This window comes from Camelus ferus, chromosome 9 (genome assembly GCF_009834535.1).
Source record: "Camelus ferus isolate YT-003-E chromosome 9, BCGSAC_Cfer_1.0, whole genome shotgun sequence".
In the NCBI taxonomy this organism is placed as follows: Eukaryota; Metazoa; Chordata; class Mammalia; order Artiodactyla; family Camelidae; genus Camelus; species Camelus ferus.
This window is the reverse complement of record NC_045704.1, coordinates 71,820,561-72,108,918: the sequence shown is the minus strand read 5'-3', so window position 1 is coordinate 72,108,918 and position 288,358 is coordinate 71,820,561. Positions and strand designations below refer to the sequence as shown.

Genomic DNA, 288,358 nt, shown 5'->3' with positions numbered 1-288,358 from the left:
AATTTCTTCCTTTGCTATATCTACTCCCTTGAATCTGGACTGGTCTGTGACAGCCTTGCCTGACTGAGTACAATGAAAGTGATGCTGCATGACTTTCAACACTAGCTCCCAGGCCTTGAAGCTCGTGTTTGTTCCTTAAGTTGTCATGTGGTGTGAAGCCCAAGCCAGACTTGCAGAGTGGCAACATGGAGAAAGGAAAGAGAAATGCCTCACCAGTCCCCAGCTGTCGTGGACATCTCATCCAAGCAACGAGACCTGTGAGTAAAGAAGCTTTCATAAGACTCCAACCTCAGCTGTCAACTGACTACAATGTTTGAAGGATCCCAACTGAAAAGTGCCCCATTCTGTCCTTTAACAACCAGAAGAGTGAAACATAATAATAAATTATTGTTTTAACCCACTAAGTTTTGGGGTGGTTTATTAACACAGCAATAAATAACTAGCATTTAAAGACAGATCAAATACTTCTTAATTTATTTATCATACTTAGTATAAAATTAGCACCATCCTGTCATTCTGAAATGTAACTAATTCTATGTATCTACCATACATTTAATTGAACAGTACCATCATACTCTCTTTCTTTCATTGGGCACAACAAAATAAGTTGTTGTATTTTGTTGAAATTTGTAAAAGCTATAATATAGTACAATCAAAGTGATATAGAATCCAGAAGTTTATATTAATGAAAAATGATTATATGTTCTTTTATTTTAAATAGACTTTATTCTGTAGGGCAGATTTAGGTTCACAGGAAAATTGAAAGTACAGTGTTCCTGCATGCCTCTTGCCCTCACATATGCACAGAGCTCTCCTACTGTCAACATCCCACATCACAGTGGTATGTTTGTTGCAATGGATGAACCTACCCTGACACCCCATAAGCCCCCCAAATCCATAGTTTACATCACAGTCACCCTTGGTGTTGTACATTCCATGAGTTTGGACAAATGTATAAAGACATGTATTCACTATTAAAGTACCACACAGAATAGTTTCAATGCCCTAAAAATTCTCTGCGCTCCGCCTATTCATCCCTGCCTCCCCTCTAACCCTCAGAAACAATCGATCTCTTTACTGTCTCCACAATTCTTCCTTTTCCAGAATCATATAGTTGGAATCATACAGTATGTAGCCTTTTCAAATTGGCTTCTGTCACTTAGTGATCAGTATTTAAGATACTTCTGTGCTTTTACATGGCTTGATTATGTATTCTTTTTGAAAAAAATACTCGGTCATGTTTCTTACCCTCACTCATTCCTTAATCCTTTTAAAATTTAGTTTCTATTCTCACTCCTCTACAGAGTCCCATGCTCGTAAAGGTCACAAAAGACTTCCTAGTCACAAAATCCAGATCCTTTCCTGCAGCATTGAATACTGCTGCCCACTGTCTTCTTAAACTCTCGCCCTTGGGTTTGTGAGACTGTCCTTTATTTTCTCCTATATTTTTCTCTCTGCTCGTTCCTTCCTACACACTCTTCAAGAGTAAGTATTCCCCCAAAGGCTGTCCTTGGCTTTCTCTATTCTCTGTTTAACCATCTCAGCATCTTTCTTTCACACCCATATTGTCTTCTATCTAAAGTATCTAAGTATAACCCTTGATAATCTCTCTCACTTCTTACATTCAGCCAGTTACCAAAACCTGTTGTCCTCCCAGGTACATTTTGCAATTGCCCCTTCTTTCCATTTCTTCGGTCTCTTTCCTAGTTGATGACCTCATCAGCTCTTGTTTAAATAATGGCGATAGGGTCACGGCCAGTACATCTCTGCCTTAAGCCTGTTTCCTTTAGTCCATTCTATTCAGTCCTGCTAGATTAATTTTCCCAGGCTGCCTTGCTAATTAATGTCCACTTCAATGTCATTTGAAGTATAAATGTATATTTAATATTTCAGTAGTAAATGCTGGAATAATTAATGATAAAACTGTTTTTCTACATAATTATTAATAACTTATAAATGGATAAAAATAGTTAAATAAACTCACATCAGGTAAAATATATCAGATGTAATAAAATGACATCATATTCAATAAATTGAAAATCAGGAGTGACAGATGACACAAAGAAGAATGTTAGATTTTTTTTGAGCAAAGAAATATTCATAAAATTGTAAATTATAATACAAGGCAGACTTATAGCTGTTAAGTCATAATTCTAATCTTTTTAACAGCACTTGTGCACTGGCATTCTAATTTTAATGAGATTTTTGTTGTTTTATTCAATTTGGGCTATGACTTTTATGAAAAAGTCCACTTTGGTATTATTTATATCTTGTTTTATAAAGCAGAATTTTACTCACTCAAAATCTCCTCAAAATGGAGAAAAAGCTACAAACTCATTTACAATGTACATGTTATCTTTGAGCCAAAACAAAGCATGTATAAAGAAAAGTTGAAAGAATTAGACAAATATCAAGTATTCAAAACACATTTATAAATTTTTGAAGAAGTATTACTAATTTGAGTTTGAGTAGATGGAAGCTGCAAATTTAAATGAAAATCTTTCCAAAAGTTTGCCTATTCCATAGTTGACAATGAAGAATATTAGAGACTTTTTTCTAAGTGTAAGTCCTGGGTACAAAATCCCTTCTAGGAAACATATCAGTGAAAACTTCAATTTCTTATTTGTATTTTGTCCTACACACAAAGATTAATGGCAATATTAAATGTGTTACTTCAGCTTCTTGTGCCTCAGCAATTTGGAATGAAGAACCAACTAGCAATCATTTTTAATAGACAGCATGGTGGATCCAGGATGAATCCAATTATACAGGGAATATAGTCAATATTTTATAATAACTTTAAATGTAGCATAATCTATAAAATTTTGAAACATTATGTTGTACACCTGAAACTAACATAACATTGTAAATCAACTATACCTCAATTTAAAAAAAAGTCGAGAGACCAGATATCCCAATTTGTCCTTGACAATCCGGGTTTATGCCTGTTGTTCCAGTATAACTGTTTATAAAATCTCCTTTTATTATTAAAAGTTTTCTAGTTTAGATAATAAATTACATAGTCACCCCACCTAAGAGACATATAAATCAAATGAACTGTATTGGCATAGTTTGGATATTGATTCAAAAAAGCCAACTAGAATAAAACATTTGAATTTTGAAAAAAATAACTAAACAAAAAAGGATAAACTAAATTGTACTTTTGCTTTACTTGCTTGCTGAGAGATTTCTGGGTCTCAGTCAACTAATAACAGTGAATTTGACTGAAAGAATATTAATAGCATTAAAAAAAAGTCAGTAAAGAAAATTATCATGTAGTTGTCATCAACACTGAAACAAACATAACTGCTGTCAATTTGATATCATATGTTCTCATTTACAATCTGTGAATCTCAGAGGAGAAACTGAGAACTATTGTTTCCAGAATCCCCTTCCCTCGATGGCTCTGGTTAGAGTCTGCCAACTACAGGCACTTATGTGACACTGGAATGGGAAGGAGCAGAAGCTACTATTTTCCCAGGGCAGTGACAGATAGATGTGTGGGCTGACAGTGGACATGAGGTTCACAGCAGCTTCTGGATGAGTTCCTGCAAATTACCTTCTTGGGTCCCATAGACAATTGAGATGGCTAGTGGTGGCTGCTGGAGAATTATTTGGTTTGGTGCTACAAGCTTATATAATTTGTGGGAGCTTCCTAGAGATTCTTGAGAGAAATAGAGGCTTCCAAGAAAGTTCTCAGAGCCAACCACCTTGGCAATACAAACTAAGATTATTGGACCAGCTTCCCTGATTTTAATTTCTGAACCCTTCCAATGATTGTGGAAGCCTCTAATTCCCATATTAAAACCCTTCATATTTAGAGTGCCTAGAGTAGCTTCTGTTTTTCTGCATGTACTTCGTTTAATAAAATGTGGAGGTCACTCTGCATTGGCCACACTGTTTTGATAAGGTGTTCAAAAATTACTATGCATGGTGTAGTATAGTAATAGTACAGTAATAAAATTATCAGCCAAAATTAACAAAGCGTATTATATATGAGAGATTTTTAAACTACCCTGTCAGGTACTCACACAACGTGTTAAGATGAAACAGGAGCTGTAACATTTAAAAAGGATTTTTAAACAAAATCAAGTCTTAAAAACTTTTTATATAAAGATATTAACATAGCAGGCCTTATAAAACTAAACATTGCTTTCAGAGAAAGCAACTCATATCCTAAAATCTCCAGAAGAAATAATAAAAGTGATATGCCTGAAAAGCACAGATATTTCTTAGATAACGTGCTAAATATGCTCCTTCATTCTACTACGGATGTAAACTTTTTAAGCTTCTTGATTCGTACTGTAAACTGCTTTCTAGACCGACACTAACAACCCCCACTCCTACTAGCACTGTTTGGGAACATGCATTTCACTATATCCCTGCCTACATTATGATCATTTTTTCAACTTTTTAACTAGTAAGATTTCCATAGCATTTTTCAAGAAAGTTGTTTCCCTTGGCTTTCAAGTCACAGGCATTTATATTATCAGTCTTATCTAGGTAAGATAACACAAATCTAAAAACTAGGAAACATGGTTATTATTCTTGGTTCTGTTGTGAATTTTTCAATCTGGCCAAATATTTATGTTTTCAGTTAAAAAAAGACATTTTTAAAAAAGGACTGTTAGCCCTGACTCTTCTTTCTCAAAATAGTAACATATAAAAAATAAAAACCAGAAGGGAGGGTATAGCTTAGTGGTAGAGTGTGTACTTTTAGCATACACAAGGTCCTGGGTTCAATCCCCAGGACCTCCATTAGAAAAATAAATAAACAAATAAACCTAATTACCTCCCCCTCAAAAAAAGTTTAAAAATTAAAAACAACACAAATTTTAAAAATAATTTAAAAACTAAAAAAATAAAAGCAGAGAAATTCAATACATTTGCATCTGCTAACTTGATGGTGAATATTCATCTGTTCACTCCTTGGCTCAACATGTGTGGAGACCCACTAGACACCAGGCAGGTGTAAGGAATCAGAGCTGACTCCAGAGTCCTCACCCTCCAGAGTGCAGCTCCACATGTCTTTATCCAAAGCACTTGGGCCACAGGTGTTTCGGAACCAACACTATTTGTGGATGTTTAGGAAGGTAAGACAATATACATTGGATGTAACACCTCCCAGGAGAGCCTGGGGCAGCCTCCTATAAACAAATCAGCAACATTTCTGTAGCAAAGCAATGTTATAGATAGCCTCATGTCAGTTCAGGTCAAGTTTTGCAGCCAAATAAGTTTTGGCACCAGCCGTAAAATAAACTTTTGGTTTTCAGAGCTTTTTGGATTTCAGAATTGCAGATAAGGGGCCGTGGACTTGAAAAATGGTGTTTTACATTCTAGGATAAAGGTAAGAACAGACAGAGTACTGTGGGAATGTAGAGGTGTGGCTTCCAACCCAGACTGGCAGAGGGCAGGAAGGTCGGTGGAGAGAAAATAGAAGCTGACTCACAGATGCCAATGAAACACAGATATTTTATTATGTTATTATCCCAGGGAGATGTGAGAGAAGCTGAGGAAGAGATTATTGCCTGATGATGAATTTTGAGAAACTGCTTTTGAGTTTTCTTACTTTATCGTTGTGTTACAAACTGTCAGACATTTCTTTATTGTTGTGTTACAAAGTTAACAGTGAAAATGTCATCATTGGGTCTAGTCAGTCCTCTCACTGAGAGAACAAAAAGTATTGCAAACAGCATGTGAAATAGCAGTACTTCATTTAAACACTCAACTACTTCTTGCATGTCTATGCTATAGTTCCAGATCTTTATACTTTCTCACCTGGGGGACTGTTCTCCCTCAGGGCTCTGGCCCCAGCCAGGCTGTATCCTACACCACCATACAGAACTGATTATCTCACTCCCATGCCTGAAAACCTTTAAGAGCTCCCCACTGGGGAAAAAAAAAATTCTTTATAGCTAGCTCCCTCTTTCAGTATATGCTATATAGACCGGGAATGGGTCAGCAACTTACAAACCAACTTGTGTAGGAGCATATATACAAAGAAGCTTTATGAGGATGGCAAATTTCATGATAAAGAGCAGCAGGAGCAGACAGGACAAAAGCCAAAGCCCCGGAGAGCTGGATGAAATAACACAAGACAGGCCAGTCAAGAGCTCATGCTGGAGATGCTAACTGGAACAGGAGTGTACAGAAAGCAGATCTAGAACTAGAATTCCTTCCTCATGGGCCTAGAATACCTCAATAGGTGAAATATTTGCATGTGAAGACTCACTTGTAAAGTTTGTTTTGTTTAGTATTTTTAACATTCCGTTTTTCCAGTCTTACTTGCACTTATTATTTGCACTATTTTTCAAGGCAGCCTTTCCCAAATAAATGCAAATTCGGGACCTGATCAAGTTATACACTAGCCAATCAAACATATCCATTGGGAATCTATTACAAAAGTGACCAGCACATGAGAGAAATCTTGAAGATAGTCATTAGAAAATAAAATCAGGGGAATTTGAACCAATATGGTTTTGCTATATTGTCTTATCATTTTATTGTATGTAAAAAAATATATTTTTAAATCCCAGAAATATGTAAAAGAGTTTAATAAATATACCTTTTAAATATTTAAAAGCTTTAGGTTATTCCTTGGTTTCCACACTGAGAGTATTTACAAGTACAAAGTACAAAATATCAGTTATTTGTTTTTCCTAGCTGGGACAATATTAGGGCAATGAATATTAAAACAAACTTCAAAAACAGTCATTTGAATTATATTATGACTATGCAAACCAAGGGAGCTTGGCTAAACATGAAAAATGCAAAATTTGTTTCATTTTTGTTCCTTAACCCAAATTCCAGTACGAGGGCAAAGATAGAAAGAAAGGCATCTAATGTCTCTTTCCTATTTCCTTCTCATACACCCTAAAAGATGGGGTGTATGTGATACACACTCTGATTCTGCTAGAGTCTCTTTAATGCCTTCTACCTCTAGATAAAATATTTACCTAATTGAGAATTTATTTCAGTGACAATTAAAAAATCTGTTCCACGTGGAACCTAATTTTCCTGAGGTAAGGTTGACATAAACCCTTGATTGTGAGTATATGAGGGTGTGGAGGTGAAGAGGAGTTAAATTCTTTCCTTCTGAAAACATGAGATTGCACTCTCTGAAATAACCTTATATTTGAAGAATGTTATAGCCCTGCAAGATAGGTTTTAAAGATCAGGAAAATAAGGCTTAGAGGGGGAACTACTAATCCACTTGAAAGACATAGTTCATAGATGGCCTGGTCAAAGCCTCAAAACCAGAATCCAGATCCCTGACTCCCTGCCCAGGATGGTTTCACATCATATATGGCAGGAAATGCATTTTCTCAAATGCATTCATTCAGTCCCTCATGCATTTGTTCAAACAAATATTTATTAAGCAGTGATTTAGAGTTTGTTTACAGTGTCTACTAAATGTCAGACACTGCACGGGACATCCAGCAGTAAGTACATCATATATGATCAACCCTGACCTTGCAGACCTCATTTAAGTGGAGAAGATAGAAAATAAGCAAGAGAAATAAGTAGAATATATGATAACTTCAATGGTGGAAGTACTACAAAGAAGAATAAAGTAAGAAGGGAGCCAGGGCACAGAGCAAAGGGAAACTGTAAGTTTAACTAGGTTGGTCAGAATGACTACACTGGAAATGGAATTTGAACAAAGACTTAAAGGAGATGAGAGACTGGATAGGTGGACATCCATCAGAATGAAGCAGCAGGACCCTCTGGGGTCCTCCCTGGTACAAATACTTTCCATGTCTCCCATTTTGAAGGAGGGTTAATAAAATGGCTGCACTTAGGCTAACAGGTTGCTTATTCTTATGCTTGCCCTTAGGACAGTCAACTAACTTGACTGACCGATTGCTACTCTCAGCTCCAGGCCTGTTGTTAAACTAAAGCTATTAATTTTACTGTTTCTGCTTAATTCCAGTAATCGAAAGTAATCATTGTGCTTGGTTTCTGAGTTGTTCTCCAGGGAGAAGGTCATATAACCTTAACCAAAATAGGCTAAATACCAAGAAGACCACGCCTTGGGCGCTTATGAGATAAAGAGATTGAAAGAACAACAACCACTTGCCTCTACAGAACTGGTCACCTGGAGACACCGCGACACCACTCTGAGTCTTATGATGAAAATGCTTCTGTTGATTGTTATCGATGCTTTATTGTTTGAGCTATGGCTATATAATCACCCTGCCCCATCGCCAAGGTGGGCTCACAGTTTTGAAGGCACTAGCCTGCTGTGAGTCTCCTTTGCCCAGCAAAGTAATAACGCTGCCTCTTTTTTTCTATGCTCTAAGACCTTGTCTCTGAGTTTCAGTTAGGCTCATCAGGGATGGGGATCAATCTTTCAGCAACAACCTCACCACCAACCAGTCAGAAGAAAGTCGTGCACCCTGCACCCTCATCCAGAATGTTGTCTTTAAAAACCTTTTCCTGAAAGCCATCATGGAGTTTGGGTCTTTTGAGCCCATTCTGCTTGCTTGGCACCTTGCAAATAAACACTGTACTTTCCTTCATCACAACCTGGTGTCAGTAAACTGGTTTTGCTGTTGGCAGGTGAGAGTTTGGTTTGGTAACAGAATCTACTGATCTAGCACTAACTTTTAGTTTTATGGAAATAGAAATTTCCAGTAAAAATACTTGCATTTATAAAGCACTATACTTCTTTTTTAAAAGTTACACGTACACAAGGAAAGAAATTAAAAGACAACAATAGTATAAGCTGTGTAAAGTCTCCCTGACTGCTATACCCTCAATTCTTTTCCTCAAAGGCAACCAGAGTTTCTAGTTCCTTGTGTGTGTGTGTGTGTGTGTGTGTGTGTGTGTATGTGTGTATATATATATATATATATACACACACATATTATATATATATATTTTTTATGTATATATATTTTATATATTTTATGTGTATATCCATATTTGTTGCCTGTATCTTTGGAATAAAAATAACTGGTTCTCACCTGGCACTTTTCCTTTATTTTTTTGTGGGTTTTGATGTAGTAATCATAGCCCATTCTGAAAAATAAATAGCATTACTCTTTTCCTCTAAGAACATTCAAACAATTCATAAACATTTAAGTTGTACTTTTATCTTTAAAATTTTACTTCACAATTTACCACGTGATGTGCCTGACATTGTTAGAGATCAGAACTTTAAGATCAGTATTTGCCCAAACAAAACCCTTACATGTTTACTGTTCAGTGTTCTTGCACTGATTGCATTTAGTAGAAGATCAAGCATGATGAGAAACTGGTGCTTATTAATTTAACACAGGGCCTTTGATAAAGGTTTCTGCTTTCCCGAATGCACCTGTTAGGTAACAGAAACTATGTTAGGTGACTTGCCTTTGACTCCTAAGTCTTTCTTTATGTAGTCCTTAAATATGCTGTGAATCCAAGGAACATTTCAATACAAAACTGAGATACACAAGCTGGAAGAGAAGAAGCAAAATGAAATTCCTGTATCCTTTAAAAATGAAGCTTCAACTTGAGGCACAGAAGTACATTACATTTTGTTTACCCTTCCATTTCTTCACTGGGTGTCATGCATGTGTTTCCCTGACTCACCTGGCTGCTCGAGCATGTACACTTCTGGCCAGGAATTTTTTTCATACTTCTTTGTCAGCTAGAGAACATCTGGATGACTCAGGACCTCCCCTCCGGCTAATGGTCAGTAGTCTTCCAAAGAATGTTTACTTTTACACAATAATCTGGGAGGTTTCAAGGTCTTGAGAAAGGATGAAATGCAACCTGTTAGGACTCAGGGAGGAGAGGGAGGAATCCTTGAAATACAAAGATTCACCATAGAATATACAATGGAGAAAAGACAATCTCTTCAGCAAATGGTGTTGGGAAAACTGAACATTCACATGTAAATCAAGGAAGTTAGAACACTCCCTCACACCATACACAAAAATAAACTCAAAATGGCTTAAAGACTTAAACATAAGACAAGACACTATAAACCTCTTAGAAGAAAACATAGGCAAAACATTCTCTGATAAAAATCTCAGCAAAGTTCTCCTAAGGCAGTCTACCCAGGCAATAGAAATTAAAGCAAAAATAAACAAATGGAACCTAATTAGACTTATAAGCTTCTGCACAGCAAAGGAAATCATAAGTAAGACAAAAGACAACCTACAGAATAGGAGAAAATGTTTGCAAATGATACAATTGACAAAGGCTTAATTTCCAAAATATATAAATAGCTCATAAGACTTAATAAGAAAAAAAGCCACACAACTCAATTCAAAAATAGGCAGGAGATCTAAAGAAGCAATTTTCCAATGAAGACACACAAATGGCCAATTGGCACATGAAAAAATGCTCAATATCACTAATTATCAGAGAAATGCAAATCAAAACTACAATGAGGTATCACCTCACACCAGTCAGAATGGCCATCATTAAAAAGTCTACAAATGATAAATACTGAAGAGGGTGTGGAGAAAAGGGAACCCTCCTACACTGTTGGTGGGAACATAGTTTGGTGAAGCCATTGTGGTAAACAGTATGGAGAGTCCTCAAAAAACTAAAAATAGACTTACTATATGATCCAGCAATCCCACTCCTGGGCATATATTCTGAGGAAACTCTAATTTGAAAAGACACATGTACCCCAATGTTCATAGCAGCATTATATACAATAGCCAAGACATGGAAACAACCTAAATATCCATGGACAGAGGACTGGATAAAGAAGCTGTGGTGTATTTACACAACTGGATACCACCCAGTCATTAAAAGAATAAAATAATGCCATTTGCAGCAACATGGATGGACCTAGAGTTCGTCATTCTAAGGCAAGTAAGCCAGAAAGAGAAAGAAAAACACTGTCTGTATGATATTACACATACGTGTAATCTAAAAAAAAGACACAAATGAACTTACTTACAAAACAGAAACAGACTCACAGACATAGAAAACAAACTTATGGTTACCAGCGGGGAAAAGGAGTAGGGAGGGATAAATTGGGAGTCTGAGATTTGCAAATACTATTGTATATAAAATAGATGCACAACAAGTTTCTTCTGTATAGCACAGGGAACTGTATTCAATACTTTGTAATAACCAATAATGAAAAAGAATATGGAAACAAATATATGCATCTATCTATATGACTGAAACATTATGCTGTACACCAGAAACTGATACAACATTTGTAAACTAACTATACTTCAATTAAAAAAAAAAGATTCACCACACTTTTATCATTTTCACAATTTAATGTGAGAAAGGGAAAACTGTAACTATTATGATTAGTTCAAATATCAGAATACATTTATGCTTAGCTGAGGAGTTTCAGGAAAATGTGCACAGAGACCTCTGACATAGGACTTCCTCTTACTTCGATGTCCCCACTGCCCCCCTCTCTAAAACGAGACACCCATTGACCTCATTTGTTTCCAAAATAGCTATTTTTTTAAAAATGAAACTTTCTCACTAAAAACTGTTTACTATATAGCTACACAATAAAAACTCAACCATCACTGTACATATAATATATACACACAATGACTCCAACTTAAGGAAATTTCCCAAAATATTCATATAGGTTGTTTGGGACCAGACAGACAGAACAACAACTAACTGAATTTTTCCTTTTCACCTAATTGTTTTGGTCATGAGAAGACATAGGCAGAGCTTGGCTGAACACCAATCATTCATTTTCCATAGCTCCATTTAAGAATTCACCCTGCACAGAGTGTGCTAGAATAAAGAAGCTCAAATTGACATTAGAAATAATGTGACTAGTGATACCATGATAGCTGGAGAAAAGAATTTCTGGGATTCTTCAAAATTGCCTATAGAAAAAGAACTAAAAAATGGGATGAAATGGAGTTTTCAGTTACACAGAATACAGGATGAAAAAAAAAGATCATGGAGACAAACTAATATAAGGCAGGAATATGAAGCTACTTACAGTAAATGAAAAAGAAGAGAAATATGGTCACACCTGATTTAAGATCTTTTTAAAATTTTTTAAAAAACTGAAGTATAGTTGATTTACAATGTTGTGTTAGTTTCAGGTGTACAGCAAAATGGACATATATATACACATATTCTTTTTCAGATTCTTTTCCATTGTAAGTTATTATAAGACACTGAATATAGCTCCCTGTGCTATACAGCAGGTCCTTGCTGTTTATCTGTTTTATATATAATAGTGTATATATGTTAATCCTGAACTCCTAATTTATCCCCATCCCTTTTCCTTTTGTAACCATAGTTTGTTTTCTATGTCTGTGAGTCTATTTCTGGTTTTTAGATAAGTTCATTTGTATCAGTTTTTTTAAGATTCCACATATAAGTGACATCATATGATATTTGTCTTTGTCTGACTGACTTACTGTTTTCCATAGTGGCTGCACCAAATTACATTCCCCTCAACAGTGTAGGAGAGTTCCCTCTTCTCCACACCTTTTCCAGCATTTATTATTTGTAGGCTTTTTAATGATGGCCATTCTGACAGGTGTGAGGTGATGTCTCATTGTAGTTTTGATTTGCATTTCTCAAGACTGCTGCTTCTTGAGATCATATATTCATGTATATAAAATCAAATCTTGCACTTAAATATGTTAAGACTAAACAACTGGTTGGCTTCTGCTTTGCTCTAAACCAAAAACAGTGTAGAGACGGTGTAAGGGAAAAGCCTGTAATTACTGTTTCCTTTCTTTACAGAGTACAGCTCATTGCTTTTCAATTCTCAGGAAAAAAAGTACGATTTATGAGGGCTTTTTCCTTCTCACCTCACCCCTAGACCCATTTTAAGCCTTAATCCTCATCCCTTCAAAGAGTACAGCATTTCAGTTCATTTCAAAGTACTGGATTGGTGCTGATGAGAATAGGACCAAAATAAAAAAAGAGATTAGCTATGCTGAGAAATGTCCATTATAACCACTGCAAGAATAGTGAACCAATCAGCCAGCATATATTAAAGTTGCCTACTGCTGTTTACAAGAAATTCACAAAGCACCGTACTGGAACAAAAGAGAATGGGGCATATGTCGTAGACTTTAAAGATGGAGAAAATACTTCTGTGTTTAATAAATTAAGGACCCTCCAAAGATAAGAAATTAAGATACTCAGATACTATGCTTCACACACACATAAACTGAGCAAGTAAAAAGAACTCCTTAAAATCTATTTTGAAAATGATATAAAACATTATTGTGGTAGTTCCGGGGCTCTGTTCCTCTAAAGAGAGATAATAAGCTTTATGCTGTGTTCATGACAGCAAAGACAATTAGTGGTTCCAAAGATCTGATCACTACACACGTTTTAAAAAATACGAAAATAATTACATCAGCGTATGGACCCTGGAAAATTTCTTCTCTTGTAATAAGGTCAGATGGACATTTCCTGTTTCACATTTCTAGTACACGTTGTCTTTTAGACAATAATAGTGTGAAACAATAGTTTGGCATGAGTTCAATGCATACTAAGAAATGCTCCGGCCCTTGAAGGCTGGAATGAGTCAGCCTCAAATGGCAAAGATCTCAATGACGACAAGAAAGACAGGCTGTCTGGGGAGTGGTGGCCCTGGGGGATAGGATTCAAGAAGCCGACCCAACTAGACTTCAGTCTCTGATGTTTTCTGACCAGTGAAGAGGTCTTATGTTTAACGCTTCCATTTACACAGGCAGCACTTAGGCTTGTGTCTACATAATCCAGCCTTTTTTTTCTTCTTCTTCTTCTTCTTCTTCAGTTGTTTGCAAGGCAAGACTGCAATACAGAAAAAGAATGAATTGGCAGGCCCTCCTGAATTGTTAACAAAGACTCGCCATTGCTTCCACTACTTAACCTCCTGCTCCTGCTGTAAACAATTAATCCAGGCCACAATGAGTTCTTTCCTGCCCCTTACCAAACTTTGCAACCCACTGGGAATCCTTACCCTATCCATGGGCCTTCCTGCTACTTTGAACACCACGAGACAGACCACTCAGAACTGGGCCCCTCCTAAATTTGGTAGTTTACGCATCTCTCTTCTCTGATGCCCAACTGGGATCCTCAATACATGCTGGATGCTGGCATCAAAACAACTTGTGCCAACTTGAGACTATTTGGGCCAGTCATTTCCAACGACATCTCTCATCTCGAATATTCTGCAACTCACTTGTGGAAAATAGATGGGGAGAGAATTCTAAAATACAGCAAAGGATGCAGAGGGATTAACAATGAGACCACTACAGAGTTAGGAGGGGCCGAATCTGAGCCAAGAAGTTACACAGCAGAAGGAATGACAATGGAGGGAAAGGGTAGGCAACTGGGAGGGGGGGTTGCCTTTTCCCAGGGCCCGAGAATGACACAGATGAGAGAGCTGGAGGTCACCCTTGATCAACCCTTCTCTTTCACCCTCTATATATAACTCAGCATCAAGTCCTCCTCATTTGTCCCTACAAGGGATAAAGCACCTGCTGCTTTCTTTTTCCCCTAAGCAATAAACCTTTAACTATTATAAATCATACACATTCATTTTTAAATTTCAAAACAATATAGGAAGATAAAGAAAAAAGGAAAAATCGTCTCCAACCCCACTACCTAAAAATAAGCGCTGCTTTACTATTTTGTTGAAAAGCCTTATCGACATCTCTGTCCACGCACGTGCACAGTCCCGAACACACATACACTTTTACAGAAAGTGAGGCACGTTATACAAGGAGCTAGGGAACGTTCTGCTTTCACGTAACAGATCACAGGAATCTTTCTATTTCAATAAATAAAGACATCCACAATGATTTTTAATGGTTGCATAATGTTCCATTGATGGGGATATGTCATGATCTATTTAACAAATGTTTCATTGAAGGAAATTATTTTTCTCAATTTTGACTGTCACGATAGCACCGATACTAATGTCTCGAACACGCGCGTGATTGTGAGATTTTCTTCACTAATCTGAACAAAAAATAGGTTTTGTCTTTTTGTTTCTGTCTTTTGATCTTTGGTGAGGTTTTAACATTTTTGTAAACTATTTATGTTCTGTGATGAATTGCTGTGTCTGTTTTTTGTGCGAGAAAGCCTTTTTCTTCTTGAGTCGTAAGGCCTCCTTGAATATTAGGAGTGTCAACCCTCCTCCTCCCTCTCATATCATTCGTGTGTTACAAATGCTTTTTTCCAGTTTGTCCCTTGCTTTCCAGACTTAACTTTCTGATGTTTTGGCTGAAGCATTTAATTTTTACAGTCAGATTTCTTTCTTCCGCCGGCTCTGCTGATTTAATCTCCCAACATTCCTACCAGCACTGACCTAAATCAGAGGCTTTCTCACCCTTCACCTAGATAACTGCAACAATCTGAATCGGCCTCCCTGATCTCTGCCTCCTGGACTCTATACTCCACATGGCTGTCGGAGTGCTCTTTTCAAAATGAAAATCAGGCCAGATCTTTCTTCTGCCTAAGGCTGTTCTGTGGTGTGTGTCCCAGGTTGGATATCTGTACGGCTCTTCTAGGAGTCGATGAAGTAACAACTAGCCAGGGGGAGGGTGTAGCTCAAGTGGTAGAGCACATGCTTAGCATGCATGAGGTCCTGGGTTCAATCCGCAGTACCTTCCCTAAGAATAAATAAATAAATCTGATTACCTCTCCCCCTTCCCTCCAAAAAGCTTAAAAAATACAATAACCATAGAATAAACCACTGTTTATTTGTGAAAATTTTTGAAGAAAGAAAGCATATTATTCTTATTTTAAGAAAAACACAAACATATTAAGAAGCAGAATGCAAAATGCAAATGAATTTTTAAGATAAGCAAGAAGGTTCCAAGATATTTTTAGTATTTAAATGAACATGTTTATAAGGTAATGGAGATGGAGGGTAAAACCTAAGCTCCTTAACATGTGTGGCAGGGAGTGCCTAGTTTTCACCAAAATCGTTGCCTTTTCCTCCTCATCACATAGATTTCCCAGCCTCCCTTGAGGTTATGTGTGACTGTGTGACTGAATTCTGCCCCATGAAAGTGGAAGAAATTAGGGTGATGGTATGATTGATTGTTCACATTGGGACACTGTTAAGAGAGAAAGAGGACACTATTAACTGTTGCCCTAGGAATTCAGGCTTAAATTGGGGCAATATGATCACAATGAGGAGAAGGAAGTGTGTCACCCCAGGGTGGGCCCATGCCTAACTCTCTCCTCTCTTCTCCAGGCTGTTGACAGATGTGGAAGATGCTGGCAGAAGACTCAGTGCCCTGGACTGAGCCAGGGGATGGACTCTTGCACTCAACTGTTTCAGGAGTGAGGACGTCACTCCCAGCATTTCAAACCATTGTAGGGGACAGCAGTTCTCACCCTTACCGGTGCCACGTGGAACACGGGCTTTCCACGATATGGCCTTTCCCTAGCTCTCTGGCATTCTCTAGCTTGAACTTAAGCTCTAGCAAACCGAACTGCTTCCTCAAACGTTTTTAAACACCTGTCTGTGAGTCAGTCTCTCCCACTAATCAGGGAGCTCCTTGATGGCAAAAACTTAGTCCTAGTTACCTTTGCAGCAAGTCACTACCTGGCACATAATACATCTCATGAATATTAGTGAATGAAGAAATATTTAGCCAAGAAAGAATTAAATCTTTCAACTGGGGCTATTTCATGACAAGAACTAAACTGTCAAAACTATTACACCACATGGAAGATCTTATATCTGAAAAAGACACATATTCAAATATAAGATATTGGAAAAACGAGCTACACATTCTTGTAGCCTGAAAATACAAATGCAAAAGTATTCCTCCTCTTAGCCTTCAGTGTTCCTTTACCTTCACTTCCCTCAAACCCCTCAGAATATACAAGCACACACACATTCATTCATTTCCTGGGGGAATATCTGACTGAATTACCAATGGTAGAGTAAATTCGAAGGAACAGGAAGAATTGAGATTTTAAGTTCAGATCCTGAAGCTGGCCAGTAATCCCTGCATGAGGTGCCTCAGCTCAGCAGAGGGATTTCTCTCTCCTGCCTCCCAATATGATTAAGAGCTGATGTACAATGGACGAGGATGTACACGAGAGCATGTTATCAACTCAAGAAAGGGGCTTTGCTGGCATGATTTAATTAGCATTAATTGTAGTTAAGCTGCGCACACAGAGCATAATGTCCTCTTTGCTCTAAGAAAAGGAAGGGCTTCCACCACCTAGATTATGAAATATTGATTAATTCACGTATGCTGACACCCATCTAAAAATGGAATCATTTAATCTGTCACTCCTTCCCCCATCCACATACGAAAACATAATGGCAGTCCTGAGAAGAACAAAAGGAGTGATGAGGGGTGGAAATAAGGAAGGAGGGTAAGAGCAGAGAAAGCAAAACACTGCAAATGAAATATGTCAAACTATAACCACAGACACACAATCACACACACACACACACACAGAGAACACCCACTCTACTAATTAATGCAGCTTTGCTTTCACTCCAACTATTGGGAAAACATTAATTACAGAGAAATCTCGTTAATCCACTTCCCAGTTCATTAATTATGCATCAATGCCAAGTTTTTGTTGGCCTGACATGAGACAATCCTGTTCCGATGAAGGTCTGATGCTGCACATTGCACAACAGCTACGGGGCTTTCCTGACGCTGTGGGATGGTTTTCAGGATCTACTCAATTCATATGTTGTATATATTTGTGTCCTCTGATAAGTATTCCGTGATTACGAGATGCACTTGGAGCTGACTACAGTTGTTTCTTAGCTAAGACTTCATCCATCTCTGTCACAGGCACATTAGGAATTCTATTCAGCTAGAAAAGCAGGCAGCACAGCATTGTGAACACACTTAATACCACGGGATTGTACACTAAAAACGGGTTAAAATGCTAAATTTAATGTGATGTATATTTTACCACAATAAAAAATTTTAAGTAAAAATTATAGATTTCTGAGAAAGTTAGGTTATAGAGAGATGACAGATGTTTAAAAAAAAGAAGTTTACAAGTTCTCAAACAGTCTCAGAAGGCCTCAGAATGTCTTTCCTTTTGTTCAGAGAAAATATTACGGGATGAACTTCGGAGCCCAGACAAGCACAAATGAGTTATTTGCAGAGAGATTTGAGGAAAGCAAGGATGTTTGAATGGTCTTATCAACAGATATTAACTGAGCATTCATAAAACGCTCAGCACTGTACCAGTTAATTTGGAGCTACCTATATTTAATCACATCTAGTTCCCTGATGAATTACTCCCTATATTCCTTGCTCATTTCTTTATCAGTGTCTGCATGCACAGCTCCTCCTGACCCAAGTGCAATCTGATTTATCAGATTTGGAGTAGTGAGCAGATAAAAGTTATGGGCTGCTTCCACTAATGGATAGGTTCACTTTTTCTGCAGTGAGTAAGTCTCACTTTTGAGGGGTGCTTCAGATTCATAAAGCGCCTCACGCTTGATGAATACCAGTGACACCCTCTCAGTGGGGACAGCAGTAAATGCCAACTGACATGGTAACCTTTTCTCAACCTTTGTATCAAGAGATCCGGTATTAAATGTCACCAAGTCATATCTCCAAGGTGCAAACTGACTGACCCTGGAGTTTGGGAAGGAATCTTCTATTCACTATCACACAACTGAATTGACTACAAAAACAGTTGTTGTGCCGAATCAATCTGAGGTAAAATCCTGGCCAGTAAATCAAAATGAGTTTTGAAAGAAAGAAAAAAATAGAAAAAGATACAATAAAGGCTCTAAGAATGATCTGATTCTTGGTCTAATTTTTCACCATGGAAATACTGATCACTGATATTTTTATTTAAATAAAAATAAACCATTAATACCCAAAGAGAGTTGCACACAACTGGTTGTTAAATCCTTTTAGTCACTTTTCCTTAAGCTTTCTCATTTTAAAGTCTTAACTTTAGTGTATTTATGCAATGGGCTAATTTACTTAAATTCTCTTCTTCATCGTATCTCTGATTGTGTACGTATTTATCCAGTCAGACTTCCAGTGAGGAGTCGTCTGGGATCAGTCCAGCCCATAGGAGACCAAGGAAGAAGACAGGAGTGCCTCTTGCCCAACACTATATGATGTATGGAATGCAAGGGAGAGCATCAGAGACTACTTACAGGAGAGGCTGCTGAGAGACGTACCTCTCAGGGTCCGAATGTTCACCAAAGAAGGGGGACTAAGGTGGTTACTGAGATCCTCGCTGGGAAACCATGTGATCGGAGAACAAGATGCAGCAGCAGGTCCAAATGGGTGGCTGCATTTTTGCATGTTTCTTCACATCCATGCTCTGTAAGCAGACCCAGTTTACCTGATGAAGAGACCAAAAGGGTTGGGACCCATTTTTGCCAAAAGATTGGCACCTGTCCCTGATGAGCCTAACTGAAACTCACAGACAAGGTCTTAGAGCTTAGGGGAAAAGAGGCAGCTTTATTAATTTGCTGGGCAAAGGGGACTCACAGCAGATTAGTGCCTTCAAAACTGTGAACCCATCTTGGGGATGGGGAAGGGTGGTTATATAGCCATGGCTCAAACAATAAAACATCAATAACAATCAACAGAATCATTTTCGTCATAAGACTCAGAGTAGCGTCACGGTGCCTCCAGGTGACCAGCTCTATAGAGGCTAGTGGTTGTTGCTCTTTCGATCTCTTTATCTTATAAGCGCGCAAGGCGTGGTCTTCTTGGTATTTAGCCTATTTTGTAAGGTTACAGTCTCATGACCTTCTCCTTGGAGAAGGACTCAGAAACCAAGCATAATTATTACTTTCGATTACTGGAATAAAACAGAGAGCGGATTAAACATAGCTTCATTTTAACAATGGGCCTGGAGCTGTGAGTAGCAGCCGGTCTGACAGGTTAGCTGCATTTTAAGAGCAAGCATAAGAATAAGCAATCTGTTAGCCTAAGTGCAGCCATTTTATTAATTCTCCTTCAAGATGGTGTTCAAATACCCTCAACATGGATCAGCTAATATTTATGTCTCATTTTTACGTTTCCCAAGAAGTTGTTTGGGATGAAGTTTCACATGTATCATCTCAGCTGAGCCTTGAATCAAGTGGATATTAATAGGATCCAGAATTTACAGATGAAGGACGGAAGAATGTGATTCTGAGATAGGAGGGAAGGGGGCAGGACACAGCCATTAAAGGAATGACACAGCAGTTAGTGCCAAGATGGTGGAAAAGTCAACTCCCAATAGACCTGGAGGCCCAAGATAGTGGAAGAGCTGACCTCCAGTGGACCCTGAGCTTCATTAGGCATGTTGTAATGTACTAGCATGTACAAGCACCATGACAGTTCTGAAGCTAACCATGAAAGGCCAATGGGGGGGGGGGGTGTGTGGACTAATTCCTGGGAATCCCTTCCCCTTCCCCAAAGAAGTTGGAATAATCCTCTCACTTGTTTGCATATAAAAACCAGCAACACTGCACCTGACAGTTGCTCTATCTCTTGCCTTCTGAGACAGCCTGCACTCTGTCTATAGGGTGTGTATCTACTTTTACTTTAAACTAAACACCAACCCAGCACCTCTCAGCCTTTCTCTTGCCCTCTGAGATGGTCCTGCACTTGGTCTATGGAGTGTACACCTCTCTAAATAAATCCACTTTTACTCAACCATGGCTCACACTTGAATTCTTTCCTGCCTGAAGCCGAAGATCCTTACTTGAAGGGGCACATCCCAGGGACTCATCCGAGACCTGGGACATGGCCATTCACATGCCCTCCATTTTTCCTGTATCAATTCCACCATAGAACCAGTACCTGGGGCTTGGCCACCACTCATGGAGTCACCTAGAAGCAAGGGTGCTTCTCCAGTTGGAGGAGCCACTCTACGGGTATATTGCCTGCTGACCACCTACCAACCAGCTAGTCAGAGAAGCAGCAGTAATAGGAACTGCACTCAGTTCTGAGAGGACAATGAGGTCTGGGAGGTCTTGGTGATGCTTTAGAGATCTCAGTTTCTCACTTAGAAGAAAAACAGTGGGAAGTGGTGATCAAGGAGGAAACATCATTAAGTTATTCTCTGATAAATCTCCAAATTATTTTTTAATGAAAGATTACAGAGCGATTGGGGTGTATGACTCAGAAGCAATGAAAAGAATATAGGTAAGTTTCCATTTAAAAAAGCAAAAAGCCCTCCTTCCAGAGCTATCTACTTATGTGTATGCCTAAGGCTTCTTATGACATGCATCTATAAAAATAGAAACTAGAGATTTTATTGATATTGAACCTGTTTTATTCCAGCAAAAAACAATAATTATTCATCAGTAGGCACACAAACTCATTGTAAAACAAAACAAAAGCCCCCAAAACAAAAAAATAAGTAGAATTTAAAAAAATATTTTAAAGCCTAATTCAGCCCTCATTTCTCTCATTGAGATGTATTTCTAATAAAATTATATTTACTGTTAAGTCAAACACTGTAATCTTTTTTGGGTCAACTTTATATTAACAGTAACTGTAATAGTAACTTATTCCAGAAGAAGTTTGGATATCATGTTTACAGAAAATTTTTTTTTTAATTTTAAAGTTCAATCTATGTAAATATTTTTGTTGAAGTAAAACATGACAGAATCATTAATAAAAGATGTTCAAGCATAAACATATGTTATATTAGAATAAAATCCCATGGATGAAGTGGAATGAAAACATAAGTTTAAGGGGGAAAATGATGTAAATATTTGTAAAGAAAGCTTAATGATTTACTTTTTAAATGGTTGGTAGGGGTATTAAATTGCCATGGTATTTAGATCATGTTAGTTACCATTAAAAAAGTAATACAGCATTTTAATTTTAAGTGGAATATTTAAACATGAAAGAAATTATATCTTCTGCAACTATTTGCGCTTACAATGAAAATTTTCGGCTGTAACAATGTGCAAGAGAGACATACGTTTTCAAAATTCTATTTGGCTGTATGTGAACAGGAAGTTTAAAGATCACTATGCTACAGGAACGTATCGTTTGTCTAATATTTGTATAGGAAATGCAGACATTTCTAAAATTTACTGTACAAGGCAGAAGATAATATTGTGAGAGTACAAATTCATAGCAATTTATTACTAAAGCGAAGATCACTTTCTGAAATAATTGTTTCAGCCAACAGCTCCTATAGTTGTCTGAGTGATTCTTTTATAACTACATCTTAAAACCTACTCACCAGTTCATCATGCATATCAGGGAATAAATAAGAATGTGGGAAACAGATAGAAAATAATTACACAGTTTTGTGTGATTTATAGTGATAAGCTGCACTATGATAAATGATGATTCTCTTATATAACAAAGGCATACACACACACACACACACACACACACACACACACACACGATCACATAATCCTTGACCACCCACAAAACTCACGTGACTGACGTGTAGGATTACATTAGTTTTCCAGGAGTTGTTCCTAATGACTAATCAGGAAGTTTCCTACCCTCATGGAACAGCATATACGTAAATAAAATAGGCTAACATTGTACACAGGAACAACAACACATAAAACAGGAAATGACAATCTCTTTGCATGTTTTAATTTATCTTTGGGGCAACGTGATAATAAACTATCAAAGTGAAAATGGAATTAAGTTTTAATGAAAATTCAGGGAAAAAAGTATTTAAAACTACTTTGCTGGGCCTGTTAGAACAAGGAGTTCTGCTACAAAAGTGTCTGGAAAAAGCTTTTCAATCTAAATGCATTGAAACTCCCCAGTGTAAAACACTCTAAGCTAAATTATGGGAAAAGCCAATGTCGTATCAGCAACCAAACAATCGCCCAGCATCAGAATGAAAAGAAGGAAATGTTGTTCTGAATAGCTTGCCAAGGCTAAAGAAAAGCGGAACAGTTGCCGAAGACGGATTGGTTGTGAGTAACAGACCAAAAGGATGCATTCTAATTTGTGTTGCCACTTAAATTTTGAAATAGGTCATTATCTTCAAACTTTGGGTAAACATAGCTGCATTAGAGAAAAACAGAGAGAAAGAGAAAGAGGGAGGGAGGAAGGAAAAAAGGCTTAACAAGTAACAGCGAGAAATGCATTGTAATTTTTAGATTTCTCTCAATCAAAACATCCTATAACCCATTACAGGTGTATGAATGCTACGTTTTCCCTGTTTAATTCTTGCTGTGACATAAAGATTAGGTTAAGTGTAAAAACAGTAAATCTGGGCACCCCCATTGTAAATAAGTGATTGACACTGTATCTCTTAGATAGCCTTCAGAAATCCATTTTAATCTTTGCTTTTAACAACTTGACTGTTTGAGCATCCACCCAGTGGAAGGATTTTTTAAGCAAAATTACTTGACAATTTAATATAAAGCAGTGGCTCCCAACCTTTTTGAGTTTAACCATTTTTAAGCTTATAAGGGAAAATTCAAAAAAACACAAAGTTAAAAAGAAAGCCACACCGAATCTCCATGTAAGCATCACGTAACTTTAACAATTACCAATTTCATGACCAATCTTATTTCATCTATCACCTACCTATTCATTCCACCTTATATTATTTTGAAACAGATCCAAGATATGAGATGACTTATGTTTGTCTTTAGTATAAAACGTTAGAGGGCCCTCCCTATCTCATTTCAGTGGTTGCAGTTTTTATAACACTGGATTAAGAGAATCTACGTGTACATATGGATCATTGCCCACTCCAGTCCTGTTTCTTTGCTATGAGTCTGTGCCAAGGTTCTGCAGTGCATGCCGGGGAAACTCCTGGCATAATGAAAATAGCTGGTAACATCACTTAGAAATGTGCTTACTCATCAGCGCCTTTGCTTGCACTCACACCACAGATACTGCTCATACAGCTTTATTTCTCAGGAATCTGCTTCTCTCTGTGGGTTTACAAGCAGATCAGGAAAGATAATGTCAGAATTCTTAACAGAAGATTTTTTCCTCTTTATCTACCAAACTGAGCATTTCTCTGCTAAAAGAGAAACAAAGAGCTTTCTAAAAGTTGTTACTCCCTAACAGCTGTTCAGGGGCTTTTATGACACTGACATTACCTATGAAAAAAAAAGTCCAGATCCTTGTGGGCTGCAAATCTTTGCATAATAGAGCTTGAGAGCTGCTGTGTTTGTTGGCAGTCTCCTGGAGAAGCTAAAGAACAAATGAGCAAAGACGGGGTTCACACACTTGGAAATGACAATTCCACATCAGAGGCCTTGGTATACCCCATACATTTCCTTTATATAAAAGACTAGTATCCCATGTGCTAGCCAGAATTTCTCTTACATGTGAAATTCACTTTTGTAGGAAGAAAGATAAAGAAAAAAGAAAACCTTCCTTCTTTTCTCTGTATAAGAGGGATAATTTCTTTAGTTTCCTTGGTAAGGGGAACTTAAAAAGCTTTCCTGATTTCTACTCAGTGCATACATGTAGTACTGATTAATGCTAACGGAGTTCACATATTCAACAAAGAGTGCACTCAACCTCACGATTATAAATATCATTCAGGATGTGTGTGATTGGAATTTGTTGGTATGAATTTAATCCAGGTCAATTTTAAACTCTTAAACTTCTATGTTTAAACGAACAGAATTATCTCTGTTAAATCATACTTAATGCTGGTTGTAGCTATATAAAGAGGAAAGTTATAGCAGTGTTACATTTACACTTTATTAGAGAAAAGCAATCATTCCACTTGAATTCCTTTCCTAGTTTTCTGGAACATCCTGTTTTGTAATTACAAATTTCTGAAAAAATATGTCATCATTTGAAGATTCCAATTTTGGCTTCATTTTTCTAAACATGTCCATTATGGAGCTAAGCAAATAGAATACATACGATAACAAAATCTTGCTTACATAGTACAATGTTTTTCTAAAACATAGTTCAAACATAAAATAAAACAATCTAGTTTTCAGCCAGGGAAATTATTATCTGCTACATATGTACTATGCTAATTAGATTACATCCAAATCCTGGTAGCTTGCATAATTGTATTTAATTTGCCAGAGGGGTCAAATTATAGTATTGGACCTTTACTAAGAGATAATGCTGCTTAGTCAGCAAAGCAGATCACATTCTAAAGAAACTGAAATGCATTTTAACTTTAGCATAATAAAATGTAGTCTTCTTTTCAGAGGCCAAATTTGTACAGAAATCCCCCCAGAAATGCACCTGACTAAATATATATAACCATGAAATATGGTTAAACATAAGTTAGAATCTCCTTTATTTCATCCTCTTCCAGGTTAGTGTAAATTCCTTAAATGTATTTTTGGTTATTTAACCAACCTATCATTAAAATGTAAAATTTCAGACACTGAACTTTTGCCTATTACGTCTTTCTTATTATATTTCCTTCTTCTGGGATTAATATGTTTTCTCTACACTAAATAAATCTTCTCACTCCTCATCTCCACCCTTCAGAAACCAGATACTCTATTAACAAACTTGCTATGTTAAAAAAAAAACAAGAAAAAACAACAACAACAGAAAAAAAAAAAAAACGAGGAAGAACTTTTGGAACTTATTTGTAATGGAGAAAAGGGGAAGACCAAAATTGTGTAAGAAGTAAAAAACTTGCTGTACGAGAATCTCAAGATGTTTTGATAAAATAATATTCTTTCAGATTTCATTAGAAGTTACTTTACACTTGGACAAAAAGTACCCAAGCAAATTTTGTGGTATTTGGTATTCAGTGACTTTGGCCTCACTGGTATTCGACCAACCACCCTGAAAATCATGTCAATTATAAAAAGCCAGGTTCACTCTGAAATTCTGGCTTATAACAAGTTTGGCCCAGTTCTAGGCTAGTTTTTGGCTGGTGTAGTCCTTATCTAAAGCAGTGATATACTCAAACAGATTATCACCAGAATCACTCAAGACACCTTTGACAAAATACAGGTTTCTAGAGAACCAACCAGATTTACTGAATTACAATCTTAAAGGTAGGGGTTGAGATGGAGGCAGGGTGAGATAGAAAGTGAGAATCAGAATTTTTTAAAAGTTCCCCGGAGGATTTTTTTTTTAGAAACAGCTTTATTGAGATAGAACTTACCTACCATACAATTTACCTACTTAAAGAATACAATTCAATAGTTCTTAGTATATTCCCAGATATGTGCAATCACTATCACTGTAAATCTCAGACCACTTGTCATCTCTAAGAAAGCTCCTTAGCTATTATCTTCCCATGCTCGTCTTCATCTCTAAGAAACCGTTTCTGACTCTATAGATTTCCCTATTCTGGACTTTCATACAAATGGGTATGTGATCTTGTATGACTGGCTTCTTTCCCTTAGCATAGGGTTTTCAAGGTCCATCCAAATTATAGCCATGTACTAGTACTTCATTCCGTTTTATGGCCAAATAATAGTCCGTTGTATGGTTATATCACATTCTGTTTATGGATATTTGGGTCCTTGGAAGATTTAATCATTGGCTATATTTGGCAACTGATGATAAAAAAGGCCCACGTGTGGATCGCAGGGCAGTTGCAAGCTCTCCTCACAAAGCAGCACTGGGTCCCATGCTGCAAGGTGGAAAGGGAAGCATAGCTGGAAAGGCAAGCCTTTGGATGGAATTCTGTCTCTGTGCCTCTTAGTCACATGACTTGGGGAGTGTCTTTAATAATCTCCACTTCCTTTTCTTCATTTGTAAAATAGGAATAGTGATTTCTGCTTCATAGAATTCTTATGAGGATACATCAATCTGAGTGACATGCTTAAAATTGCCTGGAACACAGGTATTTTGTACGTGACAGCTATTATTCTATTACTCTTATTTTCCTTGTTGGATTAATACAAAACAGCCATTTATTCACAGTTACAGAAGTCAGATTATTTCCGTCTAGAAAATAACTTATAAATAAATTAAACTCCAAGTTATAAGAGAGTAAAAGGACAGATTGGATGATGCAATTTCTTCACTTTTCTGAACTGAAGTCAAAGTAATAAGTAAACGTCCATGTTTTCATTTGGGGGAAAAATAGCTGCTTCTATTTAAGAGTACAAATCAGATTTTCATTGTTTCATTGCATTTTCAAAGTCCACATATTTTGTAGACTTTGCGAATCTTCTTAAAGTTCTACCCATATAGATACATGCATGTATATGTCTATACATACACACACACACTACACACTACACACAAGAACACACATATAATTAAAGTTAACACTTACTGAACCCTTGATATATGCCAAGCAATGTAATTCATGTGCATTAATATACTTAATCCTTCCAACAACCTTACATGATCAGCTAAGCTAAGGGCATTGAATCATAGTGTAGCCAGGAACCTTGCTCCGGATCATAAAGCAAGTGAGTAGCAGAGCCCACATCCTCAACCATGACACTTGCAATAGTTTTTCCTCCGTGTGTTTGTATATAAGATAATGGAACAGACATTGTTCGTGACCTACAAAATGATGTTTACTACAGTCTGAAACAATCTTTAGCCGCTACGGGGGAAATCCTCTTCATCTGTAGACGAAAGGACAGAGGGCAAGGCACTGAAGTGGCTAGCTTCAGTTTGGTTAGTTCCAGTCTCCTGTACTCCAGTCTAGTTTCTGTCCACCACATCATACTGTCCAGGTGCCAAGGTTCCATTTCTGTGTTTTCAAGGCAATGCAGTATGAGAACGCCAAGCAGGTTTAGGGTAGCTGTGCTGCTGTGTCTGCCTTAAAAGTCCTTTCTTCATTCTCCTGCTGGAAACCCATTCTTAAGGTTCAGCTCAAATGTAACCTCTTCGGTGGCAATTCCTTTCCTTTTATAAAGCTCAGTCCTGGCTCCTTTCTTTTTTGCTCTCAGAGTGTGTTGCATACCCTACACTGCTGTACTTTGAACACTGTTTAAAGATCAAACCAAAGAAAAGCAGCATTGTGAAGTTTACTGGTTTTCAAATTGAGTTCAGTGGTGCCCCTTCACCAGACCCAGGGATTCACACTCTGATTAATCAGAGCAGTTCTGCGTTTATCTGTTTGGTTTATTTTCATCTCAACTTTGATACATTGGGCTTATTTTCATTTCAACAGTGTTACCTGACAGGAAAAAAAAGATTGTGGAAACTCCTGGTATGGCTGAAAGACTCTCAACTTTGGAGACAGACAGGCCTCATTCTGAATCTCAATTATATTACTACCATCCCAGCAGTATAATCTTGGTTTACATACTTAACCATTCTGGACTCAGTTTCTACATCTGTCTTACAGGAAGGGGATCATCTCTTTCACAGTGCTAAGTTAAGGGTAAATAAAATATGTATAATAGATTAGTGCCAGATACATAAAGGTTCCATAAATTAATTCCCCCCCCCCATTTATTACAATTGTCCCTTGATTCCCCTGCTATTCTGTAGGGTCTTAACACTCTTTTGACCTAATACAGGGCCTAGCTCAAAATAGGCACTCTATGCATGTTTACTGAAGGGAAGCAAACATGATGGGATACTAGAATGAAATAGTTAGGGTCAATACTGAGGTTAGAAGGGAATTATAGAGCTTTGAATGCTATGATAAAATTTCAAATGAAGTGTTGAAAGGTAGAGGTGTGATCATATTTTTTTTTTAGCAAAAACATAATTGTAGTGCAGTGATTCTTAACAGAAGGGGCTGGGGTATAGTTCAGCTTAGTAGTTTGAAGTTTGGAATCCGACTTCAAATCACAGCTCTACCACTATTCATGTTTGGCTGATTAAAGGGTAATAAATATGACTTTAATTAAATGGCCTATCATTCCAAGAGTGGGTTTAGATTTTCTTCTATAAAGGATTTTCTTGAAATAACATTTGTTGCAACAAAATTTGAACTATAATATTCACTCAATTCCCTAATACCCAGCATCTGATTATAATCGCCTTGTTTGATACAGTTGACATTCCATATGGAGTTCTGTCCACTTTTTATAAATATTCTAGCATGGATTAATCTCTGCTTACGCTTATTATCTGATCATAGTTTCCATTGTGATTTGTCTGTGTGCGGCCCCACGGGACTGCTATGCCCAGCTTTTCTTTGCTCATTATCAGATGAGATGAACAGTGCACACTCTGAATAAACTGTATAATTGGATAAGGTCCTCTTCCCTGCCTCCAGGCTGCTCTGTCCTCTTCCGAGGACCTGCTGCCTTTTTGCCCCCTAACTCTCCTTCTCCGTCAAAACAGGAAAGAGTGTGATATCTTCATTTATAGCCAAAACTGATTCAGATATTTGTATTTTCAAGCTCCTTATCTCTAATTGTGAAATGAAAGGATTTCTCAACAGTTTAAAGTGATTTCTTTTTTCTTTTAAGTGAAGCAGAGCTAGTGGGAAGAAAACACTGGATTAAATGCAAACCTTGAAGGTAAAACAATTTTCGTTGTATTAGGGTGCTGTGTGTGTTAGGGGAAGGGGAAGTTGTGCAGAGAGAGGTTTGTGTGGAGAAAAATGATCAGAAAGAACACCAGGCTGTGTAAGAACCTCTCCTTTCCCATGTTTTCTCTTCTTTTAAGTCTAACGTTTCTCCTTTCTTTCTTTAGCTAAAGAGTCTCAAATTTTGGAGCTCTGAAGTCTATCCATCCCTAAAAAGTAAAACCTGAGACATGAATTAAGTGATTCAGCTTTGCGTGGGAGGTGCGATCCCAGAGCAGTGAGAGTGAGGGCGGGACGGATGAGAAGTAACAAGGTCACCACGATGGCCACTGCTTCATAGCCAGCCGTGGGGAGACTGAGGCCGTCGCTCACAAGGTCCACCTGTCCGGCTACACTGGGAAACTCTGCCTGAGAGTGAACGGGAGGGAGAGAAGAGGGAGGCCCGATCCATCTGGATCCATCGGCTCTCCTGGTTTCCATTAGCTCAGGCTGACTCAGTAGGGAGTTCATGCTCCTGTACTTCGAGATGTAACATCTGGCTGATCAGGAAGCTGAGTCCCATGCTCTGTGGTGAGATGTTTCATCTGAGTCCATAAATGGCAGAAGCAGCCAGACAGTCTGGGCATTACCTGGAGCTGGTTACCTGGCTGCAGGTGATAACCAATGTGGAGGGTCAGTATTCTTAGTTCAGCAATAAGTTGGCTCCAGACAGCAGAACTATGTGACACATAGAGTAGGTGTACCGCAGAAACTTTCGAGAAACAGCTGGTGGCCCAGAATGTGGGGCAGGCAAGGCCAATGGAATCCAGGGGGATGTAGAGGCTGTGTCTTGTTTTTTCCATTTTATAAAAACTGGAAGTCCATTTAAGGCAGGGCTATGTATTTTCATTTTCATGTCTTTCCTAACTGTAATACTACATGCCATATCTTAGGTGAGTTTGACCTCAAGGTGTAGTATGATTTCAAAGACAGCTTGCAGAGAAGGGCAAGAAGCAGGATTAAGTAAGGGAAGGGAATGGTACAAACTGGGGTTTATGAAGGAGCGTGTTGAACTGGAGCTTGGTCAAACACAAAGCTGAGGGGGTCTAATTTGCCCGGGATACGCAGCCGTGGGGATATTGGATATCAGGTGGCTCCGCTGAGCGATATGCAGCTTCCCAGCCAGAGGCTGATGATGTAGGAGACAAGATCCCAGGAACAGAGCACAGGGTCCCAAAGATCCAGCCAACTGGACTGGGGTTCAAAATAGGTTTCAGTTCCAGATAGGGAAGTAAAATTAAAATATGGGACACCAAGGCAAAAGGACTCATAGTTGGGCTGTATGAACATGGCAGGAATTTTACAGATGGATGAAATTATTCATAGTATTTATATTAATAATAATAACTTGTAGTCAATATTTATTAAGCACACTAGCTACTTCTCTATTTTGGGGGGTGTAATTAGATTGATTAATTAATTAATTAATTAATTAATTAATTAATTAATTTTAAGTGGAGGTACTGGGGATTGAACCCAGGACCCCCGTGCATGCTGTGCATGCACTCTGCCACTGAGCTACACCCTCACCCTACTTCTCTATATTATATTTCTTAAATTTTTGAACATCTCTCTTTGATAGACACCCTTATTATTTCTCTCAGATAAGGAAATCAAGAGTCAGGGAAGTTAAGTAACTTGCCTGTGGTCACACAGGTAATGAACAGGGGACTAGGATCCAACTAAAGGAATTCATTCCAGAGCATATACATTCAACCACTGTTGACAGTATTAAATGAAACAAGGCTTACAAAGCTCTTAGCAGAGTTCCAGTCACAGAGTAAGTGCTCAGTGAATATTCTCAATACACGTACGTGGAACATGGGGTCAGCTCATAAGACCTACTGAGTGTCTTGGTTCACGGGAAAGGACTGTTGAGATGAGAACTTTTCTAGGGCACAGGGGCTGAGAGTCGGGTGTGAGGGAGAAGATATGGGGACATATAATGCAGAACCTTGCCCTTTTCACAAATATAATTGAGAGGTAACACAGAATAAGAGTTAAAAGCATGGACTTCAGAATTACAAAGGCCTATGTTCCCTGTTATTTATTAGCAAGGAGAATTTAGGGAAGTTACTCAACAGATGTGCTTCAAACAACTTGCAAATATACCCAGCAGAGAGCCTAGCATATAGTAATTATTCGATAAATGCTCGTAGAGTTAACTCACCGCTTCGTTTCCTTCCTTTCCACTCAAAAAAATAAAACAAAACAAAACCAAAAACTACCCCAGCACACAGCTGCCGTTAAACTTCTAAAACACCAGGGTCGTCATCCCAATGAGTGTAGCTGTTTTTTTAACTGATCTGGGTTGTCACCGGCATCCACCTAACATTTCAAGAGCATCCTAATCTGTCCTCAAAAACGGCAGCACAACCAACAGGACATGTGTGGCATGTCATTCCTGTTGTCTTGCCTCCATGTCGCTACAGCAGGTATTCCTGCAACTACTCGTTTATCTAAAGCTATTCTGATTTGACAAGGAGGAGGAAAATTTGAAGAGAGGTCCTATTTTTACCCCCCAAAGTAGGTCAGTTTTAAAGAAAACAGCTCTCATTTTAGTGATGGTGCAATTAGACATGAAAATCAATATCGATTAAAAGGAACAGGTCATCTCTTTTTGGTACCCTTTCACTGGAGATTTGAATTTCATTTTCTGGGGCTGAAAAGAAAGTAATGCTGTAATTCATGAGGAGGGGAGGGAAGGAGGGACCGAGGTGGTGGGAGGTGTGTGTGGGGGGGGAGAGGAAAAGAACAGTACTGCCACCTCTCGCTCACTTCTTTAGGACAGAGAAAGTGTGGAGGAAAGAAACCTAGCACTTACTTGCCGAAGGTTCACACAGCCTGATTTTTGTTTTTACTTCCATGACCTTTAATGGCTCTCAGAGCAATCAGACCAACTTTGCATATATATTGACACTATGGAAACCACACAGATAAGCAGTTTGGGTTTGCATGCTGTGTTTATTTTGGCTCTGAACAAGGATGCACATATTTTCCTGTTAGAGCTCCCCAAGGCTTTGTTCTGATCTTGAGTTTCTTTTCTCTTTTATTCAACTTTTAGATTGCTTCATAATTACTCCAAAAAATGCATGTGTTTTTAAACCCCCCTTTTTTTGGCCAAGTGTGTCTCCATTTTGTTTTAGAGTACATTGTATTTATGTTTGCTTTAACAGAAGTAGGAAGGGTCCTGTTCAAGCTGGGAAACACACGCTCTCCAGATTAGTTCTGGAGGGATTAAAAATAGAGGAGTGAGGAAGGAATCTCGGCAGTCACTGGAGAGACAGACCCTGCAACAGGATCACCCTCACATTTGTAGACGTTTTCTATTTCTTTTCACGCAGGAGTTTCAGAGCACCCTTTGCTATCTCAGATTGTCTCTCAGAACCACTCCTTTGTACCCCTCTGGCGATAGACCGTTGCTTCAGTTAGTTCACACTCGTATCATTAAGGAGAAAGCATATACTCCTGGAACTTTCTTTAGAAAGACATCTCAAGAATGACAGTGTTTGAAAAATCTGATAAATATATTCTACTTTTAAATGGTTGCCATGGACTGCATGTTTGTGTCACCCAAAATTCCTATGTTGAAACCTAAATCCCCACTCTGATAGTGTTTGGAGGTGGGGCTTTGGGGAGGTAATTAGGTCATGAGGCTGGAGCCCTCATGAATGGGATTAGTGTCTTTTATAAGAAGAGAAAGGAGAGAGACACTCTTTACAGCCATGTGAGGATTCAGCAAGAAGGCAACGGTCTACCAGCCCGAAAGTAGGGCTTCACCTGACACCAAATCTGCTGGGCACCTTGATCTTGGACATCCTAGCTTCCAGAACTGTGAGAAACAAATATTTATTGTTTAAGTCATCCATTCCATGGTATTTTTATTATAGCAGACTGAGTTGAATACAACAGTAATAAAATATATGTAACAAAATTTACCATTTTATGGCTTAAAGACTTAAACATAAGACAGGACATTATAAATCTCCTAGAAGAGAACATAGGCAAAATATTCTCTAACATAAATCCTAGCAATGTTTTCCTAGGTCAGTTTCCCAAGGTAATAGAAAGAAAAGCAAAAGTAAACAAATGAGACCTAATTAAACTTACAAACTTTTGCACAGCAAAGGAAACCATAAACAAAACAAAAAGACAACTTACGGAACGGGAGAAAATGTTTGCAAAGGATGCAACTGACAAGGGCTTAATATTCAGACTATACAAACATCTCATACAACTCAATAACAAAAAAATTAACAACCCAATCCAAAAATGGGCTGAAGACCTAAATAGACACTTGTCCAAAGAAGACATACAGATGTCCAATAGGCACAAGAAAAGATGCTCAACATCACTAATTATCAGAGAAATGCGAATCAAAACCATAAAGAGGTATCACTTCAACTCGGTCAGAATGGCAATCATTAAAAAATCCACAAACGATAAATTCCGGAGAGGGTGTGGAGACAAGGGAACCCTTCTACACTGTTGGTGGGAATATAATTTGGTGCAGCTACTATGGAAAACACTATGGAGATTCCTTAAAAAACTAAAAATAGAGTTACCATATGATCCAGCAATTCCACCCCGGGCATGTATCTGTGGAAATCTCTAGTTGGAAAAGATACATGCACCCCAATGTTCACAGCAGCACTATTTACAATAGCCAAGACATGGAAGCAACCTAAATGTCCATTGGCAGTTGATCAGATAAAGAAGATGTCACACACACACACACACACACACACACACACACACACACACACAATGGAATACTACTCAGCCCTAAAAATGAATGAAATAATGCCATTTACAGCAACATGGATGGACCTAGAGGTTATCATATGAAGTAAGTCAGAGAAAGACAAATATCATTTGTTATCATTTATATGTGGAATCTGAAAAATGACACAATGAACTTATTTACAAAACAGAAACAGACTCAGAGATGTGGAAAACAAACTTATGGTTATAAAACAGAAAGGAGAAGGGAGCAATAAATTAGGAGTTTGGGCTCAGCAGATACCAACTACTATATATAAAACAGATAAACAAAAAGGGACTACCGTATAGCACAGGGAACTATATTCAAATTTTATAATAACACATAATGGAAAATATAAAAAAGAATATGTATATAACTGAATCACTATTCTGTACACCAGAAACTAACACAGCATTGTAAATCAACTATACTTCAATAAAAAGAAAGTTTATCGTTTTAACTGTTTTAAAGTGTCCAGTTCAATGGCATTGAGTACATTCATAGTATTATGCAACCATCATCATTATACATCTTCAGAACTTTTTCTTTATCTTATATTGAAACTCCACATCTATTAAATAGTAACCCCCTACTATCCCTTCTTCTCACTCCCTGATAGCCACCATTCTACTTTCTGTCTCTGTGCATTGGACTACTCCAGACCCCTCATTTAAGTGGAATCATACAATTTGTCCTTTTCTGTCTGGATTATTTCACTCAGCATAATGACTTCAAGGTTCATCTATGTTGTATCATGTGTTAGAATTTCATTCCTTTTTAAGTCCAAGTGATATTCCACTGAGAGTGGATCCATTCATCTGTCTGTGGATATTTAAGTTGTTTCCACATTTCGGCTTTTGTGAATAATGCAGCTATGAACATGGGTGTCAAATATTTGTTCTAGTCCCTTCTTTCAGTTCTGTTATATATATACTTAAACGTGGGATTGCTGGGTCATATAGTAATTCTGTGTTTAACTTTTTTTGAGGAACTGCCATAGAATTTTCCACAGCAGTTGTACCATTTTACATGTCCACCAATAGTGCTTGAGAGTTCCAATTTCTCTTCATCCTTGCCAACACTTGTTATTTTCTGTTTTTTTTTTTATAACAGCCATCTTAGTGGGTTTGAAGTGGTATCTCATTATTATATTTTAATTTTTCATAAAATAAAGTTTCTGGCCTAAATATCTAGATGTTTTTACAAAAGATTTGGAACTCACTATTGACCGTTTTATAACAAAAACTAACGTTTTTATAGGATTGTTAATATGGTGGCATCTGACTTGAGTGAGTTGGTTGTCAAAAAACTATTAGCTAAACAGATATAGAACCAGGCAGGATAGATGAATAAGAGAATTAGGCTTATACACGTACTTTAGTAAAATGCACAGGACTTCATGCCTAATTTGATTAGGAATGCAGAAAAGGCAAGAACAGGGAACCTCTTCCATGTTTCTGACATGGACCATTGACAGATGGTAGTGCTATTTACCAAGATATGGAAAACAGGGAATTATAATAAAATATGCTGCACATCCAAGCAGACATGTTCAGTATGCAACTGAGTCTAGCAAACAGGAAAAAGCTGCGGAAAAGGGAGGGATTTTGAAGTTCTCAGCGGTGGTGATGCCATCAGCCTGGAGACTTCATCAATGTGAAGGAGGAGAAGGGGCCACAGAGGACAGATCAGTTGGATACACCAGTTGTTATCAAGGTGGTTAGAGGAAGAGTAAAAAGGAATGATTATAGAGTTACGAGGCCTGAAACCAGGCAGAGAAAGGTTTTGGCCAAAAGTGTCAAAGCAGCAGACAGATTGGATAAATAAATAATGAAAACTGCCTACTGGATTTAGCACCTGAGCAACCACAGGTAACATGCATAGGGACAGGTGTGGGGAAAGGGGGACAGAGAGATTACAGCACAGGCTTTCAAGAAGCTTGGGCATAAAGAGAAGGAGAAATTCAGGGTGGCAGCTTAAGAAATGCATTTCTTTGTTTTTTTAAGCTAAGAAAGAGCTAAACTTGTTTGTAGCCTAAAGGCAAACAGCTAAAGGAGAAGAAGAGGTTGAAGGCACAGGACAGGAAGGAGGCAGCTGATGAATCCAGGTCCTGGAGGAGGTGGGAGGGAAGGAGATTTGGAGCACAGGCGGCTGGATTAGGATCGGGGTTTGAAACCTGTCCTTTTAGAACAGGGGAAAGAGGCAAGGTTACAGCATTTACAGTTATGTTTGTAGAAGTGGGGGGAAGGGCAGGAACGTAAGAGCATTCATGCTTGATACAGCCTTTGTGAAATAGGAAGCAAATCACCTACTAAGAAACGGTGATCTTTTAGAAAATCAGTTTGGTAGAATAGTGCAGTGTACATTTAATGAGATAAGTTAAAAGTGTAAAAAGGAAACTAACATAATAGTTTAGGTGTGAGTTTATACAGGACTTAAGTGGAGTGATAGCAGTTGGGTTGGAAAAGGCAGGTGGACATCACGCTTTTTTTCCTCAAATTCTCTAAGTGAAAAGCATTATTTATCTTCTGATGAACAAACCCTAAAAGACAACACCCGTGCCATGGAAATTGCCCCATGACGCTGATATCCAAAACCATTTAAAGACATTAACTTTGGTGACGTATTTTTTTGATTCTGACTCCAAAAGCAAAGACAACAAGAGCAAAATTTAAAAGTGGGATTATATCAAACAAAAAAGCTTCTGCACAGCAAAGAAAGCCATCAACAAAATGAAAAGGCAATGTACTGAATGGGAGAAAATATTTGCAAATCATATACCTGATAAGGACTTAATATGCAAAATTTATAAAGAACTCATACAACTCAATAACAAAGAAACAACCTAATTATAAAAAATGGACAGAAGATCTGAATAGACATTGCTCCAAAGAATACATACAGATGGCTAACAGGTATATGAAAAAATGCTCAGTATCAGTAATCAGCAGGGAAATGCAAATCAAAACCACAATGAGATACCACCCACTTGTTAGAAGGGCTATTTTAAAAAAGATAGGAAATAACAAGTGTTGGAGAGGGTGTGGAGAAAAGGAAACCCTTGCGTGCTGCTCCTGGGAATGTAAATTGGTGCAGCCACTACGGAAACAGTATGAAGTGTTCTCAAAAAATTAAAAATAGAACTACCATACGATCCAGCAATTCCACTTTTGGATATTTGTCTAAAGAAAATGAAAATACTAACTCAGAAAGATGTAGGTACCTCCATGTTTACTGCAGCATTATTTACAATAGCCAAGAATCTAAGCTTCCATCAGTGGATAAATGGATAAAGAAAGTGTGATACATATATATGTATATATACACACATATATAATGGAATATAACTCAGCCATAAAAAGAAGGAAATCTTGCCGTTTGCAACAACATAGATGGACATTGACTGTATTATATTAAGTGAAATACGTCATCAAAGACAAATTCTGTATGATGTCACTTATACGTACAATCTAAAAAACCAAACCAAAACAAAACAAAAAACAAAAAACCCAAGCTCACAGATTCAGAGAGCAGATGATTGGTTGTTGCCAGAGGCAGTAGGTCAGGGTGGGCAAAATGGGTGAAGGGGGTCAAAAGGCACAAACTCCCAGTTATGTAATAAGTAAGTAAGTCAGGAGGATGTACTATATAGCATGGTAACTATAGTTAATAATAGTTTATTGCACATTTGAAAGTTGCTAAGAGTAAATCATAAAATTCCCTATCACAAGATTTAAAAAGATTTAAAAAGTTGAAACTATGTATGGTGATAGATGTTAACTAGACTTATTATGGTGAACATTTCACAATGTATGCATAACATGCACAATATATGCACTAAATATATTTCATCATATTATATACCTGAAACTAATATAATATGTCAATTATAAATCATAAAAACAAAAATTAAAAAAGAATAAATGCAACTGGCCAATAAACATTAAAAATTCTCAGCATCATTACAATTGTGTGTGTGTGTGTGTGTCTATATATATATATATATAAAATTCAGCCATAATAAGAAGGAAATCTTACCATTTGCAACATTTGTTTTATATATAAAAAACATCTAGAGCTAGAACAAAGCATCCTTGGAGCAGCAAGACTCTTAAGACTTGTTAGATTGTAGAGATCAATATCAATATATTCATATTGCCCGACCCATTTCAATCTTTGAGCTAGCCATCTTAACACACTCTCTCTCTTTCTCTTCTCTCTCTTTCTGTCACAAAAACACCCTAGCACAAACATTCTTATGTGTGTACATATACATGGAAAGTAGGACAATTGATTTGGGAGGAACTAGGGTAAAGACACGAAGACAGCCTGACCAAAAACCCTATGTAAACCAGAAATAAAGATCATAATTATGAACAATTTATTTTTTAAAAATTGTGGTAATACATTTAACATAAATATGCCATTTTAATCATTTAAAAATACACAGTTCAGTAGCAGTAAGTACATTAATTGTACAACCATCACCACCATCCATCTCCAGAACTTTTTTGTCATCCCAAATTGAAACTCTATACCCAATAAACAATAATTCCCCATTCTCCACTCCCCTAAGCCCTGGGAATCTCCATTCTACTTTCTGTGTCTATGAATTGGACTAGTCTAAATTCCTCATATAAGGAGAATCATACAATATTCGTCCTTTCATGTCTGGCTTATTTCACTTAGCAAATGTCTTCAAGGTTCACCCATGATGTAGCACATACCACAATTTCATTCTCTTTTAAGGCTGAAATAATATTCATATATAGAGAGAGACTATTGTGAACAGTGCCACTAAGAACCAATGTTCAAATAATTGTTCTAATCCTTGCTTTCAATACTTTTGGATACATACCTAGAATTGGAATTATTGGATCATATGACAATTCTGTTTCATTGCTTTGAGGAACCACTATACCTTTTTTACAGCAGTTGTATCATATTATATTCCTACCAGCAATGCACAAGATTTCAACTTCTCTACGTCTTTGCCAACACCTATAATTTTCTATTTGTTTGTTTTAATAATAACCATCTTAATGGTTGTGAAGTGGTATCCTATGGCTTTAATTTGTTTCTGTAATGATTAGTGATGTTGAGCATCTTTTCATGGGGAAAAATGTCTATTCAAGTCCTTTGTCCATTTTAAAATAGGCTTGTTTGGATTTTTTGTTGTTGGGTTTAGGAGTTGTAAGAATCCTTTATGTATTCTGGGTATTAATCCTTTATCAGACGAATGATTTGCAAATACTTTCTGTCATTCTGCGGGTTGCCTTTTCCATCTCTTGATAGTACTTTGAAGTACAAAAATTATGAATAGTTCACTTTTAACTCCAATTGATACAAAAAGGTGTATAAAAAAGTTCTCTGAAGTAAATTTGAAATAAAACCTCTAGTCACCATAAATTTATTGAACATCTTTATGATGCTGAATTAAAGAAAATTTGCACTGAAAAGGCACTGAATCTTCTAAATTTTTTCATGAATATAGGACAGTTAATTTGCTTATTCATTCATTGTATTCAACAAATATTTACTGAGCCCATATTTTGCCAGGCCTTCCTTCTCACAGTCCACCAGGAGAGGACTATGAAGGAGCCACTCTAGGGATCTCCTTATTCAGACACAGTTTTTCTGCAGTCAACATGGTCCAAATTATTTGTCCCAGACTGCTGATGCCTCCAGGCTCTGGCTTCCTGGATCTCCTTATTCTGGCAATGGTATGTTATAGGCTGAAGAGAATAATGGCCAAGAATCCAAAGAACCTGACTGTTTCTATCATGATAACTCTTGTACAGGAACTTTTGCTGTTGCCCCATCTTTTCAGAAATATTGACACTCACCTAGCACTGAAAATCAGAGAGAGAAAAACTAGCCTATATTCTTCACCCTTGCTAGTGTCTGACTTCACCACATGCTAGTCTGTTTCACCCTGCACAGATATACCACAGTGGGCATGCCCTGTGCTCCTTCGTGCCACGGTACCAAAAAGTTCACATAAAAATCTGGGTGTCCAGCTTCTCTTGAAAAGGTAGAGGATCTAGTAAACCTGGGCCCATGTTCTCATGTGTCAAGAGTTAGAACATTTGCTTTAAAGTTGTGCTTCCAAACCTTTTAAGTAGAGACCCAAATAAAAAGCGGTAATATTTGAATAGCATACTAGGGTCACCAGAAAAAGCTGCTTGAGATGAAGGCAATGAACCTTGGGTTTAGCTACTTCCCCCCACCCAGGGAGCCCAAAGGCTGTCACTGTTAATACCTTCTCACACTGGTAATCCATCCTGGTGAGCTATGAACCACTGAATGTTTCTAAGCAGAAGAGTGAAATGATCAGGGCTGCATTTAAAAAGATAATTCTAGCAGCAGCATAGAGAGCAGACTGGAGGCAGTTAGAAGTTTTCCTAGATCAGTATAGGGAGATGGCTATAAAAGCTTGTCATATGGCATTGGTGAGGACAGAAAAGAGGGGACTCTAGAGACTTTTAAAGATAGAAGCAAAAGACCGGATGCCAGTGATAGCTTCAGACTTTCCTTACAGCAGGAGCCTGGGAACAAGTAAAGTCTTCTTGGCATGTGCAAAATAACGGACAAAGAAAAATGTATGTTGTTGAAGCTCATGTTGTTTTAAAAACTCAAATATAAGTATGATAAAAATCAGCTAAGTCTTGTATCAACTTAAATGCTTCAGAAGATTTTAGCCTCATGAAAGGTAGCTTAATAAGCAATGGTATTGTTTAAAATGCTGTTACAAACTTATTGAAATGTCTGATACACAGATTTTTCTTTTAGATGTTTGATGTCTTATATATCTTTATAAAAACTGGCTTAAGAATATATGCAGGGTTTTTTTCTCCCTTTATCATCATACTTTAGCCTTATCTGATCAAAAGGGTGGGGTTCGTGATCCACAGTAACCACTAAGCCACCTGAGAAGCAGCAGCATGTGTATGAAAGTCATTTACGTCTACAGTAGTGAGTATAAAGGGAGCAGGTTATGTCCAGTGCTCATGTACTTGATGCTGTCAACATGAATAATCTAGTTAAAATACGTTCACAAAGTCTCCTGCATTATTATTTTTACTTGTCACCACGGAGGTAGCATAGGTGTGATTTTTTTTTTTTCTAAATAAAACTGTGGAGGGGATTTCCTACCTCTTTCTTCCCTCACTCTCTAAAACAGAAGTGTAGAGATTTTTTTTTTCTTTAAATGATTACATGGGTACTTTGAATTTGAAATCAATTTTTTTTCCCACTGAAATCAAAATATGGTCAGATTTCCTTGAACTCTGGCAGTTAAGAATTCAGGGGACCCTCAAAGGAGCAGACTGCAGCTTAGGAAAGGAAGGACTGACCACACTGCTCTGCGACCCTGTGCTTTGCTGCTATCTGTAACAGGCAGCTGCTGCACATTTTGCACACAATTCATTTGAAGACTACAAAAAAACACACTGAAGTCAGATGCAGAACATGTCAACCAAGAGAATGAGTTTGATCTATTGCATATCTCATAGGGAGTGGGAAAAAAAAAGGGGCAGGAAAATAGAGTGGTTTCAGAGAGATTCCCACCCCACTTTACTGCCGGAAGGAAGCCTGCCTGACCTTAAGAGACCCAGAGAGGAAAGCAGCCCTAGATGGATTCTTGCACACAGAGTGCCACCACACAGAGAGAAGCAAATTTGCATAGGTATGCAGCACTGCCTTCTCTTACCAAAGCAGCTGTGAAGATGGGCTTCTATGCCAGGCTAATTGTGGTTGATCTACCTGTGATTCAAGAGTCAAAGAAGAGAGGGCTCCTCCAAACAGGAGAAAGCATGACATTGTGCTTCCCCAGCCAAGGTCAATGTCCAGAACAGTTGTAATCAGTCCCTGGAAGCACATGTCCCATCAAAAAGGGGGTCTGAAAAATCTATAGCCTTTAAAAATCAAATATTGATCTAATTATCACATCCACCTCTGGATTTTCCAAATTTGCCAATATTAGACTGTGGCTGTAAACAAATTTTTATTAAAGTATCCAAACTCAGTCCTAAAATAATTTCATCCAGGCCTCAGGATGGGATTAATTACTATCAGAAACCCTTGCTATTGGTGATACAATAAATTTCCCACACAGATTCTCTTAAAAGCAGTGATATATTAGATGTACATTCATAAACAGGGAATTTATAACTAGCAATGCTATAAACTGTCAATGTATCATAACCAAATCGTAATTTCACTGCAATGGGAACTCAAGCTCGGCTTCATCCTTATTTTTTGGCCTATTTACAGCATGACCTAAAGCAGATCACACATCATAACCAGTAACACAAATAAATATCTGATTTACTTATTTTTCTTTTTAGGAAAAAACTACAATTTAATTTCTTTAAGTTGAATATCTTTAAATTCTTCATATTGGACATTTATGTAATAAAATATTGAGGACAATATTATAAGTATAATTTTTATTATAAAAATAAGACCTATAAATAAGAGTATGTGGTACATGTAAATTGAGTGTTATCTTTTTCCTGACTAATCAAGAATTATCTACTGCACATTTCACCCAGAAAATCATGATATTTTAGTTTTGTTTTGATATGACAAATACAATCTTAGGTTAACCTTGGTTAAAATTTTCCTGTGTTAGGTAACTCCATAGTGTATAAGTGTGGAAAGAGTTAGGGAAAAGATGATCAAAAGGGAATCTGAAATATTAATATAGATTGAAATATTAATATAGATATTTTAAATCTTCAAGTAAATACAAAACTTCCATTGCAACTAATTATGTCAATCTTCTTTTGCAATATAGCTAAATTTATAGTTGAAAAAAATTTAAGTAGAAATATATATGTTGAGCTTTGGAAGAAATTTCAAACTCTTGAACCATATGTGTTTTTTACCACTATATTTGGGAAATAAGTTGTTCTGATTGAATAAATTTTCTAGTTTAATAAGAAAAAAGAAAACTTTTGTTTTGATCTATATAGTGGAAAACTTAGCTCAAATATATGAGTTTACTATCTTCCCTTAGTAGGAAGAATATGACAACAGGTAAATGATTCAGGCTCTTAGAATGCTGAGGACTTTACTTTTCCCCTTTATTAATTCATTCATTTGACAATTACTTACTGAACAACAACTATGTGCTGGGTACTGTTCTGGGCAAAAGCTCTATTTGATGGTCGTTGTACAGGCTATGGAAGAAGTGTCAATAACAAGATTCAATATGTAAGGATTCCATGTCCTACATTGGAATGCACTCTTAAAAATCCCTATCAGCTTGTTTTTGATAATATGGCGATTTTGCCTTAAAGTTTCCGATGTCTTTCCTCTGCATGCTCTTAAAATATCATCTGCTCAGTTGAAGTTCTGGTTAATTACACCTTTTATTGCCGTTCAAGATAATCTATAAAGCAATTACTACAATGATATGGGAACCAGAGATTGTGTACTTGTGTATGACTGGCAGAACTCCACTACATAACCAGCAGTCTGTCTTCAGTGTCTACATAAAAAGGCCGTCTTCAAACAGAAAGAATAGGCGGTGTGATAGAGAAACAGTGTACACTCGGGAGTCAGGCAAACCTGGCCGTTTGACCAGGGGGTGAGTTCCTCCCTTTAGCCTTAGTGCCCTAAACTGAAAAATGAAAATTATGTCCAACCTAATGTTCTTCTGAAGATTAGAGAAGATAATTCATTCAACAAATATTCATCAAGTGCTTTATCCCGAGTGCTCCAGAGAATCATTCTAGGGTCTTCAACAGAAGAATGCCGCTCTGGCTGCCGTATGGAGAATGAGTGAGAGTGAGGTAAGGTTGGAGGGAGGGAAATCAGTTAGGGACCTGCTATTATTTGGAACAAGTGTAGTGTTCACTAAAGTAGAAGCAGTGAAGAGAAAGAGAAATAAATGGATTTGAGCATTAAAAAGAAAGGACTGTCTCCCACAGGAGAGGGTGACACGCTGCACATGGATGGTAAGAGTGTAAGGTATAAAGAAACATCTAAGTCTCTTACTTGGGTGTCTAAGTGGATGGTGGTGCCACTAACCAGGAGAGAGAACATTGGGAAAACAGCAGATTTTGTGGGAAAGATGACAAATTCTGTTCTAGCTAGGTAGAGTCTTCTGAGGGACCTGTGGGATACCCAAATCGTGATATACGTATGTGGTTAGAAATACAAGTCTGGAGAGAAAGCAGGGGAACATGACACAGAATAGAAGCTCAATAATCAGGGGCTATTACTGAAGAGACTTCCCAGCTGGTTCAGTTCATCTCTTCTTCCCCGACTGGTCTAGAAACATCTACAGTTCAGAGACCATGAGCTATCTCAGAGTGCAGTCTCTCTCTCTCTCTCTCTCTCTCTCTTTTTTTTTTTGTTTTGTAGGGGGACATAATTAGGTGTATTTATTTTCAGAGGCAGTACTGGGGATTGAACCCAGGACCCTGTGCATGCCAAGCATGCGCTCTACCACTTGAGCTATACCCTCCCTGCAGAGTGCAGTATAAATGATTCATCACTTGGAAATTTTTCACAACTACTAGCACTAGCTGAAGAACCTGTCTGGATTCTGTCCCAGCCTCTTAGCTATTGGAATGCTGTTTAAGAAGAGTCACTCTATTGTTTCCTTTTCAGGGGTCTGTATGTTAGTTTTCACTGTGGTTTCTTAGAACTTCAAACTTTTGAACTGTATGTTAAGATATGCTGAAAGTATGTATGTACTCTCCCTCATTTTGGTTCTTCATACAGCTGTTGAGTGTAACATGCTGAAGTCACATAGCTAGACTTCATAGCTGGGGAGGAGCATTCAAGTCAGAGAAAAGACACACAGCTCTGAGATACAACATGCTCGGTGCATTCAAGACCAATGTGGAGGGATGGGACGATGGCATGGGATGAACCTGGAGAGCCAAGCAGGAGTCAGCTTGTGCAGGGAATGTGCAAAGATCCAAGGGTAAGAAAATCACTTGTTCAGGGAACTGAAATTTCAGAAATTCATAGAGTAAAGAGATGACGCTGCAGAAGTATTTGTGGGGAAGAGGTTCAGATCAGGAAAGTTCTTGTCAGCCATGTGAGGAAGTCTGGGTTTTATCCTGACACTGATAAGAAATTATTGAAGAGTTTTACCTGTGGGAGTTTCCTAGTTTAGAAAGATCACTTTTGTTGTCACGTGGAGAATGGACTGGATGAGGCAAGAAAGGTGGCAGCCATGAGGCTGTGACAAAATGCCAGCTGAGTTATAATGGTGGCATAAATGATACCAGGGAAGCAGGGAAAGAAAGAAATGAATGCATTCAGGAAATACTGAATAGGAATAATCTGCAGATTGGTGAATATCTGGATGTGGGGAGTCAGGAGAGGAAGGAACAGAGCATGACTGTCACCCACGTTTCTGGTGGGGGCAACAAATGGTGGCCCGCTCTCCTCTGTCCTTTTTTCCTCTACAGAGCTTTTCTTGACCTGTGGTTGCCATTCCTCTATTTCTCTCTGCAGTGGTGACCACAAAAATACTTATTTGCCACCAGTTGGTTGATAATAAGTTAACACCAAAGAATGTGCAGTTCTGCTGTTGCTGCTGCTGCTTCTACTAGTGGAAGAAGTTTTTCCCTGAGTCAGTGACAAGCTGAGGCCCAGAGGAAGTGAGTGACAGCAGCTGCTCCATCCTGCAGGGAGCTAGCTTGGGACCGCCTCCAGAATGATGGTCCCTGGCTTGTCTCATTTTTAGGAAACTAGCACTCAGAGGACTAAATCTTACTCAATTTAAGTTCCCTACTCCTTCTGCCAAAGTCTATAGATTCATAATTTCTTTAAGACGAACATAAAGTATATTTCTTTTATCGTATAACTGTAAAATTCTACAGACTGAGTTACCATGTAGAAACACCTGTATGCATAATTCTGCGATTTGATTATTGAAACTCTCAGCATTTCTAATTCCTCACACACTGACCACTAGCTTGAGCCACAACCGTCTGCTTAACAGATATTTTAAAAGCTATTGTGGCTTACCACAGCACCTTGAAGGGGGGTTTCTATTATTATACTGAAGTCTATCATCTGGTACGTTCAGAACTACCTTTTTTTTTTTTTTTTTTTTTAATGTAGAATAGTTTTAAAGTCAGTCATCCTGAAGCTCTTGCTTTTAGTTTGTTAGTAATTCTGCCTCAGACAGGATGTACTTCAGGTGAAAAGAAAAAGACAGTAAAGGAACTTCCAGGAGTTTATTTCTCTGAAACCATTTTAAGAAGCAATAAATTTTCACAGCTTTTTTCCCAAGAATTCAGACTAGTTTTTAGTAAATGCTATAAAGAAAATGTACATAATTTTAAGAAAACACCCAGTATGTTAGGCTCTATTTGCTAGGAACTGATGATTTGATAATTTTTCAGGGAGGAAGGAAAATCCTAGAGGGGGACTTCATGTGCGCTAAGAAAATAGAAACAAGTTTATTAAATTAGGCAAGTCTTCTTTGCATGAAACCATTTTAAGGAATACAAAGTAAATGCTTTCAAGGAGACAACCTAGTTGGAATGCAGCCTTTTATTTGCCTGTTCAGTTGTGGGAGAAAAACTAATTTAAGTGCAATATGCTGTGTTATTTATTTATGTATTTATTTGTTTATTTATTTATTTATTTCTAGGAAGGATGATATTAGTGATGTCGAAAGCAGAAAAACAAAGTTTTTCTTCTGCATGTCGTCTCCCATTTTTTCATTAAGTACTTTCCATAATGAAAATGGTACATGTTCCATGTTCCCATTTCACTGCTAAAGGCAGTCAATACATATAACAGGTTAGCCAGGCCATTATTAATGCTTTTTGCACTTTAAGCATTTTCTCTACATGATAGTACTTTGAATATTTGGTGGGGTTTTTTTTTTTTTCTTTTTTTATGTTGGGAATATAAAGCAAAACCTTGACGTACTTTACTTCCACTGATAGTAAATATTTTGCATCAGAATCCTTTTTACCTTTTATCTCTGGTGAGTTCCAGTGGAATAGAATATTTTACATTTGTTAAACTAACACATAGTTATCTCAAATTTTAAGTATCAAAAAAGTAGAGTTCTTTCTTTATTTGGCAAAGAAATCCCTCTAAGTGTGTAGTAGCTAGGACTCAGTTTAAATATGTCCCTTGTATCTTCTGTATCACTTGGCTTTGTCTCCAGAGGACCAGACATTAGAAACTTCCATGTGTCCTTTGAATGTCTTGATATAAAGAAATAACTGATCGTCAAGATGATTTCTGCCACTTCAGTTTTTATCATTCGAGTGTATGTTAAAGTGCCTTATGTGAATAATTACTCTTTTTAATAGAGTACTCTCTCTATAACCTTTGATTTCTGTAGTACACATCAGACACGAGGTATCTATCTACTTGCCACAAACACCGCACGTGGGATCCCTTGCAATGAAGAGAAGATTAAACTAAGTAACCTTTCCTAACATTCCACAATGTCAAGGAGATGACAAGGTTTTCATCTATTATCTTATTTTATTTTTCTAACATTCCTCTGAAGTAGAGGAGCAAGCACTTTCTCTCATCTTACAGCTGAAAGACAAGAGCTGCAACTTCCCCCAAATCATATTCCTCGTTGGTCTGGAACCTAAACCTTCGTTTTCTGACTTTCTCTCCTTACAGAATAACCAAAGTAGCTTGTAAACAACTTGTCTTTCTATTATCTGAACTTTCTGAAATGACCTTTCACTTCCTAAACTCTTTGACGTTGTCTTTTTTCCCACTAGCAACGCTGCTTCTATAACACGCTGATAGAGCTATGAGGTTGTGCTGATCATCTGACTGTAGATGAACCATTAAAGTAAGCCAGTGGGAAATATTTTAAGACTAGAACTGAATCTTCAACTTAAAATCTGCATAGTTAACCATGCGAGGAAATGATTTATCACATTTATTTGTGATCACTGAATTAAATCCTCATGACAGTTAACACCATACCTTCTTTTGATAAAAACAACATTACATTTTGGAGTTCTTTACCACAAATTTGAAATTGAAACATGTAAAAAGGGGTTTCCAGGATCAAATGAGCGGTAAGGGCATTAAAAGACGTTGCAGGATGCTGATTAAATGTAGTCTGGGCATCATTTTACAAATGTAAACTATTTGAGATACCCTAAGTTCTTTGTAATCAAATGCATTAACTTTCCAAACTTAAACATCATAATAACAAAACAGCAGTGCTATTTTAAGCATAACTTTCCGTGTTAGGAATTAGTTGTTTTACTATCCCAGAGATATATCTGGAACAGGGTCTAGTTCACAATAACTACTCAATAAATATTTGTTGAATGAATAAATAAATAAGTCTCAAGTTCTGGAGAGAAGTGTGGGATGCAGACATAGATTTGAGGATCACAGCTAAAAAGAAGGGAGCTGAATTCATGCCAGGTGGATGAAAGAAGAGTGTGTAGAGTAAAAAGTTCTCAATAATGCACATAGATGAGAAGTACGAGCTTGCATAGGAAGAGATAAAATTATGATGATAATTATATTATGTCACCTATAATTGGAGTTCAGTAAGGTAATCAGAACAAAAAATATATAAAAATCAATAACTGTCAGACCCAAAAGATAATTTAGAAAATGTAAAGGAAATTATATTATAATAGCATACATATGTAAATACATAGAAACAAATTTCACAAAAATAAACAGGACTTAACATGAAAAAATTATAAATCTCCACTAAAATAAACACACACACAAAACTGTGAATAATGGAGAGCTAACCCCAAATTAGATGATAAACTTTGCGATCAAAATTCTAATGGCTCACTATGCACCTATTAGGATAGCCAAAATCCAAAGCACCAACAGCACCAAATGCTAGTGAGGATATGGAACAACAGGTAATGTGCATTCATTGCTGGTGGAACTGCAAAATGGTGTAGTCACTTTGGAATATCATTTGGCAGTTTCTTACAAAACTAAATACATTTTTAACATACGATCCAGTAATTGAGCTCCTTGGTATCTACCCAGAGGGGGTGAAAACTTATGTCCACACAAAAATCTCCACACAGAGGCATATGACAGCTTTATCCATATTGTTAAAATGTGGAAACAACCAAGATGTCCTTCAGTAGATGAATGGATAAACACACTGTGGTACATCAGACAATCGAATATTATTCAGTGCTAAAGGGAAATGATCTATTAAGTCATGAAAATACATGGGAAAAACTTAAATGCATATCACTAAGTGAAAGAAGCCCATCTGAAAGGGCTACATATAGAAAAGATAAACAAGACTGTACCGTGTAGCACAGGGAAATGTATACAGGACCTTGTGGCGGCTCACAGCAAAAGAGAGTGACAATGAACGTATGTATGTCCATGTATAACTGGAAAATTGTGCTCTACACTGGAATTGGACACATCATTGTAAAATGACTATAACTCAATAAAAATGTTTATACAAAAAAAATGAAAGGGCTACATACTGTAGTATTTCAACAGTATGATATTCTGGATAAAGTAAAACTATAGAAACAGTAAGAAGATCAGTAGTTGTCAGGGATTGGGAGGAGGGAGATGAAAGTTTTAGGGCAGTGAAACTTCTGTATGATACTGTAAGAGTGAATACATGCCATTATATATATATTTTTATACTATATATTATATATAGTATTTATTCATAGTATTATAATATAGCATATATATATATATATATATATATATATATATATTATATAAAATGATCCCACTTGGGTTAAAAATACGTATGCACAGTTGTGATCAGAAAAAAAGATAAAAGAAGTAATTCTCTTTGAGGAGTGAGATTACAGATGAGCAGGAAAGGGTACTTAGACTTGCTGCGTCACATACTTCTCCACTGCACACTGCATAAACTACACTTATAACTTAAAAGATAACCAAAATGACCTGGGGAATGTTATGTATGTAATCATGACAATCTGATACAAGATAGATGGGTGCCAGACAGCATAACAAATTACTAACCACAGGCAAAGCCAGACATAAAAGTTCAGGCTATGAACCTAGGTTTTTCCATTCCCCAGTTCACAATCACAAAAAGGTGAAGTCCAAGGGACACAGCCCAATGTTGATGGTGATGATGACGACACCAGTGACTGCCACTTAGTGATGGCTTATCATGTGCCAAGTGTTGAGCCAGATGCTTGATATATTTCCTCTGATTTAATTCTCACAATCCTTTAAGGCTATAAATGAGGAAACTGAAGTTAAGAGAATATAAGTCTTTTGCCCAAAGTCACAGTGTTAGTAAGAGCCAGAACCAGAATTAAGTTGAAGATGATCAAACTTCAAAGTCCATGTTCTTTTCCTTACAACAACCAAATTGCTTCTCATGAAATAGAAATAGAAGGAAAAGTCAATAAAAAAACATATCTGGCTTCAATAAAAAACATATCTTACAAGAAAATTTGATTTCTAGTAGTAAGAAATTTAGTGTATTTGGATGAATAGTATTCAATTGTAACTGTAATAAGCAGAGCAAACTCATCTCTACCATACAATTCAGCCACAGCTTTCCATGTTTCTACTTGAGCTTTACAGCAACTTTTTTCAGTAATCTGGCCTCTAGGCCAACATAGCAAATGAAGATAGAAAAGCAACATAAAATCACGTTTGCATCAGTAAAGGGGTCTCAACTGGAAAAAAACAGAATTATCCTACCCTGCATGCATGTGAGAAGATTACATATTTGCACTCCTCATTCCTCCATAAAAGCTAATCCAAGCTTCATTACTGCCTAGCTTCTGAACATTTACATAAACTATGGCTTTGTTATCACTTATTACTGGATTCAGCAGATTACATGCAAAATGTGCAAAGACATGATTAAAAAAATCTTTGATCTTCTAATCAAAAGAGTAAGCAATATTAATTCATTTTGGCAAGTGTGATGCATATACTTTATCGTAATACTATTTTGCATTTGAGATTACCACACTCCAATAGCTGTTCTTCATTAATGAAGATTTGTTGCTATGTAATTTCACTGCAGCTCTATGTAATAATATCCTTGCTAGAGAACTGGCTAGATTTGGTGTGAATTTTTTTATGATATAATCATATTCTTTATAAAATATAAATTTTACCATCATGGTATGTGATTCTGCAAAGCTCATAGACAGAAATATCACTGAGAACTCCGTAAATGGGAAGAGGGAAAAATCTTCAAATTGAATAAGAAATAATCTTCAAATTCAAAAGCCTTCTGTATTTCTGTTAATACTAATTTTGTGAAGCCAAAAAAGAAAAAAAAAAAAAAAAACCCTCCCAAATCTTACTGAGAGATAGATTTACACATAAATAATTATAACATAAAGAAGAATGCACGTGAATGTTGCAACAGAAGAAGTGGCATGCCAGTTATTCCTGGAAGGATCCTGGAAGACTTCATCGAAAAAATATCATTTGAATTCATCTTTGATGAATGGGCAGGATCAGGAAGTGGAGAGGAAGGCACAGGGGTGGAATAGGACCTAAAAGGCATAGAGTCTTGAATGCCAGCCTAATGGTGAATCTTTATTCTGCAATAAATAGAAAGCTACCCGATTTTGAGCTCAGAAGTAATTTGATCAGAACTATAGGAGTACTCTGAGAGGGCTGTGAAGGGGACATAAGATTAAGAGAAAATTATGGTGGCAAAACCAGTGGTGAAGTTACTTCAATGATTGGTTTGTTTGTCTGTCTGTCCCCCCTAGAGACTCGTCATGCGCACATCCAGGCCAGACATCATGTTTTCCACAACTTGACATTCTCCAAGCCGCACATGTTTAACAAGTGCTGCTGAAGGCACGGGTTCTTGTAGCAAATGGCCATGGGAGTGAAGAGACATGAAAGAGAGACAGTGTAACTGAGGAGGTAACATTGTAAAGAGATGTCAGCTGGTTGGATGTAGATGCCAAGGGAGACAAAGGAATAAAATCGTTACTCAGTTTACCCTAATACAAATTTACTGAGCACTTACTATGTATCAGGATGTGGTAGATATTAAATATATAAATATGAATTAATATCTGGTCCTTACTGTTAGAAAACTAGGGGTGACAGTTAAGTGAATAGACAAACAATAATATAGATGGTAAATAAAAAATGGAATAATTTTGTGTATATGTATGTATATGCCATAATATGTGTACAAAGTCACAAATAGCAAAGAAAGAAGCAATTTATTTTGTCTGGGGAGAGCAAAGGAAGACTCCATTGAGCAGATGGTGGGTGAGTGGGACTTTGGAGAATAGAGTTTTCAAGGTAAGGGGTACAGGAGCCCATCGCACACAGAGGAATTAACATTTTTAAGTATCTGGAGGTCTCAAGAGACTTCTCTCCTATGTGTGTGTATGTATGTGTACATATGCGGCAAAAGCATAAATTACAACAGGGAACCAGGAACTAATGGGAAATGGGATTAGAGAGCTGAGTGGGGGAGAAAAATCTCTGCATTGCAAGCTAAAGAGCATGAACTTTATTCTGTGCGTAGAAAGGAGTCAGTGAAGATTTTTAAGCTATGTAGCTGCTAGTAGATCTGCCCATTAGTAAAGGGCAGATGGGAAACATGTTGGAGAAAGCTTGGCGAATGGATAGGGAGGAAGGGAGGAGGGTGGGACTGAGAGGAGAATGGGAATGAATGGTAAAGAGTCAACTGCAACAGGTCAGATGAAAGATAATGAAGTCCTTCAAAGACAGTGATAATAGGGAAAGAATAGATAGATAAAATAGAGATATTTCAGTGATAAAATTGGACAAATTCAGTGGCATGGGATGTGAAGCAACCAACTCGTAAGTTTTTTGATTGAATTACTTACCGGGAGTTGTGCCACCAAATGAAGGTTCAGTGGTTTGGGGTATGCGGAGCCTGAAGGCTTACCCAGGGCAGTGTTCCTGCAGACACTGAAGTTTAAGCCTGTGACTTAGGGGCAATGTTAGTGCTAGTGCTCAAGTTACACACATGGAAGGAGGGTGACACTGTTAACCGAGATATGGAATATGGCTTGGAGAGATGCAACAGTTTAGAATGAAAATTATAATTGTTTTTATTTGCAGCATTTGATTAGCTGGTGGAATAACCATGCGGATCTGTCTATAAGGAGTTTAGAAGTATGGGACCCCGTACTGTGAAATACTATGCAGCCTCTTAAAGGATCAGATTGCTTCTTACGCATAAATTAGGAAAGATATTCATGATTTGTTATATAGAAAAAATACAAGTTGTAGAACAATATTTAATATGGTACAATTTTCATAACAAATATATATAAATACATATATGTGTGAATATATTGTACACATATATGTAAATATAAACAAATAACACATAAACATACATACATATACAGAAAAAATGTATGGGAGGAGGGAAGACAACTAATCTTTTACTGGATAGTCCACCGTATTCTTTGTATTATTATAATGCATATTCATTGCTTCTGGTTTCTTTTTAGGGTTAAAAAAGCTGTGGAAAAAAATAAGATCGCCAAGTGAGAGTCTAGAGGGAAGAAAGAACAGGGTCAAAGGCAGGAACTTGAGACATGCTCTAAGCACAAAGATAATTTGAGAGTTAGATAGAAAGGCAAAAAAGGGGACTGAAAGATACCTGAGGGTTAACAGTCAAGAGAAGAGTGCTTAGAGAGTTGGTGTTGAAGCCTTCCCAAAAAGGTGGATAGAGTGATGATCTCAAAGTGGCAAATGGGGTTGGGAGATTGGCAAGTTTTGATTAAGCAGTTTTTTGAGAGCAGGGTCAGATTGCATTTGGTGAAGCATGAGATTAAAATGAGGACATAGGGGGAGCAGTGCCCTTAGTTACCAAGCAAAGTGTTTTGGGCAAAGGGAAATTAGAGCACACTTGCAACCCAAGGCTGAAGAGGCAGTGTTCTGCTAAAGGTCAGAAACACAAAAGGGGGAGGGAGTAACTGTGTTATTTCATCAGATCGATTTAAATTTCTTTTTGAAAGGAAATAATACTGTATACACTTTTATATTTGATTTCAAAACCAAGCATGCTTTTGTTTACATTGACTTTTGATTATTTAAAAAATGAATTTTTAGAGCTTTTTCAACTATTTTTTTAATTCCCAACTTTACCATTTTTCAGACAAAAACAGGAACCGGAAAGAAGTGGCTGGGCCGGCTGTCTGGTGTGACGCACGCTGCCGGCCAGACAGCTAGAGTAAATGTTGTCTTGGTTCTCATAAAATGCAGTCTTCTAACACTGCATCAAACACCCTTAATCGTTCAAAGTGACAGCAAGTGTTAGAATAAACCACAACTGAACCGTTGGCAGTGAAATAACTCCACCCAAAGGTCGGTTCTAAGATGCACTTGTGAGCACTGCTGTTGCATGTATCACTGACTTCTTTGGTAGGAGTTAGACTATTTTTCTGCAAGTTACTCACCTCTTGACTACATAGACACAGACACACACACACGAGTACAATGAACACAAGCCATTTAAATACACATTTGGTTATTCACATGGGGATTATGCAAGGCAAATTTTAGTCCTTAGACAGTTTCCTTCCTCATCATCCATCAGAAACCTATCAACATTGCCATGTGTTTAGGAGATGCATGTTAATTTTAAATTTTAAATGTTAACAGCCTAAAAAAGGGAAAACCTATAGGGTATATACCTCCTAGGGAAGATGGTAGAGCAGAACCATACACACACAAATACATTCTAAATCTAACTATGCATGATTTTTAAATTATCTGTGAAACTAAATTTAGATCATTACTTCTTGAGATTATACATAGTGCTGGTAGAAGGTTGGAAGAATATTTAACACAGAAGTATTCTACCAAATTTCCTTCCCCAAACAAATCAATCTTACCCCATAACCTTGAATTAAAAGGCTATAGAAAGTACACGCTGCTCCCAGAGCTCTTTTGCTATGTATTTAACTATAAGACTATGTCCTCCCCAAATGAAAAACTGTCAAAAATTCCTGATGAACATCTTCCATGGTAGTCTCACCCCCGGTTGGAGTTTACAGTGTAAAATTGCATAAGGAAATGGAGTTGGAAAAGATAGAGTGGGCAGGTTATGGAAAATCTTGCACAAAACATTTAATATTTTAGCATTATGTCAGGCACTACTTGCCATCTTTAGGTCTGTAGACCCTCCTCTCCTCTGTCACTATTGGCTTTCTATTGACACATTTATTTTATTATTTTATAATTATCATTCATGGCACTATCTCTCCTTCCCAGATTACGGGCAATCTGAAGAGCAGGAAAAATGTCTTTGTTTGCAAATCTTTTTGTCCCGGAGTCTAGCAGAGTGACTGAACTCAGTAAGTGCTCAAAGGAATGAACACATGGAATGACGCATGTATGTGTGAACACAAGTGGTATGAGTGACTGAACTCAGTAAGTGCTCAAAGGAATTAACACAAAGGAATAAACACATGTACGTGTGAATACAAGGCTATGAAGGTGGCTCTGAAACGAAGAGATGTTTCAGATAAAATTGGCAGGACTGCACTCCGGACTCTCCTGTGATTCTTTTTTTTCCTTTCTTAAAATTAGATTGATATTCATTTTGGCATTGCCTAAAATATCTCTGTCTTTAGTCCTGACCCCAAAAGTAATATGGACCATGAGGGCCAGCACCGAAGCGTGGTCCACGGGTCCAAGCCTAATTAATGAAGGTTGTAGTCTCTTGGAATAACAGGGAGAGGAGAGAATAAACTCTGTGTAAGGAGAAACAGTAAGAGTCACAACTGAATGAACCAAAACCGTGGTTAAAGTCTTTGAGGCAAGTCCTAAGACAGAAACGGGAGCTAAAGGCAATTTGTATTCTAGGTAAATGCAGTAGGGTAACAAAAACTAGGGAAAGCAGGAGAGAAGAGGGCCCAGGACTTGGGATGTGATGAGGGCTGCTTCCCTGAAGTTCCTCCCCTTTGGGTGCAGCCATGCAGCTCGGGTAGGGGGCATGACAGGGTCAGGACATAAATACTCTCTCAGCTTCGTTTCTAGTTTCCTAAGGTCTCATCTTCACCCGGGGGTGTCATTCAGTGAAGCATGCTTCATCGGTTTATGAAAGAAACATATTTTGTTGCCTGTGGGGTACCTACCAGGCGCTAAATGAGTGCAGCGAGAACACACAGCTGTGAAGGAGCCACAGTCCCTGTTTCTGGTCTGAAAGGAAAAACAGACATATGAACAAGTAATGAGGGCAAGTAAACAGGCTAGGAAGTATGTACACATCTTATGGGAGTTTAGAGGAAATGCCTGAGTTTACTTGGGGATGATGATGACTCGGATGGGAAGATCCTGAGGAAAAATTCTATAAAACAAAGTCTGGAAGTCTGGAGGAGAAGTTTAGCTGTCAAACTAAGAAAACAAAAGTGATAAAAGCAGCTAGAAAGATTAACTAATTAACAATCAGTGCATAAAAATCTGAGGTACATGAAAAAGTAGGATATATTCAGAATTCAGGTAGAAAGGGAAGAAATGGTGGGATATATGGCTGGAACTGTAGCTAGCGCCCCAAACTTGATACCCTATGAGACCTACTAAAATTAATCAAAACTGTAAGACAAGTTAGGTGGTGAGAAATACAGACACTATGCATTTGAACCAAGACACTGGCAAGGGGGAACAAAGAGAAAGTCACAGATTTTGAAAGCAACTTGGAGGCAGAATTGACAGAGTTTGGAGCTATGACTGTATGTGTGGGGTGAAGTATGGGATAGTCATACGAGTCCTGGGTTTCTGGATTGGGTAGCTAGATTGCATGCGGGTGTACCTATCAAGATTAAGAAAACAGGAGGAGTAGCAGCTGTGCACATGATGAGATTGGTTTTGGATGTATTCAGTTAGAGTTCAAATTCAGTATGTGTAAAATTAAACTCATGGACTTGAAAAACCATATGAAGAGGCCAGTATGTAGTTGAAAATATGATTGGGTCATGACCTGAACACCCTTCTCTACTTCTGCCAAGATCGTGGATGCATTCTTGGCTTTTCATACTGACAAGCCCATGCACACATTACTTATTCACAAATGTTCATCATATATTTCACTCTTCAATGAGAATATACAGGTTTTTATTGATTCTTGTTTAATGCCTTCGTCAAAATAAGAGCATTTAGCTAGAGGAAGCATAAACTCCCTTCTAACGTTCTGATCTCTATGTTTGGGTAAAAATGTATGTCTTTAACACAATTCTAAAATCCAAAAATAAGAAGAGGATAAAAATATACATTTTTTGATTTTCCCTGCATATAGATAAAAGACATTCTTTTTTCTGGCTTCCCAGCATTTACATCTCCAGTTTCCTTTTGGGAAATTACCTGTGCATAGTTTCAAGATCAGAATTGAGACTTAGGCAGTCTAGCACGTGAGGTAGGTTAATCAGATGCTCTCTCATGGGATTTTGTATTCCACGAGCAATACGAGGGCAGGGGACAGGGCAGTATTGCAGTGGCACTGTGATCAGGCCATCCAGTGATGAAGCAGTAACTTTGGGGCTGTTTCTGCCTTTTTGACTCTAGTGACCTTTTGGTTCCCATCTATTTCCAAGCCTCCCATGCTCCAGCCTTCTGCTTGTTCTGTGAGCCTGGTGTCCTCTCAATAAATCCCCTTCGCTTCAATTAGCTAATTCTGCCACTTATTTGATAAGAAACCTGGCTGAACATCAGATTAAATTAAGTTATCCAACCAAAAGGAAAATACTGGATTTTTATTTCCTAACTAATTGAAATAATGACTACTACTAAAGCCACTGAATGTAATCAATGTCTGGAATCAGAAAAGATTTCAAAATGAGTTCTTTTGAAGAGAATGTTATTAGCTTATCTTTAATTTGTATTAAACACATTCCTTCCTATCTGTCTGGTTATATAATCTTTACAGTAAGTTGAACAGAGGTAAGATTTTACTAGTAAAACCCAAGTTGATTAAGGAGAAATTTCAGTAGGGTTTTTTTTTTTCATTTAGTTTTACATTGCAAAAGATTTATTTTTCTGCAGATAAGTATCTGAAAGGAAAGATATATTATTCTTACTCCTTTGGTAACATTTACTGAGTGGTTATTGCATGCAAAGCAATGTGCTAGATGTGCAAAGAGTATTCTGTTTCATCATTGTGTATTTTAAAGCATTTAGTAGATGCTTATATAGTAAGTTTCTGTCCTTTTGGAGCTTACATTCTAGAGAGAGAGACGGGGGTAAAAGAGAAAAATAATTAGCAGTAAGTCATAGTAGGTACTATGAAGCACACAGACGAGGATCTGAGATGGTGCCAACAATGAGACCTGCCTTAGACACAGTGGCCAGGGAAGGCCTCCCCAAGCATGGGACTGCTGTGCTGAGACTTGGGGGATGAGAAGAGGCTGCTAGACAAAGGGTGTGGAGAAGCGCATCCTGGTGCCACCAGTCACACTCTGTGGGACTCTGGGCAATTTATTCAACCCCTCTGTGCCGCTGTTTCCTCATCTGTAAGAGAGCGCGAGAGCACCTATTCCGTACTGCTGTTGTCAGGATTAAATGTGCGCACGTATGGAGGGTGCTTAGACCACTGCTTAGCGTGTAGCAGGAGCAAAATAAATGCCAGTTATTCATACTCCTCCAAAAAGACGGACCGGCACGTACAAAGGCCCAAGGCAGGAAAGCCCTTTGGCAGGTTAATTAAACTGAAATAAGATTAGTGTGGCTGGAGCAGAGTAGCAAAGGGGCGAGTGGCACTAGACGAGGCTAGAAACCTGAATAGGGTCAGGTCACACACGGCCTGTGGTTCATAGTAAAGAGGTTTTGTCTGTTTTTTTCTCTCTTTCTTTCTTAGTGAAATGGGAAGGCACTGAAGAATTTACGCGGAAGATTGATGTTATTGAATTTATGTTCTAAGATGATCACTTCACCTGCTGTGTGGAGAACAGACTGGAGGGGGCAAGAGTAGAAGCAGAATGACCAGACAGGAGGGTGCTGTACAGTAGTCAGGGTGGGAGATGATGGTGGCTGGGCTGAAGGGGAGGCAGCAGGAAAGAAGAGAGTGGTTTCAAGATGTACTTTGGAGATAGACTTGGCCGTCTTTGTGAATTCATTAAATTTGGGGAAAAGAACAAAAAGGGGGAGATCAAGGCAGAGCTGTCACATGCAGTTGTGCAGGGTGTATACTGCCTAAGTGTGCCTAGCTGACAAGGGCACCTGGGGGCAGACACCCAGCACATACTTAGTTTACAAAGTCCTGTCCCCTGGCATGGGGTTACATGCACTTGCAAGGAGTGCCTTTTCTGATTTCTACAAAGGCAGCACCTAGGTTAGAATCAGCCCTGCCCTTTAATTCTGGCTTGGGTACCTCTTAAATGATGTTGCCACTGACAGAAACGGGGGTACCAGGAACAGAGGTGAGACAGGTTTTGGGGGGAAATCAAGAGTCTGGGCCCTGTTAAGTTTGACGTGACTCTGCGATACCTAAGTAGAGATTTTAGATTGGTAGTTGGCTGCCTAATACTGATCTTCCGTTCATCTTGCTATTTCTAATAATTTATCTATTGATGAAATTTCACTCAACACAATCATCATTCACAAATAATGGCAATTTTATTAATTCCTCTCCAATCTGTGTGTATATATGTGTACACAGACACACACGCACACACACACACACATTTTGTCTTAATGCACTTGCTCAGGCCTTCAGAACAAGGTTAAATATAAGGGGTGAAGGTGGTCATCCTTGCCTTATTCCAGATCTCGAAGGTACAGTTTTTAGTCCATTTCCATTAAGTATAATGGCTAACTGTTTCTTCATAGAGACCCCTGTCAGATGAATGAAGTTCCTTTCTATCCATAGTTAACTAAAAAGAATTTTTTTTTAATCAAAGAGGATGTTAAGTTTTATCAAATTTTTTCTGCATCTGTTGAGATAATCATGTTTTCTCTCATAATTTTCCTTTCCTTCTCATAATTTTAATTTCCCATAATAACCTTGAATTTTGCTGACAGGGCTATGCTGTTCTCATGAAACAAGCTGCTCACTTTCTATTCTTTGAAATAGTTTGTGTTAGAATAGATTCATCTCTTCCTTAAATTTTTGATAGAATTCATTGGTGAAGCTATCTGGACCCAGACTTCTCTTTGTAGAACGGATTGTGAATATGGATTCATCTTCTGTAGTAGTTACAAAGTGATTTAGATTTTTCTATTTTTTTCTTTTACTTTTAGTGAATTATATTTTCCTAGGAATTTGTCCACTGTCTAAATTTTCAAATTTATTGACATAGTAGTTCATAATAAAAATGATGATCATAATATTCTCTCATTATCCCTTTAAAATCTGCATTTTTCCTTGGTGTCATCTCTCTCTTTCTCTTGGTCAGTCTAGTCAGAGGCTTTTCCCAGAGAACCAGCTTTGAGGAGTGACTGCTAACAGAACAGCATTTCTTTTTGGGGTGATAAAAATGTTCTGAAATTAAATATTGGTGATGGTTGTACAACTCTGTGAATATACTAAAAACCACTGAATTGTACATGTTAAAAGGATGAATTTTATGCATTTGAATTATATATAATATATGTTATTCAATATATAGAGAGACAAAATAATATGACCAGTATAACCTGTAATAAGTACCAATCAAGTTTGTATTTGCCTACGTCAGGGCTTCCAGCAATATTGCTCGTCTTTTTGTACACTGTCATGTTCTCTACATCACATAGTTGTTGACAAATTAACCACATTTAGTATTGTCAGGAAGGTTAAGATGTATTAATATGTAATTTCTTTAAAACTTTCAGATTTTAACTAATAGCTGATAGTTTCCAGAGAATACTGGTACATGTTCTATCCATAGAGACCAAACCAATCTAAGGAAAGTAGGTCACAGAGCACAATCTGATCCAAACTTGGCACTAAATGATGCAATGCTTTTCTCTTCACATAATCACGATGTTCTAATCACACCATGACTCTGACCTTTAAGTCAGTGGGTAGTCTATCATTACTTGGTAGCTGCTGAATCCAGAGCCAACATTTTGGAAGCTAAAGAATGCCCATCTTCTTTCAAAATCATTTGGCTTATTAAAAATTGAGCCCAGCTCAAAACTCTTGCCAAGGTTTAGTTATTTCATGCATATGAACTAAACAACAAACAGAATACAATTAGCAGGGAATAAAAAATAGAGAATGTATTTTTTTTCTAACATATTAAAACACATTAAATATATTAAAACATTTAAAAAGAAACTACTTTGAAGCATATTATAATCTTAAGAAATTATTGATTAGATTTTTCTAGTTCTAGTTTCTTTCTTAACAAAAAAAATCAAGAAACATGAAATACCAAGAGATGATTAGAAATATATATGAAACCTTTAAGAAAAGTGCTTTGAAGTCTTGATTGTCAATCCTAAACTAACGTAATTTCCCCTTTACTGAGGAATATATAGCTTCTATGTAGTAATTTATTTGGTATAATAATAAATTGCCTCTTTGGAAAACATATACACAAACCTAAAGAGGTCTCCAGGAACCATGTAATCATTTTTTTCCCTGTGTGTGTGTGTGTGTGTGTGTGTATGTGTGTGTATATATATATGTATTTTTATTTTTTAATGTATTTTAAATATTTTTTTAAATCGAAGTACACTTCATGCACAGTATTATATATGTTTCAGGTGTACAACATAGTGATTCACAATTTTTAAAGGTTTTACTCCATTTACAGTTTTTGCTAAATATTGGTTATATTCCTAATGTTGTTCAATGTACCCTTGTAGCTTATTTATTTTACACATAATAGTTTGGGTTCTTAACAAGTTAACACCCTCTGTCTATGAGAATGAAAAGAATGAAGTGCAAATGACTTAAAATGCAGGTGCACGTCAAGGAATGGAAACCCAAAATGACAAATACAATTTTAGATGCAGTCATCCATGTTCTTTAAATAACCTTAGCTGTGAGATGTTAAAATACTGTGAGAAAATGGAAGTGTGAAAAAACGGTTTCTTAAATATTCATTCTTGCACCTCAACGTAGCTATGCCTTCATGCATTCAACGATGCATAAAAAAACTTTAAAATCATACCCCAAAGAAAACCATTCTGATTCATAGCAAATTATTTATATGTCTTTTTTATAAAAAAAATTTCTAAAAATTAGTAAGGAAACATACACAAGTCAATAGAATAATGGGTACAAACAGGTAATTCACCAAAGAAGGACAAATACAAAACAGGATGCTGATCTTCACCAGCTAAAACATATAAGTTAAAACACACTTGATATGCTTTTAATTAGATTAGAAAATTTTGATATCAACAACCATTGGATAGATGTGAGGTATGGGGAAATGAGTTTTATTTTTTTGATAGAACTATAAATTTATACAAACTTTGGAAGGATAATGTAATTTTCCTTATTAAAATCTGAAAAGTACATATCCTGTTACCTAAGTAATCCCACTTCTAGGAATCCATCCTATGGATGCAGTTACATGAGAATGTAGAAATAAAATACAGCATGGTCATTACAGCATTGTTAGTAATAGGGAAAATTTAGGAACAGCTTATATGTCTACCAATAATTAAATGACTCAATGAATGAAGGTGTAGACATAAAACAAGTACAGCCATTTAAAAGGGCATTGATAGGATTTCCAATGCACTGACAGTGTTCTTTTTCTTAACCTGAGTAGTGGATGTCTAGATGCTAACAATGCATATATATATATATATATATATATATATATATATATATATATATATATATATATATTTATTTATTTATTTATTTATTTATTTATTTATGTGTATAACTGTACATGTTTTTATATGCTTCCGAGTTTTCAACAAAGAATGAAAAGGAAGAACAAGGACAAATCTATATGGATTACTCTAGTAGGATGTATGCGATGTTAAGAAAAAACATAATAGACCATAAAGACCATTATAAATGGAATAATTCTTATTTTTTGAGTAAAAAAGTATCATGTATGTATACATAATTATGGAGGTACATTTTGAAAAAATATAATACTCAGTAGGAAGGTTGTTAAGTTTTTTAAAAATTACTCATGCGATGATGTCTGAAAAAAACTGCTCTTCCTTTTCTTTAACCCAAGCTAACCTGAATGATGAGATTCCCTTCCTGTGTAGCTCTTCTATGCACTTAGTCCTTAATTCCTGTTTCTCCCACAAGCCTAAACAAACATATAGATCAGCTGATTACTAGTTATCACACATACATTTTACTAATAAGGAATGCAGGGGTCACTGATTGGTCAAAGGTTATCTGGCAACATTCAGGACTTTTAACTTTCATTTCAAAGCTTCACCACACTCCGGTTATCACAGCATGGAAATATGAAAGTGAAAACACTAAGAATCTGCACCTTCAAATGATTAGTGGGATGTAGAAAAAGAGCAGGGGACTGCAGTGAGTTACATCTCCCGGTTCCTTAAAATGCAAATGTAATTTACACCAGGAAAAGTCATTTAAGTAAACTACTTCATGCTGTAGAAGAGGAAAAGGAAATTGTATAAGAATTGACTATTAAGAAAGTTCATTTACAGGCAGCTCTAATGATGGAACTGTAAGGAAGTGGTTTAAGGATACTTCCTTTAAAAAAATAGTACAGCAATTAATTTTATTGTCCTTAATAAGTTCCCTGAGCCTTAATCTATGTCCACCCAGAAATCTTCTATAAATACTTAAATTTACAGAGATTCTTAGAACTCCCATCCTTCCCACTACATGGCGAGAAAAGACTGGGTGTGTGTCACGTTGTGGGTAGGAAAGGGTAGGACAGGGCAATAGGTAGGTTTTAGTGCCAACAGACTGAGGACTTGTCCTAGAATAAATGCCTGGAAGGAATCCAGACTTGCAGTCATCAACATTCAGTCCCTATCCCATGCAAGCAAAAAGGAGCAGACCATACAGCAAGAAAAGCAGACAAATTAAAAGAGAAACCATCAGAGAACTCCCACCCAAAATGGTTTCTTTTTAAGGGGCATTGAAGAAGAGTTCAAGGTCAGATTATATTAAAATATAGATTATTCTTCTCAGGATCTAAAGCTACAGGAAAAATAATATGGAGCAGTTACCTAAACAATCATATAGGAAGTGGAGGATAATATTGTTCACTAAGGTTGCCCGTATTTGGGTTCCTCAGGAAACTGAATAATACTGAAATGTGGGTGCACTGGGGCATGAACCCAAATGCAAATTACACATTAAAAAATACAGCCTGAACTAGCTAGGACGTTCAAATTAGCAATTGGGTTTTCTATGCAAGTGAATTTTTCAATAAGGCTTATATTGTTTCAGTCAACGAAAAGACAGCTTGACTTTTTTGAGGGTTGGAAATGATACATCATTACCCATTTAGCTATGTCAAGAGTATAGGCAACAATTAACATTACTGTTTTCTTGAACCAAGAGAGTGTTTTAAGTCAGATATATCCTTTATCTACTATTTCTTCCAGTATCTCCTTCTTCCTAGAGGGAGAGAGAAATAGTACCTTATCTAATACACAATAAAATTTCTGATGCTCATGCTCATCTCTCAGTTGTGTAAATGCAGATGTGAAAAGGACATCCTGTAATCTACAGTGAAGATGAAAAATTATTTATAAAACTTTGTCAATAAAATACAAAATAATACACGATGAGGCTTAAAAAGACTGACGAACAATATGATACAAAGCACAAAGAAATGGAAGCCCAGGAAACTAGTCCACTGTCTAGCTTTGTTACCTTGTGCAGATTACACTTTCTGGTGCTCAGTTTTGTCGTTTATGCATCTACTTTAAGTGTGGTTTTGAGGAACTAGATTAGATTAATATTTTGAAACAAATACAGAACTAGATACAAAAACAGGCTATTATTGACTTTGCGTTCTATCTTATTATCTGTCAGTTAGCATGTAAATGCAGTCTCTTTTGAAGAGAATTGAACCTGGAATCTGAATTGAAACTTCTCTGGCCCTTTTTTTTAAAATCTATTAATAGGCAGTAATATGGCATATGGTTTCTTTGGTGAAATGCTGTTGGTAGGAGTTAGTTATTTGTGTTAAATAAGCTTACAGAGACATTCTTAGAAATTCTAGATTCAATATATGTATTAGCTAAGAAGGTTTGGGAGCAAATGACAGAAACAATAGCTTAATAAAGATGGAAATTAATTTTTGTCTCATGGAAATGTCCAGAAAGTGATTCGTGACTGGCATGGTGACTCATGCTGCTAGGAACACAGGATCCGTTCATCTTGATGCTCTGTCCTGCAAGGCTTCAACCCCACAGTCCAAGGTGGCAGCATCACACTCCAGAGTTACGGAACAGGGAGAGGGTCAGAGGACAAGAGTAAAGGAACATACACCTCTCTTCCTTCTCAAAAACGTTCATGAAAACTGCCACAAGACACCTCCACGTGCACGCCTGGCTGCAAGCTGGAAACAGAGTGTCCGTTGCAAACGGTCACAGATCTGAGCTCCTACAACCATGGGAACCGCTACTGGAGGATAACTAATTTACCAGTCTCTGCCATTTATCATTTAATTTATATAATTATTTCAGTTTAGAAATTTTCTCTTCTTGAATAGGTAGAAAGAGAATGGGCTAAGAAATATGTCAGGCTAAGAAATATGTCACAAAAGTGAAGTGAAGCTGCATTGTGAGTGTTCATTATTGTCTTTTTAATTTTGAAAATTAGTAAGCTCCAATAACTGAAAAGATTTAAAATGCTGATTATTTTTATCATTATATAATTACTATTTCTATACTTCTGAATATCTAAAATGCATATTTCTCCTGTCTTCATATTGACCTAAAACATACTAAATAAAACTAAACATAATAGAAGCATAAATAACAAGAATATGAAAATTCTCAGAGCATATAAAAGAACTGCTAAGGGCCGGCAGTATGAAATGTGGCAAGAACACAGACTTTGTAAAGAAAGTCCTGGGATGGAAGCACATCATTCACTCGTTCACTCATTCATAGCGTCTATTGCTGTTACGTGTGTATGTTTCCGGCAGTGTGTGTTAGGCACGCAATGTACAATTTGCTTAGGGAGATAGGAATAAAACCTACCATTTTACAAATCCTAATTCAAATTACAAATGTGGTAAGTAATTCTATGTAGGATTATAGGGTAATGTGAACATCTAAAGGCAAGATCTGGCAATGAAACAGAATAAGGAAAATTTATATTTACTAGTTGAAAGATCTCTTACACTTAAAAGTTTAGACACACTAAGTGGAAAAAAATCTTGCAAAATGGTATTTGCAGTATGGTTCAGTTTCACTTAAAAGGGTGTACCCCAAAATGGCGACAACATTATCATATATATACATAAATCCACAAAAATATTGTAGGAATACATTCTGAAATTTCACCAGAAGTTATCTCTGGTATTTCTGTTAAGTATTTGTATAATGATTTAATTGTTTGCTATGAGAACATATATTTTTTGTGCTTGGAAAAAAATAAATAAAAATGCATTTAAAATATAAAAATTGGGAATGTAAAACGGACTGCAACATGAGACTGGCACCTAGACATTGACCTGCATCTAGTAAATGCTCAGTGAAAGCTTTCATTACACTAGTAGAAAAACATTAATGGACAAACAAACAAAAGAATAAGTATTCTTCCATAAAAAAGAATGCTTTTTAAAATATATTAACAAGTTTATTTATTTTATAGTACAAATTTAAGATCTGGTATCCAACATTAAAGATAATTATATTTTTTTCACTTATAAAATAGGGAAAATAAATTCTGATTTCCCTTAGCTTATAGGCATACTGAAGGAATTAAAGATGATTTTGGCCCTCACAAAATAAAAATACACACATTGAGTGTTTATTATGAACAAAACACTGTGATTAATACTTTTGGGAAAATCTCGATAAGAAATAATTTACTAATTCAACAAATATATACTTGGGTACCTACTCTGTATCAATACGATGCTCTGGGGATTCCAAAATGAAAAGGACATAGATCTTGCCTTCAAAATACTTTGACTTAGTGACAGAGACAGATACATAAATAACTTTCTAAATATCCTACTAGAAAGATCAAATAACCACAGGTAATTTGTAGATCTAGACAAAATTCTAACATGCCAGCACATGCACATTCTTCTCTAGAGTGTCACCGAGTTATGAACTTTACAATGAGGGAAACCAAGCGCAAAGAGCCTGAATGGCTTCCCCTGTTTTAAAAACATGAAAATACAGAAAAGTAAACTTGAGCTGAGGGGACAAGAAATGGGAGAAAGACAAATTTGGCTCAAATAGCTACCATGTTAATAAAGTTTGGTGGCTCTTGTTTAAAAACTCACTTTCCAGTCTTTATGTAATGATCTTGAACTGTGAAATAGTTTCACTGTTGACAATGTAAACCATAGCAGAAAAAGTCCTTTTCACATCTCAAAAAAGTTCTGTTTTTCTCTTTTTGTCAGTTTTTCTAGCAGTGACTGTGGTAATAAAAGAAAGCCTTAGATCCAGGGTGATAAGATGGAGTGGTTATTTTTCTTTCTTGAAAGTCAGCATAGGCATTTATACCGAGAGCTCACTAATAAGGATTTTCATTATCAATGTAATGAAACTCCTTTGTAACGGGTTTGGAGACAGAACTAAGTCTCAATGAGACATTCACTCATTCATTCAACCAAAACTTTTCTATCACCTACAGTATGCAGAATAATTGCTGGGCTCTGAGCTATAAGAAATGAGGAAGGCATGGTCCAAGCCCTTGAATTCACAGAGGCTCACTGTATAGGCAACAAATTTCCTATAATCTGGCATTCTTTGGTTAATAGAATTAAACATACTGTTAACCATATAGTCTTCATTTCTCCATTCATTTAGTAAATATATTCTCAGCTCCTTCTAAGTACCAAGAACTGCACCACATATAAAACAGGATGTAAAAACAGCCACGGCCTCTGTTCTAAAAGAGTACATAGTCTGGTTGGGGTAGAATGAGGCAGAAATTGATACTTTCGCAAACAATTTCCATTCTCTCTTCTTCTCCTCTAAAAAGAAGCCTGATTCTTGCATGGGGAGCAATATGTCCAGCTGCAGGTACTGGATCATGATTAATTTCAATCCATGATTCTCAAACTATGTGCCCCGTCTCCAAGTGTGCCAAAGTAAACTCACTGGGGGGCCATGGCATATTTTAATTTTTAAGGGAAACAAAGTGGGACTCAACATTTGTGGAATAGCATGCAAATTACTAGCTTAGGGTACAATTTCCATATTAGAGCACCACATTCCTTTAGACTATGCCATATCATTGTAAAGCTAGATTTTCAGTGGCTATGACTAAAAACAAAGCATGGCATGAAAAGCACGTAGAATGAGAAATGGCCCTGTCCAGTCTGATTCCGACGTTTGAGAAGCCGTAGAGTAACCAACAGATAATACCCGTTAATAACACATGGTTATTTAAAAATGAAAAAGTTATTACTTTTCTTTCAATTTATGTGTGCAATATATTCAAATGGCTACTAGATTGTAAATGGAACTTTTATGTGTTTCTTTTGGCATCATGAAAAAATTTACTGAGACCCCAAGGGAGCTGTGAACCAAGAAAGTTTGGGAACGTCTGGTCAAAGTCAATTATGTAAATCCTGTTTCCTGTTTCCTCAGCTTCCTCGCATCTAGAGGTGACCAGATGACCCAATTCCGGCTGAAGTAGAAATCTGCTGTGGATTGAGGAAGGAAGGCGCTGTAAGAAAATTTACTTTCCTGATAAAAGGGGATAATGACTAAGACTGGTAGTTGTCCTTCAAAAGTCCCGTTCCTTTAGTAATAAAATCCTACAAGTTCCAGCTACAGACCACATGTTCCAGACTCTTTTCAGCTACATGCGAACAAATGACTAAGCCCTGGCCAAAGCTTAAGCTCTTGAGCAGAAAGGACACATGCAAATTCTGGATCATACTCTATTTAAAAATGAATGGGTGTGCTTTCTACTTCTTCTCCCTTTCTTGCTGGGGCCCAGAGAACTTAAATAATTAGCCTCAAATACACACAGATAATATCAGCGGAACTGAGATAAGAATGTTAGGCCTCCTTATTTCTAATCCACTGCTCTTTCTGTATACTACACTCATTGGGGTCTTCGAAATATCTGCTATAACTCTATATACTGTATTTAATATGTTGATGCAATAGAGTCTCTTTGATATGATGCCATATTATTGATTCAAAATAATAACAGGATAAATCCACATTATTATTATGCATAGACCATAGCACTTTGGTTAATGAGTAAGATTTAGTTACTGGGTCAACTGAATTTCTTAACCTATACAATTTAGGACTAAGACCCTAACTCATGGTAGGTTCCCTCTCCAAGGTGCAGGCTGTGGGAGACTTGGACAATTCCTACGACTAGGAGCAGCAGAGGGGCAGAGCTTTAGGCGTGGCTCTGTGAATGAGGGTTTCTCTTAGTCAGGGTGGGAATATGTGAAAGTGACATCAAGACAAATGGACATAAAGACAAAAGCACTTAAGGACAGACACAAATCACAAGATTATAAAATCACAAAAGAATTCATGGAAAGATTAGCAAGGATGAGACATCACATCTGAGACAGCTGACTTTGTAACTAAGTTATTGCGAGTTGTATAAGAAAACATTTAAAGGGATTTCAAAACAATAAAATTGTATTTCTTTAAAAACATATAACAAGATTTCTTCTGCCATCTGTCATGTTCAGAGTTGTACCACATTACAAAATTATTTGACTCCCTAGAATATAAAAAAGAATGGTTGAATCTCTAAGAAGATGATAATGACTGAAGATGTTCTACAAAGCATACCCACTGTACTCCAAGCTGCCTACAGGACTTCAGACAGGACTGTATAGTACTTGCAAAGCCATGGTTACTGAGCTACAACTTTGTGGTGATCCAGAGATTCTCACCTTTCACGGCACTGTCCTTGAGGGCTTCTCCCAAGAGACATTCATACCCATGTCTTTTGGCCGCACCACTATGACGAGCATCACATCCTTTCCCTTTCAGTGTATATACCACAGCTTCATTGCAGTAACCACCCTTAGGACGTACCTAGCAGAACAAAAAAAAAAAAGGAAAAGAAAAGGAAGATAATGATGACTAACGTTTTCTGAGGGTTACATTTTTACTATTGTTTCCTACTAACTTTGGCCCCTAATGACATGTGGATGACTTCTTTGTGTAATTAAAGCTTTTTTTTTTTTTTTTAATATGAGGTCGAAAATGAATGGTGAGTGTATCTAATATCTAGCTGAAAAAAACAGGGACATTCTGCCTGTATCTGTGTAAGGTAAACATACAGAGAAAATATACATCAGACTTAATGAAAATGTGGGAGAGATACAAAGGTGTATTAAAAAGAGGCCCTTTAAGTGAAAAGTACCTTACTTCATTTGTTTAGATGATGATAGTCTTAGGGACTCATTTCTGAAAATGGCGCACTCATGCTTATAAATTGAGGCAATCCTACTGGAACGAAAAGGAATTCTGAGTGGAGAAGTGAAGAAAAGTTGATAACTAGGCTAAACGTGAAGGGTACTAAGAAGCTAGCAATCTGATCTACTGAATCCTCCTCCTAACTTTCTGCCCCCTTTTAGTTCCCATTTTCCTTCCAATTCTGTGAATGGACTGAGACAAACTAACACTTCTTACATTCTGAACGATGGAGAGGACTCCAGAAAATAGCCTCATTTATTCACTCAAAAACTATTTTGTCACATGTAGTTTGCTTTTTATTTTTGGTGCCTTTCTTTAGGCTTGCTAGAGTGTCACGAAGTATTTGCCAAATGACATATAAGATGTGACATTTAGTATTTGCCAAGTAACATATAAGATGAGATTGGAAATAAGACAGAGGAAAAAAATCCTCTATTTAATGATTAAAGAAAGAAATAACTTCTTTACTTGTTGCATTAAAAAAATAAAATACTTAAGAATAACCTGACCAAGGAGTGAGAGACTTATATGCTGAGAATTATAAAACACTGATAAAGGAAATTAAAGATGACTACTGAAATAAATGGAAATATATCCCATGCTCTTGGATTGAAAGAATTAATACTGTTAAAATGGCCATACTACCCAAGGCAATCTACAGATTTAATGTGATCCCTATCAAATTACCAAGCACATTTTTCACAGAACTAGAACAAATAATTCTAAAATTTATATGGAATCACAAAAGACCAAGAATAGCTAAAGCAATACTGAAGAAAAAGAACAAAGCTGGAGGAATAATCCTCCCAGACTTCAGACAATTCTACAAACCTACAGTCATCAAAACAGCATGGTATTGATAAAAAAAAAAAAACAGACACCTGGATCAATGGAACAGAATCGACAGCCCAGAAATAAACGCACACACCTACAGTCAATTAATCTTCAACAAGGGAGGGAAGAATATACAATGGAGAACAGACAGTCTCTTCAGCAAGTGGTGTTGGGAATGCTGGACAGTCGCATGTAAATCAATGAAGTTAGAACACTCCCTCACACCATTCACAAAAATAAACTCAGAATAGCTTAAAACTTAAACATAAGACAAGACATCATAAATCCCCTAGAAGAAAACATAGGCAAAGCATTCTCTGAAATAAACTGTAGCAATGTTCTCCTACGGCAGTCTACCAAGGCAATAAAAATAAAAGCAAAAATAAACAAGTGGAACCTAATCAAACTTACAAGATTTTGCACAGCAAAGGACACCATAAACAAAACAAAAGACAACCTATGGAATGGGAGAAAATATTAGTAAATGATGCAACTGAGAAGGGCTTAATTTCCAGAATATACAAACAGCTCATACAACTTGATAATAAAAAAATAAACAACCCAACCAAAAAATGGACAGAACAGCTAAATAAATATTTCTTCAGTGAAGATGTACATATGTCCAAGAGGCACATGAAAAGATGCTCAATATCATTAATTATCAGAGAATTGCAAATCAAAACTACAATGAAGTATAAACTCACACCAGTCAGAATGGCCATTATTAAAAAGCCCACGAATGATAAATGCTGAAGAGGATGTGGAGAGAGGAGAACCTTCCTACACTGTTGGTAGGAATGTAATCTGGTACAGCCACTATGGAAAACACTATGGAGATTCATTAAAAAACTAAAAACACAGTTACCATATGACCCAGCAATCCCATCTCTGGGCATATATCTGGAGGGAACTCTAATTCGAAAAGATACATGTACCCCAATGTTCATAGCAGCACTATTTACAATAGCCAAGACATGGAAACAATCTAAATGTCCATTGACAGACAACTGGATAAATAAGTTTTGGCATATTTATACAATGGAATACTACTCAGCCATAAAAAGAATAGAATAATGCCATTTGCAGCAACATGGATGGACCTGGAGATTATCATATTAAGTGAAGTAAGTCAGACAGAGAAAGACAAATGTCATATTATATCACTTATATGTGAAATCTAAAAGAATGGCACAAATGAACTTATTTACAAAACAGAAACAGACTCACAGACATACAGAACAAACTTATGGTTACCAAGGGATGGGGAAGGATAAATTAGGAGTTGGGGATTTGCAGGTACTAACTACTATATATAAAATGATAAACAACAAGGTTCTATTGTATAGCATAGGGAACTATGTTCAATATCTTGTAAGAACATATAATAAAAAGAATATGAAAAAGAATATGTATACATAACTGAATCACTATGCTGTACACCAGAAGCTAACACAACACTGCAAATCAACTATACTTCAATAAAAACTTCTTTACTTATAAATATTGACCCATATTATTAATAATAATTATTAACCTGTAATAAGTACCCATGTAACATAATTTAGTATCAAGAAAAAGACAGTTATACAAATAAGGATAAAATATGACAGAACACAGGAAGTGAGCATTTATTACAAGGTTTTTTGAAAAATGAGATATGGGACTCACTGACCAAAAGGCTCTATCCTTGAACTTCTATCACCATCCTTTTTCTGAAAACTCGTTCGAGTCTCCAAGAATTGTTTCTTCTGCTCTCTCCCTGTTCTTCTCTACCCTTTCTCCTTCAGTTCCATCCACTTTAGAGCCCATCTTTTGCTAATATCTCAACTTCTCCTGTCCCATTATTCATGTTACGTCCCATCTGGCTGTCCACACTGGCCTTCTCTCAGTTCTTCAAATGCGCCATGCTCATTTCCATTTCACGGCCTTTGCATATGCTGTCTGCTCCACCTAGAACACTCTTTCATGTCCCCAAATTCTTTTAATCCCCCCCTCACTTCATCTAGCTAGTTCTTCATTCTCCAGATCTCTTCCTGCACCTCACCTCAGGGAAGCCGTCCCTGATTCTCAGCCTAAGTTACCACCTTTCAAACATGTAGAACCCGTGACACTTGAAATTAGTTATCAAGTCTTTTATGTTACACTGGAACCTTCATTAGGGTGGGTTCCAATTCTGTCCCAGTCATTGCCAAATCCCCAGCACTGTTTTCTCATTTGATACATGTTAAACATTCAATAAATATTTGTTCCATGAATGAGTAAACAAAAGGAGAAACAAACGCTATACATTCGGCTGGCATGATCATTTAAGGATTTATGGTGGAAGAAGCCTTGTGAGACAGGCTTTGAAAAATGGATGCAATAGTGAGAGGCGGTGGAAAGAGCTGATGCTGATCTGAGGCTTGGAGGCAAGAGCGCTGGAGGGTGCTCAGGGAAGAGTGAATTGTTTACTTTAACTGCAGAGTATGGACCATATAGGAGAGCAGGAAAAGATTAGGTTGCAAAGGAAGGTCAACATCATATGGTGGGGGAAGCTCTGTCTTCAAAATAAATACTTAATTTTGTATTTGATGATGAGTGAAGGAACTTGGTACATAGGCTAAATGAAAGGGAATAGAGGATGCATGTAGGAAACTCATTCATGAACTCAGAGACAGTCCAGGCAAGAAGCAATAAAATTTAAAAAACTGGATAGCTGACTGCTGAACATAAATGGAAAAGAAAAAGCAGTTATAAGAAGAATTGTATGTTTAAGATGGATTCTATGGAGAGAGAGTAAAATGTTTAACTAAAATATTTGGGGGGAGATAAGGAAAAGAGAAAAGCCAGTGTGCTTCCTGCAGTTTCTGTAAGAGTAACTGGGAAAATGGTGAAACCGGGAAAGAGGATAATCTGGCTTCAGGGATGATGAGGCAGAGGAATGAGTTTATTCTGTAATGTTACTGAGCTAGAGTTTTTAAAAACTCACCTAGAATATGATAGCCTTGGGGTTAACACTGTAGATCAATGGCTGAAGATTAATGCAGAACTTCTGCTCTATTGAGATTTTTTATTTACATTTCTGCTAATTCGCTTAGTCTGTTCACATGCTTTTGCATCAGGGGGTGCTTCAAACCATAGGGTAAACAGAGTATGTCTTTTTAGAGAAATAACTATGCAGAAAATTTGAAACAATAACCAGCAACCAACTTAATCCCTTTCCCCAACTTAAGAATATTTGTATGTTAAAACAAATAGAAATGTGTTATGGAAGAGAGTGTAAGATTCACATGCATTTTTAAATGACATTCTCAAATTCAAAGAAATGTCATGCTTCATAGGGGAGGGTATAGCTCAGGGGTAGAGAGCTTGCCTAGCATGCACAAGGTCCTGGGTTCAATCCCCAGAAACCCGATTAAAAATAAATAAGTTTAAAGAAAAGTACCTCCCCCTAAAGAAATGTCATACTTTGCAAACTGCTTCCAGTTCTATCCTCCTTGGCCCAGTCTCTCCACCCATCATTTGAAGTTTCTTTTGCTAAGTATGTTACCTAAATAGCTTGCCCACCTCCACACAGCTAGTAGGTGGTGTAGCAGGAATTTTCATCCAGATCTCTCTAGAGCCTGCACTCTTAAAACTACTTCACTATATACTGTTTGATAATTCAGTGGTATCTGAGTCTTAGTTAATGTTATATTTAGCAGCACTCACCAAGTAAATGACAACATAATGCCAAATGCTGGCAGCTGGTATTTTTCAATAATGAATAAGCAGCATCTATGAGAATGCAGTCAGAGCAAGGGATTGTTCACAGTGCTTGGGAGAGGGTCAAAATGGGACCACCAAAAGGATTAGTGTGCTGTTTCCCAGTCCAGGGACCATTAATTACATGGGTATGTTAAACATTCTTGTAAGGCTCAAACCATCCTTCAAACTTTCAAAACATAAAGCTGACATCATTTTCCTGTTCAAAATCTTGAGAGTGCAGTTTAGAGATTCCTTACAATCTGGTTCCAAACTGTCCTTCAGCAATGAATCCCCACACCATCAGCCCCAAATACACCAGGCTTTCAACTCATTAGTTAGTTAAGACAACTAAAAATCTTCCTGAAAAAGTAACCTAAGGTTAAGATCCCAAGAGTTAGTAAGGGTTGATCTTATTAAAGCGGGGAAACAGGGTTGGGAGGGAGAGAATTCCAGGCAAGGAGATGCAGAAACAACATTATGTGGAAGAAAGAGGCAGGCCCACTGGAGAGCTCCGCTGAGGGAAGGATGGTTGGGAGATGAGGCTGAAAAGGCAGGTAGGCAGAAGCCAGAAGGCCGAAAGAGGACTTTGTAAGTCATATGGAACGTGGGCCTTTCCCTTCAAGGGCGATAGGAAGTCAACGACGGTACTGAGCAAGGAGTGCTTAGATCAGATCTGAACTTGAGAACGTTCAGTGTAGACACCACTTGGAAATGGGATTAACACGCATTGTACTTCCACTATTACTTCCCCAAGGCACACCCTCCACCCACTGCTACAGGTAAGTGTGGAAGCTGATGAAGAGATTTACCTAACAAAATTGTAGTCTGAATTCTATTCAGATTTTAAAATACAGTAGTTAAAAACACAGTCTTTCCTCTTAGAATCTAGGGATACACATTAGTGTGTTTTTATACACTTTAGTAACTGTAATAAGCAAATTACTTTGAAGCACTCCATTTTTAAATGTGAAATGTGATATTACAGCATTGTCAAACCATTTTATAATCTTTTTAAAAAGTGTTTATTTCAATACATAAATATGATTAGTGAATACAGAATTATATAATCACCAAGAGAAGTTACTAGAGTTTTCATCATGGTCTCCTGGCTTTTCCTCTGCTGATATTGGCGCCAAAGAAATTAGGTTATAACTATTGTTTCTTTTTGTGGCTGAAGAAACATTTCCAAGTACAGAATGAATGGAGTTCATTCAGAGGCCTTGCAAATGGGCTGTGGCCCCTTTTTATGCATAATGGGCCCCAGAAAGGATATTTAGAACAAAACCAACTTTTACTTTTTACTCCAATGACAAAATCCTCACATTTCAAAGGAGCTCTGCACACTGGATTTATGCAGGTTTATCTGTTCTTTTATCACAATTTCTATAGAAGAGTATTAAGGATGCTAGATAGTCTTCCACTCAGAGAAGGCAGCTAAATTTTTTTTAATAACAGGGTAAGCCACATTTTAGGTTGTTTAAAACCTAAATTACAGAGGACACAGAAATCTCCAACAGACTAAGCCTGATATGATGACATGAAATAATATTTGAGAAGAACTAAAGAGAAAGAGAGCTTGATGGAGAGAGCAAGTCCCTATGAAAGGGAAAAAAAAAGGTGGAAAATGTCATGCATCTTTCAATAAACCTAATTTTTTGTTGTTGTTACTGTTGTGCCTGAATACATCAGGGCTTCATGTACCTTTTTTTTTTAACTGATTTTTTTCAAAGGTGAGACAAGACAGTACAATTGGGAGAAAAAGAGGTTGTAACCCACTTCCTCCACACCCTCTTGACACTTACCATAAATCCTTTGTGTGGTCTTGGCTTATGCAGTATCCTGTCTCATTATGACTGGACATGAAGAGTCGAATAACCGTCAGCAACAATATAGTATCAAACTGAAGCTCCCATATTTTTGTTAAATGTATCCATTTTGTCAACTTAGTCTTTTTTTTTTTTTTCCTGTTTAAACCACAGAACAACCTCCGAGAGGTGCCAAGTTCACAGCCAGCAAATTAGCACAGAAGTCAGCTGTAATCGAATGCAATGGCTTCAGAAAAACAGTCAAAAGATTTTAACCTGAGAGGAGAGGAATTTCAAATGTTTGACCCACAAGTTCAATATTTAAAGGTTCTCTAGTATTTTTTAGCAAGGGAACTAGTTTATTCCTAGATTGGCCGGGGGATGGATCTCTCGTGGTCTCAAAGTAATTTGCAGGTGGGACTTCAAAGGACACAGAGAAACCCAGTGAAAGACAGTAAGGAGGAAGAAAGGGTGCGGGTTCCCGGCATGCGCACTTCTGAGCGAGGCATCCTCTGTCTGGCCAGGAACCTGCGCCCTCGCTTCACTCATCCAGCAAGGGGGTCAGCAATGCTCCCTCACATGGTGCACTTTTGAAGCACTGGACAGAAACCCTTCTTAATGAGATATTAAAGATTAAAGCAAAATCCTGAGACTGAATCATTTGGGGAATTTAGAAAGGAGAGAAAGAAAACGGTCTAAGCCAAGTGAAGCCACCTCCGACGAGAGCTTGCTAAGCAGACCGCTCCTCTTTTCCCAGGAGTTCTGCAGGGGCTAAAGGCTGCAGAGAGATAATTGCTAATTAATCCCTTCGTGTTTCCATTCAGTAAATATTTATTAAGCTTGCCACATATCCAGAGCTGTCTTTTAATTATAGAAATATTGTATAATGACTGCGCATGTATTCTACGCATTTTATTACATAACACTGTTATATTATTACGGTAGAAATAATGGTAGTATCTACTTCATCGGGTTGTGGAGAGGATGAAATGAGATAGTAAGTATAAAGAGCTCATAGCCTCACTCCTGGTGCGCTTAATTGCTCAGTAAATGGTCGCCACTATTATTACTGCTGTTACGGAAGCTGTTCAGGTAAAGCTCTGATTTCTTCGTCCAGCTCCAAAGACCTTTTAATGGAGATTCCAGAGGCTAACTAGTAACTGGGATTTGAGTAGGATCTGGAAAAAAAAAAAAAAAAAGATAAACTTTCGATCCAGAGGCACTTAAAAGATTTTGAACCACCTCAAGACTTAGATTTCTTATAAGGTTCCTTAATTCCTGACGTTTGTGAAGAGACTTGCACTTTCAAGAATTTAGGCTTTGACATTGAATTAGGGAATTTGAATCCTGGCACCCATGACTTAATCTCTCTACTCCTTGGTTCTCTCGTAAAATGGAACAAATAGTTCTACTTACACCTCACGGTTGTTGTGAAGAATTTGCAGACCCTCTGCTCTTGAGCATAATTACTCATGTGTACAGAATTCCTGATACCATGATCCATCTGGTTGAGAGATTGCTCACCTCAGTCTTTCCTAATTCCTCCTTTATTTGTAAAGGTCTACGATGATTCACTCCACAATTACAACATCCAAGATGCCCATGCACCTCACTTCAGCTCCTGGCATCCTCCAGAGCCCACAATTAACATCTATGGGTACCCTGTCTTTCCCTCTGGGATCAAAGTGAAAAAAAGAAAAACCAGAGGTGGTGGTTTCTATATAGTTATTAGCAGTTAAACAACAACAATTACCACCAAAAGTAACTTAGGAAAAAAAGTTTTAAAAAAAGTTACTAGAGGAAAGGGACTGGTTCTGGCTTCTAGAACAGAAGAAGGAAGGAAAAAAGTCATGAGACAATAATCTGTTACATTCTACAGGGACTAGAGATACCTTGCTCAAAAGTAAAGAAAATTGGTTGGGCTACTCCCTAGGCAATGACAAGAAAATGACAATAAAAATTAAATGTAGAAGTAAGAATTCAGAACAAACAAAATACAAACAAAAAATTAAATGAGAGTTCCACATAGGTATATCATGGCATTCTTGCTCATCATGTCAACCTTGAAGCAAGAGAAGGGGATGTATTATGATATCCCAAATGGAAAATATGAGTACGTTTTTTGAGTAAAGTTATTAAGTAGAGTGATTTTTTTTTTATATAGTAGGTTTAATAGGATTTGGTAAGTGGCCTAAAAATGTATAAATAGTAATAATAACTGCCATTTAATTAAATGTCAGTGTAGTAAATGTTTTTCTGATTTTGCCATCCAACATTCATTTTCTTTTCTTCTTATGACACCACCTACATTTTTCTTTGGGGAATCACGTTTCCTGTGTCTTCTGTCCTTATGCTTTGGATGGAGCTGAATTCAGACCTGATTCTGAAGGTGGGTATGTGATCTAGGTGTGGACAATCAAAACACCAAGTTTCCCTGGACCTACAATTGTATCAGGGCTGGAAACATACAAAGTGGATTTAATCAAAGTGAGGCCAGGACTTCTGCAGATATTTTGGAGGAGAGTTGACCCCTTTCTCTGTTAGACTGGAAATCGGTAAGATGTAAATACCGAGTTGCTAGGAGTCAACATTAAGAATCTCTTTCAAAATAAAGCAAATAGCAAAAAAAGCAGGCTGGAGAAATGCATTGGGATCAAACCCTGAGAGTATTGTCTGAAGCCTTAATATTTTAGTAATAAAAGTTAATTAACTTTTTAAAATTTTAGCCAGTTTTCTTTTCTTCCTTCCTTCCTTCTTTACATCCTTCTTCCCTCCCTCCCTTCCTTCGTTTTCCTTTATGCCTGCAACTGAAAGTGTTAATACAATGTATTTTATGTTAGCCATTTAAGTAATGTTGCATTGTGTGCACACATTCTCTTTCTATCTAGAGGAGAGAGGGTAGGGTGAGGCAGTAGGGAAATTTTTCAAATAGGTTTAGAAATCAGAGAAATTTCCCTTTACTCTTCTCACTAAAATGGATTAGGGTGGATCATAGGACTCTATTTCAAACAAATCAAAAATCTCCTAGTATTTTTGTATTGCAAAGACAAATTGCAATTTGTCTAAATTGTCATCTTAGAGCAGCAGATAGCTTAGAAACCACATTTATCTTCCAGCTTTATTGAGGTATGAGTGACAAATAAAAATTGTATATATTTAGGTTGTACAACAAAAATTTTAAAAGGTATACAATGTGATGGTTTCATATACTAAACATTGTGGAATGATTACCACAATCAAGTTAATTAACACATTCATCTCCTTGCATAGCTACCTTTGTGTGTGTGTGTGTGTGTGTGTGTGTGTGTGTGTGTGTGTGTGGTGAAAACACTTAAGATCTACTCTCCTAGCAAATTTTAAATATACAATATGGTATCATTGACTATAATCACCATGCTGTACAATGGATCCTCAGGACTTATAACTGAAAGTTTGTACGCTTTGACCAACATCTCTCCATTATCCCCCAGCCCTGGGCAACCACTACTCTACTCTCTGCTTCTATGAATTTGACTTTTTAAGATTCCACATATAAGTGAGATCAAACACCGTTTGTCCTTCTGTGTCAGGCTTATTTCACTTAGCATAATGCCCTCCAGGTTTATCCATGTTGTCACAAATGGTGGGATTTCTTTGTTTTTTATGGCTGAATAATATTCATTTATAAATGAATAAATATATATACCGTATAAGTTTCTTATCCACTCATTTGTCAAAAGACAAGTTGTTTCCGTATATTGGCTACTGTGAATAATGCTGCAATGAACATGGGAGTGCAGGTATCTCTTCGAGAGACTGATTTCATTTCCTTTGTATGTATACCCAGAAGTGGGTTTGCTGGATCATATGGTAGTCCTATTTTTAAATTTTTTGAGGAACTCCGTACTGGTTTCCATAATGGCTGTATCAATTTACATCCCCACCAACAGTGCACAAGAGTTCCCTTCTCTCCACATTCCCGTCAACACTTATCTCTAGTACTGTTGATAACAGCTTTCTGAAAACTTGTGAGGTAATGACTCGTTGTGGTTCTGATTTGCATTTTGTTGATGACTAGTAATATTGAGCACCTTGTATATACCTGCTAGCCTTTTGTATGTCTTCTTTGGGAAAATATCTATTCAGGTCCTTTGCCCATTTTTAAATCAGGTTACTTTTTCACTATTAAGTTGTATGAGTTCCTTAAATATTTTGGATACTAACCCCTTATCAGGTATATGGTTTGAGAATTTTTTCCCCTGCTGTAGGTTGCCTCTTCATTGTGCTTCTTTCCTTTGCTACACAGATCTTTAGTTTGATGCACTCTCAGTTGTTTATTTTTGCCTTTGTTACATGTGCTTTTTGTGTCATATCCAAAAAAATCATTGTCCAGATCAATGCCAAGAAGCTTTTTCTCTTTGTTTTCTAGGAGTTCATGGTTTCAGGACTTACACTTAAGTCTTTAATCCATATTGAGTTGATTTTTGTATAAGGCGTAAGGTAAGTGTCCAATTTCATTCTTTTGCATGCAATACATATTTCTTTTAGTGCCCATACAGTGCTGAATGGATCCATGTGGTATAATGATTAAGAACAAGAACACTGGTGCCAGAGAAGTGTGGGTTCAGATTCAGGTTCTAGAACTCACTGTGTACCTCTGGATGAGGGTCTTAGACTAAATGCTTAGCATGGCTCCTGGAATTTGGCAAGCATTCAATAATAGCAGCTCATATATGTACATATAAGTATACATGTACAACAGCACTAGGTTTGCAAAATAAAAATCTTCGTAGAAAAGACTTCAATGATAAAGGAATTATGAAAAGTAAAAGACAACTATTCATCCTTGAAGCTTCTTTACTAGTAACACACAGAAAACCATAAAACGCAGATTCATAACATAGTTCTATGAATTAAGAGGTGAATCACTTAGGTATACACAAGGTGCTAGATAAATGCCAGGAAAATGCTATACTGCTAGAGAGTAATTATTTATATTACCGTTTAACTATTTTAACTATATTTGACTATACTGTCCCAACATCTTATCAGTCCAAATGCAATATTAAACACTATGTTGTATGATGTTCTGTACTTGATTTTAAATGAATCACAATGGGATTTGACATGATTTGTTACTTTTTAAGGTTTTTATATACTTGACGATGAGCTGAGCACTCAGTTTCGCTTCAGTTACACAATTACAAGATCCATTTTTAATCACACAATTATTCTTTCAAAGCTGAATGTGCATGTACAAATGTCCGGAGTGTAGACAGCTGTCCAAACAATAAGAATTCTATGTGTCAGGACAGGTGCTGTTATTATCCCCCAAATCCATAACACAAGTGTTCATTTATAAAAGATCTGAAGGAAAAAGACTGAATAAACATAAAAAATAAATAATTAAAGATCTCAGTAGTAAAACAAAGCAACGCATTTTAATTTATTCCATGCAGAAGAATCAAAAAATATTCAATGAAAAGTCAAAAAAAAATTATAGGGGGTTGTCCGCCACTATGGAAGTATTTTGCTTTGGGATATGTACTGCTTCAGAGTGTTATTAAGAATCACCTAGCACAGTTACAAAATCTGAAGAATCAACTTAATTTACACATTTTTAGACACAAGTTACTACTGGGCAAGGACCATCTTACTCATCATGGCTTTGCCAGTACCTCTCACAAATTAGGCACTGAATATATGAAGGAGCACTGCCAAGTGAAGACCTACAGCTCCTGGAAGAAAAGCCACACTGTGGTCAATCTGCACTGGCCCATAGGCTTAAAATCAATGGCTGGATGATCAAAAGCAGTAGTTCTCAATTAGGGGTGACACTACCCCCCAGGGGACCACTGGCAACATCTGGAGCCATTTTTGGCTTCACAACCTTGTGGATGCTGCCATCTAGAAGGCAGAGGCTAGGGGTGCTGCCAAACATCCTGTGATACACCGGTCAGCTCCACACAACAGAGAACTATCTGGCCCTAAATGTCAATGGTGCTAAGGTGAAGAAACCCTTAGTTAACTAATGGGTTGTGATGGTTATATCACACATATATTTATCAAAATTCACCAACTATACATTTTTTAATGAATGATTATATTATGTATAAATTTTCTTAATAACACTGTTAAAATGAATAAAATTAAAGAATAAAAAAGTTAACTTGATATTTATGATAATATTAGACAGTCATCCGGAGCCAAACCCACCAAATCTTACCTTGTTTAAATAAAAAAGCTTTCATTATACAATTGAGAACTCATTTTCCAAAAAAGAAAAGCAGCTGAAATGGAAATATGGAAGTAAAATGAGAAGCCTTTCATTATCTCTCAGCTAGCAGACCATTTTCCACATATCTTTGTATTTATCACCACATGTGATATTTAGGAACTTTGGATGAACATGAGCTCAAATGGTATGCTAACACATAAGACTTTTCATTCTAGAAAATACACTGACTTTTGTTAGTGAGACATTTTAAAAGGTCAAATATGGAAGGACTAGATTTGTACTCTGTACTGGCCTAAGCATACTGAGACAAGAAAGGTAAAGGTGATAATGATAACAGAGATAGTTGGCATCTTTTGAGTGCTTTCAATTTGCCAGGTATTAAACTAACCAATTCACTTGTGTTTTCATTTAACTGGTAAGCTTTATCAATTTCAGAAATTAAATGTTCCAGTAGGAACATTATTTGCTCATTTATATAGAATTGTATTCTAATTTCTCTCTTACATATCCCTCTCCTCTTCTAGTCTGAGATCTTCTGGAGGACAGAGTCTCTTGTCTTATTCATCATTATATCCCCAAGAGCCTGGTACCTTATCAAAAAATAGCGCATTCAGGGGAAAGAGGGGTAGAGTGTGTGCTTAGCATGCATGAGGTCCTGGGTTCAATCCCCAGTACCTCCATTAAAATAAATAAACAAACAAACAAACCTAATTACCCTAACCCCCCAAAAAAGGGAAAAAAGAATTCATTAAGAAAAATAGTGCATTCATTAGAGGTTTCTTTCATGAATAAAGACATCACTGCTTGGTAAAACATAAACCTAGGGAAACTATCTAAAACCCTCCAAATTTTGAGAAAAGATATTATCGTAAATCTAGCCAGTGAGCTCCTCCAAAAGCAGTTCATCTTGTATTCACAGTTACTAGTGAAGAGTCTAGCATACGATAGACACAGAATATTTTGAATTGAGTTTATCTTGAGACTAATTTTCAAAAGTTTTTCTAAGAGAAGGAAATGTGATCTACTCCTTTACATGGATCTTGACTCAGTAAAAACAGTTACTCCTTCTTCCACGTGTGCTTGTTTATAGCCCTTGTGTGGTTTCTGCCCTTTACATGAGCCATGTGCAGCTCTAATAATAACAATTAATGCACTCAGACAAGTTCAAAGGGAGGAAATATTTCACAACTATATATTTTTCAGAGTGAGATGCAGAGTGGTCATATTAAGTAAAGACAAATATTCCTTTCTAAGTCTAACACAGATCTCTACAGCCACCCAATTAGATTGTTGCCTTATCTAGGGAGCCATCATGTAGTCCTGCGGAGGGTACTGTGGAAAAAGGAAGAAAAGAAGTAGCAACAAGTTAAATGTGCTGAGGCAGAAACTACATGTCTATTTTGGGCATATCATTCATGCCACCTGTAACCAACCCTTCTGGTGTTTTATCAACAAAGATAAGAATGACGTCTCTTCTGTGTTTTAGCCGCTCAAAAAAGTTCTCACAAAACCTCAAACGTCAAGCATATTGGCCTAACAGCAGAAACTCTAAAGTATTTACTTGCATTTCTTTTGATTTAGAAAACATGTTTTCTTCTTTCTCTTCATGGACTAATATTTATGAAATACTCTCATACACATGCTTGTCTAGCATATACCACTCTAAGAAAGTTAAACAGAGAAGTTGCTGCCCTCTGAGTTTCTCTGTATTATAGGGAATAAGGGAGAGTAAACTAGAAGATCATATTCCCTCCAAATGTCACAATCAAATAGAGTATGTATATTATTATTGTAACCAAGCAATACAACAATAGTATAGCTCGGACCAAACTGAATGGAGAATATATGCTCTCAGAGTATGGCCTGGGTGAGCAAACATAAAATATAACGCCTTCCAACTTCTTTCAGCACAAACGATTTCTGCGTTTGTTCATTCTGAGAGGGGGGAATAAAAGCCCTCTTGGATAATCTCTGGTCACTTCAGAGTCAGTCTCCACCAGCAGATCCCTTCTCGGTCTCCTACCCAGTGAGTGGAAAGACCCCAGAGAGGGCTGCCAGAGAGCTGCAACACATGCAGAGCACTTGTAGTCCTTCTTGTTTTCTTATTTTTCCTGTTTTCATTGGCAGAATTTTTCCTCTGCCCAAAGCAGAGCTGCAAATGAAAGCAGCTGCCCCAAAGTGGAAGAGGTTCAAAGACCAGGGAAGAAAGAGAAAGGAGGTGGGGGTCAAATGAGGAAAACAACTGAGGACACCAAGAAGACTCTTGGCAACTCTGCCTGGTACAAACGTCTAAAGCAGAACACATGCCAGGGGACAGATGCACAGGCGGCAGCCATGGGCAAGGTGATGCATCCATAGGCTTTCAAGTGACAACAACTGAGTACTGTATTTTTATAGACTTGCCAACTTTTAACACTCCCAGGGCAAGAAGTATTTCCAAGTATTTTCCTCTGAACTTCTGGTGATCGCTTTTTGGGTTCCTGCCATATATTCATTTATGTTTCTGATTCACGCCACAGATGAAAATCGATTTGAAATTATTGTATGAATTTCTCCTTTTGGTTCCATAACTTAAAGGTATCAAGGAAATACAGGTATGGTGATTTTGGAATCTGACTTCAACAGGTGTGTTTAAAGAAATTAGTGTATATCTTAGCATTTTTTTTTTTAACTACAAAGTTTAGTGCTTCATTAGATATTAAAAGAAATCTTGAAGTTATTATGACAGGATTATAGTTAAAATAGTGCAGTTAATTACTTTCTTTTGAGGAAGAACTTAAGTGAAATAAATACAAATTATGGGACATTTCAGAATATATATTTTTAAAGATTTAAAGAATATATAAATACTCCACTGTATTTTAGAATTTTTAGAAAACTTATATGCAAATTAGCTTTATATACTTACAATTCAATGCCAATAATATATGAATTCTAGCACGTTGGGATTCCACAAGAGATCAGAAAACTTGACGGAGTGCACAGATTCTGGGAAGCAACTTGTTTGAATATATTTGCAAACTCCAGTATCTACACTTTTAGCACAAAAACTTTTCTATTTCTCCTTTAAAAAATATATTTAAAAGCAAGAACAACTGTGAAATAGCACCTACAAATATTTAATTATGTAGAAATTTCAGGAACGTAACTGTAGAACAGTAAACACTTTTCTACAGACTGACTGCCAAATCTAGAAGCCTTTTCTTTCAGGCAGCACTTTCCCACCATCGTGAGAACCATTTCTCATTAACAACCAAATTGTTTTCAGATGCTGTGCTATACGGGGTTTCCTTAGAAACCGTTTGGTAAAAGACTGCGGCTTTCTTCCATAGAAATCTCAGCAGTGAAAAGGCAGATTTTCTGGCATAAATCAAACCCAATTTCTAGGGTTCACTAAACCCTTTCTCCTCAAAATAATGTTTTGTGACTTGATCTTAGCAGTTTATAGTACATGCAGGAGAGCTGGTGTGAACCAGTTTTAAATGAATTTTATTCCACTTCTTTTGTCATTTGACTGAAATCACCTCCAGGGCTTGTTATACCTTGCTGAAGGTTTAACTGCACAACTAATGGGCAAAATAGTACATTTTACTGTATGTTTTTCCCCACTAAATTTGCCCAGGTGAATTAATCTCTGTATTGTTAGGGTAATATCTGTTCTGATTTCGGAGTTGTTCCTACCTAGAAATATATATTTTTAAAAGGAAATTGGGCAACAAAAATGTTTTCTGTACTAAAATTGGAGATATTTCAACTGGCTAATATACACAAATACAGACTAATAATGTTTTAGGAGTTTCTAGACGCATGCAAATTCATAAGAAATACACCAAAAAAGAAGCATATGTATCAATGATTATGTCTCAAGTGTGAACTTGGCAGAGTACTTTAAATGGAAATCTAAAATTGCTACTGGGATGGAATTATGCTTCTCCGCATCTCCAGACCTTTTGCATACATTGTTCTCTTTGCCAACAATGTGCACCTGCCTCCCAAACAATCTTATTCCTCCCTCAGACTTTGTTCAACTATCTCCTCATTCAATCATTCACTCATGCATTCATTGATTCAATGAATTTTTACTGAGCACCTACTATTTGCTAGATTCTGTGCTAGATACTGGGATGAATAAGGGAGACAACATCTTTCTTCACGGAGCTGATGACTGAGTGTGAATCATTCCTACTTTCCTGACTTTCCCAGAAATAGACACTACCTTCTTGGTGCTACCATTATTTATCAATTTAACAACTATCTAAGAAGCACCTACTAAGTACTAAGCACTTACCATGACTTACTACAATTACTTATTTGTGAATCTGCTTCACCTATTTGACCGTAAGCCCTTGAAGGAAAGAGCTTTTCTATATCTTCGTTTTCCCAATACCTAACACAATTCCTGGAATATAGTAGGTACAAAGTAAGTGCTTGCTGAATGAATGATTGAAGCAAACTAAAATATTCTAGCTAACAGAACAGGCTTTCCACTATTTGAAAAACTGTAATGTACCATAGGCTTACAAAAGTATTGGCCCTGATTTGCTAAAAACTTCAGCCAAACATTTTAGGGATAGGAAAGATAAATATCGGAGAAATGATCAAGCTGTTCTAAGCAGTTTAGCAACTTGAGTCCCTAATATTACCAAGTAAGTCTTTCCCAAGATTGAATTAATAAGTTTATAGGATGATCCGCTCAAGTTCAAAAAATAATTCAAAATAGAAATTGGTCCATTTAATCAGGTAACACAAGTCTTGTGGCAATTTGGTTTAAGGGTATTTTGAATTAAAAAATGCAACCCAGGGGGAGGGTATAGCTCAGTGGTACAGTGCATGCCTAGCATGCACGATGTCCTGGGTTCAAGCCCCAGTACTTCCATTAAGTAAATAGATGAATAAACCAAATTACCTCCTCCCTTCAAAAAAAGATTAAATAAATAAAAAATTTTTAACTGAAAAAAAAAATGCAAAGGGTTGCCCACATGTTCTAAATAAAGGTACCTGGTCACTTCTTTCTTTCCCTATTTCTGATAATTACACAATGCATCTCAAAATTCCCTGTGAAATACTGATGTATTAAGTTAGAAATTTCCAGTTAACTGATTTGGGTTTATATCAGAAATTATCTTATACTATAATCTTATAAATAAATCAAATCTTATAAATCTCATACTAAAATCTCATAAGCTCTCTAAGGGCTTGCTTAAATATATGATTAAAAAATAAAATTGAAAACATTCTATTAATTAATTCTTCTAGTTATGAAGGTGCCCCTTGCCTGTTATATCCCATTCTTACCTTAGTTCTACTGATTTTTCCAACATTTTTTCATAGCATTTAACCCCTCAAACATACATATACAGTCTTGTATACATACACAGGTGCACAAACATGACATATACACATACAGGGAAGAAAATCTTGGTCAAACCTACTTTTCAGTTTTGTCTATGACATCACATAAACCTTTCACTTAAGCTTTTTGCCTTCTTTTCCTGGTCCCTGAATTTTTTTTAAGTAGTAGGGTGTTCTAATTTGCAAACCTGAATTGCTTTTAATTTGAAACTGGCTTGGCATTCTCACTCAATATATTCATTAATATACTATAAGAACTCAAAATTTTAAGAAAACTATTAAACTTGGATTAGGTTAAGCTGCAGATATGTTGAGTCTTCAGTAACAAGGGCTAGAGGTTTAGGGGAGAGGTCTGGACCAGGCCAGTGGCAGGATGACCAATTCATCCTGCTTCAGCTGGGATTTTCCCAGGTTAGCACTGAAATTGCATGTCCCGGTAATGCCCTCAGTCCTAGGTAAACCAAGACAGGCAAACCTCATGGGTGACCGTCTGAAGGACACTGAACTGACAGGAGCCTGATCTCTCAGGCAGTCTAGTGAGCTACTAACTTCCAAAAGAATAGTAAATACAGATGTGGTTCTGAGAAGACTCAGGAACAATGAAATCTAACTTAGTTGGTAATAGAGGATGGTCAGGGCCTGTAGACAGAAGAACTGGAGTCCAGTAATCTGGACCTGGGTTAATGTAGCCCTATGGGGTATTTATGGAGCGAGGATACAAAGCCTGTTTTAGGAAAGCTGGCCTTGGTGCCATTAATTTGGTAATACTGATGGTAGTGAAATGTTTTCTGACCTGCTGGGAATGAGCTTGCTGGTGAAGAGCTTCCAGTTATATCGGTGAAATAAATCAGTGAAATATATCAGAAGATAGACCTGGATGAAATTAAGATTCAAATGGGCTCAGAGTTACACAGCTAGGAAGAGGCCCAGAGAAATGTTAAATCTAGATATTTCTGCCCCCAGGTCTGTTGCTCGTTTAAGTAAAGGTTATAATATAAATTCTATTCAAAGAAATCCATTCTCTTACACTAGTTGTGTCCATGTCACTTCCTGTTTCCCAGATCGTTAAGTTCTACAAAGGTAAAGGCTATTCCTTCTTTATCTTTGTATCTCAAAATTAGAAAAATGCTCAAAAGAGAATAAACATTCGATAAATGTTGCTGAATTAATGAGTCTTGCATATTCCTACCTTGTTACCTTACTCTTCCGAGGTGTTTCTGCTTGCCCAAAGGAATGTCCTTTTTCTAATTCTGTTCAACTTTTAAAATCTAGCTTAGGTTTTAGAATCTTTACTTGAGCTCATAGAGATCTCTCACCTCTCTGAACTCCACTTCAGCATTTTATCTTTTCATGCATTTAAATCCTATTAATTCTCAAAGGTATCACCAGCTCCTTTGCATCCTTCATTATTATGCCTTCAGTAGACAGTCAGTCTGGGTGTTGCTATTTTGTGTACAAAACAATTCCTTTTGTCCTTTGTGAGGAACCTAGCCCTACCACATCTAAAACATGGAGACTGTCAGTATATTGATAAGGTTTTTTTTTTTTTAAGAAGAAAGCATTTCTTTATGAAAAGAAATTCTCAGCATTTTCTAAAAGAGAAAAACATTAATAAATGGTTGATATAAATAATTAAAAATAGAATACTTGCAATAAAAACTAGTAAAAGCCCAATTACTTTTGGGGAGCTACAATGCAGCAAACCTAGTTATGAAAATCAAGTTTGTAGCCTGATTATTTCTAAGTGATGGACTGGACTGGGGGAAACATCTATGAAAAGACAAATATATAAAAACTACACCACTTACTAAGTATAAAAGTAAAAACAAATAAATATTTTCCACTTTTGAATCAAGACATTTGCTTACTTGTTTTTGTTTTGCAATGATGAAGATTCTATATTGCAGAAAAGTCTGGATTTTCTTTCTCAATTCCAATCTTTAGTAAATCCTTTCTTTTTTTTTCCTACAGGGCTGGGGAAACTCAGTCTATAACTGACTTTTGTCAGTTATTAGACAGCTATGAAAAAAATCACACCAAAAATGTGTTCCTGGTTCCCTTTTTAGTGCCAAAAAAAAAAAAGTTTTTTTTCCTGTTCAAGATTATAGTTCTGAATGCTAATTCCAAAACCTTATAGACTGTATGTGATATAAAATGATCATGCATTTAAAAAACTGATTGTAAAACCAGAAGCAGAATTACTATGAAGCTAATGAAGCACAAGTTATAAGGCTCCTTTGCACAGTCCTTCTCCAAAGCACTGACAGGGACTCTGGCGATAAATCTAATGACTACACACTTGTCAAATAAAATTCATATTTTATGGCAAGGCAAGAAAAATTTCAACATGAAACATTCTTCTCTGCCCTTTGGCTTCTTCTCACACACTGTGCATTCTGTATTTGCATTATGCATCGAGAAGCCATCAAGAGCAGCATTGACACGGCAACTCCTTAAAAGATAACATTCTTTCTCGAGCTTGTAACGGGTCACATGACCCACCAGGGTGACGCTTAGATCTGGATTATGTAAACTGTCAATAATGTACAGTCATCTGTCTCAAAAAACTTATAAAACTGTGCCTTGATTTCTAATGGACAGAACAGTTCTCAGAGCTCTCTGAGATGCTCTTCCAGGGTTATAATCCTCAAATTTGGCTTGAATAAAATTTTCCATTTCTTTCTTAGATTGACTGATTAATTTTTCATCAGCACACTTTTGTACAGTTCATAAAGTAAGATATATTAACTACAATTAGTTGAGACCACTGTCTCTTTTCATGATTTTCCATCACTTTACCTCATGGTTGGTGTGTTAGAGTAACTACATGCATTTCAGAATTCAGATAAGAGGAAGTTGGGTTAGGGATGTATTTAGCTTGAATTTAGTGGGATAGGATTATGTGGTCTGCAGAGTTTTATGTGTAAGTAAATTATAACTATCCAAGCAAGTTCAAGACTAGCTTCCAGCATTACTTTTATCACCATGTGTACTGACTCATTCATAATGATGACACAAAAATGGAGGTCCAAAGGTCATTTTATGGCTTGAATGTGTCTAATGCCTGGTAGTATGTAGCCAAGTCAAGAAAAAATTTGAGAGCAGTTTTCTTAAATTTGACAACAATCTTAAAAATTTAGATGCTATTACTAATAACAAGTTTAATAATGAGTTGTAAACTTAGAAAACAACTTTTCTTCTACCAATAATAAAAAAAAACCTTCAGATTCTATTCATGAAAGATTACCTTCAAAGGGTATTGTCCTTCCGTTGTAAACAACTAGAAAATGAGAAAAAATATACGAAATATGATTTTAAGACATTGTACAAAAGGCAGTGCAGAATTGTGATCTCTGAAAGAAGGGTCATAAATTAGTAGTGAGGATAAATTAGTTCCCCAAAAGGCCCCACAATAACAAAGCTTAAAGGCAAGACTTAAAAGGATAAAACATGCACTTAACTGCACACCAGAACAGATCTAAAGAGATCTAGCAGAACTCTTCAAAGAAATGCAACAAAATCCAGTAACCAATAGTAAAATCCAGTACCCAACAGTAAAATTCACAAGGTCTAGTATTCAGTCAAAATTTACCAGGAATGCAATGGAGTGAGACATTATAACCCAAAAACAGTAAAAATTAATCAATTAGAAACATACCTAGAAACAGCACAGATTGGGAGAAAATGTTTACAAAAGACATACCAGATGGAGAACTGTTATCCAAAATATACAAAGAACTCTTAAAACTCAACAATAACGCGAACAACTTGTTTTGAAATGTAGTTAAATACCTGAACAGACAGCTTGCCAAAATATATACACATAGATGGCAACTAAACATGCAAAAAGATGCTCCACATCATATGTCATCAGATAAATACAAATTAAAACAACAATGAGATATCACTACCCACTGGTGAGAATGCGGAGCAATAGAAAGTCTCATTCATTGCTGGTGGGAATGCAAAATGATATAAAACCTTTGGAAGACAGTTTGGGAGTTTCTTACAAAACTAAACATACTCTTACCATATGATCCCGCAATTGTGCTCTTTGGTATTTACCCAATGATATGAAAACTTTGTGTCCACACAAAACCTGCACAGCAATGTTTAGAACAGCTTTACTCATAATCATCAAAACTTGGAAGAAACCAAAATGTTCTTCAGAAGGTGAATGGATAAACTGTGGTACATCCAGACAACGTCCAGACAATGGAATATATTAATCAGTACTAAAAAGAAATTAGTCATCAAGCCATAAAAAACATGAAAAGAAAAGAAGAGAAAAGATAAGACATGCAGGGCATGTAAATATATATTACTAAGTAAAAGGAGCCAATCTGAAATGGTTACACTCTGCATGATTCCAACTAAATGAAATTCTGGAAAAGCCAAAACTATGGAGATAATAAAAACATTAATGGTTACCAGGGGTTATGGGTTAGGGAGGGATGACCAGGCAGCGCACAGAGGATTTTCAGGGTAGTGAAACTACCCTAAATGGTAATACATGTCATTAAACATGTGTGCAAACCTATAGAATGTACAACACCAAGAGTGAACCATAGTGTAAGCTATGGACTCTAAACGATAATGATGTGTTGATGCAGTTTCATCAATTGTAACAAATGTACCACTCTGATGGGGATGGTAATAATGGGGAGACTATACACGTACAGAGATAGAAGATGTGTGTAGGAAATCTCTCCACCTTCTGCTCAGTGCTGGGAATCTAAAATTTCTCTAAAACATAAAGTCTATTTAAGAAAAAAAAACTACCAAACTGAAACAGACAAGCAGTGTGTAAGTTACATGTGGGACCATACCAAGAAATCTAACATATGTATAATTATAATCCCAGAAGGAAGGTGTGGAACATAAAAATATTTGAAGAAATAATGGCTAAAAGTTGCCCAAATTTGATGAAAACTATAAACCCACAAATCCAAGAATCTCAATGAGTCCATGTAGAGGAAACATAAAGAAAATCACACTAAGGTAAATCACAATCAAATTGCTGAAAACTAGTGATAAAGAGAAAATAAGAAATGCCAGAGGACAAAAAGACACATTGTATTCAGAGGGACAAAGAGAAAGCTGACAGCCAATTTCTTATCAGAAGACACGCAGACCAGAAGACAATGGAGAGATCTCCTTAAAAGTGCTGAAAGAAACTGTCAACCTAAAATCCTAACCCAGCAAAAATGTTTTCAAAAATGTAGTCAGAACACAGACTTTTAAAAATGAACACAATTTGAGAGAATTAATCACTAGTAGACCTGTACAAAAATAAATGTAAAAGTTCTTCAGCCAGAGGAAAATGATACCAGATAGAAATCTGGACCTACACCAAAGAATGATGAGTACCAGAAATGGTAAATATATGAACAAATACAAAAATACCTAGTTTTCTCATTTTTAATCTCTTTAAAAATAATTATTTGTCTGTTTATATTATTTATAATAATATAAATAAGGTTTATAAAATATATAGAATTAAAATACATGACAATAAGAGTACAAAGGATAGGGAAGAATAGTATTATGTTATTTGAGGGTAGAACATAAGTTAAAGATATACACTGAAAAACCTAAAGTGACTACTAAAAAAAAATAAAATAAAACCAGCCAGTTAGTGGAGATCAAATACCCTATTAATAATTTTTTAAGGTAGGAAAATAGAGGAAAAGGGGGAAAAATAAAAGGAGAGAAATATAAAACAAATAGTAAGATGGTAGACATATACCAAATAGTATCAGTAATAATACTAAATGTAATGGCCTAAACACTACAATTTAAAACATGGATGTCAGATTGGATTAAAAAAGTAAAATCTAACTATGTACTGTCTACAAGAAATCTACCTTAAATAGAGAGGTAGGTTAAAAGTAAAAGAATGGAAAAATATATACCCTATAAACACTACTCAAAAGAAAGATGGAATAGCTATATTAATATCAGTTAAAGCAGACTTAAGAAACAAGAAAGCATCAGCAATAAACAGATACATTTCACAATGATAAAAGAGTCAATTATTCAAGAAGATAAAACAGTCTTAGTGTGTATATATCTAAGAGCTTCAAAATGCACAAAGCTAAAATTAATAAAACTGGGGGAAAAATGTACAAATCCACAGTTAGATATTCTAACAAATCTCCCTAGCAACTCAAACAAACAAAACAAAACATTAAGTGTGTAGAAAGGCCTAAACAACATATCAACCAATTTGACCTAACTGGCAGAAATAGAACACTCTACCTAACAACAGAAGATTATCCATTTTTTTTCAAGGGCCAATGGAACATTCCTCAAGGAAGAGCATATTCTGGGCGAGAAAACAAGTCTCAATGAATTTAAAAAGAATGAAATGAAATACAGGATTTTCTCTAACCACAATTCAATCCACTAATTAAACTAGAAATTAAGAAGATATCTAGAAAAAATCCCTACCTATTTGGAAATTAAACAAAACACTTTAAAATAATTATGGGTCTTAGAATAAATCATGAAGCAAACTCAATATATTTTGAGCTAAATGAAAACATCAAAACCTTGCTGGATATTGCTAAAGTGGTACTTAGTGGGAAATTTATAGCATTAAATGTTACATTAAAAAAGAAGAGTTCTAAAATTAATGATCTTCGCGTACAACTAAAGAAACCAAGAAAAGAGGAACAAATGAAACCCAAAGTAAGCAGAGGAAAGAAAATAATAAAATAATGGCTTAAATAAATAAAAGAGAAAATAAACAAAACAAGATAAAATCAATAAAAAGCAAATGCTTTGAAAAGAAATCAAATTAATACACTTCAAATTGGAATAAATGTAAAAAAAAAAAAAAAAGACCCACATGATCAATATCAGAAAGAAAAAAGGAGATGTAATTACAGACCTTACCCACATTTCTGGATTTCTCTATTTCATTATTCCAGTCACTATAGTTCAAGGTCACAGTACTGCTTTGATTTCTCTCTTGCTCACAACAATCACCAAGTCCAGTCTGCAATGTTTTTCTCATCTGTTCAGTTTTTTCCCTTATCAAAAATCACTTGAATTTTGTATTTTATTACCTCCCAAGGAGAGAACATTCTTTTTTAACTTGTCTCCTTGCTTCTAGACTATTATCCTAAAGTCCCTCCATGCATTACTTAACTCATTTATTTACCCAAAAAAGTATTACGCAGCACTTTCCGTGTATCAAATGATGGACTCTTCATTGAAGATTCGTGTTATCAAATACCTCAGTCTAGTGAAAGACTGACATTTACGTAAAAGAATACAGGGCAGTATAATATGTATGTTCAGATACGTATAAAGTTTAATAAGATAAACACAGAGTAAGTGATGAACCCTGTCTAGGCGAGGAGGACATGCAAGGCTTCAAAGAGGTCACGATGTTTAAGTTGCATCTTATAGAACAAGTCATTCTCAGGCAAAGGGAATAACACAGATAAGGACACAAACATGAAAAGCTCGGTATGATGTTCAAAGGATGGTGAATAGTGGGTATGGTGTGACTGGAGTGTAGTGTTTGTAGGCGACTGTGGCAGAAAGTAAGGGCTGATAGGTGGAAAGAGCCAGAGAATAGAGAATTTGTATGTTATGATTAAAAATTCAAATTTGGTGCTATAAATAATTATAAAAAGCATTATAAAATATTAGAGTGACACGATCAAATATGTATTTTAAAAAGAACAGCTGATGAATATGGAAGGAAACTAGAGATGGAAAAAGACTAGAGAAGATGAGGCAAGTTGGGCACCTTCTTCAACGGTCCAAGCAAGAAGATGATACAGGCGGCAGGAATGTAGAAGAGTCAGATTCAAGAGATATTTTTGAAGTAGCAGGGCTTGGTAACAGGGTGCTGTCAGTGTCAGGAGTAAAAGAAGTCAAGGAGATAACTCCCAGGTTTCTGGTTTGGCCAACTGGAAATATAGTGTAGCCATTCACACAGAAATGAGTATAAAAGGAGACAAATTATGGGAAAGAGCCTACTTTTGAGCATGCTGACACTGAGGTACCTTTGTACATACATATATGGAGTTATCCATAAACAGTCAAATATAGATCTTTAAGTCTTATCACCCTTCCTAAAATATGCTTTAATGGTCACTTCCTGTCTCAGAACTTTCCCATAGTTTCCCCACTACGTGCAGGACGAAGTCCAAATGTTTATCTTCGTACTGAAATTTCTCCACAATCCGGATCTAAGGTACCCTGTAAGTCTTTACTTCCACTACTCCCATATTGTCTTTTGTAGTCATTCTCAAAACGTGGTACTGGGACCAGCAGCAGCACCAGACCCTAGGAATTTGTTAGAAATGAAACTTTACAGGTACCACCCGAGACCTATAAAACCAGGAATCAGAGACTCTGGAGGTAGGATCCAGCAAGCTGTGTTTTAATAAGCCTCCTCCTGGTAATTATAACGCATGCTAAAGTTTAAGGACTGTTGACATATAGAAACTCTAAAATCCAACAAAAATGGACTTGCCATTCACCCAAGTTGCCCCCTCTTGTCTCTGACTCGTGTCGTTCTCATTAAAAGAGCTGCACCAGCAGAGCAGGTGTCCACAGACAACAGATGATGAATAACTGACGAACCACATCACTTACTTTGCTAAAAGGTATCCATTTTCACATTTATATGATCATTCAGTATTCTGAAGAGAATTACATTTGTTAAATATTACTTAGGTCGAGAACATTTTTCTGAAAAACCGTGTTGGTGAAATTCACGTAATACCACATGCAAACAAGTCACAGACATAAAACAGACCTATACTTGGAGTGTGTACCTAGTCAAAGAAATAACAGTGCAAGGGCTTCCTACAGTTCCTTTGAAAGCAGCTGACAGCCCAAGCAGCTCATTTTGGTTAGAAAATAGAAGAGTGGCTTCCCTCTAGCTCATACTTAGAGCAAATGCCTGTTGTGGTTTCAGCCTAAGCATAGATCAAAGAGCTTCTTTTCTTTCCTCTCTTCTTAGTTTCACTGGAATTTGAAAATGACAGAACTTTTCTTCTCACTGGGTTGTTTTAAAAAGATCAGATGGTTTATGAGTCTTAAAATTGCCCTTTCCAGAAACTCGGAGCATAGCAAGTGCACTGATTCACAGGGAGACCATCAGGGCTCAAAGCCCAGGGCCATCACCTACTAGGTGGTTATTCTTGGATAACTTAACCTCTGAGTATTTATCTTCTCATTTTTTAAATGGCGATTTAAAGAATTCAGTAAGTGTAGTTCTGGTCCAAGATGGCGACCTAGGAGACTCCTCCCACGGACACACCAAACCTACCGCTACATGGGGAGCAATTCTCTCTTAGAGAAATCCAAAAATCAGCTGAATGACTCCTACACACTTGACAAATGAGAAAATATCCACATAAAAATGGGTAGAAAAAGCTGAGACATACCCTTTCCATAAACTACATTGCTTGCACAGTGACATACAATAGGGTGGATTTCACAATTCCTAGCTTGTTCCTGAAAAGTGAAGGGTTTGGACCCAACATCTAGTGCTCCATGCTTTAAAGACTCCCACTGAGGAAAGGATCTCCCCCAAAACCTAGCTCTGAAAGCCAATTAGGCTTATGGCCACGAGACCCAAATGGCTTTAGCAAAAAAGAAACAGTTCTTTTTATTTTACAACAATTTTTTAAATTTATTTTTTAATGGAGGCATTGGGGATTGAACCCAGGACCTTGTACATGGTAAGAACATGCTCTACCACTGAGCTATACCCACCCTTTGTTTTATTTTATTTTAACTGAGTTCTAATTGACATAAAACAGAGCCATTTCCTTATAAGGAAACTTCACTTATTTAAGCTCTCCTCTCTCTTGGGAAGATTCCCACAAAAGTGATATTACACGGAATCTGACCATCCAAAGGAAGGACCTGAAATGGCACTTTAACACTGTCAAAGCTTTGAAATACACAAGCCATCATAGACACTCACATCCTGTTATTGGCTCGATCCAACAACATGAGTATTTTTATTAAAAGAATCATTTTTAATATGCCCACTGTTAATATAGCAGGAAATTAGAGGTTCTAACTCTGATGTGCTTAAAAAGAAATCTCTGTAAGAAAACTGTAAAACATAATTTGGATTCAAAGATGTTTATGTTGGTTACATTCAATTTTAATTACAGGTGATTCTTTTAGGGTTTGCTTTGGGGAAAAAAAAAGAAACTTGTTGAGAAATTTATAATTGACATCTACAATGTGAAAACAGGTAAAATAATATAAAACAGTGCATACTATTTTAAAGAATTTGTGAGTAATAACAGTCATTTGTTTTTCAAGCTGTTACTGGAACTGTAAAATACAGTCTGTCCTCTTATCTCAGAAGAACAGTTGTTCTGTCTCCTTTCCAGTTAACCTCCCACCACTGTACCTGATAACCTTCTCTTCTGTCACCCCCACTAAGGCCTAAAAACTATTCTTAAATTTTATAGACTATTTTTAAACTATTTTTAAATTTTATATGTCTGTTTCTGTGTCTATATCTCTATTTCTGACTCAATCTCTATCTCTAGATAATTTATCACTATGTCTCTCTTCCTCAGTGTAGATTTTGCCTCAAACTACAATGCTGTTTTTCTTTTTGTAAGAAATTTCCAGTGTTGGGGGGGGTGTTTCCATTTTAAGCACCCACTAATTTATTTCTTGATGCCTTGCAATATAGCCTCCTACTTCACCACCTCTCTAAAGTAACTAAAAGTTCCTTGTCCTGGGTTGAATGGTGTCCCCCCCAAATTTCACACCCACCCCAGAACCTGTGAATGTGACCTTTTCTGGAAGAGGGTCTTTGCCAATGTAATCAAGTTAAGATTAGAACATATAAGAGCTGATCTTAAATCCAGTGACTGATGTCCTAATAAGAAGACGGGAATTGGGACTTAGAGACAGACACTCAGAAGGAAGAGGGCCGTGTGAAGAAGGAGCCAGAAACTGGAGTGACGCAGTGATAAGCCAACAATACCAAGGACTGCCCGTCACCACGAGAAACTAGAGGAGGCAAGGAAGGATTCTTCCCTAGAGCCATTGGAGGGACCAGGGCCCTGCTGACACCTTGATTTCAGGCTTCTGTCCTCCAAAACTATGATAGAATACATCTCAGCTGTGCTGTGCCTCCTGGCTTGTAGTAGTGTGTTGCTAGGAAACCGATACATCCTCCTAATCACAAAATACAAGTTTCTTTTTATTCCTCATTTTCCTTGGCAAGGAAGGCTTAACTGTACCTGCTACAGTAAAACTCCTTTACTGGGATCTTCATGAGCTATTCTCCCTCCATTTTCCTTACTATGGGCCTACCTTACCACGGGTTTACTCCAAACCTTTGCCCTTTTCATTCTTTCTCCCATAGAACCACTCCTACTCTCGTGATGCCAACTATTGCTTCTATGTAGATAATTTCCAAACCTAAATCTTCAACTCTTATCTATCTTTTGAGCTTTAATTCCTACATTTTCAACAACAGTGGTTTTTAAATTCTGTATTTTTTTAATTTTATCTTTATTTTTACAGACATTTTTGTAGTAAGAGCCACATAGCCTCTTAATGTGCCAAGCACTTTACATACATTCACTTGCTAATATTCATAACAACCTAATGAAGCCCTTACTATTATTATGCCCTGATTTAAAGATGAGAAAGCTGTAAGGCCCTGAGTGGTTAAATAACTTGCCCAAGTTCCCAATGTCAGTAAGTGGCGGAGCTGGAATACAAACCCACAGTTTCACTTAGCATAGTGAGTCTGACTCGTATTTAGGCAACTCAGACCTCTTTGAGAATCTGGTGAAACTATGGTCATTCTCCACAGAAAAATATGCAAAAAATTTCCCATAAAAATTTAGCGAGTTCTTGTATCTCTTAGAAGTCCACTTGTGGACCCAAGTTAAGAACACCTGTATTGGAAAGAACTGAATTACTACAAACCTCCCAGTAATAAGAGAAAACAAAAACTGGATTCAACAGCCTTATTTGATTCATTAACTTGATTATCTAGGAAAATATAATTTCTGCTACAGGCAGCAAATTAGCAGATCTTCATCATAAAGAAAATGGTGACCATCATGCCCATTCATTCCACACAAATTTAATGAATGACACCCAGTCTAGAAAGGAAAACAAAGCATGTAAACAAATAATTACAATATAATGCAATGGTTATGACAGAAGAATAACCTTTGTGGATCTGTGGATAGTAATACAGAAGAATAGGATAATGATGAACAAGAGCAGGTTAAAAAAATCATTATAATTAGGAAAAAATAGACATGCAAGAGATGATTAGAGATCCTAACCCAAGGCAGTGGAAGAAGTAAGAAAGGAGTAGATTCATGGGTTGCCAAAGAGGAAAGAACTGTCCAAGTTTAGAGGCTGATGTATAAGACGAGAAAGAAAGAGAGAGTAATCAAGTACAACTCTGAGATTTCTAGATAAGATGATTAGGTGTAAAGATGGCATTAATTAAAACAGGAAAAAAGGAGAGAAGGGAGCTGTGGTCGGGAGAGAAAAAATTCCATTTGGACATGTCTGGTTTAAGACTGGACTGAGGCAACAATGCAGAAATGCTTACTGGTTGGAAATATAATTAAGAGTTCAGGTAAGAGATTGGGTAAATATTCTGGAGTCAAACATATTATGGACATAGTTTAAGAAGTGAAATGGGAAAAACCCAATGGCAAAGGCTCTGTAATCAGTCAGTGACCTGCAGACAAACAGAACCAACAGCAGATGTGTGTGTGTGTGTGTGTGAGTGTGGGTGTGTATTTTAAAGACATTTATTTTAAGGACTGGCTCATGTGATTGAGGGTGGTTGGCACTATAAAATCTGAAGGGCAGGCAAGGCAGAAATGTTTAGGGTGGGCAGGCCAGCAGGCTGGAAACGTAGAAATTCAGGGAGATATTGCTGCTGCAGTCTTGAGGCAGAGTTTCTTTTTCTCCAGGAAACCTCAGTTTTTGCTCTTAAGGCCTAATTAGATGAGGCCCAACTGCATTATCTTCTTAAAGCCAACTGATTATAGATGTTAGCTAGATCTACAAAATACTTTGAAAGCAGTATCTAGATTAGTGTTTGATTAAGTAACAGTATACTATAGCCCAGCCGAGTTTACACGTACAATTAACCATCACAGGAGCGAAGACAGCACCCAGCAGTGAATGGAAAAACACAGGTCTGCAAATACCAACAAGTAGGCAGAGGAGTAGAAGAAGGGATCAAAGAAGCCAAAATGGAAGAGACCATCAAAAAGATGATCAAAACTGTCAAGTACCCGGGGGTCACATGCTGAAATCAGTTCATGGAACTTGACATTTAGTGGTTCACTGTGACTTCAGTAAGATCTATTTTGGTGGAATTTAGGTAAGGGAGCAAGACTGCAGTGGATTGAAAAGTGAAAGGCAGTTGAGGAACTAAAGGCCTGATTACAGTATATTAGTAAGAACAATAACTGAAATGTTCTGAAAAACATTTTCCCCTTCCTTCAGCTGGGACGTCCCCACTATCAAATTATGTGGGTCTTCCCCAAGGCTAAACCCACTCCCTGAGGGGCCACTTGGCAACAGGTACAGTCATGGCTATTTAGATGCCAAGCATTATGGAAATTAACTTCATGTCAGAGATTACAAATTAGACATTACAATGGAAATTTTGATAATACTCTTAAGAGCTATAAAAGAATCAAATCCCTAGAAATTAAAAAATGTACAGAGAAATGCAAGTGTATTCATTATTAAATATTACTTAAAAATCATTGGTAACCTATGAATTATTGTGGTATTAGAAGAGTTTCAATTTTACACGTCCAGTTTTGTTTAATGGTTACTGACTGCGTATCATGTGCAAAATATCATGCTAAATATAGTGGAAAGAGGGAAGGGTGGTCAGCAGAGTACAAAAATAAAATATAATCCCTCTCCTTAAGATGATTAATTTGCTTTGTTTCTCTTACTTGAATTCAACCAGGCTTAAAATGTGCTTGGCATTGGAAATAAAGAGAAAAGTAAGACACTAATCAAGTCCTCTGGCTTTCAAGGATTCACGTCAAACTCAACATCTGTTTATTGATTTGATGGGAATAAAATCTTAGTAACTTAAAGTTAAGGATGGGCAGGATACACAGTGGTTAAAATCTTTGGAATCAGATGGAGTCAGCGTTCAGTCCCAGACCTAAACACTGTAAACTTCAGTTTCCTTATTTGTAAGCTAGATGGTATCACATATAATCTCATAAGGTTGTTGTGCCAATTGAATGAGAAAACTTATTTCAAAGCACCTAGTGTGGTTTCTAGCATATGGCAGAAGATTTTTAAAAGTCAGTGGTTATTATTACTAAAGTATCTAGTCTAAATCTCTCATTTATTAGCTAATGACCCTGAAACCCCAGAAGAATGTCTAAGGCTAGTGAGCAGACAAGTTAGGGCTAAAATCCAGAAGGACTTAATGGGGGCAGAGGTGGGGGGCAGGCGTCAGTCTGCAGTTCGAGAACTAAGCATTTCCAGACAGACTGCTAAGTAACTGTCATAATTCTTCCCTATGAGTTTCATTAGAATGTAGTTTTTTAAAGCTAAACTTACAGGGAAATACACCTGTTTCAGTATACTTACAATTGCCTTTGAGTTTTCTTTCTTTTTTGTTCTTTGTTTCTCTGTTTCTCTCCTCTGCTATTCTTCACCACAACACAGGGACACAGTCCTTTGCCCGGCTTTTGAAGAATGTTCTGCACTAACTTACCTACACTCTTCCTGTCTCTTCTCTATTTACAGTGTGGATGAGTCACATGGGTAGAACTGTAACTGAACTACTGATCAATGGGCCAGTCCTTGATTTTCAGTGTCCAAAGGATACAGATGAGCTGCAGAGATTTCCTGGGGGCCTGGGTCAGGCAGTGGAAGGGACATCTGAAGGGGCAGCTAAGAAGTCAAGATGCTCAGGCCTCACCACAGGCCTCTATTGCATTCCAGCCCATAAATCTTAACTATGCTGCTTTTTCATCCCTTCCGTGCTGATGTCAGGGACAGTGGGTACCGTGGAAAAGAGCTTACATTTTGGAGTCAGTTGAACTAAATTCAAATCTGGGGGGTTCTGCAACTTACTAGCTTTGTAACTTTGATTCAGTTACTTTGCCTTCCTAAATCTTAATACACTTACCTGTAAAATGGACCTTATACTTAGTTACCAGGATTATGGTAAAGGTTAACCAAAATACTGAATGTAAAACACCTAACTCATAGCAAGCTCTTAGCAACACCCCTCCCGTGATCCTGATACTGACTTGACAGTCTGATGCTCATCTCCAGTTTTGTTTATTTTTTATAACTCATTTCAAAATAAGCATTTAATTATGATGAAGGCACAGACAAGTGGCCTTCCATTTGGTAAAGAAATGATTTTAGATCCCACCACAGAACATAAAATGAAATGTTATTTTGGAAAATATTGTAGCATGTACAATGGTTCACTAGAGATACTACTAACTAAAGTGTTAAGCAAGACATTTGCTTTGGGTTAATTTCAGGAATGTTTTCATTGCAAGTTATGTGTGTGTTGATTTTTTGTTTTTTCTAGTAAATTTATGTACAGTGAAATACACAGATCTTAAGTGTAAAACTAGACAGGTTTTGACAAATGTATAAACTCATGTAACTAACAACCAGTTAAGATATCACCTCAGAAAGTTCTCTAGAGCATCTTTCTAGGCAAGTGCCACCCCCATAGTCAGCCACCTATGATAGTCACCATAGATTAATTTTGCCCATTTTTTTAAAGTTTCACATAAACGGGATCAGGCAATATGTATTCTTTTGTACCTGGCTTCTTTTGCTCAGTATGTGTCTGATATTCACTCCTCTTGCTATGTGAATCAGCAGTTCATTTTTGATTGCTTATAGTATAGTATTCCGTTATATGACTATATCACAATTTTTAAAAATCCACTTGCCTTTTGCTGGGTACTTGGGTTGTTTCCAATTTGTGGCTATTATAAACATTGCTACAGAAACTCTTGTACAAGCCTTGTTGTGGGCATATGCATTCATTTCTCATGAACACCAGGAGTCAAATGGGCTGTCAGAGTAGGCACATGTTTTAACTGCCACAAAGGTCTCCAAAGTCGTTTCTACATTCTACTAGTAATGTATGAGAGAATTCAGGTGTGTCCTCGTCAACATTTGATAGTGTTAGTTTTTAAAGTTTTAGCTATTTTAATAGGTATAAAGTGGCATCTCATTGTTAATATTAATTTTCATTTCCCTGATGACTAATCATGCTGAGTACCTTTCTCTTTGCTTACTAGCCGTCAGTAAATCTCTGGTGAAATGTCATTCAGGTCATTTTAAAAAACTGGGTTGTCTTCTTTTGAATGGTAGTGTGAAATTAATAATAATATATATATATATATGTAAAATATATATACTGGTCTCTGCTTCTAATTCCTGACACAGAGCTCCTGAAACCCTTGTAAATAGAGGTGCTAAAAGAATTGTTTGTTTTAATATTTAGTTTTTGACCAGAGTTCCTGACACAGCTCCTAAGAACTTGGTAATTTCCTGAATGATAGGAACATCTTTTGTTCTAATAAAATGACTCTTGGTGGGCTTCTGGATGGGGACTGGTTACCTAAAGATCAAGTCATTATCACAAGCTTGGAATTTTCAGCCCATCCCACCCTCTTCTCTTGAATTTAATCAATAATCATGCCTATGTAATAGACCCTTCATAAAGACCCAAAAAGGAGGAAATTTGGAGAGGGACTGGAAATGGAGTTAATAATCAATCATGCCTATGTGTTGAAGCCTCCATAAAAATTCCAACGGCATGAGCTTCGGAGAGCTTCTGAGTAGGTGAACACATCTGTGTGCTGGGAGGGTGGCCCACCCTAATTCCACAGGGACAAAAGCTCCTGTGCTTGGGACACTTCCAGAAAATGCCCCGTGTCCTTTCATCTGGCAGTTCATCTGTGTACTTTAACGTATCTTTTATTATGCAATACATTGGTAAAGCGTAAGTGTTTTCCTGAGTCCTGTGAGTTGTTACAGCAAATAACTGAATCTAAGGAGTGGGTCAGAGAGCCTTGGCTTTGTAACCAGACCAGACAGAAGTTGTGGGTAACCTGCTGTGATGCTGTGCTTTGTAATAAAATAAGAAATATGCAGTTGGTCTTTGTCCATGTTCCTGGCACATAGCTCCTAAAACTTTGTAATTGCCTTGCAATAGAGAAGATCTGTAGGGGCATCTTTTGCTATAATATTTGGGCTTTTGTCATTGGCTCCTAAAATCCAGAGCCATAAAGTTCAAAGGAGTGTCTTGTTATTTACAAACCCCTTTCAACCATACCTGAATTTATGTTAATGAGGTGACTTTTGGAAATCCTAAGGATGGAGGCTGGTTGTCTGGGAAACTATGATTAGACAGTTAGAACTTAATCCTACCACCTGACCTCTGGAGAGGGGAGAGGGGCTGGAGGTTGGATCAATCACCTATGGCCAATGATTTAATCAATCGTGTGTATTTAATGGAGCCTCTATTAAAACACAAAAGGAAGGGATTTGGAGAGATTCTGGGTTGGTGAACAAGTGGCGATGGTGGGAGAGTGGTAAGTGGGCATGGAAGGTTGGTGTCCTTCCCACAAACCTTGCCCTATGCATCTCTTCCATCTGGCTGTTCCTGAGTTATATCCTTTTATAATAAACCAGTAATCTAGTAAGTTCTATGAGCTACTCTAGCAAATTAATCAACTGCAAAGAGAAGGTAGTGGGAACCTCCAATCTACAGCCAGTTGGTCAGAAGCACAGTAACAACTTAGACTTGTGATTGGCACCTGAAGTGGGGGCAGTCTTGTGGGACTGAGCCCTTAACCTGTGGGATCTGACATTACCTCCAGGTAGATGTCAGAACTAAGTTAAATTTGTGGGACACCCGTTCAGTGTCTGCTGAGAAATGGAGAATTGTTTGGTGTCGGAAAAAAACACACATTGTACCTGGGGACCTACTACCTGTGACTGGTGATTCAGGTTGGGGACATTCTTGTGCGACTGAGCCCCTAACCTGCGGCGTCTGTGCTAACTGCTTAGTTTCAGAACTGAATTACACAACACTCAGCTGGTGTCACAGGACTGGTTGATGTGGGAGAAACCCCACACATTTGGTGTCAGAAGTAGCATGGCAGTACTATTGTAAGAGTAAAGTAGAAACTGGGAGTTTTACCTCTAAGTAGGATTTAATTATTTATCCAGATACATGTATTTTGAATACCTTCTCTCTATCTGTGGCTTTTCATTCTCTTAATGACATCTTTGAACGAGCAGAAGATTTTAATTTGGATGAAGTTTCAATGTATCAACTGCTTTTAGGTTAGGGTTAGTGCTTTTTGGGGCCTTTTATAAGAAATTTTCTTGATCTTTATAAAAATCAAGTCAATAAATGAGAATGTATTTCAATTTTAAAGACATTAAAGTTCAGTAAAATATACCTCATAGTTTGCACTGTTTCACCAAGTTTCAAATACAAATAAAAACTCAAAGTGATCACATAAAATGGCAGAATTGAAGTAATTTAACTTCTATTTCTTTGACTTTAAGTCACAATTTATTTCAAATGTATTATTTACACAAAGGCCTATGTGGTATTACACGAGTTATGAGATGCACCTCAAGAAAGCTCGAATGATTTCTCATCATTATGAATCCTAAACCAAGAATTGACAACGTTTTTCTATAAAGGGCTAGATAATAAATACTTTAGGTTTTGCAGACCATTCAGTCTCTGTTGCAGTTGCTTACCTCAGCTATCCCAGGGTGAAAGCAGCCACAGACAACATGTCAATGAATGAGCATGGCTGTGTTCCAATAAAACTTTATGGATACTGAAATCTGAATTTCACATGTAATTTTCATGTCTTGAAAATACTGTTCTCCTTTTGATTTTTTGGCAACCACTTAAAAATGTAAATGCCATCCTGTGCTCACAGGATGTACAAAAACAGGCAGCAGGCAGATCTGGCTTGAGACCCATTGTGTGCTGATCCCTGGCTAAAGGAAAGTTCATTTTTATTTAATATTCCTTGCTGTCCCCTTCCGTGGGGACAGCTCTGTGGACAACAGAGGTCTCTTATCAGGCTGCCTAGCTTCACAGGCTGCAGGCCTGTCTCCCGCCCTGAGTTGTCTTGAGTCTGAGTAGTCTGACTTGTGCAAATGAAGCTCAGGGTCCACGTGCTCTTGCACAAATCCCTGGGGCGGAAGTCAGCTTGAATGCTACTTTGTCTCCCAGGCTTTCTGTGTTCATTCTGCTTTTGGCCTGTGAATTTTTTAAATTTGTCAATTCACGCATTTTATCCAGCATCTATTGCTGTTTTCAGTAGGAGGGCTACTCAGAGTATTACGTCATTCTGTAGAAACAGAGATCCTCCAACCACAAGTAATTTTTATTCACACTAAAAGCAATGTGTTGTTTTACTCTTTCTTTACTTCATAATTTCTCAACGTTTTAGAGGTTAAAGTAGGGAGATTTTTAGATTTCTTTGTAGGAGTTATAGTTTATTCCAGGCTAATATCTTTTAAGAGTGTCAATATTGGTAAAATAGATTTTATATAGTTTGGTTATTTAAGGCACCTATAAATGTAGGCAGAAACCTTAATCAAGATTTAATTGCTATTTATAAACAAAATCTTGATGTATTCTAAATGCTAAAAAGAATTTTAAATTAAATCAGTAAGAAATACCAAATGGAGGGAAAAAAAATCTATTCTAAGGAATAGATTATTTTGTCTATTCAATCTAATTTGTTTGATGGAGGACCTAAGGACTTCACAGGCCATCATCTTTACAAGAAGGATCATTCAAGTTTCATTCTGTTTATATGCTCTTAACGTCCACATGAGCACAATTTCTGAAACATACTCTCTAAACAAAGTTGGTGTAATCTAATTTAGAAATATTTCCTAATTCTGATATATTTTTCTTTATGGACAGCGTTTGTCTTTGCCAAATGGATATTTATGCTATCAATTTAGTTTTTAAGTGCCTTTCAGACTTTTAATCTGAACATGAATGTCATGTTCCTTGCCCCATCCCCCTTTTGAGAATATTTTAAATGCACTTTCTTAGCAAATTTTAACAATACAGGGTTATCAACGATAGTCACTATGTTATGTATTAGATCCTCAGACATTATTATCTTATAGCTGAAGGGCTTTATGCTTTTACAACCTCTCCCTATTTTCTGCTACCCTACTCCCCTAGCCCCCCCCCCCCTGCCCTAGGAACCTACTTTTCTACTCTGTTTCTGTGAGATTTTTTTTTTAATAAAGATTATACATATAAATGATAACACGTAGCATTTGTCTTTCTCTGTCTGGCTTACTTCACTTAGCTTAATGTCCTCAAGGTCCATCCATGTTGTTGCAAATGGCAGGATTTCCTTCTTTCTCATGGCTGAATAATTCCATTGTATATACTGCATCTTCTTTATCCATTCATCTGTTGATGAGCACTTACACTATCTCCATATCTTGGCTAGTATGAATGATGCTACAATAAACACAGGAATGCAAATATCTCTTCAATATCCTGTTTTCATCTCCTTCAAACCACGGCTGTCTCTTAATATGATTAAAAAGACAAATGAATACAAAATCTGAAGTATCGATATAATTTAGGTTTTGCACAAGCTTTAGTTTGTTTTGATTTTAGATGGTCTAAGGTTATTGGATACAGAATGTGGCTGGTCTTTGCCCCCAGTTCCTGTGAGGTAGCCTTTAAATCCCTGGAATGTCCTCAGTGATAGGAGCGGCGTTGTTATTCGTGGGCTTCTTTGGCTAGTAAGATGACTCAGGATAGGGGAGACACATGCTAGAAAGAGCAATCATGTGATTAGAAGACTGAGACTGTGAGCCATATGATATCAACACAACCTTGGGGAGGGGAGGGAGGATGGAGACTGAGCTCAAACTTATGGCCAATGATTCAGTCAATCGTGCCTGTGTAACGAAACTCCAATAAAAACTCTGCACGATGAAGCTCAGATGAGCTTCCCTGGTTAGTGGTATACTGTGCACTGTCACACAGCGATGTGAGGGTGGGAGCTGACTTCATGGGGAAAGGAAACTTCACCTCCCAGACCTCACCTGATGTGTTTCTTCGCTGGTTCTGATTTCAATCTTATTTGCTGTAATAAAACTATACTCTAAGTTTGGTGCTTTCCTGAGTTCTGTGAATTGTTCTAGTGAATAAGCAAACCCGAAGGGGTCATGGGAACTCCCTAAATTTGTAACAGCTGATCAGAACCGAGGATAGCCCTGGGAATTTCCAAATTTTCAGCTGGTGAATGAAATGAAGGCATTTTTTGGAAGACTATGCCTTAACCTATGACATTTGGCCCATGGGTAGCTAGAGTCAGAATTGCATTGCAAAGGCTTTACCATATTTACTGCCACTGTATTCCTGAGCTACTTTGTCTTATCTCTGAGTACTTTGGCTCATAGAGGAATTGTGACCATTTTTAAAGAGTAAACCTATTATGCATTATATACCTTTAAAAAAGAAAACACTGCAATTGGTGATAGTAGTAATTATTTCTGAAGTAAATCAGACACCAGACATTTTTATCCAACAAACTTTTATTAAATATATTCCATTGGTACATTCTAGTTGGCAGGATGCAGAGATAATACACAATTCCTACTACCAAGGAGTTTACAGTCTAGGAAAGACTCAAACAATTACAGTAGATTGACTCAGTGCTATGAAAGAAACATAAAACAGGAATCACGGAAACGCCAAATGAGTAGGTGAGGAAGAAAAGCAGAGGCCCAGAAGAAGTGTCTCAGGACCGAAGTATGAGAGCTGGGCAGGGAATGGCCAGAAGGAAGAGTAAGAAAGGAGAAAGAGGACAGCATGGAAGGTGGAGAGTAGGATGCCCTCTGGGACATGACACAAAGTTGAATTGCACATAGGAGAGGCAAGAGCTGCAGTTAGAGTGTTTCTGAACATAAAATGCCTAATATACACTATGCTAAGCAGCTTGGATTTTTATCTTAAAATGTAGTGGGAAGCGCTCAAGGATTTCAAGCAGAGGAATAAAATAATTAAAAAAATTTTTTTGGAACAGTGTAATAAATAGATGAGATATCAGATGAGATTTGAATCAGTTAAGAAATGACAAGGTAATTCTGGACAAAAACGGTAAGACCTCGGAATTAGGACAGAAAGAAGGAAGTAGAATCACAAGACACCCAGGAGGTAAAACTGAACCAGAATCAACTGAATTTGAGGGAGCAAGCACTTAGGGAGGCATCAGGGCTTGGTCTGGATGGTGCTTCTCTTCAGTAAAGGGAATAGAGGAAGAGAAGCATCTATGGTGGGAAGAGTCGAGTTCAGTCCTGCACACAGTGAGACGCTGTGAACCACCAGGCAGAGCAGGCACATGGCTGGGTGTACGAGATGGCAGCTCAGCAAAGTTATTGCAAGGGAAAATACAGACATAGCGGGGAGGGTAACAGCTCAGTGGTAGAGCATGTGCTTAGCACGCCTGAGGTCCTGAGTTCAATTCCCAGTACCTCCATTAAAAGAAAGAAAAAAGAAAAAAAAATAGACATAAAGGTCATAACTTTAACACTGATTTTGGATTTGTGGGAATGAATAAAATCATCAAATAGGTATTTGTAGAGCCAGGAAAGAATAAGACCAAGAAAAGAATCTCAAGAACATCAACATCTGAGGAGTAGATGGAATTAAGACATACAGAAACTCAAAAGAAAATGGTGTCACAAACCAAAGAAGGATCAACAGAGCTGCAGAGATCCAGCAGCAGAATAGATGCAGGTCATTAGAGGCCACAGTCTCATTGCAGCAGAGATGGACATTAGATCAAATGGATTAAGAACTTAGAAGGGATGAGAGGAACTCTGACTACTTTTTCAAAACTAAGGTGTGTGAAAGGAAGGGAAAGTATTGGGAAATAGCTAGATGGGACGAACAATTAGAGGAAATTTGTTCTGATTATTTTTAAGATGGGTACATTCTAATATTCTGAAAGGAAAAAGCCAGCAGTGAGGGAGTAGTTGAAATTATGGAAGAGGATAATGGATGAAGCGAGGGCTCTGTGAATGTGGGAGAAAATATTCAAAGACATTCAGAGAAGGGGTAGTGGGGTAATGTTCAACACACAGTATGAGGAATACCATATTCTGAGCAGAAAAAAAATAAAAAAACAACGGTAGGGAAGGCACTACAAAGAGAAAACTCAAGTTACAACTCTAAGATAACCTCCTTACAAGGACAGGGAACTCACTGACAATGGAAATCCTATTGAGGCTGCTAATCTTTGAAAATGATACAAAACAAGCAGCAATTTATGCACATGCTCTACAGAAGAACGCCATGCATAATACCAGGCCCAAAGAAAAAGAAGTATTTCCGTGCCATGCTTCCTTTTCCTGAGGAAGCCAGGAACTAACTACTGAAATAGATACGTAAGTGGAGATTCTGTTTCTGCTGAGTACGCAGAAGGCACGGCCATCCTGTGAAGGTGTTATTTAGCATTTTAAACTAGTACTCTCTACTCATTTTCTATGGAAACAGTTCTGTAAAAATAGCCCACAAAAACTCATTGAATTCATCCTGCAACTGAAACTTTTCAACAGAACTTTGGCAGTCTTCATGGAAAAAACAACAACAAAATATTCTGAAATGATGGTGTTATATAGCTGGCTGGAATCCTCACACGGTGAGTGACTCATTTCTGCATACTAACTCCACAGGGCACTTGACTCAAATTTATGTCCAGAAAAGATTCAGAAAAGGAACTTATAAAAATGGGGCTCACAAGAACCCCATTAACTTGTGTGCTGTATGGAAGGTTATTTCCTTATGTCTCCCAGAATCTAGGTAACAATACTCACTTACTTGTATGGACTGTATTGTCATTCAGGAACCTTCAAGTTGGTATCTCAAAGAAGGGGTGTCCTAATTAGGAATAACATCCCCTACCTCTCCCCAAACACTAATAAAGTTGACAAAATGACACTCAGATTTTTTATGTCAGAAACAGTTAAATGTAGTCAGTATTAGTCCATTGCTAAGAAAATGGTAATCTGGGTAACCTGGAAAATCCAGTTAACATGTTTGCAAGGCTGCAGTTCATCTGCAACAATATGGGGCTCCCTGGACAACAACCCACCGATACAGTTCCCCCAAACTGTGACATAAATAAACTCTGGTTATCTGGTGACCAGTCAAGCATCCAGAAAGGGCTTCCTTGTGATACCTGGGTATTATAAAAAGAACAGAATTAGACCAAGCTATTAGAGCAGTATCCAGTTTAATTAATTAATCTCTTTTTCCTTCTGCTCTCCCACGGTACACTGCGTGTACCTTTGTTATAGCATGTGTCTGTCACAGCACTATCTATGTATAACAGGCATGTTATATCTATTAGCATGTTATCCCTAAGGAGCAGTTATACTGTTTTTCCCACCTAAACACAATCTCTAGAGGGTAGAGATAATAACTTACACTTCTCTTTTTCCCTAAGAATACAAGACACATAGCCTTACACATGACACACTCAGTAAATATTTGTTGTATTGAGCTAGGCACAATTGAGGTCAATTAGGTATGACAGGGCCTCTAATTGTGGAAGGAATTAAGCCAAACCTCTGCATGTGATGGACACTCATGAATGTGCAAGAATCTATCAGAAATAAGTAAATCAAGCTCTCAGGGGCTTCTGGGGAGAAAGGTATAAACATATTCCAAGTAATCTGCAGAAAGGAATAATAATCTCAACTCTCTCTATGCCTATTCATTCCTGTGTTCAGCTGGTTACAAGAGGGGAAGAAAATCCCACAGCTTATTCTAGTTTTGTTGAATTTCACCAAAAACTGGATTTCATGTTTATAACAATCAAATGTTATGATAGTCCTAAAAAGACTAAATGAGAGCTTTTTTTTTTAGGATCTATTTCTTTGTGGTTTTAAACATTATTAAAGTGAATGCAGAGTACTGTTAATTTAGATCTGAATTTATTTTTATTCTCCTGACATTTGACATAAACATCTAAAAGTAAGAAACAAATAAATAACAAGTAATAAATAATAAACAAATAAAAGTAAGAAACAGTTTACAGTTTGGATCACCAACAGGTTTTACTCAATCCCTGCCCTCCCCTCCCCCATTCAGTTATGTTCAACGGTCATTCACATTGATTTATATAATCAACACATCTCAACTTATTTTGGCATAGAGTAGATTCCAGGCTGATTATCACCTCATGCACAAATCACTACAATAGTTTACCAAATCACTTCCTTGTTTTTAGCCTCCCCTCCCAGTTCCATTAAGCGCATCTGTACTTGCTGTTCCTGTTAAGCAGAACTCTTACCAAGACGTTCTACAAATATTCACTGAGCACCTATCCTGAGCAAAGCACGGATATAGGTGTTACAGAGAAGGTACAGACAAGTAAAACACTGCCCTTGCCCTTTGCATCTATAGTCTAACTAGAGAAATAACAAGCAATAGTAATAAAACATTAAAGGAAATGAAGAGAGGAAGAAAGAAAACAAATTACAGCTCAGGTGAGGTGGGAAGATACTATAGATGAGGGGCTTCTAGACTAGAATTTAAAGGAGAAGATTCCTATCACATAAAGTCGAGAAGGAGTATTCCAAGCGGATACAACATTGAGCGGTGAATGGCTGTGAAAGCTTAGGCAAGTTAACCGGAAGCAACATACACAGCAGATAAGATCAAATAAGTAATGAAGACTACAAACCCTGGGCAAGAATCTCAGCATATCCTGTCCACTGAAAACCACTCTTTAAAAGTGCTATTCTAGCACACAACGATATGGCATATAATATTACTTTAAAACAAAAACAAAAAAAATCAAGTAACACAAGATCCAGGGTACCCATCCAAGCAGGGGAATGGCAGGCGAACAACAGTTTAAGAAATAGTAAACTGGTCACTGGGCCACCACCTGCAATTGGGCAGGTTTATGTAGTCTGTGTAAATGGCACTTCCCAAAGTGGGTCAGTGCACAACCCGTTCAAAAGTACTGTGACCCTGACAGTTTCAGACAGGGGAGTACTTAACTTTGTAGGGCTCTAGATGGGTCCGAGGGCAAGAAATCAAGTCTCTTAGAAGACTGAAATCAGTTGTATGGCTCAACGTCTTGAAATAACACAGTAGAGACGCAGGTCCTGATGAACTAGGTAAAAGCAAGGAAATTTATTACTGAACTCTAAACACAGGGAGACCAGGCAGGAGCCCAGACAACAGGAAAGTGAAAAAAATAATATTAAGTGATACAAATACCAGTATTAGTATGTCTCGGAGTGTAATTGCTATGTAAGAATGCTTACAGCTTCTTTAAGAAAAGGATTGGCCACAGAGTTTCACACAGCTATGTCCCCAAACACCCCCAACTTACTGATGGAGATTAATTGGCCACAGACCAAAATTACTAGGAAGTGAAATATATCATCACATCATTATTCAAGAAAAAATATTTAAGCCTTTTTTATGGTTATTAATGCCATGTTTGCTTCCTTTCATTATAAATAATATTTCAGCTACATTATAATTTTTAAAAGCTTTGATTTTTAGTCTAGAAATCCCTATTTTCTGAGTACAAATATACTAATGGCAAATTCACTTTTTTGGTGTGTGGAAGGCAGAGGAGAGAATGGCCTTAAAGTGCAGTTTTACTTGGACACATAGAAACTGTAAAACCAACTGGCCAGAGAAAAACCTTTGTTTGGTAACAATATCATACAATGCTAACTGTGTATTACATTGCAGGCCTTTTGATAGATACTTTATTTACATTATCACATTTAATCCTCACAAAACACCTAAAGGTAGTAACATTTATAATGACAGTTAAGACTTGAACAATTACTAAGTACAAGACACTGTTCAGAGCAATTTATATGTAGTATTACCTCATTTAATCCACAAGACAGTCCTATGAGACAAGTACCTTTTTTATCTGCATTTTACACATAATATATTTGAAGATTAAGGAACTTTCCTAAGGTCACACTGCTAGTAAGAAGAGCCAGAATTTAAGTCCTGTAGTCTGACGTCAAAGCCCAGGCTCTTAATTACAGCTTTTTACTGCTTCTGCAATTGGTATTCATGGAGTAAACAATGTTTCTGATACTACTGTTAGAATTTCATCAAGTGCGTATTATTTAATGAACTTCTGAAGAGAAGCAATAGCCAGAGCAAAGAAAAGATTAAAATAGATTCTTTTTGAGTCTAGATCCCAAGAAGCCATTATTTTCAGAAAATTTAATGAGCTCTGATAGCAACATGTTGAAAATCACTGCAAAGAAACAATGCTACTCAGTTCCAATAGAAAACTTTATACTGTAAAACAACAAAAAAAGCCAAATAAACAAAAAAAAGCCAAAAAAACAAAATGCAAGGAAATAAGGTTAGGATGAATTATACCCTATGTCTGCCTAAGACTTAGAAAATGCAAACCAAATTCACTCCAAGGAAATTAAGTTTGTGGAAATTCTGCAAACTTGATATAGACAGGGGCTTAAGTTTGGTTTAAAAAGTTTCTAGATTTATCATAGAAAAAAAAATCACTGTCTCTAGGTATCATTAAGTGACCATATTACTAAATCTGAATAACTCAATGGCTATACAGTTTATTAGTGTACACATTTAATGATAACGTAAATGTTTTTTTTAAAAAAATTATACCGTGGTTATGCTAATTTTCTGGCTTACGGAATTACTGCATTGCTCACTGTTTCATATCTGTTAAAGGAGGGAAGGTAGGAAAAGAAGAGAACAATGACAGAGACTTACTGGGGTTTAGAAGTATGAAGCAAAGGCCCACACGTGCAAAGAGCCCAGGCTGGCTCCCAATCTAGTACTTTTTCCAGTCTAACCCACTTCCCCTACAGAAGGAAGTTTCTGAATCTACAGTATATCTTAGAAATCATCTAGCTGGAAGCATGCATTTCACTGACAGCAAAACCAATCCAAACCCACACAGTGACTGGCACCGGAGCCAGAGTAAATGGGCTTCCTGACCACGGGTATTCTCTCTGGGCACAACTGTACTCTTTAGGCACATACATTCCTCGGTGCATACGTATTACAATCTGATGGACACTGTAGATAACTATCAAATTAGTTTCAAACTCCATATCTGCAGTGTTGATTGAGTCTTTACTAACTGACACTATGCTAGCCCTTTATATGTATTCTTTAGTTTATCCCCACAATAATCCTCTGAGGGATGGTATTACTATAGTCTCTACTTCACAGATAAAAGACAACTGAGGTTTAGAAAGGGAATGCGCTACTGAGTAGAAACATCTAAACTTAAATCAAGGTCTGAATGACACCAAAATCTGAGTTCTTAAAACATTATGCAAACTTCTCTCTGCACAGCTCTTCCCTTACAAATAAAAAAAATTATTTATAATAAACTACCATATGTAGGTGTACATTTATTCAGCATATATCTACTGGGCAAATGTGTCAAATGCTGCTCTAGGTGTTTCACATTCATGTATCAAATGGAACAACAACAAAATTCCTGCCCCTGTGGTGCTTATAGTCTAGGAAGACACAGACAATAAACATAATAAATAAGTAAATTATACATTTATATTCGAAGGTGAACAGTGCTATGGGAAGAAAGCAGATGATTGGAAGTGTCAGTTTTATACAGGTTAGCCCTCACTGAGGAGGTAACTTTTGGGCAAAGACTTCAAAGAAGTGGAGCCAGAGCCACAAAGATATCTGCGGCTGGGGGGGTGGGGGTGGGGGGGTGGGGGGTGGGGGTGGGGAGAACAGCAAGAAGCAAGGTCAGAGAAGTAAAGGAGTGGTACAGTTAGGGGGCAGGTGTGGCATGATAGACCACTTTTAAGAATTTTGGCTTTTGAGTGAAAGAGAAACCACCCCACTTCTCCCACCAAATCTTGCCTAATTGATGTTTCCCTAAATAACTCTTAAAAGGGCACTATGTAGTTTTTTAAGCAAAGAAAGAGTGAAACTATGTATCCCTGATTCTACCTTTTTTTGCAATAGATTCTGGAGGAAGGAACTGCCACGTATAAAAATAGGTTAAAAACAAAGAAAAAGAGTTTACACACATAAGCAAACATCTGAGGGAGCAACTTTACACAAAAACATAGGGCTGTAGGTGACTTTCTTACACAGTCCACATGGTTACTCTTCCAATCCATTAAGCTAAGGTTAATGACAACAGTAAAAATTTCATATTTTTCACAGAAAATAGTTATGAATACATAGATTTTTAAAAATATTATTAGCATTTCACATGATCACATAACGTAAAATGTGTAGATGAGTAAGATCACTGAATAAAATAAAACTAATTTTCCCCCCAAGTAAGCCAATGCATAATCAAGTAACTTCAAAACTTTTCTTTATCTTAGTAAATATAACTCCTTCTCCTAAAGCAATGCCATCTTTAATTATAACTTATTTGTGAACCGTTAGAAAAATGACAATCAATTCAGGGTCTCTAAGCTCTACAAATATTAATCAAGGTCCTCTAACAAAGAGGCAACCTCTGGAAACATGTAGTTTAGGCCAGCTTCAGAGTAAAAGAATATTCTCTATTCACTATAAGGTCAGATGGAGTTTACCCAGAAGCCCTGATGTCTTCTTTTCAATAGACACACAATGAGCTCAAATAGGAAAATTGAAAGATGACTTCTTTTAGATGTAAGGTAATCACAATTTGTTCACAATGTAGTGCAGTGTCTCAACTATGCTGCTATCACTTTACAATAAAACTACTATATGAGGTGTTTATGACAACGGAATGAAAAGCCATCAGTATGAACCTCTTATGACTATCTGTATCTCTCACGTTTTATGACTGCCGCTTGAAGGTCTCCGATTAGATATTAGAAAGACTTTCTGACAATGAGGGTACTAAAAATGAGTTACTAACAAAGGTTATAAAAACATCTTGAAGATCTTTCAGGAAAAGCATGAATGTTCACCCTCAGGGATGATTTGGCACTGTCTTACATGAAAGGAGAAATAGAAAGCAGAAAACTCTTTAGGCCTCATTAATCTCTGTTATTCTTTAAACTAAAAAGGCTTTTACTTCTTCTTTTTTTTTTTTGCCCTAGAATTATGGTTCTCTATAACCATCCCTCTCCTTCTGCTAAATATGAAATTTCAAATTTGCTGTGACATAAGAAATAAATATGTATTCTATGTGCTTTATCATCAAAATAATGTTTAATATTGAATAAAAACTAATTTGAAATTGTTTTAAAGCAAAATCCTCAAGGCCCTGCCTAAATTAGGTGAAGAAATAGTATCATTTATCAGCTACTAGCTTAGGTATATATGTTTTGTTAACCTGTTACCTAGATGAGGTGGTTTATCTTTCACGCAAAATATGATCTGTGTACTTATGTCTGCAACTCCCTTGGAAATGCATCAGAATAATAACAGGGGTTGATGGCTGGGTGGATATGTGATCAAGTAAATCAGCAAAATGTTAAAACTGTAGAACCTAGGAGGTGGCTACACATATATTTATTGTAAAATTGTTTCGACTTTTCTGTACGTTTGAAATTTTTAATGATAAACTGTTGGGGAAATGCAATTATATTTGAAAACTGTTTTAAATAGCAAGGGAGAAACATCCAAATTACACAGAATAATTCTGCAAAAAAGATTAGGCAAGCCTTATACGTGTCGAGTCAGGGAGCAAAAAAGGTTGCTGTAACACCTTTACTTTATCTGCCTCCAGAAAAGTCCTCCAAATTCACTCTCCTATTGAGAAATGAAGGCAGGCAGAAAGGTGTATTTAAAAATTCTATAGTGAAACTAAATTCCTCTGACTGAGTTTTGAAAAGTAAAAACTGAAATTACTTCTGTATCTAAAAAATACAATATTTCTTTACCTGCCCAGACTAACTTCATTTTCAATATAGATTTCTTGAAAGGAAATAAAGTGTAACTTCATTTGGATTACTCATTATTCTCTTTGGCAATGTCCTTTCCCTGTGAAACTACCTGAAATTATTCAAAGAAAACTGAAAACTAAAACATGTTAAGAAATGATCAATACGTTGGAAAATTTACCAACCAAATAGCGTGTATACGAAGTACATGTGACATGTGTCATAGCCTTTCAACATACACGACTTTTTTTTTTCTGATAGGTTCAGTTAAGTGATCAACATAAATGACTTTTTAAAGTGTCACAAGCAAGGCATATTTATGTTTGATAATTCCATCGATGATTTTTTTGGTAGTCATTGAAAACATACCACTTCCTACGTTTCGTAAAGATAGAAAGACATCATAACTCAAAGAAATTGCTCAGCTAGCAGTGGTTAATGACTTATTTAACAAAGATTTACTGAATACGTACTTGTGCCAGACACTGTGCTTAGCCTTAGAGATGAGAATATAAATAAAATACAGTCCCTGACTGCGTGAAATTGATGGTTTGGTAAAGAAGACCTACAAATGGATAACTGCAAAACACTTAAATTGACCGATAAGCACATACATGGAGTGTTACTGTAATAAAAGGAGATACCTAACCTGGTGTAGGGATCTTTGGGACTGCTTCCTGAGTTTAGTCTTAAAGAATGAGTAGCAAACAGCAAGTCCTACTGGACAGCACAGAGAACTATACTCTGTATCTTGTAATAAACTATAATGAAAAAGAATATGAAAAACAATATATATGTATTAATGGAATCACTATGCTATACATCAGAAACTAGGACAACATTGTAAATCAACTATATATCAATTAAAAAAAAAGAATGAGTAGCAGTGGTTTAGGCAGGAGAACAAGGGAGTGGGTATTACATGCTGAAGTGGCCACCTGTGTGGGATATGTTAAGGAACCTGGACTTTCTCTTGGCCTCCAAAGGATTTAGAAGGGGAGTGATATTTTCAGATTGTATCTTAGCTAGATCTCCTTGGTTCTTGAGAGAAGGATGAATGTGAGGGAGAAGAGACCATGGTGCAGCTGCAGGAGTGACATAATGAGGACCTGAAGTAACACTGTGATGGTAAGTATGGTTTCTATTGAGAAAGACCAGCAGATTGTCAGATTAAACGTGGGGTGATTTCCACGTGTCTGGCTTGGGTGAGAGTCCATAGATGACAATGCCTTCCAATCAAAGTAAGTAATACAGAAGGGAAGGCCAAACTGAAAGGGGAAAATGATGGATTCCGCTTTGGATGTGTTGGATTTGATATGCCTCTGTGTTATCTAGAAGATTTCCAGCAGAAAGTTAAATATAGGATGCCAAGGGGGTGTACTGAATGGGAGGTTGAAATTTGAATCAGCAGAATATCAGAGATACCTGAAATAATGAAGAGTGAATATTCAGCGTTTGTTTTTAATTTTAACCATTCTAATAGGTGTGAAGTAAGAGTTCATCATGGTTTTAATTTTTATTTCCCTAATGTTTAATGACGTTTGGCATCTTTTCTACTTGCTATTCATGTATCTTCTTTAGGGATGTGTTAGTTCGAATTATTTTCCCATTTAAAAATATTAAATTGCTTTCTTATTATTGTGTTTTGAGAGTTTTTTTTTTAATATATATTCTTGATGTAACTCCTTTATCAAATACATGTTTTGAAAATACTTTCTCCCACTGTGTGGCTTCACAGTGTTTTCTGAAGACCACAGTTTTTATTTTGTTGAAGTACAATTTTTTTCTTTTTCTTTTTTTCTACATAATGCTTTTGGTGTTGCACCTAAGAAATCTTGGTCTAAGTAAGGTCGCAAATATTTTTCTCCTGTTTTCTTCTGGAAGAAAGTTTTAAGTTTTCCATTTACACTTATGATACATTTTGAGTTTATTTTTGTTTATTGTGTGAGGAACGGATGGATATGAGAGAGGACTGAACTGATCATTAAGAGTGTAGAATGAGAAGGCCAAAGAGTGGATGGAATTCGGGGAGAAAAGATAAAGCCAAGGCTAAAGGAAGAGGAGTTGGGCAAAAAAGATACTAAGCATTGTTGGAGAAGTACAAGGAAAATTCTGAATAATCAACACCGTCTACTAAGATAAGCAAAGGAAACTGTCTTTTTAACTTGGATGAGGTCATTAGTGACCTTAGGAAGAGCATATTCAGTCAAAGCAAATCATTTAGACACTGGAACACGTAACAAACCACTTTATAAGAATTCCCCCTGTGGAAGCTCTGGGGCGAGGTCTGAAATCCCTGAGCATTCTTAAAGTTCACTTCTCTAGGCACAGGCGGGTTTGGGCTTCCCGACAGAGGATGACTGAGGCAGATTCCAGTCACGCCCCTTGGGGCCCTCCAGAATGAAGTCTTAGGATAAACCCGAGGAATCACTGCCCCGCTGGGAAATCAGAACCAACACTCAACACCAGGTTTGCCAAGCTGACACCTCACCAGGGAGGCAGCTGGCTACACTGCAGGCGAAAGAAAAGGCGAGGATGGGAATGTATGCACTTGGGCAATCCCAGGGAAGATTAGGGAAATCCCTTCCACCCACCACCTCCTCGAGTGTCTGGCGGAGGAGAGGGGAAGGGCGTGGGGCCGGCTCTCCGCGGGCGAAGAGCTCCCGCACTTACCCGGTCCCGGGCTGGGGATGTTTAAGGCACAGGCTAGGGGAATCGTGGGCAGGCCTCTTCCCTTCCCAAGGGCCATGCTGGGGGCACTGGTCGGACTCCCCTCGGCCGGCTGTCCTGTCGCCTCCCCGCCCCTGCAGCCTGCAGGTCACCCTAAGTCCAGGAGGGACTGGGTCTTCCCGCCAGAAGCCGCCAGCAGCCATCCCTTCCAGCTAGTCGTAAAGTGCAGTAAAGCGCCGGCGCTTTACGGCACCGTAGGTGAGGCCGGCGGCGTGGATCCTTGCTGGGCGCAGGTCGTCCGCGTAGGCAGCTGCTTGCAGACGACCGCGGAGGTTGGGAATTTGGGGAGGACAGGGACCAAACTACGATTCTCTCGACGGGTAATTGTCTGTTCCTAGGTTTGTGTAACAAGAGAGAAAGCGGGTAGGGTTGTTTAAAAACACTCCAATCCTTAATTAAGAGGAGTGCAGTAAGGTTCTTAAACCTCACTGTGACATGCCGTCCTTCCTCGTGCTACTTTGGTTTTATCGTGTTCATCACTAGATTTTAGGTATCCTCCGTGTCACTTGATTTTTTTGTTGTTGTTCATCTCGTCCTGCAGTCGCCCCCCTCCTGAACTTTGAAATGCTTTACCTGATCGGTTTGGGCCTGGGAGATGCCAAGGACATCACTGTCAAGGGCCTGGAAGTTGTAAGACGCTGCAGCCGAGTGTATCTGGAAGCCTATACCTCAGTCCTGACTGTAGGGAAGGAAGCCCTGGTAGGTGCTTAAGGCTCTGCAGCCTGCTGGGACGAACGATTATCTAACAGCAGATTTTTTATTACGTTAAGCTAAATTGAAAATGTAGGTCTGTTTGTTCGAAACCTTTAAAACACATCCCCAGCTCATTAAGAATTTGAGGAGTACAAGAATGAAAATCATACACCAAGTGACTTGGAAAATGGAAGAGTGCTTTTTCTTATTTTATAAGTCTAATTGTGTGGCTTTCTCCAATAAATAGGAAAGTTATTTTATACTCCTGGGGATAGTTATCAGAATCCCTTATTTCATGAGATAGCCAAGAAGTCCTTTCTGAGTTGACTGCTAATGAGGTGCTGACACAGCCTTAATGAGTTGGTTATGTATTCAGGAACCAAGCTGAAAGCTTATCCCTTTGAAGTATTTCCATAGGGAATGGTAATCACTTTTCTGTCTGTATCTTATCCAGAGAGGATCTCACCTTTAATTAGACATCTCCTAGTAAGGCTTATACCCATACGCTTGGGTGTGTTGAGTGAGCCTGGGACTTAGTAGCCATAGAATTTGCTAGTATGTCATACATTTAGCTGGTTCTGGTTTAAAGGCTCAGATTTTGGAGGAGGGGTCAAATTCAGGTTCACTGTCAAATTTCAAGTAGACTGTAAATTAAGATGAAAAGATGGATGGACATGTTACAGGAGGAGGGACAGGATTTTAGAATTGTCTGGTCTATCAAGTATTCCAAAGAAAAAGGTGACTTAGAGAATTTCAGGTCTTCTGACGTAAGATTCACAGTCAAGGGAATTCTGAAGGTCTCAGAGTTGCTTTAAAATCTTAAAGAAGGACTGCTACTTGAATTGGCCATGCATTGAAATAAAAGTTGTGTCTAATGACCAGCTTTGATTTGTTGGCTCCAGTTTATTAGGATGGAGCCGGAGTATCTGAGTTCAAGATGATAGGAATGTTCGTCTCTAATTAGTGATCAAGGACAATTAGAATGTACTTAAATCTTATTGGAGAATAAAGACAAATCAGTAGTTTTATAGAATTGGACCTGGCTTTTAAGTCTTTGCTCTGTCACATGATAACATGTGACCTAAGATAAGCCTTTCTTAGTTTCTTACTATCTAAAGAGGACAGAATTGCCTACTTTATAGGTTCTTAGCATAGTGTCTGGCACAAAAGTATTTATAAATATGAGTTGTTAATAGATTCATTTCCAAACTTCTCTAAACCTCAATATCTTCATTTGTCAAATGGAGATAATAGACAATTGGAAGGCTATTAAAATTGTATCATTTATTAAGATGATATATTTGAAAGTACTTTGCAAATGTAAGTGCTAGCTAAATGTTAATTTTGGTTGCTATGATTTTTCTAAGTATTTCTTTTTCTAAAAACAATTGGAGAGACCAGAGAGGACAGGAAAGAACTCTGCATTGAGAAAAATGAGGCCATCACCTATTACCTTTATTAACATCCTGTTTATCCTTACTCTAAATCTGAATCTGTCCTCCCTCCAGTCTTAGAAAGTGACTGAGAAAGATGAGGTTCTCTTCCTTTTCAAGTGTAATGCCATCTAGATGGTTTTTCCCACACTTCTTCCTCTGTTCCTCTAGAACCTTACTCTCATCAGTTAGTCTTTCTTCTTTATGTTTGATCTGTATTAACATCCTTCTCTTAGTCTGAAACCATATTCAAACACAGTTGACCCTTGAACAACTTGGGTTTGAACTGCACAGATCCACTTATATGTGAATTTTTTCAACAAGTAAATAATACAGTACTACTTGATTTAAGGTACGTTGAACCGCAGATATAGAGGAACCATGGGTATGAAGGGCTGATTATAAAGTATACTGGGATTTTTGACTTCAGGGAGAGTGGGCACCCCAACTTGTTCAAGGGTCAACTGCAGTATCCATTCTCAAAGCTCTCCTCTTTTAAACCTCTTTTCCCCATAGTTATTATTTCTATCTCTTCTTTTCCAAAGCTTTTTGAAAAGTATACTTTTATTGTCCCCCACTTCCGCTCATGTCTCAAGACTCATACAACTGAATCTTCCATTCCTCTGAAATATTTCTCTTTTGAACAATTATTTAGTAGCTGAGAACTCCAGAGGATAGTTTTGAATTCTTGTCTTTTTTTTGACATAGTTGACTACTCCTTGAAACTGGCTTTCAAGACATGACTTGACTTTCTCTTGGTTTTGCTCCTACTTTTCCATTTTTCTCAGTCCCCTTTGCAAGCTCCTTATTTCTCCATTCCTACTTAAATGTTAGTGTTTTTGTTTTGTTTTTAAGATTTTGCTCTCACCTTTGTTTTCATATGTTACTTTGAGCCTAATAGTCTTCTACATTTTGACAAGGTAATATGTTAAGCAGTTTGAAATTCAAAAGATACTAAAAGGTATATACATCAAAAGATTTCTATCCCAATTCTTCTTTCTAGAGGTAGTCATTACTAATTTCTTGTGTATCCTTTCAGAAATACCCACAGTATTTTTAGCTTTTAGTTTTTACCCTCTTCCCTATATACAAAACCTGTCAACTTAAAACCAAGAATGAATTTTGAGTTTTACCTTCATTTTCATGAATGGAGATTAGGGCTGAGATTATACAAAAACTGTCTAATCAGTCATTGGATAATAATATAGTATCAGTTTAATATCATTTGTTGCTTTTTTTTTTTTTTTTTTTTTAGTTTTCGTTCCCTAACCTTGACTAGCTTCAGTGTTCTTATAGCACGTATAATGTGGTGGTTAATTCCCCTCTAGGCCTTATGCTCCGTAGGGCAGCGGTCACATATTCACATTCACCACTGTTTCCCAACATCATGCATAGAGTTTGGCACAGAGGTTGTGCACAAGAAATACTTTTCAAATGAGTGAGTGAACAAATAAATAATCAAATGGTTAAGTTAAAAATAGTGTAGTACCAGTCTCTTATTGCTTTTGCAATCTCTTCCCTTTTCTAAACGTTCTTTTTCAAAAGGACCAACCATTTGGTTATACTGAAGTATTTATGTTTCTCTTTAAGGAAATTTTTTTTAAAAATAAATATTCTGTTGTCTCAGTTAGATAATGAAGTATTTCTTGGGTTAGGATAAGTGATAAATACGGAAAGATGCATGACAGACTTCTTGAGGAGAGAGTGGGTTTTCTATTGTTAAATAAAATATTGGATAGGATTCCTGTTAGCATTAAGGTAGTGACTCCCTGATCTTTAAGAAATGTTACAGGTTCAGAAAAAACATCGTTTCTTCCAGTTTCCAGTAATCATATGTGTTTTCTCTTTACATATGTGAATATAAATATTCTACAACTATTAAGTTTACTGGGCTCACAAAATTAAAGTATGATATATGAAAATGAATGATTAAGAAAAAAATACGTGGTAAAAGTGGAAATAAAACTTTTTTCATCTATTGAAACATCATTGCCCTTCAGGACTTCTGGAACATTATCTCAAAAAAGATACACAAAGAAAAGGAAAGGACCTTTTTTCACATTTGAAGAACAGATTCTTGTTAAGTATTAGGAAAAAATTATCAGAGTTGGAACTATAGCCTTTACCTTCAAATGCTTAATCATTTGTTCATTTACTCATTCACTTGACAAATATGATTGAGTAGCACATGCTCTTCCATTATAGCAATCCTTTTTTGACATATGATATAATCCTTATAATTGAAATAAACTTCTCAGTATGTAATAAATAGTATTATTCATCTATGTGTCCACTTTTATTATATTTTGATTATATATTACTCCATAGGAAATCAGTTATAAGATTCATGATCTTGCATAATAGCTGTAACCACTCCCACATGACCACCAGCACACTAGCTCACTGTTACATGCTGCCGTTCCTGTTAAGGTCAGCCTCCTGGGTTTGTTCTTTAGGGTTGAGCTTCTGGGGATTAGTTCACAAAGCAGTTTATGTGGAGACTTCCTATATATTTAGAATTTTTTTTTTCTCTTGCAACTCTGCCTTTTTTAGCAGGAACTAGGAAATAGAGTTTTAAATTAGTCTTTCCTGCAATTATAAAGGAATGTTTGCTAGTTCTGTAAACAGCTAAATCTTAATTTTCTATTATTTCTCATTGAAATTACCTTTTATTTTAGATAATCGTTCCTAAGGAAAATTTAATAAAACCCAACTATGATGTATATTTATAATTATTATTTAATATATTTATTCTGTATTACTCTGTTTCTGAAGTAAGATGTATGCATACATGTTCTCTGTTCATCCTACAATGTTCTGCCTGGTCTGTTGGACCCAAATTTAGAGGTTAATTTAAAATGCAAAAAGCCTCAGATGTTAGGAGGTCTACCTCCTCTTGGGATATTAAGATAGCCACAAAGACGGAGTTTAATTGCAACATGATACAGAATGCTAGCTGACTGATGAGTTGTATTCAATGATCTGTGTTTGGATGGTTGCCAAGGTTTGCACTAGCCCCAGACAAAGATTGTTTTGTGTGTGTGTGTGTGTGTGATGAAATGGTCACCTGCTTCTCATTTTTATATTGGGGTTAAATCTATAGGAAGAATTTTATGGAAGAAAACTGATTCTTGCTGATAGAGAAGAAGTGGAACAGGAAGCAGATAATATTTTAAAGGATGCTGATATCAGTGATGTCGCATTCCTTGTAGTTGGTGATCCATTGGGGTAAGTCAAAGCAGATATTTTGAGTTTTAATTTATTTACTTTTTTAATCATTAAGAATTATTTTATTACATTCAAAACTTTACCTACTGGGTCCTGGTAGGGGACTTTCTTTACCTGGACTCTGTCTAAGATTTTGTAGTTTAAACTTTTGGTATCTTTGAGATTAATGAAGAAAATCCACTTGGGAAGAGCATTGTCATATGTACCACTTACGTTGGTTGTTAAGTGTCAGCTCTCAAGTTTGCATCATTGCTTCTGCTGTATTTTTAGAAAGTCACTTAGGGTGTTCAATAACCTAACTAGTATATCATTATTAAATATATTACATTATCGAGAGTCATATATTTTGCAGGTAAGTGCGAGCATCTTCTGCTTGCTTTGTCCTAGGCTTCTCCCCCCCTTTTAAATCATCTATTGTTGAGCAATACTGCTGTTACTTTACTTGCCTTGCATTTATTATTTATCAAGCCTCAGATTTTGATTTCTTATATCCATTGGGAGCTCTGCTCTTCCCTGTTACTAAAAAGATGGGCTTCTACTTGTCTAGTCAAGCATCATTAATCTCTAATATCAAGCCAAACAGAAAAGTTCTTTGTCTCCAGCTGGTGACCTAAGATTTGTATCACAGATTTAAGGAACATAAGGACACTTAAATCACTGTGAGCCCAAGGACATTTTTCAAAGCAGTGGAGTTACATGTGCATGTATCTGTCAAAAAGAAAGTAATTCATATCAGTATGAGGTGCCAGAGATTGTGTATCATTATTACACTTGATTGCAAATGACACTGGGTAATCATACATTTAAAAACATTTCAATAGTTTGTTTTAGTCTCTGACATTGTTTTCTTTAAAGACCTTCCTCCAAATTATTAGCACCTATGGTTCTTTTTTTTTTTTAACACCACCAAATGGTAAAAAAAAAAAAAAAAAAAGAAGGGTAATGAAAAATCCTATGTATAAAATGTCTTGGCACTCTTGTGATCTTTTCTCATTATCTCACTGACTCCTGCCAAAATCCTGTGTTTACTATAGTGACACCTTCTGAACTTGCCAAACTCCTGGCTTGTTGGTATCACAACTCTTAGAGTCAGCTAGATGAGTATTCTGAGTCACTTTTGACTTTCTTGATGTCCAGTCACTGACAAGGTCCAATAAACCAATGCTACTTGAAGTGAGGTTTGCAGACTGGTGCCAGCCCACAAACTTACTAGTCCACGATGAGATAACTACAAAATTTGGAAGTAAGCATTAGAAACTTTTATAGCAGGTTTACAAGGTAATTTTTTCTCTGCTGAATCTAATAATAAAAATTTGAAGCTTGTATTTTATATTATTTTATATTTAATTTTCCTAATACTTTTTTTTGCATTTTACAAAACTAATATTCCATGACAATTTAGAACTTTAAAAAAATATTGGCCTTTCACTACAGTTTGAGAAACACTGCTACTGACTTTTCTTTTACGAAGTTTTTCCTATCCTTTCATTCCTTTCTACTCTGGCAGCCTCTGTTCTACCTAATCCAGGCTCTCATTATACTAGTTTAATATAGTAGCCTTTTACTTGGTCCAGGCATAGACTCTTAACTCATTGCTTAGGCTGTGGCCAAATTCGTGTTTGTAAAACCACAATTTTAAAATCTTACCTGGGCTCAAAATTAGATCATTATTAGCTCCATCATTGGCCAGGCATGAAAAATACTGTCCAACCTGCTCTTCTGTTGGCGTCTTACCACTCTTGTTCTGAAACCCACATTCATGCCAACCAGTTTGCCCTTCCCCAGTTATCATGCTTTCTAACTGTCACACATTTGTTCAAACTGTTTCCTTCATCTGTAATGCCTTTTGCCCCATTTCTGACTGTCAGAAGTCTACCCATCTTTCAAAGCCCAACTTGGCGATGTAGTTCCTAATTACCCCAACCAGAAGTTATCTCTTCCTAACTGCTGACATATTATTTATATTTATTTTCATATTATTACCTCACAAAGTTTTTTATGTGTATATTTACTCTTTAGATTTGTAGGCTGCTTTTTTATCTCTTTAGCTCCCCTTGTAATACTTTGCTTATAGTAGACATCAATTAAATATTAATTGATAGAGTTGTTAATATTATGCCTGAGATCATGACAAAGGAAGACCAGACATAGCTCAGACTGACATTTATCCATTCAGCAACTGCCTTTTGAACACCTATCTCATGACAGGTGCTCCTGCATGCTGGATATATATTAGATGATAAGACACAAAGTTTATAGTTTAGTAGGAGAGGCTGACAGCAGTTGAAGAAACAATAATAAAAATGATAGGTCTGTAAAGCAAAAAAAAATAGGGACTAACAGGAATAGACTAATTTATGCAGGGTCATATGGAAAATCCTTTCTGTGGAGGTGATATCCAAGCAGGTATCTAAAAAGTAAAGGGAATACAAAACAGAAACAGACTCACAGAGACAGAGGACAAACTTATGGCTTCTAGGGGTCAAGGGGATGGGAAGGGATAAATTGGGAATTTGGAATTTGCACCTCTTGAGGGGTGATCAACATGTTAGCGATCTTGATTGTGGTGGTGGTTTCATTGGTGTACACATCTATCAGAATTCATCAAATTGTACATCTGAAATATGTGTAACTTACTGTACAGGAATCATACCACAATAAAGGTGTTTAAGAAAATAATAAAGGGAATGGTAGAAGGAAAGAACATTCTAAGCAGAGGGAACAGCAAGAGTATATTCAAGGAGCTGAAAAGTCAGTGGCTGGAGCACAGTAAGTGAAGGAAAAAGAGACATGAGGAGTTAAAGAGGTGGGAGCCAAAACGTGTAAGGCCTTGGAGGGAGGAAGGATTTTATTTGAAATGCAGTGGTGACCTTTAAAGGTTTTAAGCTGCAGATAATCACAATCTCATTGATATTCTTAAAAGATCACTCTTAAGTGCTTAGGAGAATAGATTTTTAGGGAGACAAGGGTGGCTCTGGTGGAAGAAAGAAAAAGACAAACTGGGAAAATTTTACAAGGAAAAATGCCAGGTCGTATATAGTTGATGAGGAAAAGGAAAGAAGTTAGTTTTCAAGGATTCTGGCTTTAGTAACTGAGTAGTTGGTGGTGCCATTTGTTGAAATGATGAAAATCAGCAGCAAAAAGGACTGGGGGAAGCAAGAATTGGTTCTGGAAACGTTTTAAGTTTAAAATGTCAGACAGACAGTTTGATACCTGCTACTGGAGCCCAAGCGAGGGGTTATCTTGGTTATACAGCTTTTTAATTCATCAATATGTAGATGATATATAAAGCTAGAGGAATGGGTGGAGTCACTTTAGGAAAGAACAAAAGCCAGAGAAGACGACCTCGGCTCAGTCCCTAGGAAACTTTGGCATTTCATGGTCTATCAGGAGCAGAGGAGGAGGAAAACCAATAGAGTGTGCTGTCACAGAAGCCAAAAAAAGATAATGTTTCAGAAAGAAAGAATGATCAGCTTTGATATACTGCTGAAAGGTTAAATAGAGGATGAAGATAGAAAAGAGTGTGTAAATTTAAGGGCACATGTTTGGACTTAATTGCATGTGGCTTTATGAGGAGGTGGTATTTGAGCGAGGTCTGGGTAGAGTTTATCAGGGCAAGATTGTGGGGTTGAGAGGTGGGAGTAGCTGAGGGAATGGAAGGGAAAATTCAATGTAAGTGAAAAAACTGAGGCCCGGAGAAAGTGCCTCAGTGCTGCTCAGAATCCTTCAGGGACTTCATGGCCTTAAATCTTTTAACAGTTTGTCTGCTTTTTCCTTTGGTTACTCTTTTTGACTGTGGCAGAGCTCAGTTGTATAACTTTGTCATTTTACTAATGTTTTGCAATGTTTGTTCCCCGTGTCCTTATTCATGCTTTTTCCTTTAAACAGACTGTTCTTCCTGGTTTCTGTTTTATAAAATAGTAGATTCTTTAAGGCCTAGCTCAGATGCCACCTCTTCCATGACTCCTCCCTTTTTCTTTCAGGAGTAAGTGCTTTTTTTTTTTTTTTTTTAACTTTTAGACAGTTAATTTTCCCTGTATCAGTGACTAATCTTATGGATCTGTGTATTCAGATTTATGTAATATTTACTGAATTGTAGTTATTTTTCATTTACCAACTGGATTATTATTGGGATATAGTAGTTGGAGACAGGGTGGTAGGGAACATATAAAATTTTAATTGGGCCTTGAAGAATTAGAATTTGAGTTAATTATAGATAAACCAGGAAGAGAATACAGAATGCAGCAAGGCACTGAAGTTCTTCCTTATATGTGACCAAAAATAGATGCACTTTGTTTAATTTTAAGCCCCCTTCTACTTGTTTGAATGAAAAATTCAAAAAGAAGGGAAAATTGTTTAGTCAGTCTTAAAATTCTTTTTTCTAATATTTTACGAATTTTCTAATATGTAAAAATTCTAATATTTTAGAAATATAAAGTATTTATAAAACGGACCTTTTTAACCATTTTTAAATGTACAGTCCATTGGCATTGAGTACATTCACATAGTTGGCATCCATCAGCAGCAGCCATCCCCAACAATCTTAAATTCATGAAGAGGGCAATTGAAAGTCAGTTAAGTCAGTTGGTGTAGTTCTCATCTTTGCCCTTTTATCTAGGTTATTAAAAGGAATGTGGGAGTTAATCACATAAAGAATGTAAATGAGTCTAAAAAAATACTACATCAATAGATCTGACTCAGTCATGTGAGAGATGATAGTCTTAAGCGTTCCATCCCCATAAAGAGCAGTTGAACAGGGTCATCATTAAGCAGATTCTTTCTAAAGATGATTCCTTTTTTTATTCCATTCTGTACTTTGATGTGCTCTGTAACTGTATGTATTTCATAATAAGTGTACACATGATTTTTTTACCTTTATATTCTGTGCCTTTTCCTTCATGGCGCGCCCACGTGTGCGCACACACACACACACACACACACACACACACACACACAAACAAGTGTACCTCTGTTCACCTGTGTCTTCTGTGCCTCAGTTATGGGCATTTGATTGCTTCCGTTCCATATAATTAACGTATTTGAACAGTGTCCAATACACTTAAGCATTATTATCATTAGTCCATTTTTTTTTCTCAAACATAAAGTTGTTATGCATGGATTAAAGCATATGATCCTTACCCCCCCCCTTACTTTCTTATTGTCGTTTTTTTGGATTGTTTACTAATGATAGGCTCTCCAAAATAGGTTTATAATATCAAAAAATCAAAAGTTTAGGACATGGACATTTTCAAGCGTATATTGTCAAATTAACTTTTCAAAAGGATTGTACCAATTTATAGTCCTTCCAGTAGTTCATAAAAACACCATTTTTATTACAAATATTAGTGAATTTTCAGATTACCAGCCATACCTCTGTCAAATATGGTGATACTGTGTCTGCAGATTAATATTATTTAAAATAAAACTTAAACATACCAGGCTTTATACATTCAAATTGGTCACCTTTATGTACTTTATTTCATTGATTCCATTGATCAGAACATTCTTGAATCTTCTCTTTTATAAATGCCTTCAGAGCAATTCCCAGTAACAAGCATATTATTAAGAAACATTTATTAGTATTTCTGGGCATGTGACTCTACCTAGAATCATATGTGTGTATGTATATGTAAATACAATTTTGGATAGGGCCACATGCCCAGAAATAGTAATAAATTTGTCTTTACACACACACACACACACACACACTCTCTCTCTCTCTCTTTCCCATTCACCATAATGAAGCATTTTCATGAGCCACAGACTGGGAGCAATGCCCGGTATAAGGATGTTAAGTCCTTGTTTCATACCTTTTTTTCTTTTTTATGAAGCAATATAATCTAGGTAATTGTGATGATAAAATACCAATTTTATCACAATTTTTCATAGCAGAAATCTGAGGGGCTCATTTAATCACATTTATAGCAGTTTCACAAAATCAAATCACTTTGCCAGGTCATTAAATCTTCATAGTACACCACCACATCTGGTCATTTTAAATGAATTTGTGATAAAGAGAGGTATAATTTTAAATCAGTTTTTCTTTGTGCTCATCTGTTTAAATAACTCACCAAGAACTAATTCAGTTTTCCTTAATCTTAGTGTTAAGTAGTGAGATTCTGTTGAAAGTGATATTAAAAACAATTCTTTACAACTGGCATTTATATTATTTTTTAAAAGCTTACTCTAAATCAACTTAATGATTGTTTTTATAGTAGTTTTTATTTTATGTGTGTGATTAAAAACAGACTTCCCTGGTGGGCGTTTGTTAATCTGTTTCTGACTGCCTCGTGGGGTGAGAGCCCTTGATCTTCCTACTCGGTATGCGCTGACCAGTTGACAGGTTCTGCTCGTTGTGTGTAGTTTCTCAAACATGCTAATGTTGCTTTCCCCAGTAGGGCCTGGAGTTTTCATCAGGGGAGAAAAAGGTTTTAATAATGCAGTTCTAAATTGATGTGGGGTTACCTTTCACGGTATCCATATTTATATTTACATGTATTCTCTCTTTACCCCAATCTATCTAATTATAATCACCAGATCTGTCTTAAAAAAGGGAAGACAGCAGGCAGAACAGGCACACACGTACACATGCTAATTATACACAGCGACCACACTGAAAACAATGATAAATAAAATAAGATGACTGCAAGACCGATGTAAAACCCAACTTGGAATGTGTCTGCTACCACTCTAATGTTAAGGCAAAGATTGAGAGGCTCTGAAATGCTCTGTCAGTTCTGCCTTATACAGAAACAGTCTTCAGAATAGGAGCAGACATCAAGGAGCAGATCTAGTTGTGCTGTGATTTGGAACTCTACCGCAGTGGTGTTAACGGTTTAAAGGGATCCTAAGACCAACAAGTTTAAGAACTGCTGCTGAAGAGTTCAGTTGCTGAGCTTATAGTCCACAAACATTTCATACAGGTATTAATAGGACAAAAAGAGCAAGTTAAAACTCTTTTTTTTCTGTAGCTTCCAAGGCTCCTTTAAGAGTGTTAAAGGTGCAGTTCAACATTGTTTAAGGGCATGTTGTAAACCTTCTTGCCGGAGAGCCCAGATGAGGGCCTTATGCATGCACCTCGAAGTATTTGAGGAAAAGCAGTGTCCTAGACCCTTTGCCTTGAGCTCATGAAATGTTATATGTAGCTTTGCTGTCTTAAAAAATTAGCCTTAGTTAGTTAATCCAACTTGATCTTTTTTCAATACAGGGCTACAACACACAGTGATCTTATTCTGAGGGCAACAAAACTGGGAATCCCTTATCGAGTTATTCACAATGCTTCCATAATGAATGCTGTAGGCTGCTGTGGTTTACAGGTAATATTACAAAATAACTTTTTTTAAAAATGGTATTTAGCAAAAAATTTTTCCTATAAATTCCTATAGATTTTATTATATTTCATGAATTATAAGATACTGTTTTATATAGTACTGTGTATTAAGTTTTTAATACAGATTTTTACAGTAATTTTCCTTTAGCTCAGATTGCAACCCCCACTGAAATTTAGCTAGAGAAAGGTTTTAATCTTCTGTCCAACTTGTACATACACAAAAGGGAATATAACCCAATTAAACTGGTTAAGTATTCCTAAAACCTTTTTACATTATTCCAAGTGACTTCCTCTGCATTGCTGAGGCCCATGTTTTTCCACTCAGTGTTGTTTTCTGTGCCATCAAGAGCACCATGATACAGCATTTCTTAAAATGATCCATAAAAGAGCTAAAAGCCATTATAGGCTTTTAAGCCAGCTGTGCAATTGTTGATGTGTAAAGTTAGTTGTTTTTAACCTAAAAATCTTGGTTCTGAGGAGTTAAAACAAAGTTCCATAACTGTGTTCAATGTTTTCCTCCAAGCTGCTGGCATTCATTTTCAAAGTTTGATATTTGTGTTCTGATGATCCACATATATACTCCATGACAGTTATGACTGCTTATGGCCAACAGTAATTTTAAGACTTCATTGATTGTTAAGACACGTTCCTATTTCAGATATAATAGGAAAAAATTTGCATCTTAGAATCTATGAAATAATGTATTTCCCAGTATACCTTCCTGGAATGCATTATTTAAAGTAGCTGTTTATAGCAAGAAGCTACGTTAGCATTGGTACCTAATGTTATGTCGGTAGCTTTAGAGGGACCTATGTTTTCTGTACCACCTAGGAAGACTTTCTCACTTTAATTGACTGATCGAGGCCAATCATCTCAGAAATATGCCTTTGGTTCTGAGAACCAGAGAAAAAGTATAAATGATTCACCTTTCAGTATTCATTACTTGTTCTTAGTTACAGCTATGTTTAAATTGGCAAAGAATTTTGCTGTCTATTTTGTCTTCTAATAAAATGCATACTTTAAAAAAATCTTGCCAATTCAAGTCTTTTTTACACAAAATTTTTTCTGAACATTTCTGTGTTGGAATAAATTGAATTCTTGACTCTCATATTCTTGATTGATTCTCAGTCCAATAGTCTTTCCTCTAGACAATGCTACCATTTAAGAATGATTTCCAGGGGGAGGATATAGCTCAAGTGGTAGAGTGCATGCTTAGCATGCATGAGGTCCTGGGTTCAATCCCCAGTGCCTCCTCCAAAAATAAATAAATAAATCTAATTACCTCCTCCCCCCAAAAAGTAAATTAAAAAAAATTAAAAAAAAATGATTTCCAGAAGAAAGGAAAAAAGAGAGGAATAAATTACCATGTGATAGGCAACAATGTGTAAACTTGAAAGCTGATGGGCTGATTTTTTTCATATTGGTTTTATTTTTATTTCTAGTGAAGACAGCCCCTTTCTGTCATACTTTACTCTAAATTATCTTATGATAATTATTATTGAAAGTTTTTTACTTCTCTTTAAGCATAACGTTTTTAAAAGATCTTTGTCTTTATTATGTAAATGTAAATCTGTTATCTGGATTGGCTAAAGCTAGGCTGTGGTGACCCTGTGATCCTCTGCACTGATAGAGAGGTACAGCGTTACTGTTCACGTGTTTAAAATGGGTGAAGGTACTATGAGAAGTGACAGACTCCATGCGTATAAGCCCCTAAGATCAAATCATATCCACATTTACATATATTATTTTTTTAATTTAGCTTTCTCTTAGTTTTATATGGGATTTCTCCAAGCGGGCACAAAGTAACTGTTTCCACATCTTGGTTCTCTTCTCTAATCTGGATATGAAAAGACTTACTACTTGCATGAAAATCAGGAAGTGCCTTTTTATTTTCTGTCATTTATTGATGAAATCTCTGTGTAAGTATAATTCTTATACCACTCAAGTTACTCATATCCCAAGAGGAGAAGGTAATTATTGATTTTCTAAGATAAAAAGCATTAAAAATAATTATATGCTTGGCACACTTAAATTTTAAAATAAACTTGTGGGTATCCTGCATAATGTAAAAATTTTGGTGAAGTCTCCTTCCTTGTAATAGCTGACCTTTTTCTCTTTACTATTTGGCTGACATTTATGGAAAAAAACAGTAACCAATACCAGTGGTTCTCAGACTTTAGTATTATCAGAATCAACTAGAGGGATTATTAAAAAGTTTGCTGGGCCTTCCCCTCAGGTTTTCTGATATGGTAGATCTGGATTAGGGGTCTGAGAATTTGCATTTCTAGCAAATTCCCAGGTGATGCTCAAGCTGCTGGTACAAGCACTACACTTTGAGAACCATCAACCTAGACAGATAAAAATTTTTTCAGAAAGTTAGAGTTATGCTTTCTTTTATACATTCTTTTAGCATAGCAAAATTGAAAAAGTAGATTTTAGTTCCCGGAAATATGCTTGCTAATTCTAGAATGGTAACAGGTTACCTTGCTATGCTCTCTTGCTCAATTTTTAAAAAGGGAAGTGGGCACCACTTACGAAAGATATTCGGTCATCTCATCTCCCATGAGTTTAAAAACAGCCATGGAGTTATTAAACAGAAGTGCTACTCCGGGTATGATGACAGACCTGAACAGTATATGCTTTCTTCCTAACCTAAAAGCGGGTACAAATTTTTTAAACTATCAATTTATCAGCCTCTTTTGAACTCTCTTTTTGTTTTTTTGGTTTCTAAATCAGCATAGAGAGTTTAGAATCAACCACTGAGTATTTTTTTTACCTTTGTAGTTTATTAGCCAACAGAAGACTCTTGATTATCAGTATTAATGAAGGTAAGTAGTTGCTTAGATTAACACTTCTACACACACACACAAACACACACACACGGCATTTTATTGCAGGCATTCTATAAAATATAATTCCTTACCACAAACTCCATTTTCCTAATGAATTTTTTTGTTTTTTTTGTTAAATGGAAAGTATATTAGAGGCTCCCAAGTTAGACGTCATTAAGTGGAATAATGATCCATTTATTCAACAAATAGTGTTTGCCTTCTTATTGTTTGCCTAGTAAGTGTCTTTGGAAACAGTGATAAACCTGACCAAGAAGGTGTCTGCTCTCAAACAATTCTAGTAGGAAAGAGAGGCAATAACAAATAAAAAAATAAATGTCAGATAGTGGTAACTCTATTCAAGTAGACGGATAGGTTAGACCGTGACTAGGTCAGTGCTACAGTTGGCTGGTCAGGGTAGGTCTCTCAGGGCAGTAATACTTAAGATTAAATATGAATCAAGGAACAACCATGTCCCAAGCAGAGTTCGTACAGAGGCCCTAGGGTGGAAATGAGCTTGGCTTGTGAAGGGAACCAAAGGAAGGCTGGCTGGAGAGTAGCAGGCAAGGGGAAGAGTGATCTGAGGCTGGATATGTAGGTAACATTGGATCACTAGGTTGTCTAATTCAACATCAGGAGTTTGGATTTTATTCTAAGTCATATACACTACGTGCCTTCAGAGGGGTTTAAGCAATGCAAATGCTTGATCTTATAAGTGTTTTTAAAAAATATCTCTGGCTAGTATATGGAGATTGAATTGCTGCCGGGCAAGACTGGAAGTGAGGAAATCAATTAGTAGGCTTATTGCAGTCCTTTAGAGGAGAGATGATGGAGGCCTGGACTGCATGGAGAGGGTGAGGTATGATAGAAGGTCAAAATGAGTGGAGGTGTAGGAGCAGTGTCTGTGAAGAGAACTGAGGTTTAGGCAGATGTAGAGAGCCACCTCTGCCTTACTGATAATCCTTGGAAAGGAAATGGACTCTGTATGCTAATGGATCCTTTCCTACCATCTCCACTGTCATAGTTCTTATGGTTCGTATCCCCATAGACTTGTCCATGGGGCTGGACCCATCTAGCACTATTGGCCCGGTGTTTTCTCAGTTTGATTGGTTGTGTTGTCATTTCTAGAAAAGTTACCTCCTGTCCTAAGAACCCTGTGCCGGTCTTGCTTTGCTTTCGAGGACCATTATCAATGTTGAAGAGTAGGGTTTGGGATTGGGTTTCTCTTACTCCCGGATTCTTGAAGGCCTGGATACTTACCTGAGGTCTCCTTTTATCTTACGAAGAATTAGTAGTCATGGCATAGATATTACGTATATGTATGTTAAATGAAAGAAGTGAGACACAAAAAAACACATATCTTATGATTCCATTTACATGAAGTGTCCAGGAAAAGCAAATCTATAGAGATGGAAAGCAATTAGTGGTTGGCTGGGGCTGGGGATGAAAACAGGAATTAACTGTTAATGGATGTAAGGGATCCGATCGGAGTGATAAAAATTTTCTTAAACTTGATATAGTGATGGTTGCACCTAACTTGGTGCAATTCACTAAAATCATTGCAGGTATAGTTCAAATGGGTGAATATTATGATATATAAATTATACCTCAATAAAATGGTTTAAAAAAGGAATTACAGGAAGTATGCTAGATGGAAAAGAAGACAAAAGATATTCCCAGCAGAGAGAAATGTACAGTTAAAAATAGAGTCGTGGAAGTGCTTGGAGAATCTGCAAGGTATTACAGAAACACGTAAATGAATACATACATACATAGCACAGAAACGTTGGCAATCTAGAGATTAGTTAACACAAGACTGAAATATGTCACATAAAAAACTGCCTACATATTGGGGGAAGAATTAGTAACAGAAAAACAATGGATATAATGGAAAAGGTTTAGAGTTTAACTGCAAATTGAAAGGTCTTGTTTTTACTTTTTGCTCAGGCTATAATGGAGTCATCTAACTTTTCTGGATCTCTTAAGTTTCTTAACCACAAGGGGATGAGGTGCAAACAGAGAGGAATGTTGGACAAGATCAGTGGTTTTCAAAGTGCACCACGATTTATGAAGCTGCTTTAGGGTTCTGCTGATAATAAAGTAATTGACACCAAAACACGAAGAGAAAATCCCTGAAGAGCCCTGCCATTATCTTTAACATCAGTGATGGTCTATTTAAGAATGCATTTGGAAAAAAAGATTTGGCACAAAAAAATATGAAACATGCTAACCTAGATAAGTTCTAATATCCTGTAGATTTGGAAGCTAAAAAGCCGGCCTATTTTCCAACTTTAGGCAAAGGTTACCTTGACCAAAATATATTAGATTCTCAAATTTTCACTGAGTTAATTTTAAGATTTTTTTCAAAATTAAAATATTGGTTATAAATGTATATACTTTAAAATCATGTTATTTGAAATTCTTAAGTAACAGATATTTCTAACACTTAAATTATTTCTATTTTGAGGATTTTTCTAATCAAGAAAAATCCATTTATTTGTCTGGAGTCAGGCAAGGTGCTTGTATTTAGACATTCCTGATAATGAAAAATCAGGGATTTTTCTTAATACACAAAAGACAAGAGGAACAAAGTCCTTTTCTTGAAATCTTCAAGTTAAACATTTAGCAGCTTAATCATGCAGAATCAAAACTGCTTTTATATATCATTGTTTCTGCTTTTGAAGAGCCATTTAAAAAATAACTTCTGTTTCTTGATGATAAATGAAATTAAGAAATTAGGAAAATACAGTAGGTATAAAAAAGAAGATGAAAGCGTCCATAGCCCCACCACCTAAGGTGACCTAGTTACCTTTTGGTGTATTTTCTCAGTCTTTTTACTTAGCACTTACTATGTGTACATTCTCCTGAATCTGACAGACTAAATAAAAGAAGAATTACAGATCCTAAAATACTTTGTGTGGTATTTATCATGTATTGTTAGTCATTTGTGTATTAAAATGTATTAATTCTTTTGTAAAAGTTTGGTGACTAAAATGGTTTTGAGACAGTTTAAAAGAAAGATAAATGAGGTAGTTGGATGAAACCAGGTAATGATTTCTGCTTAAAAACTGCATTATCGGTTGTAGCTGACTTCAGGGAAGAGGTTGTATAACTTTCTCAACATTATGGAATGCTTCCACTTTCTCTGGCTGTTGTGTAAGTAACCTTGTTTATTGCCATATGTTCCTGCATTTATATAATATATTTTTACTTCGGAAAAAATACATACTGCTTTCAAAGAGTAACAACTCATTTCCTTCCTTTTTATCGTAACACAACACCCAGTGTGTTAATTAGCATTTTTGTCCTTGTAGTAGTTCTTTTTCTTCTTTTAAGGTTTTTGGGGTGAGGGGAAGGTAGTAATTTGATTGATCGATTGATTGATTGATTTTACGGAGGTACTGGGGACTGAACCCAGAACCTTGTGCATGCTAAGCATGCACTCTGCCACTGAGCTATACCCTCCCCATTGCCATAGTAATTCTCACTATTAGTTTTCAGAAGCATTAAATTGATTTCATTGTTGTCCAGGGACTATTGTAAAAATGATAAAACCTAACTAGTACAAAGCACTTAAACTGGTTCTGATAATATCAGAACTCCGTGTTGCTGTGTAAGCTTAGAAGAACTCATCTAATAAGTTCTCTATTCTTTTAGTCACTTTGGAATTATTTTTGACCACCTGTTAAATCATGGGCATACTAAATTTTTTTTCCTTCCTTTCCATTTCCTTTTTTTATCACTATTTTAATAATCACCTTGCCAGTATTCTCTTATACTTCATAGTTTTCTGCTTAAATTGTAAATCTGATTGTACCATTCTTCTACTCAAACAATCCTGGTAAACCTCCATCCTATAAGTGCTTACCATATTGTAAAATCTTTGATTTGCTCATCTTCACATCTTCCTAGTACTTTATTGTAGTGCCGTGCGTATAATCAATGTGCAACAAGTATTTCCTGAGTTGAATTGCTGATTTATTTATTTATCTCCCCCCACCCCCTACCACCACCCTAAGTTGGATCTTGTCTTTGGAAGTGTATGCTTTAAATTGTAATTTTTTCACTTAATTCATATGTGGGTTCTCATTTGTGTGTGAAAATATAAATCTTGTAGCTCTTTTGTCAACATAGTCATTCAGCTTTATCTGTGTACCTAGTGTGTGGCCATGTGTCTAATCTTTCTTACTGTCAGCAGAAATCAGTATATCAACATTCATAAGCAAAATGCATGTGAGGATTAAAAACAACAACTCCAAAACCAGGATTCTCTATCGAAGAGAAAACTAGTAACTCTTGATTGTATGGCTTTGTGGTACATTTTTTGACAGCTCTGCTGGGTCAGCTTTCTTTTACCGCACAGACATAACTGACCAGATTTAGGATAGACATATATAAAAGATACATGTGAGGTTTAGTAGAGTTCTTAGTAAGTTAAATTTTCTGATTTTTTCATATGCAGAAAATATATTTTTAACTTAAAACAACAAAATATTTTTATTTGAATATAAAGTACCAAAAGTATTAAAGCCTAATAATAAAATGCAATTTACAAAGACCTCAATGCTTCCAAAAGAAAGGGAATGTTGGCAGAGAGATGAGTTAAAAGACCGAGGCAAGTTAAAAGTCACTCAGGCAAGTGGTATTGAGAGCTCAAACTAAGGTAGAGGGAAAAGAAATTAGTAGTTTCCAGATAAATTATTGAGCTAGAATTGACAGGAATTGGTATCTGGTAAGATGTCAGGAATTAGAGATACTTGTTAGAGGCAAGTCAGGCAGTACCTATTTCGGGATAGTTGCTTAATGCTATTCTCAGTATTGCCCAAGATTTCCCATCCCTGTTACTTTGTTCATACCATCTGGTTCTTCTGCCTTGTTCAACATCCCCAGTCTAAATCTTACTCATCCTTTAAGGTGCAGCATATATCCTGTCTATTCAGAAGTTACCCTTCAGGCGCTCTCTAAGTGGGGGAAAGGCTGCACTCTTATACTACTTTCAATCTACATCTAATTTTTTATAATTATTATTTACTATCTAATACTTGTCTTTCTTGTGCATCTCTTCACTCTAGTGCCTTACATATAATTAAATAGATCGTTTTGAATTGAGTTTTTGTTTGTTTTCATTGATAAAAACGTGACCTAATATCAAGTTAGATAAACTACTTTTTCTAAAAACTTACTCCAGGTTAAAACAAAAAAAGGGCTGTGTTTACCTACTATTCTTGAAAACAGCTCTTTTTGTAATTTTTAAATACAGATTTGCGTCAGTAATGGTTTGGGGGAAAGCGATCATAGCACAAAGGCTCACACTTGTAAGTAAGACGGTAGGTACTTAGGCTTCTGCAACCTCAGTTCTCATCACAGTAGGATTTTGTTCCAGTTTCCTTTTATAGTTTACTGGTAGGTCCTTGAATTGTGAAACACAAAGGAACTGGTCCTTCTGTTCTTTGAGGTACTAACATCTAAATGGTGAAACCGTTTGCATAATGTTCCAGAATTCATTGAAGAAGTCTGCACCACAGCAGTGGAAATGGTTGCAGTCTATAAATCAGGGTCCTAGAAAGCAGTGCTTATGTGAGGTTTTCTTTAATCCCCCAAATGAGACAATTCAACGACGATTTTACACAAAGTGTTTCAGCCAGTGTTTATATGTGACTAGCATCTCAATTCTCTTTTAAATGATCCAGCCCCTTCTTTCTGAATGAATTGACCTCCATGACTATACTTCCATGAGTCTTAAAATATTGAAGACCTAGTCAAAGTATTTACATATAGCTACATACAATTTTCTTTAACTTTAATGGTTTTCCCTTAAAGTTTTTTTTTAATAGAGTAATAATAGTATTTCAAAATCTGATCAGAGATGCCAAAAATCCTTTGAGAATGTAAACAGTTGAATTTGTCAGAATTAAATCATAAGCATAGTTTGAAATATTTGGTAACATTTTTGAGTTCACTCCAGTAAGAAAGCAGTTGGATTATAGCACAACACAGCATTTTAGAACATTTTCATACCATCACTACACACGTTCTCATTTTATGTCATCAAATCCCTAACATTTATTGAGTCTTTTCGATGGCACTAGGCACTTTACATACAGTGCCATCTAATCCTTAACAAAACACATTATTAGGGTTATAGTTATTATACCCATTTTTCAGGGGAGTTCCTCCTGAAAGTCACCCATCTAGTAACCATGAGCTCTGACTCCAGAGCTTTTTCACCTGCTGCGTAAGGTGTAAGGTAGACTGCTTACTTTGTGAGGACCCTCGCTCCGCTTTGCTTCTCACTTTATACCTGTGCAGATCATAAAGCCTGTTGTGTAGTGGATGATCTATAATAAATATTTGTTAAATAAATCTGCCTCTCTTGGGATAGTAGCAGTAACGGAAGCCCCCAGCAGAGCTAGGCTCATTCCTCGTAGCTTGGGTGAATGTATTCCAGGAGTCTCACATTGGAACCCTAAATACATTTTTTACAGAGAAACCATGCTAGTTGTGGTTTGAAGGTTTATGACTGAATTCTTAAGAGTTACATGGGTCTTTGTACACTAACCTGGGAATTCGACTGCCACTAGATGGCATGACTTCTGTGGGGAAATACCTTTTTAGACAATTTTCAAGTGGACTTTGGGAATAAAGCCCACTGGTAGGTAGGTTGGAGGTTGTGGCCATTTGAGGAATGTGATGAATCTTCCCTTGGAAACACAGATCACCGTCATGAGTACCAGTGATCGTTTTTAGGACCTCAGTACATAAAAATCGAGAAAAGTTGAGCTTCTCTAGGGATGGAGGGATGGAGGACCCTGAACACCCCAGCTTCTCTGTTTCCTCCCCGTTTGCCTCCTTCTTACCCCTGGCAGCAGCTTGTGAAAACTGAGAAGCCTGAGGACGATAAATCCTTTCTCCAGACCAGTTTCTTTTGCAAATGAAGAACTTTAGGCTTGAAAAGTTAGGTGATTTCCCGAAGTCACACAGCTATTTCAATTACGCAGTTAATCTGTGGCAGAGGACTAGATGAGATGTCTAGCATCTGGTGCTTTCCAGCTCTAATAAAAATTCTTTTAAGCACTGTTTAAATTGAATAATTAAATCTTTGCATAACAACTTAAGTGTTATGTTTTACCATATATTGTCTTTGAAAATAATATATTTTGTACAGTGCCTAGATAAAAACTAAAAATAGCATATCATTCACTATTTGAATAACTTTTTACATGTTAGTGATGCACACAGCCCTACAGGTAGGAAGGACACTATGTTGTCGCTGTTCATATTTTAGAGATTAAGACTTAGAAAGAGTAACATCACACAGCTAACAAGTTGCAGAACCAACATTCAAAACTAAATTTCCTCAGTATAAGATTTGGAGCTGGACTCACAGTAGTGAGATGTGCATTCAGTCTGGAAGCAAGCTGAAAGCAAGCAAGCTTCTTGGTTGTGTAATAGTCAAGTGAGGCGGGCAGGACACTTGAGGGGAAAGGAGGAAGTTTAGGAAAGGGCCCTTATTGGACTCTATAGTGAGGGAACAAATAGTGGGTAAAGTAAGGGGGTAGGTTTTGCAGCATGGCTGCAGTGAGTACAGTGTGTGAATTTTACTGAGATGGCGTGTGGAAAGGAGCGCTTCCTCAGACCTCGGTCTGAGTGTCTTTTTAATTACTAACTGTATGACCTTAGGTAAGTCAGTTGATCTTTCTGAGCTCTGGTGGTCTCTCATGTGTTAAGTGAGGATAATATTAACCTTGTGAACCTGGTTCTGACTGCTCAAAAGTCTTTCTCTCCTCCCCCCCATCCCCTTTGGCTTCCTTCTAGGTTCTTTGTATTTCAGTCTTTTTAGCAGCAACTTAGCTAAATCATGAACTAGCTACATACGTTCCTATACTGAATGGAGAAATACTAGAAGCGTCCCACTGAAAGGGCATCAGAATGACACCAGCTGCTGTGGATCAGAAAGAAATTTTATTACCGTTTTTTTGTGACAGATTTGATCCAGGGTCCCTCTCAAGTTCGGTTCTCATTTTTTATTTTGGTTGTTATCTGTGAAATAGTAGTTGGTGAATTGTTCCATCATTAATCAATGTTTTTATTTTTTCCAGTTGTATAATTTTGGAGAGACAGTGTCTATTGTTTTTTGGACGGATACTTGGCGACCAGAAAGCTTCTTTGACAAAGTGAAGAAGAACAGACAGAGCGGCTTGCACACATTGTGCTTACTGGGTAAGGGCTCTGGGGTTTCCTTAGGGTCCCAGTGTGGAGTTGTCACATTGTTCTCATTTTGATTTTGTGTTAAGTTGAAACTGTTCTGTGGATAACTAGCTAGAGATAAGAAAGGATACAGTCTAGCTGCTCTGTACATCCCATGCTCTTTCCCGTACTCCTGGGGAGACATGAATTTCCTGCTCCAGCTACCATGTGGCTATTCCTACATACGTGCCGCTGCCCACTTTTGCCCTAGTAGATCCTCCCCAGCATCCCATCGCTCACCCATTTATTTGTCCATCAAGACTCTGTCCTTGTCAACTTAACTGCAATTCAACAGACTTGCACTGAGCATTCATTCTTACCAAGCGCCATCCTGGGTCTCCCTTGAGATGTTCTTTGAGTACTGCAGTACTGATGCTGGCAGAATCACAGAACTACAGATCTGGAAGTGACTCTGGAGATTTTCTAATTAAAGCTTGTTTTCCAGATGAGATTGAGGCCCAGAGATAGTGAATCATTTTCCCACTGTCACCCAGCTTATTGGTTGCAGAATTGGGAGAATCCAAATAGCCTGTTATTCTTAGCTCTTCTCACTGTATCATGCTGCCAAATCCTGTTCCCCACCTAGTGTGGAAAGAGCTGGGATCGCTGTCTTTGTACACAAAGGTGATGGTACTGACAGGGCTTCAGAAGGAGTGGGTGGTATTTGCCTGAGAGGCACTGGCATTGTCTTGATTCACATTCACTATCAGTTCCTGTGCTACAGTCTATGGTGTACAAATACTGTTAACCAAAGTTTCAATCTGGGGATTGGTAAACAGAAAAGAGCTATCTGGCATCTTGGACAACTTGGAAATGACACTTGGAATCAGAAGACAAAGTCTGAGTGCTGCTGCCTACCAGCTAGAGAGCACTGTGAGCAGTCCTCACCTTTGCCTTTGTTTTTATCAAATAGGAGTCATCTTTCCTTGCCTCATGGAAGTGCTCAGAGAAGTACTTCCTATACTGTTTGTGGTGAAGGAGCCAGTGTTGTTCTTTTATACACACACACACACACACATATAAATATATATACATACATGCATACATGTATATTTTAAAATTTCTGATCTTTTATGTCAGAGTCAAATTGTTGTAAGTGTTGATAAATATTCATTCTCACTCCTGAAGTTTCTTTATCATTTACTGGTGACAAAATGCTACATACTGGCATCAGGCCTTGGATCATACACTGAATTGCACTGTTTTGGTGATACTGTGTGTGAAGTTACCCAGCAGAATATCTGCCACATGGTACAGAATCAGAGCAAAGAATGAACCCATGGTTTTGGCCCTTATAGTAAGTACAGATATTCAGAACGTTAGAAAAGCATCCCGTTTGCCAAAAACATTCAGGTTATTTGTACAGTATAGCCAGTTCTTTATTATTCAGTGATATATAATTTGCATGTTATCAAAACCCCCATTAATATGTCTCTTTTAAAAGACTATAGGAAAGTTTTACTAATGATTAGCATTTCTTACAGGGTAGAAATTGGAAGTTATCTAGAGCAAGGGTTAGTACACAAGCACCCATGGATCAAATCCAGCCCACGGGCTGTTCTATAAGTAAAGCTTCATTGGAACACCGCCATGCTACTTCATTTATGTAGCATCTGTGGCTGCTTCCATGCTCCAGTGGCAGTGATAAGTAGTTACGACAGACACCTTGTGGCCCTCAAAACCTAAAATATTTGCTACCTGGCCCTTTACAGAAGTTTGCCAACTCCTGATCTAAAGTGAAATTTTCCCTCATCTCATGTGGTACAGCCTGTAACCCCCAGTGATTCTCTTTCCCATGATTTTGGGTTGTTTCTTTTCAGTCTTACCATCTATCTGAATTACTGTGTTAACTTGTTTTCTTCTCTGCTTCATAAGAGCAGGGACATTGTCTTGCTCATTCCCCTCTCCGTAATGTCTAGAAGTCTGGCACAGTGAAGCTGTTTAATAAGTATTTAATGAAAGTTAATTGGTTGAAGTTTATTTTTAGTTTTTTTCCCTCAGATTTGATCTTATTACCTGTTGGCACAGAAGATCTTTAACTCTTGCATCCAGAATACATTCCTTTTATTCCATTAACAGTGACACCTACTTAATTCCAGATCCAGATCAGGCCATGAATGCTTCTGTGACTTTTTTTGGCTTATGCCTGTACCCCACAATTAACTGGTAGGGTAATGTTTCCTTGTTTTAGTTTATTGTCCATGCAATTTAGTAATTCATAATTAATCAATTATCTTTATAGTTTTGTCTGTGGATTTTCCATGTGGAAAGATACAGGTCTTCCTTTTTTGTAGTTCTTACTGCAAGCACACAGTAACACACTTGTTAATTCATGTGGAATATGCCATTAGATATATCCATCATGTAGTCTTAAGCTTAGATCCAGTTTGGCCAGCAGTATGTAGAAAGTCAAAGTAGAATGATGTGAGAAGGGCGGCCATTAAGGGGACTTTTATTAAAGGCAGAGGGGAAGTATATGCCACTGGGGGATAGAAAATAGGCATTCATTGGAGCTCAGATACTTGTGTGTGTGTGTGTATTTGTGTGTGTGTTTTACAGCAGAACTGAGAGGTTTGAAAACAATGGGGAGAAAAGAATCTTAAGAGGCAAGCTACCTGATCACTTTTTCATGTCATAAAAAATGTGGGGAAAAGGGGGAAAAATAGGATTAATCTTTTGGAAGCTTTGGGAAGGAAGTTAGAAAATCAATTTACAGTTATTTACCAAATGTTTACTCTGTGCCCAATGTGGAATTAGGTTCTGTGGAATACTAAGGAAGTATTAGACACAGGTCCTGCCCTCAGGGTTTTGAAATCTAGCTGGAACTAACATGCCGTGTACATGAAAGTGTAGAAAACAATTGTGTTCTATTGTATGGAGAAGCAGGAAGGACAAACCAGAACGTTGGCTCCTGAACTCTGTCTAAGGGCTGCCTCTTTTCTTGGCTTTCCTGGGAAAAGACAAACAAGGTTAAACAATCTATCTTCCTTGCTCCACTAACAAAAACAGGAACAAGGTGTGAAGTATAAGATATCATGATTACAAATTCTCAAGCCATAGATCTCATCATTTTTATCACCTGGAATTCTCATTATTTAAATTAGTATGTATTTATTGAATGCCATCAGTGGGCCAAGCCCTATAGAGATTAGTTGGAATATGTCATGGTAAAAAAAAATCATATAGAATTTAAAATTTGCTTGGAAAGATAAGACTGATATGTATGATGTTAATTAGAGATGAATAAAATACAGCATTAATTGTATGGTTATTACAAAGAGCATTTGAGGGAAAGTCACTAAAGGCTTAGAGCTGGGACTTACCCTACTTAAGGGGTAGATAGTTTAAGATGGGCTGGTGGCTGGCTGGTCATAGAGCCGTGTGAACAAATTTATTTATGGAGTAGACATTTATGGAGTATCTGCTGGGTTTGCATTATGCTGGGTACTGAGATGACTAGGAGACGCTTACCTTCGAGCAAGTGGAAGTAGAAAGGAATAATTATGGACTGTGTGAAGACAAGTAAGTATTAAGATGAGTCTGGCTTGAGATTAAAAATTCACTGATGCAGTCTTATGTTTAATTAAAACGCATTTGCCTATAAAAGTTCTCCCTAACCCTCTTCATTTTTTTAAAATCAAATTCTGTAGAGCATATCATTAAAAGAGTAAAAATGAAAATATTAAATTAAAAACTTAACTATCACAAATAACATTTCAGAAGTTTAAGGTGAATGAACTAATACATGTATTGAATTTTTAAAAAATATTACAAGTATCAGGTAAAGGAAATCTATGCTGACTTATATACCGTTGATTATATTACTGGCCATATTTCAGTAACAGCTATGCATTTTTTCCTGTATGTGCCAGACAAGTGGAAATATTAAATAATTTATGATATTTCAAACCTGAAAAATTCACTACTGGTTCCAAGGACATTTAGAAATACATATAAGGGATTATCTCTGGAATATTTTCCAAGCAAACTCTTTAGTATCTTTTAGAAAAAAAACTTTTGTAATCACTTAGGAAAGCTGTAGAAGTCTATCAAAAAGACCCCTCAGTTACACTATATTTATTTTTGCAAAAACTTTGGCTGAACCATTTGTTTTCTGCATGTAGAGCAGGAAGCAGCTGTTGTGTACTGAGTTCCTGCGAGGATGTAGAGTGATTCTGCTTTTTTACCTTCTACCGAATTGTTTAGCTGAGCATCAGTGATTAAAAAGTGTAGAGAATCAAATCTTTGTGGCGGTTGCATTGTCAAGCTTTGTGAGAGCAGAGGCTCTGTGTGTCTTGGCCTCCCTGGTAGCCCCGTACCTGGCAGTCAGGGCTCGGAAAAGCCCTGTTACAAGTGTGAACATTTGGTATCAGAATGTCTGTCCATAAGTTATTACACATGTCTTACCATTCACAAGAAAGCAAAAGTCTTGTTTCAAAATGTAGTAAGAATTTTCTTCTATCTGTGTTACATGCACTGACGTTTATATGCTAGTGCCTGAAAAATAGGTAAGAATAGGAACATGACAAGACTTTTCAGTTGGGTCTGTGCCGTGACCAGCTAATGGAAATGAACACAAAGACTTTGATTAGCTGTTAGGTAGTGTACGCCAGTATTTATCTAACTCTTTCCTGTGTCTTCTTTTCCAAGAGGAAATTCGATCCTTTCAGGATGGTCTCAGGGCCAACCTCATGTTTGTTTTCGAACTAATGACCTTCACACAACCGCAAGCTTCCATTCTTCTCTATGTTTCCATTAAAAAAGTGACCAGAACCAGGGGGTAAACGGGGTGGGAAGAGATAAATTGGGAGTTGGAGATTTGCAGATACTACTATATATAAAATAGATAAACAACAAGTTTCTACTGTACAGCACAGGGAACTATATTCAATATCTCGTAGTAACCTATAATGAAAAAGACTATGAAAACAAATATATGAATGTATATGAATGACTGAAACATTATGCTGTGCACCAGAAATTGACACAACAGTATAAACTGACTCTACATCAATAAAAAAGAATGCAAATGAAATATGATAATTATTGAAGTTAAAAAAAGTGACCAGATACATGCCACCATGAGGGAAGACTGTCACAAACTCTCAAATTAGCGTTTTAGAGACTTGAGAAAAATGTTTACCAAAAATTCAGATGACTCAACTGAAGTTTATGTGTAGGATTTGGGGTAAAGTAGTTAATTAAAAGAGAACTATTTTTTTGCTTCCTACAGACATCAAAATAAAGGAGCAGTCTTTGGAAAATCTAATCAAGTAAGTTCTTATTCTGAGAATGCTTACATCTGTTTTAATTCCATGAACATAAATTCTACTTAAATGACGTAAGTTCTAAAGATTGTTGAAAACCAGCTTCCAGTAACAGTGCAAAATTAAAACACTTTCAGCCTTGTGAAATTGTAAGCAGTGTGGTGGAGTGGAAGTAGCAATGGCACCTAATCGGCACTCAATAAATATTTGTGGAATGAGTTAGTTGGGAGTCAGAAGACAGGCTTTGAGTCTTGAGTTGGCCTCTGGTATGTGCTCTTGGGCAAGTTACTTCCATTCCTGTGTATAATGGGAGTAATAATCCTTTTGTGCTTGTAGATCCAGTGTCCCATGCAGTAGCTGCTCCCCACATGTGACTAATGAGCACTTTAAATATGTATGGCTAATGTCACTGAGGAAGTGAATTTATAATTTAATTTTAATTAATTTAAAACTAATACTCAACTTAGTTATTAGAAAACATTGAAGTATATTTAGAGGTGCAATATGTAAATCTACTTTTACAACTATGAATTTTATGAAATATACAGATCAAGTATTTCCAATGAAAATTTAACATTTGAATTAAGATGTGCTAAAATATAAAATATAGTCCGGATTTCAAAGAATAAATACAAAAGCAATCTTTAATAATTTTTATAGGAATGGATGTTGAAATATAATATTCTGGATATATGAGGCCAAATAAATGTTATTAAAATTAATTTTGTTTTTTTTTGCCTGATGTGGTTACTATAGAACATTTTAAATTATGTTTATGGCTTGCATTATATTTCTCTTGGACAATGCTGACTTACAGAATTGTTTTGAAAGTCACTAAAATAATCTATATGAACTGTTTTGTAAACTACAAAAACAATGTTTTAATTTTGATCATTGGGCAAAAGTGGTGGGCTTTTGAGGCATATGGAAGTAAACGTATTTTACCCTCTAAGATTTTGAGGTATTTATCACTTTAGTGTACTTATTCTTAGAGGAAGATGTGAAAAGAAGAATTTGTAGTTAAACATGGTAATTAAAGTGAACACTATAGAACATGACTAAGCGAGGGTATAGAACAAATTGCCACTTATTTTGAATTATTTTTGCCTAAGATATCACTTTGAATAAAAGTAACTTTGATTTAACCATTTATCTTTTAAGTTGTTGGAATTTTATTTCTGCCAACAATTCAGTAAGAGGAGAGGGCATTTAAAGTAGGACAATGAAAAACACTTAAGAAACGTATAACCATCACTGTGTCTGTGCTTGAATGTATGCTTAAAACAGGTAACATGTGACAGCTTCAGACAGAATGTAGACAGTGGTGATTGAGTATATCTGGGGGCGTAACTGCATTAAAATGTATTATGTAATTTTATGGCTAAGAGCAGTGGCATCTAGTTTTACACTTACAGGGGAAGGAAGATCTATGACCCTCCTCGGTATATGAGTGTAAACCAAGCAGCCCAGCAACTTCTGGAGGTTGTTCAGAATCAGCGAATCCGTGGAGAAGATCCAGGTACTCAGGACCCTAAAAGGGCTCTCGTGTTCCCCTGCTGCTGCGCTGAGATGTGGGTGTGACAGAACATCTGTCACATGCACACACGCACACACACATGCGCGCGCGCACACACACACACACTAATACCACTGAAGCAAGAGTCAGTGTGTTCACATTGTATTTTTTCTCATTTTTTTTTGGACTTCCTTAAATCTCATAGGCTGAAAGTTGTACTGAAAGAAAAATAATGGAGTTCTTCCTAATAAAATTAATATCATTCTAGAAAGTGAGGATTTTTAACAAATTAATTATAAATCAGATTTTATGTAAATATGTTAATATATAAATATTTTGGTAAAATACAGAACTTCATTTAGCCCAAACCCTTAGTGAGATCTGTCCAGCAGAAGTTTACCTATTCTGCTTTTTCTTGTTCTCAACACTGAGACCAGGTGTAGCTTTCTAGAGGATAAAGACAGGAGAATTGATCCTTACCTTCCTAATGTCTGGATACAGTGGATATGATATATAATAAAATGTTCATTATCAGTACTGTTTTATTGAAAGGTTCTTAAACGAATCTGTCATTAGGTTCTGTTATAAGGTACTGACTGGCTTTGAGCACCTATTCCTTGATAGAAAAGATACGTGAAGAGATTCTTGGATGACCATTGCTTACTTTTTTCTCAGTAGACCCTTTTAAAGTCATGAAACAAATGATCTGCAAGGACGCTCTATATCCATAACTTCGTACAGAGTTCCTTACAGGCTTGCTTGTCCTTGTAGACACCATTTGCCCATTTTGACCATTTTTCAATCAGGACAGCTTTCCCAACTAAACAAAGCCAGAAAAGGGTCAGCTCTTCAGCTGTTGCATCAGATTGAATAAAACTAAAGTTCACTGATGCTGGCTACTTTGAACTGAAAAGCGTAAGTAACGTCATAATGCCTGTTGTTTGTTAACAGCTCTGTAGTTTACTAGGTACTTTCATATTTATTATCTCAGCCCTTAAACCACCATTTAAGAGAGACAATATTCCATTTTTTAAAAAATGGAAGAAATAAAAATGAAGTTTGTCACGTAGCTGATTAAGTGGCCAAACACAAACTCAAATCTGTGTTTTAATCTCATAATCCCCTGGCTTTTCCAGTACTTGGTCGATGTGACTATATCCCAGACATTTTATTTAAAATATAAGCATGTATTAAACATTGTTCACTTAGAATCTGCTAAAAGACAAATGCTGTGCAGTAGAGTATGGATGCAGGTAATTGGTCATCAAGTCGTAAAAACTTGAAGGTGAGCCTTTGGAATTCTGGAAGGGTAAAGTTAGGAAGTACTGCTTCAGTTCATATGTCAGGGAGTGCAAATCATTTAGAAAAGCCTTAGATAAGTCAGTAGATGGTTGGTCCATAATGAGCAACTAAGGGGACTTACGCTATCTGTGGCTTCTTTATATGTACTTTTGGCACTAGTGTTAGTTTGAATTGATTGAGGATAATGCATTTACTGAATTGAATGGCCGTGTCTTTTTTTTTTGTTTTTTTTTGATAGCAATCACCGAGGAGACACTCTGTGTTGGCTTAGCCAGGGTTGGAGCTGAGGACCAGAAAATTGCAGCAGGCACTTTGCAGCAGATGTGTACTGTGGACTTGGGAGGACCACTGCATTCCTTGATTATCACAGGAGGCAGCTTGCATCCACTGGAGATAGAGATGCTGAATCTGTTTTCCATACCAGAAAATAGCTCAGAATCACAAAGCGTTGATGGGCTCCGAACATAGACCGTTTCTCTTGTGAGACGTTAACTTCAGTCATGTATGCACCTACACGTATTTGTATAACAAATCAAACAGGCCTTTTGGTTTACATAATAAGTATAAAGCAAGTGACCAAGAAGAAAGGTGTTGACTCACAGTGCTTGGTTTCCTGTGGCAGTGAATTTTTCCCTGTGACATCATCAGTTGCTGCGGTTTTGGCAGTTTTTCAGGATGTGCATACATGGAGCAGACCAAACTGGAAAACTTGTAGACAGACATCCATAGGCAGAATTATTGAAGAGCAATTTTTGTTTATGAAACCAGTTTATACAAGGTGGAACTTTCTTCCTTCTTCTAAAGTCAGCTGTACTGACTGCGAGATAAGTTGTCCTGACAGCGTTTGGCATTAATGCAGGTAAACAGAGGTGGGAGGAGTAAGTCCCCACCCAACACTCTTACTTAAAGCTCAGCTGAGTACATGCCACACAGTGACATCCTTTTGAATTGTCTTGTCGCGTTTAGCTGACGTCCTAATTATGTGGCTCATGTTCTGCTGTATTTTGGAGGTTGTATAATGGTTGAATTATGAATGTTCAGCCAGCCATGTATAGTTGCTGCTTGGTCTCAGTTAGCATCTTTCACATCCAAATTGACAAATGGAAAACTTGCTGACTACAAAATAAAATTCAAAAAAAATTAAGTTTGAAGACAACAATGGATTAGTCAAGATTTGTCATATCACTTAACAGTTAATACAGTTCTACGTGTATGCAAGTAGCCACAGTCTTCTTCCTAGTTGTAAATCACACTCCCATTTTTTATATTTCATGACTATAAAGTTTTGTACTTTTCCAGTTTATAACAGAAATAGCTTTACTACGTGTTAGTTTAGTTGGTCTAACTCTGAGTACAGTTGACCCTTGAAGAACACATGTTTGAACTGCACGGGTCCACTTGTACACAGATTTTTTTTTCACTTAATACATCCTACAGTACTACACAATCTGGTTGGTTGAATCCACAGGTGGTTGAATCCATGGATGTGAAACTGTGGATGTTTTCAACTTAATGGAGCGTCAGTGCCCCTAACCCCCACATTGTTCAAGGTCAGTCAGCTGTGTTTCCATGTTCTAATCAATTTATCTGACCTCTTTGTTCAGTAAATTCATTGGAAGTTGAGCAGATACTTCCCTATTTTCTGGAAGCATCAATTAAAAAGAGATTCTTTTGAGTTATTTCATTTCAGTTGTGATAAAAAGATACCTTAATATATGTGAAACAATCTGTTTTCAATCTGTTGGACACAAGAGGGAAGAGAGCCAAAGGATATTTAAGTACTAGTTCTACCAGTATTTTCTTCCAAGGCGTTAAATTAAATGTTGAAGAATAATAAAATGAAGGCCTTCTGCTTTTGGTTGTAGTGAAATAGCTTTTAATGGACAAACCTTGGCACTGGGGAGTGACCAGAATAGCCTGAGAGCTCTGCTTCTATGACTTTTCCCTGAGGGCATTCACCAGTCTGTCTGGTTGAGGGGAGGGCTAGAGCTCATGAGAAAGCCGCAGTCTTACAGGCTTGAGGTGTTAGAGGAGTTGGGACTGCTGGATGAGCTGAAATTGAAGGAAGAGATCCTAGAAATGAAGATGGTGCTGAGGAAGAAGGCTTCCAATCTGTGTATAATTTCCCCTTAAATCTAACTCCTGCATTGTGCATGTGCAGGGAAGGCTCCGATGACTCTGGTGGAGAGCCATATCTGGAAGGCTGAAAAAGCTGAGCAGAAATTTTTGCTCTGTGTCGCAAGAGAAAACAGATTTGAATCCCGGTAAGTTGGAAGGCTTGATAAGTACCTCAGGCTTTCCATCAAATCCCTAGAATGGTTGTGTATTATTAGCGATAAAGGTTATGCCCGGGACTAAGGATTTGTGCTAAAACTAAAGACAGAATCTTTAACGTAATGTAAAATCAAGCCTCCATAAAATCGAGGTGACTGGCCAATAATTTAACTGCCTGCTAGGACAAAGCTTATCACTTCCACCACATGATAACGAAATGAATCTATCTATCAACAATGCCTGGAATGTTTTAAAATACTATGCGGCATGCAGTGAAACAGGAAGATATGACTATGGTCCAAAAGAAAAAAGCACACAGTAAAAAGATCCTAAAATAATCCAGGTACTGGAATTAGCAGACAAGGATTCCAAAGCAGCTGTTAGAACTATGTTCAAGGATAAAAAGGGAAAGTGGTTGTAATGAATTAATATAAATGGGTACTCTCAGCAGAGAAATGGAAGCAAAGAAAAACCCAAATGGACTAAATAGCAGAGCACAGGTAACAGGTGAATAGAAATTGCCCTATCTGAGGAATTTAAATAAAAAAAGCTCAGAACCTCAGTGCCATGTGGAGCAATATCAAGCAGTTCAATATATAAGTAATTGGATTCCCAGAAGAACAGAAAGGAGACAGGGCAGAAAAAAATATGAGTAAGTAAAGGCCAAAATTTTCCCAAGTTTGGTGAACCTATGAATACACAGGTCCAGTAAGTTCAGTGAACTCCAAGAAGAATAAATAGAGAAAACCATACCTAACAAACAGATCACAGTTAAAACTGACGAAAATTAGAGATGAAAGAATCAGTAGGGGTTGTTCTCATTGGAAACAGTGGCCGTCAGAAGACAATGGAAAGACAAAATCTTTACAGAAATTTAAGAGCAAAACAAAACCCAATCAATCCAGTGTTCTATATCCAGTAAAAATATCCTTCAAAAATGAAGGCAAAGCAATCTTCGTGAAAACAGAGTTTGTCACTAGCAGACCTGCACTGCAAGGAAAGCTGAGGGAGGTTTCTTGGGCTGAAGGTAAATGACATCAGATAGAAGGGAGGAAATGAGTATTTAAATGTAAGTGACTGTCAGGTTTTCTTTGCTTCACATTTTTAAAAGACAGCTAACAATTTAACATAGTGTGGCATATATTTGGCTGTAAAATACATAAATACATAAACATATAAATATATAAAAAATATAAAACAATAATGGAAGTTGCAGGTGTTAAAGGGAATTATACAGCTGTGGGGTTCTTACATTTTATTTAAAGCAGCAGAATACTAACTGCAAGTAGACTGTGATAAGGATGTGTATTGTAATCCCTTGGCAGCCACTATCAAAACAAAACAAAACGCATGGCAGAAGTAAAATAAATAAATATAAGAGGAATTAAAATTGAATCCTGAAAGATATATGATTAACCAAAAGCGGGCAGGAAAGGAGGAAATAAAGGTCAAAAAAGACAGTGAGGTGGGAAGCCCCATAAAAAAAGATGGGCAGGCAGGGCAGGGCCACTACTCTCCTGCCAGTACCATCCGGTTCCCTGGCCCAGACGCTCTGTCTCACTTTTTGCCTCTGAAATGGCTTACTTCTAGGAAAGTGGAACTTACTCCTAGAATTCTATTGGTTCCCTGAGCTCACTTGTGATTGGTTATTTCTCTCCCTCCTGATTGGTCCATTTCTACAAAGCCTGTTCCTAATTAGTCAACTTTTCTTATACCTTATTTGCATATGATGTTGCAAAGTGTAAACTGGCAGCCTATAAAAGCCTGTGTAAACCTACAGACGGGGTCCAGAGCTTGGAGTGTTAAATCCCCTGGGCCCGCTGGCGAAATAAACCTGGGTTCTCCCAACTCTCTGAGTGCTGCTTGGTCTCTCGCCCAGATCCAGGTTGCTGTCATAACTGAGCTGTAACACTGAGCTGTAACACTGAGCTGTAACACCGAGCTGTAACACGTCTTTCTGCAACAATAGGACAAATAGAAAAAAAGTAGTAAAACAATAAATTTAAATTCAACCATACCAGTAATTGCTTAAATGTAAATTAAGTATTCTAGTTAAAAGAACTATATTTTTTTTAAAAAAGCACAACCATCTGTGTCTGCAAGAGTTAAACTTCAAGGACACAGGATGAAAGTAAAAGAGTGGGGAAAAAATAGACCATACAAACAGGAAGCATAAGAAAACAAGTGGCTACATTAACATAAGACAAAATAGACTTCAAAAGAAGGCATATACTGGAGATAAAGAAGGACTTTTCACAGGGAAGAAAGGGACAGCTCTTCATGAAGACATTCTAAATGTGTGTGCATTGAATACCAGCTTGAAAATACATGAGGCGAAATGGACAGACCTAAAGGGAGGTATAGACAAGTATATAATCAACGTTGGGCATTTTAATAATCCTCTCTCAGCAAATGATGGAAGTAAATAAAACATCAGTAAAAATATTGATTTGAACAACACTAACAATTTGGATCAAAACAGTATTGATCCCTACAGGCATTATTTTCAAGCCCAATGTGGAACATTCACCAAAGTAGACCATATGCTTGGCTCTGACCACAATGGAATTCAAAATTGCCGACAAAAAGATGCTTAGAAAAGCTCCAAATATTTGGAAATAAAACAAGGTACATTTATTTTTAACTGAATAAAAGCAAAAACAAAATGTGAAAATTTGTGGGATGCAGATAAAGCAGTGCTTAGAAATTTGTAGCTTTAGAACAGAAAAGAAAGTTTTAAAAATCAGTGATCTGTTTTTATCTTAGAAACCTAGAAAAAGAAGAGCATATTAAACACTAAGTAACTAGAAGGAACAGACTACTGAATATAGGCAGAAATTGGTGAGACAGAAAATGGACAAACAGTACAGAAAAGGAAAGCCGATAGATTGTCTAAATTTTTAAAGGCTAGCAGTAGTCGAAGTCGCCAGGATATGGGGTAACTGAAACTCTAATGTTATTGGTAGGAATATAAGTTGGCACAACTACTTTGGAAAACAGTTGGCAGTTTTTATACAACTGCCCATGAACTAGCAAAACAAGTCCTAGGTATTTACTCATAAGAAATGAAAACATACTGACAAAAAGTAGTACCTGAGTGTTTATAACTTTTCTATGTTTATTCATTCATAGCCCCAACTGGAACCAAGCTATGTGTCCATTATAGGAGAACGGATTTAAAAATTGTAGTTTGACTTACAATGGAATGTTACTTAGCAATAAAACAGAAGGAGCTTTGACTCACACAACAACAGGAGTGAATTTCAAAAACGTGTTAAGTGAAAGAAACCAGACACAAAAGAGCACTGTATACTTCCCTTCATGTGAAGTTTCACAACAGGCAAAAACTAATCAAAAGAAGACAGTGGTAGTGAAGAGGGGCTGGGAGGGGCCAGCAAGGAGCTGGGGTGATGGAAACGTTCTGTCTTTTGATGGCGTGTTGTTTGTATGGACACAAGTTCACTCAATTATATAGATTTAGGATCTGTGCATTCTTCTGTGTTAAGATTACCAGTTGAAATAGGGTATCCATTTAAGTTGAATTTCAGATAAACAACAAAAACTTTTTTTTTAAATACAAGTATGTCCCATTCAATATTTGGGAAACATTTATACTACAAAAAAATTATTTTCAGTTAGAAATTTAATTAAGTTCCTGTGTTTTTATTTGCTAAATCTGGTGACTCCGTATGTAATTTAACCTCAATTTAAATGAAATTGTAAAATGAAAAATGTACCCTATTCATCAGCAGAAAAAGGATGAACAATATTGTTTCTGGTCTACTATCATGAAAGTTCAGTGTTTTGGCAGTAAAAGTAGAAGCACTTAAACACTACATACATTTGGTTAATAGTTGTTAGCCCTTTAATACTATTACTTTTTAATGTTATTTTAAACTACCATAGAGTGAAACCACTCTCATATTCTAGATGCATAATAGTTCTATCACCCCCCAAAACCCTCTCATACTTTCCCTTTTTATATACACCCCTCTACCCACCTGGAAACCATTGAGCTGATCTTCCTCTACAGTTTTGTCTTTTTGAGAACCTCAGATGAGACTGGCTTTTTTCAGCAAAATGCTTTTAAGACTCATCCAAGTTACTGCATGTATCAAAAGTGTATTCTTTTTTATTGCAAAGTAGTATTCTCTTGTATAGATGCATTGCAGTTTGCTTATCCATTCACTTTTTGAGAGAGATCTGGGTTGTTTCCAATTTTTTGCAATTACTTATTATAGAGTCGTTAAAATGTTCACATACAAGTTTTCGTGTGAACATAAACTTTTATTTCTCTAGAGTAGATACCCAGGAGTGTGATTGCTGAGTCACATCATAAATGTACGTTTAATTTTATAAAAAACTGCCAAAATGATTCCCAGAGTGGCTGTATCATTTTGCATTCCCGCAGGCAGTGTAAGAGTTCCCGTTACTCTGTATCTTTGTTGTGCTTCACATTGGCAGTATTTTGTACTTTAGCTATTCCATTAGGTGTGTTGTATGTCATTGTGGTTTTAATTCGCTTTTTCCTAGCGACTAATGATGTTGAACATCTTTTCATGTGCTTATTTACCATTTTTATATCCTATTTAATGAAGCATCTGTTCATGCTTTTTGCCCACTTTTAATTAGAATTGTTTATTTTCTTCTGGGTAAGTTTTGAGTATTCTTTATATATTTTGGATACAATTTCTTTGTCAGATATGTGATTTGCAAATATTTTCTCCCAATTTTCTCTGTAGCTTGTCCTTTTATCCCCTTAATCATGTCGTTGGCAAACCAGAAGTTTTTCATTTTGTCAGTTTTCTTGTATGGATCGTGTTTCTGTTACCATGTCTAAGAACCTGTCATGAAACTCAAAGACATGTAGATTTTATCCTATGTTTTCTTCTAAATTTTTTATAGTTTTACAGCTTACATTTAGATCTACAATATATTTTGAGTTAATTTTTGTATGAAATGTGAGTTTTCAGTGAAGGTTTTTTTTGTTTGTTTTTTGCATATTCATATTCAACTGCTCCAAAACCATTTGTTTAGAAAGACTGTATTGAATTGTTTCTGCACCACAATAAAAAATTAGTTGGCCATATTTGTGTGGATCTATTTCTGAACTCTTCTCGCTGTTCAGTCAATGTCTGTCTCTCTCCCTTCTATAATACCACATTGCCTTGATTACTTTAGCTTTATGGTAAATCCTAAAAACAGATAGTGTAATTCCTCTAATTTTATTCTCCTTTCCAAATTGTTGTATTTATTTCCTTTGCCTCGCCACATAAATGTTATAATGAACTTGTTGATATCTATATAAAGCTTGCAAATTTGATTGTAATTATTTGATTATGATGATGTGTCTACGTGTGGATACTTTAAGGTTTATCCTTTTTGGAGTTTATTCAGCTTCTTGAATCTGTAGGTTTATGTCACCAAATTCAGGAAGTTACCAGTCATTATTTCTTTAAATATTTTTTCATCACTGTGTGCATCATCACTGTATGCAGACTCCTCTGTTTCTGGGCTTCTGATAACAAACTGTTGAGACATTTCTTATTGTCCCTCAGGTCTCCGAATGCTGTTCATTTCTTTTTTTTTTTTCTTTCAATCTTTTTTCTCTGCAATTTAGTGTGCATAATTTTTATTGATATATATTTAAGTTTATTGACTCTTTCCTGTGTCTTCTCCAATCTGCTGTTGAGTTCATTTTGTATATTTTTATTTTGGTTACTATTTTAAAATTTCCATTTGGTTCTTTTTCTATATCTTCAATTTTCTGCTTTAACATTTGTTGCAAGATTATTTGTGATTGCTTGTTCGAGCATTTTTGTAATAGCTGCGCTAAGTTCTTTGTCAGATAGTTCCAATGTTGATGTCATCTCAGATGGTATCTGTTGATTGTTTTTCATTTGGAAGTTGAAATTTTTGTGACACTTTGCCTGGCAATTTTGGATTGTAGCTTGGACATTTTGAATATTGTGAAATTCTGGGTCTTATTTAGATCCTGTGATGAATGGCAGTCTTTTTGTTTTGACAGATGACAAACCTGATTAGACGCAGGATGCAGTTACCAGTCCGCCTTCTGTAGGCTACGGTTCCAATGTCAGTTCAGTTTTCAATGATGCAGTTCTCTTTGGTTCTGTCTCAGGTTTATGTGGCCCAGTCTGGGACCTAGGCAATCTTGGACCTAGTCAGTTGGATAGTTGTTCTGAAGATCTTTCAGTCTGCTGAGTAGGATCAGATCCAAGCATTAGTGATTTGAGAGTGAAACTTGAGGTTTATAATCAGCTTCATGGGCTTTGTTTCTGAGCTCCTCCCTCTCCGTGAACTTACTGCTTCCTGGTTCCCTGGGCTCCCTTTTTTGGTCCTCTGGCCGGAAACTTGGGGAGTTCTGTTTACTCTATTCTGTTGCTCTGTGTCTCATACCTACACAATTGGGCCTACATCCTGACCCATGTGGACAGGGGGACAGGAAAAAAGTAACAGGGGTTTGCGCTAACCTTTTGTAATCATAGCTATCACACAGAGGAAAATTCTCCTCTCTCAGCTGTCGTTCTTGTGGGTTTCCATAGTTGCTGGCCACCACGACAGGGCTGTCTGGGGAAGTCTTTGGAAGCCAATGGGAAGTCTCTGCTTCAACTAATACAACTGCAAATGTAGTAACTTCTCCTTGTTTTGAAGTTCTGAGGAAATCAACATGACCTGTGTACAGATTATTGCTCAAGAGGAAGTAGTATGATGCGCATACGGGACAGATAACCCCTGTAAAGCTGAACAATGATCTGATCTGACTTAGTGCCTAAGGTGGAAAAACAGTGGTGGCTGATCAGACAGACCTTATTTTATTTATAATTTTAGAAGTGGTTACAATCTTTCAAGTGTCTAGGCCAAATGGCAGGGTTGTAATTGCTGTGAAATGGTACCTATGCTTAGATGTGAATCTTAATTTCTTATGTACAGTGTCTCCCTTTTAAAATACTATTATGTACCTGCAGTCAGGAAATACTTTGGGGAATCCTTTTGTTTTCATATAATTTTATTTTTAATCCATTGGCTTTAGTACTGGCTGCCTTGCAAAGAGTACAGTTGACTTTATTGATCCATACAGAACCATTTTTCAAAGAGGGGCTAAATTTCATATTAAAAGCATAATTCATTCATTTTTTTCAACACATTTTGATTGCTTAAACCATGCCAGACTTGATGTCTTTGAGTTTTGTCACACTGTTATCATTATTACTCATCTGAGTTATAGATATTTATTAGATAAAGTTGAATTGTTCATTTGCACGTTGGTAGCATGTGCTAAGACTGAACTTCATGTTAGATTGTTTTTAAAGTGTGGAAGTGGGGCTGGATGAGCTGACAGATTGAATGAGGTAGAATCCTATCCTGGCATGTTTTTGTTTTTGTTTTCCCTCGTACAGAATGAAAAACACTAAATTGCTGTCATTCTGTCTACATCTATTGGACCTGCTTGCTTCTCCCTGTCTTTGCTGTTTCTCTGGTCTAGAGTAATGGAAAGTATTGTGGGTAATGAGATTGGATAATGGGGGGGGGGGGGAAGCAGCATTATGAGTTTCTAAAGTCATTCAGAGGAAGCTGTATTTATTGAGCATTTAGAGAGCCACTCAAGTTTCTTGAGCTGAAGAAGTAGAAGTGGAACCTGGGAAGCTTGCTTTGTTACTATAACACAGGATGGCTTCTGGGGGGAAGGAAGCAAAAAGTCTAAAGAAAGGTTGGATAGTGAACTATGGTAAATAACTTGCCTAAACCTGTGTGTAAACAGAAGAGGCTGATCTAAGGGGAGGTTGATAGGCCACTGGAGGCTTTGAGTGGGCCAGGGGCTAATTCCAGAGAACACAGGAAAGGCGGGGTCCCTGGCAGGTGTTCTGGCTCTAGCAGGTCAAAGTCCACTATGCAGAAGGGCCAGCCGAAGGTAATCAGGAAACCAAGATGGGGAAATGTTTTAAAAAGGCCTGGACAAGAGTCTGATTCAGCAGAAATTCCTTGTACTTCCTGCTTGAGGCCAGAATTGTTTGTGTGGTGTGTTGGGGGTGTGTGTGCCGGAATGGAGGTGGTCAGTTCCTCAGAGTGACTCTGCATACAGTTACCAGTGGAGTCTCGGAGTAGGGAGTGGGAACGGTGAATTTCAAAGACTTCCAAGGAATGAGGAGGACTTTGCGATAGGGGATTCAGGAAAAGGGAAGTAAAGGCAATGTTTAGATTTCTAAGAATACTGTAAGGAATTCTGACAGAAATTGGCAGTTGAAAAGAGACTTGAGTGGGAATGATAAACGTATTTTTCCTCTTTGTTGAATTTGAGATGCTGGTAGTTCTGCCGTGGTTGTGACAGGAAGTCATCCACCTACGGCCTTTGATTAAACCTACAAATGAGGGAGGAGTGAAGCTGTATTACTGGGAGCTACAGAAACGGTTAGGAAGGGCTTGGAAGCAGCACATGTAGACCTCCTGTAAGATATTTGACAACAGACACACTGAGGACAAAGCCCCTATTGTGGGGCAGAGACTTATAGTAAGGAAGAGGCTGCTTTGATTGGCGTTATATTTGGTGGGAAGAGTGGGATCTGGGGTCTTGTAGAGAAGTTGTTTTAAAAAAGAATTTCTTCTGATTAGAGGAAAAAAATTGGAAGGATAACGGAGGCTCATGTCAGATGCTTTTGGTCTTCATTTCTTAAAGCTGAGATCATAGAGCATGAACTGAGAGAACAGTTTGGGGTTCATGAAACTATCTGGAAATAAATACTTTGTGAGACTTGTTTCTGAGGTAAAATGATGAATAAGAGGAACCACAGTGAGGATTTTCACATTAAGACATTTCCAGTCTCCTACCCTCTCCTCTCTCCTGATGAGCTCTGCTGGTTCCTGGCCCTGAGAATCATCCTTCTTTCCTTTTCTTTCCTTAGTCCTCTAGACTCTATTCTAGAAATTATTAAGTTCACAGTGTTCTTTTCAGTTCATCAAACTAGTAGACACAATTCAGGTAAAGACTTTTAAACAGAAATTTTATTGGAAGAATTTTGATACATTGTTTATTATTATTTTTAAATACATCTGAGGTTAAACAAAATATATACATGAATGTCTTCAAGTAGAAAAAAGTGAAATATACATTATGGATTTGTTGTGTTATTCTTAGGCAAATCATAATTGCTGACTTTAGCATATTCAAACCAAATTACAAGTTTTTGACATTTGATGTGCCAACCTAGCCTTGTAGTCACACATTTGTTTAGAAATGTTTTGATGCCATAATCTTCACCAAAGGATCAAACCCAAATTCAAACTTGGCCATATTTTTAGAAACCATTAAAGACAGGAAGGTAAAGTGTTATAGGGGTGTTCAGAATAAACCAAGAAGGGATTCGGCAATTTTTCATTCGCAGTATTTCTGATTTTATTAAAAGACCCATTCCGTTTATTGATCAAACTCACAAACATTCAGGCAAAATATCCCTTGAGCAGAAATATCACTGAATTTGCTGTTATTAGAGGAAGCAATGAGAGTACTTGGCTAACTCTTGACAAGATATGTCTGCTTCAAAGTAGAATCTTCATTGAACTTAAAATTGATGTGTGACATACGATACATAAAATTCAAAGACTGAAATTCAAATAAAGCTTTTTTCCCCCCACTAGTGAAAAGGGGAAGTTTTACATTGGCAGCAGCAATGAACAGAGATGCAAAATCAGAATATAGAGAAGCTCTGCTAAAAGTTAATATTTAGAGGGGAAAGAGAGAAGATTAAAACTATCTTAGGAATATTTAAATCACTTAATGAAATACATGTTGTATTGTTTTTATAGAAGTACCTTCAAAATACACCTTTGAAAGAGTTTGGGATAAATGAAATAGAAAGGATGTTATACACAGATCCCTAAATGGCGATTTTTCATAAAAACAAAGGAGAATGTGGTTTCTCATTTGGCTACACAAAATATAAAAATTCAAGTGACCCAGGTTCCACACTCCCAGTTCTACCAATTTCCTGTCCAACAACATGCAAAATGTAAAACGTCTCTTTCTCTATACTCCCACTGTTCCTGTATTAAAATGAAGGAACAGCTCAGAGGGCTACTTGAAAATACAATGGCCAAAGTGACTATAAAAAGTTACATTTGTGCAAAGATGCCAGAGAAAAGCTGAGATGTCTCCTGTAATAAACAGCAAATTATGGTTTTAACTGTCCCCATCCCTTACTTTTGTATCCACTACTGTCTACAATGTTTACTGAGCATGTAGGTGTAGATTCATGCTAAGTTTGGTGGTAATAGGAATTATGAGACAAACACATTCTTTTTTACAGACTCCATCATGATCAGAATTTCAAATACTACATTTTCAAAGCCATGGGAAGAGTTCAAAGTTAAATGTTATTATTAAATGCACAGATTACTACTGATTATGAAACAGAGTTCTTTTTGAAAAGGTGTCTGAAAAGGGGTCGATAAAATGTAATGCTGTGAATCAAATCCTATGTATTCCTCTCATGCAGCGCAAAGTTACTCACACTTCTTGGAAGACAGCTCCCCCAGAACTAAGTTAATGTCTGTTGGCCAGGAATTCGGTTTCTCTTTACTCACACTGGCACCCATGCTGAGCCAAGTATCTTTCAGGCAGTTTACTCTGAGTGTCAAGAAAACCTTTTACTATTTTTTTTAAAGGGTTTAAAACTGCTTAAGGGAGCTCTGATTGCTCTTCTTAGCCTGCATAGTTGAAGTACAGTGGCAAAGGTAATGAGCATAGAAGAGCATCCAAAGAAGGAATGAGTCTAAACAATGTATTTATAACTGCTCCTCTCTATCAATTTTGTCACGGTGATTGTTCACTGATTTTACAGGAGAGTGTGTTTACATCTGCCACAACTTCTTGGACCTTTAAATCATTGTAGGATGATGTACAAAACCAGAGTGGTCATCAGAAAAAGCACTGGATTTAGAGTCCGCTCCACCACCGGCTGGCCCCCAGTCAGGTCTTTTACCTTCTCTTGAAATAGCTTCCTCATCTGTAAAATGGGGTTAAGAATTCCTTCCTCACAGGAATGTTGGGAGAATCAGAAGAGAAAACATACCAATCATAAAATCATGCAAAACTTTTGTCTTTATAGACTTGTGAGGACTTCAAACGTGGTAACATGAAAAAGGCCATACAAAGAGCATGACACATACTTAATGGTAGCTAAGCCCTACCCTTTCTTTCTGTATACTTTGTAGTTAGGAAATGATTAAACATAAACCAAAGACACCCTCATCAAAGACACATCGATTTGACCTTGAAATAGAACTATACTTCTTTGCAAATACATTTTTGATGTATAATTCTGCATTGTTAAGTCGGGCTTGACTCTGTGGTAGAGGTCTGGACCACTAAGGCTTGTGGGCAATCACGTCTTGCAACAATCTGCCTCCGTTAATAAAAGTTTTAATGACTGTTCTTTCAAAGAATAAAGTAATTTCCCTTTTACCAAAGTTCTTTGAACTGGAAAATGATTTGTTTTGAAGATGGTGATAGAAAAAGTTTAACTTTCTCAAGGTAACACTTTTATGAAGAGTTAAAAGTTGCAGTTTAGCCTTTGGGATTCTGGTAAAACTTCAAAAGTTTACCCTATTAAAATTTTTATTTTGTTCTAGACAACGTCTAATGCCCAATTTTACATGCCTCTGAGAATGTCAACAGTTCAGAAGCTCTCCAGTGACTGAAAACTTAACATACCAAGAATGAAATGATATGACCTGTGCACTAGTCTGGTTTCTAAAAAGTACCAATTCACAGAATATAAACAAGACAAAGAAACTAAGCAATCCTTAAACTGGATTTAGCCTCGGGCAATTAACAGAAAAATTCACTCACAAGTTAAAAGTATCCAATGCACAAATGTCATTTTTTTAAAAAGTCAGGAACTGGTTTCACAAGAGTAAAAAAGTAAAAAAGAGTAAAAAAATTAATTATATCTTTCATAAAGAATACTATGGAAATAATATTTGAAACCTTATAACTAGCTATGAAAAATAAGACAATAAAACTCCATTTATAAAGTGCCTTAATGTACCAAAAACAGAGGTCAGATGTCCTTTATTTAAAAATGCTTCTTCATCACATTTACAGAAAGGCAGATTTTACCCTGGAGATACAGCACAGTGGAGTAGAAAGAACTCTCGACTTGGAGTCAGAAGACCTGCATTCTGGCCTTGGCTTTGCCCCTAATTATCTCTGTGACCTTGAGGAAATGACAGCATTTCTGGGCTTCAATTTTCTCATCTGTAAAATGAGAGGTAGGACACGACTGCTTCTAAGGACAGTCTCCTTGGATGTTAAAGCAGTGAATTATTTTTGTTCTTAAAGTGTTTTGTTCTTAAAATCTTATGTTGCTACCATATTCATAATAGCCGCAAAACTGATTATTCCATAGTCGGCAAAAACATCGGTGAGCTCTGGCCACCTGCATCTGGAGTCAGTGATTTGGCTGCTTTACAAACGTGCACAGGAGTCACAGCAGTTTGGCTCCTGGTGGAGAGGAGGGGGCTCTGAGGAATGCCAAAGCCCTCCAGACACACGGGAACTCACAGTGCTAGCATCTGGCAGCACTTCCTCCTGCCTCTGTGTCTGCAGAGGATGGCGAGGGGTGACAGCGTGAGGGACACCGAGCTGCAGACACACTGGGCGCTTCCTCACAAAGTGCACAGGGAGTCACAGAGGGCAAGCCCTCTGTCCTCGTCAACACAATCTACATTTAAAAACACGAAACTGGTATAGGTATATTTCTGTTTGGGAAAATTTATTTGGCTAGGTAAACTTTCCCGGAGCAATACAAATTTGTTCTCCAGAGAATATTTTGGTTTTTAAAATATTAGCAAAGTTATACTCAGAGGCTTTTTTCCCCCAAGAGTTAGCCTAACAACAGGGACATCTAAATTTATTTTGTAAGAATAATCAAGTAGTATTTCTCAGTGAAATTATCTACCTTAGCAATACATCTGTGCCGAGAACACTGATAACACAAGTATTTTCCTAAGAGTGAGAAAAAAGTTGCTTTTTCTCACACTCATTTTTTTTCCTGCTTAAACATACAGGTTTAAGAACATTTAATTAAAGCATACATGTTAATGCCAACCTGACATGAGCCATCCATCTCTTGTAACAGGTGCAAAATTAGAGTTTCATATCGGTCAAATATTCTATATATACTCTATCCCTTTATCAAAGAAAACAACCATCCTCATGCACTTGTGTATTGAAGAGTGTAGCTAGTAAAGTGATGCATACTTTGACAAAAAACTTCACTTGGAATGGAGGGCTCAGTAAAGACAGAATTGGATCTTCAAAACACACTGGTACATTTTACAGGCCAGTGCAAGCATGATCTCCGTGTGTGAAATATCAGCACAATCCCAGATAATTAGTTTTTAAAGGCACACATCCCAAGTCCCTGCCCTCATCTAGAGCTGTCATTTCCCACAATATGCCAAAACCTACAGAACAGCCCAGGCTTCTATCAGGCATGTATGGATGCAGACTTCCAAGTGACTACTGAACACTTACAGTGAGAAAGCAGTACCATTATCAGGACATTCCCTTTATGGGTCCCTCCTAACACATCTTAACAGTTGTTTCAGTTAAACACATTCTAGTGCAGGAATTCTGAGCTTTAGAACTGCCTGGCAGTAAGTAAAAATGTTTTGAAAATACTACTTAATGTGCAAAAAGGAGACTACCAGCAGCTCATGGCAATCTGCAGCAGTTTAGAAAAGCATGAAGAAAGGAGCCTTAGTGTCCCTAACACAGTGTAGGTCAGAAATAGGGGAAAAGATACTCTGAAACGTAGACAAAATCAGCAGTGACTTCTGTCACATCAGTGAAAAAGTGCTTATTATTGATCTACATTCTAAATATTCATTTCCATCCTGCAGGGTTTTTCCCCCAACAATTTCAATTTTTCCCTTTCAGTTAAAAGGGAATATACATTGTGACAAAATGAAGTACAATGGGAAAATGTCTAGCTAGATCAATATTTCTTTACAAAACAGAGACTATTTAAACAGAGTTCATTCAAGCACTTATCTCAAATTGCAATTTTATTTTTCAAATACACAAGAACCTAGGAATCAACTTATTTATTAACTTCTAAGATACCTGTGTTAGGAAGAGTTCGATCTTACCACATTTACTCTGTACCTTCAATACTTCAAACTCAATAAAACGTGGCTTTAGGATCCTGAAAGCAACTGTATTTGGGAAGCACTTGCAAAGGAAAACAAATTGTATGATTTGGCATTTGAGGATGAAAAAAACAAAACAACATCGTCACCACCATTGCTGCCTTCACTCTACATGCCTTTTTCTTCCAATAATAGGATCTATCAAAACAGCAAGGACAGATACAGGGACGTTTACCATAGACACAGCAGCTTTTATAGAAATTTAGAATTTAGCAGATGTTTTAAGTAAGTCAAAAACACCCATCTTTTGCTAAGTTTTGAAAAGACAGTCCACAAAATAATTTAATGTAATAACTGAATTTGATTTAAAAACCAAAGTAACACCTTTTATTTTTTGATGGGAAAAAGCAATTAAAGGAAAAATTTTATATATCTAAACCTATGCTAGAAGTACACAAAAAAGACATCTGTATACATTACTAACAAGAGTCTTATTTTGTACAGATTACAGAATATCCATTAAAAAAAAAAGACATATACATGACCTTTGATGGTACATTTCTATGCTGGCAAATACATTTTCTGATACAAAGGCACTTTGAAAACCCAATATGGTTTGGTTCATAAGTTTGCAAGGTACAAACAATTTTACAAACGTATGATTATACTGAAGAACGTCAACAACTGTGACATTACATATAAAACAGTATTCCATTTCCTTTTTTTTTTTTTTTTAAATAACACTGGTTTTGTGGGAATGAAAGCAGTGGTTTCCAGCAGCTTCAGTGAAGACATCCCAGATGATTAGAGGCCCACAGTCTGAATTTCTTACTGGCTAGGATGAGGGGCGGGAGGGAGGGCATTTGAAACAAACAAACGGAAGAAACAAATAAACAGAATATGATACCCTGGAATAAAACCAGAAACCTCAGAAATCGAAATGGTTTGGAGGGAAGAGCACAAAAGACAAGACCAAAAGTCCAGGAGAGATCCTGTTAATTCTGACCCCTTGGCTGTAAACTCCTGGCTGAGCACAGATGCCTGGCTCCCCCTGGTCTGCTTGGTGCTGGGGAGCTGTAGTGATGATTTCTCTATTTTAAAAAGCTAAGTACAATGTTTTGGGTTGTACAGTACCAGAAAAATTAGGTCCCCCAAAAAGCATAATTTCTTCTCATTCATTACATGGCCGCAAAGTCAATCTGTACATAAAGCTGTCTCACTCCAGCCTGAAAAAGTTTTTAAAAAAAAATTAGAAAAATCAAACAAACCAATAACAGACTATACATTTCAGAAAAGTAGTAGGAAAAAAAAATCTCTCTCTTTTTTTTTTTTTTTGGAAAGGGAAGAATTATTTTTCTCTTCTGTCACTGGGAAAGAATTCTCCACTTTTCATCATAAAATGCCAATTACTTTATTTTAGAAACAAGTATATCAATAAACTGCAAAAGAGATTCTCCATTTACCTCCACAAAAGATGGCTATGCTCCTGCATGCCGCGCCCAAGTGAATTTCGGCAAAACGAGGGCACCCACCCACCATGGTTCTGCCAGAGAACAAGAGCACCACAGCGTTGACCAGCTGGCTACTAAAATCACAAATCCATCAAGTCTGAATCTTCCCATGACAAACAATTTGTAAACATTCAAATAAGCATAACCATCTATTGGTTACTGAGTGACTTTACACTCCGACTCCTCTCTTCAATTTTGTGTGTGAACTTGCTACTCAAGGACACTGCGCTTACAATGCCCCATCTCTCCTCCATTATCAGTTTTTCCTTATTTGCTGCCTGCAATTCCTTTTCTCTCTTTTCTTGACCCCATTTCAACCAAACTTTTGCTGCCAACCACTTCCCTAAACTGTCAAGGGCACCTCTAAATTGCTCAGAGCAGCCACTGATCAATTCTCAGTCCTCCTCTTTGCACTTGGCCTAGCAGCAAGGACCCAGGTGATCACCTCCTTCTGTTGAAACACTTTTTCTTCTCTTGGCTTCCAGAGAATACTCACTGGTCGCCCTTATACCTCACTTATCAGTCTTTCTCAGTCTCCTTTGCTGGTTCTTTCACCCTCTCTCTGAACACTAAACACCAAAATACCCAAAGGCTTGGTCCTCAGACCCATTCTTTTCCTATAGTTGTTCCCTAAATTATCTCACCAAGTAACCAAACTTTCAGTACCATCTACATAGTCACAGCTTTTGTAGACTGGAACCTATTTACCATCTATGTGACCATTCTACTTGGATGTTCTGACAGTTCTACCTGGATGTCTGACAAGCATCAAAACACAGACAAATTGAACACTGTTTCCTCCCCTCAAGCCTACTGAGTCTGTATGTCTACAGCTCAAGTCCTTCTCAAATGCTGCAACTTAAAGGTTTGTCTTTCTTTCTCACACCCAACTCATTAGCAAAACCTGGTTTGCCTTATCCTCCAAAGAATGCAAATCCAGAATCTGATCACTTACCTCACCTCCACTGCTATCCCCAGCCCCAGTCACTATCATCTCTTGCCTAGATTTTGTAACGACCTCTGATCTAGTTTCCCCTCTTCTACCTTTGGTCTGTCTCTAAGAGCGAAACTACAGCAATGTCACTCCAGCACTCAAACCCTATGCCAGCTTACCTTCCTTCGTCCTTAGCCCAGAGTGTGGCCTTACTGTGGCCTACAAAGCTGTCCTATGACCTGGCCCCTGATTACCTCTCTGATGTCATCTCTGACTCCTCTCCCTCTGTTCACTCTGTCCCAGCCACACCGGACCTTCTGCCTGGAACAATGTGCCTTGAGATAGCCTCATGACATACTCCCTCCCTTGTCACATCTCAGATGTCAGTTAGGTTTACCCTGACCACCCCATATAAAATGCATTCAGTTCATTCATCCAATAAATATGTTTCGTGCATCTGTTGTATTCCAGGCACTGCTCTGTCTCCTGGGAATACAATAGTGAACAAAATAGGTTTAAAAAAAAATCCTTGCCCTCATGGAGTTTATAAGCTATTGGGAGCTGGGGAGAAGAGGAGATGATAAACAAGCAAGTAAATATAGTAACATCAGATGATGAGACATGCGTATCTAAATAAATCTATCTTCCTATCTATCTATCTACCTACCTACCTACTATCTATCTACAGAAAAAAACAAAGCTTAGTACAAGAGATAGTAAATGCCTCAGCAACCCCAATCTCCCTAGCCTGTCTCCCAATCTATAATAATCACTTTCTAATATATTGTAAACATTTTTTGCTGTGATGCTGTTTACTTTCACTCTCTTTTATCTGTCTCCAAGATAAAAGATTTTGGCTATTTTTTCCCTGCTGACTCCCAGAACGTCAAATAGTGCCCAGCACACAGTAAGTAGTCAATAAATATTTGTTGGAAGAACTGAATCCTACTAATTTCCTTCTTTTAAGTAAAAAACAATTTTTTAAGATAAAAGCACACCATCAGTTACAATAAGCACCCCCTGATCAGTGCCAAGAATGGAAGGTAAATTACAACAGTTAAGAGAAAGAAAAAAAACCAGTGTTGGGGATAAAATAATACTACTACTTGTTTACAGTGTTTTCTAGGCTCTTCAAAGCATCACTTTCTAGCATGGCTGATTTTCTAGCATTCAAGTTGGAGGGCTCTGCCCAGCACCAATAAATGCCTAAGGACTCAGAACTGCTCTGATGGAATAAGAAGCTGGATGGATCCAGTAGCTTCTGCCAGCACACAATACCTCTTAGCTTTTTTGCCTCATTAAAAAAACAAAACAAAACAAAGCAAAAACTTTGCCATGGTAAAGTTCAAGTTCTCTGAAAATACACATAGTAGCACACACCCCTCACACTATGTTTGTGGCAGAAAGACAGAACTTGGTTATCTATATGATTTTGAGCTAAAAATTAAAACCAAATCTCAGTTTTCCTCATTTTAAAAGTGTTGATAAATACCAACCCTATTTATCTCACAAAGTTGTTACATATATTCATCCAGCATTTGACAAATATTTAATAAATCCTTGCTACACACCAGGCACTACTGTAAGGATATGTGTGAAGACATGAGACAAGAGTTTAATGCCACAGAAAACTATAAAAACCAAATTATGATTGATTACAATTATATTTGATTTACTCAACCCAGATGGTGCCTAAGTAACTGTACTTAGGAACCCTTCTGCAAAACTCTTGTATATCTAACTTTGAGAGAAAACAACTATTGTCCAAATAAATTGGCTTAACTTCCTTTCTCTTTAACAAAATTGTTAGTCAAAGAAAAATGGGCAAAATAAGTTGGGCTCCCATTATTATCTCTGCCTCTCTCCTGAGCCCCAGACAGTGAAGATGGTAATAAGAAATGAGGTAGCCCAAGGCAATAAAAAAGAAAGGAAAAACAAAGAGGCTAGATAAATTGATCTTTGCATAATCATGAGTTAATTAGTCAAGCTGATATCTTTTCCCTCAGGCCTTACTGCTTACACAAAAGCTCAGTCTAACAGAGCAAGCCATTTTGGTTCATCCATCTGTCCGGGTGGGGACAGCTTCAAGTTTTCCAGCTTCCCATTTTCCCTTCTCAATTTCCTTCAATGGAGAGAGAAAAGTGGAATTTCCAAAGACTCCTCTAGTCAATCTCACTTATTTCTGAATGCAAACTCTGTTTCTTATTCAGTTTATTCACAGGACAAAGACATGACAAATACTCCAGCAGATCAGAACAGTTCCATTAAATATTCTACCACTGGGACGACACTAGGACTCAGAGGCTGGCTGAGGCTTGTCCTCAAAAAAGTGAAAACCATACAATACTCGTTGTGTCCTATATTCTGAGAATAATGTATAAACCATAATTCAGAGAACACTTTAAAATTGGAAAGACAACTAGTTTCTATGCTCCTAAGAAAATAAGTGTTAAGCTGATGCTGTAGACTCAGGACATTTTCAATAAATATTCATCGTTGCGGAAAGGAAAACAAATCAGCGGTAAAAATTTAGGAAAATAAACAGGAATATGGCTATAGAAAATTACCAGTTTGTTTGTATTCTCTACCGAGTCTCAAACACTACAGAAACTTTCTACTTTAGTTTTTGATTGAAAGTATAATATTAATCTTTATCCCGTAAAAATGAAGTTGTGAAAAACTGCCTTATTCTTCCATGTGAAAATAGTCATCTCGGAATTAGGGAAACAGGGACTGAATATGATGAGATTACAAGCCAGGGAAGAGTACCCTGGGTCTGGGCTCCTTCTTCCATACACGGGGGCCGATACCACCTGCCTCGGGAGGCTAGGTTAGTGTGTGGGGTGCCCATCACAGCGCCCGGCACGTGGCGGGCTCTCAGTAGAGGCCGGCTGCTGCGGCTGCTGCTGCTACTATTTCAACTGCCATCGCCCCACCACGGAACACTTAAACCTTGTGGATTAATTAAAAATAACCAATACTTCTAAAAGATTAAACCTCCTCTACAAACAGGAAAGAAAAAGGAAAAGGCGGGACAGTAGCTAGCCACCGGGACAGGGGAGCGCGCGTCTCCGGCTCCCCGCGCTCACCCCCAGCAGACGTGGCCAGGCTGGGTGAGGTCTGTGGTCGGAGGCGGGACGGGATTACGAACGCAAGAGAGCAGTGCAGGTGGAAGTTTCTGAAGCTTGGGGGGCTCCCATTTGGACCTGTGAGGAGGCTTTGGTTCCTTCCTGCGTATCAGTGTTAACTTCTATTTTGAGGCTAGAGAACAGAGCACAAAAAGCTGAAGCAGGAAGCTGGGGGCTTAGGACTTAACAGGCATAATAACAGAAACAGGCAGAAGAGGAGAAAAAATAGAAGACATCAAGGTAGAAGTTCTATCGGAAAGTAAATAATATGCATCGGCTTGACTGTCTTTTGCACTTTGTGGAGGGTAAAGAACCCCAAGCATATTCTAGATTTTTCTTCCAACATTATTTCTAACAAAAGTGTATCAAAAAAATTAGCAGATGACATTAGCCAGTTTAAAACAAGAAATACAAAATGATAAACTGCCTTCCTAAGCCAGTATCCCACGCTCTTTTCCTGATCATATATTAAACATAAATAACACGTTTTCTATTTCATCAATTCTCACATGATAAATCATTTCTAAAAAGCCAGTGCAAGGGGTGAAAGGCAGAAGAGAACTTTTTCTACACCAACAAAAACCTTGCAGTTTGAAAACTGGATTATCGCTTAACTAATCATCGCAAAGTAATCTAAGTACTGAAGGGACTTGTACCAATTCACTCGTATGGCCCTGTATCCGTGATAGCAAGCCAACTGCTCTAGCCATTAATGATTAAGTGATAACTATGGAAAATGAGAATAAAAAGACATGCCTAATATACAGTTCCAGAATAGTAGCAAAGCTTGTAGTTTTACAATCAAAATAAAAAGTTACATTCCCAATCTTTGTTAATCTTTTCAGTTTAAAGTTATCTCCACATACATTTTAACAAAAACAACTTTTTAACCAAAGTCATTTAAATTCTAATTTAAGACCAGCTATGAGAAAAATACTTTAAAATGTCAGAGAACCATAAAATATAACTTGATATTGAGAAAAATCCTTCTTTTGGTCTTTTGGAACTAAAGCCACCAGTATTTCAAATCTTTCTACAAGAAATATACTTACAGCATTAGTGTAATTTTTTTCTCAAAAAGGGAGCAATTTCAGTTTTATTACTTTTGATAAGTAAAATCTATGATTAAGATGTAATTTAGAATTTTAAAAAATATACACAAATTTTAAGCTTCATTTCCTAAACTGAAATGTTACTGCAAGTCCTAGGATCTACTCATAGCACAATCAACATGCATGACTTGGGTATAAGCAGGGAAGGAGAATTAATTTAAAATGTTCAATTTTGCATATGTCAGAACTAGAACAACTATCACAAAACAACTTTACAATCATTAAACGTATGGAATTTAAGTCACTGGAAGGGTGACTCCCCTCTCCCTGCTATGAAAACTGTGCTGAACCACTTTCACGGCAAGCCGAGAAGTCCCTGGTCTCTGCAAGGAATGAAAGAAAGCTGGCTTGACCTTAGCTGATAAAAAGGCTTAAAATGTTTTTAGGGCTTAAAATTTTCAAACCCCAAATACCAGTTTCCAAAACCAAAGAGGCAGCTGAATAAACTTTCAACTTCAGCCATTTTAAAAGCCAAGATTTCTAAGGTTACCAGAAGCTCCCTCCACCTACCTCAATTACAACTTCAGCAGTTCTAAGCACGCAGCTGCTTGCACATTTCTAAACCTAAAAACTGCATTCCTCTTCAGAGGGAAAATTATGACTAAGGGCCAAAGTCTTAGGACAGTATGAGGTGTCCTAGAGGTGAACAGAAGCTCACACCGTGAGGGTGGAAGGACATGGTGTTAAACAGGGGAAAATCGAAGTTAAGGGAGAGAAAAATTATCCAGAAATGCAGTGAAAAGCAAGGGAATTGCTAGCCATGCTCTCCTTTTTACCTCTGAAAAACAGAGGACACGTGAGAAGGATTCAGACACATTGTGGCGGTTTGCATGCTTCATTATGAAACTCATAATGGTTTAGACTTCTTATAGTGTCTGTTAAGAAATGACTTAGTTCTTAAAAGTCTAGAATAAATAAGTGGTACCAGTATATTGTTTTGGAGTAAATTATGTCTCACTGTTGCCTATATTGTAAGATTCTTTCCAGTAATTATTCCAAAGGAATATAACCATACATTTCTCTTTATTAGAGGAGATTAATTTCCGCTTAGGTCTTGGATTTAAACTCTCTTTCTCTCTCTATGATGCTTAGAAGGGTCTTTAAGGCTCTAGAGAGAAAGTAACAACTGAACTGGACCTTTACATTAGAGGAGCATTTTTGTTAATAATAATATTTATAGTATTTAATTTATTACAGTAAATAATATTTACAGAAAAGTAAATAGTCCGGTGGGGCTGGCATATGAAGTCCATGGCAGTGACTAATAGCAGGAGAGAGGCTTGAACGGTTCATCGGGTCATGCGAGAAAGTTTGGGCTTTATCCTGGTAGCAATGAGGAGCTACCAAAATTTTTATTTTTTTAACTTTTATTTTGAAAAGATTTAAAGTCAAAGGAATAGCACAATAAATACCTCTCTAGCCATCACCCATATAAGCCACTGGTTAACATTTTGCCACATTTGCTTTATTTCTCTATGTGTGTATTTATCTGTAATCTTTCTACTTTTGCTGAAACATTTGAAAATTAGACATCCTGCTACTTGGACACGCAATCCTTCAGCATGTATCCCCTAAGAATAAGAGCTTTCTTCCATGACCGCAGTACCATCACCACACCCAAGAAGTTTAACACCTATCCAATTATATGAACTATTATGTAGTCCATTTTCAAAATTCCTGATTACCCAATAATTTCCTTTGTGGCTGTTTTTCCCCAATCCAAGATCCAATCAAGGATCACACGCTGCATTTAACTGTTTCTTCTAACTAGAAGAATCCCCCATTGTTTCTTGTTTTCCTTTCATGACATGGACACTTTTTAAGAATCCAGGCTAACAGCCCACAAGCTGGGTTTGTCTGGTTGTTTACTAGTGACAGGATCTACGTTAACCATTTCTGGCAAGAGTACCACACAGGTCATGCTGTGTACTTCCCACTGCGTCACATCAGGAGGCACAGGTCAGTTTCTAAGCACAGACTTTTAAGGCATGGAATCAGTTTCCTCATTAGATGTATGTGTCAGATAATTTTGGCAACAGTGCTGGCATCTAGATGTTCTTGCCAAATATTTCCGGCAAATCAGACCGAAAAAAGAATTTGTGGTCTTTCTCTGTGTCCTCGGATATTCCTGACATGACATTCTTATTCTCCCAGTATATACAGAATTACATAGAAATTGTTTTTACTTTATCAGTCACTGGCTATGTCAACTCATGAGGGCATAAACATTAATTGATATAATTTGGTTGCAGGCATGCACTCACTAATTCATGGTTCCGCATATAGTATTAAGAGAAACTCAACAGCATATTAAGCTATTAAATCACACAGAAGTAGCTATGGCTTGCTATCAAAAAAAATGTGAACATAGTTTGTTTTCAGCTAAAGCCACAGACAAGGCATTATTCTTATTCTAAATGCTATTTTAGAATTCCTAGCTTCAAACAGCATATAATGTGTCTTATGAGGAATGTACAGTAGAGGAGAATCTATTTTTCTTAAAGGAGCTCAAATCAGTACAAGGATGAGTAAACAGGACCAACTTCATTAAGAGTATTAACTAAAATAAGGATCTCCCAGATTTGACTCTGTGGTTGAAAAAAAACTTTTATGCTTATTTCATAGTGTAACATAGATATATATTTTATATGTTAAATAGCAAATATTTTTAAAACTAGTAGATACAGTAAATGCCAAGACCCTTAAAAGAAGTTAGTAAAGAAGTCATACCTGAGTGAAAATATTATGCGTTTGGCTTAAAATCCATCTAGCATCAGCATCGGGTGCCACTAGTAATTTCAAGGTGCCAACATACACGTCAGAACACAAGGTCCAGAAGTGCTGCTCTTGTAAACTGTAAACTCCTTGCAACTGCTGCACCTAAAATATTAAAGAGCAGATATTCACATCAAATCAAGCATAAGTGTAACATCAAATCACGGACGGATCCCATCCTCTAGGGAAAGAAAGCGGGCGGGGGTGGGGATTTGAATTGATTAACAAATGCCTACTGAATACTTATTATGTGCTGGTAAATATAAATGTGTTTGGGAAATATAAATGAACATGTACCAAAACCTGCAGGGCACAGCTGAGAGGGTGCCTAAGGGACATTTACATTTTCAAATACGGTTGATCCCAGGAACAACGCAGGGGGTGGGGATGCCAACCCTCCCCTCAGCTGAAAATCCAAGGATTCAGCCAACCGTGGATCATGTAGTACTGTGGTATTTACCACTGGAAAAAACAAAACAAAACAAAACAACCCATGTATAAGTAGAATGTGCAGGTCAAACTTGTGTTGTTCAAGGGTCAACTGTAACACCGATCAGAGGACAAATATAAACACAAATGAGCTAAGAAACCAGGAAAAGAACAAAGTCAACTCAAAGAAATAAAAAAGAAGGAAATAAAGGACAGAAATCAATGATCCAGAGATTTAGAAATGACAGAATCCACAATATCAAAAAACTAGTTCTTTGAAAAGATTAACGAGCTGGAGGAGTCAGTGTTTCATAATGGCACCGTATTTTGGACAGCACAATTATTCAGTGTACCACTGTTGCAAACCACAGGACCCAGGGAAATAAATGCCAACATATACCCTTCCCCAACTCATGTGACAACAAAAAAGGGAGGGATAGCTCTAAGTTCTTCCAATGGCTCCTTCAATTTTCTACAGCCTTAGGTTGAGAACCACTGGCAAGATAAACTCTGACAGAGGTGAAAAAAAAAAAAAAAAAAAGAAAGAAAGAAAAGAACATGCAATTAAACAAATTAAATTACAAAATTAAAGTACAAAATGAAAAATGAGAACAACTACAAACAACAAAGATTTTAAAAACCATAAAAGGGAATACCATATGAATGTATCAATATATGAGTACACAAAGGATTACAACTGAGTGGAATCCAAACACTTCTCACCATCTTCACTGCTATCAGCTTAGTGGAAGCCAGCGTTATCTCTGGTTTAGATTATTATAATATCTTATTACATGGTCTGTTTCTAGCCTTGCACCTCTTCATCTATCCTCAAAACAGTAGCCCAAATGAGAGCCTGTTACTTTAGGTCAGATGCTTTCACTCCTCTGTTCAAAATCCTCCAGTGCATTCCCTTCTCACTCTGAACAAAAACCATGCTCTCACAATGACTTACGTGGACCCATGTCATGCAGCACCTCGTTATGTATCTTGTTTACCTCCTCTCCTGCCACTCCTCCCCTTGCTCCCTGTTCTTTAGCTACAGTGGCTGAAAAGTCAGGCACATTCCTGTCTCAGGATATTTGCTTTTCCCTCTGCCTGAAGGGTCCTTCCTTCCAGATTTCTGCATGGTCTAGTTTATTTGGGTCTTTACTTAAATGCCATCTTGTCAGGAAGCCCTTCTGCTGTTACCCTATCTAAAATTACAGTTTTTTTTTTTTAATTTTTACACTTCTCTGTTTTATGTTTCAGCACATAACATCACACACTACATTATTCATTTATGTTATTTATATTGTTTATTGCCTGTCTCCTCCAGCAGAACTCAAGTTCAAAAGGGTACAGACTTATTTTTGATATTTATGTTTTGTGTCCTCAGTACCTAAGACAGTGCTTGGCCCAAGTAAGTGCTCAGTAAGTAGTATATATATGTGTATAAAATAAGTAAAAACTCAATTTTGGTGTTTGCTTTGGCAGCACATACAGTAAAATTGCAATGACATGGAGGTGATTCGCGTGGCCCTTGGGCGGAAATGGCACGCAAATTCATGAAGTGGCTTGAACTTGATACCCCTCCACATTTCTCTGAATAGCATCCTTACAGAATGGTGTGCTGTTGGTGAAACAGCCACCTGACTGAAGAGGCTTCTTCTACCTCCACAGAACTAGCCGTCCAGTACAGGCTAGGAAGGATTCCCACAGAAACTGGCTTTAACTTCCCTCCAGGTAAAACATGCGGGGAGAGGGTAGTGACAGACGAAAATCCACTGTTGCTCTTCCTCCTCCGACAGCGTGATACACAGAAAGAGCATGAGCTTTGCAGTCAGAGTGACACGGACTAGAGCCCTGATTCAGCTGCCAGCATCTGTGACCTTAGATGAGTTACTTAAATTCTCTGAGCCTCAATTTTACTCAGTTTTCCTAGGGAAAGAAAAATGAAACTTACCCTGTATGGTTAATGTGAAGAACAGAGAACAAATATGCAAATCATTTAGTATAAGGACCAGCTTATAGTCGGCATTCAGTAAATTGCCCCTTTCTCTTCCACAATTATGCTGTCCTACCTCAAAATCATAACCACAAATGTCAGATGGGCAGCACCTTACCTTCCCTATCTCAAAAAAAACTATTCTACACCTTCTCCCTTTCCGCCTGGTCTCCTATTTCTCTGCATGATTACACTGCCTTATAAATCACGGAGAAAATAGAAGCACGCAGACAGTCCCTTATCCTGCACCACCAAATCCACCAGTCAGCCCTCATCCACGTCACACCTTCTGCCTTCCCTCAGGGGATACAACACTCCTGGTTCCTATCTACAATTAATTCCTCCATAGTGCTTTGGGTTCCATCCTTTTTCACCTTCTCGAGAACTTCATTGCTTCAATACGAAGCCTCCTTCACTACCACATCATCAATTTCTTCCTCTCAGTTGGACTGTTTCCTTCAGTAACAAACATGTTCCAGAACCGTGCTGTGCAATACAGAAGTCACTAGACACATGTGGCTAAATGCATGAGAATGAAATGAAATCTAAAAACTTGTGCACTAGCCACACTTGGGATACTCAATAGCCATGTTCCTTGTGACTCACCTACTGGATAATGTAGATTATTAAACATTTCCATTATTGGGGAAAGTTCTATGGGATGTTGTTCTAAAATACTTTATTTTAAAAACAAATATCCTCACCCCTCACTATACCCATAGCCAAGCTATTAGCTCATTTCGTTGTTCCCTTTAACAACAACACTTCTTAAAAGGATTGTCTATAAACACTATCTTGACTTCCCCAATTCATTTCCTCCTTAATCTATTCAAATCATGTTTTCTCCAAACCCTACTGAAAGTGCTCTTATCAAGGCCATTAATGACGTGCAAGATGCCAGTCAATGATCACTTCTCTGTTTCTACCTTAATTGCCTCACAGAGATATTTGGCACAGTTGATTACTTCCTCCTTCTTCAACTCCTTCAGCTCCTTCTGAGTTTTCCAGTTCCCTTTCCTGGCTTCCCCATCTGTGCTCTAAATCTGGAGTTGAAAGTTCAGCTAAAGAATCGGGTTTAATTCTCCCAAAGTAACCTCATACAATCCTAATGTTTTAAATGCTATTCATACACTGATGACTCAAAACTCCTTCTAGTCCTAATCTGTCCCTAAAATGTCAGATTTGCATATCCAGCTACTCAACTGACAATTCCCCTAGAAGTATAGAAGGCATTAAAATTTTTACATATTCAGAATAGAACTCCTGATTTGGGAGAATCTTCCACCCTTGAACCTGCATCAGTCTCAACAAATGGTATTAGCATCCGCCCAGCTACAAGTTAATACTTCTTCTCCCCTTTCCTGTATCACCCACCCCCAAAAACACAGCCAAAACCTGTACTTAGCTCCATCTTCACTGCTCCCACTACAGTCCAAGTCAAGAATTTTCCACTTAGATGACAATAGCCTCTTATCTGGTTTTCTTTGCTTTCATTCTCCCTAGAACTTATTCTCTAATAGCAAGCAGGCTAAACTTTTACAAACTTAAATTTTATGACACTCTCCCTGCTAAAAGCTTTCTAATGCTTCCCACTGAATGAGAATTAAATCTAAACCGAGTAGGGCTAAAACCGCTATGTGATCTGGCCGCTGCCGCCCTCTCCAACTTTTCCAGCCACTCTTCCCTTCATTTATTATGCTTCAGCCACAATGACTTTCCCCCCTGTTTTTCAAACACACTAAATTAGTTCCAGCCATAGAACTTTCTGCATTAGCATTTTCCTTGCCTGGACACTCTTCGCCAAGATTTTCATATGTCGAGCTCCTTCTTGTCAACAAGATTTAAATTTCCTTAAATATGACTTCCTCAATAAATGCGATGTAGCCATCCAAGTCTACCGCATCACTTTGTTTTACTTCTATTATAGCAATCATCGCTGGTATTTTCTTATTTATTGACTTATTGTTTAGTGCCTGTTTCCCCACCAGGCTGTAAGTTCTCTGAGAACAGAGACGCTGTCTATCCTGTTTACCACTACATCCCTAGTACCTTAGAAGAATACATGGCATAAAGGGAGAGCTCAAAAAATATATGTTGAATAAATGCTTATAGTATCTGCTATTCATAGTTATATTTTAAAAGAGTTGCTTGATTTCTAGATGAGGAAAATTTCTACACATTTTCTTTAGTGAAGCTCAATATTTTCCAATGCTTTTATTCTGGTTTGTATAAATGGCATTCATGGTCAGCACTCAATCCTGGAAGAAATACTAAATTATACACACATGCTACCCATATTTGTAAAAGTTAAAACCCCTAACAGCTTGGAAACAGCTAAAACCCAATGGTTTGGAAGCTTTGAAACTTACCCTCTGATAGCACTGAGGCAGAGTATTTTCCAAAAAAGGAGGAGTTCTCTGCATTAATATCCCAACAGATTCTCTTAAAAGAGGAATAACACTAAAGAGAAAAAAGACAACAAACTTATTAAAGCCACATTCTGAGGATCCTGTCCTTCAAGTACAAGTACACCCCCCGACAGTAGACTATAATAAATATTTACTAGAATCATGTGAGGAAAAAGATCCAATCACTGTTCTAAATTTTTCATGTGGTAAATTATTATCTAAAGTAGATAAAATGTATCAACGCATGAAACACTAACCTTATACTGCTGAATAGTATGGGAGCATCTAAAAATCTAAACCCAGCAATTGCTCAACTGTCATTTAAAGTATGACTTCAAATAGCTAGAATCTTCCAGGATAATCTATAAAGCATATCATGGCCAACAGGTCCTTAACATTTATCAAATATTTACATGCATTTATCTGAACAGCACTGTTAAAGAAAATACAAAAAAAAATTAACCTGGTATATTAAGTCCAATATTTCATTCATTCAGTATTTTTGCAAACCGATGATTTATCAGTCTTCTTTGATTGTTAAACAATATATAGGAGCCTGGTCATAACCACAGAGCTAGTGAACCAGCACCTCTAGGGACAGGGCCCAGAAGACTATGTGAACTGAGGTAGCTGGTCCTCAACTGGTATGTGGAAATTACTGCTTTAGGCTATTCGGATGATTAAATGCACACAAAGCAATTAATGGTGTAATGGTGAGGGTGACTTTAATACAGTAGTTTTATAAACTAGCTACACATCAAATTCACCTTGGAGTCTTGTTTGTTTTCTTTTCTGACATATTGAATGAGAATCTTTGAGGGAAGCCTGAGGCACCTGCATTTTTAAAAAGTTCTGCAGGGGAGCGCAGTGAGCCAGGGGTACGGCGGTGTGCTATGGTTTGCAGCAGACTGAGACGGGAGGTCAGGAACAGCTTCATTACACTTAATAGCTTATGCCAGTGCTTTTCTCTTAGACCTGTAGAATCTCAGAATTTCCAAAATAAAGCCCCTCTTGATCAGAGCTGTAGGAGAAAGATATACACACACACACACCTTCTAAGGAAGGTAGAAGTTGAAGTGAACCCTAAAGGCTGAGTGGTATTTCGGACAGATGGAAAGGAAAGATCCCAGTGAGGACTCAGAGGAGAGGGCGATGCTCGCCTTGCTCGTTCTCATATCCCCAAGGAGGCCTAGAAGAGCGCTGGTCACCAAGCAGGCCCACAGTAAATACTTGCTGGTTAAATGAATGATAGGTATGTGAATGTTAGATGTTTTAGAATCTAGATTAAAGAAAGGAAAGGCCACAGGGAAGGAATTGGTAGACTGTTCCCATACCTTGTGTACAGTGATAAATGCCTTGACAAGGAGGGTAAAAACAGGAACAGTACTGAGAGATGCTGAGAAAACAGCGTCTGACTGGATGTAGTGAAGACACAGTGAAGTGACACCAAGGGCAAGCTTAGAAAACGTAAAGTGTGGAAGGGATGGCAGTAATGAATATAAAAGCTCAAGGTGGGCAGGAGTTTAAGTCACATTCAAATGAAAATATTCTTCAGTCAAACAGTGATTTGTGCAGCAAGAATAATTAAGAGGCCACCCTTAATTGCTTCTTCTCCTTTACAACCCTCATGCTCCAAATCACCAAGTGCTCATGGTTTAACATTCTGAGTATTTCCTGACTCCATCCCCTCCCCTTCATTCTATTACGTTATGTCTACAATAATCCCCCACATCTTCACTTGCATTATTATAATAGCCTCCTAAGTGGTTCCTTTGTCTCTTGTCTTACTTCCTTAAGTCCACTGTGACAGGCAGCTTCGCAGATGGATCTCAGTGACCCCTGCCTCCCTAGCATTCCTGCTCTTGTGTAACCCCAACTCCTTGAGTGTGGGCCGGACCTAGTGACCTGCTTCTAATGAATAAAACAGGGTAAGGGTGACGAATGTCACTTCTATCTTCAACGACTCTGGCTTCCATCCCGCTCACCCTGCTCTGTCGCCCTCTCACTTGCTGGCTCACAGCTGCCACGTTGTGAGCTGTCCTGTGGAGAGGAACTGAGAGTCCCACAGCCCAGAAGAAACTCAGTACTGTCGACAGCTGCTTCAGTGAGCTTGGAAGTGGATTCTCCCCAGATGAGCCTTGGAATGACTGTAGCCCTGGCTGACACCTTGACTGTGACCTTGAGAGAGCCTGAGTCAGAGAGCCCAGTTAGCCATGCCCAGGTTCCTGAACCAAGACAAAGATAATAACGTGTATTATTTCAGCTACCAGGTTTTTGTGTAACTTGTTATGCATCTATAGATAACTAATATAACCATTCTAAAAGAGCTACTAGACTAATCTAACTAAAATCAATACCTAACTCTATCTCTTCCTCAGTAAGAAAAATCCATTAAAAGCTCCCTACTGCCTTGGGGCTCAAGTGTAAGCTCTTGCACACGGCGTCCGTCTTGATCTGCCCCCCAGCTTCGCCTCCTGTCGTTCTTGCTCCACACTTTGAGCTCCGTGAGACATAAACACACTTGCGCTTTCCTTTCCGCTCTCTGCTCCTCCATGCTGTGGCTCATGCTGTAGCCTCTGCCTAGAGCTGTCCCTAAACTGCCCTTTAGTCTGGCTTCCATTCCTTCTTGAAAATTTCAAGTGTCACCCCTTTTAGGGTTTATTTCCTGATTCTAAACTGTCCTCCAAACTGTATGAAATGTCCTCTCTGCGACACCTAGAGTAAGGCTGGAGGAAGGATGGATGGAAAGCAACCGGGAAGTGGAGTTAAGGATTTTGACGGGGAAAGAACATTGTTTATTCCGGCATCTAACCTGAAGATTACTGTCTGTTTCTAACTACCGTGCTATTATTGAAAAGGTGAGGTCTCCCTGGGTTTACAAAAAAGCCAAAGAAAAGCATCATGATAGAATAATAAGGCACACATCAACCATTACGAGGTTTTTATTTCCTCTCTCCATCCTCATGTCTCAGGAAAAAGACAGGGTCAGTCACTGAATGTTTTTATAAACCTAATTTACAATCTTTATGTTTTCCTACTTCCCTTATTGTTCTTCTCAGAAAATGAGGCACAAAGTGGTTCCCCTAGAACAACTGAGAATAAGAAAAAGTATTTTTTCCCACATGCCTACTAAATTTAGCTATTTTGATCATTTTTTTCTCCAATCTTCATCTCAAGATACTACTACTAATGCCTGGAGATAAGTGAGGTGGAAAATCATTCAAATGGAAATCATGAGACTTGGGTTCTAATTATGCCATTAAGTAGCTTCAGATGAATAGCACAACCTTCCAGAGCATCAGTTTTTTCATCTATAAAATGAGGGAATGGATGAAATATCTAAGCAATTTCATTAATTTATTATCATTCAGTAAGGAAAAACTGGTCAAGCCACAAGGAATACTACTAGAGAGAGAATATATTTGGAAATGAAAGAAAATATAAGTGAGCTTTTATATACTAAAACAACAATAACACACGACAGCATCACCAAACAGACAGGCTTGGCAAACCAATTTAACCCATTACTAACGGGGGGTTAGCAATCATTAAGCACTACTCTATGCTTTGCTGGCATCAAGTTTTCTAGAACCAGATAGAACCTTACTCTAGAGTTGTGGAAATGGAGGCCCACTGCACCGAAGTAACTTGCCTAAGGACACAGCTAGTGAATGGGAGAGCCAGAGTGGTAAGAGCAGGTCTTCTGACGCCAAAGTTCAAGTCAACAAGCACACACTGTACACCGACCACAAGCCGGGCACTGCGAGGCCCCAGAAATAACAGGGTAAATAATACACAATACCTCCCTTCAGAGGAATTCAAAACCACTGAAAAAGCCTGTAGAAGTCGATGGAAATCAGGCAACAAACTTATCTAGGACCCACCATTTGTAAGAAAGCACATGCGAATTCAAAACAACAACTGTACATTCAGCAGGTATCCATTTTCATTTCCCATGAACTTTTGGTGCATTTTTTTTTAATTAGTATGCTGACAACTTACTCTCAGAGATCACTCACTTTAACACTCAAGAACCATAATGTAGATAAATGTTTTAATAAAAATAACATTAGAAGCAAGCACTTACTTTAAAATAAATAAAAGATATAACTGATAGGAGGAAATGACTGAGGTTTTGACTGATTTAGATAATATTAGACAATGTGGAATGGTTGCCGGCTTAGGTACGTAAATGTTTACATTTAACAGCAGCAAGCATTTCACCAGAGCACATGGAAGTATCACACCAATTTTCTCCAGTAAGAATTTTAAAATGTTGTTAAGAATTTTAGCTGTAGGAGCCATAACCAGATCATGAAACTGGGGTGGGGAGGAAAAGGTGCTTGCTAAATTACGTGATAAGCAATTTAGAATGAAGGTCAATTTCTATAATAATGTAAAAGAAGGTTATAAAAATGTAAAAGAAACCTATAGAAACTATATTTTTGCCTTTTAAAATTGTGTTTAGCTCAGGACTTTGTGTCCATGTTTTTCTGATTAACTATCATACTAGGGAATCATAAAACAGATTTTAGCGTGGATCTATCTAGCCATAATGAAAGGATATGGGGAAAAAGACAAACTTAGCAAATTCCTGACTGAGCTAATACTTAGAGCTACATCCAAACCCCAAAAGTAAGCATTTGGAAACAATTAGAGGTTCACTTCTGGTTGACTAACTCAATTCTAGCTTTAACAATGCAGTAGTATTCTCCTGGCATACATAAAAAGAATGAGTTATTAGGTACATGAGTTTACCAGTAAAACATGGTAATAGTTTCATTCCTCAAAAGCTGAAGGTAAATCAAATTTATAATCATATAATCAGAAGCATAAAATTAATGTGAAAGCTTAAATGCTTGCAGACTAAAAAAGCTAGAGTAGTTATTATTCTTTATTGCCAGTAACTTTGTAAATAAAAACACATTTAAATCTTACTTCAAAAGCAGCTTTGAGTCAGTCTCACCATTTCAACAGTAAATAAAACTATTTAGCAATAATTTTAAACAAACCAAAGGGCATACCTTATGAAAACTTCTGAAGAACCATCACACTAGTGAGAATCATAATGCTTAACAATAAAAAAATTCAGAGATCTGAAACTATTATTTAGATCTGAGAACAAATATCTATTAATAATAACTAAAACACAATTACTGATTCAACTCTTTTGAACTGGCTTATTGACTAAGTCCTCCTGCATAATAGCAGTGGTTTTAAAAACCTACAAACACAACGACAGCTGTACTTCTTAAAAGAACCCATAAATCTGCAGGCCTAGCGTATGTCAGATACTCGAAGATGTTTAGTGGACAAAAAAGTCAAAGAAAATTGACCCCCAAAAGTAATGTATTCTACATTTAGACATGGTGGTCATATGGCAAGCTGTAAATGTTCAGTCGTATTTACACAAATACAATTATTCCATAGTAAGAAACAATTACCTATTAACTCAGAATTTCATAAGCCTAATATAGAATAGATAATCCCAAACCACAAGGACTGTGATTTACTTTATAATTATACTGAGTTTCTGAAGCCTACGGTTTAAATCAATGCATATTTACAGAGAACCTGTTTTACTCAATAAGGAGATAACAGATACCCTAGTATACCCCTAGAATTTGAAGCCAGTTACGAAAAGGTCACCCTTTTCCTTAAACTTCTGGAACCTAGTTATAACACTTAAGGCATCTGGTCTTTGGACTAAAAGCATTAGTCAATAATGTCCAATTAGTAAATAATTAGTAACATCTTTGTGTAGACCACATGTAATAGTTTTAAAAGTACTTTAATAATTTTTTTTTCCAATTGGATCCTTATAACAACCTTAACTAACTTTAAGAAAATGTTGGAATCGCAGATGTAGACAAGATTATAAAGATCATTTAGAGATTAAGACGACCTGTTCTTTATAACACACTGGTAAGAGGCAGAGCTGGGAGTGGTAACTCCGAGGCTGAAGCTCTCTGCCCTACACTGCAGTGTCTCGTCAGGATTCAGTCCTCTGGAGTCAGAGACCATGTTAAATTCTTTTTATTCCCAGTGCTCAGCACAGTCCAAAGAATATAATAAATACTTGGCACATCTCTGCTGAATGTATAATCTAGTTTAAAATTTCAAACACCAGTGGAAGATTATTAAAATGTAGAACGGCCCTTGTTTGACACGACTTTCAATCCCTCACAATAATAGCCAAATAACAAAACAGTAAAGAGCCCCCAATTTAGTCATTCCCCAAAAAGATTCTCTAATAAATAGAAGCAAAAGTATCTTATCTTCTATTCAAGTACAGGTGAGAAAGAAATAGACTTAGGCAGGAGCAATCAGCGTTCCCAGTTTTTCATGAGTAATTTATCATCTTAACCAAGGCTCTTCATGTCTATGAATAAGAATATTCTCATGAATAAGAAACTAAAATCATACCAACAATATAAGTAAAAAAAATTACTAAGTTATCTATTATGTATCCATGAGGAACAAAGGTGCAAATAAATAAGAAAAATGAATGAGAATTCATGATAACATCCAGTCAAGAGGGAGGGAAATGGGAAGAGACAATGGAATCAAGTAAGTCAGAGGGCAAAGAGCTCCACAAGATATACAAGATTGGAATAAATCTTTTTATCATTCTCATTAAATATGGTAACATTTGTGTTGAAAAGATGAGACTTGGAGGAACCTCCCCACTACCTCTGGAAGCAGCTGGAAGCAGTGGCGAGGCTAAGATGGACAAAGACAGATGAAGCTCTTGAAAGATAGCTGCATTTTAAAAAAGTATAGAAGTGAAGAAACAAGACAACGAAGAAAAGTTTATTTAGAAAAACCAGATGAAGTGGCAAGGTGTATTTGTTAATACTATCAAAATCAAATTAATTATCACTAGGTGGCTTCAGTGATCACAAATTTCAGCTCAGAACAAAAAGACTTAAAGGTCAGCAAGAAAAATCCAAGAGGAATGGGACCAGAGTGCTGATCAATATCTAGGGTCAACAAGACCGTTAGGAATCTGAGGTAAACTGTGTCTATCAAGTTTTAATTTAAGCGATTAACACTTATACAATACTTGCCAAGTGGCAGGTCTTTTCTAGGCTTGATACATCTTAACCCATCTAATCTACATGTAGCAAATTATGAGGTGGGTATTGCTATCATTCTCACTTTAAAGATGAAAAACCGGGGCTAAGTGACTTGCCCAGGGCACACAGCTAAATGGAAAAAAACCAGATTCAAACCCAGGTAATTCTGCACCATAGTAAATGCTCTTAACTGCTCTGCAAATTTTGTCCAATGAAGTCAACACGAAGGTGGCTTTGCTAGTGCTCCCAAAGCACCTTTGCCTAAAGGAGAATTCTGGCTTTAGGAGAAGCTGGTCTTCAAAGTATATAGGAGGCATGGACCACAAAAAGAAATTTAAAAGCTCAGGAAAAGATGAACAGCAATAACAGTATGAAGGTTTTCTGTCATCTGAGACCTGACTGGTATAGTCAAAAGTTGAACAAAAGCAAACCCCTGACGCACATCCTCAACGATAACTTCCAAAGACACAAGTTTGTGAGACGCAAACCTAACAGAAAATGAAAAGCAAAGGGAAAAAGTACTCTTATTTAATTGTTTACCCAAACTAAACTTAAAATATCACTGTGATAGTATATTTTTAGTGAACATCTCAAAGTAGGTTTCTAATTGCTACATTAATGCTGACTTGATTAAAATACTTAGTTGCTGAGGTAGGAGTAGAAGTCTTGTTTTCAAAGGATTAATTAAGCAAGAGAACAGAGTAATTTAAATGCAGGTTATACCTAGTGGTGGAGAATTTCACATTAATTACACACAAATCAACAACGAACATTAAAAATAAATAACCTAAAGGGAATAATATATATTCTTTCGGCAGGAAGTAAAATTAAACACTGAAAAAACTCAATCTGCTACCCACATCTAAAAATACTTTCATTTTTTAAGTCTAAAAATATTGATGATTCTAAAGTCAAAAGTATACTAATATATGTATTTTATGTATGTAAAAATACTATATACATATTCAAAGTCTCACTTCTAATCCCTTCCTTCTACTCTGCCTAGAGGTCATTTATTGTATTTGTTTTTGTTTATTCTTTGTTTCTTTTTGAAATTACCAGAAAACACGCAGACTATGTGTGTATCTCTTCTCCTAACAGAACAGGTAACAGCACTCCTTTTCCCCCTCGTGTGCTACACTCCTATGTATCATGTGCTGCATACCAGGTGCCATTTTGTTTCCTTAACAATGTATCTTGAAAATAATGCACATTACCATATAGAGATCTTCCTTATTTTTTAAAAAAATTATTACAGTAAAAAACATGTAACTCTAAATTTATCATCCTAACCATTTTAAAATGTTTATTTCAGTAGTGTTAAGTAACACTGTTGTGCAAAAGTCTCTAGGACTTTTCCATGTTGCAACACTGAAACACTACAGCCATTAAACACGAACTGCCTCCCCCAGCAACCACTTGGCAACTACTTTCTACTTTCTGTTTCTATAATTTTGACTACTTTATATATTCCATAAGAGTGGACTCATACAATATTTGCTCTTTGGAGATTGGCTTATTTAGCTTAGCATAATGTCCCCAAGGTTTATCAATATTGTAGTATGCGACAGAATTTCCTTCTTTTTAAAGGGTGCATAACATTGCATTGGATGTAGACACCACAGCTCCTTTATCCATCTGTCAGTGGACACCTGGGTTACTCCCACCTCTTGGCTATTGTGAATAATGCTGCAATGAACATGTGTACATGAATATCTCTTCGGAACATGGATCTGAGTTCTTTTGGGTATGTATCCAGAAGTGGAATTGCTAGATCATATATGGTAACTCTATTTCCCTCTTTTTGAGAAACACCAATACTATTTTTCATAATGGCTGCACCATTTTACATTACCACTAACAGTGCACAAAGGTTCCAGATTCTCCACATCCTTGCATCCTTGCCAACACTTATTATCTATTCTTTTGATAGTGGACATTCTGACGGCTGTGAGGTGATGTCTTGTCATTTTGATTTACATTTCCTTAGTGATTAACGTTGAGCATCTTTTCATGTGCTTAATGACCAGTTGCATATATACATACTTACATATATATATATTTTTTTTTTGGGGGGGGAAATGTCTATTAAAATCTGTTGCCTATTTTTAAATTTGGTTATTTGGTTTTTTGTTATTGTTGTTATTGCTGTTCTTGAGTTGTAAATCTTCCTTATATATTCTGAATATTAATCTCCTACAAAATGTATGATTTGCAATTATTTGCTCCAGTTCCATAGATTACATTGCACTCTGCTGATTATGTCTTCTGATGAGCAGAAGTTCTTAAGTTTGGTAAAGTTCAATTTGTTTATTTTTTATTTTGTTGCCTGTCTTTTTTGGTTTATATCCAAGAAATCATTCCCAAAACCAGTACCCTGAAACTTTCTCCTATGTTTTTATCTAGGAGTTTAATAGTTTTTGATCATACATTTAAAGTCTTTAATCCATTTTGAGTTAATTTTTTACATGGTGTAAGGTAAGCAACCAACTTCAGTTTTTCTTTTCTTCTTTTGCATGTGGATATCCAGTTTTCCCCAAACCATTTGCTTTTCCCTCACTGTGTAGTCTAGGCACCATTGTCAACAATCATTTGGCTACATGTATGCAAAGGTTTATTTCTGGGCTCTCTATTCGGTTCCACTGTTCTGTATATCTGTGACTATGTCAGGACCACACCATCCTAATTACTGGTGCTTTGTAGTATGCTTTGAAGTCAGAGAGTGTGAGGCCTCCAACTTTGCTCTTCTTTTTAAGATTGTTTTGGCTATTCATGGTCTCTCATATTCCATATCTGTTTTAGGATTTTTTTTCTCTTTCTGAAAAAAAATGCCATTGGGATTTTGGTAGGGATTGCATTGAATCTATAGATCACTTTGGGCAGCTTACACATTTTAACAATATTTAAGCCTTCTGATCCACGAGCATGAGCTGTCTTTCCATTTATTTATATTTTCTTTGATTTTTTTTAGCTATGTTTTATAGTTTTCAGTGTACACATCTTTCACCTCCTTGGTGGAGTTTATTCTTAAGTATTTTAACTTTTTTGATGCTATAGTAAATGGGATTGTTTCTAAAATTTCTTTTTCTGATTGGTTACTGTTAGTGTATAGGAATGCAACCAAGTTTTTGAGTGTTGATTTTGTATTCTGCAACTTAGCTGAATTATTGTATTAGTTCCAACAGTTTGTGTGTGTGTAATCTTCAGGGTCTTCTACATATGAGATCATGTCATGTGTGAGCAGAGATATTGTAATTCTTTGCCAATTAGCATGTCTTTAATTTCTTTTCCTTGTCTGCTCTGGCTAGAACTTCAGTATATGGCAAACAGTAGTGGTAAAATTGGGCATCCTTGCCTTGTCCTTAATTTTAGAGGAAAAGCTTTCAGTCTTTCCCCAGGTGTGGGTTTTCATATATGGCATTTATTACACTGAGGTAGTTTCCTTCTATTCTTGGTTTGTTGAGTGCTTTTATCATGAAAGAGTGTTGAATTTTGTCACTTTTCTGCACTGATTGAGATGACAGTCTTTTCTTCATGTAGTGTATAATACTGAGTGATTCTCCTATGTTGAACCATCCTTACATTCCAAGTATAAGTCTCCCCTGGACATGATGTATGATGTTTTTAATGTGCTGCTGAATTTGGTTTGCCTAATGTTTTGCTTAGGACTTTTAAATCAATATTCATCAGGGATATTGGTCTATAGTTTTCTTCTCCTGTTGTGTCCTTGTCTAGTTTTGGTATCAGGGTAATGCTGGCCTCATGAGTTTGGGAGTCTCCTCTCCTCTTCAATTCTTTGGTAGAGTTTGAAAAGGACTAGTGCTAATTCTTCTTTAAATATTTGGTAGAATTCACCAATGAAACCATCTGATCCTGGGCTTTTCTTTGTGGAGAAGTTTTTGATTACTGCTTCAGTCTCCTCACTAGTTACAGATTTGTTCAGACTTTTAAAATTTTCTTCATGATTTAACCTCCGTAGGCTGTAGGTTTCTAAAATTTATCAATTTCTTCTAGCTTTTCCAATTTGTTGGCATATAATTGTTCATAGTAGTCTCCTAAAATTTTTTATTTCTGTGATACCAGTTTTAACGTCTTCTCTTTCATTTCTTATTTCTCTTTTTTTAGTTGGTCTAGGAAAGTTTTGTCAATTTTGTTGATCTTTTCAAAAAACCAATTCTAGGTTTTCTTGATTTTTTTTCTATTGTTTTTCTAGTCTCTGTTTCATTTATCTCTGCTCCAACCTTTATAATTTCCTTATTTCTGCTGACTTTGAGTTTTGTTTGTTCTTCTTTTTCTAGTTCCTTGAGTTTTCGAGTTCCTTAAGGTTAGGTTGTTGACTTGAGATCTTTTTTTTTTTTTTAACATACAAATTTATTGCTATGAACTTTCCTCTTAGTACTGCTAGGGTGAATTCCATACATTTTGGTATGTTGTGTTTTTGTTTTCATTTGTTTCCAGATATTTTCTAAATTCTCTGGTGATTTCTTCTTTGACTCATTGGCTATTAAAGAGTATGTTGTTTAATTTTCACATAGTTTTGGATTTTCATGTTTTCCTTTTGCTACTGAATTCCAGTTTCAGCCCATCGTGGTCAGAGAAAATATTTAGTATAATTTCAACATTCTAAACTTTGTTAGAACCTCTTTTGTGATATAACACATCATCTTTCTGAGAGAATGTTCCATGTGTATTGTTGGGTTAGGCATAGAGAATCTATAGTGTTCAAGTCTTCTCTTTCCTTACTGAGCCTCTAACGACTGATGGTTGCTCTAAGGTAGGGTATTGAAATCTTCTCCTATTACTGTGTTGCTGTTTCTCCCTTCCCTTTCATCAATGTTTGCTTCACATATTTGACTGCTCTCATGTTAGCAGCATATATATTTATAATTTGTTATATCTACCCAGTGAATTGGCCCTTTTATCCTTATATAATGTTTTTCTTTGTCTCCTGTGACAGTTTTTATCTTAAAGTCTATTTTGCTGATATAAGTATGGCCACCACTGCTCTCCCAGGCTTCTGTTGTATGAAGTATCTTTTTCTACCCTTTCTCTTTCAGTCTGTGAGTCCTAACATCTAAAGTGAATTTCTTGTAGGCAGAATGAAGATGAATTTTTTTTTAAATCCATTCAGCTAGTCTGTCTTTGAATTGGTATGTTTAAAACCTTTACATATAAAGTAATTACTGGCATGGAAGGACTTACTATTGCCATTTTTGTTCAGTTTTCTGTCTTGCAGCTTTTTCGTCTTTCTTTTCCCTTTGTTCCTCTCTTGCTGTCTTCCTTCATGTTTCATTGATTTTTTTTTGTAGTGACATGTGTTGATTTCCTTTCCATTTCCCTTTGTGTATATGCTATAGAAAGTTTCTCCGTGGTTATCATTGCATGTGACAAGTTGCTTTTCTTTTGCTGCTTTCAAGACTCTGACTTTGTGTTAAGTTTCTTGAATTTGTATATCCATCTTTCTTCTCGGATTTGGGAAGTTTGGGCCATTGTTTCTTTAAATAGGCATTCTGCCTCTTTCTCTATTACTTTACCTTCTGGGACTGCATATGTTGTTTGGCTTGTCCATAAATCCCTCAGATTCTGCTCATTTTTCTTCTTCTTTTTTCTCTTTTGCTCCCCTGCCTCAATAATTTTGTGAAGTCCTGCCTTCAGAGTTCACTGATTCTTTCTTCTGCCTGGTCACATCTGCTGTGGAGTCCCTCCAGTAACATTTTCAATTCAGTTATTGTTCTTCTGTTTGGCTCTTCTGTAGTTTCTCCCTCTTTGATGATATTCCCGCTTTGTTCATGTACCATTTTCCTGATTTTGTTTAGTATCTATCTATGCTTTCTTTTAATTAGTTGGGCATCCTTATGATGGTAATTTTTAATTCTTTATCTGTTAATTCATATGTCTCCTTTTTTAAAAGTTTTGTTTCTGGATATCTAATTGTTTCCACGGTTGGCTCTTTCTTTGTATGTCTTATTTGTTGCTGTTGAGATTTCAGCATCTGAAGAATCAGCAAACTCTCCAGACTTTGTGGTCTGGCTTCATGCTGGCAGGACTTTCTCTACAGAGCCTGGGTGGAGATTCAGGCGACTCTCAACCCTTTTCTTGGTATGTGTCCTCTCAGCTTTGCATACATCAGTTTGAAAACGTTTGCTCGCTTCTACTCAGGAGCTCCCCCTGGTGTCTAACCGCAATATTGCTGCTTTCTGGAACTGTAGTAAACCAGGCTTAGGGTTCCACCTAGTGTCTGTCTGTGGTACTACAGGCCGTAATGCAGAACTGATGTCTGTTCTCAGGGATACCCAACCCAGCACCTGTTTTTGTCAATATTTGAACACAAGCAAGACAAATCTCTCAAGCAGCCCCCACACTAAAATTCAGTTGGAAGTGTTAAACTCCTTTCCCTCCCCAGGGAATAAGGTGGGAGTTGGGGGTTTCCTCCTACAAGCCCAGCACGTTCAGGCATGGCGGGTAGGAGCGTCTACAATTTAAATAGGGAGTGTCATTAATTTCCAGTCAAGCTTCCATGTGGATGGTGTGCAAGAAACTTTTAACTAGTTTCTGGATTTCTCGCAGAAGTATTCTGTCAGTCTCTGTCTCTGTGGAAGAAAGAGCGTTTAGAGCTTCCTATTCTGCCATCTTCCTGATGTCACTTCCTCGTCCCCCTTTATCCATTTTATTTAGGGCTGCATTGAATTCTCTTACTGATGTACATTTGTGTTCCAATCTTTGGCCCAAACAAATAAGCCACAACCAATGGCTTTAAAATATATCTTTCCATATTTTTTCCAGTTTATCTTTAGGATACGTTCCTAGAAGTGGGATTGCTTAATCAAAGGTAAATACACATTTAATTATGCTAGATGTCAAAGTTCTCTCCAGAGACAGAACCATTCTCACTTTTATTAGTAATATAAGAGAGTATTTATTTTACCTATAGCCTGGCCAAAAGATTATGCAAATTTTTGGATATTTATCCACTTAACTGGTGAGAAGTAAGGTGTTACAATGTAGTTTTAATTTGTATTTCTTTTTTTTCTTTTTTTTAATGAGTGAGGCTTAACTACTTTTACAAGTTTAAAAGTCATCTGTATTTCTTTTCCTCTGAATTAAATGAACCTACACTTTTGCCTATTCTTCTATCAGGCTTTCAGTTTTTAAATTTAACTTTTATTTCCCTATATTAGGGAAGTTAGCCCTTCATGACCTAAGTGGCAAACACTTATCCCATTTTATTATGCTTTTTGACTTCCCTTACGGTGCTTTTTTCCTTTTTTGTAACTTTTTTTCTTTTAATGTAACTTAATTCATCAATCTTTTCTCTCATTACTGATTCTAGGTTTTGAGCCATAGCTGTTCCTCTAATGTTCTCGTGTGGTAGAATAATTCAGACATGCTTTCTCCTAGTATTAGCATGGGTTGATGCTTTACTTTTAGAGTTCCAATCCATTTGGAGTTTATCCAGGTACACAGTATGAATTACAGTTCCAAATTTATCTTTCTCCACATGGTTATCCAGTTATTAGAAAGCCCAGGTTTTCTCCACTGATTCAGAATGCCACCTTTATCCCTACAGTATTTCTATTTGTATATAAATCTATTTCTGGAATTTCTATTCTGCTCCATTAGGCTGTTTGCTTTTTCAGGCATCTCACTATTTTGATTATAAAGGTTTTACACTTTATATCTTCTTTTCCAATATTTTCTTGGCTACCCTTCCTGCTTGTTTTTCCTTAAAAACTTTAAAATCAACTTTTACTACCCTGTCTCTAGGAAAAAAAAAAAACTGTTGGTATTTTTATTATAATAGTTTAAATTTATAAATAAACATAAGGGTTAACATGTTTATGATGTTGATTCTTTTTCTAACCTACCACTTTTTAAATTTTCTTTGTCTATTAAATTTATTATTATTATTATTATTATTATTATTATTATTATTATTATTATTATTATTATTACTATATTAGTAATTTTTATTACTGGGAATTGAACCCAGGACCTCATGCATGCTAAGCACATACTCTATCACTGAGCTATATCCTCCCCTACGATATGATGTTGATTCTTCAAAAAACATCATAATTGACAAAAAGGCTGTGTGAGTCTACTTTGGGATTTCTTAGAAGTATTTAAATTTTTCCTCCTATTGTAAGTGTTACATATTTTATCTCTAGATTGTCTATTATTGCTACTGAAAAAGTGTCTTCTCTTTAATTGTATCATTCAACTGGATTTTGCATATATATAAGGAGGACTAATTCTGGACATCAATTTTGTATCTGTAACTTTACTAAATTATCTGTCATACTTTTTCCATTGATGCTTAGGGGGGTTTGAAGAAATAAAATCATATATTTAACATAAAAGAAAAATCTCTTCTTTCCAATTTTTAAGCCTCAAATGCCTTCTCTTATCTAATGTTATTGGCTTATGATCACTAATACATTATTGCACTTGCTCTGTTCCTTCTAATATCTCTAAGACTGTCTGCTCACCTTTCTTAACTGTGGTTCTTCTTCTGAACCACTGAATATACAAAGTGATTTGAATGACTATTTCTCAATTCCCCCAAGTATAGTACATAGCCATTACTTTCCTAGATGCATAGGTGGAGTTAATAATTACATACAAATGGATGCATTAGGGCATTAGGGTATTCTCTCCCAGAACGCTGGCTGAGAAAGGCTGTTAGACTAATCAGTATTTATATATGCTCTTACTAACTATGATGGTTTTACATATGAATTAAAAATACAATTACTATCCAATAATGTTCCCATATGTTCAATTCGACAATATGGATACAAACACCAACTTAAAATCTTGACAAACTGTTTACCTTTATCTTAGTCACCAAAAGTATAGTTCATAAATTACAACTACTTGAAAGACAAACCACAAAGGAAATTGTTAGGCAACACCCAAAAACATTTTTGAAAAAAAATCCGTAATTTTTCATATATATAACTATTTGGATATATGGTAGTTTTTTGTTTAAAAAATGCCTTTTTGACTTAATACAGGCTATAAATAATTATCTATTTAATGACAAAATCAACAAGATTTATCAAAATCAGTATTTAATCCAAATCCTGTATTCATGAACAATGATTATCACCTATGATTTAGAATTTCAAGTTTGTAATTTGTTTCATTACTGCATATTCTTTCCATTTCACACCTCAATTTATGACCACTGCCTGTCATTTTTAAAGCCTGTTAATTAGTTTGCTCCTAAAGGTTGACCTATTTTTTCTTCATTATTATAAGAAATAAATATATTATTTGAAAAACTTTTGCCCCTAATGAAAAGACAATTTAAAAAAAAAGTTTTTCTTTGTATTTACAAATGATTACAGTGAAAGGTAGAAAGTGCCACAGGATGGTAACTTGTGAGCTGTAGTAAACGGATTAAAAAAAAAAAGAAAGAAAGAAAGAAAAAAAACCTCCAGCAAGGCTTCAGAAATACCACACCAGTAACAAAACTTATTTCTACATCCTGTTTATGTATTTTTTCCCATCATGCACAGGTACCCCTTTGATTTAAGTGAATCAAAAATCAAGCAACAGAGCTATGTAAATGGCATCACTTTTAAAGCTCAGTGCAATTCAAAGCTATAACCAATGGTTCAGATTTCTGTACTCTAAGTTATGAATCCACTTTCCACTCTGATTCAGCTTACAAGTGGGGAAAAGGAAGCAAAATCACACTGAAATCCCCTGTATTTTCAGATAATAAAAAAATTATACTCTCACTAATATACTCAATCTCCTGCTTTTCATTGGGAAACAAAATTCATCTCAGTTTAATTCAGTTTCACCCACAAGTTTATATCACCCTTTGCTTATGTTAGAAAATCATGGGAGACAAAATGTCTTTTTCTAGGAAATCATTAACTTGAAAGTGACAATGCAACACTGGGCAGCCTAGAAAGGATACACATCTATTTCCACGGCATGTTCTCAACTGAGGCACATTTAGATCTAGAGAACATGTAAAGAGTTCCATCATTTCTATTGTTTTTAGTGAAATGCAAATATATATAAAAATTAACGGTAAGGAAAATTACTTCTCTATACTCCAGTCTGTTGAGTCCTTAAAAGTTTTCATTGATCTCCTAAAATCAGCTTTGGCTAATTAGGCAAACTCTTAATCAGTCTGAAAAACATCTCAAAGTTAATCTCTCTGCAAATATTTCATTATCATGTGAATACTTAAGTAAATTGAGTTTGCTTTCTTAACAAAAAAAATAGACTGAACTCGAATGTCTTTATTTTGTACTTTAGAGTGACCTTGTTTTTTTTTAATTGCCCTCCATTAAAAAATATTATATATATATATAATATATATATATATATAATATGTATATAATATGCTTTTTTTAAGGCAAAATCAGAATTGCTGACTTACCTTACAGAATTTAGGAAAGAAGCCTAATGTAAAAATTACATCACCCAGAGACATCCAATTAACATTCAGGGAGATTTTATATATATATGTATGTTTTCCTCATGATACATGTAAAGAGAAATATATACGTTAGATATGGACTCTTTATAATAATGACTCATTCTTACCTGTTGCCCTGTTTCGTGCATTAAGACCATGCTATCTAATAAATCATCCCCAAAATTATTAACTTAAAACAGTAACTGTTCTATTATCTCTCATCTAGAACTTCTGAATGCTCTACAACTGACCAAGCTTAATAATCATCGCATGTAGTAGAAACTCAATAATGGGGGAGAAAAAAAGGCCTAAAAATGACCGTAAAGAAATACTGTGAAAGTGGTAATGTGACCTCTGGCTGTTGTGATCCTCACCGATCTTTCTTGATTTCTTTATACTTCTCATCATTTCCCAAGTTTCCTATCTGATACCGTATTTACTATCAGAAAAAGCTAAAAACTTTTTTTCCTACTCAGAAATTAATTTTGTATACATAATACAGATAAGCAGAGGCTCAGAATAAAAGAAAAATGTCAAATCCTTAAGAATATTGACATGGTTCCCTTGGCTGGTGGAACTATGGATAATTTTTTTCTTACCCTTTTTTATATTTTACCAAGTTTCTGTATCAACATAATTATTCCCATAATTTAAAAAAACCCCTACTTTTAAATATGCAATTTTCATTAAATCTTCAGCCTCTCCCCTGAATAGCCATAGCATGTTCATGCTCTACCTGAAAACGGGCTGTCGTCTGAGGACACTTTTCCAAACAGCGCAGTTAAGGGTACTGTTTCCCCGCTCACACCCCCTGTACCGCTGGGGCTGGTGGTGAGGGAAATGCGCCCCTTGCTTCTCACTACTGTTGTTCCTCCTGCCTCCCCTCAAACAGCTCCTTTAAGGCCATGCCACCCCATTATTCCGCCCTCTGCCCAGCCTAATTACTAGTGATACAATTCTTGATAGCTCCCCCGCAGTCACTGAAGAGTTTAGCAACAGGCTTATTCTCTTCCCACTTCCAGCTTTTTCATTACTCTTAGTTTAAATATCCACGTGGACCATCCATCTGACGCCTCTATATGATGATGCTTTCCTGCGTCCACCCGTATGATCAAGCCTTAGATCTTAGAATTTCAGTTTCAAGTATCTCACAACCTTCCTACTTCTGGATTTCTTCCCTCAATCCCTCCACTCCAGCACTTCTCCCAGAACTGCAATCCACTAATCTATCACTTTTCTTTTCTTCTTCAGACTCTGTTATTGCCTTTAAATCTTAATTTCCCACGACTGTAATCCCTGCCTTGCTGCTTTCTCACTCTGTTAGTACTCACCCGACAAAACTCCAAACCTTTTAAACCCAACTCTCTGCCTATTCCATACCTTTTGTCAAGCAGCCGAAAAAGACTAGAAAAAAACATACAACTGTGCTGGTTGTTTTCACTTTAAATTCGTGACCACAAACCTCAAAGGGAGCCCTCCGTGTTGCCAGGCAGTCACACTGCTCCCCTTACAGCAAAGGCCTTGAAAAGGAGTTGACTAGTTACCTCCATTTCTTCCCCTCCCGTTTTCTCTTGAAGCGACTCTCATCAGGCTTTCATTCTCATCACTCTTCTGAGTGTCTTATCCGAGTTACCAATTATCAGCCCCAAAGCCTTTAATACGGTTGATCATTCCTTCCTGTTTGAAATGCTTTCTTTACTTGGCTCCTAAAACAAGGCATGCTCACGTCTTTCCTCCTGCCTCACCGGCCACCCCAATTTACTCTCCTCTGCTGGAGTTGCCTCCTGTTCCCCACCTCCTTCAGAGCTCAGTCCTCAGACCTCTTCTATCTTAAAAGCCAACTGTAGTTGATGGTTGTGGCTGCTTGAAACACTATATTGAAAGGAACCCGGAAGCTAAATTGGGTTCAGTAGGAAAGAGAGTTGTTTTCCAGGAAAATGGAAGGGTTAGGAATTGCGGCATTCATGCAGATAAGTGCTACTCTGTGACTTTAAACCTACATGTGGACTACTTCCAATCCTTTCTGTTCAGCTGAGTGCTCCCAAGAACTCCGTATCTGTACCAGCGCCTCCTACTGGAGATCTCCACATGACTGTCTAATGAGAGATCTCAAACCTAGTGACAACCAAGCGGAACTTCTTATCAGCAATGCCCTTCAAAACAAGTGAACAGACATTACTCGCCCCTAGTCCTCCGTCCTTCAGTAGTGGCAACTTCATTCACTCAGTTGCTCAAGTAAAAACTCTAGGAATGATCCTTGACTTCGCCTCTTTTAGTCAACGCTTCACCTAAACATTTATATCTATGAGCAAATTTCATTGGCTCTAGGTCCAAAGCATTTTCTAACTTGACCCCTGTCTCCCCACCTCCTAGATTACTGGTACCTTGTACCAAGCCACCACGGCCTCTTACGTGGTCCACTACAACACCTTCCTAGCTGGTCTGCTGGTGTGCCCTCCTGCCCCCTTATAATCTTATTACCTACACAGCAGCCAAAATTATTTGTAACAGTACAAATCAAATAAGGTCACTCTCCTAGAGTTTCCTGCTCTGCTTGAAATAAAATATGACTCGTAACCCTGGCTAATTTCCCCCGGCCTGTCTCTCCAGCTCTATTTCTAAGCAGTCTCTCCCCTCACCCCCTAGACTTCTGCCACTCAGGGAACCTCCCTTTAGTGCCAAGGCTGCTTTCACTCCAGGGTTTTTATACTAGCTGCTCCTTAGACTAGAATGCTCTCGTGACATTCTGACCTCAATTTACGTCCTTCCTCTTCGGAAGTCTTCCCTTATCACTCAATCTAAAGTGGCACCTCAGTCACTATCACCCTATCTTACTCTCTGCACAGTTAACTGCTTGATATCTGAGTGGTTTATTGATGAATTTGTTTGTTCTCTCTCTCTCTCTCTAATGCAAGATCAAAACCGTGAGTATCTTCTCCTTTCACCACCCTGGTAGGAAGGTCTACTTAATAAATGTTCATTGATTGGGATTAGCAGATATAAACTACTACATGCAGAACAAATAAACAACAAGGTCCTACTGTGTAGCACAGGGAACTAACTATACTCAGTACCTTGTAATAACCCATAATGAAGAAGAACATATATGCATGACTGAACCACTATGCTGTGCACCAGAACACAACACTGTAAATCAACTATACTTCAATAAAAAAAATTCATGGAAAATGATCTGTGTAATTTTTTTAGTATGTTATATTTCAGTAAAAAAAAAAGTTCTTTCATTCTGTGTGTGTGTGTGTATTTATTTCTTCATATCTGTGGAACAACGGAATGAGACTAGAACTAAATTAAGAACTCCCTACTTGGGATTAGAGAAAGGAATTCTCTGAAGCTGAAAAAACACAAATTTATTTTGATTCAAATCCAAACTGTACAACTTTTTGCCTGGTAGAGTTAGGTGCTGACTTTACAATAATGAAAAACGTTTGCCCTCGTGGAGCTTAAGGGAGACAATGAGAAATGCTACTGCAATACAGTATGTAAACATCATAGGAGGAACAGCAGATGGTTCTATAGGTATACTTAACACAGCCTGAGAGGTGGAGAAGCAGGAAATGCTTCCTCGAGGAGGTGCCATAAGCTGAAATCTGACCTTAAGGATGAGCAGTTATGATCTATGCACTTGTAGGGGTGAAGTGGGGGGGGGGGGGAAGACACTCAGTGAACGAGTATTTTATTCTGGATGGAGGAAACATTAGCAAAGTCCAGAATGCAGAGAGCTCATAACATGTTTTCAGGGAACTGAAAGTTATTTGCTGCGGCTGGAGAGCAGAATATAAACTGAGACGGGGAGAGAGAAAGACTGAAGACGTGCATGGGTACCAACACGAAGTCCTGCTAGGGAGTTCAGACTTTATCCTGAGGGTAAGAAAGCCATGGAAGGACTTAAAGCAAGATAACTTTTCCAGGTACCTTCATCTTTATTAAAGAAAGATCACTTTGGCCACAGTGTGGAAAATTTTAGAGGGAGACAGAAAGGCCAACTCTTCTAAGCAGCAAATGAGAGGAGAATTAGGGCAGTAACAATGGAGGCAAAGAAAATTAAAGATTAAGATCCAAACTTGAATTTGACACAACACTGTAAAATGATTATAAATCAATAAAAAATGTTAAAAAAAAAAAGATTAAGATCCTACTCTAAGAAGTACTAGAAGCAGCCAAGAATTATAACACAAAAGAAAATGAATACTAAACATGCAAATAAGGAGGTACAGATGTAAGTTACCAAGTCTATCAGTAGTTAAGTTTCATAGAATATGTGATATCTAAGCTGAACTTTCAAGAAAGTATAGTAAGACTTCCAGAGATGAAGACAAGACATCCCAAGCTTTATAAAAGACTTTTACATAGCAGAGTTGCTTCCTAGTACAAATAAAGAAAAATTTTAAATAATCTGCATGTTTAAAATGTCTATCCTATTTTTTAGCAAAAAACTTAAAAATCTACATTTATGACTAACTTATAAGATTATAATTTCATTGCAATTTATCAAGTCTATTCTATTCAACCACAAGCTATAAAAATCACAGTCTGCCCTCTAGTAGGTCTTTATTATCATTACAAAGATAGCTTTACTAACAGTAAAATCATATGGATAACTTAACAAAATCAGTCCAATCAAGATGTATCTATATAAATAGTTCTAGATTGTGAAATAAAGGTGCATATTGTTCATTATTTTGATAAAAATTTAAATAATAATAAACTGACATAAATTTAAGAGATAATAACTATACACTAGTTCAGAACATATTTAGTGAGAATTTATATACACCCACTTACACACTTTTACATACACACTGGTACTATGATAGATGATTGAGAGCCAAAGAGCTAAGATCCTTCCTCAAGAATTTATAATTTAGATAGGGAAACAGAAGTAAATACACTTTGGTAAGCATTGTTACAAGACTTCGGCAATGATAATGTGACTTTACAAATTAAAAATAGTTCTAGAAGAGACTTTAACATTCTTTTACATTTCACACTGTAAAAATACAGGTGTCAAAGGGATAACATTCTAACATTAATACATTTTATATTTCCAGTGTTCTACTCTACAGACATAGTGTTGGATTTGAGAAAATTGCTACTGATTTGATTTACAGACAAAAAAAAGATTACTAAATATCTAAAAGAAATATCAAAACTTAGGTAAAACACAGGGAAAAATAGGAAGATGAAAAGAAATAAGTCTATGCAAAAATCTGTTAAAGACCAAAAAAAAAAAAAAAACCAAAACTCCACCATAATAATAGTTTAGATCTGTAATTTAAGTAGCATATTTATCACCTCTCATTTTAATCCTTGAGAGGAAAACACCAGCACTTACCTTACAACTATGAGCATGGCTATCAGGATTGAACAGATAGGATCTGCTATCATCAGACCGAAATTCTGCATCATGATGGCAGAGGCAATGACACCGATACTCCCCAGTGTATCCGCCAGAATGTGTAAAAATACACCTAGAAATAAAGCATAAGGAAAATCAAAACATTTTCTGATCAACTGAAAATGCAAATATTACTTAAAACTATATTCTTGATTTTATATATACAAAACTAAATACCAATTTGAAAATCAGAATGCAGATTCACTGTTTAGTAAAGAAGTAAAAGTAGCTTTGGGAATCGAAATAATCTTTTCTTTTTAAAAAATACCGAGGGTTAAAATATTTGACTCATGAATTACATTTGCCCTTAAGGACCCTTAATAATTTGCTATAATATAAAAGAAGTAGAGATATAAATTGATTTAAAAAATGTTTTTGTGCATTCATCTCTGGTTAAGAGTCCAAAAGTTAATAACTTGTTAGGAGAAAACTGCATTAGACTGAAAGAATCAGTCAAGAAAACACTGTTCATAATTACAAACATGTACACACAGAGCCCTCTGCTGGCAATTAAAATTACTACCATTTGAGACTGGAATTTCCTATGGACCTCAACTCTACTAATCCTGATAAACTTAATTATCCTAAAGGGATTGTTACCTATAGTTACATGCTAAACTCTAACCTGATATAAAAGAAAATAGAAATGGGAATATTTTAAAGTGGATGTAAATATATTTTAAGCCTTTGATAATTAAATATTGAAATGATAGGATACTGAAGTTCTTTCTAACTGCCCAAGAACCTAGTCCCAGGAACTTACCTGATCTTTCAGCTATCTATCGGGCTCTTCAGCCACCATAAATTGATGGACACTCAGAAAAAACAAACTAATTTTCACAATAGCTCATATAAAAGATAACCAGGAAGGTAAATCTAACCTCCCATCCTTCAACCTGTGATGATTTCCAGAACTAAAAAAAAAAAATTCCTATCATCAAGGCTGCATTCACAGCATTGAATGTAGATGCATTACATACGTATGATTACAAGCCATTTCAGCAAATGCTGTCCTAAAACCATTCTATATATTTCCCAAATGGAAAACTAGTGACTAGAAGACACACTTAAGCCCCCTGAAATAAGCTCCTCGGTGTGCAGGAACATATTCACAGTGAAAAAGTAAAAAGCAAGAGCTGTATCAAGAAATAGGGGAGAAAGTAAGTGCAGGAGAGAGTGGAACACCAGCTAGCGAGGAAGTCAGACTGAAGTCAAAAGTTAATAAAGGCAGGACGACGGGGAGCTGGGACTCAGGGAACTTTGACAACGAAGTCGAAATGGAAATCCAGAGCCGAAGATTGGTTCACATTCCAAAAAAGAAACTACCAAAGTTCACAGACAAGACTGATTTTCTCTGGCTTATAAAATTTTGTAATATATCATTTTATATAATATATAGGCTCCTGTTTAGGTGTCATCATTTGATGCCTCTGGATATGAGACAGATCTCATTTTGTGTTACAATTTTAAGAATATAATGGACTTTACTTTTGAGAGCAGTTTTAGGTTCACAGCAAAACTAAGTGGAAGGTGCAGAGAGTTCCCTTATATCCATGCTCCCAACTCATGCACAGCCTCCCTCATTGTCAATATCCTCCACCAGTGTAGTGTGTTTGTTACAACTGACACATCATTATGACCCAAAGACCATAGTTTACATTAGGGTTCACTCTTCGTGTTGTATATTCTTTGGGTTTGGATGCATTATATTTTTAGCACTAAAATTTTTTACAACACAAATACATATTAAATATTATTCTTTGAAAAAATGTTTAATAATCTCACAGAAGCAAACATACTATTATGATGTTATTATAGTCACTGGCATGGGTATTGCTTATATTTAAGCAGTATAGTTTCTGAATATTTTAATCTTCTTATTAAATCTGAGAAAAAAGCAAAGTGACAATTAAAGGAATATCTGCTAAAATACCTAATAGTATATATTTAAAAATCAACTAGGAAGGCTAACATTTTAAACACAAATCCTACAGTATGTGTTTTTCTTAAAGGAAGACTTCAGATAGCTCAAAACTATGAAGCCAGTTTCATAAAACAGAGAAATACACAAATTGCTCATCATACCTTGTAAAATCTGTCTGCTGGGTCCTGCTGTTTCTTTTAAGGAGGGGCCATCTGTAGAGAGTTAAGTTAAATTATTTTAAAATACATCTTCAATTCCTGATTCAATTTTTGCAATTCAGAGTACTTTTCATTCAAATGTATTGTGAAGGACGCAGGACTACATAGCCACATCAGACTTACAAAATTATTTTTAAATTTTAATATAGTAATTGAATGGAGACAGACATAGGAAATTTCAAAATGTGTCAACAGTACAGAGTATTTAGGAAATTATTATATTAAGCAATCTGGTAAAAAAGAAACACAAAGTAAATTAAAAATACTGGTCTTCTAATATTCATAACATACCTTCCAGAGCTTGCTACACTAATTCTACAGTTGGAAAATCCAGAAAAAACAAAGCTACTGCTTGACATCCTAAGAAGACCAAGAAATGAAGCCAGGACCACATCCAGAAAAACTGGACTACGGCAAACAGCAGTTTTCCAGTAGCTTCCAGATGAACGTGGCAAGCTTTTCATACAGAAAAGGTAAGAATGCTTTTTCATTTTGCCTTTATGATGAAGAAATGAAAAAAATACTGCAATTTCTTTTCTTAAATACTTGGAAGATGACTCATCAACTGTAACATAATATCAAAGCAGAAGATACAGGTAAACAATGCAAATGATCAGCAATATTTGTTCAAAGGGATCATCAGGAGGATTGACGAGCTTTCTGATCACAACTCAGAGTCATGGTTCTTGGCCCACAGCACCAAAGAGCTGACAAACCCTTATTACCACAGCTGTGGCAGGGCAGTGTAACGATCCCAGGAGAAGTATAAAAGCATAAGGCTGCGCAGGGATTTCTGCCTGATCATGGCACTGCTATGTGGGGGAAAAGATGCAGCTATCTTGGAAATCCTGCTGAAAGTCAAAAGTGTAACTGTTCTAAAAACCTAGCTCCTGATCAAGGCACCAGATTTCTGTCTATACACAGTTGGTCTAAAGAAGTCACTTTGACATAATTATTTTGAAAGGTGTATTCCACTATACTAATGGAAAAGTTATATAAAACAACATAACTCCAATCTATGTAAAATTGAAAGTTCTTCTGGATGTAAAACTTGTTATCTGCACCAGGCACTGTGTGCCTGCTTGACAAACCCATTTCTTCTTCTTCTTTGGTAAACAACTTAACTAGATTTCCTAGGCTTCCTTGGGTTAGGAGGTGTATGTGACTGAGTTGCAAACAAAGAAATATGCGATGTAAACCTTTTTCCAGGCTCAGCCCATAAGAATGTCCCAAATGATCTCTGCGCACTCTATCTCCAGCTCGATGCAGAGAATCCAGTGATGGATCCCAAGAATCCTATAGATGGAAAGAGCCTGGATCCCTGAGTTGCCACGAGGAACAGAGCCCCCACCCTCCACCCTATCAATCCAAGATATAAACCTTTACTGCTTAAGTCACTGAGATATGAGCAGTTAAAACAAACAAACAAACAAAATAAACCTGTTGGCTTTATTCACAGTGCAGCATTCCAATAAAAAGAAGCTCACAGTATTTCCCAGTAAGACTATAATATATCTTATGGGCCAAATGGAATCATGGTCCTATTATTTTTGTATTCCTCAGACTGGCTTATATAATACAGAATAATATAATGCTGAAGGCAGAGTAACAGTTAACAGTAGATTTTGGAGTCAGAGTCCCTGTTTGAAGCTTGGCATTTCTATTTACTAGTTCCTATGATCTCTTTGTGTTCTGATGTCATGCCAAGTCTTCTTTCCCACTTACCCTTCTCCCTCTTGACCATAAAAGGGCTATTTTTCACCTATCTAAAAGCTTACTACAATGCATTGGACAGGATATCAGAAATATCCTAGGGTGAAAAACAAGGGGTTAATTGCAAATGTTGGTGATAATGACTCTAATGATTGATTAGCAAATCTTTTGGTAAGCAACATGGTTTTCAATTCTTTGCTCTTAATAAAATGTAGGGACTAGCTAATGAAACTGCCAATTAACAGATCATCAAAAATATTTATGTAATTTTTAGAATGTAATTCTGAAGGTGTTCAAAGAATTGACTGAAAGGCTATAACAAAATTCCTTACATTTTAGGTTTCTTAGTACTTGTAAAAATGAAAAATAGAAACAGAATTAATGCCAAAGTCTTTTTTACGCAAATCATGTTATTTATACATAAACTAATTGAGAAAAATCCCATCATCTCATTAAGATATGTATTTCAAATAAAATATTGCTTTTTATTATTATATATGTATCAAACCTAAAAATAGAATTATTTTGATTATCTTTATACTAGTAAAAGTTAGAATAATTCCAACTGAAAGAAATGTTTAAATGCTAAGTCTTATGCTCCCAGGAAATAAAAGGTTTTAATGTATATACATATTTCATTGTCAAGAAACATAACAGATAATCAATTAAAGACTTAACACAAATATACTCCACTTTATAAAATTCTGGAAAGGAAGCAGAATAGAAATAAGAATTCAAGGAGAAACAAGATGCTGTAAAATTAATAACTATTTATATATTTTTGAATGGGTGATAATGGGTCTCAAATCACTAAGGTATTTAGAGTCCATTAAATGTATTTGATAGAGTAATATAGAAATTTCATTCTAAAATATCTATAAGGTATCAGAAATTATATTCTTCGCAATTATTTAAACAATTTTTTTTTGAAATTATCTTAAAAACATGAGGCATACATAGTTTTTCAAAATTATTTTGGGATGAATGTGAGCAGAAAACTTAGAAAAGCAACGTTTTAAAGCATACTGGTGTAACAGTTACAAAAATATAGCAAACTTTAGAGACTGAAAAAACTAGGGCCTTAATGCTCAATCTCTAAGGCCCCTTTCATATTTTCAAGTCTAAAGCTTCAGGATTCTGTCTATATGGCGAGTACAGACAATGTTTAAGCACGTAATTTATCTAAAGATTAATCAAACTGTATTACTCAGAGCAGTTTCTGTCTATTAATCTCTCCTCTAAAATTTCATAAATATACTATTGAAATATAATTTTTAAATAAAATGTTAATTAAGTTGATAAATACCTTACAACTTAGTACCCAATGCTATGTAAGTCAGCATATAAAGATGTCTAAGAGAACATGGAGGTAAGTATCAGGTGATACCTACTGAAGTTACAACAAAAATGTGAAAAATTGAAAACCCCTGTCATATTTTTATAAGACTATATATGGCACAAAAGTCCTCATCATACTTTAAAAAAAATCATGATTTTTATTTGCTAAAATGCAGTTGTTCCTCATTCACTGACATTCATTTAAAATAGTGGCATTTCATATGATATACTCACTGAAAAAAGCTACAACCACTGCCTTATATCAAGTTAATTTCGTTATATTCTAAAAATGAACTAGCCCTGGGAACCATTTAGTCTGATTCAGTAGAAAGGAGGTTGAATGCAACATTTTTAACGGACTGTTTCAACTAGGAAAATTAATCTACATAATTTCTTTTTATTTGGAAAGCTGTCATTTGAAAGTGCTTAGGCTGTACTCACCATGAGAATGAAAGTGTCCATGTCCATGACCGTGATCATGGCTGTGTGCAGCACCATGTTTTAATTCATGACTATGGCAATGATCTCCATGGCCATAGGCCTGATCCAGAGCACCGTTGAAGAGGGAATGACTATGTCCATGGCCTAAAAACAAAGAGTGTTAGAACAAAAGGTATGTAAAAATATATTATTTAATGGTTACAATAATACTGATATTAGTAAAAAGAATTAGCTCTAAAACCAGATTCAATTGAGTAAACACTTAATTGTAAAAAGTACTATAAATTCATTAAAACAATACTGAGTTCCTAGTATAGAGTACATGAAGGAAATGAAAGCATGGCAGGAAGTGGTAGACTTTACTGGGAATGAAAATAAGTGAAAAGTACACAAAAATATTTAGAGATTAGATAATGTTCATTCATTTAAGAAGTTCTTATTTGGAACACAGTATGCTACAGCAGCATTCTAGGCACTGGGAATAAAGCAGTGAATAACACAGACAAAAATCTTGGCCAAAACTTTGCCAAGTACTATTACTCACACTAACAAAGATGAAATAATGTATGCATATGGTCATATTAAGGCAGAAGCAGGGAAGTGGCTGCATTTGCTAAAAGGATCAGTAAAATTAATACCAAAGCATACACAATCCTTAGGGGAAAAAAGTATAAAACAGTGCAAAATCCTCTCTCCATAGCAGACCTAAATAACTACTAAACCATTAAGGAAACATCTATAAACTATTCCAAAGCACAAAAAAAAAAAAAAAAGACTGGATGCTACTAATTCAAAAATTATTGCTTATATTTATAAAAATCCTAAATACCAGGAAATCAAATTCAGCATATAATTAATGCATTATATGAAAAATCATGAATAATGGGGAGATCAACTTCCAGAATGGTGGACGGGAATGTTGGCAAACTAGCTCTCCTAAAACAACAAAAATATGGGGAACTAAAAAATTTCAGAACTCTGGCAATTAACCAAAACCACAAAACAAACTGAAAATCATCTACCCAAGAAACTACCAAATCTTAGTAACATGGGGGTATTCTCACCTCCTGCCTTAGCTCATTTGAAATTAGTCAAAAGCCAGCAGCATTGCAGACAATGGAGAGATTTGATTTCTTTTGAAGCTCTGTTAAAAGCATCATTTGACTGCACAATCAATATTTTGTCCAAACTTGAGGTTCCCTGAAAAAATTTCTATTCTCAATTTGGTGAATATCAGACTCAGAGCTCAGCTCTCAGAACTCAATAGCCACACACTGCAGGAAATGAATTAGTTCAAGATAGTCACACAGCAGGAAAAAAAACAATAATATAAAGAACAACAAACTTGGAGAGGAGAGGGTGAAGTAATCTGATACCAGAGTTGTTTTAATATAAAATGTCCAGTTTTTAACCAAAAATTTTAAGACTTGCAAAGAAGGAGGAATGTATTCCACACATACAGGGGAAAAAAAAATAAGCCAACAGAAAATGCTCCAGACAGGGACTCAGATTTTGGGCTTAATAGATAAAAACTTTACATCAGCTATTACAAAAATAGTCAAAGAACTAATGGAAACCATGTCTAAAGAATGAAAGTATAACAATGGCTCACCAAATAGAGAACATTAATAAAGAGATAGAAATGATAAAAAAGAACCAAACAGAAATTTTGCAGTTAAAAAAATACAACTAAAATAAAATACTTTAGAAGGGCCCAACCACAGATGTGGGCGGCAAAAACAGCAAATTTGAAGACAGATCAAGAGAGATGATCCACTCTGAGAAGCAGGAAAAAAGAAAATTAAGAAAAATGAACAGAGCTTTGGAGACCTGTGTAAACATCAAGTATATCAAATTAAGTATAACAAGAGTCTCAAAAAGAGAAGAGAAAGAAAAAATATCTTAAGATATGTCTGGAAACTCTCCAAATTTGATGAAGAATATTAATCTACACATTCAAGAAGCTCAGGAAGCTCCAAGCAGAATAAACAGAGCCCTATCTAGAGACATCACAATCAAATTGATGAATATCAGAGAGAAATCTTGAAGGCTGTATAACAAGATAAAAATGACTTATCAGGACAAGGGAACTTGAATGAGATTAAATGCAGACTTCACCACAAAAACCATGGAGGCCAAAGGACAATGGGATGACAAAATCAAAATAGAAAAAGACTCAACCATGAATTCTAAATTCAACTAAAGTCTCCTTTAAATATAAAGGAAAAATAAGACATTTCCACATAAACAAAAGCATTCTTCACAAGTGAAATGAAAAGATACTAAATAGTAACTCAAATCCACATAAAGAAATAAAGAGCACCAGTAAAGGTAATTATGAAAGAGAGAGTAACTGTATTTTTAAATTTATAACTTTTTTCTTCTCCTATACCTTTTAGAAGACAATTGCATAAAGCAACAATTATAAAACTGTATTGATGGACTTATAAAAACGTGTAATTTTTCTGACAATAATCATTCAAAGAAGGAGGTGGGAATGGAAGTATATTAAAACAAAGTTTTTGTATATTATTAAATTATTATTAATCTGAACTAGATAGTTTTAAGTTAAGATGCTACTTGTAATGCCCACAGGAACAATAAAGAAAATAACTTAAAAATGTACAGTTAAAAAAAACAAGAGAATTAAAGAGGTGCACTAGAAAATATCTATATAAAAGACAAGAATTGAGAAATGGAGTATCAAAAAGGACAGAAGATATAGACAACAAATATTAACATAGTAGATGTAAATCCTACCCTAGTAGTAATTATATGAAATGTAAATTATTTAAACACCTCAATCAAAAGACAGAGATTATATAAGTGGATTAAAAAATATATAGTATAGCTATATTCTGTCATATTCTGTCTAGAAGAGGTAAACTTTAGATTCAAAAACAAAAAGAGGTTGCAAGTAAAAGGACAGAAAGAAAAATATACTATGCAAGCAGTAAAAAGAGAGAGAGAGAAAGTGCATGAGCAAGCAAGCTGGAATGGCTATCATAATACTCTAAGCCAAAAATTATTGTGAGTGAAAAAGAACATCTTATAATAACAGGTTCAATCCCTCAGGAAGATATAACAACTATAAAAATACATGCATGAACAACACAGCTCCAAAATACATAAAGCAAAACCTAAAACAATTAAATGTAAAAAAAAACAACCTTACTTTCAGTAATGGATAGACAACTAGGTAGAAGGTCAATAAGGAAACAGAAGATTGAATAACTATGAACAAATTAGACCTAACAGACATCTACAGAACACTCTACCGAACAAAAGCAGAATATATATTCTTCTCACAGGCAAATGGAAGATTCTCCAGAATAGACCAAATGCAACAGCATAAAACAAGACTGAATAAATTTTTAAAATTTGAAATAATTAAAAAATATGTCATCTGATCACAATGAAATTAAATCAGAAATTGACAACAGAAGAAAACTAGGGAAATTCACAAATATGAGAAAATCAAAAACACATTCCTAAATAACTAATGGGTCAAAGAAGAAATCACAAGGGAAATTTAAAAATATTTTGAGATTAACAAAAATGAAAACATGAAATACTCAGGCTTACAGGTTACATTACAGCAGTGCTGAGAAAGAATTTATAGCTGTTATGCCTATGCTAAAAAAGATCTAAAAAATAATATAATCTTTCACCTTAAGAAATTAGAAGAGGAAGGAAAAAAAAAAAAACTAAACCCAAAGCAAGAAGAAAGTGCATAAGAAATGTTACAGCAGAAATAAAATGAAATAAAGGTGAGAAAAGCAATGGAGAAAACCAATAAAACCAAAAGGGGGTTCTTTGAAAAAAAGACTGACCAAGAAAAAAAATGAAAGAAGGCAAAATTACCAAAATCACTGCTGACTTCATGGAAATAAAACAAAAGAAAGTTTAAAAAGGCATACTTTTTAATACATATCTATAAACAATCATAAGTCATTTAGATGAAATGGACAAATTTTTAGAAATGTACAAACTGCTGAAACTGATTCAAGAGGAAATATAAGTCAGAACAGATCTATAAAAAGCAAAAAAATTGAATTAATAATTTTAAAACTTCCAAAAAAGAAAAGCCCAGGCTTCACTAGTGAATTCCGCCAAATATTTAAAAAGTACCAGTACTTCAAAAATTCTTCCACTATTATGCCCCTAAAAAGATAGAAGAGAAGGGAACATTTCCCAGCTCGTTATATAAGGCCAGTATAACCCTAATACCAACATCAGCCAAAGACATCAAAAGAAAACTACAAAACTATATCCCTTAAGAATAAAGACACAAAAGTCTTCAACAAAATAGTAGCAAACCAAATCCAGCAATATATCAAAAGGATTATGGCCATGGCCAAATGGGATTTATCCTAAGAATGCAAAGGTGATTTAATGTCTGAAAATCAAGCAATGTAATACACCATATTAACAGAATAAAGATAAATAGAATAAAGGATAAAACCCAACTAATCATCTTAAAAATGAAGAAGAAAATGTCATTAATAAAATCCAGTACCCTTTCATGATGAAAACACCCAGTAAACTAGGAATAGAAAAAAACTGCCTCAATCTGATAAAGGGCATTTGTGGAAAACCTACAGCTAACACAGCTAATTTCATATCTAATGAAGAAAGATTGAATACTTTCACCTTCAAATCAGGAAAAAGAAAAGAATGTCCACTCTCACCATTTCTATTTAACTATGTAAGGATCGGACCAGGGCAATCAGGCAGGGGAAAAAAAAAAGGCATTTTGATTGGCATTCATCTGCACCTTCAGCAAGTCATAGTAGTCAAAGATCACTAACCAGAGATTATCATAATAGACATAATAATAATGGAAAAGTTTGATATATTGCAAGAATTACCAAAATGTGACACAGAGACACAAAGTGAGCAATGCTACTGGGAAAATGGCACCAACAGACTAGTTCAAGGCAAGGCTGCCACAAACCTTCAATTTGTAAAATACGTGAAAGCTGCAAAGTGCAATAAAATATGGCATGTTTGTATTTCAAAAATTCTAAGGAACCCACTAAAAACCTATTAGAATAATGAACAATTTCAGCAACATGGCAGGACACAAGTTCAATATACAAAAATGAGCTGTATCCCTATATACTAGCAATTAGCAATCCAAAAATGAAATTAAGAAAACAATCCCTCTTGTAATGGTAGCCAAAAAAAAAAAAGCCCTAAGAGTAATATAATAAAAGAAGTGTAAGACATGTACACTAACAACTACAAAACATTGTTGCAAGAAACTAAAGATGCTAAAAATAAATGGAAAGGTATCTCATGTTCATGGATCAGGAGACTTGACATTGTTAAGATGACAGTAATTCCCAAATTGATCTGCAAATTCAATACAATTCCTATCAAAATCTCAGATGCCTTTTTTTTTTGTAGAAATTGACAAACTGATTCTAAAATTTATATGGAAATGCAAGAAGGGACCCAGAATAGCCAAAACAACTTTAAAAAAGAATAAAGTTGGACAATTCACATATTCTGATTTCAAAATCTACCTCAAAGCTGCATTAATCAAGACTGCATGGTACTGGTATAAGGAAGACATATAGATCCATGAAACAAAATTGAGAGTCCAGAAACAGACTCTCTCATTCATGGTCAACTGATTGTTGAGAAGACTGCCAAGACAATTCATTGGGAAAAATAAATCTTTTTCAACAAATACTGTTGAGACAACCAGGTATTTATACACAAGAAAATGATACTGGACCCATACCTCATACCATACACAAAAATTGACTCAAAATGGACTACAAACCTAAATTTTAACCTCTTAAATTTAAAGATGGTTCCTCATGAGAAAAATCTATCAATGTAATTACTAATTTTAAACTAAATAAAGCAGGGGGAAAAAAACATGATTACTTCAATAGATGCAGGAAGAAAAGAATATCCTTAACTTGATAAAGTGGTTTTATCAGAAACAGACCATCAGACCCAGTGGTAAAACTTAAGTAGCATTCTTCAACATTGTGCTAGAGGTCCTGGTTATACAATTAAGACAAGCAGGAATAACAGCTTTCATTCTCAATAGTAAGAAAAACTCTCAACTACCTAAAAATGAACTAAATGAAAAATATAAAGATCTTTATTAAAGTATCTAAGACAATTTAATAAAGGGTATAAAATTTAACATGTCAGCTTCCACAATTAAACAAAAGATGATGCATTCCCAATCAAAATCCCAAAAAGATTTTTTATAAAACTTGACTAGCTGATGAAAAATACCAAATGAGCAAGATAGGTCCAAAAACTTTGGGGTAAAAAAAGAGAGAGAGAGAGAGAGAGAGAGAGAAAGGGACTAACCCAACCAGATATTAAAACATAAAATTTATAGCAATTATTCCAGTGTGACAGTGGGGCAGCCAAAGATAAACAGGCCAGATCTGATACATAAGGCACTTTAATATACGGTAAAAGTGTACTTTCATATTAATGAGGTAAAGAGCAGATTAATAAATGGTGCTTGGAAAACTGCTTTTTCACACTGAGAAAAAAAAAGTCCTAACTCACCCCATCACAAAAATGAATTACATACAGATGAAGGACCAAAGTACATGGGAAACAAACCATAAAACCAAAATTTTCACAGTATTAAATTATAAGAGAATTTGTTTATAATTCAGGGATGGGAAATTCCTTAAACAAAGCAGAAAACATAACATAAAATATGTATGACAGAAAAACTAGACTATATCCAAATTAAAAACCTCTATGTAAAAGTTTCAAGACAAACAATAGACTGGAGAAAGATATTCGCAACACATAAAACAAAGACTTAGTATACAAAATATATTTTAAAATGCTTATATAAATGGATTAACAATAAGACAACAGAAAAACAGGAAAAAAAGAAAAAAGGACAATTCCAGAAGAGGAAAAATCTGAGCAGCCTAAAAACATACAAAGATTTTCAACCTCACTACCAGTCAAAGAAATACTAAATAAACTGTGGTACCATTTTTGTTAAAATATCAGCAGAATGGTTTGAAACCCATAATATTATGTTTTGATATGGGCGAGGGAATATTGGTACTTGCATTTTTTGCTGGGGTAAATGTGAATGAGTCATTTGGAGGGAAAACTGCTAACCTCTACTGAAACTAAAAACTACATATCCTGTGTTTCAGCAACTTTACTCATATTCCAGCTCGCTGCAATTTAAAGAACTTCCTGTGATGATGGAAATCTATATTTGCTGACCAATATGGTAGCCCTATGTGGCTACTGAGCACTTGAAATGTCATTATTGTAACTGAGGAACTGAATTTTTATTAAATTCAATTAACCATAATTTAAACTTAAATAGTCACATGTAATTAATGGCTACTGTAGAGGACAGGACAGTTCGAAGAAACACTTGCATGTGTTCCCAAGGAGAAGCTTCATATGAAAGAGCGAAACAATGGAAACGACATGTGTCCAAAGAAGACTGGTTAAATAAACCATGGCAACCCACACCATGGAGTTTTATGTGTCTGTTAACAAGAGAAGGTACATTTGATGGATACTAGGCAGAAGGTTCTCAAAGACAGACTGTATAATACATTTCATATACCCGTATACTATAATATTTGAGTTACTAGATTTGTATTGTGGTTTTTGATGTTTGTTTATTTCATATAAATGGTATCACACTAAACCGTTGCGCTACAGAGGTCTGGAAGATACCCACACACCAAACCGACAGTATCTGTAACCCTGAGAAGGTACTAAGAGGGAGGGACATAGAAAAGTGGGAAGGATGGTTCAGGAAGACATTAATAAGAGCCTATTAACATATTACTTTCATTATTAAAAATCAATATAGAGTTTAACCTTAAAAATTATCAATTTTCAAAAGTGAATAATTATGAAAGAAACCAGAAAATGAAGAAACAAAGGGTTCTAACCATCATACCAGAGCCATGAGAATGTCCATGACCTCCATGCTTGAAAACAAATATTCCTATTAGGTTTACCACAAACCCAAGAATTGAAACAAGCAGCAGTCTCTCATGGTGTACATCTGGGGGGGCCAATGCTCTCTAGAAAACACACAATACAAGCAAATTGCATTGATGTAATTCCTGACGGATCAGCAGGTAAAAACAAAAAGAAATTTTTAAAACTTTTTAGTTATATTCAGAATTAAAATCACTCCAAAATTATCTGCCAAAACGGTTAAAAGAAATAAAGCCAATGCTCACATACTGCAGAAAATGTAACAGTTGCTATTTTTAGATAAATACAAACATTTAAAAGCATGAATATTTGGTCTAAAACCATCCTTCTTTGGAATCTTATAATATTGTCATTAATTTTAAGTTGATTAATCTTCAAATTTTCTCTTTGTTGTAATATACCAAATACTAAAGATTCACTGGCAAAATCTTCAGATTCTATTTTAAGTGCTCTTCCCGTTGGACCACACTGCCAGCATTGTGTCTGTACTTTTCATAGTGTCAATTCTTCATTAACAGCTTGTAAAGCACTATTATATAATTATTTTCCATTTCAAGTAGTTTTACATAAAATTTTTTCAATTACTTTGTAAGTTCCTCCTGTAACAACATAATATTTTATCTAATCCAAGACCATCCTCAATAAATACTTAATGTTAGTGTAAAAAGTAGCTCTATTACATGCATCTTTAGTTAGTAAACATTTTTATTACAGAAACATAATTTACTGACTAATTATTATCTACTATACCTCAACTCCTTCAGAGAAAATAAAAAAAGCAGTGAAGATCAAAAACAGGCCATTGACAAAGCCAGCCAGAACTTCTGCTCTAACATACCTAAAGGAGAGCAAAGTAAACACCCGCGTTATTAACTTATTCCTTAAAAAAATCAAATCATACAATTCACATATATTCAGAGGTTCTAAACTATATTATATGATTATTACTGGCCAAAAAAGTGCAAGCGTTTATCGTATAATATGTTTTATTGTACATATGTTATAAAATTGAGGAAGTGAATTTAATTATTATGAATTACGTTTAACCGCAGAATGCCACAAAATACACAGATTTCTACAAGCCAATCAAACGATCTTTTTACAGTCAGTAGGTTTAGAGAGACCTTTCACAGAAATGCAAATTTCAGGTTGCCACTGGAGAAGAAAGAACAGGACCAGGTAAGTAGGCAAAGAAGGAAGGATACAAAGATAAAAAGTAGAAAAGAGCTTGAAAAAAAGGGATTTTTATAACTTATTAATTCCTTCTTTTCTAAGAACTCTTTATGCTTTCTGCTTTGTACCTTTCAGCTTTCAACTCTTTGGCAAGTGGAGCTTTGACCTGAAGGAAAATAAAATTATTTCTGAATTATCCCAGAGACAACTTGAGATTTATATTTCTATAACTCTTCTTCTAAGATTAATAAATTTAACAAAAACTTTTCAATTACCTATGTTTAGAATCAATTCTAGTTTCACAGAATTCTAATTAAACTATTTTAAAAATACCTGTCTTTTTCTCCATGGACTTCTGCAGCTTTCTGCCTCCTACCTATGTGAAGCACTGGGGAAAGATTTTATTTTTCCATGAGGTACAGTGTATATTTCTACACTTGGAAATAATACATATTTCTACCTTCTAATACATATAAGTGAATTAAATTAACATATTATTTGTCAAAGCATATACTTCTTTTCATTAAATTCAAAGAATTCACAGCCTGCTTTCCATAATCCACACTTAGGAATTTATCCAATATAACAGCAGGGTTACTGCCCCCAAAATAAAAAGCACTTTTCTTTTATTCCACCCTTCTAATCCCATAGCTAATGCTTGATTGAAAGCCTTTTGTCCTTGAGTTCCACTAGATTTCAAGATCAAAGGCAAGACTGCTTTTCAGGCATCTTTTTGTCCCTAAAGCTTAGCCTATTTAGCTGCTCCATAAATTCTGATAAATTGTTTGGCTAAAGTGATTCAATTAGGTGTAATATATTTGCTAAACTTGGCTGTAGGGTTAAAATGAAAAACTTGTGAAGTCTAGACTAGACACACTTGCTTTTACACATGACTAACTACACAGACTTGAACAGACTGAGTGTTGGAATTAAAACATGATCCATGAATGTACTATTGCCTATTTAAGTATGATGGTATCTGGATTCTTTAGCCAGGGCAAAGAAGATACAAGTACACATACATACGTATATAAGCATGTGCGTATGCATCTGTCTACCTATCAGAGGTGTATCACTTTTATTCTGGCTTTGCTATTTCAAAACTAGGACTGTGACAAGACACAAAGATGATTTTACATAAAGAAAGACTGAAAAGTCTTTCCTGCCTCTCAGACTCCCTCCTACTGTTTCTTCTATTACAGTCGGTCTGCTATTGTGATCATATTAAATAACTGGGGGTTTGGGGATTCAGCACTGGGCTTAGCCTAGTGAGTGTCATTTTGATGTACTGGCACCCGTACATTCACTACTGCCGCTACTTACTACTACAGCAATTACTAATAGTTTCAAACGTTACATCAGCTTTTATTCCCTAAGTTTTCCCTTCTCAAAAGGAAAAAAACAAAAACAAAAACAAATAAAGAGAAGACAGGATAAACAAATTAAAAAGTGGCAAGAATATTATTCTCATATATTTTAGTTAAAGTTGAATCAGTAAAACCTGCTCTGGTACTGAAGGTGTTCAAAGGTATTCCTAAACACCATCTTACACCAGGAGATTGTGCCTTCTAAATAGAAAACAAAAGACTGTGCATTCTAAACAGAAAAGAATAGATACCCTAACAGTTAAGGAACTGAGGAGAATCTTTATAGTCACTTACAGTTTATCCAGAAGGATTGTTTAATAAGATATTCTAATTAGATCTTTATATACAATATGTATGAATTACTAATTTTCCAACACAAAATTATAACTTCACATACAATCTTTCTTTAATGATTCAAAATATACTTAAGAATCTTTTGATTATACAGTGCCATAAAATAGGTTCTTTTCTGAGCTTTTAAGCTGTTTAGATTTATAGATAAACAGGATCTCTTGCTCTACAGTATAAAAATAATATAATTAGTATCTTTGTTTCACTTTTTATAATTTTACAAGTAACCATATCACTCTGGTTATACCCCAAACAGCAAGTTCTGTCACAGAATTTCATCTCTCTCTCTTTCAGCACTTGTCACAATCAATGTATAGTTATCATGGTATTTTTGCAGAACTGCTTCCCCATCTGACCACAAGCTCCTCTAAGGCAGAAACCCTAACTTACTCCTTTTTATATCATTAGAAGTAGCAAAGTATTCAATTCATAGTGGGCCCTTGAAAAACATCAGACGAGAACAAGAGCATGTGGAAGAAGCAGAGTGTGTGCTCAAGGTCAAAAGCAAAGCTGGAAAGAAAGTGGAAGTGGGGCAGCACAGGTAGAAGAGAGAACCAGGGGTGCAAGAAACAGCGCCTGTAAAAGGGTGGATGTGAACAGGAGAGGGAGAGAATGAGGGAACCTGCACGGGAAAGGGGGTGCTCAGGGAAGGAGAACCAGTGAAAGAAGGAAAGAGCACCTGGGAAAGGGAGAGAAAACACTACAGCTGAAGAGGTTGGGACGGAAAGGCGAGAAAGAGCCTGAGAGACACAGTGGCACAGCATAGAGGGGGAGAGCAGGAAAAAGGGAAGAATAAGAGAAAAGATGTGAGGGAGGAAGAAAGAGAGGATGGGGGAGGAGAAGGGAGAGAGAGAAAAAAGGTCATGAGCGCAGACCCAAGTAACTAGAGAGAAAGAACAAGAAAGAGGGAAGGGAGTTTAGGAGGGAGGAAAGGGAGAGGAGGTGCATGAGGATGGGGACAAGAGATGGAGTGAAACGGGAAAGAGCAGAAAAAGGAGAGAATGCAGGCGAGCTCTCACAGGGGAGAGGGAGGGGCAAAGACAGAGGACAAGTGACAACAAGTAAGCAGGATGAGAGTGGGGAGCAGGAAAGAGAAAGCGGGTGAGAGAGAGAGAGAAAGAAGATATTAGTTCTGAGCATTGCTTACACATAATTACAGCGACATTGTAAAATATTCTATGAGCTCAAAAACGGAAAACACTCGGGCAGTGTAAATCAAACAATGGAAACCCCACTATTCCCCACAACTGGAGATGGCAAAAGGCAAGCCCTGCGTCTAAGGGTACTAGGCTACGACTTGAGGCCAGTTGTTCTAAATAAAGTCCCTTCAGCATAAGAACACTCTGCAAATATTGGGTTAATTATCCAAATTTAGCAAGAGTATGAGAAATATATTACATAAAAGCAGAGCTGAAGGGAATAAGTAATATAAAATATAAGTAATATAAATAATGATTTTAAGTAAATTAACAGCAATATATCACCCAAAAAAGAAAAAGAAACATGACCATTTTCACATACTAAAACTTTTTCTTTTTCCTCCTCTCCAAAAAACAAAACAAAACAAAACAAAACAGGTTAAAAGTTGAGAAATTCCCCTTTCTAGTAATAATCTCACCTAAAAAGTTTTGGTAAAATCAAGATGCAAAGAACTTAGATGCAAAAAAAAAAAAAAAAAAGGTGGGATGTTTCAAGGGTTCAAATCATACTAGTGTATTCAATTGTGGAAATTCATCAAGTTTGAGAATTATGTTTTTTTTCTGTACTTCTATACGTTAATTAAAACATTTTAAAAAAGTCTTACCCATAAGAGAAAGCATCATTATCTCTCCATTTTGAAATAACAGACGCTGCCAATCCAGCCAAAATGGCAGTGCTATCGAAAAACATGTGAAAGGAGTCGGAAATCAAACCTAAGCTGGAAAAGAATAAACACAATGGCATATTATAATAATAACCAAATAGTGGTCATCCTTCTCTAAAAATCTAAAAGATTCAGCCTCTACTCATCAGGAACTAATCTTCTAAAAAGACAACATCTAAATATGATATACAGAAAGATACTAAGGATCATTTTCAAGCATCTAAGGAGAAACACTCACACCCCTTGCCCACGGAAAAGCCAACTGCAACTGCAAGAGGGGTAGAAACGAAGCCATATGCTGCTGGGTGAGGGGTAGGAATCTGCCCACCCTCTGGTGACTAGGAAAGGTCAGTAGCCACTGAAAGAGACAGAAAAAACAGCCATCTGCTACTGGGGGCAAGGCTGAAGCCAGCTTGGGCCCAGGATCTTACACTGATACAAAGCAAAGGTCTCCTGTTGGAAGAGGAGCAGGACTCTTGCTCCTTCTCTCCTTCTCTTGATACAAGGCTGGAGCGAGAGGTGGGAAAAGGGGCAGGGACATTAACAACCCCTACTCTGACCCTCAGGTATAAAGGGTCTGCCTGATACTGAGGCTGCAACAGGAGAACCAAATACCCAACCCCTAACCCCCTAACCAAAACCTTGATTAAAGTAAAAGACAACAATCTACCAGTGAGAGCTGAGCAAGAGCAGGCTCCCTGGTGGTGCAGGTACGCAGGGCTTGCTGAAAGCTGAGAGAGGAGAAGGAACACTGAAAAAACCCTCCCGTACTCCAAATCTCACACCCGAAGCACAAGGTGGTAAAAGCCACTGGAAACACTTGAAGTCTGTGGCTTCTCGGAATTAACTAGCAATACCAAAACACAAAAAACCTAGCTCAACTATTCACCAGGTAGGTAGGTTTGAAACCCTCTGACCTGACCAAATAATAATAATAATAATAATAATAATAATAATAATAATAATAATAATAATAATAATAATAATAATAATAATAAATAATAATAAAAATAAAAATAAAGTGTTCACATTTCTGGGCATAAATACTATTAACATTAGACTCTATTACTCTTTTAAATATAATATCCAGCACTGAATAAACATTTATAAGGCACATAACAAGATGAAGGAAAAACACAGCAAGACCCATCGTCAAGAGCTAAAATAGTCAACAGAATCAGAAGCAGAAGAGGCCTAGAGGTTAGACTGTTACAGGGACTTTAAGACAAATATGATTGATACGTTAAAAGATGTGGTACAAAGCTGGAGAAAATTAATGAACAAATGGGGACTTTCCACAGAGATAGAAACTATAAAATAATCAAATGGAAATGATAAAAACTTAAAAAAATTACAACATTGAAGATAAAAGAATAACATACATGGGATTCTGAGCAGAAACGACACAGAAAGAACCAGGTCAAAAGAAATTATACAAAGTAAAACACAAAGAAGAAATGAAATGGGGGAAAAATAACCCAACAAACAGAACAGGGCATTCAAAACCTTTCAGAGCATCAGACAGACTAAAGTAGATATATTTAAATTTTCAATAATGGAGAAGAAAGAATAGTGAGGAAAAATTATTTAAAGAGAAAATGCTTGGAGTTTTCCAAAAAAAAAAAAAAAAAATCACATATCCAAGAAGCTCAATGAAGTCCAAGCAGGAGAAAAATCCTACCTACCTCACAAACTGCTGAACACCAAACAGAAAGAGAGAGTCTTAAAGACAGTTAAAAAAATCAAATATGGAAAAACAAAGATATCTATGATAAAGATAAAGATAGCTATGACATAAGAACGATAAAGATAAAATATGCTATCAAGCATATTTTGCACCAGAAACGACCCAGGGCAGAATGCAATGAAGCAATGTCTTTAAAGTATTGAAAGGAAAAAAAAAGTGTCAACTGAAAATTCTATATCTAGAAAAATATCTTCCAAAAATGAAGGCAAAAATAGACTTTTTCAGACAACGAAAACAGAGAATTCATTGCCAGCAGATCTGAATTAAAAGAATTAGAAGTTCTTCAAGTACAAATACAATACCAGATGGAAACTTAGATCTGTACAAAGAAATGGAGATGAAAATGGTAAGTATGTAGGAAAATATTTAAAATATTTTTTTAACTTTTAATACCTTTAAAAGATCATTGAGAATAGAAAAAAGGAGGAAAAACCAACAAGCCAAAAGTTGGTTCTTTAGAAGTAGCATCAAAATTCACAAACTTTAACTAAACTGACCAAGACAAAAGAGAAAGAACTCAAATTACTAAAGTCAGCAATGAAAGTAAGACACTACTAACTTTACAGAAATAAGAAGGATTGTAACAACTAAATATAAACCAACAAATTAGATAACTCAGATGAATCAGACAGATTCCTAGAAACAATCTACCAAAACTGAGTCAAAAGAAAATCTAAAAAGATTCTTAAGTAAACAGATTAAATTAGTAATTCCCAACAAGGCAAGGTTGGTCTACTATATGAAAATTAACCAATATAATACATCATGTCAATGGAATAAAGGACAAAAACCGCAAGATATCTTAACAGATGCAGAAGAGCATTTGACAAAATCTGACACTTCTATGATAAAAACACTCAATAACCTGTAGTAGAGGGAACTTCCTGAACAAATAAACAGCACCTACAAAAAACCCACAGCTAACATCAGTATCATTAATGGCCAAAGACTGAATGCTTTCCTCTAAGATCAGGTACAAGATAAAAAATGTCCACTCAGCACTTCTATTTTACATTGTACTGGAGGATGTAACAAGGGCAATTAGGCAGGAAATGAAATAAAACGTCCCCCGACAGGAAGGGAAGGAGTAAAATTATCTCTATTTGCAAATGGTATAATCTTGGATATACAAAATCTTAAGGACGCTACTAAAATTATTAAGAACTAAATGAGCTTGGCAAGGTTACAGGATGCAAGATGAATTATATTCTATATAATGTAGTGGTGAACAAAAATGAAATTTAAAAAATTTTCATTTACAATAGCATCAAAAAATACAATACTTAGGAATAAATTGAAAAAAAAAGTAGAAAAGCTATACTCTGGAAACTACAAAATATTGTTGAAAAAAATTAAAGACGACCTAAATAAATGGAAAGATATCCATGTTTATGGATCAGAAGACAATACTGTTAAGATGGCAATATTTCCCTCACTGATCTGCAGATTCAACTCACTCCCTATCAAAATCCCAGCTAACCTCTTTGGAGAAATTAATAAGCTGCTCTTAAAATTCATATGAAAAAGCAAGGGATCTAGAATAGCCAAAACAATATTAAAAAGAAAAGCAAAGTTAGAGGACTCACATTTCCCAATTTTGAAACTTATTACAAAGCTATAGTAATCAAAACAATCTTGGTACTGACGTAAGAATAAACATACAGGTCAACAGAACAGAACTTAGAGTTCACAAATAAATTCTCACATTTATGGTCAACTGTTGGCAAGAATGTCAAGACAGTTCAGTGGTGGAAAGAACAGTGTTTGCAACAAATGGTGCTGATACAGCTGGATATCCATATGCAAAAAAATGATTTTTGACCCTTGCTTCATACCACACACAAAAATTAACCTAAAAATGGATCAAAGACCTAAACATGAAAGCTAAAATATTCACAGTCTTGGATTAGGCAATGGTTCTTATATATGACAGCAAAAGCACAAGCAACAAAAGAAAAGAGTAACAGACATCACTGAAATTTTAAAACTTCTGTGCTTCAAAGTACAACATCAAGAAAGTAAAAAGATAATGCACAGGTGGGAGAAAATATCCGCCAATCATATATCTAACCAGGGACTTACATCCAGAATATATGAAGATTCTTAAAACTCTTCAAAAAGAGAAATTACCCAATTTTTTAAGTGAACAAAGGATCTAAATAGACATTTCTCCAAAGAAGACACAAATGGCCAATGAGCGCATGAAGAGATACTCAACATCACTAATTACAATGCAGGGAAATGCAAATAAAAACGACAGTGAGAAACAACTTCACACCCACTGGGATGGCTATAATCAAAAAGACCAACAAAGTGTTGATAGAGAAACGGGAACCTTCGCACGCTGCTGAAATATTATTTGGCAACAAAACTAAATTAAATACTGAAACATGCAGAACATGGATGACCCTTGAAACCATTATGCTAAGGGAAATAAGCCAGTTATAAAGGATTATATGCAAATGATTTCATTTATATGAAATGTTCAGAATAGGCACATACATAAAGATTAGTGATTGAAGTTAGGGCAGATCAGTTGAGGGAATTAGAGGGTGATGGCTAGCAGTGCAAAGTTTCTTTTGGGGTAATAAAAATGCTCTAAAATGGGTTGTTGTGATGGTTTTACAACTCTATGAATATACTAAAAGCCATTCAACTGTATACCATAAATCAGTGAATTTTAAGGTATATGAATTATATCTCATATATATATTAATAAAAATATTTTTTAAAAGATATCTGACTTTCTAGGGCAGAGGTCAGCAAGCTATGGCCCACAGGCCAAATCAGGACCACCATCCACTTTTGTAAATAAAGCTCTATTGAAACACAGTGTGCTCATATGTTAACATATTGTCTATGGCTGCTTCTGTGCTACAATAGTTGAATGGAGAAACTGTGACAGAGACTTTTTGACCATTAAAGCCTAAAATATTTTCTATCTGCTGTCAACAGAAAAAGTATGCTAACCTCTCATATAAAGTGAAATGTATGACAAGAATAGCGCACAGGACAGAAGGAAGTGGAAGTGTGTTACTACAAAGTTTTTACAAGATATACAAAGAAATACATTATTTGTGATGTTAAAGAGTCATATTACACATGCTAAAAAAAAGCCACTAAAGGAGGGTGTGCAGGAAATCCTATTGGGCACAGGATCCTGCACCAACACAAGGCAGATGTTCTGCTATTACTGAAGAAGGAGCAGGAAACTCACTCTCACCCAAGACCATCCACATATATGTGATAGACTTCGGTTGTCCTGGAAGGGTGGGTAAAAATGTTGGGAAAAAACCAACCCCTGAGGCCCAGGCTCACAGGGCCTGCCTAAGACTAAGGCTTGGTCAAGTTAATGAATGCCCCTCTGCCCTCATCACCAACCTCACACAATCAACAGCCATCTACAGCTTGGCAGGGGAGGCTGCCATGAGCAAGAAGAGAGAGCTTCCGTGACACACACACACATGAAGAATACTGGAAGCAAAAGGCCTAACCAACAAATGGACTGACAGAAGACGCATACCTGCATCTAGTCATAAATACCATTACCTCAATATTTACCATTCTTTACTCACAATGTCCAGCCTTTGATCAAAAATTTCAAGAAACACAAAAAAGAGCAAGAAAAATAACTCACTGTGAAGAGATAAAGCAGTCAACAGAACCAGATCAAGATATTGGCCCAGATATTGGAACTATCATAATTATAATCAGTATGTTAAAGGATCTATGGAAAAGCTGGGGGGAAATGCATGAATCAAAGAGAAATTTCAGCAGAGAAATGGGAAGTATGTATTTTTTAACAAAGATTAAGTAGAAATGCTAAAAACAAAAAATAAGGTATCAAAGATGAAGAATTCTTCCAGTTGGCTTATCAGAGGACTGGACACAGCTGAGGAAAGAAGTCAGTGAACTTTAGGACAGGTCAAAGCATGCATATCAGCAGCTCGATCTTTAAAAACAAGAAGCATCAAAATGGCTAAAAGCACTGCTTCTGAAGTCAGAGTATCTGGGGTCAAATCCCAGGTCTACCGTCTACTAGTTCTGTGACAGTGAAGTCTGATAAAGGACTAATGTGGTAAGTCATTTCTAAAATTTAGTTTCAGAAAACAATCTTTCTATTTTGATAAACTGATATAATTTTGTTGTTGTAGTAAAACCTGACAATGAGAATTTTTAACCATTCTGCCTTGAGTTCATGAAATTTTATAACTAAATTTAAAAGTCAAATTTGGTAATGACATTAGTCTATGTATTTAATAGGTTTATTTTTTCCTCTCTCTATATGGTTGTTAACATTTTTATTTCTCAATTTGAAAGTTTTATTGTGTATGACTTTTATTTTAAATAAAGGTAAATTAGTTGTTGAAGAAGGCAAGGTATCCATGCTAAATGAATATAAATTTTAAAATATATCGATTTTCTGATCTACACATATATTTAGTAAAACCTGTTATGGGTTGAATTGTGTCCTCCCCAAAATTTGTAGGTTGAAGTTCTAATCTCCAGTACCTCCGAATGTGACCTTATTTGGAAGTAGGGTCACTGCAGATGTAATTTGTTGAGACTGAATCATTTAGATGGGCCCAAATCCAGTATGCCTGCTGTTCTTGCAGAACGGGGAAGTTTGGAGGCAGTCAGACTTACACAGGGAGACCACCAAGTGAAGAGAGGACAGAACTCAGGTGATGCTTCTACAAGCCAAGGAACACGAAAGACTGCCAGCAAAGCAACCGACCTCACAGATCTCAGGAAGAACCAACCCTGCCAACACCTTCATCTCAGACTTTTGGCCTCCAGAGCTACAAGACAACACATTTCTGTTGTTTAAATCACCAGTTTGTGATACTTTGTCAGAGCAGCCCTAGCAAGGTAATATCCACCATTTTGTTACCACAGATTTATTTTATACACATCCAACAGACACAAAACACTGCCTTAATAGTGAAAAAAAAATGGTAAACCTCTTCTGTGTATCACAGCAACCAAGTTCCCTTTAAAAAGGTTTAGATAAAGCACAGTAATGTTAATCCTCATCAAAATGAGATTTTAATTTAAGTAGCACTGTGATACAAGACCTTTTCACTTAAACCTGGTATCATGATTTGAAAATTATTCGTTGCAACTATGTAGGCAAACTCGTGAAAAAGCCCACTTCTAGTTCTCTGCTCACCTAACATACATCAGGAGAGTGTTCAATTTTACTGCTCATCTTCAATATCAGCAAATGTTTCTGATTATAAATTACCATTTAAACTACATGGCATAAACTTCCTTAGAAAATAAAGATAACAGAATATTTAAGGTTATGTGATTTACACACCAAGTGTAACTTGATAATGCAAAGTTAGTTGCCAAAAGCAGCATACTTGTTTTAGGGTCCTATCTTTAAACACTAAATATTAAAGTGTATTTTTAAACTTTTTTTCAGTGACCACTTTCTGAAGATATTTTAATACGGAAAACTTCTTAGATATAAAAAAGAAACCTGATCAATGAAGCAAAATATAATAAATGTTAACAGAACATCTGGCAAAAGAAACTTCTGAAAGGGATTTTATGTAAGGTCTATTGAAAGCAAAAACAAGGAAAAGGAGAAAGAACCTATAAATTGAGATTTAAGAGACATTATCAACCAAACACTACAGATCTTGTTTGGATTTTGATTTATAAAACCAACTTTTAGAAGAATTTATGAGACAATAAGGGACATCTGAACACCCACTCACTGGATATTTGATATTAATAAATTATTAATTTTTACAGGCAAGAATGGCATCAGATCATGTTGAAAAGGGGAGGCTCTTACCTTTTAGGGACTCATACTGAAGTAGTTATGGAAGAAACTACATTATATCAATTAATTAGCAAGAAACTGGAAAATCCTTAGAATCCTGTTATTTGTATAAGCTGTTGTTTGTATAATGAGAGTTACAGTGAAAAACCCACAACTCCACTGCATTCCATTATACAATCCTCTACTTTAAAAAAAAATTCTCAGGGGAGGAGGGTATAGCTCAGTGGTAGACCACTGTACTTAGCATGCATGAGGTCCTGGGTTCAATCCTCAGTACCTCCATTAAAATAAATGAATAGGAAAGCAAAAGTCATCACCATAATCTGTAAGTAATGTCTTTTGATAAGGGAAAAGTCAACAAAAGTCTAAGATATTTAACACTTTTAATTCTACAGAAAAGTATCTGACTAATGGAAGCATTTTTCTTTACCAAGGAATTACTTGACAAACATATCCTATGACATATTATACAGAAGTAGGACCATACCAGTAACTGGTATGGCCTAGAACATCTTGAACAAATGCTTACTTTGCTAATACAGAGTTAGATGAGTTTCCCCTATGTCTAAGGGGAAAATGGTTGTAACAGCTTTGGTAGAAAATCACTGAAATTAAATCTTTTAACCATGAAATAAAGATAAAATAGAAGAGCATAAAACAAAATAAAAGCAAGCTTTATTAAAATACTAGGGAAAAAAACATTGTATGCTGGGAAAATTTGGGTAACAGGTGCTTCTGGGCTCTTCTACTCTGGAAAGTAAAAACTCTTGGGTCTTCTACACTTTTCCACCTGTAGAAGAGGTCAGATTGGCTTCTCTGTCTCTCTAGTCCCATTTCCTGAGCCTAGTGAAAAATCCTTGACCTTCAAAATACCTGGTTGACTGGAACAAAGATGACATTTGTAACTAAGCATGACCATGTGATACAACTTCAGCCACTGAAACCTCAGTGAAAGGTTAAGTGAAACCTGTGTGTTAGCATCCAGATAAATCTCCTTAAAAGACACTGGACACACTTTTTACCTCTTTTTCTCTCCATTCTAGACATTCTGCTGCCAGGGATGTCTGAAACTCTAATAGCCTTCTTTGAAACCAAGTTTTATCTTGTTCAAGCAATCACTAATTTGGCTTTTTTCTATAACTGGAAAAAGAACTTAATCCTAGATGGCACAAAACCATATTATTACACATATTATATTACTTTGTGATTAGTTACTCAACATAAATAAGTAAATGAAAATATAATGCTAGAAGGCAAAGAACTCTAGAAGGAAATATCACAAATGGTATTTCTACTATTTTCCTACTAACTTCTAAGAATAAGAGAAAGGAGGAATTTAATGCTTCACCCCCACTGCTCCCAGACTCAACAGGGGTAGTTAGCATGGTTACTGCAGGTAAATTAACTCCCTATATTCATTATTCCTTCACTCTTTCATTCAGCAAACATGTATCAAGCATACTATGTGCCATTTACTAAGGTGCCTGAATAACATAGAAAAGATCCCACTTTAAAAAAGTTAACACTCCAGTAAAAGGTAAAAGGCACTGGATATTTAATGGGGGAGTAATAGACAAAGAGCTTTGTTATTCTTCCATTGAGAGTACATTTTCACCATTAAAAATATAAATCAACTATAATTCTTATTTAAAATGAAGGTGCTGAACAAAAACCAAAACTATTTAACATTTTTTTCCAAGTAGATCAACTGTTTCTATGAACTCTTACTTGTGAAGAGAGAGTATGTTTTAACCTATCCTTTAATCCCATAATGGCAAAAGATTCTTGACACTTCATAACATCTTGAAACTTAATTTTTACAGAATGAAAAGGAACATAGAAATGACAATGACCAAAAAAAATTTTTTTTGGTAAGAAATTTACTCAAGAAACTTATAATCTAATTGAACCTTCAGGAACAGAGATAATCTAGTCTTATAAGGAAACTGTTGATCACCACCAAAATCTGTAGTGTCTAAATAAGACAAAAAGCCAGATTATGGAAAGGCTCAAGCAATTTCTAAGTCTGCCAAGGCTTCAATAGGAACATATTTTTACTCTCAATCAACTGATAAAAATTAATATTGGGGAAAAAGTGATTGTGGACCTGGTAACATTATAATGAATACCTGCTAATTAACCTAGGTTATGACAGACAGTAGATCAAAGCTAGACTGTAAATCTGTAAAATACAACATAATGAAAGAGAGTGAACTGGAGAAGCAGCCAAAAGTCAGAGTCAGCCACCCGAGGGCAGAACAAGTCATGCATTACTAATGTTTTCCTTATATACTGATGAATATTGACAAATGGCTTGAAAAACAATGGTTTTAGTAATTTCCTCAATAGATCTCTGCAGATGAAAAGAACTACTAAACATAACTTTCCATAAAGAGATGGTTTAAGCACTTCAAACATGAATCCCTTGAACAAGACATTCCACATCGTAATTCATTCTATGGAAGGCAATTTATGCAATGCAACTGACATATAATGTATTATAATATAAAGTAACTGTAGTAAAGCTGTACATAGGCAAAGCAAGATACAGTCTTGATACAGTTAGCACATATGCCACAATATGGCATAATTTAGGAGGGACAAAATACATTATAAATATTGTATATTTATAATAAAGTATGATTATTTCAATACAAGTTAAGGCAATACAGTGCTTTTAACATGTACACTATATTGAAGGGTATTAATATTACAGGACACATATATCTGATTCCTAGAGTATTAAAAATGGTTACTACATATACTGAGATTTTATTATGCTTCAATATGCCTTTTACACTCAAGTGGTGACTAAACCAATAACCTTCATTCTCTTTCAGTATTTTTTATGAAACTGAATTATTTGAATTGAAAAGTCTACCTTTTCATATGAAAGTATTCATGTCACAAAAACTGGTGGTATCACCTAATGTCATTGTTCAGTCTCAATAAAGATCAAGATAAGCAATTCTCTCTGAAAATGGACTTTAAAGGACCCAGATGAAGTCTTCTTAATTAGAATTTTATCAGATTCTCAGCTGAGTGTGATATTTAAAGAGGAAATCAGTACACCTACAAGTGTGATGATCTTATTGTTAGCTGAACTGTTTTACAAGACCTTAAGTTACTCAACAGGAAATACCTAGGTAATAGTACTACATTTCCAGAGTTACACTGGATATACCTCTTCCCAAAGCAGTCAAAACCAAAAATAACCAAAGATGACACCAAAACCACCAACTCAAGATATGTAATGCTTTTAGAAAATTATATGGGATTTCCTACTGCAGTCAAGACCAGACGAAAATCATGAGACAGTTTCAGCATAAAATTACGAGAAGAGAATGAAACATATTTATCCAGATATCTCCGTTAAAACCTCTTCCTCATTTCAAGACTTAATAATAAACTAAGCGGACATATCAGACATGCCCTCTCAGAATTTTAAGGATGAAATCTAAATGCCACTCCCCCCAGAGAGGCAGGAAACGGGTTTCTTCCGATTCCAAGAAAGTGGTCAAAGCTAAGGTGTGTAGTTAGAGACAAAAGACTCTTTCCATCTGTCAGAATGAGGAGGGGACTTGTCACTGTGGTTTGACGGAGTGGGCGGTGGGAGGAGGAGGAGGCGGGACTCAAATCTTAACTGCTGCACTTGATGGTCCCGGATCTTAAGAAATGTAACCATGCCGGGCTGGTGTGGATGCGAGAAGACAACTCAGCAGCAGAGGTGGTGGCAAAGGCAAGACCTGCACCTCCTGGTGAGGAGCTACGTGGCACTAAGCAAACAGTGCTTCGTCTCCCCCACCCCCTGCTTCCGCCCCAACCCTTTTCCCCTTTGGTTACCAGTTGCTCCAGATGCCGTAGAGTAGTTCAACAAAAGCGAAAGAGAGGTTCAGGCACAGGAAGAAAAACAGGTTCCGAGACGTCTTGTCGGACAGGATAGACCTGGGCACGACACAAGTGGAGAAGAGCCGGGGAAAGTCAAAGGGGTGCCGGGACCCGGAGGCTGGATTCCCCTTTCAAGACCCTCCCAGTCCACACGCTCCTTTCCTCACAACGAACGAGGAGGGTGTCCCTGACGCTCCCTCCCTGGACCTCGGGTCATTCTTAGGTCTGGGCCTTCTCCCCTTCTGCCGGACACCCCCTTCCCGCAAACACAGCAGCCCGCACCTAAACCAGCCTGAGATCTTGCCGAAAAGATTGAACTTGGGTGGTTTGTATTCATCGTCCTTGATGGACAGGGGCAACATCTTCTCTGCCCGGCGAAGGGCCGGGTCTACTCCCGTCTAGAAGTGGCTCCGTGGGTGATGGCAGTGACAGCGGTGACGCCTCAGATGGGAATCCCCAGCGCTAGTCCCGGGCCGCGCGCCGCCTGGAGACACAGACAGACTCAGACACACACCCGGGACCCCGCCGACTTCCGGCCCGGGCCGCGCAACGCGTCCTGGGACGGGAACGGGGGAAGGCGGGGCCGGGGCGGGGCTTGCGCAGCGGGGGCGGGGCTTACGGCCCGGGCGAAGTTGCGCGCGATCTGTTGTGGGCATAAGAGGGTGGTGACCACTAGGTGGCCGCCCTGGAGTGGAGTCCCGCCACTTGCACTCAGGAAGAAAATTCCGAGGTTGCTAGCCTCAGACTGGGCTGGATGGGAGGTTGAGAGCCCGCTTACGCCCACCCCCACCGCCTACCACTGATGTTTCCGGATGCGCCGGCGTCCAGCGCCTGCCCTTTCGCCATTTCCCCTGTAAGCCTTAAATCTCGGTGCACTAGGAAGGTAGTTTAAAGAATCCAGCCGGCAACGCGATCTCTTGCCGCCACTCGGCAGGAAGCGCGAATGATAGTTTTGCTGGGTGAACTCGATGGGAACCCAAATCCTAGTGATCCGCCCCGCCCCGCCCCCTGACCTTTCCGTACTGCCACGCGGGAGACAATCAGTAAATGTCTTTCGAAAAAATGTTCAGTGTATTTAAAACAGCCCTTTAAAAGCAGCTCCTACGAGACTGGCGAATTGAGGTTTGGGTAGGGCAGTGCCTCCACGACAATCTCAATCCGTTGCTAACCCACAGCTCAGGTTCGAACGCTCCCCCTTCACTTCCAGGTCGCCCCGGAGGCCAGCGGCCGCGGCTCCAATTCTCGTCAGAACCCCGCTGCCCATTTCAGGGAAGTGAGGGGACAACTGGCTCCGCGGTGGGACGCGAGGGCGTGCGCAGCGCAGGGAAGCGAGCCTGGCGGGCCTGTCCTGGGCGCCCGCGGTCGCTGGGACTCATCTTCGGGCGCTTCTCCGGGAAATCGTCTGGGTAAGGTTCGATGGTCCATCACTTGAATGATTAAAAGTTGTCACCTCAGGAGAGAAATGGGGAAGGGGAGGACTGGCTTTTGGAGGTGGGCTAGAAACTACAGAATAGAGCTTCTTGGGAACAGCCTCTTAGTCTGACGGGAAGTGGAGCGTCACCGAAAGGGAGGGGCACGCACCCGGGGCTGTCCCCTGCTTCAGGCTCCGTCTGCGGGCAGTGTTTGCCCAGGTTATCAGTTCAGCGAATCATGTTGGGTGGATGCACTCTGATGGGTTAGGAAAAAACAAAAAACGAGCAAGCGAGACGCCCCTCCCGTTTTATGATAACCAAGCTGCAAGTAAATAAATCGTCTGGTCCCACTGCAGTCTTCTGCACTCAAGGTAAGGAAATAGCAGAATGTTCTCGTGTTAAATTTTTTTTTGCAGTGAGGATGTGTGTTTTACGCTCCTTCTTGGACTTTTTGAAAGTGTAGGGTAGTGATTCGGTGGTTTTATTTTTTTAAATATAATTTACTTATTCTACAATTTTTTAAATGTTCATGTTAGTTAAAACTGTGTAAAAACAGCTAGATTCCAGAAATTAAGTTCTAGAAAGAATATTTTGTCTTTGCCTTGCTTGACATATATTTCATTATTTTAACTTAAACAGAAATATTTTCAATTAATAGTATTTACTTATATTTTTAGAAAGCATTTATATTAACCACAGACTGAATTTTACTCTACTGCACTGATGGGGAAACATTAAGTGGGTACAAACTAGGTTAGAGATAAATATTTCCATGGCAATTGAGGTTTTCCCCCCAAAGCTTCTTTATTTCAATATGGTGTAAATTGGAGGTTGGGGGGAGGATATATAGAAATAACTAAATTTCAGCAACTGATTTCCAGCGTTCTCTTAACTCATCAAGGTCAGCTGCAATTTGAGCCTGTGTTTTTGTGTTCTGCCTTTGAAATAAATTCTGCATTTTATCCTATGTTGCTGCAGATGAGAAATTGCTCAGCTGGTTTATGGAGAAATCTGCAGTACCCTTTTTCAAATAGTTTTGAAATAAGTTGGAGAAACTGAAGTTTAATTTCAGATATATTGGTTCTAAATTCCCCTATTTCTGTCCCCCAGTGTATAAGATAACTAATCCCTGGGGGCCTTCTTTCAAAAAGCAGCAATGACACTTCGCATTTTTCATTCTTAGATGACATAGTTACCAACTTCAACACTAAAGGCATTTTATTAGAAATATAAATTGCATACTATTTAAATCAGGAAAAGTTCTATAAGTGGAAAATGTTTGACTGTGTCTCGTTTCTTTTGTCATCTTGAAATAATTTTGTCCCATATATGGTAACTGATATATGTTGTCACATCAAAATTAAAGTTAGTTTCTTTCATTCATTCAACAGACATTTAAAGAGTGTCTACTATATGCTAGGCCTCGTGCTGGGCGTGGGGTGGGGGAAAGGCAGTGGGTTGCAAAGCCTGGTAAGTCAAAGTTCTTTCCCTGGAGGAATTTTATGGGAAGAAGAAGCTGATGTGAGGAGAGGGCAAATCAGTTCAGGGTTTTAGAACTGCGAGATGTTTAAGATGTGCACAAGAGGTGCTTTGGGTGTAGCGAGGAGGGACACCTGTCACTCAGTGAGTCTTTAGACACTTGTTAAGCCATCCTTTTGCCCCTCCAATAATTTGTATCATGAAAGAATATGATTTTGGAAAATCAAAAATGATTCTTTGGCTCTGTTCAGATGGTCATTACAGATGCAGTATCTTGCAATTCTCCAATCAATTTTTAATTTCTTCATATGCTGTAAGATTAAATGGGTTTGTAAATTACAAAATACATATATTAATGAACATTTTTAAGCTAATAAATGGATTTCTACCCTGAACTTTTTAGTATTTGTTTAGATCATCTACTAATTAATTGCATTAGGTTAACTATGCAGACTCTATGGGGAAAAACCCCAGCTTCTCCAAACATGTGACTGAAGACTGAGAAAGAGAGCAGAGAGGATTAAGGGGCAGAAGCTCATCTCCTCCAGCCAAGGGTCCAGTTCCTTTTGCGCAACAGTCAGTAAGGAACAGGAAGAATGCCATCTGTCATTCCTCAGTAATCCACCTGGCATTTATCTGCTACCCTATTTTGGACCCTGTGGTTTTTAGTACTTCATACTGAATGTCCTATGAACCTTTAGTGAAAAAAGGAGTTTTGATGGTAGATAAAACTACAGATATTTAAAAATCTGGAAATTGAATACAAGTGCAGATTGCTAATGCGTCCAGAGGTCTTGCTCCCAGGCATGTATGTTCTGGTTTCAAATGTGTAAACACATTAGATCATCAGGCGATGTGAGTTTATTCTGCTTCTGGGTACTTAAGAGAAAGATGAAAACGAGAATATAGCAGTGTTAGCACCTACCTGACAGGAAGACATCGTCTACCTAATTGCCTCAGTGTAATTTTTAGAACACAGTATAGCAAATTTCAAAAACAATTCAAAACCTATGGATTATGGCATTAAAAAACATTATTTAAAAAAAATTCTTGCTGATTGACAAAAACATCACAGAAAATTCTTTGATTTCCCTTAATAGTGCCAAGAGAGCCTGTACCTGTCAATTACTGAAGCCGTAAGGAAATTTTTTAAACAATTAAAACTTTATCAGAATGAGGTAAGTACCAGTGTCATTTTTTTTTTTACTTTTTAAAAATAGTGGTAAAATACACAGAACATAATATTCGCCATCTTAACCATTTTGAAGTATGCAGCTCAGTGGTGTTAAGTGTACTCACGGTGCTGAGCAGCCAAAATCAAGAACGTTTTCATCCTGCAAAATGAAACTCCACAACCTTTAACCAACAACTTCCTGTTTCTCTGTTCCCCAGCCCCTGGCAACCACCATTCTGCTTTCTGAATTTGACTACTCTGGATTCCTCATGTAAGGGGAATCATAAAGTGTTTTTCCTTTTGTGACTGGCTTCTTTCACCAAGCATGATGTCCTCAAGGTTCATCCATGTTGTATCATGTATCAGAAATTCCTTCCTTCTAAAGTCTAAATAATATTCCATTGTATGTCTACACCACATTTTGTTTATCTGTTCATCTGTCAGGGAACATTTGGGTTGCTTCCACCTTTTGGCTATTGTGAATAATGCTGCTCTGGACATGGTGAAGTACCAGTATTTTTTATCTAAGAAAAATTGTTTCCTACAGGGTTATTTTCGCTTCCTTGGAAATAAGAGTTTTTACTTAAGCCAGCGTCTGTTAGAAAATACTGTGATGCCTCTTTTAGGTCTTATCCGTTGAAACAGTAGCCCAGATTATAGAACACAGTCAGTGCCTACAAAGTTCAAATATTTTTGTAGACTAGAACAAAGCTGAAAATAGAGACTATGCAGAAGACACTGGAAATACAAAGTGGGTCAAATGTGAGAGTCGGGAGTTTGTTCAGACCTGCCGCTCTTTCCATGGCTCAGGAAACGTCATTTAACCTTCTCAGTCTCAGCTATCCCATTTACAAAATGGGGTGGATATATTTTAATTCCCATCTCTCTAGAGATGTGAAACATTACCAATTTGAGATGTTAGGTAACGTAAAGGAGGAAGAGGTCTGACAACTCTCATTACTATTTCTGAACTCTCATGACAGGAATCAGTGGTCTTACTCGTCACCATCCCTAGTGCTTGACAGTGCTGGGCACAGGGTAGGCACCGACGGATGTTTGCGGACTGACAGATAGCTACAATAAAGTCTAATCAAGCTAATATGAGTTGAGATTGCTTCCCTGTTAATTTTGACAGCTAAAACTATTTACAACCCGTAATTCATATGCATGAAATCTGTTTCTCTTAGAGAAGCAATTTTAAGAATGTGAGTGTTTTGCTGCAAATGAGTATTGTATAAAAAGGAGAGAGTTCCATAGAACATTCCAGGGATCTGTTGCCCAGCAATTTTGCCTCCCCTGCATTTTCCTGTGACTAAAACAGAAAGAAGTTCAATTAAAAACTTCGGTATTCTGGAATGGTAAGAGTAATATATTTGCAGATGTACTTGGTTTCCTTTTTGACCCATTTCGGGAACTAATTTTGCATGGCGCTGTGCTGAGCTAAAAATGCCTTTCTATTTCTAGGCTTTCTTCTTAGGATGCATTGACTTCTTGGATCCTTATAAGTTATGGATGTTCTTCTTAGGAATAAGGCCTTTCCTACTCCTGCCCTGGTATATGCCCATAAGTCTGGTCATCTCCAAACATTATCATCATCATCATCATCATTATCATCATCATAATAGCTACCATTAATTGGCAGTTCCAGGAGAAAGATGCCAGGCTAGAAGGAACTTTTCTCTAGTATAACTCAGACCTGTGCACTTTGGGGAAAGAGAGGACCTCATGGCCTCAGTAACAAGTGGCTGGATTGAAGGAGGCAGTGCTTTAAGAAGACTTTATACACAATATTTATGTGTTATTTCCTCCTAAGCCAATGATGACAAGGCAGATCTAGTTAACTGATAGCAGCTGCCTGAAGAAGCACTGAGAAGCAATGTGATGCTTTGTACAGGATGCTTAGAAGGAGGAAGAAATGGCAGCACCGACAGGCAGTCTTTGCTGCTGATCACAGGGTGAGATTGAGGAGGGAGGTGGAGACACAGGTACTTCGCGTCTGCTCTCCCTGATTTAAATGCTGCCCTTGGTGTTCATTCAAACCTGACTTCCCTGTAAAGGAACGGCTCCCTCAACCTGGTTGCCAGGAGGAGCACTTGGTCTTTAACGTGACCAGTACAGAAATTCTTCCCTTACAGCTTTCAGTGAGAAGTGGCCTGTTTTTCAAATATGATACTGTAGCAAATGTAGCTATTCAATGTGTTTTAACAATTCTGTTTCAGATCTATAGTCTCAAAATGCAGTAAGGGCAGCCCCAAGCCTTCTAAATGACAGGACTTAAACTGCCTATCATGTATGTGTAGCCGGTTATACTGTCAATAGAAAAGGTGAATCACTGTAACCTTAGGGGCCAGTCCATGACTCAGTTGATCCAGAGTGTAGTCATCTAAGTGATCCATTCACATTGCTGTACAGTTGGTCATAAACACAGCAGGATCACCAGATGAATCTGTGACACTATGTGGACCCTTTCATTGTCTATTATTTTAACTCTATTCCTAGTCTTGCCTTTATTATTCTTAAATAAATAGTATTAACACAAAATAACTTATTTTGATGTGTTTAGACTTCTGAAAAAAGTAATGGGAGTTAAGAAGAACCATAAAAAAATAGATGGGCTCTTTAGGAGGAAAAGGGAGGGGAAATCATGCAGGAAAGAGGGGGTAGCATCTGAAAATGAGGAAAGCTGTGTAGCCCTTCTAAAATCATAGTGGAAAGAATGAATTCCTCAAATGTGGGAAAATGCACAGGCAAAAACTCTTAGAATACTATCTAGCACCTGGAAAAGACTCATAAAGAAAAGTGACCTTTTGTTTGCTATTTCTGGCATTCTGTATTTTGCAAAGAAGTAAATTCTAATGTGTGCTGCTTAAAATTTTAATGGAAGAGGCTTACTCAAAGCAGTAGTGAACTGATTTGGGTGGTGTTATGACTTAGTTTTGTTCCTGCCAGTAGTCCTGAAGTCTGTTTGGTTTTTGTCAATTTCTGAACCCAAACTAAATTTCTATTTCTCATCTAGATAAAGCTTTATTGTCTGCTTGTTTAAATCATACATGCTGCCAGATTCAGAATATAGCTTCTGGTAATTGTTGCCAGAGTTCAGGAGGGTGATATTATCTAACAAGTGATGGTTTTTCTCCCAAGGACAAATCGACTCATTCTCCAAGTGCTTCCATAGAAACAGGGATGTGCAAAGGTATTTTAGTGCATAATATCTTTGGGAAAAAATCGGAGTTCTAGGACATCTTTTATTAAGTAGTTCGGCCACAGAACTAAAAGCAGGAAGTTGACTTGTATAGCCTGAACTTGAGACCGCATCTCACGACTTGCTCTCTCTCCTAGTCCCCAGACTGGGGATAATCCAGGTCTTCATTGGAAGGAAATGTTTCTTGAGTCTTAACCAGGGCCTTAATTTGCATTGAATTTGAGTTTATTCTTTTAAAGTTTCAGGCATTTCTTACTGTTTGTGAAGCTGAAGACCATGCAAATGTAGATTCCCTCACTCCTTTCAACCACAGAGAGTTGTGAGCACTTAGAAAAGGGCCAGGCGCTCTTCTGAGCTACAAAGACCACAGAAACAGCCCTCAAGGTACAGTCAGACTCAAAAAGGAGCTGGAGGCACGGTCAGCAGTTGTAACACCTGGAAAAAAAAGTCGGGTAGCGCTATATTCCTGGTCTCCAGGAGCACTGAGGATGCTGGGTGATAAGAAACATTCACAGGGGAGGGGATGTTGGAAAGAGACTGGAGGAGAGGAGGGAGGGACGGCAGAGAGTAAGAGTTTGCCAGGTGGAGAGGAAGGGCTTCGTAATAGAGAAGCTACGATGCACCGACACACGGAGACATGGGTCAGCACGCTGGCTGTAGCTACTCTAAGAGGAAAGTCCTTTTGGAATTGGGTACCACACGTGCCTTTGCCTCAGTTTGAACAATGTCACCTACATGCCGTGAAGTGCTCACCAGGTGTACACTCTCTTCTGACTCTTCTCGCATGTTCATAGACGGGAAGCCCGGGTTCTGAACTGGACTCTGTGTTCCACCTTGGAATGCTTTCATCTCGTGGCAGCTGAACGCCCCTCTCTGAGCATCTATATTGTGTAATCATCAGTTTTTAGGCCAGTACATAGTTAGGAGGATGAGCCAGAGGAGAAGACAATCTGTACAATATGAGGCAAATTGTGTAGTGAGATGGCAGAATGGTTATTATTCTTCCACCATCTGTGGCATTAAAATGAAAATGACAGTTTCTCAGTGCATGACATGAAGCTGCTCGTTGCTTTTCTACTTTATGAGTCAGAGGACATAACTCATCTTTGTTCATGCTGTGCCCTGGCTATTTGTTTTCCGCTTTTGTCTGGATAATTATTGCTTTTCAATCTAAAGGAGCTAGCCTGGAGAAAAGAAATCTTCACTCAACAGTGGTCATTTTAAGGAACTCTGCAAGATGATGTAGTAAATAACTGAAGAGCAGGTTGTTGAAAATTCAAATCGCCTAGCCCATTTAAAGACTGCAGACATTAGAGAATTTGTTAGTTGTTTCATTATATTGTTTACTTTCTCACTCTATCATATATCCACATTTAAGAGAATTTCTTAAAGTTTCAAATAATGCTTTACCAAAAGCTACCCCAATTCTCAGATATTTAAAAAATCTGATATAATGACCCAGCCATGCCACTCCCAAGTAGACACCCAAGAGAAATGAAAACATAGGTTCACATAAAAACTTGTACATGAATGTTCATAACAGCATTATTCATCGTAGAAAAATGTGGAAGCAACTCAAATGTCCAGCAACTGATGAACAGATAAGCAAAATGTGGTATATCTGTGCAATAGAATGTTATTTGGCACTTAAAAAAAAACGAGGTACTGATACAGACTATGACATGGGTGAGCCTTGAAAACCTTATGCTAAGTGAAAAAAGCCAGATACAGAGGCCACATAGTGTATGATTCCATATATATGAAATGTCCAGAATAGACAAATGTAGGGAGTAGATGAGTGTTTGCCTGGTGCTGGGAATGAGGAGTGACTGCTAGTGAATAGGTCTCGGATTTCTTTTTAGTGTGTGAAAAATGTTGTAAAATTAGATTTGGTTGCACAATTCTGTGAGCATACTAACAGCTATTGAACTGCATACTCCAAGTGGATGAAATTTACGGTATGTGAAATCTTAATAAATTTGTGAAACAAAAACCCCAACATACCAATATGAATACTCACATAATCTTACAGGTACCTTAGTGACAGTCTTGTATACTGCTTGTTGACGCATCCTGGCAGGACCTACCATAACACAGTGGAAAGAGTCATGGACTGTGTCAGCAGATGTGTGTTCTTGCCCTGGCTCTGCTGCCGGTTAACTGCATGCAGCTGCATGAGTCCAGGCAAATGCCTTATGCCTAGACCTTGAGTTCTTTACCTATGAGACAAGGAAGTTGGCATAGGAGGGCTCTGAGCTTTCAGTTTTCTTAGTTTATGTGTTTGTATAATAAGGCATATAAATATTGGAGCAGTTTTGGAGACATTGCTTTATCCCTCATTGTTTGAGTGTAATAAATAACAGGGGGGGATTTCAGAGGCTGCCTGGCTGGCAGTCCTCCCCCCATCACATTCAGAGCAGCGCTTCTCAACCTCAGCGTTACTGGCTTGTTAGGCTGGATAAGTCTTTGCTGTGGGAACTGTCTTGTCCGTTGTAGGATGTTGAGCAGCAACCCTGACATCTGTTTCCCAGATAGCAGTAGCATCTCCTCTCCCCACTCACAGCAATTAGAAGTGTCTCCCGACTTTGCCAAATGTCCCCTGGAGAGCAAAATTGTCCCCAGTTGAAAGAAAATCTCTCAGTCTAAAAGATGCTAAATAACACTATCGAAATAACTAAAAGGCTGTGCCCTCTACCCACAAAGAATAAATAAGTTAACAGATATGCAGAAAATATCTTTTGGGGGTCTTTGATTTTTCAGATGATTAGGAGAAAAAGAAGGATGTGTTTGGTTTTGCTGGCATTTACTGTGTTTATCAAAGTCCGTATTTAACCTGCTGCTGTCATGGATGGGAGAAGGGCAAAAAGGAATAGACTAAGAACTGGCAGATCTTTTTTGGAATGAGACATGGTGCCAATAAATATGTACAGATATAATTTTAAATTTAAAAAATTTAATTCTTGGTTCTTTAAGATGTAGGTTATCCAGGTGTGTTCTTTCTCATACCCCCAAATCAAAGGTCAAAGCTGTGAATTAGATAGGTTCTCCTCTAGACAAAGAGCAGCAGAAAGCTATAAACAGAGGTCCAAACAGCTATGAAGTCATCATCCCTCTCCAGACTGTCCTGAAGCTGTTCCCGCAGGCCTGCAGCAGAGTGCCCGACTTCAGCTGTTCTTCAAGTACAGAGATGCCACTGGCACGGCAGCCTGTAAAGTTCTTGTTCTTCTTGCTTTTCTATAGACTTAACATGGTACCTAATTTTATTGGGCTGTATCATTTAATAAATGCTGCATGAAATGTTTACACTGTCTTTCCAAAGATGTAAAGTATTCCTAACTCCCCAAACATTTTTGATGCCGGTAAAATGGGGATTGGCAGCTACCCTGAGAGAGGGCATTTCAGGGATGGGTATGGAGGGGAACTCCCACTTAAAAGTATAGATAAAAGTCAAACAGTCATTTGTGATTATCTTTGACAATGTATATTCATAGCAGGCTATAGAGGTGAATCTTCATTACTTTTTCTCCACTAAAACTGCCCGGTAGGTATCAGTGTCTGCTTTAGAAACTAGAGACACTGCTGTGTACGTTTTACAACATGCTGTTCCCACTCAGCTATAGAAAATGAACATTAAACTCTTAATCAGGTCATACTTTAATGCAGTTGTCAGATGATCCTTGACTCTGAGTGCTTCTAGCTGGCCATTTTTATGCAGAACTGAAAAATATATTTTATGATACCTGCTTTTGATTCAGTTTTGGAAGGATTTTTAATGGCTTCAAACCAAGATTATTAATTTATAATGGTTTCACTTTGTTTACCACATTCGCAGTATGTGTTGTTTTAGTAAGAAGTGCATACAATGAAAACATCGTACTCTCAAACCTCAAATTACTGTCCTGGAAAAATAATCATGGTGAAGCTGAGGTTACTTCCAAAATAACTCATTTTATTCATATCTTAGCATGAGGCCATGGTAAAAGGAGAAATGCAAAGCTGCTTTCCTTAACAGCAGGCTGCAGAGAGAGTCCAGGAGAAGGTATCATTGAAAGCTCTCCAAAAAGATTACTACAAGGGAACATTGCTTGCTTAGATCTGGACTTTTGAAAAATGAGAGCTACGGAATGACAATGACCGTTCCCTCAGCCTTATGAATAAGCTCTTCCTTGGCCTGCACGTGCCTCAGCGTGCTCTCACATGCCATCGCGGACTGACCATCCCCTCCCCACCCTGCAGTTCTCCAGTCCCCGCTCTGGTAAACTTCAGAGGGAAGTGTTAAAGGCACAGTCTGTCTGGTCTCTCTGTGTCCCTGCTGAGCTGTATAGAGGAGAACTGTTTCTGCAGGCTACATTACACACCTCACAGCATGAAACACGCTCAGGGGAATGTGTCTGTCACTTTAGCTCCACCACTGCCAAGGCTCCTCGATGAAAAAACGGAAGATTGACTGGACACCATTTGCATAGGGAAAATTCCAAATTTCGCTTGGAATCTAATCTGTTAGATGAGGTTTAGATTCCAGTCTTAGGCCTAGCTGCAAACGCCCAGCTTAAACCGCGGGTGCCCGATCAAGAGCTTACGCACACGCGGTGCACTTTTCCGTGAAGGTGGAGTCAACCCAAAATAAACCGTACAGAGGCAGTGGCGTACAAGGAAGAACAGTGACAGTGGCCTTGTACAGTTTGCACGCCACAGCTATGAGTTAGCAAAAGAAGTCTTTTCCAGCTTTACCATGCTTGTCTGTGTTAAGGAATAGATAAGAGTGTGTTTGTTGTATAGCCTGAGAAGAAAAATTGTATCAAAAATAGAGAGGGTAGACTGCATCAACTGAAGTCATCAAGCAGAATAATACCTCATTCTTCCTGGTTCTAAGAGATCTTTTTTTTTTTCTTTAAAGGTATTTTTTAGATGTTTAGAAACTCCTGGTTGATTTTTGTTTTCCATCTTTTCCTAAGTCAGGCTTCTGTACTTGAATGGAGCAATATCATAGTCCAAGGAGAATGCTGAGACATGTAAGAGGGCTGGCTGCCAGAGCACAGAACAAGAACATCCCTAGAAAGCCTGTGCAGGCTCGTGCAGGAGCAAGTAAAGCAAGAAAATCAAAAACCGAAATAGCAGAACAATTTATAAAAAAAACCACAACAATTGAAAGCCAGCAGTACTCCAGAAGGAGGCAGTAGGGGTGATAATGAAACTGTATTGGAAGCCAAGAAATCAGAGCCCTGGGTCTCTGTAAAGCTGTATGGGATTTAACCTTTCCTGACATTTATGACTGAGAGTTGGGTTTTTTTTTTTAATTGAAATACAGTCAATTACAATGTGTCAGTTTCTGGTGTACAGCCCAATGTCCCAGTCATGCATACGCATATATATATTCGTTTTCATATTCTTTTGCATTAAAGGTTATTACAAGATTTTCAGCATAGTTCCCTGTGTTATTATACAGAAGAATATGACTGAGAATTTTGATCAGACAAAAAATTTTGACCAATGAATATCCAGGCCACGTTCATCAGTAGTTGTTCACCTAGTATTCTGTAGCCAGCACAAGCAGATGCCTTAGGCACAGTGAGGGACAGGAAAGCATACAGTGCCTCGTGTTCTGTGATCCCTGTGTTCTGTGGGAGAGGGCGCTGGGGAGCCTCAAGAGCCCTACCTCCGTGCAACGTAGATTTGCACCTGGCAGTGCCCTCCCCAGCCCACAGTGATGAGCAGCCTGGGCTCTGGGAGCAGTTTTTCCTGGGAATAAACCCTAGATCCATTACTTAAGTTGCTTAGTGATCCTGAGAAAGTTTCTTTGACCTCTGAAAGCATCCAAACTATTAAATGGGAATAATGGGAATAATAACAGTAAACAAGATAAACAAGATTCTGTCACTCCCCTGATCAAAACCCTCCAATGGCTTCTCATCGCACTTAGTCACATAGAATAAAGTCCATCCTCCTTACTCAGGACAGCATCCCCCATAATCCCGCCCTGGCTTATGTCATTCTCGTTTACTCTCTTCATTATCTCTATCCTAAATTAGCTTTGAGTTTATTTACTTTGTTGTCTGTCTCTCGCTACTATTTCCTCTGCTACTAGCAGCAGAGGATTTATCTATCTGATTCATTGCTGTATTCACAGAACCTGAAACAGGTGCCTGGGATAGTAAGTGCTCAGTAATTACATGTTTAATCTATTGAGTAGGTAAGTACATACTGTGACATGCAGAGCACACAGTACAGGGCCTCACGGTAATAAACCCACTATAATTGCTTGCTGCTGCTCTGCTGCGACTATCACCTGTCTCATGTATATTAGGGTTCTGCATATGATTTTACTTGGAAAAAAGTTTGCTACCAAAAAGTAAATTTAAAGTTGATATACTAAAGTATACAAATGTCAGGACATCAAGTTTTACCCCTTAAATATATACAATTTTTATGTGTCAGTGATATCTCAGTAAAGCTATTTAAAGAATCTAGTATACTACAAGGACAAATATAACCCTTTTTGAATAAATAATCTCAGTCCCAAATTTTTAGTGGTGAAATGAGGGCAAAATTTAAAATACACTATTTAATCCTTCCTGTTTGGTGGGTAGGTGAGTTTTCGTCTGCAGCTGCAAAGCAAGCAGGCCCAGAAGGGAAGGTTTCCTCACTGTATTTTTTATCTTAGCCCACATCACCTTACCAAAGTGGCAGGGAGAACTGAACTCAAATCAGCTAAAAGAAGATTAACCTCTCTCCTTAAGAAGGCAAAACAAAAGCATGGTAACTGGTAAGAATGCTAAGATTCTGCATTTTCTTTCCATCTCTGCCGCAGGTGTTGCCACATCGGCAAACTCCCTGGAAGAGTGATGGGGATTCGCGTGCTCCGTTTCTCGTTGGTGGTGATCCTCGTGTTACTACTGGTAGCGGGGGCTCTGACCACTTTGCTTCCTAACATCAAAGAAGACAAGATGCTCGCTTTGCGCAGGGAAATCAAATCCCAGGGCAAGTCCACCCTGGACTCCTTTACTCTCATAATGCAGACATACAACAGAACAGACCTCTTATTTAGACTTTTAAATCATTATCAGGCGATACCATATCTGCACAAAGTGATTGTAGTGTGGAACAATGTTGGGGAGAAGGGCCCAGATGAGTTGTGGAATTCCCTAGGGCCTCACCCGGTCCCGGTGATCTTCAAACTACAGACAACAAACAGGGTGAGAAATCGACTCCAGGTCTTCCCTGAACTGGAAACCAATGGTGAGTTACAGCTGGGTTCTTAGCCTGGTAGGGTTGCAGCGAACCAGAGCTGCGGGGCGAGTGTGTGGCTTTTTGGCCTTCTGCTTGTCTCAACTGTCCAGAGAAAATAGGGAAATTTTATCACAATTGGGAAAATAGGGAATTTTAATCAGAAAGCATTTTGAAAAACTTAAAGGGCAGTTTCCGAGATGTCAAGAAGCAGTCACCTGGGGAAGAAATCACGCATATCTTGCAACAATGACAAAGAGGTTAATACTGAGAAAGAGATATGCTGTGATTACACATTACTGCGTCACAGAAGGGAGTAAAATGCCATTTAACTTACGCTTAGTGTATTTTTTACCACCTCCTTTTCCTCCTATTCATAGCAGTTACACGAGATTATAATTTACTTAAAAGGACGTCGGTTTTATTTATTTATAGGTTCATTAATTTCTAGCATAATGGTTGATAATGACAGGATACTTTCCCCCTCAGGCAGTTAAAAAATCAATTACAATTCAAATAGAAACTTTTTCTGCTAGACAAATCTGTCCTATAACACCTTTTTTATTTACTGATTTCATTTAGAAAATACTGTCATTTGAATGATCTATTTTGTATCTCACTAGTTTTGCTTTTATTTCTACACTTTCACTTAAATTGTTTTCCTCTCATTTCAGCGGTGTTAATGATAGATGATGACATGCTAATTAGCGCCCAAGACCTCGTTTTTGCTTTCTCCGTTTGGCAGGTAATGTTGCCACCTCCTTTATAAAATCATCAGTATAAAGTCTGATCTAGTGTCGAACCAGGGCAGCATGGTTTAATGTGGTAGTCACTCAAAGCAGTGTAGGTAATATTTATCTAAAAGGCAAATTAATTTGTCATGAAGTAATCATATTTCCTGAGCTCAGTTAAGCTAATCTGAAAGTTACAGTATCTTTTATCAATATTTGATTTATATTTGGTATGTTGGGAGAAGAGCTAGAACTGTCTTCCAAAGAACAGTGAGGAAGTGATCTCGTGTGCGGTACAGTGGGGAGGAAGCGATCTGGTGTGCGGTACAGCGGGGAGAAAGTGATCTGGTGTGTGGTACAGTGGTGAGGAAATGATCTGGTGTGTGGTACAGTGGTGAGGAAGCGATCTGGTGTGTGGTACGGCGGGGAGGAAGTGATCTGGTGTGTGGTACGGCGGGGAGGAAGTGATCTGGTGTGTGGTACGGTGGGGAGGAAGTGATCTGGTGTGCGGTACGGCGGGGAGGAAGCGATCTGGTGTGTGGTACAGCAGAGACTAGAATCCAGGGATGCCTTCTGCAAGGTAGTAGACCTGTGTATCTCAAATGAGAAGTGCATTTCCGTATTAATATTGTCTAGAACTTTCTTTGAAAGAAAGCTTTTATTACATCCACAAAACTTAACTCTGATTCTGAGACTATTGTTTAAAAATTGATAATATTAATAATAATTCTACATGCACCATTGTGGTGGCAGGTTTTTTCCCTCCTAAATCCCAGCTGGGATAAACAGGTATAAATTGCTCGGTATTCTATAAAAACACCTCTTTCCTAGTGAATATGTGTTAGTAGCTGGCTTTTACAAGTTACACTACAATTACCTGAAACCAGACCTGCATACAAATACTCTGAAACCCTGTCAAATAATTTAACCATTAAAAAAAATTCAACACTGTGTACCCAGTAAATGGTCTCATTTGCACGGTGGTAACTCTCCTTAATAAGTGACTTGGGATGTAACAACCTTAGATATTAATGGTAAGTGGTCACAGAACTCTGCAGATACCAGCATTCCCAAAACTCCACTTTTTAATTTCATGCCTAGTGTTCTGATCAACACATTTTTTCCATATCAGCAATTTTTCCAGCCCTGTAAATTATAGACAAAAAATTCTTATATCATACTCCAGCTATGAGATTTCTATTTCAGGTGAAAAAATCAATTTACTGAAAATGTCAGTGTGGGAGGAAATAATGAGACCTATGGTTAATTAGAACAATCCAAGTAAACCGTAATTGAAGATGGATAAATATGATTTTAGGTTTTATTCATAAAAGTATCAAGAACGGTTTCAATCTATTGTGCAAGATGATCTGACTCCTAAAGTTCAATGCCATCAGTGCCCTGCAGGGGGTAGTGATTTGGAGAACAGAGGCCAGCAAATTAGAGCAGACACGTATCTATCTATGCCTTTGCCCCTACCCATGACCTCCACCTCGTAGAGTCAACTGCTCTTGCAGTAAACTTGGAAAAACCAGACTCTCTGGTGGTGCTAAGTTATTAATATCAGATAAGGTTTGAATTAGGAGAATATTTGTGAGGTTAGAAATTTTGTTACAGATTTAGGTTATGGTGGCATTTGACCTTTAAACTTACTAGGATGTAGATTTATGAAGTTGCCTAGAGTTAAGAGAAATTGAGACGTAGAAGCCGGGAGTAAAATAATGTTGGCAAATCAGTTTGGTTCTTTCTGTAATAAATCATTGTCTTTTTCACCATGTCAGCTCTAAAGAAATGCCACACTCAGTTGTTCTTTTTCCGTCTTTTCAGCAATTTCCTGATCAGATTGTAGGATTTGTTCCTAGAAAGCATGTCTCTACCTCCTCGGGTGTCTACAGTTATGGAGGTTTTGAACTGCAAACACCAGGCTCTGGAACTGGTGACCACTACTCTCTGGTGCTCATTGGAGCCTCATTCTTCAGCAGCAAATACCTTGAGCTCTTTCAGAGACAGCCTGCAGTCATCCACGCTTTGATAGACGAAATGCAAAACTGTGATGATATTGCCATGAATTTCATCATTGCCAAGCACAGTGGGAAGCCTTCAGGGGTATTTGTGAAGCCTGTAAACATGGGCAGTTTAGAAAAAGAAACCAACGGTGGCTATTCCGGAATGTGGCACCGAGCTGAGCACTTCCTGCAGAGGTCTTACTGCATCAATAAGCTTGCTGCTATCTATGACGGCATGCCCTTAAAGTACTCCAATATTATGATTTCTCAGTTTGGTTTCCCGTACGCCAACCACAAGAGTAAAATGTGAAAGCAAAACAAACAAAAGCGAACCTCAGACCTGCTTGGTATTTGAGTAGCTTCTTCGTGCTATGGTCGGTTTTTTGTTTTCTGGTGTTTTAAAGCAACATCACGAACTTTTTTTCCACCCTAGAAGTCTCTACAAAGGGAAAAAAAAATGCCTAGTGCTTTTAGGATGTCAAATTCATGTGAACGTCAAAAACCACGAAGCTGGTATTGTCCAGACAGACCTTCTTGTGAGGAGTTCTCGTCCACGGGTATAATCCCTTTGTTGGCAATTTTATTGTCTGTGTTCTGAGACCGGTCTACAATTTTTTGACTCCTGGCACTTACCTCAAGCTGTTTCCATGATCAGAAACTCCAGAGAAGCATTTCTCAGCTTTTTCACTAAAGGATGGTTGTTTTCGTCTGAAGCCTCTTCAGCAAAAGCCTGCGGTGTCGGGAGAACCCGTGCGAAGAGAGAATAGTCGCAATCCCATATGAGAGCAAATGGCAAATTTGTGTCGACGAGTCATCATTGCTTCCCTTGCGGTCCTTCCAGCCATCCTGTTCCAGGACTAACTCATCTTGGCATGGTTTTGATGCGGCCATTGGTGCTTTTATTTCTGTTGATAAGTCTGTTGTGACTGGGAGGGGTAATTTTAGTAGCTGAAGGATGTCTAGTTGTTGGCTTAACTTTTGTGAACATTTACTGCATGGATCGCAAAAAGGTACAGCCTATGTTTCTTATATGCAACAAGGAGTAAATGTGTTACTAGATTCAGGTCATGCACTTTGTCACCGAATCTGACTTTGAGATTGTACATTAATTCTTGTATTTTACACAAAGTATGTATTGTTTAAGAAACACATAAAATAACTCTTCTGAAAGAGTGGTTAAATAGGGACTGGCAGAAATTAAAACCCTTAGTATCAAAGGATCTTTATTGTTACAAAGCATAGGTTATCTCGTGAATACTAAAGGGTTGTGTGTATTACACACAAAGTCAATCTCTTGCATTCAGAGCTTCTCCCCTCAACCCCCCCAAAAGATCCAAAGCTCATGCTGATATTTCAGTCACTTACATAGATACTGGGAAAAATAAGGGACCTGAGTCATAGCAGAGGCGTTCCACAGGGAGTGCGCACCAGTTAATGGTTGAGTTGCCCACTCTGTTATATGGATTTGTGTCTGATCCACACCGTGTCTGCGTTTGGTCCTTGGTCACTGCTGGTGGCGAGGAATACTTCATTAGGTCCCTGTCTGTCACCTTTCCCTCTTCCTATTCCCCCTCCTGCTCCCACTATGCCATTATATTGTCACAGTAGCAAAGCGGTGAAAGTATGAAAACAATCATGGTTAATGTTCCAGCAATGAGGTCTCTGCAGTTAGCTCGGGGTCTGTTGTTCCTTTACATTGGCGTGTATTACGTGTCTTACTGCAATCAGAGAAAACCAGTAGAACTCAGAACCTCACTAGAAATCTATAGTGTTCATTATCTGCTTTGTCCAACCTGGGTAGTGATTTTTTTTTTTGCCTCTTGAGAGTCTGCTGACAGATAAATAAAATAAATGTTTACCATCCAGGTGTTCTATATTAATTAAGAAGACATTTGCTCTGGGGTTCAGTATTTATACAGATTGACAAATATTCTAATATATTGCTCAGAGTAAAGTAGAGGTATTCGCTACATTACCCATGGGGGAGTTTTCCAGTGGGAAAATATTCTCAGATTTTATTCCTCATCTTGTGCTCTTAGACTTGTCTTCAGCATCACTTAAGTTGCTCATGATATTTTTCAGACATTATAGAACAACGATGAAAACGATGTTCAATCTGTGTTACAAAGACTCTTGCATTTGCTTGAGGCTAGATTTCTACTAAAACTCTTTTCCCCTGCACACCTCTTATTCTTGCTTCAAATGATCTGGAGAAGGGTTGATGCTCAGGCTTAAAACTGCATAAGAAGAGTGATGTAGCTTAGGGGTTAATTGTGCGGTAGAGTACCTGGGCCCACATCCTTCCTGGATCTCATATTTGCTTAACCTCTTGATGCTTCAGTTTCCTCAACTACAAAAATGAGAATAATGTCTATATAGAGATTTGTTTTAAGGAATAGAGGAGATCGCTTGTATAAACATAGCACAACACCTTGACTATTTTAAATGGTCCATAAAGGAAGCTGTTGGGGCCTGTCATTGATCATAGCGCAGTTAATTCTTCTACAGCTCACCTCACAAGTATTAGAAAGGTTTCTGGACCCACCAGGTGAGGTATTTGGGAAATTGTTTCTCCGTAACAATGTTTCTACTTAACCTGGGCAATTTTCATCTCATTTTCTTTATTTCAGCCATTTTTCTTGTTATTAAAATGGTACATACTCATTCCAGCAATTTTGGCATATTCAGAATGGTACAAAGAAGGAATTAAAAGCTCCACCACCACATTAACAACGGCTAAGCATTTTAGTGTCTATTCCTCCTGACTTTTCTAGGCATATATTTTAATAGCATGATTTGTTTGGTATCTCATTAGATGGATAAGCCATAATTTATATAGTCAATCCTGTTACCACTTTGATAATTCATGACTATTATAAGAACATTTGGGTAAGTGTCCTTGCCGTGAACTGACATCTTTGAGCTTCTCTATAATGATTTCTTTAAAATCAAGTCCAGGAAGTCCAGTATCTGGAGCTAGCATTCATATTTGGGGGGCTTTTAATACATAGTGCTGTATGCCTCCAGAGGCATCAGCATAGCTACAGTGTGACCAAATCTGAGGGCACCTGCTTCCCATCAGACTTCCCAACATTGCATATTATTTAAAATTTTCTTAATTTCTTCTGCTTTGTACCAAATACTCAAACACTGCAGGATTTGAAAGGACTTGGGTTATGTTGAGAACTCCATGTTGAGAAGGCTGAAAACACAGGCAATCAACTATCAAATGAAAGATTCCAGGGCAGTGTGAGCTTCAGGAAGCTTTTGAAGTGCTTCCAGAAACTCTCTGCTCCCAGGTTGGAATACAGGCAATGAATTGCTGGCTCTTTGCTGGTCCCGGGGAATAAAAAACTTGGAAGCAACAACAACAAACAAAACTGTCACACTCGTTCATCTTACAAAGACCTAGGGCTTTGGCCACAAGATCGGGAGTGGATAAGTGAGTGTGTGTGTGTGCGCGCACACAGCTACATGCACTTGTGGCAGAGGGGAGGGTAAGAGGTAGAGTGGGAAGGAAGGGGGTGGAATGGAGGTCGGTGCTGTGATGGAGGAGGAACAGGAGGTGCCAAACCCCACTGGACGCTACAAGGGCTCACATGGTGAGATCTGATCATCCTCTACCCCATGCTATTTCATAAACCAGTTTTTAGCGTTCTGCTAGGGTTCCCCTAACTCTCTCTCTCCCTCTTCCTCCGCCCCTCCTTCCAGGAAGGCTTTCTCAATATGAAGCTCAAATGTTTTCAAAAAATATATTTATTGTGGATACAACACAAAGAACATTTGCTACATTAGAAATATGCACTGAGTCCTGGCTCCACTGAATTTCCTTACCTGCAGAAGAGGGTTGAAAATCCCTGCCCTAAAATTTCACCAGTTGCCTTTGGTTTCAAAGGGCACAATGTAAATGAAGAACTTTGTAGCATCAGGAAAATGAAAGAATTTTTAAAAAGCCATCACAGATAAAGAGAGAGCGGCTCCGCCAGAAGTGAAAGGAACTTGGTTATGAATTAGTAGCTGTGTCAAAATTATACCTTAGAGCATAAAAAGAAATGAGAATAAATATGCAAGTACTGAAAACAATTTAAGGAACCCACTTTATTAGCTCTGGCTCAGAATGAAGTATATGAATGAAGTATTTAAGCTAGAGATGACTTGAGGCAATTTCTCTTTTCATATGTCAAGATTTCTTTTACTGGAAAAGAGAAAGAATCAAATTTTTCATCGAAATATTTTAAGTTAAAAAAAAAAAGAAATCTGAAGGAAGCAGCTTCAATTTACAGCAGTGGTTCTTCACTTCGGCTGATTTCCACCCCTCCAGGGGTCGTCAGCAATGTCTGGAGACCTTCTGGTTGTTAATAAATGGGAGCAGTCTACTGGCATGTAGTAAGATGCTGCAGCCTTCCCCCTCCCGCAACGAATTCACCGTCCCCAAATGCCAATAGCGCTGAAGTTGGGAAAAAACGTGCATGGCATTACATATAGAATATTTGACTGGTAATTTATCTGAATAACTAACACATTCACAATGCAAGTTTCACTGCTGAAGTTCTATCTTATATATCAGCGCCTATTAGAACAGAAAATTAAAGGGGGAAACGTTTACATTACTACTGAGACATCCGGTGCATAATTCTGTGACCCCCAATCTGACCAAAGAGCCAGAAATATCCCTGATTAATGTTTATTTCTGACTATTTTTTCCCCTAATTCACCTGCCTCTTTCTATTTTCACATCTGAAGAAATAGACAATGGCTCTCCAGTTTCTAGGAAGGACCTATGAATAAATACACATTTCTGAAGCAATATTGCTACAGAGCAATATTACATAATATAGTGTGACTTCATAACACATCTCTAGTTAGAGAAAGTCAGAATGGTTAAGTTACTGGATGCGAAATACCAATTTTCATTTATTTATGTATCTTTCAAGTATTTTTGGTTTAAACAATAAATAATTTTTTATTGAAGTATAGTCTATTTAAATGTTGTGTTATTTTCTGTGTACAGCATAGTCATTCATTTATTCTTTTCACATTCTTTTTCATTATAGGCTCTTACAAGGTAAGGAATATAGCTCCCTGTGCTGTACAGTAGGACCTTGTTTATCTATTTTGTGTATAGTAGTTAGTATCTGCATATCCTGAACTCCCGCTTTATCTCTCCAACCCCTACCCCTTTTCCTCCTGGTAACCATAGGTTTGTTTTCTACATCTGTGAGTCTTAAGCAATAAACCTAATAAACAGCTAGTGAAGACAACTTACATAGGAAAGAATCCGGGAATGAGAGAATTAGGAAACATTTTTCTCTTATCAGTTAGGTAATGAGGTACGTATATTTTGGGGAGTCTTAATTTCCACATATGCAAAAGAGGGGGATGAACTAGATGAACTAAATGACTAGTAAATTTCTCTCTATTTGTAAAATTCTGTAACCCCAAAACAGTGTTAGAATTGGTAGGTTTCAAAGGAGCCATGTTATACTTCCGGGCAAGGAAAAACAAATCCCTTAGAATTTAGCCCTCCTGGTGCTTACAGCCTTCCCTACATCCTAAGCCTATCTCCCCAGGAGTCTTTTCTCAAGGTGGAAACTAACTTAATAAACATCACTACTGTTGTACTGCTTTAGGACCAAAAGACAAAATGATGATGATGCGATGAAAAAGAAGCTGATGATGTCATTATTCAGTAATAAACACTGACTGGAAGAGGTTAGGATTTAAAAGACGTTATGCTTCTCAACCAAGCTTCTGTTACCACTGGCCTTGAGGAAGGTCTCAAAGTAAATTGCAACAGGCTAACAAACCACTTGAATCAAATTGAACTATAAGTCAGAAATCATCAGGTACAGCCGGTAATTTGTTAAACCAGGAATGCAAGAACAAGGTTTAAAGACTAAATTAAACTATTTGATTCTATTGAAATTTATAAAACGCGATTTTTATGGAATTTACTGTCTTACCAGCAGATGTCAGAGCAACCTAATTAAGTGAGTAACGTTTTTTAGCAGATTAAATACCTGCCAGTAAACTGAGTGAAAACAGTCTTAAAATAGCAGTTAAAAACCTGTCAATGCGTTTAAGAATATCTTCTTAAGTGGAGCTATAGAAAAATATCAATCCTTCAAAAGTTATTAAGTTAAAATGGGCCCTTACCTAGATAAATCTTATTACATAAGTTGTAACACGTTATTATCGTCTTAATTTATGTGACAATAGCATTTCTCAGTGACATATAAAAGACATGACCTTAATTAAGTACAAAATGCTAATCTGGGGTAAAGTGTAAGAATAACAGTATTTTAAAAACTCATGCATCATAGACACTAGAGCCCAAGGAAACTCATTTGTCTCTGGGTGACATATTTACAACCCCCGAAGAAACACATTAATTCTTAATGAATCCTAAAATATCTGTAGTGTGATGCCATCTGTTTTCCAGGCTGTAGCCTTTTGCTTTTAGCAAAAGTTGTTCATCTAATGGCAGTAACAGCAACACCCAAGATGTGGGGAACATGCACTTAAATTATACGTACAATCTTTATGACAAACTGCAACATAGGTAATTGTATCACCCACATTTGAGGATTAATAACTGATGCTCCACGAGGTTAGGTAATTTGTCTAATAATTAAAAGTTACACAGAAAGTCAAAGTGACAGACCACAGTGGTTTTTTATAAATTTAAATGTGCACTTACCATATAACATAGCAATTCCATGCCTGGGTATTTACACAAGACGTGTGAAAAATTATATATCCACACAGAGACATGCATACAAACGTTTACCGAAACTTTATTCATAATCCTCAAAAGCTGGAAACAACTCAACTTACCATCAGCTAGTTAAAGGATAAACATTGTGGTTTATGCATGTGATAGAGTACTAGTCAGCAATAAATAGGAACCAACTTTTGATACATACAACAACTTGACAGAATATCAAGTCACTAAGCCAAGCAAAAGAAGACAGCCACAAAGGCTACGTGACACATGATTCCATGTATATGACATTCTGGAAAAGGCAAAACCATTGAGCTGGAAAACAAATCTATGGGTGCCAAAGCCTGGGGGTGGATGGAGGAGATTCGGCTACAAAAGAGCATGAAGAAAGTCTGGGGGATGAGAAAAATACTCCAGACCTGGATTGTGGTGGTGGCAACATGACAATACACATTCATCAGAACTCATAAAACTATGAACTTTAAATTACTGAATTTTATTTTATATAAATTTTACCTGAATAAAATAGACTTTTTTAAAAATTGAAAGACACTGGACACACATAAAGTATTAGTCATTTCATAAATAGTCAAAATGATGAATACTTGAGTCGAGTAACAAGAGCCAGAGAAGTTAACAACCTGAACCTTGCCTTGAAATCCCTTGCCTAGTCTGGGAATGTAGAACAGAAACCAGGGTTCTAGGGTTAGCCATCCAGCCCACTGGTGTGTGATCCTGAGTGACGCATTATTTCTCTCCAAATAGTTAATTTACTGTTAAAGAAGCTGCATCAAATATTTAAATTCTTTAAACCTTCTTGAATTTCTCAAGCCAAAAGATGAAACAAAAAAGGACCAGATTTGCCATTCCAAAAAACCTCCCACTGGCTGGTGATTAAAGGAAATCCAACCTGTAATTCCTAGGTAGGGAAGCAGTGTTAATGGTATCAGCTTTGTTATTCACGATTCCTTTGGAGAAGGAAATTACACAATTCGGCCAGCAGGTGTCAGGCACTCATCTATGAAAAACTGACAAGACTTCATATCAAAATGCTTTCTTAATTAATATTTACCTAATATTTTCATCTGTAGTGATTATGAACATTGTTTCTCTATATAAATGCTTAAAGGAAGGAAGATGTTTGAAATAGTCAACCTGTTCCTCAGTTTTTTTCTCAGTTCTAATCAAGTATCGTAATTCAGTCTATACATCGAGACAGAAATCGCTCTTACGCCACTGTGTTTAATGTTTCAAAGATTTTTAGGGAAAAGAGTAACAGCTTCACAAGCATTACCTGTCTAGTTTTGGCAAACTCAGTCCTTTAACGACTTTCTCTTCATTCTCAGTGTCACCTCTTGCATGAAGCCTTCCTCTGGGATATCATATACCATCAAATATTATGTCCTACGTAAAGCAACTTCCACATTGTCTTGCAACTGTTTATGTATAAATCTATCTCCCTTCTTTATTGACCAGTCCCCAAACCATCAATTCCTAGGAGGCACCAGCGCTGCATCTCCAAGTATGTAACAGATTACTTTGTGCTCAATAATATTTGTTGATGGGAAGTAAAAAAGTGCATGAATGTATAAATCACTTTTACCATTTCCAAGCAGGTGATGTTTCAATGACCAGGTGAAAAGTCAAAGGACCAATAGGTGGCCAGATAAATAGAAAAGTGCAGAGAGGCACATGGCTGTTTTCCCCAGAGGAACATCTGGGACAACTGTGACTTATTGAAATAAGAGCAGCAGCGTTTAGAAACCAAAAGTCAGGGTTAATGGGGTAGGTATATGGCTTACGTAATGGACTAGCAGAAAGTCTGAGCCTTTTAGTACCAAAGATTCTCTGACATCTGGGGAAGCCTATGGCTCCTTTCTTAGAACAGTGTTTTTAAAGAACATGAAATAAAATATAGAAGATTACAAGGAAAACTAATTAACATTTAAATACAGTTTTCAAAATATGTTTAAACAATTTATTAATAAGACCCAGCAGTAGATTAGATAACTACCATAATTTTATAAAAGAGACGAATGTAAATGATATTTTGAGAAAACTGTGACAACTGTAATATGATATGAAAATACACTTTTGACAGTCACAGTTTCTGCTAGTCTTTTGTAGTTCTTGCCTACATTCATAGTTGATGAAAATGCCAAAGTTCAGGCTAGTGAAATTAAAGTTGTCTTTTTTCCTCCTTTTTAAATTCATAGGGCCAATTCTGTTCATGAACCACTTGAAGGGGTCTATGGACCCAGGGCTGAGGATATCTGGATGAAAAGGAAATTAGGATGATGAAAAACAAGGAATTATGAAGGAAGAGGGAGCAAAAGGAGTTCCCTTCTGCAGGCAGTCTTCTCTCTCTCATTTCCTTCAGAAAGCTCACAGCATTCACCTCCTCACCCCTCATTTGTTCTTTGCCCCATTACAGTAGGGTTGGTACCCCTGTCACTCCATGAAACCATCCCTTCCCAAGTCGTGCCTCGTGTCCAGGCAAAACCCTGTCCAATGAGTATGTCTCAGTCTTTAACTTATTTGGTTTCTCTTTGGCTTTCGTACTGTTGACTACTCTCTTTTTAAAACTTCTTTCCTCCTTTGGCCTCTTTCTTTTTCTCATATCTCTTTGGTTCCTTTTCAGCCTCCCACCCTGCTTCCTCTTCTGCCTGTGAGTGTGTCCCTGGAGTTCTCCCTACCCTGTACTTCCCTTGTCATTCTGCGTTCTTTCTCTGGGTGGCCTCATCAGTCTAGTCGACACCTCTAGCCCAAGACCCTTTCTTGATTCTCAGTCCTTATATTCAACTATCTATGCCACTCATCTTCTTCAATATACCAGGGATCCCTCAAAGTCAATATATCCCAAATTAAATTTTTCCTCTTCCCCTCTCTGCATCTTCTTCCATGTTCCCCATTTGGGTGAATGACACTGCAACCCAAAGGTTCCCAAATCAAAAGTCCGGAAGCTCTTTTTGATTTCGTCTTCCCCCCTACACCCAAACATAAAAATAACTGCCAAATTCTTCAGGGTATTAATCTTTAAGATCCCTCAAGCTTGTCCCCCTTTTCCAGTTCTACTATTATTGCCTTAGACACTAAAAAAAAAAAAAAAAAAGTTGTTTTAATGGAAGTACTGGGGACTGAATCCAGAATCTTGTGCATGCTAAGCACACACTCTACCACTGAGCTATACCCTCCCCCTATTGCCTTAGACATTTTAATAGCTACCAACCATTTATTGTTAACGATGTATCAGGTACTATGTTTTATATAAGCTGTTTTATTTAATCCTCATGTCATCCACAGGGTGAGAGTTACTATGCCTCAAATTACAAATTAGGAAATAGATGCAAAAGGAGAGGAAGAACTTGCCCAAGGTTGCAGAGCTTTCAAATGGCAGAGCCAAGATCAGAGCATCGGTCTGTTGGACTCCAAAGCCATATTCCCTCTTGCTGCTCTTAGAGTCTCCGGGGCTGCCCTCCTAAGCTCCATTCATTATGGTACACTGAACGTCTCTCTCTCAAAGGCAAATCTGATCCCCTCATTCTGCTGCCTGTGCTTTTCAGTGTTCCCGAGACCCCTCCCCACAGAGCTCAGACGCCTCGGCTTGGCCCCAAGAGCCTGGCCCTGCTTATCTCTCCAGCTTCCTCTCTCGCTACCACCCAGCCTGCACTCCACACTCAGATGCTTTTCTTCCCATCCGCACACCTCACTCTCACACCACACAGTATCAGTTTGTTCAGGCAGCCATACAAGTGCCATAGACTGGATCGCTTAAACAACAGAAATATATTTTATCACAGTTCTAGACACTGGAAGCCAGAAATCGAGGTGTCGGCAGGGTAGTTCCTTCTGCAGCCTCCCTTCTTGGCTTGCAGATGGCCATCTCCTCTCTGTGTTCTCACGTGATCTTCCTCTGTGCATGTGCACGTCTCTCCGTGTGTCCAAATTTTCTTTTATTTCTTGTGAGGACATCAGTCAGATTGGTTGAAGGCCCACCCTAATTTTAGGGCCTCATTTTGACCTAATCAGCTCGTAAAAGCCCTAACCCAGATACAATCACATGTGGAGATTCTAAGGGTTAGGGCTTCACCATATGAATTTAGGGGTGTATACAATTCAGTCCATAACACCCACCCACTTAGCTAATTCCGACTCCCCACTTTCACCTCCTTTCACGCCAAGCTTTCTGGGAAGGCGTCTCTGGCTGCCCCAGGTCCGAGCTAAGGGCCTGTGCTATTAATGCTACTACAGCCCCGGGGCTTCCTCCTGCTGGAGCACTCACCATCCTGGCCTGCAATTGCTTTTCCACTCCCCTGATCCCTCCGCTGGCCCCAGCTCCTTGAGGTGGGAACCATATCTCATTATTCATTTTCCTAGCCACAGCCCCAAACCCAGTTCCTGGATCACATCTATATTTAATCAGCCAGTTAGTCAGTTAGCAATTGGTTAGTTATTGTTTTTTGAAAGCTTATTTTTGTCAGGCATTTTTAAAGAAATTAAGGGCACAGTGGCAAACAAAACCAAAGAAAGTGCCTCCTCTCACGGAGCTGACGTTTTTGCAGGCAGCCAATAAGTAGGTAAAAATTAATAAGTAAATAGGATAGTTTGGTTACTGGTAAAGAAAATAAAATGGAGTAACCTGGTAGAGAGCAGCTTTGGGGGACTTCTTTGGCTGGGGGTCCACGGAAAGCTGGAGGAGACATTTGAGATGTAGCTTGAGTGATGAGATGTAGCCATGCATGATCTATGAGAAGAGAGTTTCAAGCAGGAAACATCAAAGGCAAAGGCCCTGAGATGAAAATTAACTTGGCAAGTTTGAGGGGCCATAAGAGTACCAGAGTGACCATGGGGCAGTGACTGATGGTGAGAGTAGAAGAAAATCATGTCAGGAGCTTGAACTGGTTTCTAGGTGGATAGGAAGCCACTGAAATGTCTTAAACCAGGGTTGGATAGGATATGATTTATGTCCTTAATAATATCACTCTGGCTGATTTGTAGGGTGTAGCGTTTAGAAGGGCAATGGTGGAGCTGGCAGAAGAGTGAAGAGCTAGCTGTGAACAATAATGGCCTCAACAGGGGATGATTTTGTATCTCCTAGCCCCGCAGAGGATATCTGGCAATGTCCAGAGAGATTTCTGGTTTTCACAGCTGCAGACTGGGAGTGCTACTGACTTGTAGTGGGTAGAGGTCAGGGATGCTGTTAAACAGCCTACAGTGTACAGGAAATTCCCCCGTGACAAAGAATTATTTGGTCAAAATATTGGTAGTGCCAAGGTTGAGAAACTCTGATTTAGGCAAAAATGACGGTAGTCTGCTCCAGGTGGTAGCAATGGAGGTTGTAAGAAGTAGTTAGACTTAAGATATACTTGGAAACTGTACAGATTGTAGACAGATGGATGTGGGCACCTAGGTTTGGGGCCTGAGTAATGAATGAGGCAGATGTTGGTCATATTTACTGAGATAAGAAATATTGGGCCATTAGCCATTAGAGCATAGATGATATTTAAAGCCACGGGACTGGGTAAAATCACCCTGGGGGATAATGTAAATAGAAAAGAGAACCTGGCAGAGCTCTGCAACACTCCAGCATTGGAAGTCCTGTTGGAGGACAGAGGAGACAAGAGTGAGGTCCTTGGAAGGCCAGAGAGGATGTGCTTCAAGCTCAGGGGAGGGTCTCCTGAGGAACAGGGGCACGTCTTCCACTGGAAAAGGGGGGAAGGCAAATTTCATGAATAGGGATGTAGGCAGGTGAGTGGATTTGGTGGCGGAAAGGAGGGTAGTTCCCATCTGATGGCATTTATCGTCCTTATGAACTAAAGTCTGGGTGTACCAGTTGAGTGTGAGTGTGAGTGTGTGGGAGGTACTGGAGATTTGAGAAGAGAGGATGTTATGAAACAGCTATAACTTGGAGAGGGGAGAATGAGTCACCGTGGGAGTGGGATACAACTGTCTGATAGTGTTTTGAGTCATCTGAGATTTGTAGTCACACATTGAAAGTGAGTCCAGTCAGTAAAATTTCTGAATTAATAATTAATTAATAACTTTCATTGAGAGAATGAAATGTCATAGTAACAATAATATGAACGGCTACCATTTCTTGATCATTTGTAATGTAGCATGCATCAAACTTTACAGAAAACTCACTTAACACTCTCAACCCCATGGATAGACAATATTATCCTTAATTAGCTGATGTAGAAACTATAGAGTTCAAAGAGATTCCGTGATTTGTTCAAGTAAAAGGACAGAATTCAAAGCTGAATCTGTTGACTTCAAAGCTCATATTCTTCACTAATATTTTATATTCTACTCAGACCATTGCCCTGACCAAGGCTTTGTAATTTCCCTGCCTTTTTTTTTTAAAGATACAATTTATTTTTAATTCTTATTTTTTATTGAAGTGTAGTTGATTTACAATGTCAGTTTCATGTGTACAGCAAAGTGACTCAGTTATACATATACATAATATATTTTCAGATTCTTTTCCATTAATCTCATTACAAGAAATTGATTCTATGTGCTATACAGTAGGTCCTCATTGTTTACCTATTTTGTATATAGTAATGTGTACTATTCATCTGTTAATCCCAAACTCCTAATCATCCCTGCCTTTTTAGAAGGCTGAAGATGCCTGTAACTCCAAGGGGAGTGGTGGGAGTAAATGGAGACAGGACTAAAAAAAAATCACCTGGGGTTTATTAAAAATGCATATAATTGAGGCTATAATTTACTCCGCTGTGATTTTTCTCTTTCAAGATTCTCCTTGGAGATTACTTAAATCCAATTGTGCCTGTTTATCCAAGTGGAAGCCAGGAGAGCCTGTGGATAAGGGAACAAGACACTGGAGAGGGAACAGGGTACAGGGTGTGATTTGCCCTCAGCCTCCAACCCCCTGAGGGACAGTCTTGAGTTCTGAAAAGGGACTAAAATGACTTCTACCAAGGAAACATTCTACTGTCTCCTTTTGGTTGAAATGGAGATGTGAGGGTTGGGAAAGAGGTTATCTGAAAACTCATGAGATTACCTGAAGAGAATGGAGAGATTTTCCTTTGTAATTGGACACCTACTGCACAGTCAACTCACTGTGCATTCTTGGCAACGGTACGTTTCCCCACATGACCGTGGTTACAGACTAAATGCAAGCTATGACAGGTCCTTTCAGTCACAACCACCAGAGCCAATGCCCCACTGAGTTTCCCTCATTTTAAAGAGCTGTCAGCCATACTCCTTGTTTCCCTCCCTCCAAATATTTTAGGGCCTGTTTTTTTTTTTTTCTTTTTTAAATCGAGGTAGTGGATGGAGAGCAGACAAGGATGGAACTGGATAGTTTCCAGATCTGATGGATGTGCATATAGCATTAATGGTATGAATGTATATCCCATGGAAAGTTGCGTTTATTCTGGGCCTCTCTGTTCTGGTAATATTTACCTACCATTTGCCATTAACCACCATAATGTTGCCATGTTAGCTTTTGAAAAATAACAATTTTTGACACCTGTGTTTAATACTTACGAAAGATCAGTTAAAACTCAGCATTTATTTTTTATAGAGCTATTTTTTTTTTCTCTGAGCCTTGTTTCAAGCAATTTGTATATTTTGACCACATGCTTTCTCACCTTAATAGTCATCATGAAACACGTTGGCTACGACGGGGCACCCTACTTGACACTGGGCGAGTTAACATCTCTCTTATACATGCACTGGGTTAAGCCCGTACGTATCTGGTCTTCTTCCCAGGAAAGAGTTTCAGCAATCACTTAGCATTCCACAAACACTGTTAAAACACCTACTGCCTAACACGGTGTTAGATGCTCGAGTTACAAAGAAAGGTAATAAATGGTCATTGTTCTCGAGGAGTGGAAAAAGACGAGTATATCAAGTGTTCATAGAGGGTAAAATAGCTCTGTCCGAAGGGTGGACTGGAACAAAAGGAAGAAACACACAACCAGAACGTTCTGGCCTTTCTAACGGGAGACAGTGCCACTGACCATCTCTCACTCTGACCCCTTGTGATTAAATAGGGCTCGGCAGAGAGCATATTGGCTGGTACCAGAAAACCAGGATCAGGATGCAAGCTTGGCAAGTTTTGTAAACTCATTGAGCCCAAATTTCTTCACCTTCAAAAGAAAGCTTATTGCAAGGGAGGCGACGTTGTGAAGTCCCTAAGGAGTAAGGCTTTGCAGCTAGGCTGCCTGGATTCAGCCAGGTGACCTTGGGCACGTTTTTTAATCTCTCAAATTCACAAGGAAAAGATTATCTTAATCTTTTGCAAACTCCTTCAGTTTCCTTCATTTGTAAAATGGGGACAATAATGCTTTCTATCTTATTGGTTTTGGTGGATTCAGTGATTGGAGTGCATGGAAGAGTGCCTGGTACATTGTAACTGGTCAATAAATATTAATGATCATTATGACTATTACTAATATTATATCTTCCTCATAAAGCAGTTGAAAATTAAATGAAATAATGTATGCAGAGTAGCTACCACTGTTCCTAACACCTAATAATCACTTACTAAATGCAACAAATGAAACTAAATGAACTAAATGCAGCATACTCACTTTTCTTTCATCAAATCTCTGCCTTTGACTTCAACAGAGGGAGCTTTTAAAATGTTAAATCAGACAGAGCACAGTTCTCCAGTGGCTCCTTGGCTCACTGAAAAGAAAAACCGAAGTCCTCAGAGCAACCTGCAAGTCCCTAAATAATCAAGCCCCGTCCGCCACCCACCCTGCCACCCCCTCCAACCTCTTGGTTTACCACTCCATGCCTCACTTACCTGCTCAGCCACACGGGATCTGGGCTGTTATTCACAGACTCTTATCTCTGATCCTGGCTGTTTCCCGTCCCTGGAAGGCCCTCCTGCCCCCAGATGCTGGCTTTTTTTCCTTGCTCAGGTTGCATTTCCAGTGAGGCCATCTCCTGTTCTGCTGTCCCCCTACTCTGCTTTATTTTCTGCTTAGGACATTGTTACCTGATATACCATGTATTTTAACCTATTTATCTAGCTCTGTCTTCCTTCACTAGAAGGTAAAGTAACTTTTATATTAAAAAGTCTATAGTTTGCTAAGCATATCTGTTTAAATACCTGTCAATGATTATTTACAAAAACTGACTACAATCTGGGCCTTGAAGCAAAGGCTGACAAATTTCAAATTCTTCTCACACAAAACACAACTTAAAATTAAAAGTCAACAATAAAAGACAAGCGAAAGAATTCTTATGTACTTGGAAGGGAGAAATTAAATTGTATATTACAAATATTTATAAATAAGAAGATTTAAAATATTACATATCAAAACATGAGAGGACCAGCAAAAGTAGTTTTTAGAAAAAAATACAGCCTTAAGTGCTTGTTTTAGGAAAGAATAAATCAGCTGTAAAAAATTAGAAAAAGAACAGAAACAAATTTAAGAAATAATAGAGTTAACAGCAAAATTAATGGTTTAGAAAATAGAAAATATGATTTAAATAGGATCTACAAAATCAAAGCTGGTTCTTTGGAAAGACTATGAAAACAGATAAACCTCCAGCAAGATTGATAAAGAAAATGAGAGATAGCACAAATAAATAATGACAGCAATGGAAAAAGAAAATAACTTTATATCCAGCAAAACTGATAAAACATAATAAAAAATACTTTGGTTACTTTTGTGCCAGTGAATATGAAAACTTAGAAAAACTATACAAACATTTAAAGGCAGTTCAAGAATTCACAAGACTGACAAAGTAATTGAACATCTTCCCATAAAGAAAACACCAGACGGTTGATGGGTGTGTTGTACAAAATTTGCAAGGAAAAGTTTATTCTAGTCTTTTGCAAACTCTTTCAGAAAAATAGAAAAAAGAGGGAATGTTCCCTTCATATACTGTGAGTCTAATATAACCTTAATAACAACCAGACAAGGATTATATGAGAAAAAAATTACAGGCCAATTTTACTTATAAATGTAGATTTAAAAATTCTAAACAACTATTAGATACATCACAATCAAGTTGGATTATCTCAAGAATGCAAGGCTGATATAAATTTAGAAAATTCTAGAATGTCATTCATCAGAAGAATAGATTAAAGGAGGAATACATTGAAGGAGGTATAGCCTATATATTTTTTTTCTCAGAAATTTGATGCTATCCCAAGGAATATTTGGAAAGGAAAAAAACAATGAGTTGTTTGAGTTTATGAATAAAGATCATTTCTTCAGTTTTGCAGGGTACTCTATTCATAGACACTCAATGTTTCAAAGTTTGTCTGGCTCTGTTACTAAGCTGTTCTTTTATCACCTGGCAGAATGACAGAGTTAAAAAAGAAAGAAAATCAAACTTTCATAGTTTTGTTCTTGAAAGATCCTATTTACTAAGCCTGCCATGGGAACAGCTTTATTTTCTTACATGGTGGGGCTTTCCCATGTTATTTCTTGCAAACGTTGCAAGAAAAATTTTAAAAGGCACTATTTTATCACTAAGTTTGGTGGTCAGCTTCTACTCCATTCTTTTATCTTGTAATTCATCATTTTAAAATAAAAAATTGTTTATTATATAGCATGACGTGGTTTATTTATTTTTTAGGGACTAGGATAGTTTATGATCGAGCTTGCTTTGCCAGAATAAAGTAGGAATACAGTAAAGTGAAATATTTATTGAGCCTAACATATGACAGGCACCAGGTTAAATGCTCTACAAATATTGACTTGTATATTCCTACAAGATTTCTTATCCTTAAGAAGTGAAGAAACTGGCCGATGGTCACTGTTTCCAGCTAAGAGTGTTAAGGGAACTGAAACTGAGTTTTATCTGACTGTAACAATTAGCCTTTTTCTGCCAAACATAGGGGAGTGGAAATGGCATACTGAGACATTTTCTTGATAATCCGAGAAATTCTCTATTTTCTTTCTTTCGTGGTTTTTGTTTTTGTTTTTTATTTTTCACTTAGGTATTTTTTAGGTATGGGAACCTTAACCAGATCATTTCTTCAGTTTTGCTGGGTACTCTATTCATAAATCAAAGGTTTTATTGAATTACACATAAATTCCCATTTTGATAAGCTCATTTAGCATCCATTACAATTTATGGTAATTTGTGGCAGGAGTTTGGTTTGATATCGAAGGGCATTGGTGAGTTTTTGTAGTAGAGGGAACTTATTTGACCTCTATGTCTGATCTGTGAGAAGAACTAAAGGTGAGGGAATTTTTGTTTGACTTCATAGAATCTTCTAGATCTTTAAAGCTCCTCCCATTGTATTCCATTCTATCCATTTTCTCTTGACCTTTCATACTCAGCCTATCAATTATTTAAAATACGGCCTTAATAGCTCATGGAACTCCTCTGCCTCTTTACCATGGACCCACCCTATCTGAGAAAGCCCTAACTCTGGAAACCCTAAAAAAAACTACATCTGCTGCTATTCTATTCAGGCAGCTCGACTGTAAAGGGAAAAATTTTCCCAGTCATACAATTGTCTCCTCTGTAAGTTTATGCTTTGCACATTTGCTGGCACGCAATACTGCTTACCAAAGTACTTCTCACTGGAGCCAGAATTCGCTATCCGACTCTTTTCTTTCTTCAGAAACTGTCCAGTAGCTTCATTTTCTACTCAGGGTTCAGTTTATTTCTTCTCTACTCACTAACAGAAAAGAATTTCCCTTTCTCTCTCTCTCTTTTTTTTTTTTTTTTTTTTGGAAAATATGGAGGTCTTTAGATCATCATTAGATTCATGCTTTAAAAGACTGACTTTGCTATGCTGTTCATGTTTCCGTCCCGGTTAGCTGCTTACATCTGTTTTTGTTTTCAGTGACGTATTCCAAATACAGAATCATCCATGGAAGAACAGTAATGACCAAGGATGTTTTCTTTCTTTCTTTTTTTTTAGGAAGCTGTGTTATTATTTCTAGTCATTTGGATTATCCCCAGTTCTCAGTGATTCAAAACTCATTTTAAATGGATTAGTAAATACATACACAAAGTCCCTTGATATTTTATAATTAAGGGTAGCTAGGCTGGTGAATGTGGCCACATTCTAATTGTTTTATTTACTATTATTTTATAATATTTAGAAAATAATTAATTTTCAAGTGTCTGTTTGCTAGTATGCTTGGTTGTGAGTGTAGATAAATGTTTTACCACTTATTATGATTAACGTGACTCTTTCTATAAGATCGTATTGAGTAGGTCCAAAATAATTCAGTACATCTCAACTGCTGTCACTGACCTGTTCCGCCTTGTGTTGGCACCTACACTGGTCTTACCTCATGAACACCTTAGGTACTCCCAGTGGCCTTAGGTGATAACAACAATGGAATTTTCAGACATCAGGATGATTACACATACACAAACAGCCCACATGCCCACACACAAAGACATATATTTTAAATGCAAACTAAAATAGTGTTGTTAAATTTATGAGCTGGGGCAGAGAATATATCTTGTGCCTTTTTGTATGCCTCAGAGGGCCTAATGCAGACGTGTGAATATAGTATATACTCTATACTTGGACAAATAAGAAAGGTTATGGGCATCAATAATGCATCTAGACACTGAAGCCAGGTGCTTGTGGACACTTCTTGGCTTGACTGCTCCGTAGCCGTGTGATCTTGAGCAAATGTTATAAACTCCATGAGCCCCAGTTCCTCAGTCATTAACTGTGGATAGTAATTTATATTCACCTCATAAAATGTTTGTGAGCATTCGATGAATTAATACACAGAGGTACTCAAAATTGCACCCAACACACAATAAGCATTCAATTAATATTAGCTGTTATCGTTCTGAGCAGACACGCTAAAGTGGAGTCTTGCCTTTTAATGCTTTTCTAAAACTGTTACTCCAGAGTGACCTGCACAGAAGGATGGCTCAGCGACGTTCTCAGCGAGGAGGGAAGGGTGAAACCAGTGGGGGCGCTCCAGCTCAGCTCCTGACGCATAGTGGTTTTTTTCCTCCCTTCTTCTCCCCTGACCTGCCATGGCCTTCCCCTCAGGTCTCTTTCTGACAGATGCTATTCTTATTATTGTGTTATGAATGGCTTTTTAGCACGCTCATCCCACAACTTGGATCTCAAGTCATCTCCTGTTCCTTGGATCTCTCATCTTCATTTATGAGAAAACCTTGATTCTGTAAACAAATAAACCTGAATTCAAGCCCTGGCTCTGCCACTGCATCTCCTCAGTATTTATTTGCTCATCTGTGAAAAAAGGGGACCCTCTAACCTACATTTCAGGGTTGTTGAGAGGATGAGGGCGATTTTATGCTGTGCCCATTATAGTGCCCAGCACGTGTGGGTGATCAAACTATATCCCTGTGTTTCCTTCTTTCCAGGAACGGACTTACCTCATTTTATATTTTCCTGTTTTACTTTATTTCTTTTAAAAATTGAAAGGAAACTCTGACTTTGAACAAAATCTTTTCTGCAGTATTTCAAATTTTCAGTTTCTAAAAAGAGCTTGAAGTGGTTTTGAATCCTCTGGCTGCTTTTAAAGACTGTGCTACAGTCCCAGGGCCTACAGAATATAAAACTCTATAAAACATCAGTTTTTCCCCTCAGAATAAACCTACAATTTATAATTTTCATGTGAATTACTATTTGAAAGCATTAATCATCTCATTTCTTACATATATTGAATAGTGAGTACGAAGTTCTCAGGTCACAGATCTGAAAATTTAAGGAAATAATTTTATTTTTCTGAAACAACGTAGTTGCTCTCTCAAAAATCCCCTCTCATCTCAGCAGTCAATAAAATAATCAAGTTAGGGTCTTTTCTGCTTTACTTTTTCTCTGATGCAGAATTTGATTTCCAGAAGCTTGTGGTATTGTGTCTTCCGATGGGGATGGTTGAAGGGTCTCTGGCCCATGACCGCCTGCTGTGTTCATGTTGGCTCCCACAGATATGCACTAGTCCTTTGAGACGTGCAGACCTCCGTGTCGGCATCCACAGAGGGATGTGGTGTGATCTCTGCTGCTTGCCTCTCACTACGGAATCCTCTTCACTAGGTCTGTGAGCTCCTCACCAATTTCCTGGCTAGTTTCTGCAGCCTTTTCCAGAGCATAAGAAAATTAACTCCGGTCGTGCATTGCTATTGGGCTTCAGAAAGTTCCATAGGACCATCTCAGGCTCTAACTGCCCTCTTCAATTTACACAACCACCTCTGCCACTGAGCTTGGTGGTAGAGGAAATTCCTGTTGCCTTCAAGAATCCTCTGTGATCTTGCTGTTCAAAGTGTGGGCTATAGACCAGCCGCATTGGGATTGTCCGGGAGCTTGTTAGATGCGCAGAATCTCGGACCCTGTTTCAGATCTACCCAATCAAAAGTGCATTTTCACAAAATCTCTAGGTGATTTGCATCCACATTAAAATGTGCAAAGCACTTATTAATGAGATACAGCACAGAGTTTCAACTTAGCCTCAGGACCCTGATTTAGCTAAGGGTTCTATTGCTTTTCTTTCCCTCAGGAGCTAACTATTTGGAAGGAGGGAAGGGAAAGTATAGCCTGGGAACACTTCCTAGAGATCTACACCAATGTCTTAACAATCTTGTTTCCCATCCCTATTCAAACTCTTTCCTTACCCCAGAAAAAGTTTTAAACTATCTCCTCTGGGAAGGGAAAATGCCCAGGAAATACTTGATTGAATCCTTATATCATGTAACTGGACATTTTTAGTTGAAAAGCCAAGAATTTGATATCTTAATATTTTGATCTGTGCTGCAACTTTCTCCCCTTCCCTTCTTTCTCACCCACTTCTTGGGGCAACGGGACAACCCATTCTAGTGGCCTGGATAGGAGAGTTTCAGGGAGAGGTAACACTTTACAGAATCATCCTGTGATACAGAGATTTTATTCAGATTTTTAAATACTTCAGTCTCAATTGGACCTGGGTTTTCTGGAAACCCAAATTACATTTCTGAGATGCAGTTCATGCCATCATATTGAAATTCATTCTACTAGCCTTTATTTTCCTGACAATAAAGTTTAATAGAAATTTGTGTTCAGATAGTGAATATTGGGCAAGTAAACTCATGCAAGTAACTTAAACCTCTTTCATCTTCAATAATCTGGTTTGGTGTAATATGTAATATGTAATGATGTTTCAAGTTACATGAGTTTTAGTCCCTGAAATCTCTTTGGACCCCTCAAGGGCGAGCCCTGCCTTCCCCGAGTGCTAGATATTTACATCTAGGACAGCATTTAACACTCTGCTTGCTATATCCCTTGTTGGACTACCAGCTCACTGAGGTCAGGCTGAGTGTCTTTTTCACTGCTGCATCCCCAGTGCCTAGCTCCTGGCTCATAAAAAAGTACAAAAACTGCTTGGATGAAACAAATGAACAAAGTCACTGATATTATTCACACCTTTCCTTCACCTACCCTCAATACATACAAAGAAAGTAAGTATAAAAAGTGTTGCAGAGGTCTTTTAGTCCAATCACCGACTCAGAGGAAGAATCCTATATATAGAATCTCTACAGAGAGTCAAACTTTTGCTAAAATATTTCCAGAAGAGGGAATATAATTAGCTTTTTCCATTTATGGGTATTTCATATTTTTAGAAAGCACTTTTTAAGTTGAATCGAAATCTGCCTCCTTGATTCTGTCTGCCTTTTTGGAGTTTAATTGGTTCACATTTCTATAGTATAATTCTCCAAATTTGTTTAAAAGATACAAAATTAAAAAGATTTAAAAAAAGGTAAGGACAGTTTATCCTGCATAGAGATCACCATCAGCTGAGGTTTCTGCTTTTTCCTCCAATAAAATATACAGGTCTTGCTTTCGAACTCAGGTATTCACTGAAAAGTCAGAAATGGAATAGGACAAGGATGCTGGTAGGTTTGGCCACCACATTCAAGGAGGGGAGGTCGCCTTGAGTCTGAGCCTTGTCTTTGTGGTGAGAGCAGCATTGCTTAGGTACTTTGTGCTACACGTAATACATCGTGGGATGAGGATTCATTCCTGGTTGTGATAGCGTATGTTAGAAAAATGCTCATCAAAATTTCTCCGTGTTTTTTGCTCTGTCCCCATATTGCTACTGCCTATTAGTTGTCATTGGCACCTCAAATCCTATGAAAGGCCAAAATTACCGTGTCTTCTTAACCAGGGTCTTCTACCAGCTACTCTACTTTTGACACTGTTATTCACACAGGCTTATAAAATAGGGGGTTAACTTATTCTGCTCATTCCCCCATCCCATCAGCCACCCAGTCATGCACATTTCTCTCTGTAGTGGTTCTCACATCTCCTTCTTCCTCTCCAGGGATGCTGACAAATGGCCGTCACTGGACCATGTGATTCAACACCTGCTTCCCTTCCTCACTCCAGCTTCTATTCCATTTTATTCCAAAAGACATACCACTGTCATAGTAATTTTCCTTAAACTCCTCAGCATGTCGCCTAATTGAAAACCTACAGAGTGTGATGTTCTACTGCATCAGATGCTAAATTCCTCTGCTTCCATCTCAAGGTCCTTCTTCAACACCACTTCAAACCATCCAGCTTTATTTTAGCTACTGCCCCTCCCCATCCACCCTGCCCCCCTCAAACTCCAGGTCCACTCTTGTCGGCACCCTTTCTCCCTGCAACCCACCTGCACCTCCACCCACCCACAATCATGCTACATTTGCATTTGTATGATCTCCCTCCCCTGGGCTAATTTTAAAGCCCACCTTAACTCCTGTTTCCTCTATAGATTTTTGTCTTAATTATTCCAGGCTTTATTCATCTCCTTCCTTCTTTCCCCTCTATGATTTTTATTGTGAGTTATAAACAAAAGTAAATGAAACTTATGTGTACAGTTTAACAAGTGGTTGTTAAGAGGACACCCAGGTCACCACCCCTCAGATGGGAAATAGAATATTCTGGAACCCTGGGAGCCCTCCCTCTGCTCCCTTATATCCCTTCCCAATGAATTTTATGGCACTAACAGTCTGTACCTCATAATTTAGCACTTACAGTGATTAAGTACCATCCTGCTTTGCCTTGTGGCTTAAATGTGTTGATTTTATTCCTCCTACTCAACTGTAGGCTCTTGGAGGGCAGGGGTTCTATAGGTTCTTCTTCAGAATACCCCGCAGTGTTCCAGGCATTGCTAAGCAAATAATGCATTCAGTAGATACTTGCTCACTTGACTACAGACTAAGGAAAAAGCAACACTGAGAACAAACAATATGTATGTTTATGTCCAAGAGTTAACATCGTGATATCTCTCACAATCAGGCTAACTTTAGAAAATGGCATAATTCTATTTTGTCAGGTTCTTGCCCACATCTTGTGCTCCCTGGTTTCAGTTTTCTTTTCCTTGATGTGGCACTCAGCATTTCTGGAGATTTCTCGGGGAATTTCCAGTCTTGCAAAGCAGAATGTAGAGGAATGCCGTGTCAGTGAATAGAAGTCCATAGCAACACTACACAAACACCAGTGATTCTCTCTCCTATTTCAGTCAAAGAACTGCTGTAGTCACAAAACAGGCTTCTCTCCTCCACTGCACAGTTCTTTTTCTCATTAAAAAACTTTGTATTGCATCCAAATGTTTTTAGAATTAAATGCCTTAGCAAATGTTAGTAACATTCCCTATCTTACAGGTTTGATCACACAGGACTTCTAACAAGGATTCCATGCCAGGAATAGAGAAGAAAAGATACACGTATAATAAACAAATATGGAAATAGTAAACACACATACTGACAAAAAGTAGTCTCTGAAGGAGCTCTCTGTGTAAGTAAAATATTTGACTCAAGGAAATAATGCAGTGTAAACATAAAAGATGTTTACAGTATGCCAATGATGGTACTAAGAAAAATAGTATATATATTACAAGACCATAATAATTCTAATACTTGGTGAGACCTATAAACCACTGAGATGTTGGATTAAATATGTATTCTTGTAAAGGAGGATCTGATTTAGCAGCAGAAGGAAGGAAATCCACTTTTTTGTCTTATCCTAGAACTTCTGGGGCAAAACTTCATTGTACTGCACAATTATTTCTGGCTTGGGTTAATTATAATGAGACACTGGAGTTGAGCAGGAAGGAAATCCACACTTATTGAAATGGCTTATTTACAATAGCTTAGTCCATGAAAAGGCCAGTGAAATATCTATCAGCCAGGATAATAAGTGACAAGAAATAACATGTGACCCCTGCACCCCAATGTTCACAGCAGCACTATTTACAACAGCCAAGACATGGAAGCAACCTAAATGTCCATCCACAGATGACTGGATAAAGAAGATGTGGTATATATACATACAGTGGAATATTACTCAGTTATAAGAAAGAATGAAATAATGCCATTTGTAGCAACATGGGTGGACCTAGAAATTATCACACTGTAATCAAGTCCAAACTCATTCTGCTCACTGCATGACAGGCCAATAAATTGGGAGATGAATTGTTGGGGCAAGGAATAATGACTTTATTTGGAAAGTGGCAGACCAAGAAGGTGGCAGACTAATGTCCTGGTGGACCATCTTCCCCAAGTCAGAATTCAGGCTCCTTTTACACCAAAAAGGGGAGAGGGCAGGCTTGGTTGTTGCAAACTTCTTGGTGTAAGAATTCTTTGTTCCTGGAATCATTTGTTCTTGTAGCTGTGCACGTGGGTCAGATCATGGTGTCCCTGTAAACCTCTGAAAAACAGACATTATTTTCCATTCTGCAACTTGTCATCTTTGTATGAATGGAAAGTGTTAATAGCCTGAAAGGTCAGAGCCTTGAGAATAGGCTCTCCTGTATATTTTAGGCTCTAGGCAGCATTCTTTTACAAAAGGTGCAGAACGGGCAAGACTACGCCTAGGGAACAGAGCCCAGGGTTAAAGTCAAAGGAACAACTCCAACATGGCGTCAGAGTTGTTCTTTTCTATTACAATACTAAGTAAAGTCAATCAGACAGAGAAAGACAAATATCATATGATACTACAGATATGTGGAATCTTAAAAAACATGATACAAATGAAATTATTTACAAACCAGAAATAGGCTCACAGATATAGAAAACAAACTTATAGTTACCAAAGGGGAGAAGAGGGGGGAGGGATAAATCGGGAATTTGGGATTAACAGACACATAGTACTATATATAAAACAGATAAACAACAAGGACCTAGTTTGTAGCACAGGGAACAATATTCAGTATCTTGTAATAACCTATAATGGAGAAGAATCGGAAAAAGAATACATATTTATATATGTATAATATGTATGACTGAACTACACCTGAATCTGTAGTGGCTGCTGAGAGTGTAGTATAAGGAAACTTTATAAGGAGATTTCCACTTCCAGTTAGAATTTAGCTAGTTGTGAATGAACTCTGCTCCTATAGTAACAACAGGGGAAAAAACCCAAGCAAAATAAAAAAAATCATACTCTTCTGTGGGGCTAGACAAGAAAGAGGGACAGAAGGAAGCCTTAAAGAACTAAACTGCAGAGGGATATGGGTGCCACCTATTTGATTGGGAGCTGTGGCTGCCTCCACACCTGGGTTGGGGGGGAGGTACCTGTTCTGTGTCTAAATGGATGCAGAAGCTGGCCTGTCATAGATGGAGAAACAGCATGACTAAGGGTAAATCAGCTAGGGCTTGCCTAAATGACAGAATGGAATAATGAAATAGAATGCCTTATCTGGAAGAGCCTCATATACTAAGCAAATTGCTAGGTTTGACAATTCTCTATAACCCCACTCTGAATTTGTGCTGAGAACACAGTGGGTGTTGAGGAGGTGAGAGTGTAGTCCTTAGCATTCTTGTGGTAATTAGATTCTGGGGCTCTGCCCAATTAAGTCCAAAAAGTGAACCAAATATATCTTAAAATGCAGCACAATTGACTGCCAGCTTGACTATCAATGAAATAAAAAAGGCAGAGAGAGGCATGGGAGGATGTAAGTTGGACTAATCACAAATGAGCTCTAAAACAAAAACAGAAACAAAAACAACCCCCTGCAATTTCTGATATAAAGAACTGAAAAATGTAATATTTGAAGTTAAAATGTTATTGGACATGTTTAAAAGCAGATAGATCATTGCAGAAAAAAATTAGTGAACTTAGAAAAAAGTTAATAGAAATTATCTAAACTGGAGAAGAGACATAAAATGATTTTAAAAAACAAACAAAGGGTCAGGAATTGTAGGTTAATATCAGATGGTCTAACATGCATCTAATTGGAGTCCCAGAAAGGGAGGGGAGAGACAAGGCGACACAAAAGATACTTGAGGAAAGGGAAGTCATACATTTTCCAAATACAATGAACTAATATATATTCACTCTGGGTGGTTGGCATATAGGTGTGTTATATTAATATGCATTTTTATTTAATTTTTAAACTTTTAATATTAAAGAGGTCAGTGTTTAAGAGGTTTTGGAAACAGACTACTGGTGTTTGAATCTCTTCCATAATTACTAGTGGCATTCCTTAGGCAAGTTTCTTTAGCTCTGTAAGCTCTACCTCCCTCATCTGAAAGCTGGGTATAATAGCAGGGTCACTTCACAGAGAGCATTGTGAAATGATACATATTAAGTTTTTAGCAGTGTTCCCGGTGCCTAGAAAGAACTCAATAAATGTAAAATTCCCCTCCTCCTCCTTTTTCTCTTCTCTGTCATCACCTAGGAAATTTTCAGGGAGCAGTCATGTCCATGCCCAAAGACCAAGTTCACATCTGATACAGAAAACTGTAACACTTTTTCCTGATCACCCTAATTCAGGACAAAGTTGCTTCAAATACATCATAAATGAGGTACTGTATATGCATCATCCTCCAGAGAGGGTGAGCCAGACTACAGATGCGAGAGACTGGAATAATCAGGTCTGTCCATATCTGAAGACTTACCCTCCAGCCAAGCATACCTCTCTGCTGAATGTACCACAAGGCTGGAAAATGGTGCTGAGCAGCTAGCCACTCAGTGACTAAGCTTCTGTTCTGGACAGAAAGCAGAACAATTCAAGTAAACGTTCTAGGATATCGTGGCTTCCAGTTTCCTTCCTAAGCAACTTTCGCATTCGGTTTGCCTTTCTGGAAGAAAAATACACTGGAAGGATGTCTGCTTGGGCAGTCTAGACCAACTCTGGGCCCCTCCCTGATAACCAGTCATCTTTTATATTTGGACTATTTTTCTCTGTTACACCATCTGGCATCTCTCCATGTGGAAAAATAAGGCTGATTTTCTTGCAGGCACAGCCTTAACATTTTATGCCATTTATTTTGGTTGATTTTTAATTTCTTTATTAGGAAAATCTAAATGTCTTCTGAAAATCCAGAAAATTTCAATCTGTTCTTTTTTTTTTTTTTTCAGATTATTTCTTAAAATGTCAAGGGACAGCAGTTACAGTTTTTACTCTTGGAGAAACCACTGTTTATACCCTTTTAAGTTAGAGTTTATTGCTACTTTAGGTTGTGATCTTTAGACCAGTTTATCAATTCAAACATTTAAAAATGTATTTAGTTAACAAACTGACCAGACACCTTTCTTGGTGAGGGGATACATTAACGAGTACAACGAAAACATGATGAACATGAACTTGCCTTTGTTGAGCTTACAGCCTAATGAGGAAGAACAAGAGCAGAAAAACACCACCACTGAATTGAAGACAGCAGCCTACGAGTGACGGCAGAACCAGCACCCACAATCGTGTAAGGTAAAATCCTTGTAACAAATACAAATATCTGTAAAATCTCCTCTGACTGAACCCTGACCAATGCAAGTATTGAGCAGGGGTCCACAGGTGCTCCTTACCTGACAAACTCTAAGCAAGGCAGGAAGATGCACACAGGGAAAAATGATAGGTTTGCTCCTTCACAAAACTGGCTGAAGTAGACATTGAACATGCAGCTGTAGCAGGGACTGGAATAAAAGGGTTTGAAGTAGTACGCAAGAGGTGCCTGGCACAACATTCTATAACAAAAAACATATATTGGATGCTAGGGAACTACTCAATTCAATTGGGGGAGGGTATATCAAGGGAAAGATTCATGGGTCTCTATCTCTGGAGAATAACGTCCTCAAATAAATGTCAGCACATTTGTCATAGTAATTGTAACATTCTGGTTTTATCATTATAGCTTGTTCCTTACCTTGGAATATGGTTTCAATATCCATATTTGGTAAGGAGACCAATGCTTCTGCGGCTGTAAAAAATAAAACCTGTCGACGTGAAATTGGAATGGATTCAAATGTTCTTAGTTTGGTCTGTGAAACATCAAATCCATAAAATCAACAGCATAGGCCCTTTTGGAGTTTCCACAGATAGGATGTCTTTTTTGTTTTCTGCACAGCTTCCCAGCACTTCTCTCATAAATGAAGGTTTTAACGCTGTATTTGTATTATAACTCTCATCTTCTTTTTCTCTTCTTAACTTATCTTTAGCAACAGGAGGGAATTTTGGGGGCTGTAATAGATGGAAATCAAAAAAAGTAGACTAGGCTTAGCACATATTCATAGTGATGTGTGCAAGGTTTGCAAAATTCTTGCTTGGGTTTTGTCTGCACATAAATATTTATGACATAAACCAATGTGTACTGTAAACAACTGTTTTTATACTATTAAAAAGAGACTATGAAATCAAGTCTTTCACTAACTAGCTTTGTGTCATTGGGTAAATAATGTAAACTCTCTGGGCTTCGGCTTCTTTTATACCTAATAAGATGTTTTGGTTAAATAAGCTTTCTTCTATTTCAAAAATTCTGTTGTTTAGGCTTTCGTTTTGCAATGAAATTTCCAATCAACAAAGAAACCCAGAAAAATATCAGCAAAAGTAACATGATTTCAATTATTATTACTACTGAGTTTCAAATTTCATTGGTGTTAAAAGTTTGATTTTAATGGCATTTTGTTAATGGGGTTGCTTATTTTCTCAGCAGCGGGAAAAAGTAACATCCAAATGCTTATACTAGACATATTGTTTTTAGATTTTTATCACTTAAAAGCAGCAGGAAAAAGATTCCTTTTTATACCATCTAAAGGAAATGAAACAATTCCCTTCCAGTAGCAATAAATCAGCTAAGTGAAATTTTCTACACACCACACCCCGAGAAGAGTACCTTGAAAGAAACATCAAAACCCTTTTAAAATACTTTTGGCATCAAAACCCCCATTTTTCTTGGGAAGTTCCCCTGATTCATGAAATTCAAAAAGTCTAAAGAACAGGATCTGATGAAAATTGAAAGAAAAATCCCCTAATAATTGTGTTTAACAATATTGTAAAAGAACAAAGTTTAAAATCTTAGAGGGTGAGTTAGATCAGATGTGAGACATTCCCAGACCATCTTCTTTGACTCGATTGCTATCAGATATAAAAATAAATTCAATTCAGTATTCAGGAAGGGCTGCATTTCTCTGTGTAAAATGAAAGCTATTCATACTCTCTGACAATCATGAAAGAGAAGAATGAAAGATAAAGAAGGTGAAGAGGAGGGAAAGAGAAATATTGACTATCTTCGCCATCAGTGGCACCACCATCTATTAAACTTCCGTTTCCCAATCTCTACTGAATATTTCACATACATGATACTTCATGTGCATGGGTGGGTAGCTCAGCTTGAGGCTAGTCCATCCACTTAAGCAGATCAGTTGTGTCTGAATAGATTTGGGCAAATCTATTTTCATGAAAGTGTTCCCAGTGTTTAGATTCTTGTCTCGTTGCAGAAAAAATTCAGAGATAGGACTCGGAGGTTAAGAAAGTGAGGCTTTATTAAGGATGGATAGTACACTCTCAAGGGGAGAGCGGGCAGGCTCAGGTGAGCAGCTGCCCTGAGTTTCTTTGGCAAGTTGGTTACACAGAGTGTAAAAATAAATGGGCAGAATATTCAATTGGGAGGGAGGGGTTTGGAGTCATATTCCCTGATTTTCATCCCAACTCTACCTTCCCAAGGGAGGAGGGATTTTTGTCCTTACTTAGTCTGGATCGTAAGTGTCATGGCGTCAGTGCATGATGGGTACTTCTAATCTGCAAGGCTAATTGTATTGAAATGAGGGCATAATGAGCAAAATGTTACATTAGGACATTGGTGATTCCTGCCTTTTCCCACCTTTCTTTGTCATCTCCAGGCCACTTGTCACCCCAAAATGTGTGATCTCTTATCAGTTCAGAGGTTCCTGCTTTTCTTTGTTTGCCCAGGGACCCTTGTTTACACTACATATGTTTCCTGCATTTGGCCCGGGCCCCTCCTTTTTGCCCAATTCCTACCATTTGGCCTCTGTCCCCCTTTCTCTGCTCACATCTAGCTATATGACTGCTCTAACAAAAATGCTGAGGATCGCCGAGAAAACAACTAGCTGTAAGGAAAGGAGGAACCAGCTATCACTTGCCTAATGCAATAGCAAAGCCTTAGTCATCAGAAAAGAGGAGAGAGAAGCGTTTGCTCACTCCTCAAGTGACTTCTGCATCACTTGGATTGACGCCTTGCTCGGGGGCCCTGTCTGGGTCAGGAGAGAGAGCCAAGTGAGGGTGAGAGGGTGTGCCCTAAAAGAGCACTTCCACTAAAGGTGTATCAGAACTCCTTTAATGCAGTGTAACATAAAATGAGGGAGAGCAACATATCCTCTATGTACCACAATCCAACAAATAGTTTTAGCACATTGAGGGAGAAGTGTGTAGCAGGTGTCTACAGAGCTCTTTGGTGGGAGGCAGCAGGTGCTTGAGAAGTAGCAGTGGGATCAGCAGGATGTCCTGTGATAACTGATTTGATATATTCAGTAGCATTTCTGGAAATTCACTGTGACTTCCAGAAAGTATGTAGGCAAAAACATGGGTGTATCTGTCAGGAGAGGCTAAGTGGTCATAACAAACACATCACTTCTATTTACAAGCCAATGATCAGAAGTCCTAGAGCCTTGCCCAGCAGCAAGTGGGCTGTGGGGGAGGAGATGGTGTCTCTGTCACCATAAAGGGTGGATGCTGTAGGAAGCAAGTAGGTGAGGGCAAAGCTAGTGTAATATACTGTTAATCTGACCTCGTTCATTCCCACATACCAGTGAGACCAAGGAAAATGGTCTATATGCATAATACTTTGATTTAATCCATATGACAGTCAGAGGAAACAGATTCAGAGATGCTAAGTAACTTACTAGAAGTCACACAGCTGTTCAGTTGTCCTTGACTCCAAGACTTTTTTTATTATTATTATTATTCCATGTCTGTCACTAAGCTCTATGCTTTAAAATAACTCCAAACATTTACTGAGTTCCTGCTCCATTCTTTACTATTTTATTAAGTTTTTTCATTACAACCCAGTGAGGTCAGATTGGTATTATCCTCAACAGGCTCAGAGAAGTCAAGTAACATGATCTAAGTCACAAAGCCTGAAAGAAGAGATATGGCTTGAGCCCAGATTTTCTGCCTTCAGGTGGAGGGCTCTTTTCAGACGATTGTACCCAGAAAGGTTAATAATTTGTCCAAGGTCACACAACTAGCAAGCAACAGACTGGAATTTGAAGTCAAATCACACAGCTCCCAGTCTGATCCTTTTTGCATCATAATGCCTCTCCTTAGTGACGCAGACACTCCATTTATACCTGTCATCAGTGTCATCAATCTCAGGCTGTAAACTTGGTTCACTGCACACTACTGGTTCATTCAGTGACTGCTACTCTGGAGAATAATAGCTTCTAATAAAAACTTTATTTTTCATTTGAACAAGTCATTGAACATCTCTAAAGCAGAACTCCATTATTCTTCACAAATTGAACAGAAATAACTTTTCCATTAATTGTATTAGACATTAAGGATGCAAGTCGAATGCTTAACTCTAACTCATGGGATGTTTTTGAGGCAGAATATACAGAGAAAAACCGAAACAATGTCAGAGGGCATCAGTTGAGAAGGAAAGCAGGTAAAAGCATAACAGGAAAAAAAAAAATTTAAAGGAAGTAGATACTAAATACTGACTAAAGGTTGAGCACAATTATTTTTTCTAAATGTATGTCATGAAAAATGGTAGGAGGCAGATCCTACGGTAAGAAGGTATTAGGGTGTAGATAGAATCAAAGCAAGGAGGGAAAAACTAGAGAAAGTCAAAAGAGTTGTCTGAATGTCAACTAATTTATAGGTTATTTTCATCCGCAAAATCCAGCCCATTTGCAGATAGCGTTTGAGACCTGTCTCAAGCAGATTCAACTTGGTTTACCTGCAAACAGACTGATTTCCACATATGAGCTCTTAAAATGCTACTTTGCTTGAAAATAGCCTTTATAACAGGATGTGTTTGTAAGATGACCCACAATAATCTTTCTTCAAATTATTGTGAAAACAAGGGATGTTAGACTTAAATTTTACCTTTTCTCTAAAGAGCCAACAACTGGCTCCAATCAGAGAAGGCATCAGAATGGCTGCCTTTAAATCCAAAGTTGATACGGAGGGTCTAGAAAAAGGTCCCTGATTCTGCCTAGTCTTTAGCATCTCCTGAGGAACCGTCAATAAACGCTGCACGCGGGCCCCACTGTGGCAATTCTAATTAAATTGAAATAGGAAGGTCCAAACAATTATGTATATTTTAAAAAAGTATTCCCAGGTAAGCTGGCATCCGATCTACAGCCTTTCACTCTCAGTCCTATATAAGTGTGCACTTCTTTGAATAATCAGCCAGCCCACCCAAACAAACACAGCACAAGCCCCCAGTGCTTGGGAGATTAGCCATGTCGTGCTATGGCTGGTTAGAGTTATTAGTGGGGTTTTTTTTTTTCAGTTTAATCATTTAGTTATTAGTGTATTCTTAGCAAATGCACATCACGAGTGGCAGTGAATCACATTTTGCATGTGAGAAATCATAACAAGTTGGTGTTAAACCTTTTACCTTAATGAACACGGTGAAAACCTTTCCCACATCTTATTGTTAAATTTAAAGCTTTTATCTTTAGCAATTCTCTCTGTTGACTTCTGTGCCCTCCCTTGCACCGGGTTTGATGGCACTCAGCCTCAGCATGTCTACTGTCTTTGTTTTCGTATTCATCTATTCCTTTGTAATGTGGTAATTAGTTTAAAGATGAAAGTCACTCCCGACTGAGTTTAGTACTGAGCTATTATTACCGCCGGCTAATGCACCACTGGAAGATCA

At 37.2% G+C, this 288,358-nt stretch overlaps 3 protein-coding genes, 1 long non-coding RNA gene and 1 other non-coding gene across 14 annotated transcripts; 3 read left to right on the top strand and 2 right to left on the bottom strand.

The window, feature by feature from the left end:
* Window positions 1-98,077: 98,077 nt before the first annotated feature.
* On the bottom strand, window positions 98,078-98,149 carry TRNAG-ACC. Its single transcript has one exon. It is a non-coding gene; the product is annotated as a tRNA-Gly (tRNA).
* Window positions 98,150-122,250: 24,101 nt separating this feature from the next.
* Window positions 122,251-155,599, top strand: DPH5 (diphthamide biosynthesis 5). Of its 4 annotated transcripts, none has more exons than XM_032487205.1 (8): window positions 122,251-122,269; window positions 122,613-122,770; window positions 127,301-127,425; window positions 134,633-134,741; window positions 145,683-145,803; window positions 151,064-151,103; window positions 152,513-152,616; window positions 154,154-155,599. In XM_032487205.1, the coding sequence occupies exons 2-8, from the start codon at window positions 122,636-122,638 to the stop codon at window positions 154,381-154,383; spliced, it is 864 nt and encodes a 287-aa protein (XP_032343096.1). In that variant the 5' UTR covers window positions 122,251-122,269; window positions 122,613-122,635; the 3' UTR covers window positions 154,384-155,599. The 4 variants fall into 4 exon arrangements, with proteins under 4 accessions (XP_032343096.1, XP_006191010.1, XP_032343098.1 ...); XM_006190948.3 differs by having other exon boundaries at window positions 122,259-122,391; XM_032487207.1 differs by lacking the exon at window positions 122,251-122,269 and adding an exon at window positions 122,295-122,343.
* Window positions 154,700-238,312, bottom strand: SLC30A7 (solute carrier family 30 member 7). 3 transcript variants are annotated; one of them, XM_032487203.1, is made up of 12 exons: window positions 238,183-238,312; window positions 237,668-237,869; window positions 237,341-237,442; window positions 225,894-226,007; window positions 221,949-222,036; window positions 221,155-221,281; window positions 213,219-213,362; window positions 209,670-209,720; window positions 207,522-207,657; window positions 184,604-184,694; window positions 179,774-179,923; window positions 170,257-171,584 (listed from the first exon to the last, which is right to left on the bottom strand). In XM_032487203.1, exons 2-12 carry the CDS (start codon window positions 237,745-237,747, stop codon window positions 171,537-171,539), a joined length of 1,131 nt encoding a protein of 376 aa, XP_032343094.1. In that variant the 5' UTR covers window positions 237,748-237,869; window positions 238,183-238,312; the 3' UTR covers window positions 170,257-171,536. The 3 variants fall into 3 exon arrangements, with proteins under 3 accessions (XP_032343095.1, XP_032343094.1, XP_006191009.1); XM_032487204.1 differs by lacking the exons at window positions 170,257-171,584; window positions 238,183-238,312 and adding an exon at window positions 154,700-155,031 and having other exon boundaries at window positions 237,668-237,942; XM_006190947.3 differs by lacking the exon at window positions 238,183-238,312 and having other exon boundaries at window positions 237,668-237,941.
* Window positions 221,645-231,851, top strand: LOC116665912. Its single transcript, XR_004322698.1, has 3 exons — window positions 221,645-221,655; window positions 227,204-227,208; window positions 231,784-231,851. It is a non-coding gene; the product is annotated as an uncharacterized LOC116665912 (long non-coding RNA).
* EXTL2 (exostosin like glycosyltransferase 2) lies at window positions 238,081-256,478 on the top strand. Of its 5 annotated transcripts, XM_032487209.1 has the most exons (7): window positions 238,081-238,238; window positions 238,593-238,791; window positions 239,006-239,168; window positions 241,377-241,454; window positions 251,461-251,888; window positions 252,551-252,621; window positions 254,435-256,478. In XM_032487209.1, exons 4-7 carry the CDS (start codon window positions 241,450-241,452, stop codon window positions 254,921-254,923), a joined length of 993 nt encoding a protein of 330 aa, XP_032343100.1. In that variant the 5' UTR covers window positions 238,081-238,238; window positions 238,593-238,791; window positions 239,006-239,168; window positions 241,377-241,449; the 3' UTR covers window positions 254,924-256,478. The 5 variants fall into 5 exon arrangements, with proteins under 5 accessions (XP_032343100.1, XP_032343101.1, XP_014419982.1 ...); XM_032487210.1 differs by lacking the exon at window positions 239,006-239,168; XM_014564496.2 differs by having other exon boundaries at window positions 238,593-239,168.
* Window positions 256,479-288,358: the final 31,880 nt, after the last annotated feature.

Coding starts and splice junctions, on each gene's coding strand:
- DPH5 (XM_032487205.1), top strand. CDS start 122,636: ATGCTTTACCTGATCGGTTTGGGCCTGGGAGATGCCAAGGACATCACT. Junction 122,771..127,300: donor CTGTAGGGAAGGAAGCCCTG/GTAGGTGCTTAA, acceptor TTAAATCTATAG/GAAGAATTTTATGGAAGAAA. Junction 151,104..152,512: donor TCTTTGGAAAATCTAATCAA/GTAAGTTCTTAT, acceptor TTACACTTACAG/GGGAAGGAAGATCTATGACC.
- SLC30A7 (XM_032487203.1), bottom strand. CDS start 237,747: ATGTTGCCCCTGTCCATCAAGGACGATGAATACAAACCACCCAAGTTC. Junction 213,363..221,154: donor TGGACATTCTCATGGCTCTG/GTATGATGGTTA, acceptor CTTTGTTTTTAG/GCCATGGACATAGTCATTCC. Junction 184,695..207,521: donor GCCATGCTCATAGTTGTAAG/GTAAGTGCTGGT, acceptor TTTTCTCTTTAG/TGTTATTCCTCTTTTAAGAG.
- EXTL2 (XM_032487210.1), top strand. Junction 251,889..252,550: donor CCCTGAACTGGAAACCAATG/GTGAGTTACAGC, acceptor CTCTCATTTCAG/CGGTGTTAATGATAGATGAT. Junction 252,622..254,434: donor TTGCTTTCTCCGTTTGGCAG/GTAATGTTGCCA, acceptor CCGTCTTTTCAG/CAATTTCCTGATCAGATTGT.